The 249,931-nt window shown below is 48.4% G+C and overlaps 1 protein-coding gene across 4 annotated transcripts; it reads right to left on the reverse strand.

Moving 5' to 3' along the window:
- Positions 1–5,292: 5,292 nt before the first annotated feature.
- On the reverse strand, positions 5,293–183,800 carry PLXNA2 (plexin A2). 4 transcript variants are annotated; one of them, XM_085210206.1, is made up of 32 exons: positions 183,779–183,800; positions 95,197–96,429; positions 94,196–94,378; positions 67,939–68,073; positions 54,571–54,671; positions 51,192–51,315; positions 50,329–50,482; positions 49,695–49,791; positions 47,852–47,966; positions 42,844–43,044; positions 41,495–41,591; positions 40,974–41,158; positions 37,721–37,872; positions 35,008–35,125; positions 32,657–32,793; positions 29,704–29,871; positions 28,574–28,667; positions 27,138–27,377; positions 26,409–26,552; positions 25,205–25,439; positions 23,977–24,119; positions 22,661–22,929; positions 20,410–20,476; positions 19,651–19,797; positions 19,021–19,180; positions 18,782–18,885; positions 15,614–15,713; positions 13,306–13,496; positions 12,485–12,654; positions 11,196–11,408; positions 10,934–11,084; positions 5,293–9,946 (listed from the first exon to the last, which is right to left on the reverse strand). In XM_085210206.1, the coding sequence occupies exons 2-32, from the start codon at positions 96,385–96,387 to the stop codon at positions 9,851–9,853; spliced, it is 5,682 nt and encodes a 1,893-aa protein (XP_085066332.1). In that variant the 5' UTR covers positions 96,388–96,429; positions 183,779–183,800; the 3' UTR covers positions 5,293–9,850. The 4 variants fall into 4 exon arrangements, with proteins under 4 accessions (XP_085066332.1, XP_085066334.1, XP_085066331.1 ...); XM_085210208.1 differs by lacking the exon at positions 183,779–183,800 and adding an exon at positions 109,576–109,687; XM_085210205.1 differs by lacking the exon at positions 183,779–183,800 and adding an exon at positions 109,509–109,632.
- Between the last annotated feature and the right edge of the window lie 66,131 nt (positions 183,801–249,931).

Below are 249,931 nucleotides of genomic sequence, written 5' to 3' on the forward strand. Positions count from 1 at the left end.
CGGAGCACCGGCAGAGGGCGGACGGAGCAGCGAGCGGAGCGCTGAGCCGAAGCACTGAGCCACGGAGGTTGGAATCGACCCCTCCGGGATGGGAACCCCGAGGGTCCTTCCCGGATGGGGAGAGCTGTGTGTCCCCTTTGTATGCGGGAAGGCATTTGGTGCAGGTTTGGGGTCACTGTTGTGGTTACGGGTGCTGGAGGAGAGGGAAGTTTCAGTGGTGGACCTCTTGCTCTGCTCCTTATAGCCCCGGGGAGCTGCTGCTTGCACCCAGAGCTGCTTCATGAGCCCACTCAGCAGCGAGGATCAGCTGGCTCTCACACACCTTAGCTCAGCCTTGGTGAGCCTAAACCATTAAAGCAAAGCAGGTGGAAAGCAAACCTGGTGCAACTCTCCACTGCAGCAGCCCCAGCAAGCCTGGCCCAAAGCCGTGTCACCCAAATTGCGGCTCTCACCCTCCCTGCATGCCCCACACCCCTCTCCCATCCCAGCCACCTACAGCATTTCACCTGGCTTCTTGGTGAGACAAAGCGAGAAGGAAATGTAAAGAAATGCTGTGTGGAAATGGGAACCTGTGCCAACGTGGCTCGGGGAGCTCTGGGTAAGGAGCAGCTGTGATTTGCCAAGCCAACCAGAAAATTAAAAAGGATTGTTGTACAAACACGCAGAGGGCGTGTGGGTGTGTGCACACATGAGTGGGGTGGCCCCACTTCAGGAGGGACCCCTCTGCACTGCGAGGTGCCTTGTGCCTACCTGCACTGAACAGCAGGGGAGGGGCTGCAGCCCCTTTGGTTCTCCATTCTCCTTTCCCAGGTGAGATGGGAAAAACTCAGTGCTTTACAGAGCATCTCTGCACCCCATGCCTGCTGCTCTCTGGGGGATCTGCTTGCATTCCTCTCCCACCGGGCCTGAATGCATTTCTTGCTGAGGGTTAGAAGAATTCACTTACACTCTAATTTAATGAAGTGTCTTAGACGTGGATTTAATCACAGCATTAAGGTAACGGTCACTGCATCCAAGCTGATGATTGCAAACTTCTTTCCTGAGCAGGCAGCTCTGCTGCATCCTTATTAATCCAAAAAAAAAAAAATCACATCCATATTAATCACTCCGCAGATTATTGCTCCGCTCATATTCATTACCAACCAGCTAATCCCCCAGCACTGGGGTATTACCTTCCACCAGCTGCCTCCACACTGCTCAGCTGCAGATGGAGAAGATTTCTGTGCTGTTCCAGAGCTGTGGGGCTGGGGTTGAGCTCTGTGCAGAGCCCCCACTCAACTGATGGATGGTTTGCATGAATGAGGGTTTCGGGAGATGCCTGCAATCAGCACAGAGCTGGGAGACTGTGCAGGCAAGAAAAGCACCGAGCACAAAGCAATGCTTTGATTTATCTCCTGGAGTGGATTTGAGCATTTCCAGGGCTTGATCTTCTGCTTGCTTTACTTCTGCTGGGTGCGTGGTCCTCAGCCACCTCCCTCCTGGGCAGGGTGATGGCCCTCCGAGCCGCCTTTGTTGAAGGCCACAATGCAGTGTGTGTGAGCACAAGCAAAGCACGAGGTCTGTGACCCAGCCCGTACAGCCCTGTACAGCCCCAGGCCATGCCTTTGTGCTGAGCTCACAGAGATGGTGGGTTCCTGCTGCAAGAGTCAAGCAGACGTTGAGAGAATGGTTAAAAACTCATGCAAAAGCAGCTCAGCTCCTGAGATCCTCTCCTTTGTGAAAGCTGAACATGGCCAAAACAAACAAACAAACACCCAAACCAACCAACCAACCAACCAAAAACAAACACAAAAACCCCCACCTTACTTGTAAGCATTTCTGTTACCTCCTCAAAGCTCAGTCCCACTGAGTGCCCTCAGAATTTAACGAGACCTCCCAGCAATGGGTAAGGAGCATCTTAGAGATTTTGGAGCGGAGAAAGGCAGATGGGTTGCACTCACAGTGCCTGCAAGGAAGCTGGGAGTGGAGCATGGGGGAGAATTCTCTCCACTGAAGGAATCAGTGGAGGATATTGATTGCTTGGATACACCATGGGGTTGCAATGCCTCCAGCACTGGGAGCACAGCAGATCCTGCAGCTCCTCCTGAAGCTGAGCAGAGCAAAGGAGCAAAACCATCACAGTGCGAGTGCGTTTTTCAGGTGGTATCAGTGAACCTGGCTTTGTTTTAACCAGGCTGTGGGGCAGAGAACTCATATTCCATAGCCCATAGTCGTGGGGGAACCTCCTGCTCCCTTCCCAGCCCTGCTCCGAGGGGAAGGAGGTGTGGGGTGAGCAGGGAGCACTGGGGAGGACACCCATATGGCCCCACTGGATGAAAAGAACAGCAGTTTTACTGGGGAGAGAATAGGACCTGTTTATAAATCCTCGACCATTATTCCTGGTGCTCGCTCCCCAGACAGGAAAGCCCATTTCCAGGAGCATTAAGGGTGAAATGACAGTCATAAAGCGCCAGCAATCAAACGTGAAAAGAGCAGCCCAATTCATTAATAGTGAGAGAAGCTGATAGAGACATTCTTAATTATCAGATATTACCGTGGAGTTAATTCTTACCTGAGTTGCTTAAGCTTGGCCATCCTTCCCTTTTCTTTGACGTTTTGCCATAGGGCAGCATGGAACATTTGTAATTAGATTCCCTCACTGGAGCTAATTATGAAGCAACAATAAAAATGGAGTGCTTTCCATTTTCATCAGTATTATTTTGAACTAAAACCAAACCCTCTGCCTCGGCTCTGGTATCTGTAATTTAACACAAAACCTGGGATATAAATAGGAACATTCACTCTGCATTATGCCACGCATCTATTTTATTTTGTACTGCAATGCATTCACATTATTTTATATGCACATACCTGGACAACCATATCTACATATCTATGTGTATCCCAAGCAGGACCAGCAAAGATTCTTTGTCTGCAGAGACTTCATGACTTTCTGCTCCACGGATATCTGCCTAGTAGGGAAAGGTTTAGCCCCAAAATTCTGGATAGGGAGTGCAGAACAGCAATCAGCATGTCTTGCAGCCTGATGGCAAGCACTTGGTGCTTAAGAAGCAAAACCTATGATTAAGCAAAAGAAGTGTCATTTTGGCTAGTTTTCACCTTCAAAACCAGGGACTGTTCCAGAGTTGGTATTTGTTGGACACGTCTCACTGTCTGCCACCCATAACTCAAAATAAATTTCCATTAGCAATGAGTTAGCCACTTCCATCTAACAACCCCACGCATGCTTACTGGAATAAAAAGCAATAGATTCCTGTGTTTCTTATTGCCCATTTAGGATAACTGTCTGGTTGCATACAATTACATGTCACCCTCTAGCTAAGCATCCACAGAAGAGAAAAGACGCTGGAATTTAAACAGGTCAAAATTAATGCCATGATTGCAGTTGATAATTCCAAGTGTCACTTCCATTAACTCATCTTGATAACCAGGCTGGAAAAGCCAGCTCCAGGATGTCCAAACTCCTTCCCACTACTTACGGAGTGATGGTAATCTGCAATCAATAGGCCAATCCGTTTGGAGGGGGAAATAAAGCTGGAACTGGGGCAGCTCCTGAGGCTGGGGGTGATGCCAGGCTCTTGGGTTGTGGGAGGAAGACCTGAGGACCACAGCCTCAGCACAAGCCCAGGGATCTGTTCCAGCAGTGCCTCCAAAGTGCTGTTCGTGGTTCATACCTTCTCCACATTGGACATGGGAATTGACTGAGGGCTCTGAGCCATCTGCATTTTATATAACCTTTATTAAGCATCGCTTGACCTTGTCAGTGCCGATAAAGCCCTGGGAAGTGCATGCCAGATAAAATGTAGTTTTAATTGAGTATACTTATTATATTAAATATATGAACGGGGCGCAGATGAATACAAATGACCTCTGTTTAATGCTTTCGATTCACGTCGAGATTCCTTTTGACTTTAAGGAGCTGAAGGAGTCAATCACATTCCCAGGGGGTGGAAAACAGTCCTGCTGCTGCCACCAGCATCTCTGCTACAGCACAGGGTGAGTCAGAGCAAGTCCAAGCATCCCTGGGGCTCCTGCACGTCACTTCCCCTCCTGCAGCCTTTTGGAAAGCTCTGGGTATCTCACATCATGTTTTCCCATTTGGATGAACCCAAAGCACAAATGAAAAGCAATTGTCTCCTCTACTGTTTTTCAGCTCTGCAAGACATCCACAAAGACACTCCATCCCAGCACCTCCCAGTTTAGCACAAACAGCTGCAGGTGGGGCCCATGGAGTGGATCTGCAAAGGCTGAGCTCTGCTGGTTCGGGTGGCAGCAAGCAGGATGCTGCCCTGCTGCTCCGTCGCATTCGTGTCAAGCTTTGCTCTCAACGTGAGAAAAATAACATGAAATGACCTGCCTGAGGAGCAGGCTGTCTCCCTGACATATTTGCATTAGCTTCAAATAGGAAGAGCTTCCCATCAGCCTATTAGCACTGCACTAAAACAAGCGGACTCGGTGTCAAATGGCTGAATAAAACCACATCTCGGGGCAGCACTGAGCTCCCTGCTGCGAGCCGCCTCCTGCCTTGGATTTATCCTTTCAATTACCTCATTTAAAAAGAAGAAACGAAGACCCTTCAGAAGAAGCGGTGAGACCTCTTGTTTGAGATCCCCGTGTTTCTTTTGCAGTCTTTCCTTAAGGGTCTCTGTTTTTCTGTCACTTATCATCATCCGGAGTAATTTGGGGCTGTTAGAGAAAGTTCATTGCTGTAATTGCAACCATATTGGTCATTAAAGTTGACAGACAGCTGCTGGAGAAGTCACTTGCTGATTCCTACCACTCAGCAAGATGCCTCTCAGCATTTGCTCAAACGTTAGCTTGAATTTATGAAATGGAAGCAAACACGTTTTACCGTGAGGACCGATCATCTCAATGGGGAAAGAATTGAAGAACCCACCTGATTTATTGGCAAACACCGTTTGCATGCTCCTTCCCACCACTTAGCACTGCCGATCCGCATCCTGCATTCTCTGTCCCATGCAAGCAAAACTGCCCAGAGGAGGGACCCCTCAGCCCTTCTGCTGCCTTCTGGATGACCATCCAGCACTTCTCACCACACCTTCCTGAAGACACTGAGCAAAGGTACTGCAACCCTGCAGTGAAGGATCTGAAAAAGCAGAAAGAGGGGCCAAAGAAAGCTGCAGCCCCCTCCCGTGGTACCACGGACCCCCCTGTGCTCACCTGCACCCAAAGAGCATTCGCACCTCCTCACAGCAAAGTGTTTCCTGCTGCAAAGGCAGAACAACTGCTACACAGCACGTGGCAGAAGAGAAGGACCCACTCGTGACGTGCTTTTTGTTGCTGTTTTTTTAACCAGTAAACTTTATTTATATATAACAACAGTACAAAGTGAGTCCTTGGCTTGCAAAATAGGAGTGTTTCATATTTACAATAGGTACACAATAATATATTAGAATAATAACAAAACCCCCTTTTTCCTTGGAACATTTTTAAATACTTAAACTTTCTTACATTTTTCTTTTTCCACAGCACTTGTAAAAACAACAACAAAAAAAAAAAAACAGACAATCATCTTAAAAAAAAATATAATACAGAACTCCAGTGTGTCAAGTATAACGGGAGGGGAGGAACCAGAGAACAATAAGGTGGAATGGGTACGGATACAAATCCATTCGTTATTCCTGCCAACACACGACCCCTAGAAATGGCATTATTTACTATAAGGAGCAGGGCAGAAAAAATAAAAATCTGTTCCACGATCCATACCTCTACATTCTATGACATCATGGGGCCTCGCTTCTGGGGATCCCAGAAATTTTAGTACCTGTCTGTTCCCTCCCCTTTGGAGGCCCAGAGTTTGGGGCACTGTCCATGTGACGGATGGAGCCTGCAGATCTGAGTACATCCTTACTCACTGCAGGAACACACATTTTGTCATTATTATATTCCACTTTTAGAAAGGAAGAAGGAGAAGGGGGTGACACAGGGACAAGAACAAGCACACAAACACTGCCGTGCCCCACAGCATGGCCACAACACCTGCCACCCTGTGCCACCCTATGGTGCCATGTGCTTCGAGCAGCGCCTTCCATGAGGAGAAAATCCCTTTGAAGACTTCCATCCTCTTCCCCTGTAAACCCAAACCACACTGAAATCGTGCATTCAGGTTTGCTCAGCCCAGTGGATCCAGAATGCATCTTCTTCACGGTGTACACCAACATCACTTAATCTCATTATTTTCCCATCCAATGTCCAGTTAAAATAAAGTCCTGCCTATGTGAGAGCAGGACAGCACAGGGCGATGAAGGGCTCTCACCAAGGACATGTCCATGGCTCTCCCAGCTCACCCAGCACGCATCCACAGGCAGGGCAGCAGCTCCCTGCCTCGATGGTTCACAAACTGTGGCACAAATGCCATTCCCAAACTGGATGGCAGAAGCTTTGTGGCATTTTAACGCATCTTTGATATCAATTACTTAACCATCCCCAAACACTTTTTTCTTTTCTCCAGGGTACAGCCACTCATGTGTTCTCATGATGCCCTCGCTTGCTCCACTCGGTCCATTTTGAGCTGAGCACTGGGAATGGAGTGGAGAGAGACCAGCAGGCAGGAGTGGGGCTGGGTGAGAGCTGGAGGCACTGGAGCATCCCAGGATCGCATTGAGGCAGTGGGCAGCTCAGTGCTCTGAGCCTTGGACTGACAGCAAGGACTTGCACTGAGGTCAGCATCACACAGAACACAAACAGAGAGCATTACATCCTCTTGCTATTGGCTTCCATGTGCCCACCCAAACCGCTGGGTATGGTAGGACGTTTTTGGTGAGGTCCATTTCAAGGCAGGGTGGATAATTTCTGCAGGACCGGGCCATTTTTAAGACAGAGTGTTGAAGGCACTGCTGTGATGGAGGTCTCTGGTGGCCGGGCAGCTGCGCCTGCCAACCCCACGTGTCCCAGCACCGTGTGTCCCATCCCCGCTGAAGGCCCCAGGGAGTCCACAGCAACCCAGCTGTTCTGATGTGTCCTGCCCTCCTTTAAGCATAAATCCATCCCTTATGGCACAGAGGGGACTGCACCTCTGCACGGTGCTGGGTATTCCACAGCAGGGCTCCTGCAGAGACGAGCTTGCCTGTAAGTTAGACTCTGGTATATGGGCTTTTAATAAAGGCTTTCAAGGTGGAGAAGCATTTGATTAGCACCTTGCTCCCCCTTGGAGTGGGTGCTTTGATAGTACATGAGCAGAAGATTAAATGGAATTATTTAAGCATTGACACCAGGCAGAGAGATTCCAGAAAGTGACGTCTCCCACTTTGATGTCAAAATACCTGAAACGAAGTGAACTGGAGAACCACAACACCAACAGCCCTGCAGGAGAAGGGGCCACGAGAAAGAGGTGAAATCATTTAAGGCAAAGTCACTGCCCCTCCTGACCAAACCTTGAGTCCATTTGCTGCAATGCAGAGGAAATGCCCTTTGGAGCTTTTCAGTTTCCTCTCCAAAGAGTAACTGAAGAGTTGGATGCAAACAGGGCAATAGATTACGAGTTCTTTGCCCCAAGGGGATATGTTGCTTCATCCCATGTAACTGACCACGAAGATCCATAATTCATGGCTACCATCACAAGTAGATGCTCGGTGGTTTATCTAGACCACTCCTTCCAGTCAGCACCGTGCTGCTTCTATGCCATCCTCCTGATGCCTTCATGGTGATGGATGAAGAGCTATTCCTGCTGTCTTCCTTGGGAGCACTCAGACTTCAGTACCCCACTGTTCTGCAAAGAGCTCCTCTTGGTTTCCCTGTCCTCCTCAGCTCCACGCAGCCTGGCCAGGAGACAGGGACCAGGCTGTGCAAAAGCCTCATGGAGAGATGGGCAGTAAGCAAAATGCAGGCTGTATGGCAGCACAGCCAGCAGCACCCAGGTCTTTGCTTTGGTATAGTCATATTTTATCAGCCCCACAGAAATAACTGTTTAGATTAATATTTAGAAGTGTTTGAAAACCATTTTGAGTGTTGCAGAGTACCGTAAGGATTTGGTGAACAGTCTGAATATCAATACTCAAAGCAATGACCACAACAACATACGTCCTTCCCACACCTCTCTCTGCACAGCTCTCCCATCTCAGAGCCTCCCATCACACAACTCAGACTGTGCTGCACGAGGCTGACCACCAGGACTTCCTCCACACTACTAACTGGACCCAGAAAAAATGCACAGAAGCAAGTGGGCTCAGCATGGCTTTCAGCAAAGGGTCGTTACAACACCGAGTTTCCTGAGATGTTTGGATGCATGTCAGCTCCTCCTGCTGGCCCTGGGACCTCATCCCACAACAAGAGACACCTCTCTCCTGGTGCTTACTCTTCTCTGCTGCACACAGCAGACTGAGGTCCAGACCACCCACCTGGTGACTTATGGTGCAGCTCCACAGCGTCGTGCTCAAATACCCCAAACATCCAGCGTGCTGCTCCTTGGCAACTGGGAAGAAGCAGCCTCAGGAGGGACTCTGCTGCTGTCAGTTCCCATGGTTGATGCCTCTCTCCCCAGCAGGTCCAATGGCCCTGTCCTCCCTGTTGCAGCCTGCGCAGATATCAGCATTTATTACAGAGAGAAATATTTACAGCGCTCCTTCCCGTCCTGTCACTCTACAAAGGGACACATAAGCTTTGGTGTCTTTTAAAGAAATAACACTCACAGACATTTGCCCGTCACTGGCCACAAGAAGACGTGCCATCGGGCCAGCGAAGAACGGAAGGTAACGACAAGACGCTTGGACAGACACACGGACAGCAGCTGGCACAGACAGCGCTGCCTATGGGTTTCCCTTGTCTAGAGCAGAGATTTCTTTCCCTTCCTTCATGGAAATGAAAGCCATGGGCCTGCCCCGTGGGTGACATCACCTACGATCCCGCGCTTCTCTGGTCCGCAGCCATACAGAGAATAATAAACAGCATCTTGCCACAGCTCGGCATTTCAAGTATTGCTCACTGTAAACATTGGGTTTGGGGTTGGTTTTACTGCAAGAGCCACGGACAGCTCCGCTCTCCTCCTGCCATGGCTGCAAGAGCACCGCACTTCAACAGGATCCTTCTGCATTCAACAGTAAATGAGATTTAAAATATAATATATATATATAGACACTATATAAATACATAGATAAAGCTGGATTTCAAGACAAGTTGGACGATTGGATGGTTTTGCAATTCACAACAATTTCCTTCTAGTGCCTACGGGTTACTCAGCCACTGAACTATTTCTGGCTAAGCTGCTATTTTGCTTGTGTGGATAGGTGTGGTGCAAACTTGTGCTCATATTTTTTATAAGATCCCAACAAGACTGCTGTCTTCCAGACTTTCCAGTTGGTGTAAGAGTCCATTTGCAGATGCCTGAGCACATCCTCGGGGCATGGTGAGGATGGGATCAGGACCGAACCTGGCTGCCAAGGTAATCTCTGTGGCTTTTGTGAGTTTTGTTCTGTTTCTTTTTTTTTTTTTTTTCCTTTTATTTATTTTTTCTTCTTTTTTTTTCCCTTTTTTTTTTTTTTTTTTTCAAAAACACCTTTAAATAAAGTTTTATTTCCTAATATACATCAGACGATTTTCATGCAAAGCAGCAGTCATGGACACATCCAGACGTTGCAGGTTCTACCTTTCCATGAAGAAGTGATCCACCTTGAGTTAACGCTGATTGCGGTGCTTTGTCTTCTTGATCTTTCTGCCTTTTCAAACCAGATCCCATGTGATTTTGAGCGCAGCCAGCCCCTGGGCCATCCCTGCTCCCCTTGACGAGCATGGTTGTTGGGGTGTGCAGTGCCTTTCTACTTGTTCTCCCTCTGAATCCCCAGGCGTCCGTGCCATGCTCTTGCCCCTCGCTGTCCGTGTGCACTGCAGCCTTCCTTCAGCTCTCAATGGACATGGCACCAATGAGTTGCTCTACTTTGTATGCCAGACGCTGCCTCCGTGCCTGTTCGTCCTGCTCCAAAGCCCCAATGAGCTGACACAGAAAGAAAAAAGAGAAAGAAATCAGTGAGAGAGCAAAGGGTGGGCAGGACTGCAGGGTAGGAAGGCGCGGGTAACGTGGAGCATTGATGTGGTTCAAGGGACAGAAAGAGCCTGTGAAAAACACCAGATAGATCAGGTCCCTAGGATGGCATGGGAACATTTCCCAGAGTACCAAAATGCCCCGTGTTTCCTCAGGAGTAGTTGACAGCGAGAGAAACTGGGATGGAGCAGTATGGCCAACACTTCCTTAGGATGTGTAGCTTCTGAGGTTCTCCACTGATAACAAATCCCTCAGTCTCACTCTAATAGTTCTGTAGTGGAATATAATTCTTCAGTAACAAATGGTGAAGCAGTGCAGTGAGCACCCAGCCGTGCTCCTCTGCTTGCTGGGCTGCTCAGTGCAGAGCCCTGTACCTCGGGCTCCACATTCCTCGTCTCATTTAGCATGAAAGTTATGGGATTTTAAAATCTAATTGGAAAAAAGCTACAGTATTGTATCACAAATGCATACATGCAATTAAAACGACAAAACCCTTCCTTTTAATGGACACAATTGCAAAATAGGTTCTTCTTGCACTGAAATGAAGGGGTGGAACAGATGGTGAGAACTTGGTTTCAAGTGAAGCATTCATTAAAGGAGCTCAGGCTGCCAAGAATTCTGTGCAAACAGGAGTGAGCACCAATGCACCAGGGATTTGTACTATGCTGCTCCCACAGGACAGGGACATTCAGGGGGAGTTTCACTGGGTCACGATGATTTTTTTTACTGCATTTAGGAGCGAGATGCACTGTGCCAAGGCTGAGGAATTAAGTAGCTCACCCAATATTTCAGCTATCAGTTCTCCTGGGACAAATGCTGCAGAGCAGGACCTCAGCCTCACTGCGCACAAACAGAACAGATGTGGGCAGCAGCCATACAAGCTACAGCCATGCTGCAATGAGGGGAATGTCCCCATGCCCCCTTCCCACGGGCACCCACCTCCTCGCTGTATTTGCTGACGTAGGAATAGATCTCGTTGAGTGCACTCAGCATGTTGAACTCAGTTGAATGCAGACGTGACTGCTCAGCCAGGTATGCGTTCATGTCCTGGTCGCTGATGGCTGGCAGCTTGGCAATGTCTGCATAATACCTGCAGGGACCAAAGGCTCGGTGAGGAGCAGGGAGGATAAAATACCCCCTCTTCTCCTTGGGATCTTATCACTGGGATGCTATGACTCCAACCTCTTCGCCCAGCTCCTACCTCTCCACCCAGCTCTTGTAACTGGGGATGTCCTTGGCGTACAGCAGCTTGTTGGATGGGGAATCCTTGCCCAGGCGGTGCTCGGAGGTGGAGCATGAGTCCATGAAGGTCTGAGCCACAACCGAGAGGCAGGCATCCGTGATGCTGCCTTTGTGGATGTCAAAGACGAACTGCGGGTTTTTGATCACGTTCACCCAGAAGCGGAGAGGGAGGCTGCAGGGAAACCAAGAAACAAAACTGGATGTTAAGAAAAACCTGAACAGATCCTTCCTGTGCTGTGTGTTCCCTCTGTGGTGGCCGAGGAGTGGGGCTGAGCCTGGGGATGTGTGGTCACCTCTGTGCCCATCATCTGCTTTGTCCCCAAATCCCAAGGCCTTCACAATCAAAGGGGAATTATTATTCCTTTTTTCTTTGGCTGTACAGCAGGATCAAAAAAGCAGCTGCTGCTTTCTATTACCTTTCAAGTCTTGGCTCTCTCCATCCAGCTATGCACAGAGGGCTGCAGCCTTAACTCTTGCTGCGCTGCGGGCCAGCAGCTCAGCTGCACTCTGCAGTGCCCACGCCCTCCCCTCCATCGCATCAGCTCTGTCCTGCAGCTCCTTCTGCTCTGACCTCCTCCGGCAGCCTACGCCTCTCCCCACTCTCCAGAAAAATTCTGGCATTGCTGCTCTGCTCCATTCCCCAGCAATCCTGCAGCTATCAGGACACTGCCCTGCAGGGTCAGAGCTCACAAGTGGGTCAGAGCCCCCAGTGGTGCCAGCACAGAAACCCCCACCCCATGATACTTTCTTTGTCACTGCTTCAAGAAGACTCATCTCTATTTGCAATTCAAACGTTTTTATCCTAATAACTCCTTCTGATGCTTTCAATAAATTGTTTTTTGCTCCCCACTGCCTTAGCAGGGAAGGCAGCTTTTGCAGACGCAGTGATTAGAGGCTTTTAAAGCCATGCGGGACTTGGGGGAATGCACAAAGTCTTCAGGGAACAGCCATTTGTTGTGGGTTTTTTTTTCCCCCCTCTCTTGCAGAGGTAAATTTCCAACCCACAGAGCTTTTAATCCTAAAATAACAGAAGAGCAGAGCTGTAATAGCTCCATTGTTTGGGGAAGGCTAAGCTCGTGGCTCAGGATTGGCACCCAGAGCCCCATCCGTGTGGGACAGCAGTGCTAGTGAAGAGGTCTGCACGGCTCCGTGCTGCATTTACGCACTGGGGCTACAGCACCATGCTGCTCCAGCCCTTCTGACACCTCTCCCATCTCTTTTTCCCCCACCACAACAGCCACATCTTACCAATTGCTCTTCCACGTGTGCCGTACATCTGTGTCGTGGATGCTGTGCTTATCTGCCTGCTCGTCCAAGAAGTCAAACATGTACTTGATGGCCAAGGGGAGCGCGCTGCCGCGGTGCACCGTGCTGAACAGCGTCTCAAAGAGGTCATCCACAAACTTCTGCAGCGTGCCCTGATGGGAGCAGCATGGCAGCTTTTGTTTTTTGGGTATGGGATTTTTTGGGGGATATTTTGGGATACGCCTGCTTGGTGGTTGCTAATTTGGGTTTGATGTTAGAAACTGCTGTTGCATAAGTACTCCAATTTGGGGGCTTGTCTGTATCCTACAGTAAAGCATATGGGTTTTTTATACCATTGAAAGGAAAGTGAGCTTGGTTAAGTTGCTTTATTGTTATTTCACCAAATCACAGTATGGCCAGGGCTGGAAGGGACATCAAGGATCATGAAGTTCCAACCCCCCTGCCACAGGCAGGGCCACCAACCTCTACATTTAATACTAGACCAGGTTGCCCAGGGCCCCATCCAACCTGGCCTTGAACATCTCCAAGGACGGGGCATCCACAGCCTCTCTGGGCAAACAGCTATTTAAACAGCTGAGTTTAGAAACTGGGTTTGCACTGCTGATAAGGGGGAAACATTCATAAGCTCAGGGGTAAATTTGAGGGTTGGAACTGGTTGATGTTTGAGGTCCCTTCCAACCCAAGCAGCTCAATGGTTCTATGGAAATGAACCCCCAGAGCATGACAGGGGGCTGAGGATCCCCAGTGACCACATGGACATCCCTTCCTGGGCATCTCCCAGGCAAGCTTAGCACACCATTTACCTTTGTAGCCAGCAGCCTTGTCAGGTAGATCTCGGACACCATCTTGCTGCCCCGGTCCCCCTCCTTCTGGTCACCGTGGTCATGGTTTTTCACCAGGTGCCAGACTTTGACACCACTCTCCAGGTCTGGGGTGATCATGGGGGCTCGGGAGCGCAGGCTGTCAGGGCTGCCGGTGTAACGGAAGGTGGAATCTGAGTGTGAGAGGAGAGAGCACGCTCAGTGGAATGCCTCCTTCCATCTGCCTGCCTTTGCTCGGCGATGGCACTGCTCTTGTTAACGCCAGAATCATCTGCTCTGATTTTTTTGCAGGGCAGTGGAATGCAATACCGTACAAAATAGAAGCATTTGCCAAAATAGGCCATGTACTTATAAACAAAGCACACGTTGGTCTTCACCAACCACAGAGTCCCCCAGCCTGAAGCTTTCTCCTTCTGCACTCAGATGTGAGGCTCCTCCCCCTGCATTTTCATCCCTTAGCTGCAACACAACAGCTCCATGCAGGATGCCCCATGACTCCCAGCTCATGCATGCAACACCATCTACTCCCAGTACCAATATTCTGCACAGTAGGTGCAGAAGAAATGGTTCTTCCTGAGGCTTTCTTAGAGCAACCAGAGATGGACTCTGATCACAGAGCCTCGTAGAAGCAAGGAGCAGAGGCAATGGGATCTACCCTACTGGCATGGAGACCAAGAAGGGATGAGGGACATGGAACTTCCCAAGCAATGTGCTCCCTTGGACATCATCTTCTGTGAGCCAAGACAAGGTGCTAACAACTCGCTGAGGCCATCATGAGTCATGCACTGCTCATTTTTGTACTCTCACTGAATTCCTTTGTTCTGTGGGAACCTCATGTGTTTTCCTAAGTTGAGCCTTTTGCTGCTTGCCCTTCCCAGGAAGAGGAAGGAGATCAATCATAAATCAGCCAGGGGAAGTGTGCAGCTCATTACAAAACTAGCTAGATTTTCATCCCTGATTAGGGCTTAGATAAATGAGTACTCCAACTGATATAATTAAGGAGACAGACAGGGGGACGGCTAAGGAAACATCTAGTAATTCTATTTTTAAGCGTAGCTCTGTACTGATATATAATGGGGAAAGTAAATAAGTATCTCATTTAAATTCTGTCGGCGCAATTAGAAGTATTAATCTTAACGTGAGGAATGATAATTCATATTGGTGGCTCACAAAGGCTTTTTCACGTGGCAGAGATCGATGAGCCCTGAGGACTCCGTGGTGTGACCTGGCTTTGGTTTTTCCATCCCCTGCAGAGCCAAAGCAGTGGGCTCCAGTTGTGTGGTGCTGCCCAGCAGAAACGTTCTGGACCAGGAAGCCTGACTAAGGGCTTTCCTGCAACAAGGATGCCCAGTTTGAGAGAATAAATTGTTTGGGGAGCTATAACCAGGACAGGGAGACGGGTTTGCCAGGAGCCCCCTCTTCTGCAGAACGCTCTGCACAATGCAAGATAATAAGAGATCAGCGCGCCAGAGATTTTGCCACCGCTGCCTTTTATGAAAGTATATTATTACCATTATTGTGGATTTAGAGCTATAAATGCACACCTGGCACCTAGCAGGCTCATTTATTCAGACCGTGGAGTCTTTAGGGACCATCTGCAAAGTGCCTTAACCATGCTATTATGCAAATAACCAATTCCCAGGAGCGCGAATGCTAGCGCATCGAGTTCACACTGCTGTTACCATTTCTGACCCATTAGCTGAGATGGTGGGATCCTCCACTTACAGGAAGAATAGATGAAGGAATTGTTATTTTTTCCCTCCCCTGCAGCCCTGCTTACAAGGAGAACACACTCTGCTCTCTTTGCAGAAAGGTGCTGTGGTTGATGGCTGGACTTGATGATCTCAGAGTTCTTTACCACCTTAATGATTCTATGGTTCCAGGTGCAGCACCCTCTGAGCCAAAAGCCATTCCCAGGACCTTCCCCAGACCCACGTTCCCAAGGGCTGCTCATGATGTGCTCCTTGGTGCTTCCTTTTCCCCCCTCAGATTCGTAGACTCATAGAATGGCTGAGGTTGGAAGGTACCTTAAAAGATCGTCTAGTTCCAAACTCTCTGCTCCTTTCTGCTGTTCTGCTCACAGATGGAAAAGCCTTTGCAAAAAGCCAGCAGCCAAGCACATTTTTCTGTTTGGCACACAAATGCGGTTTCCTTTTTGACAGCGTGCTGCAGTCCTTTGGGGCAAGCTGCTGCTTTTTTTGCACCTGATTCTTTCAGGTGCTGCCCTCACCCAAGGCAGCCCCTACACCCACCAGGACACATCCTTGCTTAAAGCAGCTCTGCTCCTCACCGTATCTGCTGATGGACGTGCGGGAGATGCTGGCGGAGGCAGGGATGTTGTAGGAGGAGGTCTGCTTGGGGACAAGAGCCACGACAGAGCGGTCTGACACCTGGGGAGGGGAGAGAGAAGAGGTGAGCCAGACAATGCAGACAACAGAAATGCTTGGGGCTCAGGTTGGCACAAAGCTGATGGCACCACGCTTGGTGCCTTGGGTCAAGGAGAAAGGTCTTGCTGGCAGCCCTGGGCTTCCGGTGTTGAGCCCCATGCTGGGTCAGACCCTTAGGAGCAGAGATCAAAGGAAAGCAGTGATAAATCAAGGGACAGACTGAAGATTGCTTTGGTCATTCTGATTTAAGATTGCGTTTTATGCAATAAAAATGAGAATCTCAAGAATTGTTGTGATCCAATTTAAGTAACAATGCAGAGGGAATAAAACAGCCGTGATAATGTTATGGGCCATAAAACATTCCTATTAAACCATTTTTTATTTTAACAATTTTTATGAACTTTAGAAGTTTGATTTACAGCCCAGCATGTCATACAGCCATCTTTCAGGGGTATTAAATCGTCCATCCCTCTGCTGCACCAGAGAGGGAATTAAATGCTGGGAAGTCCAACCATAAACGAACATTAGTGCTAACAAGGTTTGGTTATGGCAGACTTTAGTAGCCATGTTTAATTTTATCCTCCCTATAAATCCAACAGCCACTGGGTGTTTCTTAACACATTTCTGTTAATTAAGGACCTGTGGGTCTCATGGGAATCTCTGCACCCAGCACTGCCTGCAGCACAGCTCCTGCACCACGGCCCTGCTGTGCATTACAATGAAGTTTCAGGCAAATGGGCGTTGTTATTATTGCTAACGAGAGTGGAAATAACAGCCACTTGTGTTCCACAGCAAAGAGGTGAGATATTTCTGAGCAAAGCACTCCCAACACCTTTCTTATTTCCTCCGCTGCTCCTGCCTCATTCCATTCAATTTATTAAGTCAATGGAAGGAACAATCAGTGGCCATATTATTATCCAGGGGTGTCATTAGTTGCCACTTCAGCTCAGCTCCACCTCGGAAGCTGAGCACTGGGATGCAGCCCGGGGTGAGGACAGCATAGGTTCCCATGCCCTGAGCACTCCCACTGATTGAACCCAGGGTGCAATGGCTCAGCCAAAAATGCTGACGTACAGAGCAGTGTCATACGGAACACAAGCTCCTTTTCCACCTTATTCTGCTGCTGCCACACTGCCATTAAACCTAACTTCAGAAATATTCTGATTCTTCCTTCCCCCAGCTGGAAACCTGCTGCACAATATGCCTTCAGGAGAGGAAAGATGGAGCTGGGCTGCCACCTCCGTGCCACCTCCCAGCAAGATGCAGCCCCAGCAGCTCCACGGCCATATCCTCATTTCTGCACGCTCCTTCCCTCTCTGCTTCTAATTTGTCATTTAAAACAGTTTTCTAATCTCTCAGCCCTTCCAGGCTCCCGGTACCTGACAGCTACTCATGCTCTGCTGCCTCCTAGTTAACCCTGCACGAGCCACTGTAAATCATTCAATATTAAATTCAGGGTTTCATTTTTCTTCAGTAGAGCCACACAGGGCCGGATTCTCCCGTGAGGTTTAATATGCACAAACCAAAAGGACACTGCATAAATGTAATACAACGTGGTTCAAAAGCTCCAGAGAGAACTTTAGCAAAGCACTACACCTATTTAACCCATACGCCTATTATAAAGATGAAGAAATAAGCAGCAGGCCTACAGCTCTCTATATAATTCTATAAAGTGGTTCGAAAATATTACAGAGGGTGAAAATACCCTTTTAAATCCAACCTGGCTTTTGCATCCCACAAAGAGTACATTTTGCCAATTGTGGCAGATATATAGTGGGTTGTTTTTTTTACCAGCCTAAACATGTAGAAAATGAAATATGTACGTATATAAATCTAGAAATCATCTCTCCAGTCCTCCAGAAACCAATGACAACCTCCATCCCCCTCCTGCAGCTCAAAGCACAGATGTGCTGCATGCTACTCACCCTTCCCTGCTGCCCTGCAGCTCTCCATGCTCTGTGCCATGCATTTTCTGCACCCCAACAATCCTGGCTTAAGCAACCAGAGAGCAGAGCCGGAGGCAGCACTGATTTTATACCCCCTTCTAAGCAGTGCCTTTGCCCAACATGTTTGTTTTACTGTGCAGCCCTGGAGCATCTGTATTTCTGATACCTAATAAAAACATTTATTACTGGAACAGAAAAAAAAAAAAAACAAAAAGAATAAAATGGTAGAAATACCAAAAGGAAAAAAAATAAAAATCGCTGCTGTTTGTTTTTGGCAAAAGCTCTGCCTCGGCGAGATTCCTGTTGCAGTGCAGAGAACTTGGCTTTGTTTCATGGCTGAAACAGCTCCATTCGGGCTGCACGGAGCTGTGGCCAGAGCCATGTGTGACTGCTGCCTATTTAGGTACTTGGCAGCAAACTTCCACTTTGTTCCAGAGCAAAGCTGACACTCAAGTGGCAGGAATAGCTGCGGTGCTGTGAGTGCTGTCAGGATTTTGTTTATTTTAAGGCCAAACTTATGGCTTGGATTTGGATGCACCAAAATGAAGATGGTCCCTCCCTTAGCACCCAGCTCACATCAGAACATGAATTTCACTGGTGACTTCCTCAGCTGACTTCTAAAGATCACGAAGCCTCACTGCTCCCCTGCATGCTGGATAATCCCTTGCAACTGCCAGGTGGAGCCGACGTTAAAAACAACAGAATTCATCTCCCATGGTAAGCTGGATGCACAAACCTTCAGGCTGGAGGATTGGTTTATATGGTGTTGGTAGCAGGACTGCTGTGAGCTGACTTGGAAAGCTCTGGGATTTGGAAAGCAGAATCCCCTCTCTTGTCCCTGCTGCCTTCCGTTCTGTGCCCTCCTGCAGCCCTACAGGCTCAGCCCTCCCCTTGCTCTGTCTTACAAGCATGGCTAGCAGCTTTAATTTAACCAATTTTCAACCCTGCTAGGTTCTTTAAGATCCATGTCAAGGTTGCTTTCCTGTCTAATGCAGAAGCACATTGAACCACTCAGGTTTCTCATGCAAATGTGACCTCTCCGTCTGCCTGGAAATTAAATTTCTGCCTTTCTGTTCCTTCATCATGGCAGCCTTCTGGGAGCTGCCTACCCAGGCCTGCTCTCACCTGGTAGTGCAGCAAGGTGTTCAGTCGCTTCCAGTCGCCTTCAATCTTGGTGGTGATGTCTTCATCCTGCAGCACCACGCGTGCGATGCGGCCCTGCCGCCACTCTGCAAGGCAAAAGCGATGGATGCATTGGTCAGAGTGGGGACATCCATGGGCTCATCCACTTGGCTAACCCAAAGAGCCTACAGAAATGCTCAACAGGTAAAGAGGGACACCCAGAGAAGGCATTGAGCCCCTACCCAAGTCCATGTCGACAGCTCTCGGTCGCTGGGAATAGGGGACGTTCTTGTACACCGCATCAAGGATTTTCTCTTTGACCTGGGTGATGGTATCACAGTTCAGCACCTTCACAGGGATCTCTGGACTGTTCTCGTTGTCCGGATTCACACAGTTCAGGATCTGGGAAGAAAGGAGAAGCACACCATTCCCTTAAGGGCTCCACACAGAAGCAGAACAATAGGAACACAGTTGAGTGGTGATGGATTGATTGATGGTTGGACTGGACGGCCTTAGAGGTGTTTTCCAACCTTAACGACCTTATTAGAATAAGTGTCTGCACAACAAGCAACCCTCACGGTAAAACCCTGCATCTCTATTTGCCTCATTGCTGCTGCATATATATATATATATAATTAAGATAGCAGTCCTCATATGTTGATTTTCCTTTGCTGGAGGAAGGACAGTAGACCAAATAGGATATTGGTACCTACGAGTTGGGCACAACCCCAAGCTACCAGCTAGGGACACTCTTCAATGGACTTTACTGCACTGCTCATGGCAGCGCTCCCATGGCAGGCCTGGAGGTCAGCATGGCTCATGCCCAACGGGGAGGACAGCAGCAACCCAGCTCTCCCCCAGCATTCACTCACCAGGGTCTTGTACTCAATCTGCTGCCGGATCAGCTTGTCCTCGCTGAGCGAATAGCGGGCTTCCCCCGTGATGGCATCAATTGGACCCTTCTCCATCTGCTGCTTGATGGCACAGTACAGCATGAAGAGTGGCTCTCCGGCACATTCCTGCACAAAGAGACCGGCGGCGAAATCAACCCAGGGATGAAGTGCAGCTCCACCAGGGCTGCTGGCCCACGGACAGATCTTGCACATGATTAATTGCAGCAGAGGCACAGCCCCGTTGCCTTAATCATTAGCACATGTGCAATCGGGCTCAGCCCCCCAGCAGCTCTGGCAGAGCACAGCCAAAACTGTTGCTTGATGGTTGTTGTGCTTGGCTTGGTAAAGCTCTACTGAATCTATAGGGCTGTAAAATGGGAATCTGAGATCTTGATCTCATTGTTCGCTCCCATGAAGTAAACTCTGGGGGAGCTTCCAAAACCAAAATTAAATTGCAAAACTATGGAAGTGCAGCATTGGAGGTGCTTAAAGAGGTGTGAGCCCTCCAGAGGGGCACAGCCTGGAGTACTCCAGAGGACACAGCTGGGTGATACTTGGTGCAGCCAAAGCCAGGGAACGTTAAACAGAAGAGCAGAAAACCTTCTCCCAAAGAGAGCCTTTCAGCAATGCTCAAGGAAAGCAACAAAAACTTGATTCCATGAGATTGTTTTCAATCTCAGATTTGCCCCATGCAGGCGGGAGAGCAAAGCAGCTGTGCTCCGCTCCATCCCTCCTTACCTTGAGAAATTTGTGGAGGAGGAAAGCAAACCAATTCGTCAGCATCTTCTCAGCCACCGACTCTGTCCTAGGAAAGCCAGGAGGAGGAGAGGCACATTACCAACAAAACCAAACCCTCGCACAAACCAACCTCAGGAAACAGGAATGGCCAGAGACAGGAGGAGAGGAGCATCCTGCTCCCCACAGCAGCAACACCATCACTCAGCACAGCTCCCAGCGCACGCAGGCAGCACGATGCAGGCAGCTCATCCCCAGCTGACAGCCCATCAGAGCCCTGACAGGGAACAGGGAGCCTGGGGACACTCAGCTCTGTGCACGTGGTGCAAATTACAGCCTGGCGCGGTAAATCACTGGGATTTGCACTGGGCTGGCAATCAGGGACAGCAGAGTGACAATGGCAGGAAAATTGCAGCTTTATCCTCGGTCCCACCCAGCGTCCTCTCCCCACATTGTGCCCAAGATTATCTTTAATTTCAATACAATAGCTCCTAATGATAGCTTTTAATGCTGGCTCTGCAGGACCCTGTTTCTTTTCCTGGGACAGGGACGCTGTGCCTCCAGTGCTGCCCAGCAGCACGGCCCTGGTGCAGTATTGCAGCAGGTACAGCAAAGCTCTGTGGGTCCCATCCTGCTCCTGACCAGTTTTCCCTGCTCTTCCCTGACTGCTCTGCTGACTTGAATTAGGGACTGCATCTTGGTATGTATTTATACAGCACCCAGCGTGTTTGGGGATGCTGGCATTTAATGAAAAAAAAAAAAAAAAAAAAAAGCCAACAGGGTTTGATCACAAAGTCAGACAGATCAAGTGCAAAAAAGGAGCCACAGATTTCAACAAACAAAAACTGACACCAGTCTGCAAAAAAGACCTGGGGTTACGTTATCTATCATCTCTTAGGATCACAACATCTGCCAGGAATTTGCGAAAATGTCTGCAGATCCCCAAAGAATTCCAGCCTGAATTGATTAACTGCCTAAAAACTCATCCTGCAAATTGACACGCGCACTGCTCGCCTGTTTAAATCACTTCCACTGCCCAATTAAGGAGGAGCACCAGCAGCACACTGCCGTGCCAGCCTGCCACGAGCCACAGAAAATGCAGAGGCAGTGACGTAGCCAAGAAAAGGATTAAAACACAGAGTGAAAATCATGCGTTTGGGACGAATACTGATTTAATAAACTACTTTGTTAATAGAATATTAGACTAATAATTGGCCAGGGTGCGGATTAGCACTACTAGCAAGCTACAGATCCAGCTGGGTGCTTTGTGGGATGGCTCTGGTGCCCAGTTCTGGCACTGGGAAGCAAGCAAAGCTAAACAAAAAGAGCCCAGAGAACCCCAAAATCAATATGTATTCTACTCATTTTCCCTGCTGTATCTGGGTCTCTCAGCTGCTGCCTGCTGTCTGTGCCAGGAACCAGAGCCGCCATTTGATTTAATGTCAACTTTTTTGCTGTCTCCCATGAGGGGTCACAGTGGAGGAAAGCGAGAGGGGAAAAACGAGAAGAAAGAGAGGGAGAACTGAGCGCTGATTGGCAACGACTGCCACGAGAGAGCTCAATAAATAAAAGCACGCAGTGCCTTGCTTTGTGGCTGTTTGCTGACGATTAAGGAGCGGGGCAAGAAGACACAAATTAAAAGCAAATTTTTGCTTTCTGCATTCATTTGGTTTCCCTGTGCCAGGCGCGGGTTTAGGAGGAGAGTTTTAAGAGCTAACCCACAGTAAGTGAGCAGAGCCATCCTGCTGCCAGCACATTCTCTCTCCCATCTGGGGATGGGCGGGAGGAGATGGGAAGGAACGACCCCCAGTGCCATCCCTGTCTTTCAGGAGCACCACAAAGAGCCACGAGGGATGGCTGAGGCAGAAGGTGCCTTCCCAGCGACGCACCAAACCACGGGGGAAATTAAGACGGCTTCCTTTCCCGAGATGAGTTATTGCCTCTGCAAACACAGCCAGTCTTAAAGCAATTTCCTGTCAAGTATATTCATGATGGTTGGAGCAATCCCTGCATTTTTCCTGGGGCTGTGAAATCGTCCCATTTCCCTTGGCTGCAAGGTGCCAGCGGGGCACTACGGGCAGCACTCAATGGGATGTGGGACGACACGAGCAGGGTGTGGATGAGTGGATGAGCATCCTGCCCTTCCCTGCTGGCTCCCCACGCATTGCCACCCCAACGGCTTCGTTTTCCCATCTGGTTTTTAACCATCACCACGAGAGCACCCAGCACACGGCAGCGCCAGCCCTCCCGCTACCTGCGCAGCAGCAGCTTGGGGTGGTTCTTGTTCTCCAGGTTCTTCTCGATGAGGTCGGACAGCAGCTGCTTCAGCACATCAGTGGCGTATTCCAGCCGGCCCTGCAGCCCCGTCATGATGAGCGAGGCCACGTTGCCGCGGTCGCGCATGGAGAAGCTGCGCTGCAGCTCCAGCGTGCGGATGAAGGTCAGCAGGAAGACTTTGTTGTTGATCAGCTGAGCGAAGAGCTTCAGGGCTTTCTCCACGCTCTGCTGCCCGTTCCCTTGGACCTGTGGCAGAGAGCAGCCATCAGGAGGGAAGAAGACTGGAAGGCACCACGTGCACTGGAACCTTTGGTTTCAGACCTAGCTGATGGGACCCACAGCACTGCCCAGAAGTGATGAAGAGTGGGGTGATGACAAAGGGGTGATGCTGCTGTCCCACCCCATGGGACACCCACTGGGGCACTTCCCCACTGCCCTGGGTTACACTCTACAGCCAACAGCCCTACAAACAATGAGTAATTTTGCTTGTTCTCCACAAAAAGTGGCACTCTTAGAAGTGAATTAAATACCAGTTTTGATTATTGCTTTACTATGGGGCAAGTGTAAAAAATTGAGGCTTTCAGCCAATTCCAGACTCAAGTAATTCATTACAAATGGATGAGCAGCGTTAAGCCGCTCTTTACCAAACATCTTGGAGAATTATGTATTGGTTTTACTGATGTTACATAATCAAGCAACTGTGTAATTGGCAACACATTTATCACTTCTGCAGTTCTATTTTTCGTGCGGAAAAAAACAAATACGAAGCATTCATATTTATTTGCTAGAGCTTATATAGTGATGGCAGCAGCAACAGTGGGTGGGACTGGGAAACTCAGGGCATGGAGATGTGGGTCCAAAGGCAGCAAATGGTGGCCCCTTGGGAAGGAGCCAGATTTAGTGGTTGAGTACTGAAGAGCCCTTGCATGAGTGCACAGAGCAGTGGGACCTCAGTAAAGCCCTGAGAGGAACGAGGGCACTCACTGACAGCACAGCCAGAGGCAGCCCACACCTAGGCACTGTGCTTGCCCTCCTGTGGGCATGCCATGGAACAGCAGCAGGAGGATTCCTGGGCTGAGAAGCATCTAAAAGGACACCAGGAATTCATCCAGCATCATTTGCTGCTGGGCTAGAGCAATTCCCAAACCAGTATCCAAACTGGAGGAGAGGAACCAAGCAGTGCGTGATGAAGATATAATGCCAAGCTCTTGGCTACAATGAGCTCGGGGTTCATCCTGCTGGCCCCATGGTTCCTAACAGGGCTGGGGGAGGAGATCACTGCCCACCCGTTACCTCCAGCTCCCGCAGCACAGGGTGGTCCTCAATGCCAGGGAAGAGGACCCTCATGGCATACGTCCGGTAGTCGAGGTATGGGATGCCAGAACGGTCCAGGTCACTGGTTAACTCGTTGATGTCTGTCTGCAGCTCTGCAAAAGCTGTTTGGGGAGAACAGAAAAAGGAGAAATGCAATGCAACACTGGCTCAGAGAGCATGCAGCAGTGGGTGCAGAGCAGAGCCTGCACGGAGCTCATGCAGACCCTCACCCTTGCTGGGAGCGAGCACACTGCAGAGAACAGATGCCAGGAACAAAAGATGCTAATGAATTTGTATGCAGTTCACACCTGTGTCTGTGCACCTGAAACACTTTTAAAAAGGCTGCAGACAGAGATGAGGATCTCTTTTCAATAACCTGGTGCCTCCCTTATTCTCCTTTCTTCTCCTACCAACAGTTGCCAAAATAATCAAATCCGATGCAGATCAAATCCAAGCAGAAAGTGCCTGTGCAAGCTCAGGGAGGAATTTTTCTTCCTCTCAGAACAGAACTTCAATGTAGATGTCAAGGTGGTATTTGTGGCCCTGTGCTCATTCTACAAAGCGGAAACCTTTGGCTCAGGAAGGTCTCTGCCCCCCAGCCACGGTGTGCCCCTACCAAAGCAAATGGCATCTCCAGAACGTATCTCATCCTTTGTCTTTCAAGGTTTTAAAATCAGCTGAACTAATCCTAATCAGCTGTTGATTGGGACAGAGCTCACACTATAACATTTGCAGCTACTTTTCTTTATTTTGCTTTAACTTAAGCTCCTTTCCAGAACACACAGTTTCTCTGCAGCCTGACCCTTCCCCATTCTCCATCTCATTCTGTGCCTTTTCTGGAGCCCTAAAAAGCCATTAGAGAAGGGGACACATTGTGCAGTGCACCCTGGGGCTGCTGCAGCCCTCACCACACGACCGAGGCACGCTGCTTAAGCAGGATCAAGCTCTAATCCTATTCTCTACACATTAGGCAGGCAGAGCCCGTGTCTGCCACTTGCTCTCATTACTGTTTCCCTGTGGGAGCACGTGCCCTATTGCCAACGTTGGGCAATGGGGATGGCTCTGGTGGGGACCACTGGAATGGCTCCAGGGGGGACTAAAGCAAGGTCCCAGCGCCCAAAGAGGAATCAGACCCCAGAGAGAAGCTGGAATGGCTGGATGGAGGAGGGAGGACCAGCGTTCAGGTATGGGGTGATGTGATACTGACCCTCTTTGCACTCCAGTGCCACCCGGGACTCCAGGTTGTCCATCTGCATCTGCAACCTCTTGAGGGTCAGGTCGTTCTCCCGGGACTTGCGCTTGTAGGCGATGAGCACGATGATGACGATGATGAGGAGCAGGCTGCCGCCGGCCGCGATGCTGACGATGGCTGGCAGGGTCAGCAGGCTGTCAGAGGTGATGCTCACCGAACCGGGGGAGAAGATGATGCCGCCGACACGCACCTGCAAAGCACCAGGGAGGTAAGCAGCAGCTTCTTTGGGCCTGCCCAAATCCAGGGCAGGCACCACAGATGTTTTATACATTTCTGTGGTGGATACACAGCATGGCTGCGGCTGCAGCAGCACCAATTGCCTCCAGAAACAAAGAGTTGCAGCACAGCGAGGCTTCAAGCCATGATAAATGTGCCAGCCCTTCACTATCTGGGCTTTGTTCGTATTATCTGATGGCTCCATTTGACTTTCAGTTTATAGCTTTCAACTCCCTTTTGTAACCCGTGAACGTTTGTGACCCAGTGACAATTTCCCTGACAAGAAACCAGAGCAAATGGAGAGAGGGGGGAAGAGGAGCAAGGGGGGGGGCCGCACACAGAGGCCAGGTTCTCTTGGATGTGTCCAGGCCACAGATGTGATAACTGAATAGTTTTTGGATGCTGAACTTAAAGAGAAATAAATCACAATTGCAATCTCATCCGGGCTTTGCTCGAGCGCTTTTGCAGCTGAGTGCTCAGTCTGGGGAGAGCAGCAGTGCCCAAAACCAAAGTGAAGCATCCTGATGAGCAGGATGCTCCTGGCTCCTTCTGCCTCAGGGAAAGCCAAATCCTCCTGCTACCCACTTGGCAAAGCAGATCTGGCTACAAGGACTGCTAAAATCCCTTCCAGCTCTACAGGAGGGGAACGCAGCACACTACAGCTCATCTTACCAGGGAAAGGCTGGAACCTGGTGCTGAATGCCCTAAATATTTATTCTTTTTGGAAGGCTTTGACAGCCTTTGACTACCCAGTGGGCAGTGAGTCTCAAGGAGGCAATAAGAAGTTTCACCACGCTAATCCTCATCAATATTTTAAGCTTTCAATTAGACAGCCATAAAGATCTAAAATCCTGCAGTCTTTGGACGAGAAATTGCACTCAGCACTGAGCAGGTCAGGAAGGAGGAGGAGGAAGGGGCTCTGATGGCAGCGGTCGGTGCCTACCGTCACTTTGTGCTGCCCGCTGAGGGTCGGTGGCTCACACAGCAGCTGTGTTTCAGACACGGTGACGGTGCAGGGCGTCTCTCCAACCAGCACTGTGTAGTTGAGTTTGGCTCCTCCAGAAGCGGGTGGGCACAGGTTTTTGCCCTGGCAATAGAGGTGGAGAAGACTGTACAAGGATGCGGTGCGTTTCCCTGCTTTTCATTCCCACTCCCTGCTGGCACAAACGATGGGGCTCCTCTTAGTGTATCCTGGTATCCAAACAGGGACAGAACTCCTCCCCCACTCATTGCTTTCTGGGCTCCCTGAGTGGAAGCCTTGCATGCTTCTAGAGATTTCTGCATGGCCACTGCATAAAAAACCTTTAATGGCTTTACTGAGACTGACCGAGCACTGGAGAAGGATGCCCAGAGAGGTGGCAGAGTCTCCATCTCTGGAGATACTCAAAACCCACCTGGATGTGATCCTGGGCAATGTGCTCTAAGGAACCTGCTTGAAGCAGAGGGGTTGGACTAAATGATCCCAAACGGTCCCTTCCAATCTCAACCATTCTGTGACACCACCACATGGTATGCATGTGGGTTTTCTCTCACTGAGCTCTGCTGGTGAGAGCCATAGAGTACACACAGGTATGAAGCACCAAAGCGCATTTGGCTCTGCTGGCTTTTGAGGAGCTTCCAACCCCATCCCAGCACCGATCCCATCCCATGGGATGAGCAGAGGTTCCCTTACCTTCAGGATGATGGGTGACCCAGGCTTCTGCTCCAGCATCCCAGTGGAGCTCAGGGGCTCAAAGGTGGGGTTGGGGTAGTAGATGAACTTTGTGTCGTTGTAGACCCGCAGGGACTGCACGTTGTTGAAGATGAAGCCAAACTCATCAGGTCTCTCGACGGCATCCATGGTGGGCCGGGGCTCGGGGGCCAGGGCAGGTGCAAGGCAGCTCAGTGCTGTGGCATTCAGCACCACACACACCTGTGGATGGGACTCTGAGTGGTGCTGGGGAACTGCCCCATGCTGGGGGGTTCCGACCTGCACAGCGATGCTCCTGGGCCCTAAGTACTGCCTGAAAGCTCTGGTAGATTCCAGCTCTGCTGGAGGTATTTAATCGGGGCTCAACACCTTACACCCATCGTTTGGGAAGATTTGCTTCCCGTGCAGCCAGCACAAAAGTGCTGGAGCAGAGACAGAGAGAGCTTCACAATGAGAATGTTTGAAGAAAGGTGGAGGACTGTACACCGAACCACTCGGTCTTTTTCTTTCTTTCCTTCCCAGCTGCACCCTTGCTGGCAGCACCAGCCTTTGAAACAGACCTATAATGAACACCTGGCCTCTGCTGCAAATTGGTGATTAGAGGCATCTCTCTGATGTTAGAGAGGGAGACGGGCCATCCCCTGACAGCATGGGGCTGGGCAGCATGGAGGTCACCTCCTGGGGGCTGCAGACACCCCCCGGCTCCCCCCAGCCCCACAGCAGGAGCTGCTGGCTTACAGAGCAGCAAGGGGCCAGCCGTAAGTGGAAGATTTCACTCAATTTTGTGCCTTCAGAATTATTTTCGTAACACTGTAAGTGCTAACAGCAAAATGAGATGTTTTTAAAAAGAGCTCAGAATGAAAAGGTCTTTGGGGGGAAGGGAGAGAGGGGATGGGAAACTGCTGCTAACAGCCTTGCCCTTTCCAAGATAATGCGGGTTCAGAAAGATCACTGCATAGAAACAGTATTTTTCAGTTTTACTTGATCAAAATAATTTCCAAGTGTACTGGAGATGCAATTTGTTTTTGAAACGTACAAGAACATTGCTTTCCACAGCAGTTTATGAACGGTGGAACAAATGGTTTAAATAGAGGCCTTGGCTGGTGCTAGCTGGGATGGAGGCGTGAAAAATAACACCCAGCTTCCCCCAAACACCAGGAGCATCACGCGCAAGGAGGGGAAGCAGTTGGGATGGTGGAGTCAGATCCCTTGGACTTTCCATCACCAAGCAGAGCTGAGCTAGGTGCAGGGAAAGGAAGGATGCTGAGGAGGAAGAGACACCATTTCTGTGTGTCGTGACTCCTGTCTCCACGTCTTGTTGCTAAGAGTGGGGCTAAGACCCCCAGGTAGCCTTTGCCAAGCAGAAAGCACTGGTTCCGGTGACAGTGTCAGATGGGACATTGCCCACAGCTACTCACATTGATGGACTCCCTGCCGTTGTGCTTGACACGGATGCGCGGTTCTTGGATGATGTCCAGGTTGGAGCCAGTGATGGTCAGAGGCGTGTGGCCGCTGCAGGGAACCAGAGAGCCCTCGTTAGTTGCCTGGTGAATGGGAAGCCAGTGTTTGGCTACACGGATGCTCGTTGCTCTCTCAAAGACGTTGGCACCCCAGGGACTGCCAGCCCATCTCGAGTCGCAGGGCAGCGGTGCCCACGTGAGCCAGCTTTTCTCCTCACAGCTGTGCCCTCTCCCATGCAGCAGCCCTTCAAGGCAGCAGGACGAGAAACGGGACTAAAGAAACCAACTGAGCCGAGACTAAATGTGAAGAACAATAAATTAGTCACGGCGTTTAATGATTTACACAGCGGCGCTTCCAAGGCGCATGGCGGCGGGCGATGAATGGCGCGTGAGGAGGGAACTGCTGAGCAGCACGCACACAAAGTGCCTTCCACTGGCACTTCCAAAGGCTGCTCCTTTCATGTGTCAATTGCAGCTGCACAGCCCAAATTCACCAAAACCTCCAGCACCTCCACAGCAGAGCTGTGCTGTTTGGTTGATGATATCGGTTTGCCATTCTGACACCTATCCAACCCAAAACGAGAAGTGAGCTTGAATGTGGGCTCAGAGCTGCTGAGAGGCACTTATTTCCTCATGGCCAACTTTAAGAAATGACTGGAATTTGAAATGAACCTGAGCACAGCCATTGCAGCTATACCAGGGGATGAGGACAGCCCAGGAATTTTAGCATCGCATTCCCATGCAGCTCCCACCAGTTGATGTGGACAACTACTACGTTCTGATCAGCATCAGCTTTCCCATTTCTTCATGGTTGCTGGTTTTATTTTATTCCACTGCCACGAAAAGCTTTAATGAGCGACTGTGCACTCCTTCAGCAGTTGGAAACCATCTCGGGGGTTTATTCGTGCTCCCAGAATCCAGGCATAAGCTGTAATTGTCATGGTAAATGACAACTACTTCAATAACTTCAGATCTGACTTTTGGTCAGTGCAAATGTTGCAGATGTTTGGCACTGAGAGATGCAGGACATGGGTGGTACATGTATTTCCAATGGCACAGGGCAGGTGAGTTCCCCTGAGCTGCATTACCTGGCGATGCTCCACTCAGGCTCAATGTTCTGCACTTTGGGGTCATCAATGTATTCAAACATCAGTGTCTGCTCAAGTTGAGCACGGTCAATGCTCACAGAGACGTGGACAGGCCCCAGGCCGTGTGCTGAGGATGCTGACAGGCACACAATCTCATTCATGGATCGCCTGCGTGGAAAAGAGCAGAGGGAGTGTCAGTGGGCAGAGAGCATCCCTGCCCCCATGGGGCCACCCCACAGCTCACACGAAGGCAGAACCATCACTGAGTCCTGTGCACCGAGATGCACAAAGTAGCCGAGCCCAGCAGGCTCAGGAGGGGGTCAGAGCTCCATGCAAGAAGAGGTCTTATCTGCCCACCAGGAGAGAGGCACACGTGTTTTGTGCCAAACTGCAGCCTCCCGCATCCCTCCCTGCACCCGCTGCCTTCTGTTGGGCGTGTGAAAACAGATGGCCGCTTTTTAAATGGGATGCAGCAGCTTGCTCCAAAGCCAAATTCTTTCCCTCCCCACCCCACTGCAAGCATAGAGCCTCATGAGCTGCAGAACAGGCCCACGGAAGCCCCAGTTTGGGGAGCACCATGCTGCCAGCACTGCTTTGTTCCTGTTTGCCCACCAGCGCAGCATGACCCCTGCTTGGTGCTGCTGGGCACGGCAGGGCATCTGCTTCCCCCACAGTACAGGCTGGCTGCTGGAACACACAGCAGTTGGGCAGTGCAGTTGGCAGAGCTCCCCCATCCTGCTGCAGGGCTGGGGATTTGCACTGGGGACAGAGCTGCTGAGTTCCACAGCACCACAGGGTCACTGTGCGAAGCGGCAGAGCCATGTCCCCATGAGTCCAGTGCCCAAACTCAAGTCCCTGAGGGCAGGAAGGGCCATGCTGCTGCCACGGCTCATTTAGCTTTGGCTTCTCTTCTGCCAGCACAGGGGAGACGACAGGCAGCTCCTCAGTGTTACACTGCTGTTATGGCACTTCTATCAAAGCCTGGCACACCACCGTTCCATCATCACCAACTTCACCATGCCGCACACACCATTGAGGTGCCTGAGCAGCTGTGACACAGCTCAGCGTGTGCACTGACGTGCATCCAGCACAGCCCCGTGTCTCTGTAGTTACGCTGTGCTCCCTCTCCAGGGCCCTCCCAAATCCTCACCTTCCTTCAGGAGAACATCCACCCTCGGGTACCACAGTGCTGCACCATCTGCACACCCACCCAGTGTCACCAAGACAACAGAAAACTCCTAAAATATCCAAAACCGACCACGCTTGGCTGTTCCTATGGATGCTTTCCTGTGCCATCCCTGCTCCCTGCGTCCCTTTGTCCCACTTTGCACCGTCACACCACGTCTCTGCCCCAGCTCTGCCTGCCCCACCGCTGCCAGCTCCCCGCCACTCGTTAATTAGCTCTGTGCTATTATTGTGTCGTCATGGTGAATCTACCCACTCCTCCGATCCGAGCTGGGAGAATGGGGAAAGCTGTAATTAGAGTGAATCTCATTAGAAACTGCTTCATCTAATCAGGCTCCCCCACACCCTCCAGTACAATTGAAGTTCATTGCCACAAAACAGTCCAAGCAAAACAAAGTGCACAGTGTGACCCCACGAGAAAGATGGTGTCATTTATACACTGCTGCTTGCTTTGTTTGAGTTTCTGCTTGCCTGGTGTAATTAGAACATACCAAGAATTCAGACCTGCTCCAGGTTTTGCAGGTCGGTATCTGCAGGTTGCCTGAACGCAATCATATATTTATGGAATTTTGTTACAAAGCCAATTCTGCTCGTGGCTGCTTCTGCTGGAGGTAAAGTGGTCACCTGTGTGCACTGAGGATGCAATCTGGCAGCTCTGCTCTGGACACAGGAAGAAATGCCAGTGGACTGGTTGCCAAATGTAGCACTTAGAGAGCCTGTCTGCAGCTGCAGAGCTCGGCAGATCTAACCCTTTCTGATCTCCATCTCCTTCATCTGGTGCCACAGCATAAGTGGGGAAGGCCAGGTCCTGGGTCCCATCCTGCTCCTCGCTACTTGGCAGGACTGAGCCAATACAATCCCATGGCTGCACCTTCACAGGTCCCTTATTCATGAATCTTGGGGTCTTCCAGATGAGAATTTCACCTCCAGGGGTCATTCCATTCCCAGATACCTCCTTGGCTCCTGCTGGCAAGCCGGAGCTGGGATTTAGAAGGCAGAATCCTTTCTCACATCACAGCGTTTCATGTAAGCTCCTGGTTTGCAAGGCGCAGAGAAAAAGCAAAGGGTCCTCTTGGCATTCTCAGTCCTGCAGCTCCATGCAGATCTCATCTGCTCAATGCAAGGAATGTCTTCATGGAGAGCAGTCTCCTCTGTCCTGCATATGAGTGCCTGCAGTGTGACACTACGCTGGTGGCACTGGGGCACCTGGGGACACCCCACGTGGGGATGTGTGCGTGATGCACACAGACGTATACTGCTTGTATCTTTTTTTAACTAAGCCCAAGAAAACCCATTAAACCCTGCAAATGTCAACTCTGCATTTACACTGCTGGGTAAAAAGCAAATTTGCCATGGGAATCCCAGAGGAGGCTCATGGCTGTGCACGTTCCACAGCAGGAGGCGGGTGAGGATCCTTCCTCTGCTGCGTAATTTCAGAGCCCTGCCTCACTGCAATGGTTTTGGAGAGGAGAGATATCCCCTTTGTGCTGGATATTAGGAAAAAAATCTCTTCTCTGAAGGAGCTCTGATGCACTGGCACAGGCTGCCCAGGGATGTGGTGGGGTCGTGGTCCCTGGAGGTGCTCATGAAACAAGTAGATGTGGCACTTGGGGACATGGTTAGAGGGCATGGCGGGGACAGCCTGACTTAATGGTAGTGGTATTTGGACTTGATGATCTTAGAAATCTTTTCCAGCCTTCACGCCTACGATTTCTGAGGTGCCTGTGTGCTCAGCCCCACAACCCACAGCCCCCAGCCCAGCCCTTACCCCTGGAAGGCGCAGCTCTGGTTGCCCAGGAGCACGGAGACGTGGCTGCCAGCACCCAGGTGATGCCCTGTGATGGTCACCAGTGTCCCGCCTGACTCAGGGCCACGGCTGGGGCTCAGGAAGCTCACAGTTGGTGTCTGCAGAAAAAAGGACAGCTCAGCATCCCCGCACCGGCAGCATCCCACCCTCTGCTTTTAAAATGGAAAAGCAAAATGGAGCTGCATCATGGCCACCTGATACAGCTGCTGCTGAAATGCTGGATCCTGCTGTGAGTGAATCACATCCCTACGATGTAATTGCAAGTTTAGCCTGGGCAAAATTATGTACTTACCTTCACCTCTGTTCTTAGAGAAATAAAGCTGTTTGCTCTGTGGTTTCAAAAATGAAATACAGCACAAATACAGCACGATGGATGTCTGAACACAAATGGTTAAGGTTTGCCACATTACAGAAGCAGGGTATGGTCATGGGAAACAGCACATTACAGCAGCACAAAGCAGTGCCAGCAGCTCCAGCTCCACGGAACCATCAGTGGTGGTGATGTGGGGACAAAGCTCACACCTGGTGATGAAGGGAGAACATCTCAGCCTGTGTCTGCATCCCACTCAACACTTATCCATGGTACTACTGCAGCAGTGCCACCTTGCCATCCTGCCCTGCACTCGTGACCCCAGCTCCTCATTGCTGTGCTCACCTGAACTGCACAGAGCCCACCCTGCTGTGGACAACTTCTCCAGGTGGTTCTTCTTCTAAACAAGGGAAAGGCAGAAGAGCTGAGTACGCACACTGAGAACCTGCAGCAACTTCAAGGCTGGGGCAAGGCCAGCACTGCAGGAAGGGCTGAAAGCTAAGTCAGAATCTTCCATCTTCAGCTCATGGTTTGGTGATAATTATGACAGATTTATGGAGCTGAAGTAACTCCAAGGTCCCACTTCCCTGGGTACAATGGGTGTAATTACGGTGACAGCTGAGCTCCCGCCTGGTTGCAGCATCAGATGAGCTCACCAAGGCATGAACCCTCTCAGGGTCAGAACACAGCTCTGCTTTAAGGTACCAATCAATTTTACTACAGACTTTAATGGCATAAACCAGCTGTAATGGAATTTGTGGCGGTGCCAGCAAGAAAAAATAGAGGCCAAGTAACAGAAGGAAATGATGTCCGCAAAGTTTTAGATACCTGAGGAAAAAAAAATTATAATCAGGGTGCTGAAAGTCAGAACCACCATGCAAGGGATGGTAATTTCAATGCATCCCTATCGTGTTTGGGCTGTAGCAGCTCCTGGCACCCCGGTGTTTTGCACCCCTGGGGAAATGCAAACCCATAGGATGGTGGGGCTGCCCTGATTTCCCTCTCCACTGGGTTACAGATTGTGGTCAATCAGTTTGTGCTGGAATTGCACTGCATGCATAGATTCCACTCAGCACAAAATCAATGTGGTGGGATGAAGTGCCCTATTTAGACAAAACTAGAGATAGGAGGAACCCCAGCTGTAGCTTTAGGTTTATGAATCAAAAGGATGCTAATTAAATAACCCACTGACCAGCAGAGAACCCCAACCAAAGAACAGCTCTTCATGAGGCAGACAGAGGAAGCCTACATTGAGCTGGCATCCTTGAGGGGAGAAAAAATAAAATAAAATCGTTGAATATCTGGATGCTGAGTAACTCCTCCATCCCAAAAAAAAAAGAATAAACCAATAGAACAAACTATTCCAGATCTGTTCAGGTTTCACAGGCAGGTGATTAAAAGGAGTTTCTAGCAGGACCTCAATACCTGAACCACAGAAAGATGGGCTCAGGCACTGGCTGTCCTCCCCTGTGTGTTTCTGTGCTTGTGCCAAAGTCCCATCAGCTCCTGCACCATATATACTTGTGTATCTGTACCACAAATGCAAACAAACAGCTTCAAAACCAGCAAGAAGCAACAGCAGAGATTTCTTCCCTATAACAACGCTCCTTCTTTACTCTTCCTTCCCCAGAACACAGGAAGATTTTGAGTCCTGACTGCAACCCCATGACAAGACCACACGTACAGGAGTCCTCGAGCACAGCTCAACACCACGCTCCGCAAAGCAGTCCAGCTCTGAGCACACAACCCACTTTGCTAGGAGGCAGCAATTCAAGGCATTATTCAGAGGCGCAAAGCTGGAAGCAAACGCCGTGCAAAGCCTGCTTTGAGGCTCCTACCTAAGCACTGCTTCTTCTGGAGGCCTGTGTGAGCTTTACACCTTGGGAGCACGGCTCGGTGATGGGCCGCTCATGCGATGCCACGGGGAAAGCACTGGAAAAGCGTGGGTTTGCCTCTGGTGCAACAGACACGTGCTCAGCCCCCCCCAGTGTAAGGAACTCACCACGAATGTGTAGTGCTGCACCGACTTGGCCGTGAACTCAGGCTTGCACTCTCCGATGCACAGAAGCACTGGGCCGGAGCTGATCCCAGGGAGCGCCTGCCCCATTTCACAGACGATCCTGGAAGCAGAAACGTTGCAGTGAGGGTTTGCCAGGGGCTGCTTGCACAGGGCTGGCTGCTTGCTGTGTTATTTTTTTTCCTTTCCCCTCTTTAACTCTGATATCTGCCTCTTTTGGAAGGAGTTAATTACTGAGTCTATTTTTACCCCACATAGTAATTTAAAGGGAAAAAAAAAAAAAAATCAAAATTAGACATAATTATTACAAGCTGTAAACTCCAGAGCAAAGCAGAGCACTAATGGCAATATATTAGCCAGTAGCAAAGTGAGTGCTAAGTCCTTAGAGTAACAGATGAGTTCATTAAGGGAACAGCTCACACTGCAGTCTCCCAGTTAATCAAAAACGCAGAAACCTGCTTGGGGATGAGAAAGACAGCGTGGTGCAGGCAGGGAGGGCTGCTGCACGATGCACCCACATGGATAACAGGGTCAGGGTAAAGCACTGACATGAGTCCTGTGTCCCTCTGTGTCCTGGGGGCATCCTGAGGGGTCACTGAGAGCCTGAGCAGGAGCTGCTGGGGTGCACTGTGATGGTTTAAAGCTGCAACCCACGGCTCCTGGCAACGGCAGCAGGCCTGCTGGAGATGCAGGGAGAGGTTTGCAAAGGGCTGGCAGGGCTCTTCTGCTACACTTGGAGGGATTGCTGCTTGCTCCCATGGAAAAAGGTCATGAGCATCCTGGAGAGGAGCCTGAGGGCTCCTGCTACATCGCGCAGGAGCAGCAGCACAGGCAAGGAAATGCTTGATGATGTTCAGCCTCAGGAGCCAGAGAAAAAAGCCAAATTCCCCTCCCTCACTGCAGCTGAAGGTGCTTTTGCAAAACAGGAGGGGAAATGCTTGCTTTTCCCCCGACCACATGAGAATGCATGAAAGGCTCCGATCTGCGAAGGCAGAATTTCAGCAGCACTAAATTCACTACAGGTAAAAGAAAATAAAGAGACGAAAGAACCTGCAGACTGCATGCACAGGTGCTGCCAGGAGGCCCAACAAAATACACACATGCTAATAATGAGCTCTTACGTGCACCTCATTGCTGCACATCAAAATGGGTTGCCTAGAGAGATGCTGTCTTTAGAGAACACAAAGAGAAGCGCCTCTGCTGCGTGCCTCAGTGTGCCATGTGCTCCTCACTCTGCCTTTATCCAGCCACGGCCTTGGCACATCTCTCCCTTCTACTGCTGCTTTGTTGCTTGGCCTGCTGTAGGGTCAGGGCTGCAGGCTGGGATGATCCCAGCAATCCGTGCTCCTGCAGCAGGCATGCAAAAAGCCACGCCGAGGATGCACCCACCAAGTGCCACCCATGGGAGGAAACACCCAATTCTTGATGCTTCCCAGTGAAGCAGCACCCACAGGCACAGCACGCATTCCCCACACAGCACCAGACAGGAAGGAAGCAGTAGGGGGTGGAGTGACCCTGGTGCACCTGATCCTGATTCCCAATCAAAGCCAAATCCCCAGCAGGTACCTTGTTACAAAATGATGCATTCGGCACCGCTGTAGGGTGCTGATTGCTGGGCTAAGTGGCCCTTTCACCAACATTAACCTAATTGCTGGCTGATAGATTGCGTGGCTGGAGCATATGGTGAGTCATTACAGTCTTGGAATTCAGTCTGCCCACAGAAGCCTTAAGAGGGTCCTTTTATCTGTATTCATCTTTAAAAGGCAGCTCTCATGCTAACGCTTGCTGTTATCTGCCCAGGGTAAATGTTTTAATGATGTTAACAAACTTTGAAAGCTCAAGAGCCATAATTAGAGTCATGATTATAAAATCAGGCCTTCGTACCATCAAAGGAGGACAGTTTTATCATATTCTGTCCTTTATCTGAAAAATAAAACGCAACAAAATTCCGCTCGGCGGAACCGCGCCAGCCACGGGCACTGACTGCTCTGCACACGCCTGGAGCTGAGCAGGCACTGATGGTGCTGAGCAGCTCTGCAGTGCCCTTCATGCAGCGATGGCAATGCTGATGGATCAGGGAGTACAGGTAGGGAGCAATGAGCAAAACTCCACTGCAAACACATCCTGGTGATGGGGTGGTTCCGCGAGCCAGGGATCAGACTGGGACTCACCAAATGGATAGCAATGCCACAGGATGGTGGTTTCCGGCTGCTCCCAGGGCACATCCATGCTGCTGTGAGCACCCCTGGCACACCCTGCACCATCCTGCTCCCAGCAGTGACATCAGCGCTTCCCCAGCAGCATTGGTGTCACTGTGGGAGGTTTATTTGCCCGTCCTCTGTTACAAGCCTATTTTCTAATTTTTGGTTGACATTTTTCTTAGTGAAATAAATGAATGGGCTCCAACAAAGGGCTGCTCAGATGAGGTGGCTGTCAGCGCCTCACGCCTAACAAATGGCAGCACACAGCCTGCAGTGCCAGCTGCATCTCAAACACAAGGGGAGCGGAGGGGGCAGAGCCTCAGAAGGAAAGTTGCTTAGCAAAGCAGCGCAGAAGGAAACAAAACACTCTGTGAAAGCTTACAGGGCTGCTTAACCCATCCCAGAAAGCACCCAGCACCTCAGCCAACCCTGTTCCTGCACTGCTGTGGGGCTGGGAGGTGGTGGAGGTGTTGTGTCCATAAGTTGAGGTCACTCACTGTTCGGCGATGATGTACTGCTCCGGGAGAGGAGCACACGGCACTCCTGCCACCTGCACACCACGAGCAATCTCTGAGAAGTCCAGACCCAGGTTGATGCCACGGATGGTCACTCTTGTGCCTCCTTCTGGGGGTCCCGACACCGTCAGGATCTAAAGGGAAGCACAACAGGGGTCAGGCTGCTTTCTGCAGAGCCCCCCAGGTTGGAGGCGGATCCCACCCTGCAGGCTGCCCAATGGCACTGTGCTCCCTGCCTACTGCATGCACTGCTGAGAAGTCAACGAAGCTGGAGCCCACACGTGTTGTCCTCAGAGAGACACGGAGGGACAATGCCACCTCTGGGGAGAAGAAGGATCACAGAACTGTGTGAACCTTTCACAGTCATCCAGTCTAACTCCATGTTTTATGGAGCTGTAGAAGCCTTTCTTCTTCTCTGCACCCCTTGCCAAGTCCAGTTCCATTTGGGCCTCGACTTTCCTGATCCTGTTCCTACACAGCCCACCAACATCCCTATTCTCCTCCCAGGGCACCTGTCCTTGCTTCCACTGCCCGTACATTTTCTTCTTGCTCTCCAGGCTGGCCATCAGGTCCCAGTTCTGTGTGAAGCAGAAGCTGGCTGCTTTTCACATACTACATAAGGCAGCAAATAACCTTCCAGCAGTTGCCTGCTGCTCTGGAGAACTTTGTTACCTTCTGCCTTGGCTGCTCTCTGAATGCTGATAGCACATTTATCAGTAAGCTGGCACCTCAAGTGGCTCAAAATGCTGAAGGGTGAGGGGTGTGTTCTAAAGCTGCCTGTTTATAGCCTGCCTGAGCCTCAGCCAGCTCTGCTCCTACAGCCTTTCATCAAGGACAATGCTCTCTTCCATGAGCAGTATAAATTACAACAACACATAGGCTCAAGTTTGGGACCCAAGACTCTTAAACAACTCTTAAACTGAATCTGCCACCGCTCTCGGGTGAGCTACTAATCTTCCCAATGCTACAGCTGGTATTAATAAACAACATAATCTATAATAATGCACTTCAATTCACTTAATGGATAAATCTTAATTCTGCGCGTTGGTTCCATCCTCGCTTTTGGCACAAGATTTCAGCTCCCCAGGACCTTTCCCTGGTGCTTCTGCCCGGCTGCTTTACCTGCACCTTCCCCAGAGCTTCCATTTCTGCTTCCCTCTTCCCCAACCAAGGCTTCCAGCCCACCCCCATGTGCTGCTGTGTGCTGTAACCCACACCACGCGGGGAGCCTTGTAGCACTTAGCTCTGCGTGCCCACAAGGCATGCTACAAACCAAGCTGCAGCGCATTACGCTGAGTCCTGAAGGCTGCACCACTAATGCTCCCATCACCAGGGATCACCTGAGCCTGGTGGTTCACATTCTTGACAGTTACAACTGTCCTTTGCAGCTCCAGATTACGTTAAGATGTGTTTTGTTGTAGCACTGCTCATTGGCTCCTCGGTCCCTTCCCATCTCCAACAAACAGCCACATCTCGCCGTTCCCCAGCCGGAGCACAGCCAACGGCCTCACCAAACAATGAGGGGTTGATGCTGTATTTTGAAAACGTCCTGACCTGGAAAATCCCCAATATGGAGCTCCGCTCGACCTAGATTTTAGTGGTCGCTAATTGAACAGTTTTGAAGTAACTGTGCCATAAAGCAGCCCCAGGGTTAGAACAGATGCATTCAATTAATTGCAGCTGGAGAGATTCAGTCAAAATCTCAGAAAGAGGAGAAGCCTTCAAGGTCCATCGTGGGGCACCCGGGGGTGCTGTGCAGGATGGGGGGCACTGGGAGGAAGAGCACCCAGCCAACAACACTGAGCTGCTCGCTTCCACCTGCCCTCATGACGTAGTAGCTCAGCATCATTGTGGCCCGTTGGTATGTTGCAGTGCAGCAGCTCTCACCACCTTGCAGAGCGGGCTGCTATAACACAGGGTGCAGACTCTCAGCCCCACCTCCTGCACAAGCTGACATACGCTGGCGATGGGTTGATGGTTGGACTAAATGATCTCAGTGGTTTTTTCCAACCTTAATGATTCTATAACACAAGATTTAGGCACAACGAGCATGAGAAAGCGAGACTCAGACCAGTGCTGTCCTTCCACAGCCTGCACCACTCTTGCTCTACAGTGAGCATCTGTTTGGGTGCACAGAGAAAGCCCCCTACCCCCTCCCCAGCCACAGTCACCTTCATTCTTTGTCCTTTCCCCACTGCTCCAAGCAGCCCCATCCCAGCTGATGAGCCCAGCAGGAGCCAGCACACGAGCACTGTCATCACTGCATGATCCCTCCTCCTCTCTGCCTTGGCTGATGGCACATTCAGAACCTAATTGTTATCTCTGCAGAGCAACTCCATTATTCAGGCTGACACTGCCCCCCCTTCAGCTGTTTGTTGCACTGATGTTATATTAATGAGGCCTTCAAATAAGTGAATAGGAGATCAGAGTGCCGCTTGTTCGCAAGAAAACTGACTTTTATTTATTTATTGCCAGGACCAGAGACCGGGTGGAAGTTTTGTACTGTTAGAGGGCCTCATTCAGTGCAAAACAAGGACTGAGTACATCCCATACACTTTTGTGCTGGGCTTTTGGTCCAGAGCCGAAGAGCAGTGAATGCTTCAAGTGGCACCTGGGGAACACCAAAACCTCAGGTGACATCTACAGAACCTAAGGCTGCAACAGTCCCACGATTTCCAAGAGCATCACAAACACTTTTCTGGGCAAAGGGGAAAGAGAGAGGAGCTGACCTCTGTGTCCAGAGGGTTTGGGATTAGGAATATCGACCTTGCAGTGTTTCTCTTGGGCCTCTGTCATTCTCCTTAGACCTGGCTGCTCAAGGGTTTGGGGGAGTTAATTAAGCAGGAAGGCAAAATATTTCATTCCCTCCTGACAGCAGTGTCACTCCTAGCAGCAGCGCTAACAGCCCACGAGCAGCTTTGCTGTAGAAATGCTCCTGGGAGATGCTTTGCATCCCTCAGTGGTCTGAAAGTGAACATCAGACATGTCAGCTGCAGCCTAATTAGCTCTCTGGTTTAATCAGCATTCCTGTGCCAGCCCGTGGTGGTCACCCCAATGCCAGCAGCACGGCAGGGAGCGACAGCCACGCAATGGAGCTGTGCACCACACCCTGCTCGGCTGCAATGCATTCACAGTGCTCAGCACTGGGACATTGAACCCTTCACCCTTCAGATAGGAGATGGAGACAGCCCTGAGCCCACCCACCCCAGCGGGATGCACAGCTGAGTGCTCTTACCTCAGTGATGCGTGGGTTGGAGCATTTGACGTTCCTGCTGGACCAGTCGAGCCAGGGTTGGGGGCTGCAGTGGGGCCGTAGGGTGCACCTGCCCTCCCCGCTGCACCACCCACACTCAAATTTGGGGTCAGCCTTCAGGCAGAGCCCGCAGCTCTCACGCTGTGCTGCGCACTTGTAAAGGTGCACTGTGGGGAGAGAGCAGAGAGCACAGTACTGAGTGGTGCTCCCAACCCTCCGCAAACACTGAGGTCACCCCAAGGAACTGAATTAAGGAGCAGCTCCCTGAAAGCACCCACATCCCCAGGTAGCCTGGTTGGGTCCCATGAGTGCTCCCAGAGCACGAGGTCCTGGACAGAGTTTCCCAACAGCTGTAGTTAGAAGCACTGAACGTTTTCTAGAAGTCATTCTTTCCATAGATTGCTTTTACAGCTTTCATTACAGGGCTTTCAGTGGTTTTCCCATTGCCACGGTATGGAGCTGCTCCCACCCTCACTGCCCGCAGCCCCCACAGCCCACATTACCTTTCACATCCTCCGGGTTGTCAATGACAAAGTTCCCATTCCACACCACAGCAAAGTCCACTGCTAAGTTGCTGATGTCCATCCCATCGTAGAGATACTGGAGAAGAAGAGAGAGAAAGAAACGCTTGGGAGCGTGCATCAGAGACACTGCCAGGAAAGGAGGGTTTTTTAAGAAGCAGCAATCACTCTCTGCATCACGTGCTGGTGGCTGATCCACCACCATTTCCACATTCCTGCTCCAGGGTCTTGCTTTGCCTCCCTCCTCCTCACTGTCTGCAGATAATTAAATCAGACCTAGTCCCTGGGAGACGTAATGGATTAATTACTCCCCTTGCAGCAGCTGCTCCTGTTGCTCAGCCCCAGCTCATCAATACGGCCCCTCCAGTTCATCAAGAGCCACTAAAAAGACTTAAAAAGCCACTGCCATTGAGGCAGACTACTCCATGTAGTGCTGTCCCTCTTTAACTCACGCTTGGTTCCAGGGATTTACCTTGCTGGGTTTCACTGAGTTGCTATAAAACCACATCCTCTGCTCAGCTGATGGAGCTGTTCGTGCAGAATTGCCCTTAAACTCTCTACCTACCACTTCCCATCAGCCTAACAGGAGGAAAAAGCGCTCCCTTAATGTTTATAAATCGCTCTGGATAGGAAAAGTGCTACACGGTATTAATACATTTATTAGCCACCAAGCTGCAAGGCCCAAAGACAGCCAGTGATGTATAAATACCCAGCACAACTTTAAAAAATTCAAAACTTGATTAACAATTTAAGACCGTCTGCACTGAATATTAAAGCACGCCCAAAAGTTCCCTGTGCTGATGGCCAAACTCAACCGTGGGCACCCTGCAACCCCTCTGAAGAGCCCCTGCCATCTGCTGAGCCCCATCCCACGCAGGGCAGAGCTGCCTTTCCCACCTGCTTCTTAGCAGCACCCCCAGGTGATTCACAGAATCATAAAATATAGAATGGTTTGAGTTGGAAGGGATCTTTAAAGGCCATCTGGTCCCATTGCCCTGCACTGAACAGGAGCAGCCACAGCTCCACCAGATGCTCAGGTGCTCAAAGGTCTGCAGGGACGGAACCCCACCACCCCTCTGGCCAACACCTCACTGCCATTATTTACTTACATCCAATCTAAATCTCCCCTCTTTAAGTCTGAATCCATTCCCCATTGGTCCTATCACCCCGCTACCGAGTCTGTCCTGTTCCTCACACCCCCCTTCAGGCACTGAATCCTCCCCCCCACAACCAAACCCACCTCCTCCTCAGCAGCAGCCCACTCTGGGCACTGCAGTGTGCCACACACAGGAGGTCAGTGCAGCTAAAACAGGAGGCAGCTTTGTGCTCACCGAGCTGTTCTGGCACTGCACGCTGGAGCTGTTGAAGCGCAGCGCGGGCACGCGGTGGATGACGCCCTGGATGCTCAGCACACATTCATAGCCACGTTGGCCAGATTGAGGCTGTGGAAGATTCCGGGCCTTCAGAGTGATGGGTTTCACTTCTCCAACCGGGATCAGGATCTCCTCCGTGGGGAAGAGCTGGGGGCAATCCTGGAAGTGGCAGAAGAGACGTCGGTTTGTGGTGTGCAGGGATACAGAGGAGCTCCAGGACGGTGCTGAGCCTTGGGATGAACACAGTGCCACGAAACTGGAAGCGGTCCTTTATATTCTCCATTGAAAACCACGTGGGAATGTTTCAAACATCAGTGAGATTGCAATGAGGGAGAGAAGAACTGGAATTGTGTGTACTGAAAGCGTGGCAGTGGGTGGTCGTGGGCTCTTATAACTAAGCACAGTAATTAAAGCATTAAGTAGAGAAGCGTGATTTGTTTCCACTTCTGCCACTATCTGGCCAAAATAATGCAACTGTAAATCAGCAGCCACTTTTAACGTTAGTGCTGCTGTTAATATTGCTATTTCTGTTACATTTGCTATTGCAGGAGCTTGAGACTTCACAGAATCACAGAATGGCCTTGGTTGGAAGGGACCTCAAGGATCATGAAGCTCCAACCCCCTGCCACAGGCAGGGCCACCAACCTCCCCATTTCATAGCAGCTCAGGCTGCCCAGGGCCCCATCCAACCTGGCCTTGAACACCTCCAGGGGTGAACGGGGCATCCACAGCCTCTCTGGGCAGCTGTTCCAGCACCTCACTGCTCTCATAGTAAAGAATTTCCCCCTGATGTCCAACCTAAATCTTCCCTCCCTCAACTTAAACCCATTTCCCCTCATCCTGCAGTTATCAACCCTTTCAAAGAGTTGATTACCCTCTCCTCTGTAGGCTCCCTTTAGGTACTGAAAGGCTGCAAGGAGGTCACCCCGCAGCCTTAGACTTCATTGCTGAAGATGCTCCAAGCAAAGAAAGGGAATCCCCCTGCAAACACTGCTGCATGTAGAGCAGCACCCAAGCATGAGATGGATGGGGCTGTACACAGCAATCTGTGATGAGCCACAATGAAGGCTGCTGGTGCCTGGTAAATGCATGACATTTCTCCTATAATATCTCAACATCCTAAAGATGATCTCCTCCTCGTGCCACACCGTGAGATGCATGCAGGGTTTGCTCGATTTCTGTCCCAGGGATTGCAACATGCAGAGACAAAGGCTCTGACCATCAGAAGCATTTACATCCCATTTAGCTCTAATTTGCTTTGATCTGATGGAAATAGGTACCTAAATACCTGTGAGTAACTGACACTCTGCGATTAATCCCGTGCTAATGTTGAAGTTTGAGGGAGAAAAATTGACGGATGCTTTCCTCTGCTCTGCCAAATCCCACGCTGGCACTGCAGCTCTCCTGCCCAGCCCTAGAGCAGGTTTTGCTGGGATGCATCCAGGCAGGGATTCTGCTCTGCACTGATGGCATCAGGACTGCGCTCCCAGCCCAGCTCCCAGCTCAGGCAAGTTGTCAATGAGAACCAGCTGCTGCCCGAGCACGGAGGAGTTGGTAGCTTAAACTGCTGCATCGTAAACCTTTTTAGAGGCACTTTTCCTTATATATTTTTTATTTTATTTCTAACAGAGACTTTCACGGATTAACAGCCAGGAGCGGTTTGAGCTCCAGCAGCAGAAAGCTGGCGGTGCTGGGAGGGGGAGCACAACTCAGAACTGCAGCTGGGGGGAATCCCAGCACCAAGGTGCTGCAGTCTGGGATAATGCATAATGCTCCCCACCCAGCTGCCAGCACAGACTTTGCTCCTCCTTGTACCCAACCCATGGCAAGCCACCATCAGGGGAGCAGCAGTGGGGCCCTTCATTGCATGGCGATGCAAACCACGAGGTGCCCAGCCATGCTGCCCAGCAATTTGCTCCATCATCACTTTACTTTGTGTCCTTGTTTTTTAATTCACGAGGAGTAAAGCCTGCCCCGAGCGAAGAAGGCTGTTATTACCTCCAATCACTAAACAAACACGTGCTGAATTCCCTCATTATCCTCCTTGACTTCTGTAAAGCAGAACAAACACAGGATCCGCTGGAGAAAAAGCAGAGTGATGCACGGGTGGCACAGACTCGGGGAAAACTCAGAGCTGTGCAGAGCTCACAAAGACATTTTATGCTTCTGCAACACTTTTTAGCCTCAAAGATTCCGAGGTCTATAAATACCTTGAACGCCAGAGATAAGCATCTGCCTGTGGAGCAGAGCAGAGCACCCATGGTTATTATTTGTGTTTAACAGAGTGCTTTTAGTGGGTCAAACCTCGCTCTTGTTTGGAAAAAGAGTGCCTGGAAATGGCAGGCATTGCTTTTGACTGAAGGATTTCACCCAAATGGAAGGAAAAACAACATTTCTTCCATTTTTTTAATCTAAAAATATGAAAGGCCTCTCCAAATGTTAACTAGCTGCACACATTTCAGAGCTCTGAACATAAACGATCCTGGCACATGAATGTAAACTCTTGGCTCACAGATGCGCTCCCAGTGATATAAATTACGGTCCCCATCACTCATGGAGACACATTACTCTCCATTTATGCCATCAGAGAGGAGAGCAGACCTCGCTCCTTAGAAACCAGACGTGCAAAGCAAGGCAGCAGCAGAGGGACAGTTGGCACTGCTCTGTGCTGGGCTTCACTCTCAGAAGAGAGATGGGACCCAGCAAAGCCACGTGATGACTTCAGGGGACGGAAATGCAGCCCCTGCTTGCATCTCATGCACCAGAGTTCCCATTTAGGCATTCAAATTGAGGACGGTAGGAACAGGTACGAGGAAGTTTTGGCTTGTTTTATATCCTTCAAGGTGCGTCGAGCAGTGCTTAGCATCAAAGGGCGCAGCCAGGTGCAAAGACGTTGCTCTAACAGCAGCAATAATTTAAATCCCAAATCCACAGAGTCAGAACAGAGCTTAAATCTGGTTCTGCACTTAACTTCCAGAATCTGAAACGCTCCGCTCCCCTGATTCAGCATCTCACATGTGGAAATGGCATTATCCACACATCAAAGCAGGAAGGGATCCCACATTCTGGAAAACTAATAGGATTTATTTGGTTCAGCCCTCCATTGAGATAGGTGTACAGACATGTCTGCGTCCACATTCCTCTTCATCTCTGTGTTTCGTACATTTACAGCGACACATCCTATAGCCATGAGCCACACAGGCACAAACCCAACCCCCAGGACATGCTAACATGATGCCACAGGCACAGAGCTCCACGTGTGACCCCTGGGGGCTGAAGCTCTGCAGAGGATTCTGTGCACAACAGACCTTGGGATTCAAAGGGAGCGATGCTGATAAGCCAATGCACTGAAGAGACTGATTGGAATTGCTTTAGGAGAGGAAGTTCTTCAGGAGACACTTATTTGATGCAGGATGGAATGCCCACAGTAAGGGCATTAGGAGAGCCTGGTGTACACTAGTGGCCATTCATTCACCTCAAATAAACAAACACGTGGGTTTGGGTGGTTGGTTGGCTTTACCTTTGTGTTCAGAGGTACTGAGAATTCGTGATTAGTAGTGGAGTATTTATATCACTATTGTTTGACTTTATCAAAAATCATCGCTGGGTGTTATATTACTGTATAACATCCTGGCTGAGAACTTGAAAGGATGGGGAAGACAAAGCCTTGGAGCTGTGATTGCCCATCAGCCCAGCAGGGATGGGCAGAGGTACGACTGCTGGGAAGTCCCACGCACTCCTGGAGCAAAGCAAGGGACGTGTCCTACTTTAGCAGAGACTTGTCAAACACTCCTGATATCCTGGGGCAGAAGACCTATGAAAGTGAGAACTGCAATTGTACAGCCTGGGAAGAGGGCAACGCTTTGAGTTTGAAGGAGAAAAAAAAGAAATAACACGCACCCCTTGAGAGAAGCAAAAGCAAAGGTTTTGCTTTCTCCTGTTATCTTAAAAGGAAGACTCTCGGCTTTGAACTGGACTGGGAAAGCTTTTGGTTTGTCCCCAGAGCAGACACTTCTCCTTGGATGTCTGTACCCTGCATGAGACTCTTCAATACACTTTGTGAGTGCATCCCATGGTCCCCACTCGGGGTGGCACGAGGCTGGCACCGTGCATTGCCCAGCCCGTCCCTATGAGTCCTCCATCTGCCCCATCTGCAGGGGAACCAGGACCAGTCCCTGCCCAGCTGCATCTGCTCTGTGCTAGGTGAAACCACAGCAGAGCACCGTGCAGCTCTGTCTCAGCCCCACTGCTGCTGAGATACAGCTGCAAGAAAGCAGACAAGATGCAAAGGTCCCAAACTGCAGGGTTGGTGGTAACTTTGATCAGTAATCAGTGCTAACAAACTCTTTTCCTCCATGAATCCCTTTACCTCAGGAAACACAAAAGATCTGGCAAAGCTGATAATGGGCTTTGCCTCCTTCTAAGTGTTAAAAACGTTCTTGGAATTGAGCCCCACACTTTTTATTAACAGCTAAGAGAGATCGCTTCTGATCCTCAGCGCTTGAAACCTGAAGCACTTCTCTTTTCCAAAGTCTGGGGCTCTTTGCATCTGTAATTCCTTTCTTAATCAGTTTGCAGTTGGGTTCCAGCCCCGGCTGCAGAGCTGCCAGCAGCTCCGGAATGAAGCACCATGAGTCCCACCAGCAGCTCTGCACTGCACTCACTGCTGGGGAGATCCCTGCACGCTTCGTAAAGCCCCTGAGATCCCAAAGGAAAGCACTACAGCAATTAAAAGATTAATTACCCTTATTACTGAACCTGAGCAGACCCACGTATTGAAGGCAGGATCAGCTTCAGCATTCAGGCTGAGGCACATCACTTGTCCTGCACCAACACTTGGCTGCTGCAGCTGCACTTCCAGATGCAAAACCAGAGAGAAGCCAAACAGCCCCACGCACAGCGCTGGTTCTGCTCATGGTGCCACAGGAAAAGCAACCAAGAAAGAGCTGAAAGCAGAGCGTGGTACCTCTGAGATGTTGATCCGTCCCTCCTGGAAGGAGCAGGTGGTGGGATCGTGGGTGCACAGGTTGCGGTACTTGCACCAGTGGCAGCGGAAAGCACTGTTCACACAGGAGAGGCACCTGGGGGAGAAAAGAGGGGGGGTTACCAGGTTGGGAGCCCCGTGCTGCAAGGGGTGAGCCAGTCCTGAGCCAGAACACGGTCTCTCGATCCGATCTGGCTTTAAGGACTGCTGCCTCTCCTTTGCTTCAAGAATGAGTCCATGTCTCCAGTGCATCTCTTCCTTATCTTGTGAAAATGGACTTAAAGCAGATGTCACCAGCAAGGTCCCTGACCACGACAATTCACACACTCAAGAGCTGAGCCTGGTGAGCTCACCATACCTGCATCCAACACAGTGTCTAGCAAAAGCTGTCTGTAAAACCTACCCCTTCCTGACCAGGCACAAAGCTCTACCACTCCAGCCAGCTCCAGATGCCTGCAGGGTGCACACTCCATGCACCACAGTTCCTGTGCATGCTGCTGTGCAACCACAGCTGCTCCCCTGCTTGCTCTGCCATGCTGCAGGGAAGGGTCTCTGATCAACAGGTCCCCTCCTGTGCTGGCTCAGGCTTGTATTCCTTTCTGCTTTACACATGCTGTGATTCATTCCTGCAAGGCTGGCTCGTGCCCTTGTTGAACTCGTTGATAATGAGTTCAGGATGATGTAAGTGCTACAGAATTTACAACCATGTTCACACTTTATCTCCAAACATGAGCTTTGAGAAAGGCATGGTCAGATGGAGCCAAGGGACAGAAAAGATGCATTGCCCCCTCCTGATCCAAACCTCCACATGGAGGAGAAAACAGGGGTCCTATAAAGTCGCCTCTCAGGCAAATCTGAGGACCCAGCAAAGATGCAGACAGGACCATAAGCGCTGGCAGGAGCAGGGAATGCTGTCACTGAGGGACAGGGGGCAAGAACAGAGCTGTGCAAAACTGCAGCACAACAAGAGGCACTGGAGCAGGGGATGCAGACCACCAGGAGAGGCAGCAGTGGGGGCTGGAGGACCCTCAAGGCTTCTTTCATCCCGGTGCCTCTGCAGTAAAAAAAACATATATTGAATGCATGCCTAGAAAAACCCACTGCTAGCCAAGCTCATCAGAGCACGCAGCCCTCTTCCAAATGCAGCAGGGAACTTCCCATAGCTCAAGGCTTCAAATCCAGGGCAGAAAGGCTCTCACTGACCCCATGCTGGCACTTCTCAACTCCTACTGGGCAGCAAACTATGCTCCAAAAGCAGAGCTGAGAGCTGAGCCCTGCCGTGGGAGACACAGCCCACCCTGCAGGCACTGCTACTCGCTGCCCGACCCATGCCAGGTCCTGTGTGCCTTTCATTTGGGTGCTTTGGTGCTTGCTGTGCTTTCAAAGAGAAATCTATAAACACTTCAGATGCTCACACACAGCCATGTGTGTGCCTGCCAGGGTGAGCAGAGCAGGGGGCTGAACAGCACAAACTGTGCTCAAAGCAGCATGGAGCCTTCCAGCCTAGCACTACTGCTGTGCTGGGTTCTGCCCTGCTGCTCCCAGCCCACATCCTGGACTTGGTTCTGCTTCATCCTCTGAGAGCATCCACATTCACAGTTGCAGGATGGAGCAGCTTGGGGGCACCAGCAGGTTAAGGTTTTTTCAGGCTCCTGCAGCCTCTGTCTCAGCAGGCAGGAGAGCTGCAGGCTGCTTAGAGGGCATGGAGCTGGAGCTTCCATCCACAGCAGGTACAAAACACCTGGCTGTTGCCTGCACCCAGCTGAAGGGTGCACCCCCATCCCACCAGGATCCCCCCCTGCACCCCAGGAAGGTGGGCACTCACAGCTGGTGGGCACTGCAGTTGTAGAACTTGAACTCCGTGCTGACAAACGTTCTTCCTGTCTCCTGTGACTTCAGCTGCAGCACCACACCGAACCAGTCTGCAGAGCAGGACAGAACCAGTCAGTGCCCAGAGGTAACAGGGGAACACAGGGGATTCGGCCACAAATCCTCTGACACAGATAAGAGCAGATAGCAAAATGCATGGGAGGGGTGGGGAATCTGCCTCAGGACACAGCTGAAACAAGTTTGGGATGACGTCCTGTTCCATACTGGAATTCTGCCTCCTGTACAAAAGCACACTAACTCAGCCTAGCCCAAGACTAGCAGATAGCAGTAGAAGCAAGGCCATTAGCACTGCTTTTTGGGAGCCTCAGCCCTGGGTTAATTAAGAGCAGATTGCTGGGCTGTGGTCCACCTGCAGTAGCCCTGCCACCACTGCAAGCCTTGGCTCCCTGAGTTTAACACTTCTCAGTCTCCATATCGTGTCGCAGAGACACAAAGACATCAGCACAGCTGACACCTGGAAGGATGCCAAGGAGAAAATGAGTTTTAAGCAAGTCTCTTTCTTTATGGAAACAGAAAGGACGACAGCGGCGATTTGTTAACGGAGGAACAATCCAAAGCTGTTTGCTCACCTTGATCCACGGGTATGGCTGGGACATCCCTCGCAGCCGGTGAGACGCACACAACTCGGCTGCCCACCACCTGACCCTCTACTTCTGTCAGGTTCCCAAAGAGGCAAGTGACACCAGCTGCCAGGTCTGGGGCATCGCTCACCAGCAGGCTGAGCTGCATGGGGGCACGGAACATCAGCAGTGTGTTAGTGGGACAGCCCTCACCTGCTCCATGCAGTCAGGATTGCTGCTTTGCTGTGACTGAGCCCTTCAAACCTCACTCTGTACAAAGACAGAGGGTTTACCCCAAGCCAACACCTTGCACTTGGGTTTGTTGAATCACAATCTGTTCTTGCGGGCTCAATTTTTGAACCTGTTTAGGTTCCTCTGGATGTCATTCAACGATGCACAATTTAATGATGCACAAATATCTCACTGAGCCTTTGCAATTCAGGGAGCTGCTTGCTCTACAAAACCCCTGCTACCCTCAATTGCATCAGGGACCTGCACAGCCACGAGCAGCTCCCAGCACTTGTAGCAGCAGTGAGAGTGAGCTCCCCATGCAGCCCAGTCCCAGGAGAAGCTGCAGCTGCCACAGCCCATCCACAGGCACTGGGAGCTCAGGAGAAGCAGCTGGGAGGTTCAGAGAGCCAGCACTGGGCACAGCTTCTGGGGAAACAAAGCCTTTCCTTTCAACAGTTCATGAAACCAGACCGAGAGAAATGTGAGCTGGGGCCCATGGGGAAGGGGGAATTTGTTGCTGTGATCCCTGCACCCCATTCTCCCCGCTTGGCTCTCCTAACCCATCCCTCTGCAAGCCTGACTTCATGGGAAAACAGTTGTGCAGTGGGAAGGGAATAAAGGCTGGAGAGTGGAGCGCTTACCGGCAGGCTGTGCTGCGACACGGAGATGCTGCTGGGCTGCACCATGATGCTCATGCACTGCCCGATGCTGTCGGCAAAGCGGTGTGGCTCGTCAGCTCGTTCACAGCTGTCCCGTGGGGAGCACCTGGGGAGCACATGGCAGTGCACATCATCAGCACATGGCAATGCACATCAGCACAGGGAGCTGCAAGGTGAGCAGAGTCTTGGGTAGGGGAAGGACTGGGGGTGATGCTCTGCCCAGGACCAGGCATGGATTGCTAGGTTAGGACTAAAGGGCCCTGCACACCTCGTTCCTGCAAGCCATAAACTCGTTAGATGCACAGAAAATAAAACGTAAAGCAGTAACAAGGTGATGCCTTCATTCCAATTAAAACAAAAGCACACAGCTTGTTAATTGTCTTTTCCTGGTGCTGAGGAGTGCATCGTGCCAGCAGCAGGGATTTCCTCTCTGGTGGCTGCAGGCTGCTCCTCACCAGCTGTCCTGCCCCGCTTCCAGATCCCTCCTGTTCCTACCCTCAGGAATGCATCCCATGACCCCTATTTTCCTATGGCAGGTGTCCTCAGAGCACAATGAAACCTTGATGCAGATTTGGGCTAAAACACGAAAAACAAATCCAGTGTGAGAGCAGGGAAAGGACAGAAACAGCTCCGAAATGGAAAGCATGGCAGTGCCATGGCTGCAGCTACAGCTGCTGCAGGGAAACGTGTGCCTGAGTTAATGCCAGTGGTATGGAGTGCCCACTGGGGAGACAGGGAAGGACTGTTCATGTATCTGACAGATATCACACAGCACTGGGGTCCCTTGGGGGTTTTTCTATTCCACGGCACTTGGGCAAAATCTCTCTCTTCAAAACCCACTCCCCGGCAGCAGATGAGGCAGTGCCCTTCTGATGCATTAACCAACTACCAGCAAACTTCTTCATTTCTCATGCAGCATCTCCGACCCCACTCACAATCGTGGTGCAGAACTCGGGGGAAGCAGGCACTGCCAACAGCCCCAGGTGCCATCAGTGTTCCAATAAGAAAAGCAAAGTTCACCCTGTCCCCTCCCAGCACCCAGTGTGACACCCAGCACAAACTGCTGCTCTCCTCAGCCCCTTTTTTTGGAGTATAATGGAGCTAAATATGAACCCTGCCAAAAGAAGAGTTATTGAGGTTTAAGTGAATCTCTGAGATAGCTTTAAAGTGAGCTCTTGACTGGAGCCTTTATCTCATTGACTCGCTGGAATGGCTCTTTTTTATCATACTATTTATGGCAGGAGCCCTAACAGAGATAAATAGGCCTGTAGACAATAACAGACTTGCAGAGAGCAGCATATGGAAGAGCCTTGTGGGTTTTGGATCCCACGGGGCTGAAGAGTCTTTAATGATCTCCTCGAGGCCTCCGCTTGCTCCGAAGGAACCACTTGAATGAGAGGAGAGGAGCGAGCCTTCCTCCTGCCATGGAGAGAATGCTGGGGAGCTTTGCAGGAGGACGAGCACCTGCCACATACAGGTGGCTGAGCACCTTCCAAAGCAGTGTCCTCAGTGCCCCAGCTCATGTGTGTGCTCTCAGGGTGCTCCAGCCCTGCAGCTCCATGCCATGGAGTCACCCACACGTGTGCACTGCTGTAATCCCCACAGATGGTTTCACTCCTGAGCACCACCGCTCTTCAAATCTCAGTGTGCACACGTGTGTGCAAGCACCCCGCCATTCAACAGAGCCTTAATCCCTAACTCAGGGCTCTGACAGCAGCACACTGGAGCAGGCACTGCTCCCTGCATCCATCTCACACATCCAATGCGTCGCTGTTTACAATCCGGACCCCATAACAAACACTTTGGCAGCCTTCAGAGCACAGCAGGAGCATCCCAGCCTGCCCTCACTGAGCCACGAGCAGCTGGAGCAGCTGGCAGGAGGGGAGCACACGCACAAGTTAGAGGAGAAAGATGACAAATGAAATACAAACACTCCAGCGCTTGGGGCCTCCCAACAAATATGACAGAGGCTTCAGGAAGAGCAAGATAAACTCAATTATTTACACCTTAAGACAAAGGCTAAAAACATGACCGTTGCTTCGAGCAGAGCAGGAAGTGCAGGGCTGAGAATTGACATCAGGGAAGAAAGTGTTGGCGGGAGGATGCTAATGCCCAAATGTCACAGCCAAGTGGGCAGAGGAAACAGCACTGCTCTCCTCTTGACATTGAGAGTTTTCTCTCTGCAAAATGAAGATAACAACCTTCACCTGCTTCCCAGGTGGCTCATGAAGATGCAGTTCATTAGTATTGGGAAACCACTCGCTGATCCTTGCAGGGGAGCTGCTACAGGGGTGCAAGGAGTAGCAGCAAAGGCACATCCACCCAACCTGCCTGCAGCCTGTGCAGAATGCCACCTGGGGGCACGGTGCAGGCATGGCTGGGTGCACCAGGGATGCTCCTGCAATGGTTTTACCCTATTTCCCTGAATGCAGCACCAACTCCTTGCAAGCCAAACGAGCCCTGGTGGGCACTGGAAGCTGTTTTGCACCCCAAAGCACGCAAGTCCCTAATCCAGGCCGGATTTTGCATTTGAGCTTGCTTTCCTCCCCTCTCTCTCTCCAACACCTGCTGCTCAGGCATGTGGCCAAGCATCATTGTGCGGGGCCCTGAACTCTGCTCTGCCTCCGCCCCGATTTCCATGCATGTAAGGGGGCTGCTTTGCAAGCTGGCACGGGGCCGGAGGGATTTCTATTCCTCTCCTCCTGTATCCTCCGGGTTTGCCCTTCCTCCCCCCATCAGTGTTTGCCCGGTGGTCCCCCTTCCGCCATAGGAAGTGATCATTCTGGTGGTGGGGGAAAGAAAGAGCCCAAACACCTCCTGAATGCAGAGCGTATTTCCCGCAGTGCCCCTGGGAACGGCCCTCACTGCAGTGCCTGGGATGTGCAGCTCTGCCCCCAGGACAGCTGCAGCTGCTGCTCCTTGCCCTCACCACGCTGCGTTACAGCAGCTCTTCCAGCTCTGTTCAACAGGGCTCGGTGCTGCTCCTCGTTCCAAAGTCCTGCTCATATCATTAAACCCGCTCTCACCTCTAAAAATTCCCCATTAATCAGGAGGGATTGCAGCTCGAGCAATGGGGAACATGCAAAATGCAACAGCTCTGCTCCCCCAGGTTTCAATTCTGCTTTTTTTTTTGCACTGTCCCATGGCACCTCCCTGCGTGCTGCATGCAATCCATTCTCCTACAGAAGGAATCTGCCTTTCTTCAAGAGCTCAGGGATCTTCAATGCTACTCAAGCCGCAATGCAGGAAACACCCAGGGGAAGAGAAGGATGGATTTGAGGGACTTCAGCCTCATTTTGCTTTTCGCACGGGGAGCACTGGGTGCTGCTGAGAGGTGCTTCATTGCCATGGTCTGACTTACGTGTGGTGCAGCGTGCACCAGCCGCAGTGCGGGTCCCCCGAGCTCAGGCACTCTGCACAGGTCGTGTACTGCTCACAGGACTCCACGGGCACACGGGACACCTGCAGGGACAAGGGACAAGCACAGCCTCAGATGGGTCTGGTGGCAAAGAGCAGCTGAGGGGGGAGGTGGGTTAAGCAACACAAAAGCAATTCATAGACTTGGAGCTCAGGCTGACACCTGTGTATAAGTTGGCCAACAGTATGTGTGAACTGTAGGGAACTGTGGGGTGCAGCTCACCCAGCCCAGTGGGACACATCAGTAAGACACAGCACAGTCCTGATCCATTTATCAGCATGAAGAACCCCAAAGGCTCAGATTTAGGGATTTGGCCAAGGATCATTGCTTGATCCCACACGTGCAATTCCATCTCAATCCATTTCTAACCACCCGCACCAAGTGTGGTGCTCCTGCAGCCCCTCCCTGCAGCCCAAGGTGGGACTGTAGTGAATTGGAATGGAGCTGAACAAAGCACACTGCCCCACAGCCCCCAGGTCCTGTGCCCATGGAGCAGCAAGTGAGGGTTGGCAGCTCACAGCTCACTGCCACCTCCAGCAGGGCCATTTTCACCGAATCACAGAATGGCCAGGTTTGGAAGGGACCTCAAGGATCATGAAGCTCCAACCCCCTGCCACACACAGGGCCACCAACCTCCCCATTTAATATCAGACCAGGCTGCCCAGGGCCCCATCCAACCTGGCCTTGACCACCTCCAGGGATGGACGGGGCATCCACAGCCTCTCTGGGCAGCCTCTTCCAGTACCTCACCACTCTCTCTGTAAAGGATTTCCCCCTGACGTCCCATTTTCACCAATGGGACCCAGTGGACAGCCCTGGAGCAGCAGCACAGCGATGGCTGTGTATCCATTTAATGGTGATGTGAGGTTCTAGCAAGCCTTGGCTGAGTTCCCCACTGCTGGGGGAATTCAAGGACCCTATATACTTCATAAACACACACTAATCCCAATAGCAAAAGTTGTCCTCCTGCTCCTGCTTTGGGATCCCTCAAACTGGTGCACGCATAACGTTTCTTCCACAAAAGAAGAAGGGAACCAGATATGCAAGTAGGCAGGGAAAAAGCAGTTCCTGCGCGGGGCTGGACTGCGGCTGGCAGCAGCTGGGCAGCCCTGAAAGGAGCAGTGTGCATCCCACAAAGGCTGCTGTCATGCCAAGTGCTGTTGACACAGTGAGAACCCAGTTCCTCTCTAAACATGACACCAATAGGGCCGCTATTCTTCTTGTTTCCTGAGCCCTACTCGACAGCTTCGCCTACAACAAAAATCGTGCAGGGGTTGGGGGTGTGTAGTTGTTTTTTTTTTTTTGAGCAGAGTGGGAGGCGTGCTGGGGAGCTGGGAGCAATGCATGCACACAGCCTGGCTGCACGGAGAGCTGCAGTGCTGGGGAAATGTGCAGGGAGGAGTGCAGAGGAGCAGGGTCTCTTTCGGCCCATGTGCCCCATTCGCACTGCGCTGCAAAGCTCACGGAAAATCGGTGTTGAATGGGGAGGTGTTGGCCAGCTCTGTGTCATTAAAGTGATCTATCACTCAGCCAGCAGAAGCCCAGGCTTGATGAACTTTCCACTGTGATTCTGTCTTCATTCATGCAACAATACCATTGCTTTATGCTGCTGCAAGAGAGCTGTGGGCAGGAGCACCGGTTCTCCAATCCCAGCTGTTAACACATCAAGGTAACAGGGCAAGGGAAAGCCAAACTTTGTCAGGAGTTTGTACAAAGTTTGGCACTTTTCTTCCCGCTGCTCCTCCTCCTTGCTGTCCTTGTCAGTGCTGCAGGGACCTCAGGTCCCCAAGATTCCACTTCACCCTGCACGGAGCAGAGCCGGAGCTGAGCTCACACCACTGCAGCCCAGGACAGACACACAGTGCTTCATGCAAGGCAGCAGTGGGATGGGAGGAAAGCAAAAGGGAAGCAAGTTTGAATGAAGGAGCACCAAGGAGTCCCCCAGCAGCAGCACTGTAGAGCACCCCAGAGCAAGAAGACCCCATCCTTTGGTCCTGGCATGGAGCAGGGCCTTGCTCTGCCTTCCATGGGGTAATTGGGTGTCCATGAACACCTGCAGCATTGGGCAGACAGTGGGAGAGGGCACAGGAACAGCGTTTCCATGGCTACAGGGGGATTCTTTAATTACAGCACTGCAGAAGCATGCGGAGAAAGTCCCTTCAACTTTGATCCAAGCAACATGGCTTCACTGCTAGAAGAACCTCACCATCACCTTCACAGGATGAGAAGTGGCGAAGCGCAGGGATCCATTGCTTCCTGAGCAGGGTAAGCACAATTCCCAGCAGCACACATTGGGGTATTTTCCCTACACATGTGCAGCAGTTGGCTCCAACCACAGACATCACCACTGCCACCAGGAGTGGCCATCTCCAAACACTGGCACCGACTTCTGACAAATGGCACCACGAGATCGCCCTGCCGCTGGGACCCCTCCTTTGTGCTGATTAGCCCAAGCCTCTGGGGAACTAATTAATAAGGATGAAAGGCCAAAATGTCTGGGCTCAGGTGGAGATCAGTGCGGGGATCAGAGCGATGCAGTGAACTTTCATCTCACGTCAGTTCATGGCCCACGTCCAGCCCTTGCCTGGTGCCCTGAGACTCACAGCACGCTCCCTGCAGCCACCAACATGTTTTAAGAGCAGGAAATGAGTTAAGATGAATAATTATTAAGTGCACACTTCTTCTTTCCCTCTCCATTTTGCAGGCGAGCAGTGAAAACAGAATTCTGCACCATTCTGGAGTTATGCCTGGTGTTATAGTTTGGAGTTCAGTAGACAAATGGTGCTGGGCTGCGCTTATTGAAATTGCTGCTTTGCCCTCAGCTCTCTGCTCCCCTCTCCTCACAAAACCCATTGCAAAGCCCCTCCCGAGCTGCCAGCCCACAACTCATGAATTCAGTGAAGTTGTTAAAAGGATCGTGGCAGGCTAAGATAAAACAGAGGAGTTTAACATGACAAACAGACTCCTAAATGGGATTAGAGTCTTAATGAAAACAGTAATGAATGAATGAGGCAACCAAATATTACCCATTAATATTAGACAGATAGATTAGATCCCTAGGCACTGCATTTAAAAACGACATGAAATTACTTCAATTACTCTGCATTGATAAATAACAAGGCCATATTTACTGTTAAAAGACATTTCCTCCTCCCTTCCCAGCTCTCGCACGGCTTATCCCTCCCCAGGGGGACAGCAGACCTTGCAGAGCTGAGAGAGGGGCTGGGAGCTCCCCCTCCTCCTTTCCCGAGCACCAGGCAGCATTTCCAGCACATCTCCAACACTGCCAGGATCGAGGGCAACTGGTGCTGGTCCCAATCTCTGCACTGAGTCCTTGCATTTATGTGCAGGAGTCAAGCATTGCACATTTGGCAGCTGCCGCTCGCAGCAATGCACTCTGCACTCCGCAGCTCAGCGTCCTCCTTCCCACCCGGGGACTGTGAAATGAACTGATCAGAAGCTTTGCTAATGAAGAGATCGGGGATAGGTGGCTCCTGAGTGCTTGGTGGCATTTATCTGCTGGGGATGAAAGGCAGCCTCTGTGTTTTCAGCCCTGAAACTATGGGTGAAGCAGGGACATGGGAAGGAGCAATGTGCTCAGCTCTGCCCCAGCCCAAGGGTTGGGCCATCCTTCCAGTGCTAAACCTGTATAAATCTTATTTAATGAAACGATACAAAGAAAAGAACAAATAAAGGTTAAATCATTCCCTACAGCAGATTTACACTGGAAACAAAGCCTGCTCAGACAGCAGCTGGTTTGCACAGCAGCCCTCAACATTCCTTTCCCAGATGCTGGGCAGTGCAGCAGAGTGCAGTGCAAGTGTTGGGCACTGGGGCCAGGGCTGCTTTGACCCCAATGAGGATGAGGCAGCAGAACCACCGTGGTGATGCCCTCCTGCCCTATGAAGGAGCTCCCAGTGCTTCCAAGCAGAATTTTCTCTCTGGCTGTGTCTTCCCGCAGAGCTGGAGAAGCAAAAGTCCCACAGGATGCAAACCCCAACCCATGCAAAGGCAGAGGATGGGAGAGCTCCTATGGGGAGCTGCACTTGAGGGCACAGCAGTGCTAGGGACACCCCTGGGAAAAAAAGGGGGGGAAAAGGAGAGCCCTCCCTGCAAAGTGGGGAGCTGTGAATAAACCATGCTGCAAACGGAAAGCTGCCTGCACAGCCCAGTGCTAAGGAGGGACAGACTGATGGCTCTATTTCTGAGACACCGGCAGCTGACATTGGCAAATGAACCTCTGCAGTTATCTGCTTCCCCTCTTTGTTCTTCTCTCATGAAACTGGCAGGCACAGGGGTAGGAAGGAGACACGTTCAGGGTGAGCAGTGGGCAGCACTGGTTGTGCTCCTCGCTCCCCATCTCCTCTGGATCCCCGCTTCTGTCTGCTGCTGGGACTGGGGAAGCACCAAAGGGCAGCAACGCCCTGCAGGAGCCATTCAGACTTCAGGAGCATTGTCCCTCTGCTCCCATCTGCTGGGCATGAGCCTGCAGAGGTGGCACAAGGCAGCGAGAAAAGGACAGGCAATGGCACAGAGCAGTGGCACGGGGTGATGGCACGTTTGCTGCTGGTGCAATGCTGCCATTCCATTCAATGGATTGATGCTGAGGCTCAGTGCAGCCCTGCTGCTCCCCCCGAGCCCAGCAATCAGCAGCACAGACAATTTGCTGTTTCCTTGCTCTGATGTTACCATCATTTGTGAGTATCAAAATGAGAAAGGCGTCAGGCCCTCAAAGCCCCATTGAAGAATAATTGGAAATCCGAAGTGGCACTAAATGTTATTTTCTAAATAAAATGCATTCAATTACAGAACACGAGCCTGTCAAGCATTTAAAAAGATTAGTTAGAGCAGAAAAAAGTATTCAAACCTTCAGAGACTGCATTACACACACAGGATCCCCTCTGTTCCTAGGGACAGGCGGGAGGCAGAATGCAGAACAACGCAGCCATTGCCCGCGTGCTTTTCTCACCAGCACAATTCCACCTCAGCTGTTGCACAGCTGCACAGAGGGCTGTGCTCTCCAACCTCGATGACAAACAGGCACAGATGACCTCGTGTCCAGCAGCACCTCGTGCTGCACAGCACATTCCCCAAGTTGCAGAGCACAGCACTCATTGCAAGGCAGCGATGCCCAGATGGATCAGGACCCTGCTGGTACCCAACAGCAGCATGCCCAGTCTCCAAACCTCCCTGATCAGCACAACATCGAGGCTGCAGATCCGCAGCCAGCATTGCAAGAGCTCTGCTTGCTCCTTGCTCAAACACCACTAACACAGCAGACACACTCCAGACTCCAACAGCCACCACAGTGGCCATCAAGCACAAAGCACAAAGCGCACCGCACTTCACGCAGTGGCTGCTGCTAAACCCTCACTTGGAGCAAGGAAGTCGCAGCCAAACAAACCCGACCCCGAGTGAGATCTGTGGCTCTGGCACATTCGCAGGCTGCACAAACAGGGGTAGATGAGACGTGTTTAGCTCAGATCCTTCACTCCAGCCGCTCACCCCAGCAGCGCCGGTGCCTTGAATTAATGCACACTGCCAAGCAGGCTGTGAGCAGGCGCACGGCGGGGAAGGCGCAATTATTTACACGTCTGCTCGCTGCTTCCCCGTACGGAGTGAAGACAGGTGAGCTTGCTTCGCGCGGTGATTTTTATTTTATAGTTTTCTTCCGAGGAGATAATTGTCACTGGGAACGGCTCAGGTGCAGACGCAACAAATCGCTGACCCGCGGCTGCAGCAGCACACAGCGTGGGAGAGGGGAGCACAGCGCTGCGATGGATTGATTCCAGCCCTGCTACCGGGCTGGAGGCTGGGAAGGCAAATCCCTCTCTCCCAGGGTTTCATTAGCTGGGAATGGCTTTCTAACGAGATTTACACAATCTAGCCTGGAGCCTACACATTTTGCTCTGCACCCAGAGACAGTAACAACGGGGAGTGGAGGAGATGCCTTCTTTTTCTCTGGTCACCCATAATTCAGGACCGTTACAGCGCTGCCATCAATGTGATTACACAGAGTGCAAAAATAAAACAAAAATGTGTCCGTCTCTAGCATTAAGTCTCCAATTTCGACTGACCCAAGCCAGGAAAATTTATAGTTACGGGGACTACGTTCAGTCCATTAAGAAAGGATAGGAAATTGCCAGCTGGGATCACGATGACATCCTCACCTTTCCTCTAGCACCACTCCCACTACAATGCAGAACCACAGCAGTGTGGGGCTGCTGGAAAGGGCTCTGTCTGCATTGGAGGTGGTGGCAGCACCTCTGGAAGCACTCAGAGCCCCCATCAAACTCACCCTGCTGAAGCTGACTCACACCCACACCATGATCAGAGCCCAGCCCTGGTGCCCTGCAGGGATGCTCCCCAAGCTGTGTGCCAAACACACTGACAGCAAAGACCCAACATGAAAATACCCAGCCCGCCTGCAGCTAGCAACTGGACTCTGCACACTGCAGTCACAGCAATGCTCTTTCTGGCATAGTTCCTCCAATATCGCAGTTCCAGTGTGGTCAGCTCTTTTTAAATGGAAGGGATTTCAGTGAGTTCTCTCTGTGGGCAGTACTGTCTGCTGGCTCACACCACGGCCCAGACACACGAGGAGGAGTTATTTTCACACCCACCGTTCCCCTTTGATTCCTCTCCCAAAAAACAAATTAAAAACAAACAAAAAAAACCCCCACTTATCATCGTGTTCTTGTGAAGATATTAATAGCACCCAAAGCACTGACAGTTGCCTGTGAATCACTGCTGAAGGGGATGGGAAAAACCTGCGGCTGTGGCTTGCTAGGAGACGATGCAGCATCCTTCGTGAGCTGCAGCACCAAGCACTGGTTCTGGGACATAGGAACATGGGTGCCCCACATAGCTGGAGCCTTCAGTGTCCCTTGGCTGTGGCCATCCTGTGCCACCACGCTTCCTTTTCATTTCCAGGTTCCATTGCTGTGGTGGGAGCACAGCTCCGTCCTGCCCACGCGCTGCTCCTGCACTCAGCTCCGCTTCTGCTTGAAAGGAAGCACGAGTGCCAATTAAACAGCCAACCAGGGCACCGAGCAGATAAATATGTGTTGTGAGAGAATGTGGATAGACACACTCTGAAGTGGAGCCAACGAGGGGAGGAGGGAATGTGTCGTTGTTGGTGGCAGAACTTCAGAGTGGTGCTCATCATGTGCTATCCGTGCAGAAGCCAACTTGCAGCCGTGCAAGATGCTGGGCATCTGATTGCCCCTAAACCTTCCTTCTCTGCACTGCTCTGACTTCAGCTCCGAGCACACAGCACAACGCTCTGTCCCATCTGAGGGCTGGGCATAGCAGTGCCCCCATGCCAGCTCCCAGCACGTGCCCAAATGCCTGTGCCAAGTCCCCAGCAGCTGTGCCTCGCCGAGTGCAGTGCTGAGAGCACAGGGATGACCACAGTCTGAAGCTCAGCCATTCCCTGCCACCTCCTGGGTTAAAAGCCCACAAACGCTCCCAGTTCTGCCCAGCAGAGGTGGGCAGTGTGGCACAAAGCCTGGTCACAGAGAGGCCCACAAAGCTGCTTCTGGAGCCCGCCACAGGGCCAGTGCCCAACACAAAATCCACCCTCATGCTCTGTCTGCACAGACAATGAGCAGTGAAACCATGATGGATGTACTTGGGACTGACAGTGCCACGGAGGTGCTCTATGCAGCAGAGACACCTCGAGGCAGAAACAGCAAAATCCCACCTGAGCTCCATCTTTTGCTGCTGTAACCAGTAGTTTGACACTGCCAAAGGTCAAGAAGTTTTGGAGCAACAAACCCCAGAGTATGTTAATATCCACAGAAGCAGCTTGGCGCCCATAAAGTCCTCGGTAGCAACCCAAACTGTGCTACGGATGGACCCAACCATTGCTCAGACCAACCTGAAACCACACTGGCAGCTGCAGCCACTTCCAGATGTGGCTGAACGTGCTCCCATTGCTCACGTGGACGAAGGCTCTGTGAGCAGTTTGTCCCTTCAGCCACAGCTGGTGCTTCCCATTCCTACATCCAGCTTCACGCAGCTACGGAACGCTGAACAGTGATGAAGAATGGTGCTGTGCTGTAAGTGCAAGGACTTGGGGCCTTCAGCCCCCACCATGGGCGCTGCTGGTGCCTGCCCTGCTCTCGGCCCTGTTGTGTTTAGTCTGCTGGGCACATTCCTGCACGCCGCTATGACAAACAGCAGATTATTCATGGGGCTCCTTTGCCTCACGCATCGCCCAGAGAAGTGGAGCTATTGCAGCTCCCACGGGCACAGGGCAGGGCTGCAGCTCCGGGGGCTGCATGCACAGTGCTCTAGAAAACCTCAGCATCTTCACTGCAGTTTTACAGAGCAAACATTTTGCCGTGGAAGAGGAAGGAGCAGGGAAAGCGAGAACAAAACCCACAAGCTGTGTTTTTCTGCTTTGCAACCAGCCTTAACTTTTATATGTAGTCCCAGCTTGAAACACCATTACAGCCACCTCCCCGGGCACAGGCATCACTTCCAAGCTGTCTGGAATCCGCAGGAACTCTTTTTTCCCTGATCATTTGAAAGCTTTCCTAATGCTTTGGTGGGAATTTGGTTTCCAGATGCAGAGCTGTCGTTCAAGTGGTGCCAATGGGACGGCCCTGAGATCCCACAGGCTGGGCTGGTGTGTCCTGAGGTTTGGGCTAGAACTGACTGCGTGTTTTGGCCCTGCTCATTTCAGTGTTATTGCAAGAAACCACGCTTAGAGCTGTACTTCCCCATGTGATTTGAATTGAAACAAAAATAATAAAGCCCAACCAATCTGATTTTGCAGAACTTTTCAGAGCATTGAAGGGAAAAGAGCTCTCTGCCCCCAGACCAGGGATGGAGCAGCCCTGGGCTCCGTGTTGCAGCACAGTCCTCACCACCTCCCTGCAAAGCACTCGGAGCCCATGCAGCAGCTCATCGCCTGCTCTCTCTTCCTGCAAACTTCATAATAATAAAGTGATACTCTACACCGTATCCCTTTTTCCATTTCACCCTTCACTGGATCATTTTATGCATCTATTCCCATTGCTAATTCAAACTAATTAAAGTATAAAGTAGAATAATTCGTGCCATTTCAGAGCTCCTCTCACCATATTGTGAGTTATGTTTCTTTTCTATTCGTGCCCGGTGTGAACCATTCCCCTCCTCACCAGACTCACTGCTGGGGGGGATGGCCACAGCAGCACAGGGAGGTGTTTCTTTTAAACAGGGAGGTGTTTCTTTTAAACAGCTCTGATAGAAAGGAACACAGAGCTCTGGCTGTGTCCCTGAGCACCCTCAGTGCTGCTGGAGCCCTGCTGGGGTCATCTGAGACCAACGGGGGCAAAACCCATCACAGCTCAGCATGGCATTGCTTCAGCTTGTCCATCATGCATCAGAAGTCCCAGCTTGCTTTGGTGGGGGGCTCTGACCTCGCACCCATAGGTCACCCCTCTGTGCTTCAGCACAAAGCCAGGAGGATGCACGGGGTGGGAGCACAGCAATGCAATGCCCCATGGAACCCCACCAGCAAGCAGACCTGGAGCACATGGTGTCAGAGCAGCTGCTCTGCACTGCAGCTGTCCCATGCACACCAGTGCTCTGAGCAGGGGATCAGTGTGTGTGTCTACGTGCATGCAGGGAAATTCTGGAAGGATTTCAGGACTGCGGTTGCCTGTCTGAAAATTAAACAATAGGTCTGTGGATGGGGAGGAATAGCAAAGGGAAGCACATACATGGGAACCCTGTGGCTGTGACTGGCAGGGAAAAAAATAGACTTAATACAAAGTAAAACCAACCCAAAACAAACAAACCCTGAGAGCAAACCTCGCAAGCACTTGAAAGAAATAGCCGTGTGAGCGGCGTCTAAAATACATCCCATTACCAAAACAAAACCAGCGACCCCTGACGCTGAGTTTTCACACAGGGGTGGTTTCTTACTGCTTCTTGCATGGAAGTTTACTTTTCAAGTATGTGTTACTTCAAAGCTGTCTGCCCTTTGCTCTGCGCCCTCGGATTCCTGGTGGCTGCCCGTGCATCCCAGCAGCTCTGCAGGATGCCCCTGAGCCTCCGAGCCCCAAAACACCGCGGTCTTTTGGTCAATTGGCATTCATTAACACATCCTTCTTATCACATAGATATGGTTAATGATCCCAGACAAGCTTGTACCTACATTTCTTAATTATTGCTAATTGATCACAGGGAGGAAAGTGGAATAAGACCTGCATGGCTGCATGTGCTGCAGGAGCATGGGACAAGCAGGTGCTGCAGCACAGCCTTGCCCTCTGCAATGCTGCTCAGCTCAGTGGTTGTCTGACCAGCAGACAGTGCAGTTAAAAATTTAATCCATCCTTTTTTTTTTTTTTTTTTTTGTCCTTGATGAATCCATCCCCTTTTATCCACACCTCTTGCATTTTTTATCGTGTTTTCTCACTCTTTTTCCTGGGCACCATCAGTATTTACAGCATCTCTACCCCAGAATTGATGGAGCTCTTTGTTTTCCTCACTTTGATTCCAAACTCTTAAATCACCCTGGCAGCGCCCTCCCCTCCATCAGCACCCAGAAAGCTCAGCCCAACACAACACCCTTTGCTCAGGAGTTACGCAGCACGGGGTCACAGGACAAGGAATGGTGAAACAAATCATCCCCAGCGGCTCCTGCAGCTCTGCAGCTCCCGACACGGGGGCATTTGCTAAGCAAATATTTCACTGCTAGCAGAGCAGACGGAGAGAGAGCTTTTCCCTACAGCCACAGGGATGTACAGGAAGGAGGGAGTGCTGCTGTAAGGCTCAGACACCCAGGGGCCAGCTGCAGGCACACAGGTCTGTAAGGCCCTCCTGCTTCACACTGGGGCAGCCCCATGCAGTCTCACTGATGCTCCAGCAGCATCTCGTGATGCTCGAGCCCTGGCAGCTTGTGGGCTGGAACAACACTGAGAAATGCCTGTCTCCTTTAAATAGTCAGGGTCAGAATCACTTCTCTTCTGCCATGAAAGGAATTTGAAGCCAGGTGCTTCAAGAGAGCCTGTGAAAGCTCCTAATGAGCACTCCTAAATCATGTGGCTAAAGAACTGGTGCTGAGGATAGAAGCAAAGTTTCTTTATCCTCCTCCCCCCCGGGACCAGACTGTGCAACTGTTGCTTCTGTGCTTTGTGGGAGTGAAATCAAATGTCAAATATTCTGATTTGGAAGGAGTTGGCAATGGAACATGAAAGGCTCACAGAGAGCTCCAAAGGACTGCAGATAAATTGGAGAGAAGCAGACAGGGCTGGGACGGGAGCCAGGGGGAGTGGGGAAGGATTGAGCTCCAGATTTTGGGATGAAGCAAATGCTTTCCCTCCGCATTCAGCACGGAGTTGTTCCGAGCATGGAGGGAGGTGGGATCAACACAGAAGTGACACGGATGTGCTGGAAGCACCTGTGTGCACATCACAGCTCACCGTGCGCTCTGAGCACAACCACAGTGCCAGGCAGAACGCTGCACCCATGCAGTGGTTGGCTCCCCACCCCACAGCAGCACGGAGCTCAGGACTGCTCCCAGTCTGTGCCATGGGAGCACATCTCCTTGCTGAATCCCACAGAAGTGCAGTGTTTATCGGATCAGTTTTGCCATAGGCACGTATCCTATTTCTTTCTTAGAAACCACAGACTGTGGGCAGCCCTCCCCAGCTCACGCTCAGCACAGCTGCTCCGGTGCCACTTCACTGTGGCAGAATTCCATCTTATTCCAGATCTTCAGACTGCAGAACACATTTGAGCTGTGCATTCTCAGTACTTCCAAGGGCACTTCTCACTGCTCACAGCCTCAGCTTGGGCCTCTCTCCTCCTCGTGGTACCAACTCCCTGCAGCCATCAGGCTCCAGTCAGGGCACTCTGGAATAAAAGAAAAGCATCTCCCCCTCTATTTTGCTGAGCATTGCCAGAATTGGGGCAGTGGGGTTCAGTGGGGCTGACAACATCCACGTTGTGTCAGTGCAGGGTTCCTGGGGCCATGGCACACACCCCCAGGGGGCAGAGGGCAGCTCCAGGGGGTGAGGGCTGTGCATGGAATTCCAGGAGCACTCCATTCTTTGCTAATTCTCCTCACATCTTTTTGTTACACAATTAAGCACATCAGCTCCCTGTGTCCCTCCTGCAGCAGGTGGAGGTCTCCGCGCACCAGGCGTGCAAAGCTGGCTGTTAACTCACAGGGTTAACTCAAGGCAACGCCACTTAATGGCATCCAGACGTCCTCAGATGTAACCCTCCTCCTGTCTCCACCACCCACGAGGCACCAGCTCTATAAATCTGAATTACACAGTGGTGAGTAACAGCCAATAAAACGCTCAGCAGTCAGTGAACCCAAAAGTCTGGCTCAGCGCACGGGACTTCTGGTGTTGTTTTTGTCTCAGAGAATGGTGCAGATGAGATGTGCTCCAGCTGAGGTCCTGCCTTATTCTGGCTCCCCAAAGCTGCAGGCTCCCGTGCACTGCTGGCCATAAATTCCCACTGCAATCTTTTTGGTTTGGCTTTCTGCAGCCTTTGGGTTTGGCAACCTCCAACTCCCACCAGCCCTATTTTAAGAGCTATGCAAACACTAAAGATATGCTCCTCGTAATATCCCGGTATAATATTGGAAGATAAAACTTGTTTATGGCCACACAGAGCCAAGAAAGGATGTTGGCTGCCACAGGTGGGGGCTGACCCAGCCAAAGTGGCATGGCAATGGTGGCATGGCGATGGTGGCATATTAATGGTGACATGGTAATGGTGGCACAGTGATGGTGGCATGGTGATGGTGGCATGGTGATGGTGGCATATTGATGGTGACATGGTAATGGTGGCACAGTGATGGTGGCATGGCAGTGGTGGCATGGTGATGTGGCACGGTGATGGGGTTATGGTGGCACGACGATGGTGTCACAGCGATGATGGCACAGCAATGATGGCACAGCACAGGCTCAGCGCTACCTGCATGGCAGCTGCTTGCTCAGTCCCACCTCTGTGCTCACCTTACTTACTCCCCAACGCTTAAAATATATGGGTAGATCAAAAAATAAAGCCATCATAAAGGATGCTCGGATAAAGCTACGCAAAACTGCAGCCTGCCAAGCTCACTGCAGGGAGCAGGCAGCCACACCAGCAGCTCAGGAGCAAATTATCTGATCATCGATGGTTCCCATCCCCAAACCAATTTCCCCTGCAGCAGCCCAGCTCAGTTTCCAATCCTTGCAGACAGCAATAAACCAGCAGAGTGCCATCCTCCATGTGCGCAGAGGACAACCTCTGGGCAGAGGCAGCTGAAGCTGAGCTCTGCAGTGGGGATCACACAGCTCAGCCCCTGGGTGTCCTTACCTGCCGCTCCGACATCACGTACAGGTACTTGTGGTCAATGGAGAAAGCCATGTCCCGGAGCACTGGGCTCCCATCCTTGAAAACTGTCACCACCTCATACTGAATTCCACCATGGGGAGGGCCATCTGCTCGGATCTGGAAGAAGCACAACCACATTGCAGGTGATTTCACAGCAGCCAAAGGCAGATTTTACTTCGAGGGGTGGAGGGTAAGGGGAAGAGGACAAAATGAGGAAAAGGATCTCATTCCAACCCTCAGCTTAGGACCTGGAGGCAGAGCGAGGAGCTGGCAAGCAGAGTGCATGCAGGAGTCAGAGCAGAGGCTCTTTCTCCACGGGATCTGAAATCATTTCTCCACCGCAAGAGAATGAAGGAGCAAGCTCTGTGCTGCGAGGTGAGTGCACAGATCACCCACGTGCCACGATTGTAGTCACCAAATGCAACTGCAAGTCAGCTCCTGATCTGGAGGGGAAACTACAGCATTCCACAGCCTGACCAGATTACTGCAGAGATGGTTCCTCTCCAGATGCGTAAGGAACAAGACTTAGACAACCACCACAGAAGCCTCCTAAGACACCATCTCTGCCCAGCCCCAGGCAGATGTCACTGCCATGCTGTTCCTCCCGAGCACCACTGAGCAAACAGAGTGCTAACACAGCCATACAGCTGCTCAGCCCCACAGCTGCAGGTCCCACACCCCCAGCAGCCAGCTCCATGCCTGCAGAGCTCTGCCCATGCTGTGACAATCCCCAGCGCCGCCAGGAACGTGCCGTCTCCTCCAAAAGTTAATAATTGATGGCCTTGGGGGCTGCACGAAGGGAAAGGGAGGAGGAGAAACAAACAGTTGACATTGTCTTTCCTACCACGATTTGCATATTTGAAAAGCCCTTGGATTGCAACACGGTGCTGGCAGTGCTGCAGATGCTGGCTGCGTACCACTGCCAGGCTGGTGCCATGCGGTGACCCCGGGGCTGCAGAGCTGGAAGGGGGCTGCCAGGACTGCTAAAGGCAGAGCCTGATGTCACAGAGGTGCCACTCCAGCAGGAAACGCAGTAATATCCTCTCTCACACACACAGAGGTGCTCCACTGAACCCCTGCTCCAAATAAACCTTCTTCTAGGAAGCATTGCTGATGCCTGTCACCATACAGAGACACGGGGCACACAGCTGGGTTTGGTTTCTGCATTTCTTTCCTCCTTCCTTACCTGATTTTTCCACGACATAAAAGAAGGGCAGGGAAATGTGCACAAAGGGAGAGCTGGCTTGGCACCCATGACACATCCAACTCAAAAGCCCAGACAACTCTGACAGCAAAATCCAAATAAAGAGGGTCACATCCTCCTTTAGTTGCACCTGTGCCAATGGGGACACTTCAGTCCCTTCGGAGCTGCTGGGAACCAGAGGTGGTTTGGACCTGCAAACCCCACTGAGGCACCACCACAATCCTGCACCAACCCAGGGACACAGGGACAATGCCATGAAGTCACCTGAAGGAACAAACAGCACTGCCAGAGACAGTCGCTTCCATGCAAACTCCTGATTAGCAGCCAGATGGGAATGGAAGCTGCGGACACAAAGGATCAGCAACCTTTGTACAAAACAACTGCTTTCCAGCGCTCCCTCAGGGGCACCAGCAGCTCGTTACGTTGAGCTTCTTTCTAATAATGAGGTCAGACAGGGCTAATGAAGAGAGATACCACTGGATGAGCCTCATGCAGTCCAAGTCCAACCAGGAGCTGCTGAAGCCAGGAGCACTGCCCTGAATGGCCGGGCTCTATAGGGCATCCTGCCTGGCTCTGCCCCATCCCATGGCCAGGCACTGGCAGTGCACCCTGCATCATTGTGCATCCAGCTGTGAGCCCAGCAGCTCCAGCTGTGAGCACCCCACACAATGCCCGGGCAATAGGAGGATGTGCTGATGCTGGGGTGTTTCAATGCCTCTCTTCCTGAGAGTTTCGTTTCCATGGCAACAGATGATGATGTCAGACGAGAAGAAGGATGATTCCTGTGCATGCGGAAGAAGAAAGGGATCATCTCTGCAGCAGGAAACTTCTCGTTGACGTCTGGAGGGAGAAATAATCCCTCTGCCTACCTTACAGGTGTCTTCCTGGTGCTAAATATATGTTAATAAACATGGTGCCACAGATACCAAGAAGATAAAGGGTAAGGGTGATGAAACAGACCCTAGAGGTGCTCTTGTTAAAGGTCTGAGGTTTTGGAGGACAGAGGGGAGTGCTCACTTCTGAGTGCCTGGGGAGCAAAGCTGACCCAGCATCATGATCCCAACCCGATGGGAGATGCAGGATGGGGCTGGGCTGAGGGCAGCCATCCTTCTCTGTGGCCCCAAAGACCTTCCTTGCAGTACAACCAGGATGAAGAGGCATGAGAGAAAATCACAGGGGAAGCAGCACTGGGCTGTGCAGAAATGGGTGTGAGTGCAGCACAACAGTGAGCAGTGGGTGCAGGGAGATGCCTGCAGTGCTGGCAACGCAAAGCAAAGGTGTTCAGGACAAGAGTCATGCTCACTGTCACGAGACAGGAGGGCAGAACACGGGCTCACACATTCAGGTGTGAATTGGAACAGTCACCTGGGACAGACAGAGCACTTTCCTCAGCTGCTCCCGGTGCATGTTTACAAATATGGCCTGAAAAGAGCCTAACGACATAATCTGCAAATCCCAATATCAGCACTGGCTCAGAGCACCAGGCCCAGCAGAACACCCCACGTGATGAAGCAGAACGCTTTTCCATTCAGGAAACCACAGTCCTTCAAAGGCACAGTGCAGATTTATGTCTCTAATACCCCCACAATGCAGCCTGCAGGCATAAGCTCTGCATTATCTTAGGAGATTAGCAAAATACTATATTGTGTCACGTATATGGTGCAGAGTAGCACCCACAGGTGATAAGTGCATGAGCCATTCAGGGATCTAATACAACGTGGAGCTCCCACATACGCACTGTGCTGAAGTTTCAGGTATTCTCCTTGCCCAGCTGGTACCCACATTTGGATTCCATTCCACTTCCTCCCAGCAGGCTTCCATTAGAAGACACTGAATCTCTTTGTAGGAACTTTCCGTGATTAAATTACCTGTCTGCTTTCATTATGAGCATTTCAATGAGGGTGGCTCTCGTGATGAAATGCTTGTGCTCAGTACTCCATGGCTGCAGGGGCTGATTCCCCATTCTGGATGCAAGGTCACCCGCTGGGTTGGTTGGGTGGCAGATCCCAAATCCTCTCCGTATGCCACAGCCTGGAGGAGCCCTGAGCACACCAGGGGGGTGCTGAGATCACAGAATCACTGGGGTTGGTTGGAAAAGACCTTTCAGATCCCCACATCCAACCCCAATGGGGTATTGGCTCTTTGTGTTGTCCAGTGACAAAGCGCAAAGCCCAGCCAACCCTGCAGCCTGCTGACTGCTCCCTTCATGCTGGGATTTCCAGCCCTTCGGGGCAAATGCCATCAAACAACATTGCATTTGCATAAAATGGATGCTTCTCCTGGAGCTGCATCGGCTCTGGGAACGCGCACTGGAGCGTTAGTGCATCTATTGCCTGAAATAGAAACAGAAAACAAGAACAGCCCTCACGGCCAAGGTGCATCTCTGCAGAATTGCCTTTTTTTTTTTTTTGTCACTTAAGGCTGCATGTTTTGGCCCTTGGGCATTTCCCATTACAGCTTCCCGTAAAGCTCCAGGATGGATTTTTTGCTGGAAATTCAGCAGGACTGAGGCTGGCAGCAGAGCTCAGAGACAGGATGGAGAAGTGAGGTTTGGGCTGTCCTTCCCTTCCTCCTCCATCCACAGTTCTGCAGGGTTTCTCCTACCCCAACCTGGCACTGAGGGCAGTTTCTACAAGCCAGACACTCAGCAGAGCAGAAGATCCCAAAGACAGGATGAGATAAATAAATACCAGCCCAGATCTTCTGTGTGCTTCTCCACCAAATCGTCTTTGTGGAAGGAATTTATGTTTCCTAATCCAGTTTAATTAAGCTGGGCTGTACACAACCACATCCAACTGATGAGGTGAGATGCTCAGACGGAGCACACTTCCTCATAGCATCAAGGCACCCAACAGCCCACGCTGGTGTCTCTGCCACCACTGGGAACAGGCACAGCAGGCTGCAGGAGGGGAGAACCCAGAACAGAAACTGCACATCATCTCTAGATGAGAAGTTTTCAAGAGCCCTTCAGGCTCTTTATGAAATTGTTCTGCACGTGAAGTGCCTCTTCAGCTGCCAGCGAGCACTGCTGGCATTGGGATGCTTTGGGATGCCCTGGGACTGGGTCAGAGCCATTTGCACACCATTGATAAAGCAGAGGGAAGTGGAGATTTGCTGGGGATTGCACAGTGAACTCATAGCAGATCCGGGATACAAACTTGGGGCATGGGGCCGTGCTCACACCACCAGGCAGCACCCCAATGCAGCACTGCCCGTTCCCCTCCATGTAGCACCCCAGTTCCCATCTGAGCACCCCCCATTCCCATCTTCAGGAGGACATGAGGAGCTCAGAGACAGCACAGGTTGATGGGGCACACTGCTCTCCATGTGGGAAGTCCTCCCTTTGAAATTAAAGTGAAACAGTAATCCCATTACATATCTTTCCCTTAAATCACAGACATGTCCGTGAGGAAGTTAATGACAACCCTTACATGCACGTTCAATTTAAATCAGCATATCCAATTAACTTCATTACCTGGAGGCCCCCTCGCATTCTAGTCTCTTTCTTTCCTGTCATCTTTTCTTTATGCATTTTCCCCCAAACTGGGACAGAATCCATCTGTCTTGGTGAGCATCACCCTTATTTCTGTCCCTCTGGGGAAGACCTACAGAGAGATTCATGGCAGGAAACACAGTGATTCCAGACTGGGTGGCTATGGCAAAAGGATCCGCTCTCCTTGGGAGGAGGAAATCCCTCCTTCCCAGAGCTGCAGTACAGAAACATTAAATACACCCGCTGATCCCCACCGGGCTGTCCTCACAGAGCTCCCTATGATCACTGGGGAAAATCAGCACTTCATAAAGAGCTCCAGCAATGTGCAGGCATTGCAGGGGAACTGCAAGCAGGAGTTTTTCTTGGGTACTGTGGTACCACGGCTGCTCCTTCCATTGACACAGATGCAGGTTTCTCTCTTGCAGAGTGAGACTGCAGTGAGCAGGATGGCAGGCAGCGAGGTACAGCACAGCCCTGCGCAGTGGGGGGGACAGCGGTGAGCTCATGCTGATCAGCCATCATGACCCACATTATTTATAGATCTGAGGTTCCTGCAAATCCAATACTCATGTCAAAAATGTCTCTGCGTTTGTCTTTCACACCCACATGTGTTTCCCAGCTCCTCTGCTCTGGCAGTGCTGCTAAGTGCTCCGTCACCACCTGGAAGCAGGAGCACTCCCTGGGGTGCAGCAGATGGGAACAAGGGGCAAACCCAGCAACCTGGCAGCAAGCAGCACCAGTGAGCTCAGCTCCACATCCCCAGCACCGAGGCTGCAGAGCTGCTCCCAAGAGCAGGGCTTTCTTCCCACCTGCTCCCTGCATGAGGGCTGCAAGCCTTCTGCACGTGCAGCTGAGGTGAGGAGAGACCTCACTCATCATCTTCAAGGGTCTGAGCCCATCTGCAGGGAAGGCAAGATACGTTAAAAACAAAAAGAAAACGCTGCCCTTCCTTCTGTCCTAAAGCTTCAGCTGCACTCCACGGGCTCTCATAACAATGATGCTGAAGATCTCAGCCATTTCTGCATCCCCTGCATACCCCAAATGTTGGGCACTAAAGCTCAAAGCACTGTGAGCACACCCAGACCTGCCCATGCCCCGGCCAGCACTGCCTCTCCTGCCCTTATTTCCTTCTTCCTTCCTTCTGCAGAGCTGATCCTGCAAGGTAAAACAGGGAGGGTGGCACCGAGGCACCACGCAGAGACTAATCAGCAGCCCCATGTCTTTAATTTATTACTGTGTGAGAGGCTCACCAGAACAAAGCTGCCAGTTCGGGAGATCACTCCCCTAAAAGACTTTTTATTTGAAAAGCTGTCAGCTCACACGTTGTCACAGCCCTACTTGCAGCAGCACAACTTGAATGACATGCCACCTCATGCAAATGAGCTGCTAATTAATTAATTAATGTTCTTCTGGGGATGGATTCATAAGGAGCGGGTCTGGGGAGGGAGCCAGGCTGGGTCACCTTCCTCTGCAGTGCATCTGCAGCACTGGGTCCAGCACCCCATGTCCACATCTCGGCTGAAGCTGCGGCAGGAGGCAGATCTACTGGCACGGAGGGCTCAGGGATCGACTTCCAGGGATGGAGCAGAGACAACTGCATCAACTCAGGGCTGTTGGTCCCGCACCTTCCAGCAGCATCAAAGCACAGCCCATCAGAAGCAGAGAGCCTGAGAGCAACCCGCAGGTTTGCCCCCCTGGAAGAGGAGAGCGCGGGGCACGTCTGCAGCTGTTACAGAACCTCTTCACTTCTAAGTCATCCTGGAATAAAGAGCCGCAATGTGCAATGACTTCCCTTTTCTTTTGTCAGCAATAAGCACCCTTCTCCCTTTATATCCTTGTATTATTTTTAAAGAGGCGGCTCCGTGCTGCTCTGGGTAGTGGGAAGCACTGAGTGCTGCTTGCAGGCTTTATGTTTTGGCACAGAGTGAAGAAATCATCAAAGAGACTGAGTGTTGGCCTCGGAGAGCCAGCAATGAGCTGGGCGTCTCTGCATCACAAGAGCTGCACTCTCCTCGCTGCAATGTGCTCCTCCACCCTCTGCCATTCCTCCCCAGCTTACCCTGCTGCTTTTCTGCTTTATCAGTTCCCTCCCTTACAGTGGGAAAGGGAATGAAAGGCAGTGGTTAAGGCAGCCCCAGTGAGGTTGGAGGGAGGGAGGGAGAGGGAGGGAGGAGGGACAGGGATTCTGCATTGAAAGTGTCCAAGCTGCTGTAACTGAGGAGGAAACATCCACCAGTTCCATCAGATCATTTGTTCCCGTTTCTGTGCTATAGGAACAGCACTTCTTCACTTTCGTGGGGAAAAAAGGGAAGGGGTGCTGAGTTCCTCCAAACCTTCTGTGTCTGATAAGAAACACGGGAGGAAGCACAGAGTTGGTGTTATTTAGGGGGATGGGGGCACTGGGGATGCACTCAGCATTGCCCAAGTCCCTGAACAGCCCTGCACTCCTATCCCACCTGTGCCCTTCCAGATGAACAGTGTGCAATGTCACCACCCACGTGCCACCCCCCACAGCAGCACATTTCACACCGTAGAGATTGCCCTGGCTTAGTTTGGTTTGCTGACCTCAAGCAGCTGCTTAAAAATGAAATAAAAGCCTCTCAGACAGATGGGTTAACACAGGGCTCGTTCCAATGGAGCAGCCATTCTCCCTATGGAGAGACAACCCCTCACAGTGCCACATGGAAGCTCTGCTTTGCCCTCGGCACGGCTCCGGCCGGCAGGTGGGGGCAGGAAGTTCCTCAGGAAATATCATTCCCTTTCCTCATCACAAACACCATGGAAGAAATATGTTTCAAATGAGCTGGGCTTCCTGCACAACACCGCCGTGAGCCAAAGTGCACACAGCCAGAGGCCAAAGCCTACAAGGAAATAAAAGAACCCGATTTTTGTTATCTTGTAGCTCCAAAAGCTTCAGTGTTACTGATCAAATCTCACCTTGTTCTGTCAGAGATGGGAGAGAATTCAGAGCCCCGAGCCCCACTTCCACTGGCAGCAATGGGGCTGCCCCACAACCACTGCACATCCCACGCACCGACTGCTCGCACCAATTGAGCCAATCCCACATCGCAGCCATGGCCCAACACCAGCAGCAGGAGATGGGCTCAGGATGGGGTTTGTGGGTGGCAGAGATGCAGCCACACCATGCTGCTGTAATTGACCTGTAGATAAACACATGGCTTCCACCCTAATCCCCTGCAGCCTCATGAACATCAGCTGCGCTAAATTTTTCATGTAATTAAGAGAAAAACCCTAATCCAGTGTAATTAGCTCCCTGATTGCCAACGGCGGGCAGAGAAGTACTGTTTGAACAGCAATTCAGGTCTAGCTGGTTAGGCAAATACCGTGTGCTGTTCAATCATTGAGCAGAGACAACACCTCTCCGCTGTCCTCCAGGTCCGTGATCCTCAGCAGCACTGAGCAGTTCCACAGCAGCAGTGGGGCTGATGTCCCCAGGACTGCAGTTCCTCAGTGACATCCATGAAGTCACTCACAGACTGAGCAAACCAGGTCCCCAGGAGCCACAGCAGCTGCTGGCTTGGGTCTGCTCCCCTGGCCCCAGAGCATCCCTCAGTGCTGCTACTCAGGCTCTGATGCAGACGTGGTCCAGCTGTGAGCAACGCAGCTCTCACATTTGTGGCATCGGCCAGAATCCATCCCAGGTGCTGTATGACCTCCGGGGGCATTTTTCTTCTCCATTCATCCAAACAGAGGCAAAATCTTATGGCTGAGGTGTTAGAAATTGGGAAAGTCGAAGCAGATGGGAGAGGAATGGAGAATGTGGACCTGTGTGCCAGGGAGAGCAGAGAACACAGCCAGGATGTGCCTTCACCAAGCCATCCAGCCCATCTCCAGCAGGCTGGAATGACTGGGGCCGCTTAATGATGGGGAGCTCAGATGACTGGGCTCTGGGCTGCCCATCTCTATTTCTCTGCCCCATCACACTGCTGCTCTGTAAACAACCCGGCACCAAGCACAACGAGCAGCTCCTATGCATCAAAGCCAGAGAGATTTCTTTATACAAAAACGAGCAAAAATTTATCAACTCAAAGCTCCTTTTAAAGAGAAGCCCCGAGGAGAGCAAGCCCAGCTGCTCGCCTGCATTGCACTGAGCCAAACCCCCCTCCTGCCTCCCTTCAAACCAGCACTGCTCACACAGCCGAGCTGTGCCCGATGGGCTGCGGTTGGAGCGGTCACAGCAATGTGGTCTATTTCATTTCTCAGCCTCTCAGTAATTCCTCCAGCTTTGAGTCAGCTTTGGGGAAATTCTTCCTGCCAAAATCCCACTAACACCCTTGTGTCACTGGCGTGGGAGCGTGTTGACTGGTTTGTGGTCTCTTTGCCTTCTATCCAACACAAATTCTTCCCTCAATCCCCAATAAAGCAAGGCAATCAGAGGCCCATGGGAGCTGCTATATGAGCTGCATGTGGTTCACCCGGGTGCTGGCTGCCTTATTTCTCCCTTTCCCCCTTCTACATCCAGCAGGGCACAGCCAGACCAGCCCAGCTCTGCTTGGAACCAGCTGGGGATGCGCAACAGAGCTCCAGCACCTTCTGCCTCTGGCTCATGTTGACAGAGCCACAGCACAGCCGTGGCACCACCATTTCCATCACATTTATTTCCACAGAGCCTCCTCCCTACAGCCAGCTTTTTTCCCTTAGAATTCCATCTGTATCTAATCCCAGACAAACACAAACAAAACAACCCAAGCAACGATCTCATCTCCCTAAGGCCGTCACTTTCTACATCGGTTACAGCCAACTCCAATTAGCAGAAAAGCAACACGAGGAGCTCGGCACGCCGCTGCAGCGCTGGGAACGCAGCAGCCCACACTGCCTTTCCCCAGCCTGCCCCTTCCCTCCTGCAGAACGTGCCCTGTCATCTGCTGCAGACTGAGTGTGTGTTGAGCTCGGGGCCGGGCAGGGCGCTGGTGGCCTCATTAGCACAGCTCTGTGCGCCCACACCTGCAGGCGACCTGCATGCTTTGATTTACAAGAGGATCCCAAAGCCTCTACAAGTGCTCAGGGGAAGTTTTCTCGGTCACTCCAGCCTATTAACCTGCACTTGAGGCAGCTTTTCTGCAGCCCGTGCTGTTAACCACTTCCCTGCCAGGCTGACAGCGGGTGCTCAGGTTGGATACTGGGAGAAATTGCTTCTCTGAAAGAGCGGTGATGCACTGGCACAGCTGCCCAAGGAGCAGTGAGGTCACCATCCCTGGAAGGGTTCCAGAATCATGGAGATGTGGCACTGCAGGATGTGGTCAGTGGGCACGGAGAGGAAGGCTGGGTTTGGATTTGGGGAACTCAGAGGTCTTTTCCAACAGGAATGACTCTGTGGTTCTATGATTGGCTCTATGATCTCAGCCCAATGCTCCCATCCCTGCCCAGGACGTGGCAGCTCAGCACACTGCTGCAAACTCAGCTCCTTCGTGTGAGCAGACAGCTCTTCCTCCATCAGCGAGCTATTTCAGGCAACGGTTTCAAATGGAAATCTGTGTTTTATTAATTACACGTCTGCGTTGCTGCAGAACCCTTTCATGTGCTTCCCAGCTGTATCAATCTGCAGCCATGAAGGCAAGCATTAAACCCAGCATCCGCAGTGTGGGATCGGCCCAGGCTGTGCCCTCACCTGCAGCCTGACAGCCCCATTGTCACCCTGGGCTCCAGTGGCTGTCGGAGGGATGGGCTGGAGACAGGGGAGGACCATTCACACTGCTGAAAACCCTTCCTACAGCAACTTGCCAGCATCAGGGCTGGCTCTGCTGGTTCCCTTGTATTCCTTTGCTCATCTCCTGTTGCGCACACGCAGCTCTTCAGCAGCTGAAAAGGATTTCCTCAATCCATGCCTTTTGCTGCCATGTGGGAATATCAGAAAGCAGTGTCTGCAGGCAGAAGGATTTATCCACCTGTCCTAACTGCAGAACAGATTGGCTCTGTGGACGAGCAGGGTTGTGTGGGTGCATTAGCGAGCAGCTTAGCACAGGTGCTGGCAAAGCAGCGAGCCTCACTGCTTTACTAGGAGAAGTAGAAGCAGATTTTAAGGCAGCTCTCATCATGTGATTTTTCCAAAGCCAAATTCCTTGCTGCTGATATCGTTTAGGTGAAAGCACTGGGGAAGCTGCAGTGGTCCCCAGCCCAGCAAACAGCAAACCTCTCCCAGCAGGAAGCTCCAGGCACGTTATTGAGGTGTCCTTGGGACTGAGCAGCAGAAATGGGCTCTGCTGTCCCAAACTGCTCTCAGTGCACAGCTGAACACGAGGGGCAGGAGGCTGAAAGCGTTCCTTCCCGAGCAAACAGACTTGCACTCGGAGTGCACAGAAATCAAAGCAACAAAAGGTCTCTGCAGCCAACTGCAATGTAGCTGACAAACAGGCTCGTCACTTTGTGCCTCCATCTGGCGGGGACATACTTTCCATTTCAGCAAGTGCTAGAATGGGTGGACAGCAAAGGGAAATGTGAAAACAGCAAAGAAACGAGAAGAATGAAAACCTGCGGGACAACACTGCTGCCCTGTTATGAATACTGTGCAGCTATTCATATGAAAATCCATACGGCTGCTACTGTTGCATGCACTCTTCTTACACAGCATGAAATTAAAATTCCTCTTCAGTATCACGTTGCCAGCACTACGGAGCAACTTCAGACCGAGCGAGCAGACAATTCCTCCTTTGGCTTCCCCAGCCGGGATTGAGAGCTGCTGGGGTGAGGGAGATGAGTCTATTGCCCACGGTAAAAAATGCTGCTTCCAAAATAAATCCCACCAAAGTGCTGCTGGCCCGGAGTGTGGCTGCTGGTGTTAATTTCACAGCGCAGTTTCACATGCGTAATTCCCCCCAGGCCCTCCCTGCCACTTCCCTTCTTATCTCCCCAGAACAAACTCTGTGCGCGGGCTCATTTCAAGGAGAGCTTCACCCACAGTCCAGCCAAGTGTCAGCGGATCTGCTGGAAATGCAAATGGAGACGATCATGCAAAAGAGTCGGGCTTAGAGATGGGCGGACGGGGGCAAGAGAAGGCAAAGAAAAGCCGACAGAAACAGGCAGCGAGGAACAAATCTGCCTTCTCAAGTTGTTGATCGCTGGCACACGGGCTGGCTGAGCATGGATAGGTTCTCAAAACCACGCCGGGCCCATTGATTTTTCCCTGCTGAGCTGTCAGGTGCCTCTGAAATGCAGCTCCCAGAGCTCCCCCAGCAGCACGTGGCATTTGGGTGCATCACCTCACTCTGCTCAGTGACAGCAGAAGGAGCGAAGCATGGGGCTGAGCTGCTGGGGAGCTCTGGGGATGGGTTTCAGGAGTGCAGCCCTCGTGTCTGCATAATGGAAATGCATCTCCAGCGTGGCCCTGGCAACACCTCCCTGCCCTCTGCTGTGGGTCTCCTGCAGCTCCAGCACAACACCCCCACGTTGGGGTTTGGGAGCAGGGAATGGGACTTTCCATGCACTGCGTTGGAGGAGGTGATCATTGCTGCTCTGCAACCACCAGGGATGAAGCACGGAGATCTACAGGCAGGGAGAGGGGTGGCTGAAGCTCCGCCACAAAATGTTTCATTATCATGGAAAAAAATCACTAGGTTTGCTCATTATGCACGCGGAGAAACAGCAAGCATGAGGAGAGAACCTATCCGATGTGTCGTAACGTGATGCAGAATTAATCCCCCCTAGGTTACAGAATTCCTCATAAATCGCAAATGGGACGATATCCACTGCATTACATTTTATCACACTTTCTGTCAAAACATCCCCTGCCGGGAGCCTTTCAGTGATGCTATCACAAGCACAGCCTTATTTGGGGAAGAAGAGTTGAACTCAACAGCAGCAAACCATCACTGTGAGGCTGGCACAGACCCTTCCAGCAGTGAGTGGGGTCTCGTTCAGTGCAGCTCTATCTTAATAACGACATCTTCCATTTCTGCTCACACCTACACAAAGCATGTTTGCTATTTAGTGTTATTAATAGGAATGCTAATGCAAGCTGGCTGCTGTGCCCCAGCGCATCCCGAGGGAGTGCACAACACTTCACAAATGCATCCAATGGGGAAAAGTTCTCCAGCAAAGTGGCTGCTGCTGTGGGCTTTGCTCCGCGGCACGCTTGCAAGGCTCTGTTTTTTTGCTGGGCACTGAACCGAAAAGAAAAGGGTCTGATTATCTCCTCCAGCACCTTGGTGGCGACCTGGAGCAGTGACCCTTTCCTGTCACTCTCCATTTGCTCTGCGTGTTTTGCACGAGGACGGGGCAAAGCCGTGCAATGGGTACAGGCTGCAGCTGCACACAGTGCAGAGGGCGTATGCTGGGGTTGGGGTGCAGCGATGGAGGCAATGGGATCCAGGTGGGACCTCCAAAACCAGTTGCAGTCATTCCCATGGGCACAGCCACTCCGTCCTCCTTTTCCAGACGTTAAGTTTGTCTTCATTTTCCATCCCTCTACGTTCTCTGTGGGGCCGTGCAAAGGGAACAGAAAGCACAGAAGTGGTGGAGGGATTTGCTGTGTATTGCTGCAGCATAAATAAATGATGCACAGGTCCCCACTGCTATCTGAGCAAAAACGTTGAGTAGAAGAAGGCAAGAGGAGGCGTGAAAGGCTCTGGCACAGGTTCCCCTTGTGCTCTGTACAACTGCAGCTCCTGATCTCCTCAGAGCACCACGTCCTCCCATCGCCCCACACCTCACAGCCTTGCTGGGCACGAGTTTGCTCCCTGCAGGAACCCACCCTGCTCCCTGCAAGCAGCACGGAGGAGCACACACGTGCACATCCCCGTGCACATGCGTGCTATGATAGGTGCAATTTCAAGCAATTTCCCTGCCAGTCTCTCTGCAATCTCATGTAATCTCCTCCCAAAGGGAATCAAAGACCCCATGGTGCCTTTGCTTGGCCATAAAGAATACAAATCACACCTCGACAGCTCTGAATAATGCAGAGTGGAGCAGCAGAAGTGGGATGGTGGGGGGCTGCCTGCTCCCAGCTCCCATTGCTTTTGCTCCATGTAAATGCTACAGGCACTGACCTGCACGTGCCCACAGCTCCATGCACAGCTCCTGGGAGCAGAGGCACAGCACGGGCTGCTTCCTCCAGCATGCTACCAAACAGCAGCAAGACCAGGCATTACCAATATCTCCTCTTCATAACACAAACCTCAGCTATTTTACATTCCAGCTGGCAATCTCACAAGAGCTTCAGAGCTCAAATGCTTTGCAGTCCTTGATTTAAGGTGCAGCGTGCTCCCATTGCAGCTGCACCTGAATGCCCTCAGCGTGCTGAGTCTCACCCCATGGGTGTGCTTAACTCCAGCCCAGGCTCATTGCAAACCACGTCCCTCCTGAGCAGCACGGAGTGCCCTACAATGAGCACCACCACCAGGAAAAGCAACGGGAAAGGGAAGAGCAGGGAGGCAAGAGAAAGGAGAGGGAACAACCACAGGTGGGTTTTACATCACCGTTACAAACTGGGAGACAGCTCCCCCAGGGCACAAAAACTCCTGTAAAATCTTTTTTTTTTCCTTTTATTTTTTTTCCCCTTCGTTTTAGTCTGACAGAGCGCTGCGGATTGAACACAGATGTGCTCATTCTGGGATCTTGCTGTAACCTAAACCACAATTCCCTGCTAAGCTGTTCCCACATTTGTGGATTGATGCGTCCAGATGCACAGGCTGCCAGCACAACCTGCAGAGCTGCTCCTCCTGGGACCGGCAGCCAATTCCCAGCACTGTCAATCTCCTCTTCATGGACAAAACCAGCAGGAACAGCATGGCCAGGTAGGAACATGACAGCCTGGGGTAACTGTCACGTACCAGAGCAGGGATGCAATATTTATCTGCCTGGGCACATGGGAGATGCATGTGCCTGCAGAGCTACGAGCATATGGAGCCACAGCAGCAGGTGAAAGTGGTGGGGAGAATCTGGGAGAGCAGGAACCAAATGAGGAACTGCAGACCTCGGGAATCTGAGCTGTTTCTCCTCACTAAACCCACAAGCTTTGGAAAATGATTCCCTGAAAGCACGTGCATTCAATCTCACTTAAATTCCTCCTTCACCGTAACAGTGCTCGGATAAAAATCCCCCCATCTAGCCCAAACCCCATGCCCATGGGGCACAGAGAGGGGCTGTGAAGAGGCTGTGAGCACAAACTCCCAGTGTTGGACACAGTGCTGCTCAGAGCTCAGACGCCATGCACCATGCACAGGGACACGGGGAGGATGCTGGCAGCGACGTGCAAAGAGCTGAGCATCCTTCTGGGCCACGACATGCAGATCCACCTAGAGGAGATAAACTGAAGGCAGCCAAGGGGTAGGCTGATATTTAGTCAAAGTGCATCAAAATCAGCGGAAGGGCTTATTTCAGGACTGATGGGAAATAGACCTTTGTGCTTGTAAAGGATTAATGCATATAAACAGCCAGAGAGCTGCCCAGCCCCTTCGTGACTGGAAGAAGGGACTGAGATCCTGAGAGGGGAAACCCAGGGGACACCCACGGGGAGCTGCCACCATCGATGCACATCAGGAGAGAAAACCACAGCCTGTGGGCTCTCGGCCACGCCAGCCCATGCTGCATTCATCCCCAGCCAGGTCACGAGCTCAGCACTGGCCATGGCCCAAACGATGCCAATAAAAACACCGACAGATGAACAGGCACAGAGCAGCTGCTTGGGAAGCTTGGGGTAAAGGCGGGTGGGGAGGGAGGAATTAAATTAATCCCTTCATTATCAACCCGACCCCTGGAAAAATCTGAAGGAATGGCTGTGAAGGTTCACGGCGGAGCACTGAAGGCAGGAGATCAGCTAACACAGCATCTGCCAGCCCAGACGGGCTCGGCTCTAATCCCCCTCTCCAGCTGGGACGTGGCCACTGGGAGCCAGCACGGCACTGGGAGCTGTGCTGAGCTGAGCTGTGTTGTGTTGTGCAGTGCTGAGCTGAGCTGAGTTGGTGCACAGCACTGCCAATCCCACCCGAGAATCACACAACAGTCTGAGTTGGAAGGAACCTTGAAAGGCCATCTGGTCCCACTCTCTGCAGTAAGCAGGGACACCTACAGCTCAATCAGGTGCTCAGAGCCCCGTCCAGCCTGGAGCATCTGCAGGGATGGGGCACCACCACCTCTCTGTGCCAATGCCCCACTATCCTTATTGTAACAAACTGTTTTCTTATATCAAGTCCAAATCTCCCCTGTCCAATCTAAATCCCCCCCAGTCTCCTTTTCTAAACCAGAAGTGGCACAATACTGGGCGAAGGAATGTGGTTAATGGGCATAGTGAAGACGGGTTGATTGGTGGACTCAATGCTCTTTTTTAATCTTACTGATTCCTGATCCCATCCCTGCCACCAATGGGCACTTGGGTGGGCTGGAGACAAGAAAGGGGAAGGGGGAAAGAAAAAAATCCCACTCTGGTTTATATCTCAAAGGGATTTAATTCTGAAGGAGAACGGCCAAGGGAGATCCCTGCACACCTGGGGGGAGGATTAGCGGCGGCTGCTGTGCCATGCCATGCCCAGTGCTGAGAGCAGATTTATCTGTGAGAGAACGAAGGCAAAAGGCTCCCAGAAGGGACAAGTTCCAAACCCAGTTCCTAGGCTCCTCCAGGTCTCTTCTAATCCCTCTCAAAACCATCAGCATCGTAGGGCGTAAGGGGGAGCAGAGCCAAGTGGCCCTGGGCACAAGGAGAGGCTATGGGTTGGGAGGTGTCAGAGGGTTGCAGAGGGATGGGAAGGGCACATTGGGAACACTGTGAATGCCTGAGGATCACTGGTGGCATCACCCAGCTGAAGGCTATCAGATAAGGTAACAGCAGGACTGGGGCATGGATGCCTGACCACACTGGGAATGAGACCAAAACCCAGGGACTCATTTTTCACATGGCACTGAGCAGCTATCAGACATTAATGACTTCTGGCACCCGGTGCCCTGGGTCAGATTCCAATCAATGACCCCAATGGAGGGTTCTGCCTTCCCCATCAGCAGCCCTGGAGAATCCTGCACTGTACTGAGGGTCCTTGGCTGGGCACAGGGTGACCCCACCAACATGCATCACAGAGAGGAGGCTGCTTCCCCGGGAGGAATCAAAGCCTCATTGACACGTGAATTATGAATGAAACCTTAAGCTTTTAAACTTTTAACCTGTGCATTTCTAAGAAAGTCTTAATTTAGCCAGAGACGCGGGAGGGAAGAACAATGGTGCAGTGGAAGATAGCAGGCTTTTAAAACACGCCCTGGGTTAAGATGAATATTTCATGCAGTGAGCCATTCCCAAAGGAAAAATGAAATCCTGACCCCACTGCCCAAAGCTGTGGGGCTGTTACAAGACCTGGGCTCTGCCTGGGCTGCTGTGCTACTCAAACCTCGTACCAGAGCCCAACGATTTAAATCCTCTCCAGCTTTCGCTCTGCTGGAAATCACCCAAAAACTGCCTCGCTGACCAGGGCTGAATGGGATTTTGTTTATTTTCAGGACAACTGCGGGCACGCAGCAGAGCTGGCACAGGGCTGGGAGCTGAGCACAGCCGGGAGCAGAGCACACAGAGAGCTGAGCTCTGCTGCCTTGCAGCCAACCACCCCCAGCACCAGGGGAGAAGGACCGGCCAGAAGGACTGCAAAACCCACCCTGAGAACAGAAAGGGGAGGGTCTTATAAGGCAACACATAGCAGGAAAATCACCTTTAGAAAATTATCCCTATGTGGCACGATGTCTCTGCATCAGCAAACCCAAGCTGGCACTGTTATACGGGCACAGGTACATTTGTATTTGAAGCCTTTCACACATCAGAGCATCACTGCCAGACTCATCAGTGCTCAAAACTTCCCTTACATTTTAAGTGTTTGGAGCTTAAAACAACCACACTCAGTCCAGCTGCCCAACAGAATGCAGCCTGGGCTGGGGGGAGCCATGGGGGGCAATGGGGACTCTGCCTGGCTGAGCCAGCAGTGCTCCCCTCCTGCTGAGGAGGGAACAAAATCCATCAGTCAGCCCCAAATGATAAATAAAAGAGATGAAAGTTGGTGTGAAACTAAACAAAGCCCCAGGTGGCCCCCTGCCTGGGGCACTTCTGCTAAATTTAGCATCCCTGCTCCTCCCCGGGCTGTTTGGTTCAATGACTGCTGGGTTTGGAGCATTTACTTTGCTGCCAGTGCTCAAAATGCTGAGCACAGGGATGAAGTGAGGCCCGAAAAGCTGGGCCAGGTGCCCTGCAGGGTCTCAGGACTGACCATGAACCCCAACTCCCAGGCAGCAGCAGAGACCAGGGGGGAGCGCTTTGTATTTATTCCATGGGAGAAAAAAAGCAGCAGCCTCACAGAAGCATCCTATACAGCAGAATGTATTTAAATACCTAATGAAGGAATAAATCTGCAAGAGGCAGACATTTACTGCATCCTCCCTTCACACAGAGCCTTTGTGAGGGTGCAGGGCCACAGCTGCACCTGTGCTGCTGGGTGATGGATGTGACCACATCCCATTGTGGGGGCTCTACCTGTCAGGGGGATATTGAGCACTCCCAAGCTGCACATCCATCCCGGCAGCATCCTGCATACCAACACAGTGCAGCTCCCTGGGCTCTGCAGGGGTAAAGTGCGATGTGTGGAGATGTGGGACTGCAGGCGGTGTGTGTGCTGGGATGAGCTGGGATGATGCTGAGGCTGAGCTGTGCAAAGCAAGGATGGGTGTGCAGAGTGCTGGGCACTGTGGAGAGCTGCAGTTTTGTGGCACAGTGGCAAAGGCTGCTCATAACATGAACTCAGGGGTTTTTACCAGAGGGAATAGCAAAAAGAAATTAAAAGCTGCAACGCTTTCCCTACAGGGCAGGCAGGGAGCAGCCAACATTTTCCCTGACTCCCCCTCCGTCTCTGCCTTGTTAAACCTTTCAGCACCAGATAACAGCATTCGGTCCTGCTGCCACAGGGGATGGCCAGAGATGCTCTGCAGGGCTCAGCCAGCCTGGGTGGTACAGAACACTACAGCCCATCAGAGCTTGCTGCCGGAGCAGATGTGGAGCAGGAGCTGCCATCAAGCTGCACTATGAACACCCACAAGCATCACACTGTGTACCTGGCTCTATCAGAGCTATTGCTCCACACCAGCACAGTCTGCAGTGGTTTTGCCCCATCCCTGCAGTCAATAAGAGTCAGTGTAAGGTGCTGGGGATGAGATACAGGAGCTCAGCTGCCAGCTTCACATTTTGCATTTCAGGAAACTAAGCATTCCAGCAAGCATTCAAAGCAAGATCTGTGATGGAGCAGCAGCAAAGCAGCTCAGCGCGTGCACTCAGCCCATCTCCAGCACCAGCCCATCCCCATCCATCATTTGGTTTCAGTTTTACCTCCTCACCCCCAAAAGCATCCAACCCCCCCGTCTTCTGGCTGCCCTCCTCCCCCCAATACCAAAGGTCAGCAGTTCTGATATTCAGGGGTCAGCAGAAAGAAACGCCGCGAGGTCAGAGGGGAGGGAAGCAGCAGGCTGGAATTTCACTTCTCCCCAATCATTTGCTTCCGTGAAGCAGCAGCCAGAGCCCCTAGAAGTGCAGGGCAGTGGGCTGGACCCTTCTCACAAGCTGGGGGGTCTCTGGGACGATCAGACACCAGGCACAAGGTTCTAACTGGGGGGCTGCAGTGCTGCATCCTATGATGGCTAAGCATCAAAGAAAAATACACTAAATCCACAGGAAAGCCATCTTTCGGACTGAAATTTGGACTGATGAGGAATTTCGGTGCTGTGTTCCAGCCCTATTTGGGTGCCCCAGTTCAGCCCCATTCTGAGGGAAGGCACAGACTGCAGGGGCTGAGCAGCACAGCTGTGATGGGGGAATATGCTGCGAGAGCAAAACACGCTGTTTTCATGTAAATGTCCCTAGTAATAAAAGTGAACGAAGAAAGCCATGCATCCAAACAAGAAATAGCACATTTGTGCTGGAGAAGCAGAAATGCTTCTAAAAAGAGCGCTTTATCGATGCGTTCCAGCAGGCATTGGCTGTGCTTTAATGCTCCTCAAGGAACAGCACGTGGCTCAGCAGGGCTCAGGCTGTGCCTCTGATCAGAGGTTCCCATCCACAACACCTCCAGCAAAGCAGCCCACCATCCCCTTCACACTCCACAGCCCTACCTGTCCCTCAGCCTGCATCTTCCACATTCTTCTCATTACTTATTTCACAGTGCCATGACCAAATTCCCAGTGCTGAAGGCCAGGCTGGAATGAGCCAGGAGCACCTTCACCCACCGCTCATGCTTTGCAGGACGCTCAGGCTGCAAAGCATAAGGCCTGCAGGCAGATTTATGAGATTAAAGCCCAGCACACGATAAATAATTTAGCAGCATACCACAAAAAATAAGAAATAAAAAAAAAAAACCACCAAAAAACCCCACACTGTATAATAAGCAGGCTGTACCATGCGCACATTCATTTCAAGTGCACATCCCTTTCATCTGCATGCATCTGTGAGATGTAAAGATGTGGAACCAACAGAGAAGGAGCAACCAGGAGGAGGTGTGGGTCCTGGAGAAGCCCTTTCCAATCACTGCTGCTGGTTGCACTTTGAAGACCTGAGGCACACAGGCACCTGCCTTTCTGCTGAGGAGAAGGAAGGGAGGTGGGCAGAGCATGCATCACTGCAGGCATAATGGGCTCCTGCTAACATAGGGACCGGCTGCATCCCAGCCACACCTGCCTGGCACTCCCATAAATATCAGCAGATGAACCAGTGATGGATTTGCCTTTGCAAACTACGCTGTATTTTACACCCTCACTAACACTGCCATTGCCCCGGGCAGCAGCAAGAAGCAGTGGGAGCAGCAACGGGTGGTGAAGCTGATGGTGCAGATGAAGAACAGAGTGAGGGAGGGCAGTGTGGGGGACAGCCCCAAAGCACAGCGCTCTGCGTGCACCTTCCCCTTCCCTCTGAACGTTTGTGTTTTCCATTTTTGCTCTTTTTGCCTCGAGGAGGCATTTATAGAAGCAACGCAGCGTGGTCATCTCGCAGCATTTCCTGCCACACGGGGATTTAAGATGCTACAAATGGACCCAAACTGTGCACTGTTTGACCTCAGTGAGGATCTTAAAAGCCTGCAGTGCAACACGTATCCCAAAGAGAGCACAACGTTCTCACTCACAGATGGAGAGGCAGGAGCCAAGAACGTGTCCAGAGCACAGCAACCTCTTCAAGTTTCACACCCAGAGGGAAGCAGGGAGTAGGCAGCAAAACCACTGTGAATTCACAGAGCAGTTTGGCCTTTCCTGATGTTTTTCACAAACAACAACAACAACAAAAAGCATTACTGAACCACACGAAAATGCTGCTCTGCCTCCAGCACGAACCAGAGGAGGAATAACTTCTGCCTCACTTCATCCTCATAAAGGAGATAATGCCTCCTTCTATGCAAGGTGTGGGGATTAATTATCTTCTAAATACATTCAAGATAAAAAAAACCATGAGTGCACAAGTGGGAGAGCTTCGTGGTATATGTATCCCAAAGTGCAAGGATGGATGCTCAGGGCCATTGGTGAGGACTGGGACCAAACCCCTGAGGTGCAGAACCCACACACAGAATCCCCCCACGCTCACTGCTCCTGTGGCCCCACTCCGTTTGGAAACGAATCAAATGCCATTGTTGCACTCTGCATTTTAAGCTGATTTTTCAAGGTGCCCAAGCCCTGGTAAGAAGCCTCTCATCACCACCTCGTGAGCCAAGGAATGGATTAAAGCTGCCTCCGAGCCCACCTGGTTCCATTTCACATAGCAGCTCCTGTACACCTGCCCCTCAGCTCTCCAGCAGCTCTAAAACACATCCAAAATTCTCCTTTCCTTCATTTTCCTCTGCTAGGCAACAGATAACAGAACTGGGGGAGAGATGCTGGGAGAAGAGGAGCCAATTTTGTGCCTCCAAGGGGCAGTGGGGATGTTCTTGAACTGCTCCATCCCCTGCAGGGACACGGGGTGATACTGAGCATCTGCTGCCACTGCTGCTGTGGGGTTTGTGGGCTGGAACAGCCCCACAGCCTTTGGGCTCCTCTGCACACTGCTGCAACTGTTTGTCCTGAAGTGCTCCAAAATACACGTAGGAGCGATAATTAAGGGTATATTGAAGGATGAGATAAGCATCTGTAGAATGAAGTCAGATAAGGACAGGTTCAGACATGTGCTTCGTTGGGAAAGATCTGTTTTATTGCCACAAATGGAAGAAATTAAATCAGCCAAGCTGAATAAAACCCTCACATGCCAAAACACCACAATGCACTCAGAAGTTCGCTCCCCCTTGCTCCAACAGCTATCACTGCCCTGCAGGGCTCTGCCTTGCTGAGCACCGGGCAGCCAGCAATGTGCACATTTGTGCATGCAGCAAGGAAACGACGAGTCACAGCATCACAGCACAGCATCTTCCTGCAGCACCTTTCCTCCAGACAGATCCCACCCAGCTCCTCGCAGTCACCTTGCACGCTGCAAGCCGTGCACGAGAGCAATGCAGTGGGGATAGGGTGCCCTGGGACTGCAGAACAGCAATTGACAGTTGTTTGTCACTGTCCCCTTCACCTCCAAACTCCCCAGATGCTCCATTCCTGAGTTCTCACGTGTAACACTGAGGCTGCAAAGTACAGAGCTTTGCTTTGTGGAAGCGACCTCTGCATGCAGAGAGCAGCTCTCAGGCAGCTCCAGCTCAATGTATCCCAAACCTTCCAGCAGTTCTTCGGAGCAGGTCAGTGCTGGGATAAAACCACCAGCATCACCGTGCTGCCTTTCCCCACGTTCACTCTCAGCCCGGGAGGCTCAGCAATGCTGCAGGGCTCTGCCTGGCGCAGGCACAGACGGCGCGATGGCAAAACAGCACTTGGACTGTGCACGGTCAGACATAGAAGAGACATTTATTTATTCTTGATCACAAACAATGCCCTCCATTGACAAGCTGAATGAAGGGCACTTCACTGATTTATTAGATCTAATAAGAAGCACACCTCTCGGGATGAAAGACAAGATTGATTTGAGCGGAGAGCGGCGCTGGCAGCCCGGCCACTGTGCTGTGCCTGCTGCCACGGAGCCAAACAGTGCTGGGGGAGAGAAATAAAGGGACAGATTTGCACAAGGGCAGCTAGAACAGAAACCAGGCTTGCAATAGCCTTTCAGCCCTGGAAATGGAGGATGACTCTATTCCTGCAAGCCCTGCTTGCTCCTGCTCCAAAAGAAAAACAGCAAACTCAAAAGTTCTGGAGCAACTCCAAAACGCTTCTCAGGAAACCCCTAAGTCTGCCCTTCTCATGTCTCTGCACCCCTAAATGCAACAAGTACAATTTCCACATCAGTCCCATCCTCCACCGGGCAAACCACATTAGCTGAGTTCCGTGGACGCCGTTTTCCATCAGGAAGAAGACAACTAGCACAGCAGTACTTAGCTTGAGGCCCCATTAATAGCAGTCCTAATTATATGGCTGCAAATTTAATTCATAGCAATGATTAGTGTCAAAATCAAAGGCATCACACATCAATATTGATGGAATTGTATGAAGCCCGTAAACAGAACAAGCAAGCCGACACATCTCCCCCCAGCACCCAGTTGCTGTTAACTGTTGTATTAATGTCTCCTCTAATTTTCCTCGATGAAAACTGCATTACTGAAGGAATTCACTAATCTGAGCAGTTATGTCTCGATATGATACCATTTACCCCAGTCAGGATGCTGAGACCTTGCAGGAGAACCAGACCTTCAAACTGCAGAGAACAGGACCCCACATACCCACCTTATCCGAAGGTCACAGCATTATCAATAAATTTGGCTTTTCACCACTTACAGATAAACACTGCAGTCATTTGCAGCAATTCTCAATGCCACAGGGCTGCCACGGAGCAGGGCTGCTCTGTCACATCCTGTGTACTGTGGGGATACGTGCAGGTGCAGCCCCTGACAGCACCAAGCATCCCCTACCCAAGGTAATCGGGATGGCTGAGCCGGTGCTGCGTGAACACATCCCTCCTCCAGCACAGGGTTTCCATGCAGAATGGATCCATCGACTCATCCTTTTCCCTTAGGCAGCAGCAAAAGGCAGAGGGGTGCATGCACCATTCCACGTGGTGTGAGCTGCTGACAGTCCACAGCTCGGATACAGCCCTGCTGGGGCTGGTTGGGCAGAGAGGGACTGCAGAGGGACAGCGAGACAAGGGGAAGGGACGGAGCTGGGAGTGAAGGGGCCCTGGGTTGGCAGGGACCTTCAGCATCCAGCTCCTTGGGAGGACAGGCTGCAGCAGCCCATTAGAACGGCTGATGGGAAGGACATCAGTGAGATAAGAGGATATTTTCGGTAATGAACTCTCACAGGCAAAGCACAGGCAAATCTGAAAGATTTCAGAGCTGGCTCCCTGACTTCTTCCCTGCAGCTACATAAAAGCCTCTTCTTTGAAATCCCAGGCTGAGCCACCAGCTTGCTTCCCAAGTAAATCAACAACTGCGGGAGAGGGAATAGATGCGAGCAGCGTTCAGCGCTCGGTGCGTAGGTAGACAGGCAGGAGAGGAGAGGAGGCGTTTATCTGGGAATCTCTGGCACTTCCAGAGGTGCACATCTTTACTGTCCTCATTTCACATGTGGGGAAGGAGAGACACAGAAACTTTCATAGCCCTCAGCACGCTGTGTGCTCGCTGAGTGATGTGTCAGCTCTGGGACTACGCTCAGCCCCGCAGACAACCAAGCAACTTCTCTGGATCTAAAACACCTCCACTGTGGCACTGTTCAAGGCGAAGCCACTTCCCACACTACATACGTAAAGATAACCCCATATGCCAAAAAGGAATAGATTTACTAGAAGTGCAGACAGGACCACAAGATACAGAACATCCTCAGCCCCACACAGCATAAGACCGGGCTCCAGCTCTGGGTATAGCAGGGTCCCAACAGCTGACACGTGTGGAGAAGGGCTCTTAACATATGCCACCAAAGGCTGACTGCAATGAATGCCTGGAAGGGACTTGCTGGAGACCTGAGCTCATTTTTTCAATACCTGCTTACCACTGGCTCAAACCACAGGTAAAGCTTGGATCATTCCTGCATCACTCCTCAGCTCCCCTCCTGCCCAGAGGAGTAAAGTGGATGGGCATGAATAGACTAACATGCATCAAAAGGTGGCTGTTTGAGTGGGGCTTCAATGCAGACAACTACAAGGAATTAACTGTGCCAGAGAAAATGCTTCTTCTGTAATCCTACATAATTAATGTCACGCTAAAGTAAATGCTTGGTGTGCAGGCACAAGCTGTTCGCTTTAACTCCCTCTACATGAGGCAACTCCTCTGCTGCCCAGAACACTGAATGGACAGCAATGGACAACAATCACCCAGCAATGGCCAACAACCACCCCAATAATGGCCAACGACCACCCAGCAATGGCCAACAACCACCCCAACAAGTGGCCAACGACCACCCAACAATGGCCAATGACCACCCAACAATGGTTGGCAAACACCCAGCCGTGGCAAGCAACCACTCAACAACGCTCATCAAACACCCAACAACCAGAAACCACACAATGGCCAACATGGCTTGCTGGAATCACAGCAGCAGATGCATTATTTGCAATATGCTGAAAATTCTTTCTCCACCCACACCAGGATGAGCCCCGTGTTCCATGCAGCACCAGGTTGGGCAGGGAAAGAGGGGCTCTGCTCATGCCCCCACGCTCCAGATTTCCTCACTGCACTGAGAGGCACCAGGGAGACTCCTAATTTACTGCTGCTCAGCACTTGTAAAGTGCTGAATGAATATTAATGAACTGATGTAATTAAAATGATGCAGACATTCAAGTGTAGTATCTGCCTGTCCTTGTATCTTCCTGGATAGATGAGGAAGAAATTCCCTGCTGTTTAAGGACACAAAAAATTAACAACCTGCTGTTGATTACATTTGTTAACTCTTTCCCTGGCTCAGAGAAGCAGGGTCTGCATTTAGCAGGATCACCAAATGATGTCATTGACATCTTAGGTTCATTTGAAGGGTCTCACATTCAGCAGACTGGTGGTTGGACTCCAGAATCCTAGAGCCCACCCAGCAGCCCCCAGCTCCTGCTGCTGGGAGAGGAAAACAACGTGGAGATTTTCTTAGCCCTAGGCAAGAGCCCCAGCTTTTGTGATGCAAAGGGTGAGGAATGTTATCTTCCAGGGATCCATCATCCAGCTGTCTTGGGGAGAGAAGTGGGAAGGCTCTGCCCTGAGGCTTGGTTTCCAAAAGCAGCCAAGTTAACCCACTCCCTGACTCAACGTTCTGCCACCCAAACCCAGAAGCCTCTTAAGCTCAGTCTACCACACCAACCACAGAAGAATTATTTTGAAACAACTCAAACCTCTGCAAGATTCCCATTAAACTTTCACAAATAAAAGGATATCTCTGAGACTTCTCACCATGGTTTGCTGATGGTCACTTCAACTCTTTTGCCTCTAGCCACATGAGCCCATTAGTGCTCCAACTATTTCTGCAACAGCCCCACAGACACACCATGGTTCATTGAATGATGAAATGCAAAACCAGTCAAAACCACAACGTGCTGTAACAACTGATGAGAAATGGATCCCGCCTCTCCAAAGCCACAGAAATTATCTTACCTTCTTCACTTTGCCATTTTTAGTCCCCACGAACACCACGCTGTAGCCATTGTAGATGTATGAAGCAACAGAAGTCATCCGGTCCCGGCTAGAGGTGAAGAGTGTCACACCATCCACTGGCACTGAACCACCCAGGGGCTGGTTGATGTCGAGCCCACAGAAATTGTCATCAATTGGAACAGGCTGGAAAGAGAAAATTTAAGGAGATTCTTGTGAGTGAAGCACAAAGCAGAGGGCAGCCCTGGTTCCTGCACAGGAGAGCCAAGGAGGGTGGGGATGTGGGGCTGGTGGGGACACGGAGTCTGCGTGGATGTGAGGTCAGCAGGGGCTGACCCAGCTGCGGACCCTGCATTTTATGGTGGTCTCTCCCATGCAGCAGAATGGTGCCATAGGGCTGCACCGTCATGCTGACTGCAGTCCTCTTGCTAATTTTCCATAAGGGACATTCAGGAATTGCCAAACACTTAGACACAACTGTGAAGGGACGGATCTCCCATGTGCAAGCAAGTGTTCTCGCTTTCCTTTTTTCATTTCATTTAACCCACGTTCATCTCCTCTCAGCAGCCAAACTTAATATGCTTGGCAAAAGAAGGCCCCAGGGATTCTCAAGTCAGCCCTAGAACAATCTGCATGTGAATCAAGATTAGAGAAATCATCTGAATAAAACCACGAAAGATGCAACTGTCATTTGTATTTATCTCGTTAGTTTGCTGATATCAGCCTCTTGCTGCGGGAAAGGTGAGAGCCTGAGGTTGGGAACAGCAAACACTGCCAACAAGCAGCACACCTTCATCCTTATCCACCAGCCTCAGTGCAGTCCCTCCTTTCACTGCCATCATTGATTGTCTGATAACAATACGGAGGAAAAGGTCAATAGGAGGGAAAGGATTGCTACATCCATATTTAGGGGAACTGAGGCACGGAAAGATCGATCCTATTCTGCACCATAGGGCCACGCATTAAAACCAAAGGCTATGACAGCCAACTGCCTGCATCCTCACCGCTTTGGTGCACTGGACATCCTTTCCCAGCAGCCAGTTGAGCTCCAGGTTGCCCTCCCCCTGGTAGCAAGACTGCAGCCGGTCCTTGATCTGGGCATTGACAGCACGAATTGGGAAAACACAGAGCGCGGAGTCATCCGGCGGTTGATGGTACTGCTTCTGTCCCTTGGAGAAAATGGCAAAGAGGACATCCTCCTGGGCTGTGATATTGAGGGATTTGGCCAGCACGTCCCCTGGCTTCGACAGGTAGGCTGCCTGCAGCAGGCGGTACTCCGTGTCCCCCCTGACGCAGCCAAAGGGCAGAGAGACGTAGGAGTGGAATTTGGGGTCATCTTTGCAGAGCCGGACGATGCGGGATGTGTAGAAGAGGTCACTGGCAGAGTTGGAGACGCCCTCCGGGGTCTCTGGTTGGACAGTCAAAAAATACACGAAATTGCCACTGGCAAAGCCGTAGATGTAGAAGATATCAAAGTGCGAAATGAGTGCCAAGGTGTCTGAGGGGATTTTGATGAGGGACGAGACAAAGTCACTGTGGAGCTCATAATCCAACATCGCCGACGACTCTGGGTCGCGGGGAAGCTTCCGGCTGGAGAGCGTGGGGAAATAATCCTGCTTCCCATCCACTGCCGTTCCAATGAAGAGCTTCCCATCCTCGCCCTCGGAGCGCACGATGACGCCATACATGGTGCCTGTCTTGTTGACACTGGACAGGTAATGCTCCTTCTTGTGCGAGGGCTCCACCAGGATGAACAGGTCGTCCAGGCGCAGCAGTTTGCACACTCCTTGGTACAGGCTGCCACAGGCCAGCAGCCGGTTCTCGGAGTAGTCAATGATCAGCAGCTTGTTGACGTTGTTGGTGAGGGTCAGCACCTCGCTGCAGGGCTGCACGATGAGGGGAGGGTAGCAGGATTTGTTGTCCTCCTCAGGACCGGTTTTATGAGCCACTAAAATGGTCAAGTTACCCGAAAGCTTGTAAACCCTATTGATGGCTCCGACGTAAACGGCCCCGGTGCTTTGGTGGACGGTCAGGTGGTTGAAAGTCCAGTCCCGGTGCTCGGAATGGAAAGTGCTGAATGAGGTGCTGCTGGATGCACTCCAGGAGAGCGATGCCAGGAGGAGGCAGAGCAGAGATGCTGACCTGCCATCGCCATCGGAGCGCAGTGCCCAAGGGCAGGTCCTCCTCCGATCCATCCTGGGAATGACCTGTGTCCCAGCAACGTCCCTCACATGGTTCTGGGGGAGAGAAAAAAACGCACAGAGCAAAGGATTAGACCCGGTGTGCCTGCAGATACCATTCAAATTACACTTTCTAATTACACAGTCCTTGAGATAAAGCGAGGACATCCTTAAGCCCAGCCAAGAATTAAGCAGGTCTCCTGACTTATTGGCAAACTGTTCAGGTTTGAGGTTGTGCCACTTGGTTCAGCCCCTGCGTGTTAATGTGTTCTGTGTTTGGTTGCTATAATGTGCACCACTCTGCCACGGGAGGGGATAATCAGCTCCCAGCCAAGACAAAGCCTGCAGTTCCCATACAACCATCAATCTGCAGGCTTGGCTAAAAGGATGCCTCCTGCAGGGAATGTTGTTGGAAGCAACAGAGGAAATAAGAGGTGTTTTCTACCTCTAGGCCCTCTATGATTTAATGTGTGAGCCTGAGGAAGAAGTCTCATGCAAGTAAAAGTGCACCAAGCACCCACCCCAAAGCTCCAACAGCCCCCATTACAGCTGCCCTGAACCAGCAGTGCCCATGTAGGTGGCACCAATGCCAGCATTGCTGCACAGGCTGCAGGACCTCAGTGCCACCACGGGTGTCCCTGGTGTGTCCAGACCTGCTGCTGACCCCATCTTGCACTTCACTTCAGCCCTGCTCATCACCACAGATGCGTTCAACAAATTGCACTTAGAAAACTATCACAAAGTTCTCTTTTATCCCAAAAGCTGCGCTTCCTCCACGCTCCAGGTTGGACAACCATGGGAACCATCCCATTCTGTCCCATTGGCAGATGTTCTCCCCCATCCCATACCAGTATGGGGTCATATCACCCTGGGATGAGGAAGATGATGAGCCACCTTCCTCCATCACATGCAGACCAGGCAGACAGCACTGCATCCGTGCTGGCACCTCCTGGCACCTATCCTGACCCCGTGCAGCTGTCAGAGCCCCCGATTTGATTGATGCTGATCTCGGTTTTGGTATTTAAAATAATTCATGCTGCTGGAAACCCACACCGCGCTCATAAGCGGGTGTCAGCACGCAGCCACTCTTTAGGCTTGTTAACGCCTGGAGCTGGAGACGGGTGTTGTGAGAGGTGACAAAGGAGCTCTGTCCCTGGGCTGCACGTCTCCGTGTCACTGACAAGACAGCGCAGGAGCACGATAATGGGTTTCTCATTCTGCTCAGGGATACGTTTCACCGGCTGCTGCTTCTGTTTTCCAGCTTCATTTCCACCTCTGGCAGGCAGCAGTTCTTCTCTGCCAGCTCAAAGAAGGCAGTGCTCTGATGGTGGGGTGCTCGGGGCAGTGGGTTCTAGGTTATGGGGTTCTGGGATGCATGGGGAGCTCAGCAAAGGGAACGCTGCCCAGAACCAGGAGATCCCACTGCAGGGCTCACTGTACAACACAACTGCTTTTCTGCTGAGGTTGTTTTTTTTTCTTTCTTGGAAGTGAGTTTAAAACACGGCTTTAAAAGCAATCTGAAGCTATTAGTAACACCAGGTAAAAAAAAAAAGAGAGAGAGAGAGTAAATTCAGGGCTACAACATAAACCCAAGCAGCTGAAAGGCCTCAATTAGGCTGAAAGGAGTTATCTGGTATTTAAATAATTATTAGATTGAAGGAATAATCACAGGTCTGAGCTGATTTTTTTCCCCCACTGTCATCCTAATGGAGGCCATAATATTATTATTCAAATGGCCACGGTTCCCATTGAGGGGGGAAGGAACCCGGCTCATTCCATCTCAGTGCAGCAGCGCTCCGCTTATTGCAGCTGTCACTCAACTGCAGCACCACGCTTTGTCATTTGTGGCATTTTATGCACATGAAAAAGAAAAAAAAAACAAAAAAAGGGGGAAATTAAGGCACATACAAAAAAAAAAAAAAAGAGATTCTCTTATGGAAAATGAGGGCTCAAAGGAACAATTTTGGTGCTACGTGTGCAGCAGCTGCCCTCCTGCACGATGCTGCTAGCTGTTGGGGCACCAGCTGCCCTTATCTCTTCACATAGACTCCATCTATCTCCGCCTTCTAGAGAAAAAAAGAGAGAAAGAAGTGGAGTTTGCCCACTTTGTGCCAAGTGAGAGCGCACACGTCTGCTCTCAGCCCTCCTGGAGCCGACCAGGAATGTTCCTGGGAAACGTTTCCAACCGTTGAAGCTGTTGCAGTGATTTATGTCCTGTGAAGACCCAATATTCAGGACATTTGGTGCAGCAGCCCCGTGCACTTTGAGCCCAGGCAGCACTCAATCATTTGTTTGCTTGACACCATCTGCAATGACTGAACAGTTTGATGTGAAGTAATTACATTTTCCTAACACAAAGCAGGGACGAGGGCTCCTAGTGCCTTTTGTTTGCTTATAAAAGGTTCTGACCCCACCAACACTAAAAGCAGGCTGTGCATCAGCAGACAGCTCCGGAATGGCTGGGATAGGAGGGACAGCCCTGCTATCCACGGTGTTCCCTAATATGAAATTGCAAAACAGCAGGGCTGAAAGACACTGAGCTGCTCCTCCAGCACAACATGCAACGCTGGGCAGCAGCCTCAGTGCTCACAGCCCCCCTATAGGTGCAGGGAAAGAGTTAAGAGGTCAAAGCACAGCATTGTGCTTATTGCTTCCTCCAGCCCCTGGACAAGGAAGAGGAGGGGAAGAGCGAAGCCCAGCCATGAAAAGGCATTTCCCTGATAACAAACACGATTGCATGAATTATGCACCCAATTCGGTCATATTGTGCAGACGTGGGATCTTGTTTACACAATGCATACCGGATGAGCCACCTCTTCCCCCATCCCTCCTCCCCCCCCACCTCAATTCTGAGTGAGCATCCTAGCAGTGCTGGGGTGAGGAGAAGCAGAGTAGCACAGAGCTGGGCTGGCAGCATCCCTGGCTTCCCCCAGCCCCGCTGCCTGGCCCTGAACTCGGTACTCTGAGCATTCTGCTTCCCTCTCAGGTTGGGAATGGTGCTCCTGCACAAGAGGCACTCATGTTCAATCAAAGGAAATGCTCTGCTATCAAAAGGGAGTCACCAAGCACAAACCACTGTAGTATAAAGTGTGTGTAAGGGGCTGTGTTAGTGCTTCGATCCCCCTATCCGTGTCTGTGTTCATGAACTGAGCAGAGATTGTTCAGCAGAGCAGAGCCGCTCTCCCCTGACAACAGCGACAAGCAAACACGGGCACAGCTATCTCCAACCACAGGGTAAGCCCTTGCTTGCCTCCAGGATGAGAAGGAATGGCTTTAAGTTGTGCCGGGGGAGGGTCAGGTTGGATATTAGGAAAAAATGATTCCCTGAAAGAGCAGTGATGCATTGACACAGACTGCCCTGGGAGTTGTGGGGTCACCCTGCAGGTGTGGCACATGAGGACACGGCCAGTGGGCACCGTGGGATGGGTTGGGGTTGGAGTTGGAGATCTCAGAGTTCTTTCCAGTTCAAACTCCGTTCGATTATTCAGGGACTTTATTCCCAACCAAAACGGAATTTAATGGAGGGTGACCTCAAGTGCAAGCAGATCAAATGCTTAAACGTTTTGCCCGAAGCGATACAGAAGGTGTCAGTGCCCACTGGTCCCCCAGGTGACCTCTGGCTGTGGTTTGTTCCATGGGAACACGAGGGGAGATCGCAGCGCGGTCACTGAGCTGCAGGAGGAAAGCAGGCAGCAGCATCTGCTGGCCTCCCTCCAAGTGCCCCACAGGCAAATGGAGAGCCCCAGCTTCACATTTAATGGGTCCCCAGCCACTCCATTAAACAGAAATCCTGCACCGGAGCTCCTCTGGCTGTGCCAACACAGCGTTCGTTATCCCCACGCTCCCCCCAGGCAGCCAGATGTATTTACACAGTAGCCACGGTGCTGTTACCTAAGTAAACCAGGAAATGGGACATTTGTTAAAAGGAAGCTCTTCGGTGCCGAATCCCCAACTGCACAGCTATGGATTTCATTCAGACTGCAGCACTGCCATCGCTGTGAGCATGGCACTGCCTGCACGCATCGGGCACGTCCCCACCAGAGGGTGGGTGATGCTCAGTGCCACTTCAGAATGGGATTACATTTTCAGGTTATGAGCAATAAGCACCAAATCAGACCTACACAGCCCTGCCCACGGCACTGCCCGTGGCTGCGCCTTCCCCTGTTGCCCTATTGCACCAGCAGGGCTGCATAAGATGGCCCCAAACTGGGCAAAGCCATTTGGGCACAGCGCAATTGAAGGCAGGAGGGGGCTCGGTGCTGCACCTCCCTGCAGCCAGCAGTCAGAGCCAGCATCCCAGAGCTGGAATTCACCACTGAACTGGAGGGAATTGTCATCCAGACACCGTTGTGATGTTTTGAGGATTTGGAAGTACAGACAGCCCTGATGTTTGCAACCTGCAGCAGGCAGGTGGAGCTGGAAGGAGCCACCAGCACTGGAGAACCCTTCAGGGACCATCAAATCTCTCTCAGAGTGCCTCAGTGTGAGCACCTGACATGAGCAGCAATCGGTGCCAGCTCCATCAGCACCATTAGGGAACAGAGCTCACCTCGTGCAGCCCCTCCTTGTCCCTCCTGCATGCATCTCTGGGTGCTCCATGCTGTTTTGACAGTGCTTTAAGATGCCTGAAAACCCAGCAGCAGCTCAACCCTGTCCCACCATCACTGGACATCATCTCCCCCTCTGCACTCGGGTGTCACCCAGGACTGCAGTTCCTCCTGCTCTACTCTGTGCTCCTCTGCCCTGCTTTTCAATTTCAGCACTCTGGCAGATCGCTGATTAATTCAAGCCTGTTTAATAACCCTTCTGTTTAGATGAAACAAGCTGTCTTGTTTTCTTTATTTGCAACGCTAACTCTTGTTTCTTCACTAAGGATCTTTCTGTCATTTATAAACTTCTGCCTCTCCAAGCAGCCTGACAGTGGGGATGGAGAAAGCATCTGCTGTGGTCCATGCGTGACACTGGCCAGCAGTCACAGCACGGGGGCTGCACACCACGTTCTGAAGGCAAAGCTGTCCTGCACACACACTGCTACTCCCCTGCACTTGCCAGCAGGGCTGGGTCAGACCCATAGCACCCAGCTCCCCACCATTTGGAGGTTCTCAGCTGTCTCCCACCTCTTCGCATTTCAAAGCTGCACTTGTCTGCAGAGCAACTGAGTCATTTCCTTCCCAAATCCAACCTATCGGACCACATCCAGCCAGGCCCGGAAAACAATAAATCCTTCAGGGACTTTTCAGGCCGTATTTCACAGGAATGCAGTGAGAGCTCCTGGCACAGCCCTGAGTTCAGCTGTCACCCACAGCCCCATCCCAAAGCACTGCCTGGGAGCTGCCTCCATCCCACACACAGGAGGGGGAGAAGCTGCAGTGGATGTGGGAATGCAGGAAGGCTGCAGGAGCAAAGCAGCACCAGCACGAGCTGCAGGAACATTTTCAGTTGGTTCTGTTCATATGCATCCGCTTCACAACCACAGATTGACCTTCCAGATCCTGTCAGACATTTCATCAGGGTCACAGAGGGCAAAACCATGGCATAAATCAGTGATTTCTCAGAGGGTGGTGGAACAGGTTGCCCAAGGAGGCTGTGGATGCCCCATCCCTGGAGGCATTCAAGGCCAGGCTGGATGTGGCTCTGGTCTGCTGGTTGGTGACGCTGCACATAGCAGGGGTTGAAATGAGATGATCATTGTGGTCCTTTTCAACCCAGGCCAATTTAGGATTCTATGATTTCAGCTCTATAGGGCCTACAAGCTGCAAAACTGACGCAACAGGGATGAGATGCTTTGTCAAAAGAACTCTATACCTGAAGCAGTTTCCATGCAGCTCTGAGGAACACTGGTGCACTCTGCAGCAGCAATCTGTTCTGCTTCCATCCCCATTTCCAAGGGCAGAAGCAAAACCCAGTTGACTCATGTATAGTGCTGTTAATCAAATGCACCCAAACACAGGAGAAGAACAAAGTGACACAGAAACTAATATTATATCCTCTTCAGAAACAAGATGGCTCGCACAGATAATCTGGCAAAGAGTGGTGTTTGTAATGAAAATTTGGAGAGGATGTAACAAGAATTGTAGGGAGAAGAAATGGGTCAATATTTTGCTTTTCCTCATGTTAAAATTTGCACCTGGGATGAAGGTGCGACGCCTCAGCAGTGCCTCAGGTACCAAACATCACTGCTGAGCAACCCCACAGGGTCACACATTTGGGTTTCTAGATGCAGACTGCCAAAACAGAGCCTGTATCAGGGCTGGGACTGACACACGCTCACTTCCTCCGTGTCTGCAGGGATGGGAACAGTTAAAGCCACACTGCTGGATCTGGGCTCAGCACTGAAGGACTCCAGCTGCACAGCAGCCCCATCCACCACCTCTCCCCCCATCCCAGCACCCGGGCAGGGTTTGTTTTTCCAGACAAGTTATACAACTCCCTTGGAAGTCCTTGAAAGAGCCTCAGCTTTTGTTTTTCTCTCTCTCAGTTTGTTCTAGCACTTCCAGCTCGGCCCTACAAGCCGCGGCCGCCTCCAAGTCAGAGCATTTATTTGGTGGAGCTGATGGAACAGCTTTGCCCCTGTCACACAATTTATGCCTTGAAAAGCCAAGTTACGCCAGCACTTGCTCAGCACTGCATTATGCACCAGCAACAAGCACGGGGCTCAGCCCCTCTCCTCCAGCATACCCAAGTGCTTCCCCGTGCCCCGTGGTTGCTATGAGATCCTAGGGACTGTCTGAACCTGCTGTGACCAAACATAGCTCTGCTCTGCGGGGTCCCCGCGTGCAGGGCCAGCATAGCACTGCGAGGGCTCAGCATGGCTGCAATTAACTCCTCGCTAACTGCAGAGAGAACTTCAGCCCGGAGAGGGGCAGCCTGCAAACCGCTGCCCCAGCTCAGCCAAACAGATAGGATAGAACAGCTCAACCTGCGAGGAAACCTACAGCCACGCTCCTTTCCTTCCCTGCCCCACCTCCATTAAAAATCAAAAGGAAATCACAGGTTTTGTTGTTTTCTTTAACTAACGTTACAGGCTGTGACATAAAGCAGTGAAGGCAGGAAACACGGCCACGGGGGCAGAGCTCCATCCTCTCCTCCCGTTGCTGCGATTTTTTGGGTGGCTGGCGAATGAATGAGCAAAGCAGACAGCCGGCATGTTTTATGGAGTTGAACTGTAACATCCCTGTTCGGCAGCCAACGGACCATTTTCCTGCTCTGACACCAATAAATCTGTGCAGCCACAGGGAACAAAGCCCTTAACATGAGCTGCCTGCACGTGAGCTCTTCGGCCACCTAGGCGAACACCAGCATGCCACGGTCTATAACATCCCAAAATGGGAAATCACCCTTTTCAATAGCACAAAGGAGAAGTTTTAATGCTGCCACCAATGCACACAGCCCCACAGTGTCACCTGCTCAGTGACAGCCAGTTCTAGAGCTGCAGAGCCCCAGCACCGCATCCCCAGATTATGAGGATACAGGCAAGGCAAAGCCTGAGAGCAAGCAAGAAGCAAACAGAAAGAACCCCAAGCCTGCCATAAGTATTACAACGACTCTCAAAATGCTGGGGCTGACACGCAAGGCTGAAACCTCAAAACGCACTTTGTGGAAGCTTATTTCAAGACGAATAGAGCAAAGCACTGAACAACCCGTGCGCTGCCAAGTTTCTGTTCTCCCCCTGTTGAGTGCTGGTTCCACAGGACTCAGTGATGCTGACCCACAACCCCTCTCCCAACCTATCCTAGGGATTTCTGAGTGCTCTCTTATTAAGGATGCACTACAGAGGAAGCTCCTGGTAAATGTCCCCGGGCAGTGGATCTGTTCCCAGCTCCTGGCTGGAAGCACGAGGTGCTGCCGTGCTGACTCAGGGCTGCCACATCCCGCTGCCTTCCTGCCCAGCCCGCATGGAGCCGGGGGGGTTCCTGTTTTCCCCAGCAGCACTCAGTGCCCTGAGATGCAGCACAGGGTGCTCACAGCCCACCCTCGTGTGAGTTAAAGCTTCTGTTTTTCTAACGCTGTCTGCAGCCAGCCGGGAGCTGAAAGCAAAATATGCTGTTTCCTTTCACCTTCCTGATAGGTGCAGGACTGCACCCCATAGCCTGCATGGACTGCAACCCATTGCTTCACTGGGAGATAACGAGGAGCTAACAAATTCCCTCTCCCAGTGGAGAGAGAACCCTAAGGGCTTCTCCACGGTTGGTGCAGTCCATGGGAGCACCCACCCTTGGTCACTGCTAGGTGCCATCCCAGCTCCCGTGCCATGCTGGCTCTGCGCAGTGCTTTCCAAATAGGGGTTTTGCAGCTGTACCTGTGCCCAGCACAACAACCCCACAGAGTCACCCTCCCACAGCCACAGCCCCACTCACCTCACTCCAGGGGCTGGGAGGGGGGCTGAATGGGGGGCTGCCCTCCCTGCCAGCTCTGCCCCAATGCTGAGCCCTCACACAGCCATGGCTCCGTCGCTGAGCACAGGGAAAGCAGCAGTGGGAGGTGGTGAGGTGAGAGGTCAGGGCAATATTTATTCAGACGTCACCTTTCACTTTTATGGAGTGGGGAAGTTGCGCCAGAGCAGGAAAAGGGCTGCAAGGAACAGTCCCACCTGGGAAGCTGCTGTAGCAGTGAGCGTTGTGGTTCTGGAGAAGAGCCTGCAGCAGAGCACTGGGCCCCCAAAATGTGCTTGGGGTTGTTCAACCCTCCCTATCATGGAAGGCTGAGACCCTCTCCATGTGCCCCATGCTTTATAATAGCCCTGGCCATCCAGAAGCCCATCACACCAACAGGGATTTTAAGGACAGGAGATCAGGCACACAGTACAGGGAACTACAATAGAAATGCATGGGCTGAGTGACAAAATGCCTCCAGCAGAGCCCTGCTCCTTGGAAGCACCACTCCTCTGCCACGCAATGGGATGGCACTGAGCACAGTCACACCTGGAGCTGCCAGTGCAACTGCATACAGGGCCTGGTGGGCTGGGAGCAGCAGCACCTTCTGTGGGCAGAGCACAGGGCCCACTTTGTGGGGTTGCCCATGCTGTCACACCACCCTCTCAGATAATCTGAGCTTTTCTTTTATAATGCGACTGATGCCTTTTATCTCCTGCTCTGAATGCAATTTTAGCCCAGGCAAAGCAGGATTAAACTTTCAGAATACGATACATTTATCAGCACCTCCCAGTTCAACTTCACCCAACCAGAAATCTCGGCTAGAAACAGGAGATGGGATCTGTCAGACAGCAGGAGGGTCACCTCACCAAACCACATCCCTCAGTGCCACATCACCACAGCTCCAAAACACCTCCAGAGACAGCGACTCCACCACCTCCCTGGGCGACCTATTGCAACGCATCCCCATTTTTTTTCTAAGAAGAAATCTACCCGAATTCCTCATTCTAGGCAGAGCTTCCTCCTGGAGAACCGGACCCGCAACCCCCGGGGTGCTGCGGCCACCGCGGAGCGCAGCTGCGTCCCGACCGCGCGTCCCCGCTCTGGTCCTCGCATGGAGCATCCTCCGGAGGGTCCCCTCTAGCGGGTCGAGGCGGTACTTCGGGTCGAGGCGGTACTTCGGGTCGAGGCGGTACTTCGGTCCGCAGCCCCTCCGCTGTCGAGGACGAAACGGTGCGCACCCGGCAGCCGCTCCCCGCTTCCCTCCCCGCGGCTCCACACTGTGAGATCGCACACCGGGTGCTCCCCCCGGTGATGAATGCTGACATGCAGAGGGTGGTGGGCACACAGCTCCACAGGAGCTCGGCAGCACTCTGCTCTCTGCCCGGCCCTCTCCTTTTGGAGTGGTGGCAGCTCCCTACCCTCCCCCCCCCCCCCAGCCAAGCTGGTTAAGAGATTAACACTCTAAAAACCCACATTTACTCTAATTAGCCATGAAATCTTTGTAACTAAGAGAAAAAAATGTTTCCCTTGAGGGATTTCTGTCCATTCATCACTGTCTGAACTGCAGGGGAGAGGGAAAAAAAAAAATAAAAGAGAAGGGGGAGAGAGGGGGGGAAAAATCCTCAGATCTAATGAATTAATGGCTGAGTGCCCCGAGAGAGAAGCGGGCTCCTGCACAATGTGGGCCCCAAAGGGATGTTCATGGGACGGTGATGGGCTGCCCATGGGTTACCCCGAGTTATTAGGGAGTGGGCACACAGCACAACCAGCCCCTCTTGGCTGCTGCACAGGGAGAAAAGAGTTGTGGGGTTGAGAATCCTGCCACAACTTTGGCCCATCGATATTTCATCCCCCTGGAATAAGAACGATTATTTTCCTGCCAGCGCTTTTCTTGTGTATTTTAAATGTGTCACCGCCTTCCACTTTCTCCCCCGTATGTGTTTCTTGTAACAGGCGCATGAAATAAAGATTAGCTGAATAATCAGCAGTGCCTGGAGATGGGCAAGGGCTCAGGAGCACATTGCCACAGGTTTGGGCAGCTCACACCCCCAGATCCCAGCAGAGACACTTCTGTCAGCTGTGACAGCCCCAGCTGCTGGCAGGGAGAGCCTCACATATTTTTTGTTCGAGCTGCAGAAGGGCCCATTGGGATGGCTTGCTCCCTGCCAGCATCAAGCAGCGTGGAGGTGTGGGGCAGCAGTGGGGTGCTGTTATACAGAACAGCTCAGCCCGCTCCTCCAGAGCTGCTCACAGCCTCCCCCAAACTCAGGTGCTCCGGAGGCACAGACAGCCCTGCAGGAAAGCATCACCGAATGGGAGCAGCTCTCCTCCTGCAGCCCTCTCCCCCGTAGCCCTGCAGTTTCTGGGTGTCAGGCTTTTGCTTTTCCCAGCTCAGCTCCTCACACAAGCTGCCTACTGCATGAGACAGCCCGCACCCACGTTTGCCACATCGCTTTTGGGCAATTATCCCAAGAGACGCTCCAACCTCCCACATTTGGCTGCAACAGGAGTTCCTGAAGTAAAGCCTCGGAGCCGTGGTTAACTGGAGAAGATATCACACATCCCATGCTTCCCCGAGACACCACAGGGTCTGCACTGCAAACTACTCCAAATGTCATTGCCATTTAGCTGCTTCGCAAGCCAATTTGTCACATACTAATGTAATTTGCTGCAGAGAGTTAAAGAGCACAGGGCAGCAGCAGTCACCTCTCTCTCAAGCTCCCCCATCCAGCCTGGATCTGTTTTCCCTCCTGCATCTCACCGAAGTTAAGAGAGGCAGAGGAAACCTCAGGGTTAATGCGAAGAGCGAGACAGAGTGATAAGAGCACCAGGAAAAGCTGTTTTTATCATAGTGGTGGGTTGTGTGCAGATATGATGCAGCATCTGTTACCTGCTCCTACTGCAGAAACTTGTTACAAGCCAATCCCACAATTAATTACATCAAATAACGCTATCAAGACAATGAAAAGTAAATGGTGTTACTTTATCTTCTTGCAGTGGAGATGGTTAGATGAGCCGAGGATGGCAGGTTCTCTCTATGAGCCATTTCCCAACAGGTATATGTGAGCATTACTCATCGCCTGCACCAACTTTCCCAATTTAAAGCCGTTTTATCTGTTTCCCTGAACTGCCCCAATATCACATTTATGCTTTGAGAATCCTCAAAGCGACAACAAATGGCCAAAAGGACAGCAATAAAGCAAAAAAATCACTTTTTAAAGGATCTAACACCTCGGTGTTAAAGGGGAAAAAAAAGAAAGAAAGAAAAAAAAAAAGCCAAACATCTGTTCCGAGGATGGCACAGATTTCTTCTGAGGGATCCATCTCTGCTCTAAGTAGGTCATCTGATTTAACTTCCAGAGGCATCGTTATCAGTGAAGCCACCCAGCCAAGGGCAGCCCAGCGCAGCTCCCCGCAGCCAACTGGGATCTGTTGGATGGCTCCAAACCACCACAGCAGCACTGAGTGCTCAGCACACGGTGAGGAAACCCTGCCAGCATCACTCAGTGCATCGAGGCACTCTGTGAACTTCATTCTCTCACCTCCCAGCCCGTCCCTTGAACTGCAGGTCACAGACGGACAGGGCTGAGGTTTATTTCTCCCCTCCGCCACTTACTATTCACCTCACTTTATATTAACCTATTGACTTTCTGATACCCCTCAGAACATGGATTAATTGAGTATCATTCACTTCACCTCCAGGAACGAGAAGCATTGGCTTGAATGGAAATAAAGCCACAAGGCCCGGGCATGGGATGACGGGGGGGTCAGGGGCACAGTGATATGGGGGGCTGTGGGGCTTTGGGTATCACTTAGGGCTGAGATTTCCCAAAAGAAGCAGGAATGCATCCCCTGCCATCCCCCAGTGCCTCTCAATGAAGGTCTCGCAGGGATTTAGGGAAGTTTTAGAAGGGTCTGGTTATTATCTTTTTTTCCCCTGAGATTCGGGGGATGCTTTGAGGAACCCATCCATGCCGACGGGAACTTTCATGGACAGCAGTTGGTTCCGATGCACCGAGAGCTCCAACCCACGACCGAGCGGTAACAAACGACAACAAAATTCCGGAGGAACCATCCGTCTGTACGGCGCTTACACACAAACCCAACAGAACGGGAAGGAAGGATGGGAAGGTGACCAGGAATCAGGCAGCTCGAGGGATTTCTCCATCCCTTCCTCAGCCGCCGATGGGAGCACCCCGCGACGCCGCTCGCAGCGCATCGCCAGCCGCCGGCAGCTCCCGGAGGGCCGCCGCCTCGGTGCCACCCGCGCTGCGCGGCCGCGGGGCCGGGGAAAGGGCTGCGGTCACCCGGGGCCGAATCCCAGCCCCAAGCCGGTGATGCTCCGTGGAGCCCCGCACCCCGGGGACAGCCGCGGCTCCGCCAGCCCGACCCCTCACTCACCGCACCGCTCCGTCGCCGCCGCCCGCCTCCTCCTCGGGTCTCCCCGGCTCACGGCGGGGTAATCCACGCAGCCCCCGCCAGCCTGAAAACCCGCAGCCGATCGCCCGCCGCTCCTCCGTCTCCCGCAGCTCAGCTTCGCGGCTCAGCTCTGCCCGACAGCGGCGGCGGGGGGGGCGGGGGGGGCCGGCTGCCCTCCGCCCTCCTCCCCGGCATCCGCCCGCTGCCGAGCCCCGCGCTCCCTCCGCCGCCGCCGAGCACCGCGCTGCGTTCCGTTCCGATCCGATCCGTTCCGCTCCGCTCCCCCCCTCCGCCCGCCGCCGCCGCCGCCCCCCCGCGCCGCCCCCGTTCCCCGCTCTTAACCCTTCGTCCGCCTCTGCGCTGCGCGGCGCGGCCCCGGGAATGGAAACGAGCAGCCCCGTGGGTGCACCTGAGCCTGGGAGGTGCTCGGGGAGCGGTGCTGCGCCGACGAGAAGCCCTAAGGGTTGCCCGCCCCTCGGGAGGATGCGGCTCCCCGAGCATCAGCACGCCCGGGTGGGGGAGGTGGAATTAAGGGCTGCCTCCCCTGCCCCACGTCTCCTGGGTCTCAGCCTCCCATCGGCTCCGGGAGGAGGAGAGCGGAGGCTCCTGGTCTCTGTTCCCAAGCCCGAACTCGGGACACGCTCTGCACCCAGATCGGCAGGGTGAAGGACGCCGAGCTCCGTTCCTCACTTTCCCCATCTGCAGAACGGGCTCACGTTGGCAACTCAGTTTTCCCTCGAGGCCGCATCAGCTCCAGCAGTCTCTGCTATATGTGCTGTGCTGATTCCCTGAAGCCACTGCCATCACCTCTCTGTGCTGCCGGAGGTGGGCAGAGCCCAAGCACAGCTGCGTCCAGCTGACAGCAGGAATCCTATGGGCACCACAGCTCAGGTGGGATCCCTCCCTGTGCCCCAATGCTGGGGCCGCCTGGCACCTGGGAGCTGTATGGAACCCAGAGGCAGCAGCTCGCCCTGGGGCCAGGCAGGTCCCCCATGTTCACCCCCCGGTGCTCGGGACAATGCTGCAATGCAGTGCACGTTAGGAAGCCGGTCTGGCTCCAAGCAAGTTGCAACATTTACCATCCTACAAAAAAGATTTTCCTTTCTAATAGTGCCCGTGGAACTCTCATTGGAACATGGGAACACTACCCTGTGTGGCACAGTCAGGAGCTCGGCCTCATCTCTTGGAAGAGGGTCCCCATGACATCGTTGAGGCTCTGGAGCAGAGCATTCTGACACCTTGGAGAGATGCTAAGTTGAAGCTGTTTAGCTCAGGAGAGGGAGCAGGAGACACTCAGTGGATGGCAGCACTGGTTCCTTAGCAAGCTTTTCTCTTTCACTGTTCTCTCCCTAATACATTCACTATGCCGTGCATTCACAACAAATGGGCACTAAATCCTATTCCAAATACCACCCCTGGTTAAGTGCACATCCCACCAATGCAGTCCCTCCTGTTGCAGAGAGCTGCACAAGGAGGTCAGAGCCTCTCAACAACCTTTTCTCTCCTCCTTGCAGGACTGTCTGTGTCCTGTCTTCTGTTTCTTATTCATTGATAGTCAATTATTTTCATATATTGGAGAGTCAGCCCTAATTACAGGCTGGGGAGCAGCCCTGGACTTGCAGAGCAGCTCACATGTGGGGTGTGAGCAAAGGGGAGCATGTGAGGAGCCAACAAAGCAGCAAAGCAGGTGGAGATCCACCTCATTCTGCTCAGGTGACAGAAGTGCTGCTTGCTTAACGACTGCTCTGTGCTAGCAAGCATTTTTGCCTGAAACAACGACTGCAAAACTTTTCTGTTGACGGCTGGATTCACATTTTTCTGAAAAGTGCAACGGGGGCCAAGTACTGGAATCCAAGTCTGGATCCATAGCAGAGAGAAGGACCTGCCTCTGTCACACGGAGGCGAGCACTGCAGGATGGGATCTGTGCCCCAATGACAAAGCAGCCTGAGAGCTTCAGTGAAGGATCAGCCTCTGCCTCTCGCCTGCGTATTTACCATCGCTCTCTGTCCTCCCCTTTGATAAACTCCTTTGCTTCAGAGCTCAGGGGTCATGAATCTGTCTGAGCTGTGAGCAGCCATCCTCCCAACCCTCAGCTTCCTGTGTTCTCTAACGTGACTCTGTGCTTTCCCTCTGGTGCTCCTCTGTGTGCCTGCAGATGCAGCAGGACCCGACGTCGGTATTCACTCTGTATTAGCCATTCCAAGGGCAATACAACAAGTTCTGCCTTTCCCTCATTTCCAAAGCAGGAAAATCTCTTTTTTATGTTCCCTCTGTGTCCCTTTAGGACATTGAGTACAACCCGAGCTGCTCAAGAGCAGCCGCTGCTGCTGTGTGCGGCGAAGAGCTCCATCTGTAGGCTCCAGCTACAGGTACAGGGATCAGCATCATCTTTAGGGCCCAGCTATAGGAGCAGGGATGAGCACCATCTGTAGGCTCCAGCTATAGGTGCAGGGATGAGCAGCATCTATAGGTCCCAGTTACAAGCGCAGGGATGAGCAGCATCTACAGGTTCCAGCTACAAGCACAGAGATGAACACCATTGATAAGCTCCAGCTACAGGCACAAGGATCAGCATCATCTTTAGGGTCCAGCTATAGGTGCAGGGATGAGCACCATCTGTAGGTCCCAGTTACAAGCGCAGGGATGAGCAGCATCTACAGGTCCCAGCTACAAGCACAGAGATGAACACCATTGATAAGCTCCAGCTACAGGCACAAGGATCAGCATCATCTTCAGGGTCCAGCTATAGGTGCAGGGATGAGCATCATCTGTAGGTCCCAGGTATAGGGGGAGGCATAAGCACCATCTACAGGTCCCAGCTACAAGCACAGAGATGAACACCATCGATAGGCTCCAGCTATAAGTGCAGGGATGAGCATCATTTATAGGTCCCAGCTACAGGTGCATGGTTGAGCATCAGCTAAAAGCTCCAGCTACAGGCAGAGGGATGAGCACAATCTATAGATCCCAGCTACAAACACAGGGATAAGCACCATCAATAGACTCCAGCTACAGGCGCAGGGATGAGCATCATCTATAGTCTCAGCTACAAGCACAGGGATAAGCACCATCTATAGATCCCAGCTATAGGTGCACGAATGAGCATCATCTACGGGCTCCAGCCACAGGCACAGGGATGAGCACCATCTATATGTCCCATCTATAGGCACAAAGATGAGCCCAACCTACGGGTCCCAGCCATAGGTGCAGGGCTCTGCTCACCACCAGTTGATGCACAGCTGCCAGCTGACAGCTCCTCATTACTCGTGCCATAGCTATCAATGCAATTTTCAGCAGAGCTAATAATTATTCAGCACTAATCACTACAATAGAAGAATCATAGGCAGTTATTTAGAAATGATTGTTTCCACTCAGTTATTACCTATGACAGCGAAGGGAAATCTCAAATAGTCAAACCCACATGCATATGGGAAGCTGAGTGAAAGATCAATGGGAATTTAACCAGCACTTTATGCTATTCTTCCTTTTAGAAAAAACTTGTTAAGTAATTTTTTCCTCTACTGTTCATAATCTCTTGGTGTGAAATGGAAAGGATTTTTCTCTTCCTGTCCTTAGAAAAAGGAAATCCTCTCCTCACCCTTCCTCAGATTTCCTCATAAATGTGAGCTGCACTTATTGCAGTTCTTGTCTCCGAATCCCCTGGTTTGAACTGAGATGAAATTAACTCCGAAAGGTTTTCTCTTTCTCAAACAAACCCTGTTTTCATTAAGTCCAGAGGCAGCAGAACAGAAAGTCCCAGCACCTGAGTTACAGAGTGTCTTGTTACTGTCAAAAACACAATCGCTGACAACATCTGTGCTGAGGTTGTGTCAGAAACTCAAGGTGCGGACAATGTGCCATTTTTAGTTGGCTTCCCACCGCCAAGAATTGCCTCAGCTGGAAAAAAATAAATAAATAAATAAAGCTGATCATAGAGCGGAGAGCATAAAATAACCCTGCAAAAACACCGCTTTGCTTTGCTCCTTGAAAAACAGACAAGCACAGAAAGTGGTCGTTCTGCCCATCACCAGGAGGTAGCTCTGTGGGATGACCACTCAAGGTCTACACCCCACGTAGAGCTGCTCCCTCCCATCGTGCTGCCAGTAGTCCCTGCACCCCAAAATGCACCAAACTGCTCCCAAGAAGGGGCAGCTAAAAGGCTGCCAGCTCTCTGTGACACTCCTTGGGAAGCAGAAAAATTCTGATCTGTGTTCAGCTCGCTCACATTCATTGGCTACAGCAGGCACAGCAAGACAGAGTTGATTTTGCTGTCATTGGTTTGTCTACATTATTAATTATTTACTAATAACAGTTGCAAACAAGCCCGCTGTGCTCGGGGCAGCCATTGAAGATTTCCAGCCTATGTTTGTTCTGCTAACAGCAGAGGCTGCAGGGAAAAGACTGCACAGTGCTGAGCCCCCTACACACACAGCGTTGCTCCCTGTGGCTGCTCAGCATCCCCAGTGCAGAGGGCTTTCCTCATCCTGAGCACCAATGGCTGTGAGATTAACAGAAACCCTCCAAAATAGCACTGTGACACAAGTGGTCGATTTCAGTGGTGGGTGTCCTAAGTTTGTATGGGAATGGGTTGGGTTGGGCTGTAGGGCTGGGTTGTTGGGTTAAGTTGTAGGGCTGGGTTGTTGGGTTGGGTTGGAGAGTTGGGTTGTAGGGCTGGGTTGTTGGGTTGGGCTGTAGGGATGGGTTCTTGGGTTGAGTTGTAGGGCTGGGTTGTTGGGTTGGGTTGGAGAGTTGGGTTGTAGGGCTGGGTTGTTGGGTTGGGCTGTAGGGATGGGTTCTTGGGTTGAGTTGTAGGGCTGGGTTGTTGGATTGGGTTGTAGGGCTGGGTTGTTGGGTTGGGTTGTTGGGTTGGGCTGTAGGGATGGGTTATTGGGTTGGGTTGTTGGGTTGGGTTGTAGGTCTGCATTGTAGGGGTGGGCTATTGGGTTGGGCTGTGTTCTTGGGTTGTTGGGTTGGGTTGTTGGGTTGGGTTGTAGATCTGCATTGTAGGGCTAAGTTGTTGGGTTAGGTTGTAGGGCTGGGTTGTTGGGCTGAGTTGTTGGGTTGGGCTGTAGGGCTGGGTTCTTGGGTTGAGTTGTAGGGTTGGGTTGTTGGGTTGGGTTGTAGGTCTGCATTATAGGGCTAGGTTGTTGGGTTGGGTTGTAGGGCTGGGTTGTTGACTTGGGCCAGTGGGCTGAGTTGTCGGACTGGGCTGTTGGGTTGGGTGCTCTGCAAAATCTCCAGTCTAAAGAGCCCCATCCCAGTATCCTGCTTAAGTTTGCAGGGTTCCCCATTCCCCAGTGCTGGGTTATGCATGTTGAAGGTGGGCACAGTGATTAACGAGCTGCTTCAGCAATAAATCTGTTCTGTGCACTCGCTGTAGCTTGTTCATTGGAAATCTTTAGTTACTTCATCATAAAGAAATGAGTATTTCAGGCTTCCTGTCCTAATGAACATAAAATATGAAGCATATTGTCAAACATGCTGTAGCTCTGCCTTTTACTCTACAACGTTCTTTTTAATTTTTCCTGTAGGCAGTGTTTATTACTAACAACAGAAAACTAAATTATTTAAAACCCTAATTTCATCTGATTTTTTCCCTCCTGTCTGAGCAGATTGAGATTTCTTCACTGGGTAATGGGTGGGAGGGGGATGGAGCTGGAAGCCCTTTGATTTGTGGCTCTGTGATTGTTAATCTTCAGCTGTGAGTTCTGCAAAGCATTTTGTAAGTGATGGAGGAACGCAGAGCCCGACGTCTGCTTATCGTTTCACGCTCTTTTCAGTATTTTTTAGGAGGTCTTTTTTTCAGGAAAAGGAGGGAGGGAGTTGCTCATAGTCAACAGCAGACAGAATTTGAAAGAAACTCCTCTTTCCTCACAGCATTCAGGCAAAGTCAGAGAAAAGCAGAGCAGGTACAGGCTCATTTGAAATGTTTTTGTTACCAGTCTTGATGCGTTCACTAAGAACACAGACTCTCAAAGGTGGAAAAAATACAGGGAAATAGAGAAAAAAAGGACTTCAATTGCACCAGCCTTTAATTCCCCTTGTTGTTTAGCAGGATACCCCCCACCTCATCAGCTTCTCCAAAACCTCCTTTCTTCCCCACAGAGCCCACAGCTCTGTGCACCCAGAGTGATGCTTGGCCCCCTACTACAGCTCTGGTCCCCATCCCCAATGCACCAGAGCCTCCCCCAGGGCATCACAGAGAGGGACTTATTTTGTGTATGCACAGTTATTGCAGAGGGCTGGGGTTTAATTAATGCATTGGGTCACGTCTGTAAGTGTATCCAGGGATGCATGGATAGAGAAGGACCTGCTCTGGCTCCCTTCTGTGCCTCAGTGCCCAGCAATGGGCCCAGGAATACCAGGGGATTGATGCTGCTGCTCAGTCCATTTAAACATTTCATTCCAGCACTGCAGCAATTAGATATTCCCCATCTGAAGAGACCACGGATTAAAGCAACAGCAATGCTGAAAAAAAAACCATCTCTGCAGATCTGTCCACGGACCAATCTTTTTCTCTCAAAAGATCAAGGAAAAAAGATGAAATTGAGAAAAGAAAAAAAGAAAAGGCCTCTTAGAAGTCAACTTTAGGCCCATGTGAATAATTTCTCCCTCCTGGTCCGTGCTCCCTTCCATGCATTTTTCACAGCCAAGCCCTGGGAAGACACCCTGCCATCAGCCCACCCTGTGACCATCACCTGGAACATCCCCATGTCCTCTGCAACCCCCGACCCTGCACTCTGCATCCGTGCAAGCACGGCTGCTCACTGTTTCTCTGAGATGGGAAGGGTCTGGATGAGGAAAAAGAGGCTGAGTGCTTCACTTCTCCCAGCTCCAGTCTCTCACGGCTGTGCCAAGACCCCCTTCCAGCTCCTCTCTCTTTATTTGGATAAGTGGAAGGTTTAAATGAGAAAGTTTTCCTTGGCAAATGCGCACTGGCAGCGGAATGGGAGCAGTTAAACATACCCAGCCCAGACAAAGGGAAAGGCTGCTTCTCATTACGAAGGCAGTTTTATTTATTCTGTTCTGTGATTTCTGATGTTGCTCGGTCAGATTTAACCCAGGGAAAGAGCAGAAGGGGAAATCCACACAAGCACGAGGGGGAGATGCCATTTCTCTGTGCTGTGGGGGTCAAACCTGGCACCCACTGAGCACCCAAACCAGCACTGAGCCCAAAAGCAGCCCAGCTCAACTCTGTAACCAAACATCTCACTTTCAGAAGATTTTATCCTTTCTCTTTCGTGGCCTTGGACCCAGGTGTGCGAGATGCTGGGCGCTCATTGAGTATTTATGGCATTTGCCATGAACAAGAGAAAATTTACTTCCTGCTAAAGAGACTGCAGGAAAATTACCCCGACATCGTGCACTGAGTGCTTCATAGGAGGATCCCAGTTGGGTCTGTGTGTTGTATTGATAAGCTCCAGGCTGTATTTCATCACAGGGTATTTCTACGGTATTTCTTAGTGGAAAACAGAAGGCAAACTATTTCTTAGTGGAAAAGAGAAGAGGCTGCACCTCTGCCCCTTGCAAACAACACAGAGATGTAATTCGTTAACAAATCTGAACAAAAATACAGAGCTGGAAAAACTGAGTGTGCTCAACCCTGGAGAGCAAAACAAATAGGAACCGTTTGTTACCTAATAAAGGGACTGGGAAAGAAAGTCTTTGACGATAAGGGAGGACGATTTGCTCTCATGGGCCACTGAGCATCCAAATACATACAAGCTGTTCGCAGCAGACTGATTGCAGTTAGGCCATAATGCCATTGTACATGCTAAAAAAAAAAAAAAAGAAAAAAAAAAAGGGAAAACACACACAGAAGTACTTCAGAAACAGATCGTGGTCTATTCATTACCAGATGATTTTAGTGAAATCTATTTTCCCCCGCTCTTCACTGCCATGTTTTCTTTCATCTTAATTTTCCCTCTGTTTAAAGTTGAATTCCTTGATCTGCAACATCTTTAGCTTTTTTTTTTTTTTTTTCTCTCCTCTTCCCTTCTTACCAGTGAAATGAATTCAAATCATTTGCATTTACTGCAGAGAACACACAGCCTCATCTGTAGCCCTCAGTCTGACTGAATTGCTTTTCTGCTTCACGAGGCACATGGTGAGGCTGGAGCACATCCCCACCACTCCGTACAGCCAGAGATAATCTGGTTGGCACTTCTGTGCTGCTGTCATATTTATCACATTGATCACATACAAAACAGATAAGCAAAATCACATTATTGGAAGCAGAGATCCGATGAATCTATGAACCAAATCCATCACTTGGCACAGAAGTAGAAAGAGCCACTTGCTCTCAACCATTTCTCAAGTCAATTTTCCTTACAAATAGCTCTCATCAGCCTAAGAACCCAGGAGAGACTGTGTCCTTCTGTCAGACATTCTTTGAAACCAGATGTGCTTTGTGTGTTTTATATATATATATATATATATATAAATGCAGCTAGTGGTTGACAACCCTGCCCAGAGTAGGGGAGCTGGAGCTTGATCACCTTTAAGATCCTTTCCCACCTAAGCTGCTCTGTGATTCTACATAAGGATGCTATGACAAACCCAACCTCTTTAGAAGCATACACTTTCATTTCTTTAATTAATATTCAAAACATTTTTTTTTTTTTTTTAATTTAAGCTTATCTTAAAGAGAGCCAAAAATCAGAGGGAATCGTGACAATGAAAACAGAGCTGGCTTAAACAAATGGGTAAAAGCTCAGGATAGAAGTACACAGAAAGCACACGTTGTCTCATGCTGTCATTCACCGCTAACCAGGAACCATTCTCTCCCCAAAAAGCAAATGGGTAACTGCCAAAGCCAGAGGGGGGAAGCTGGAGACCAGAAATCAGACAATGTGACAACAGACCTCAGCATGGAGTCATTAAAGCACAGGACCTGCTCGACGTGGCTCTCAGCACTTTCCAGCTCCACCACCTCTTCCTTGGAAGCAGACAGGAGGAGAAATGCCAGGAGAGGCTTCGACCTTCATACCCCGGGAGCAGCGTGCCACCAACACAGCCACGGGTCCCCAGCACGAGGCGTGCACTGGTGCATAAGCACAGATGCTGCCATTGGGCAGATGCTGCCCAGCCCTGGTCACAGAGGTGTGCTGGAGCACCCAATGCCTGATGCCACCCGCAGGCAGCGCCCGCTTCACTCCCAGCTCTCGTCACAATTGTGTCGGCAGCAGATGCTGCTGCAGTCAGATGGAAACAACGCAAGGAACTTTCCACATGGCGTCTGGTCAAAGAGAGAGGAAAAAGAAAAATAGAAGAATTCCCGCTAGAGGCTGGCGGGGACGCGGGGTGAGATGTAAGTGCAGAGTGCACAGCATTGGGTCAGCTGTAGGGTCTCATACAGGTGCTGTAGGGTCACACAGACACGGTCCCACCGAGCTCTGGGTGCAGTCCCAGGGGCTCCAAGGGCATTGCAGCAACCGAGATGGGAAGTGACAGCGGGAGAGAGATCTGAGCACCTTGGCAATAATCTCATCACATATTCTGCACTTGTGATCGAATGCCACAGCATTCAGATATCCTATAAATCCCAAGCTGACAATTCAGAAGTGGCATTCACAAAGCCTCAAGTGGCACTATCTTGGCCTTAATCCTTCCTTATCTGTCCCTGCATAGCACCAGGCAGCAAAGCACACCACAGCCACAGCATCAGCAGCATCAAACCCTCTCCCCAGTGTCTTGAACCAACGACTTGGACTCACTGATCCTTATGGGTCCCTTCCAACTGGAATATTCTCTGACCTCAGATCTCCTTTCACACCCACGTGAACAGTTGTGGAACAAGCTGGCATAATTGGTGAAGGGCTCGTTTATTGATTTCAGTATCAGAGGCACACAATGGATGTAATTAAACAACACACAGCCCGTGCACTCGTTGTCTGCCCTTGGGTTAATCCCAGCCATGAATGAGTTGCAGACAGACCGACTGCTCTGGCAGTTGTGGCTGCAGCCTCATGTAGTATGAATAAATTAATCACACTCACCTCCCCTGCTAAAAACCAATCAGGCGCTTTTCAGAGTGCAACTGCAATAAACCCGTATTAAAAAAAGGGAAAAAATACAGCTGGGACCAGCACATAGGCTTTTTAACAGCTGTTTGTAAATATGTCTAATAATTCATCCTGTCAACATGCTCACTTTTCCATTACAAGGAAATATTCATAGATGGTATTCCCAGAGCTGAAGGATCCATTTCCTTAATGAAATACAGATAGTTTACTTTACAAAGTCTAATTGCCTGAAGAATGGGTGTCAGGTTTCTTTATTCGACTTGTGGAACTGAAACCTTTCCAGCTCACGTGTACGACAAGCAAAGAACTTAATGGAGCTTTCACAGCAGTGGCTTAACAGCTAAGCCACCTTTAAGCAATAATCCCAGCAAATATAGGAGAAGATGCGGGCATTTAGATGTTAAGTAATATGAAATTCACTCCTACTAATTGACTAACAGGGGAATCCTATCGGGAATGCCTACAGCATTGAAATCAGCTCATTGATTACACTTCTTAGATATGAATGCCTGCAGCAGGATTGGGCAAACCCCTCACCCCACGCACAGCCTGCATGCTGCAGAGCCCACTGCTGCTCCAGCACGGTGCTGTGTGCTTTCCCTAGGATGGGAATGGTGTAAGCCACGTGCACACACAGCTAACGATCCGCTCTGAACCCCCAAACACATGAAGGCATTTAAATCAGAGCCTGAAGTACAGCACCGAGCCACGGCGGTGCGATTTTCAGACACATTCATAAACGTTATTAAAGCTAAACAAACTCATTTAAGCACGATCTCTCTCCTTCTGTATGCTAATATAGGAAATGGAAAGTAGCCTAGGAAGCACGGTAAGCTCGTGGAAGCAGGCAGAGTAGTTGGGTGCAATGCTCCAACCCCATCCACCATCACCCAGAGCTGCCGGAGTGTGCAGGCACGCCACAGCAGCTTCACATCGCCTCGCTTGCTCTTGGTTGAGAAAATTAAGCTCAAGACTTCCTACTGCCTCAGTGAGAGGCGTGCAATGGGAGCGTGGGTGCAGCAGAGCCCCATTGAAATGAACCGTGACACACTGCCTCCATGGGAGATGTAGTCAGAGCAGTGCCTGGGCACCAGCAGCACAGTGCTGTGAGAGCAGAGTTCGGCCAGCTCTCCTCCTGCCGACGCCAGAAGCTGATTGCATGTCAGACAGGCAGGGTTTGAACAAGATCTCAGACAATAAAAGGGCAGAGCGAGGGCCCTGCAGGAGGAAGGCCAATGTGGTTCCATTCCCAGATGTTAAACAGAGGCATTTTCCGTTGCTTCAGATGTTAAGGTCAGAGGAGGAAAGATAACCGAATCCCCTTGTAAACCTCACCAGGTGGGTGACCCTCGTGCATCCCTCTCTGAAGGGCACAGATCATTTTTCTGAGCCCCTGGCTGAAGCTCACAGCAGCAGTAAGGCTCCATCCCTGTGAGTTCCATTTGTCTCACAGGGTGAGGTGCTGGGACCACAATGTGCCTGGGGTGATGTCTGCATGGTTTGGGGGTTTTAGTAAGAAAAGCAACCTATTTTCCCATCCACCTGCTCTTCTGTCCCATTTCTCTACACTACAGTGAAACAAATCTGCAGAAATGAAGCCCGTCTCACAATTTACAGCACAGTACGGAAAACAAAACAAAACCAAAGCATTCTGCAGCCAGGGCTCCCAGACCACCAAACAACACAGCCACTGAAATAAGCACATGCTAATGCTTGAATGCACGAGAGCATTTGACACAACAGATTCCTGAGCCATCTGCTCACGTAACCTTGCAGGCACTGTAGGACCCTCCGTGTCCTACATGGGGGCACCCACAGCACCAACACCCCCAGGTTGGGCTCCAGGGACCCAGGAGTTCCCATCTGCTGCTGGAGCATACAGCCACCACTGGGTTAAACGGGGAAATGGGCACTGCTCTGGTGCTCAGGCTCATCCTGAAGCAAAAGACAAAGGGCTGCAATAGTAAAGACTAATCAGTTTTGCCTTCATTAAGGGGCAACAAAAGCTTTGTTAGGTTTACACAGCAAATTAGTAAATCCCTTTAAGTATTTGAACACTGTTGTCGATCTGTTCCCAAATTTCATTCTCTGCTGTTGGCAAACGCTGCAATTTCCAGAGGAACCTTTTCATCCATTTTTCATACAGCTCACTTTCTTCAAAGGCAGCGGTGCTGGCTGTGAGAAGAGAAGCTAATATTTCACTTTCATTCTGTTGCATTTCAATACCGGGGTTTGGCACCTGGCAGAACGCTGCCCCAGTTTGCCACAGAGGGTTTCAGGAGTTGATGTGTAACTGTGGGGATTGCCACACGTCCTGAGCAGAGAGACAAGAACCCGTGTGCGTAATTTCATCGCTGCCTCCTTCATTGTGTCTGGCTTTGGATGGACCGAAAGCAACTTCTCCATTCTCACCCTCAGCTTGCTCTCCTATAAAACGAACTCTAATTAATAAACGTCAGTATGTCAGCTTGAAATCCTCAGATGGAAGGAAGTAAAGATCTGTAAGTTGCCATTAATTTATAACTAGTTTGAGATATCACTTCTTCTACTTTGTAACCATCTATTCGTTCACCGACCCATCTCTATGCAATTCTACATTGTGATCAGTCACCAAAATATCCCAGAGGCTGTTACGTTTCAGGCCTTTCCTATTTTTCTTTATGGATGCTCTGAGTTCAGGTGATGGCCAGGCAGGGAGCAATGCCCACATCCTGTAGCTCAGATCCACAGCAGTGATGGACATGAGCAGGAACCGCAGCACCTGGGCTTTGCCAGGAGCTGATGTCATAGAAAAGCTCAGCAAAAAAAAAAAAGCAGTCTTAGGATTATTTTTTTTTCCTTGCCAATTTTGGAGATTAAGCTTCCCAGCCAATTCCTAGGGAGAGAGGAAATCGGAAGCGCACCCAACAGGGATGTGACAGCACTAATCGGAACACAAGTCACTCACCCGTCTGCTGCCAGTGGCCCTTCCTGCCTGACCCTATCTCATCTTCAGAATTTGAAGCAACTTAAGACCACGTAGCATAGATGTATGCCTAATCTCATTACACCGATAATTCTCAGCTCCTGATCTGCAGGAGTTCTGCAGATAAGCACCCAAAGCTTTGATAGAAGTGCCCATCATCTTGAAGGAGCTACATTTGGAAAACCATCCTCCCAGTAGCAGCTCTTAACTTGTGCAATGGGGCTCTATCTTTTCACATGTCACATTTTAAAGACCTTTGAACTGAAACAACCGTAGATATTAATAACATGAAAGCTTCTAGATTATGTAAATAGATCCACCTCTCACACAAGCCATACAAATCCCAAGTTGTGTAGACACGCAAAGACAAACAAAAGCAGCCAATCAACCCAAATAAACAATTAAAAACTAATGTTATTATACCACATTAAAATCTAAGGCTCAGAAGTGAAGGAGAAACTGCTTTGCATGAGTTTCTCTGCATCCCATCCTGTTCCTAGCAGGGTTTTAATAATACACAGTTATTTGAGTAGCTTGCTGACCACACTCATCAATCCTAAAACACAGACTCATGCCAGAGGAATTTATAAGCCTTTTAACATAGTCTGACACAGGAATGCACTCAGGTTGAAGGCAGTGCTGCCCTGGACAGAGGTGGGGCACAGACTTTGGTGGGCACTCCAGGTTCCCCCTGGTGGGGGCTCAGCCTGGTGATGCCCATACAGCCCCCATCAGGGCCATGGGTTTATTAGCTCACTCTTAAATTCTGCCAAAAATACCAGAGAATGGCTGTGGGCTTAAAAGGAGAAGTGGTTGTGTACAGACCTGGAGGCAGACCCTGGCTCCACCAACAGCAGCAGCACTTGATCACCTCATCGCTCAGAGTCGGAATTACTGTTCCTTGGCTTTTTTCCCCTTTTAATCCTTTTCTGCAGTTTTACTGTGATTTTCTTACTTTCTATATGTTATTTCTGGGAGCTTAAGCCGAGTTCTCAGTCAGGTTTTAAAAGCCTTACGCTTTGCTCCTGTAATTCCTGGAATCCAATACATGACAATACAGTTATTCCAATTTCAGAGCAGAAGCTTGCGTAGTAATCAGACAGTCAGGGGTGCACCAGACCTCAGCCACACCTCCACCAGTCACAAGGGACAACACCAACCAGTGCTTCTGCATGGGCTTACCTCTAAACCCAAGAAACTAGTGGCTCGTGCCCACCTTGAAGTCCCTTCCCCAGCAGAGGTTAAACAGTGGTAACACCAACAAGGAGCGACGCAGAGCAAGGCACTCTGTTACCAAACACACTTGGTTAGTCCTCAGGTGTTGCCTAGTTTTAATTACTAATGAGGATGCTCCAAGCACACGGCGCTGCCAGCAGCATGGCACACAGCCTGGGCACCACGGACAGCGCCGCCTCCTCCCACAGCCCTGACCTGAAGGAGGAAGAGATGGTTTTCCCTGGATAACTGACGAGCTAAGTGAAATTTCTTTCTCATGTGCAATAAAGTTGCTGGTGGTGCACTTCAGCAAGCTTTGTGTGCGCTGACGGCAACTCTGAAGTGCTCCCGGCGACTTTGAAGCGCTCGCAGAGCCAAAATAGCACCAGTTATTTGACGCTTCAACCCATCCTAAAGGAGGAATCCATGAGAAAATTGTCAATATACCACCAACAGATCACCCGGCGCTCCATTCCCTCGAGAGGGCTTAGAGACATTCAAACACTGTTAACGACAGCCCCATTTCTGGGTTGGGAGAAGTGAGAGATTCCTGCCCTTGCGCTGCAGGGTGCTGTGGGTCAGGGCTGCACCACACCTGGAAGCACTGCCGGTGCTGCTGCCCAAGGCCTCTGCCCATCCCCTGCCTCCCCAAACCCATCTCCATTTCATTTGCAAACTGATTTCATGATGGAGCAGAAATGCCAATCAGTGGCACAGCCATCAGCACGCGAGCATCCCCAATCTGCATTAGGCGGCCGGGCAGCCTTCCAGAGCACCAGCTACAACACATGAATTATTGCCCAAACATTACTGCTGTCAGCACATTCCTCTCTATACAACTTCCTATTATTATTTTTTTGGCAGACAACCCTGAAATTTTAAACAGCTCAATCTTGCTAAAGTGATGCAACCGCTCGCTGCCTCCAGGAGCAACTTCTGAAAACCAACAACAATCCTTCCACCGAGAATAGCAACAAAAAAACCCCAAACACTCCTCGTGCTTCCTCTTTGTTTTGGTGTCTCCGGCATCTCCGACTTCCACTCTAATTTGCAGTAACAGCCTTTTATTTGTCTTGCGAAGGGAATAAAGAGACTTAAGGGATCCTTAAGCTTCAGTGACAGCACAGAAGCGGCGGTAACGCGGCAGGCAGGGTCGGAGCGCTGCTGCCCGCATTCAGCTCATTAAGAGAAATGTGCACTGAGTGCCATTTGCTTTGAAGTTGTTTGTGCTGCTGTGATTCATTCAGAGAACGCAGGAGTCCGAGAAGTGCTACAAATGGCCTTAAAAACCCCTGCAAGTGAGGTTGGTAAATTAGTTACTTTGTGATGAATGCTGCAGAAAACCAATGGTTGGAATGGAAACAGCTCGTGGGATGGATCGCTCCTTCCTTCCCACGTCTTATTTATGTGAAAGGAAGAACTGCAGAAGAAACCTGAAAGTTATATTTACATAGAGATGAAGGTAGAGATCTTGCTGTAATTACATGAATCAAAGCCTTCATTTAGTTTCAATAAGCAAATTACCTTGATAACTTCTCATTATGGAAAACATATATCTGTATCTCTTCCAGGTCCTGAGTGGCATATGTGCTCCTACATAATTAATAGATTGCACTTTTTTTTTTTTTTTTAAATCAATCGTGGTTGAATTTACAATGCGAACTCTTAGCATAACAAAAACGTGGCTGATTACCCAAAAATATTTATTCAAGATTAAAAACACGTAACATATGAATATTTTAATAAATATTAAACATCTATGCCTTCTCCCCAAAGCTTCCATAGCCCAGCTCTTAATCATTTTTTCTTTAAAATTATTGAGCCAGGTAGGGTTTGAAAGGTATTATTTAATAATTATGTTTGGGCTCCAGGTATTCTGGTGTCAGGGTTGGAGCAACTGCAGCACCACCAGGGAGGCAGCAATGAGGTGAGCAGGTCTGATGGGCACCAGAGCAACTTGAGAGCCTGTGGCACAGAGCCCAGCACAGTGAGGAGAGAAGGGCAAGAACACAAAGCCAGCAAACAGAGGCTATGGGGGAAGCTTGGAGGCATGGTTTGAATGCATCCTCTATGCATGGCTCCATTCCAGCATCAGCCTGCTTCGCCCAGCACAAGAGCTCCCAGGTAGGAGGTGCTGGGAGAGCAGAACTCAGCAAATGGGCGTGCAAAGCTTTTCCACCCACAGCCCAAACTAAAGCAATTTGCAGCAGGCATCACGCTGGTTCTGCTTACGTACAAAAGTGCTCGATGCTGTGCAAGTGTCCAAAGCTCAGTTTCAGACCCCATTAAACATTAGGGCTGTCAGCCAGAAGGCAGCCACAACAAAAGATCCAAACGTTATTTCTGAAGCATGAGCAGAAAGGCTTCCTTGTAAAAGCATTTGGTTTCTCTGAAAACAAGCTCTTTAAAAGCAATGAAATTTTACTCTGGAGTCACCAGTCTCTCCATTTCACAATGGGGACCTCAACCAGCAACACAAACAGAGTCGCAAACATTTATTTTCCTCATTTATTTTGTTGTCCCATCTGAGTTTGTCCCCATGGGAGAGCTGCTCCACCACGGCTTGCATCACAGCACCCTTAGCAATAACCCTGAGCCGTACACGCTGACATACCTGAACCTCAGCACACAGCTCCTGCCTGTGGGTACAGATGTATTTCCCACAGGCTGAACCACGCCGCTTCAGAATCTTTACACAGAGGACGGCAGAGTAAGATTTGTAGGGACAAAGTACTCAGAGAGAATATTAAACCAAATAATGGCAATTAATTAGGCTTGTGTAAAGCTATTAACCTTCCAATCCCTATGGAAATAACAAGCAATGCTCGAATCCTCTGGGATGCAGACGATATTACCTCATTCCATGGAAGAGGAAGCCAAGATGCAGAGCAGTGATTTTGCCCAGGCTATGCTGCAGTCGGGCTGGGGGGACACAGCCCCCTCCCATTGCACAGCCAATCTGCTGCCTTTCCATCCAGCCACTCAGGTTTAAGTGATACCCACACACACGTCTCCAACCCCACGTATAACTGATTATTACAGCCTGCCACACCACGGTTACGGCTTACTTCTGCACCATACAGAAGTGGGATTTGCTGGTACGGGTGCTCCCTTTTGGATTTTCCCTCTCCAACCCCCCAGCCCTGTGCAGTGGTCAGCCTGCAGGCTCCCTCCCCACCTCCTCCTCAATATTAGCACTGCACACACACATATTAAAAAGAATCTTAATATTCTCCTAAGCGCTCTTCCCAAATGCCTTTCCCAGCTTCTCTGGGCAACATATAACACCAAAAATCTGGGCATCAGCTAAACCCAGAACCCTCTCCGGGCTGTTACAGCCCAGCCCCAATAAATCTTGCAGAATTTTTGCATACTATCTCTAACATTCAGCCTTCCCCGGGGCACACAGCTAACCTCCTCCAGGTTTCCATCTTTTTGTGGCCTAATTATTGCAACCACCACATGACTCTCAGCTTTTCTTGCAAAGCTAGTAGCTTTTGCTTGCCTCACCCTTTTCCGTGCATCCCTCTGCTGGCTCATCCCTCCCAGTCACACCCAGGCCAGCGTTCAGAGCCCTCCACGGTCACCTCTCCTGTCCCAGCTCTTGCTCAGACCTTTCCCTGCTCAGGATGCCACATTCTTATCACACGCTGATCTACTAAAAGCAGCCCATAAACACCCATAAAGCCTTCACTGAATTCCTCCAAATCCCATCTCAAATTTCACTTACTGCAACGTGCAAAAAAGGCTTGAAAACAATTAGCCTGCCTACGTCCCAAAACCATTAATTTTAGCTCATATTGCCATTATTTTCTAGACTATTTCTGCACTTATCTTCTCATAGATTATAAGCATACTTGTAATTAAATTATGCCACTGGCCATCCTCTAATTTGGATTTTGTGCAGCACTTGTTAACACAACAGCACTCCAGGCTGCTACTGGGTTCCCCATCCACTACTACATTAATGACAATCCCACAAGCCTCCAGCTTCCTGGGGTAGGATTGTCCCTCCAATAACACAACGAATTTGGTGGTAGCCTTCATGCTGCCACTCATATGGAAGTTACATTCCCCAGTGTTTTTCCGGGGTACTTTATTTGATTTCAGGATCTTTATTTGCTTTTATGGAGTCTCAATTCCCACCAGAAACAACGGTTCTTTCATCAGGAAGTCTGTGCAACCCCACCACAAAGGCCCTATAATTGGTTGGCGTGATGGTTCCAGAAGAAAGGAGGGATATAAAACGCAGCTCAGGACATCTTAGCAGAAGGAGAACTCTGCTCTGAAAATCCGTGCTCTTCAGGGTGCAAGATATCCTGCTTTGCTGTAATGGAAGTCCTCTTGTCCAACGTCCTCCAACAATCTGCCTTTAATGGGGTTACTATTGCAGAGGTAAAGCATTTTATATGGAACCAGGTTTACATTATCCTGCTATTCGAAGATCTAGCTTGCAATACTGTTCAAATCCTTTAATCCATAAATAGGATTCCAGCCAGAGCTGGGCTGCCTTCCAAAACCGTAATCTCCAGTATATGAATTATTACAAAAAGATTAGGGTGTTTCAAGTAATAACATTTCAAATAAATCAGCTTTCATGGAGGAACAACAAACTAATATCAGAAATAACAATATAAAGACATTTATATAGCCACTTGCTGGAATAACTTCGCTAACCAGAGGGACTCTTTGCTTGTTTGCATCATTTCCTTTGAGAAATGCACCTTTGTGCCCATCCCTTCCCAATGGGCTCTGCTGTGGAGCACAGTGGACCTTTATGCTATGGCATATATCTCCTCTTGGAACCACCCGTTGTGTTATGCGTAGGCAGAGTGGAACACTGGAGTCTTTAGCAATGCAGATGCGATGCGTACATGATCCTGAAACCAGAAGCATTCCCCAATTCTGTTTTAATAACGATGAGATGCAGTTAATTGCTATTCCTGATGCATGTGCAAAGCCTTCCTTCCCATATACACAACACGTAGGTGCACGCAGGCAGAGTTCAACACTCCTCCTCTGTTACTTGCTGCTGCTTTTGGAATGGCTATCACACACATGCATTACATTTTTCTTCCCTGAGAACTCTATCAGCATAGCCAGGAAGCCCATCCACAGAGCTCCCAACAGTGAGACAAAGAAATGAATGGGCAGAAGCTTGGGGAAGGTGGGATGCAAAGGGGAGAGGAGGTGGAAACGTCTGCCCACACGGACAGGGGCTCTGAAAGCACCAAGGGTCTCTCTGTGTGCAGGCAGAGGTTGGGCTGGCACAGCAATGGGATTCATCTCAGCTCCTCCAGCAGCACCAAGCTGTGGGTTGCTTAGTGACAGGGCTGAAGTTCGAGGTGCCCCCGGATTTATGGCATTCCTCCCCGCCTTCCGAGCTCTGGGAATAAACGACACATCTCCATTCCTTATTTATCCATTTGCACAGCTTAATGGGCAGCTGTAGAGAAGCGTAAGGGGCTTTTTGACGGGGTGGGGCAGGCTGGCTTCCTGATTTACACTTCCATCAGGAGAGCGGAATATGGATTCTGCAATGCTTTTAAGCAAAGAAAGGCACACCGGGAACACGGGAAAGCAGCACATCCCAGAGAAACAAAAGCTGTCTGCAACCTGTGGCTGCAGGAAGCACTGCAGCACCCTGCCCTGCCTTCACTGCTTGCTCCCGTTCCCACAAACCCACACCTCAAAACCTTCGCTATCCAACCACAGCTCCCAAAATTAGCTCTGCAATAAAAGATGGTCATCAGACACAGCTCTCTGAAACAGACACCAGCTCTTAAAACGTGTCTGACCATCTCCATGACATCTGGGTGGCTTTTTCAGATATTCGGCTGCAATTAACGCATCATCGTGTAATGAATTGCACCGGGGCACGAAGGAGAGGGAATATCAACTGAATCAACATATGTGATTTTCAAAGGTCCTACTGTATGGGAAATTAGAGCCAGACTTTAATTAATTAACAGAAATTAATGTAATAAATTTGAAAAAAAACACTCATGCAGGTGATTTTCTAAGCAACACTGTTAGAGCCCTAAATTCATCCAGCTCAACCCATCCCTTCCTCCCTGGTTACACCATTATCAAAACCCTTCTACTGGAATTTGTCAATTCCAGTTTGAAACCCTAAAACAAAACAAAAAACCACAAAAAACAAAAATCCCACACCAAAATAGCCCACAGCACCAGAATATCTTTTCTCCTTTTGGCTTCTTAATGGACAGCAATGCAAACGATCCCTAACCCTGCGAAATGCAGATCCTCACCCTGCCCCCCGATTGTGGTGCTGTGCATTCAGATGCAGAGCAGCACCCCAGCAGAAGCCATCAGTGTGACCCAATGCAGCTGGGATTATTCTTGCCTTGGAATTCATCTTTCAGCCATTTCAGATTGAGCTGAAGCTTTGACATGCAGGCTGTCAGCTCAAAGAGAAATTATTATCATTCCCAGAAAATTAAATAAATCAGGTCGAACTTTGCAACCAGCTTTCCACCCACAGCACATAAAAACCCCAGTTACCTCCCACCTCCCCTTCTCAGCCACTTTGCAACACCTTCAGCTTCAAATAAAGCACAAGTGCTGGTTGGCACCAGTGGAGGACCTTCAGCACAGGGGCAGAGCATCCTCCTGCATGGAAATCTCCACCACAGAGGCACCCTGGAATGGGCACTCCACAGAGAAATCCAGGCTGAGGAATGTGATGGGAGGGAAAAAAAAACAACCCAGCAACAAGGAAACATAAGTATTTGGTGAAATAGCCATGGGAGAGCATCACACACACCATTCACCTGCTCTTCTGCGGGGGCAGTCCTGCCCCAACCCAGCCCTCCAGTAACACCCAAACCAAGTGGATGTTGGCCCTGCCACTTCCCAGAGGGAAGCAAATCACCAAGCGACCACCAAATTCATTTAAGCAACTCCAGGTTACACACAGCTGTGATTTCTCACCACCTGCACCTAATGCAACGAGCTCTTGTACCCACACAGGGGCTTACAACGTGGATATTCTCCTACTGCAGCATTTTTCTCATACCTTTGTGGGTTGAAGGAGATACACCACTGCAACCTGCTCTTGAATAACCACGTAAAGTTCTCCCTTTCTTCTTTCCAAACCCTTCTCCACGAAGCATCACCTCACCAAAACAAACCCCACGGGTACTGCCTGCCTGTTAGAGCACGGCACACACAGTCCAGGACTGGGGTTGAGTTGGGCTCATCCTGCTGAGCACACACAGCTGGCAGCTCCTGCTGACTGCCTTCTGCTACCTCCTTCCTTGCCCACCTTATGGGGTTGCTCCAGCTGCTTGATGCCATTGCAATGCAGATGTCATTTCGTGGACGATGCCCTCTGCAGCACTCAGAGCCCCGGAGCACCCAGCCCCTCCTTCCCCCTCTGCAGAGAAAATGCCCACAGTTGCCCCTGGTGGATGAGAATAATGCTGTTTTACTCATTTGCTGGCAGTCTGAACGCCTATCATTATGCACTGATTGAAGTAGATTAAATAACAGCCACCTAGCTCGGTTTCTCCTTGCTATTGCAGCCTGTTTCCGTCTGACTCCGGCTGCTCAGGGAGTCAATGAGGCTTTTATGCATACATTACACTCAGATATGGCATTCGGCAAAACTAATAACAACATCTGACAAACTTTATTGTATTAAATAGGAGGTTGAGAATTCTTTTAACCTGCAGTACATGCAGGAGCTGGCTGCACAGAAACAACAGAAAATAGCACAGATCGCTGTGAAATAATTTGCTATTCATTTAGCTGTCAGGTGTACTTTTGAACACAAGTCCTAGTGCAGTTCAGCTTTAATAAACAGAGGCTTAAAATACACTTTGTACGATGTAACCGTCTCATGGCATTAAACTTAAAAACTCAATCTATAATCCAGGAAAACTCAACCCAACAGGCTGTTTTCCTCTTATTGAACCTCTTTGTCCAACAGCCCAGACAACCAGATGAACTGTACCGTGTGTACAATGCAATAATTCTCTGCTATTAATACAGTGCTGCTGGGATCCATTAGAGTTTCAGACAGGTTGTAATTAGGCACGATGGAACCATGTGGATTTTGGAGTTTAGGCTCATTTCCAAAAATCCCAAGGTGAAATTTCTCCAGTGTTGGTGCTGAATGACAAAGGGAGCTGAGCAGAGCTGCCTTGTGTGCCACTGAATGCATCCCAAAAGCATCAGCAGATGGGGAACCCTGGGGGACAGCTGGAGGTGAAAGATGCATCCGTGGGTGAAACTGCAGCAAAATAATTAAGGGATAGGCTACAGCCTAACGATTGGTATCACTGCCAGGTAATCATTACAGCCCTGCCAAGGACCAACGCCCAGTGTGGTTCACAGCCCAAGATGGGAGAGCTTGATTAAACATTCAGACACATCGTCTAACAGAGTCAGTTCTATGGAAACCTTACTCCCTGCTGAGCTCCATGGTGTGAGCCATGTGCCCCCAGCTGGACCCCATCCCTCTGCTGCAACAGCACCACGTGCCCCCTGCCCATCCCACCTGGGTTAAGACCTCGATTGCTTCTCAACTCTCCATCCTCCCTCCCTCTCCATCTCTGCTCCAGTCTCTCCATGAGCTGTGGCCGAGCACTGACCACGGATTTATGCACCCACAGATAACATCAAGGTGAGATCTGCTGCTCGGGGGATGTTCCATGGCACAGCCCAGCTCTGTGCAGTCTGGCAGCGCCGCTCTCTTCTAACAGCTGAGGATGGAGCACAGAGCCCAGAGGTAGATAAATACTTCATGATGCATCGCTTTTCCTCTTTTTTGACAGCATTCCAAGGGCACAGCTTTCAAAATGCTGTCCGGCTCTCTGCGTGGCTTCTGGCTGATGGGCCATTTGTTATCCAGTGCTGCGGGACCCGGGTGAAGCAGATGAGCTAAGTTATGGTTATAGGATTTCTTGTGACCCCAAGTTGGTCTTGAAAATGCCTACCTTCATCTTATCTAAACTCTTTCTTTATATTCTCTCCCTTTTTGTGGTGCAGATCCATCACTAACTTCTGATGTCAGCAGATGGGTCTGAGCCTTTCCTGTGGGCGTGCAACACTAAAAATGATAGCAGCAACCTACTGTCCCCCTATGGCACGCTAGCCAGTCATGGGCAGATGCTATCTCACCAACATCTAAAGATGCTTTTCCACTTTCATACATTCTTTTTCAGTAACTTTCTTCACTACTCAGCCTTTCTTTAATAGAGTTCATCTTCTCTGATCCTCACATTTTTTTCTCTCCATTGCTCTGAGAATTTCTTGAAGAAATCAAGGTGACCGAAACACCTCTCCCCACAGTGGTGCCACGCAGCACTGCTAAATGAGGCTCCCTCCAAACCTTTAGGAATGGTAAATGTGACCCCACTATGAAAATGCAAAAAGTGTCATCAGTTCTAAAAAGTAAGCCAGTAAAAGTCTGTAATTTATAAGGTTGAGTACAAAGGACTGTTTTTCCTTTGAGCTAATTAGCTGGAAGAAGAGTATAATTAATAAACTGGGGAGACACACTGGGAAGCTCGGGGCTGAGGAAGCCCTGAGATGGGCTCACACTGCTCCCAGGAGTGCTCAGCTGGCTCTCCAGTGCTCTTCTTCTATCCATTGGACAACCATTAAAAGCCACGTGTGGAGCAATGGCCTTTAAAATAATCAACCAGTGTGCACACCCCTGATAAGAACTACAAAATTAATCATAATGAAGGACTGTTGAATGGAAAAAATGGTACCTGTGATGGCTACTAACTAGAAAAAAAGCTATCCAGTACAAAGCTGTCCAGGAATTCTCCAGGCTGGTGTAGTTTCTTGCTGGATTCCAGCAGAAAAATCCCTGTTGTAAAAAACTTAAGCTAAAGAAAGAATTCTGTTCTGCACTGCTGACAGCATGCAGTGCCTGGGATCCTCGCAGGGCGTTGCAGGACAGCCTGACCTCAGCACCCACCAGCTTTGCAGTGCTGTTTTTCTTTGGACGGTTCTGCCTCTGCACCTTCATCCACCCCGCTCCCACGATCTGCCAGGTGTCTGTCGGCCCATTTTCCTTACAGTGACAAATTCCAAGTCCCTTGGAATCCTCCTCTGAAGCTTCTGTCTTCCTCTCCTCCCCGGTGAGGCACAGCTTGATCACACCCCACGCTCCACACTGAGCTCAGCATCCATCGGCATTTCTCCCTTACACTCCGTAATGAATGACTCTTTCAATAATGTTTTGCTGTCCAGTGCAGGCACTGGGTGTCAGCTGCCATAAAAGTTAGAGAAAACAATACACGGCACAAACATATCTCATTATTTCATGCTAGCTGCAGCAATTATTTTTTCTGTAGCATTGCAAAGAATCCCATAAATTACAGTTATCACCCATCTGATCTGCTTCCGAGTGTCTTCTAGCCCTGCTTCCAGTTGCAAACTGTCAGCAGCAGAGTGCTGGAAGTTAATGTTTGCAGACAGATCCTGAGATGCCCGGGAGGAACGCTGAGGCAGAAGCGCTGCTTGGCTGGGGATTGCTCTCCATCCCTGCAAGCATGCAGCAGCATTAACACCTACACCACGATGAGGGCTGTGCTCCTGGGGTCAGCTCCTGGTCAGCCCCATCTGGCACACAACATTGGGCTGTGCTGAAAAGCACTGAGAACACCGGCTGGGCTGCTTCTGGATTGAACTTCAATAAAGGAGCTCCAGGACTGCAGTGAATGCCCTCCAGCCACTAACATTTGGGCCCTGGGACCACCACACACCTGAGGAGCCCACCAGGTGTTCTGCTTTCTCCTTTTTATTCCCACAGCAGTGAGCAAAGTGAATGATAAACATCACAGAAACGAGAGAGGGGAAAAGACCTTTTAGACCATTCCACTCTTCCCCCGGGGATAAATGCGGGCAGGATTCCCACAGAACGTTTGCAATGCTTTAATCAGTTCAATTTTCATACTGTGGGTCACAGAGGATTAGACAAGAGGATAAGGCTGGGGAATCAGCTCATCCTTTGTTATTATCAGCAAAAATTCTGTTCTTGGTTAAACCAGTGGGAAACGTAAGTATTTTGCTGAATGCTGGATAATTCAGAGTTCATATGTGGAGAGAGAGCAAAGAGGTTCCTGAGCCTGACACGCTTGTTTTAGTGTGATATTGGTGCTCCCAGTAAGAGGGTCTGATCATTATGTGCTTTCTGCAAAGTGACTGTCACCACACTGTCCCCTGCCATGCAAGCAGCTGTCCTTGTCCCAGAAAGGTCATTAAAATCACTACGGGATGGACCACGGGTAGCATGGCGAAAGATAACGAAAGGATTTCGAACCTAATTCTGTCTGCGGAAGCCACGCAGCATCTGTCACTCATGAGCATGGGCTGCAGCCTCTGGCTGTGCTGCCCACCAAGGGGGTTAATTCCCACTGACTGCAGTGGGGGCAGATTGGGGCTGATTCCCAGCCGCCCCCAGCAGCTCTGGAGTCCAACCGGCTGGATCAGAGCAGGTGATCCGAATGCCTTTCCCAAAGCCCAACCCAAAGGAAATGTGTTACTGGAAATGCCTGAAAAAAGGAAAAAGAAATCAATATGGACAGCAGTGAGAAAAGCAGATCAGAGTGCCTGGTGCAAAGCTCCCCAAGGCCATGCAGCTTCACATCCTGCCCTCCATGGGCATTTGTTGGGCTCCTGAAGCTCAACACTGTGTCTATAGTGGCAGTGGGAGCCGTGTAGCTGTGCAGCATGGAAGAAGGCGAACTCCCTCCCCAACATGGGGAGACAACACATCAACATGTATGAGTCCAGCTGAGAAACAGTAATGAGAGCAGCTGCGTCCCAGGTGAACCCTTCTGAGAGAAAACACAGAGATTTCAGCTTATCCAAGAGCCATCAGTGTAGGGCAGGGTGAGATGGCTCTGAGCCTTGACCTGAGTGCGTAATTATCGCTCCTTCATAGAAAGATGTGTTGTTTAAATATCCTCTAATTTGCTTTCAGAGATCATAAACTTCTCTTTATTATCTGCTGTGATGTACTACAGACTGATAATGACTGACTTTTCCTTCTTTACTTGGAGAAGTACATTTAATTTTACCAAATAATGGAGGCATTTGTTCATCTTTAATTCTATTTTCTGTGCTTCATTCCCTTTTACCTAATAATGCATCTCCTTCGGAGGTCCAGTCCGCATGATTACTCCCGTTGCAGAGCACTTTCTGCAGCTGAGGGCACTGATGTGTTGTATATTCATCAACAATATTGTGCAAAACTGCTGCCACAGTATCGCATGGAAACGCCTTGCCTCAGGTTTAATCTGTTCCATTCAATGCACGCATGGCTATCAAGGCTTCTTCCAAATTACTTGTAATTAACATGTTGTCATTACAGAATGAGAGTCTCTTAGGTCAACGCTGAGTCCATATTTAGTGGAATGGTTTTAAACTGAGACAGGGGAGGTTTAGGTTGGATATCAGGAGGAAGTTTTTCACCCAGAGGGTGGTGATGTGGTGATGCACTGGAACAGGTTGCCAAGGAGGTTGTGGATGCCCCATCCCTGCAGGCATTCAAGGCCAGGATGTGGCTCTGGGCAGCCTGGTCTGCTGGTTGGTAACCTGTACATAGCAGGGGGTTGAAACGAGATGAGCACTGTGGTCCTTTGCAACCCAGGCCATTCTGTGATTCTATGGAATTGGTGGTGGTGCAAACAGTGAGGGTTCTCCCTCCCTGCAAAGAGTGCTCAGACACCAAAACCCCCTTCTACAACTACATCTCCTGCTTTATTACAGGCAGGCACAGTTCTTCCCATAAAAGAGGCCTTCATTGCATCACTCTGAACAGATTTTAGCTGCAGTATTTTGCACGCACAGCACTTTTTTTTTCCTGGATATTTGCAAAGCTTTTAAAAATATGAAGTAGCTTTTGCTTGTGCTTTCTCAAACGTATCAATTATTTTTAATTTCTCAAAGCCATTACAGTAGCATACAAATGGAGCAGGAATGAGAAGGATTTTTTCGAACCTCAAGAAGAGAGTTGAAGCATCCCCGGATATATTCAGATGGAAGAGAGAAGAGCGGTAACAATAGCTGCATATTTTTGTTTGATTTTAAAGCAGTTTATATATTCTATTATATGGCTAATTATTCATTCTCTCTCTGGCACTTTGAGCAGCACTGTACGTTTTATTATTCTTTGGATAGCGGTGAGGTTGTTTAACCATTCTGCAGACACACAGCCAGATCTGCAGCCTTAGCCAACACGGAGCAGCCATGGACTTGGAGCTGCTCCAAAGCAAACGTTCCATGTATGGGATTTACCTCTAAGGGTGAGTAAAGGGAAGGAGCAATTCCCCCCTGGTGAATGGGAGGATTCCAAGGGAGATGCCCACATCCCATAGCTGTTCCATAGTGGGAAGGTTGGCTCCCAGCCGTCTCACACTGCATTGCCACCTGCATCGTGCACCCACACCATCTGCCTCCATTTCCAGTTCGTATTTCCTTTATTTCGTTTGCACCACACTGCAACAAGGCAGGAAACGGTGTCAGCCGAAGGGCTGCCGTGCTCTTGCCAATTATCTTCGTGTCATTTGCTGGCTGTCCTTTCCAGCAATGCCTTCCCCAGCAATGACATCCAGTCCAGTTGTCTAAGCAGCAAATGAGACAGAATCGCTGCGTACGAGCCCTAATTTCTCAGCACAGGGGAGAGAGGTTTCTACCTATCTGCAATCTCCATTATCGGTAAGAAAGAACTGCAATCACAAGTGCTGAGCGGCGCACGGAGGCAAGGGGAAGCTCTCTGGGGTGCTTTTAAGAAAGATAACTCCTTACATGCATATAAAAGGAACAATTCCCAGCACTTCTGGGTAAGTGACCTAGCACTACAGATAAGAACGGAGATAATACGCCGTGTTCAAACACAAGGATGGCATTTCCCATAACTGCACAGAAATATGGGGCACTTTCCCTCATTTTACTGTATGTAATTGATATGAGGCCAGGAGCTGCTGGCAGATTAAATTTTACAACCCATGACACACCGAGGCCTTGACTCAAAAATTACTCGCACTCAGCTCTAATTATTCACGTTCTACCTGCTCAGATGGTAGGGATTTATGCCATTATTTGGAAGGAGCACGAACTGCAAGCCTGTGGCAGGAAGGAACTGCAAAGTGAGGATGAACCACCGCAGAGCCAACGGTGCGGGAGGGTGTGAAGCAGCAAGAAAATAATGGGGGTAATAAAGTCCGGGGTTAATAATAATGGGGGTATGAAATAATGGGGTAATAAAGTCTGCTGGAAGGCAGAACTGCGAGCCCCATCAGCCCTCAAAAGGCCCATGTTGGAAATAGCTCATGGTGCAGCTCTTTGGGCTGAGCTCCTTGTCATGTGAAAACACAGGGTGGGTAAGGCTGGCTTTCTTTCTAATGAAATTCAAAAAAAGAAACTATAATTATGCTAGGAGAACATTCATTTGCTTGTTAAGTGAAATTTGAAGGGGAAACTTTAATGACGTTGGGAAGGAAATCAGATTCTCTTGTTATACTAAATTCCAAGAGAACTCGCGCATATGCTGGACAGCACATTAAGCATCAAAGACTCATCAGTGATTCATAGAAGGCTTTTTTTTCCTCAGTGACATGAATTATTTCCACGGGAAAAGATATGAAGATATCTTTAACGAAGACGAGGAGTGAATTCCTCTTTTTTTTAATTTCTGTCCTTGGGAAGCACAGCGTAGCAATGAGCCTGAAGTTCAAAGGCCATTTGGAAAAACAGAAACAAAAACCCCACAACTTTCTATTTATTTTTCAGCACGTTAACCCAGCAAAATAGGCTCTGATCCCTGAAATCCAACTTGGAATTGTCAATAGGTTGATCTGTTTTCAACTAAGCTATGGGGAAACGAACACATGGTGTAAGTCATTGATGGTTCCCTTATTCAATCCCTCACCCCTCTTCATTGCACTGCTCGGCCCGACCGCCCGCACCAACCATCCGTGTGCTGCTAAAATCAACACCAGCAGAATAATAATGTTGTTGTTATTAATAATCCTCTTACTTAGGAAGGATCTTGAAATGTTAATTAGGCGTGACATTAATAAATTAAGCCTGACTTTCCACCAGCATTATTTGCTTAATGTTATATCACAGCTAGGGACACTGAGGCAAGGAGAGCTCATCTGCTTTCACCTCCACACTCCTCATTCCAGAATAACTCCTTTGCAGTTACTGATTTGCTATGGAAAAGCACGCAGCAAGCACACCTCGGGTTTGGAAATCCTTGAACTAATCTGGAAGGTAAATGAATGTGAGCAAAATGTGTCTTCACAATCTGGCACATGAGGAAGGCACAGAGCAGTGTACGGATGCCAGGGTCCAGCAGTGCCATCTCCATCATTGGGTGCTCCCCCAGCCCACCTGCCTTCCAGACCCTCTGCTCTCCCTGCTGCCCTTTGCCTCCTGGGCTGTGATGCTCCTGAGATGCTTTGCTCCACACCTGCCCGCTCCCCAGCAAAATTGAGCTGAGATGGGCATTCACCACTGCTGTAACATCAACAGTCATTCCAGGATGCCAGTGAAGGATGCATTTAGAGGCAGCCGAGCTCATACTCCTGGACTGGGCCTATAAGTTCCCTCAGCCCAGTGCAGGGATACAAGGGATGCTCGAGGGGCACAGCAGGCTGCTATCCTCCATCCACCCCAGGCACCTAGCATGACCCAATCCCCACATCTAATTCACTAACTGGCATTTAAAGGACGCTACGGCAGAAACATAACAAGCGAGCATCAAATACAAAGGTATTTAACATTCTAATACATCAGAGGTGTCTTATAGCATTAACTGTGAACGTGGCAGTTGCAATGCCATCAATCCATCCTCAAACATCCCCCTCCTCCTCTATCCATCACCAGCTCAGCGTGGAGCAGCACAGCTCAGTATGGCCCACTGCATTCTCAGGGCTGAGCTGTATGGGAGGAGAAACACGGATGGGAGATCCCGGAGCAGCCCCCTCCTCCACCCTGCAAATGGAAATCATTTGGGGGGGGGTCTGAGTCTTATTCACCCCTCTCCAGTACCCTTCCCGCTCCCACTCATGAGTCAGTAGATGACATAACATTTGCTTTGCTGAAATATATTATTCAAACCGAGTGGCTTAAAATTGAAATGCTTACATGGTCACGAACCCAGGCTGCAGTTAAAAATAAATCCCTTTATCTGTGCTGCTTTCTCAGGCCCACATGGTCCACGGAAAGTCCTTTAAAATACTCTGGACTCAGCCTGAATGAGATCAAATGTGACTTTTTAAAAATAGGCTGCCTGGTCCTCTCTGCTACCTCCTTGGATCGACAACGGGAGATAAATTTGCTCCGTAGGAACCTTTTGTGGGCCGTGCTGCTGAGGCAATTTGCAGTTTGCTGCAGAAAAGGCATCTTACGGTACATTTATCACCCCCCGCCGCTGGCTACAATTCAACCCACTTGGAGCCACGGAGCAGAGGTGCCTAGCGGAGCTCCCGCGTTATTATTCTACATAATAATGGGTGTGCAAGGAAGCAGGAGACAAATACAGCACGTATTGCAGAGAGGCTCAGCTGGGGAGCGGGGTAATGGGGCCAGGGGGAAGGTAGCAGGGCACTGGGTGAGCTCAGCCATGCAGTGGCAGTGCTGGGAGAATGCTCCTGTGCTGCCGTGGGCAACGGGGCTGGATGAGCATCCCTTCCATCAGAGTATTTATGCCTCTGCTCTGACTTAATCTGCAATAATCCCTGGGTTTCCTGTGTGTTATTCCCAGCAGAGCCAGGATGTGCCCTTGGACAGTTTGCATGGCACGCAGGTGATGGAGCTCAGTGTGGTGCTGCGGTGATGTGTTTTCAACACAGCAAAGTGCAAGGTTTGGCACTTGGGCTGGAGGAAACCCAAGCATCTATACAGACTGGAAGGAGAAGTCCTTGAGAGCAGCCCTGTAGAGAAGGACCTGGGGGTCCTGATGGATGAAAAGCTTAACATGAGCCAGCAGTGTGTGATTACAGCTCGGAAAGCAAATGGGATCCTGGGCTTCAGCAGCAGAGGGGTGGCCAGCAGGGACAGGGAGGTGATCGTCCCCCTCTGCTCTGCTCTTGTGAGGCCCCACCTGCAGTGCTGTGTCCAGGTCTGGAGCCCCCAGTACAAGAAAGACAGGGAGCTGTTGGAGAGGGTCCAGAGGAGCCACAAAGATGATCTGGGGGCTGCAGCACCTCCCTACAAAGACAGGCTGAGGGAGCTGGGCTTGTTCAGCCTGGAGAAAAGAAGGCTGCGAGGTGACCTCAGTGCAGCCTTCAGTACCTAAAGGGAGCCTACAGACAGGAGGGGAATCAACGCTTTGAAAGGGTAGGTAATAGCAGGACAAGGGGAAATGGTTTGAAGCTGAGGGAGGGAAGATTGAGGTTGGATGTCAGGGGGAAGTTCTTTACTGTGAGTGGTGAAGTGCTGGAACAGCTGCCCAGAGAGGCTGTGGATGCCCCGTCCATCCCTGGAGGTGTTCAAGGCCAGGTTGGATGGGGCCCTGGGCAGCCTGGTGTAGTATTAAATGGGGAGGTTGGTGGCCCTGCGTGTGGCAGGGGGTTGGAGCTTCGTGATCCTTGAGATCCCTTCCAACCCGGCCATTCTGTGATTCTGTGATTCTGTGATGGGCACAAAGGAAAGACTCCACCAGAACAGCCCAGCACATGGCAGATCAAGGCCCTGAGAAGTTAATTAAGCAGCCAACAGGCACACTAAGTCAGCAAGGAATCCAAAGTTCGAATCTTTGAAATTCAGTCTTCCTCTGCCATATACATACAGATCTATTTCCTCCACCACAAAACTAAAGCCAACTAATGTATCCCGTAAAGGCATCAGAACAAGCTGCATAACTATCTTGTAAGCAGATGTGGATGATCAGAGGACAATACCGTATTTTTATATGGTTATTTTGTAAGTTTCAGAATCAAAAGAGGGATAACGTCTTACTAAATAAAGCTCTCAGGCAAATATGCCTTTATCTTGCCATCCTCTGCACTTGCAACCCTGAGCTTTGCTGAAAATCTTTGGTGTTTTGGGGTAGCAAACGTGAGGAGACAGTCAGAGCATGTTAATTGTGGTGATTTTTCTCATGTGCCTGAAAAGAATGACATTCCTCTCAAGCTTCGGTATTTCACATCTGTGAGGATTTCATTTTTTGAACATAGGAATGAAACACAACCTCCTGTCTGAAGACGCAGGGTTTGATCCTCCGTTCGCTTTGTCTTTGGTGCCTGCCCGTGTCCCCGCCTGACTCCTGTCATTTCCATCCCTTTGCACAGCTACCCCCTGCCCCTCTGCAGCTTGCACAGCTACGTCAGTACCCGCTTCCCTTCTCCAGAGTGAGACGATTAATCAGATCTTTGAAAGCAAACTTTCTGCTGGGTATTTGTACGCAGCCCCCAGAGAGAAGCGCAGATTTAAGGAGAGAGCCATATGCAAGCATGAAGGGAGCAGATGTTGTACAATCAAGGGTAATTTAAAAGAGAGGGGGAAGGTGATAGAAGGACAAAATGAATCCAAAGTCAAGAAATTTTGTGCTGTTGCCACGAGCAGAAAAATGATGTTCTACTTCGCACCTCCGAGTCCCATGCTGAAAGCAGCGGGTGCCTTCCAGGTCACTGCCACCAAATGCCACCTCTCTCTTTCCAGGTGCTGTCACTTCGGAGCTGTGCTTTTGGTTCTTGCACTGAACAGAGGATTCACCTTAACACGTCTTTCCTTTCATCCTCAGCCTCTCAGGGAGATGGAGCATTCCCTGCTTTTGAGTCGTGACTTTGCACCAGACTGCTGCAGAGCAAAGCGCCCACATCCCCACGGCCGGCGGAGCAAACAGGAGCCCACCATGCTGCAAGCTGGCACCCAGGGGAGAGAATCCCCATAGTGGTGATGTCCTACCAGTGAAAAGCGTGGGCACAGCCCACAGCACACAAGGACACCCAGAAAGGACACTTTCCCAGCTCTGGACACGGCAGAGCTGTGTTGGCTCTAGGGGCAGAGCCTAGGGGTTGGCCAGGACCTCTCCTCCCCACTCCACTTATCATGCTGCCATCTTTCTCCATCCACAGAGATTAAGTTTTGCCTTCCACTCATGAAAAGGGATTGAAAAAGAAAAATAAAAGTAATTTTTCTTTTTTTTCCGTAATTCAGTGCAATACTAATCGATTGTGACAGGACACAGAGAATATTTTCACGGTGCCAATTACTTAAAGGGCAAAGATGCCATGGTACCATTAAAATAATAGCACAGACAGCTCTCTAGGACATTGTGGAACACTGTACTAAATGTTGTTCCACTTGTTCAATGAAATAAAGTATTGGATCATTAACCTTACCAATGTCAATGTGTTGTCACTATCAAACTCAACTAAATGAGTGTCCAAGGTAATAGTGAGGAGCACACTCCCCACCAAGGAACGCATTAATGCATTCTTGGCTGCTAATAAAGAGAAACTGTAACGCAGTGTGAGGAGCTGTAAAGGTGCACGAAGGAGAGGGTCAGCCCAGGTGGGGCAGAAGTGCACAGGGATGAGTGCAGATTTAACCACTCCACGTGCACGTTTGCAAGCCACGAAGCAACCAAAGAGTTTATGAAAGCCAGCTCCAAAGCTGCAAATGTGTATTGCAGGAGCAAATGTTTGCAAGCTTCTTTTGGAACAGGGCTTGTATCTGTCCATAAATGTCTCGGGCATTTTGCTGGTGAAATGATGCTGTGCTGGCAGCGCTGCTGGAGGAGTTTTGTTGGGTTTTGTGCTGTTTTGCTTTGCTTTGTTTCTCAAAACAAAGAGGAGGGGAAAGGCTGAGCCGCTGCTGGCGTGCAGGATATTGCACATAGACACCATCACTGCAGCTTGGAACCTCCTGCAGGGCCATATGTAGCAAGGGAGAAAACATTACTGAAATGAGTACAGCTCCTATGGAAAACCAAGGACAAAATGATCAAACATTGGATGCTGTACCATTTCTGCTGGCACTGAATTTTCAGGAAAATTGAGCAGAAAAGGCAAGCTTTTCCTTCCTGGTCATTCTCTGCAGCACAACATCCCGTGCAGATGGCGTCCTTCAATGTCTGCATCTATTTCCATCTGATAATGAAATGGGAGACTGTAAATACAGATCTAAGATATGAAGTGCTGAAAAACCGACCAGGACACCGAGCACCACTGGCACTATTTCTGGACCCATTTGTATTTCATAATTAATAACTTAAATGGGGTAATTTAAAATTGCTAATTCTTTTCACAGAGCCTGCATGAGCTCAGGTGATGTCAGACACGCTGCCACCAGGAAGGTTAAATACTCCTGGTAGTTGCTAATTACCTAATCACCATTACTATCTCATATTAATTCTGTCCTAAGAACGGATTTCATTATGACTAACCCAGGTTATTACAGAATGAGCTGGAAAGAAAACCCCTGTTGTTTGTATCCATTCAAAGGGGAGGAAAAAAAGCCCCTAATAATAATAATGTCTCTACGTAGCAGCAGGCAGCTCTGCAAAGCAGCACACGTTCCCCCCTCCCTGTGGTTCGCAAGCACAGCACCAAGCTGCTGCACCCCAGCACCACAATGGGGGGCTTCAACTATGGGCATCTGCCACTTCTGTCCTCCAAATTTGGGGTATTTTTTGAAGATGACCCTTAGTTTGGAAGCAAGTCTGAGTACAGCTTGCTTGCCACGTTGCTTCTTGTTCCCTGCAGCTGGGCAGCTCTGCTTGGTGGAAGTGCAGCTTGGGATCTTCCTCTGCCAGAGTGAGCAGGAGCACTTCCCAAGGCATGGAGCTTTTAGGGCTGTTTTGAGGCTGTGCTGTTAATCCTCACATTTGTCTCAAACTGTGCATTAGGCGATGGCAGATCCGTACACGCAACCTTTTGAAATGCTAATTGCCAAACCAAAGTTTAGAAAGACTATTTCAAAGCAAAGTTGCCATTATTCGTAGGCTGTGCTCTAAATGCAACAGCTCAATTATCTGGAGTGTCAAACTTCTGACACCTGTGCTGATCCATAAAAACAAGGGAGATTAAAGAGTTTTCTGGAGTAGGAGCTCATCTTTATGCTCAGGGATATTTACCCAAGGATACCTTGTGGACAAAACCAAAGCCTGCTTGGTTTGACTGGCCAAGATCTGTATGGTAAGACCATAATGGGGAATACCATTCCCTTTGTAGAAACACTTCGATCGTTTTCATGGATTTTTTCTGCATCTCTGTGTTCTTAAGACCTAGAGAAGAGTGCAGGTGACTCTTCCAGGTTTTTTGCTGTCTTTTTAGAGACAACAAAGGATTTCCTTTATTGTTCCCTTGACTTTCGCTGCTATTAGTGGATTCTGGGGAGCATTAGTTTCTTAGAGGGGAAGACAACATGATTTATGCAAAAGATGAAAAGATACAGCATGAAAATGTAGTTCTGGAAAGAATTTACATTTGCAATTCAACATCCTTCTGGAAAACCACCTCTGTCATCCCCACCATGAGCAGAGCACGGTCCTGATGCAGAAGAACATGGCAAGCTGTGATCTGGGTCATTTGAGAGATGAAACACTGTGCTTGTGTCACATTGAGGGTATCACCTTACCCTCAATTACGTTACAATTGAAGGTCATGAGCCACATCAGCGTCTCACACTGCTCACACTTCAGTCTGTCCTGAATTTGGGTATGGTGGTTTTGCTGAATGGTGCACAGGAGCTTTTTCGGAACGGGTTGATTCATTTTTTGGTGCCCCTCTAAGTGACAAGAGTCAGGGAGAAGCAGAAGCCCCAAGGGTAGCAGCAGAGCAGTGGGGTGTCAGGAGGTCAGCATGCCTGGCTAAACTTTTATCCCCAGGCTCCACAGGGTTGCAGACACCAGGATTTGATTACCTGCATCCAGCATCTCCCATTATAAATTCTTTCATGCATTGCTTGGTACACAAACCCCATCCCTTTCCCACCCCGATCTGCAGCAGAACCCAATGCAAATCCCTTCCAGATGAAACAGAAAAGTTCAAACACGAAGCCACAGCTTCTCGTGGCTCAGTACCTCTTCAGCTGAATAACGATTCAGCCACAGCTCTGCTGGCCTTTATCATCAATAGCTCTTTCCTTAATGGTGCCCTTAAGATGGTTTTATCCTCCTTGAAAAAAGGCTGCAGCCTCTCTCAGTCTCTTTCAGAATCCCTCTTCTGAAGTACCCAAACGAGGCCAAGATGTCAACAGCAGCTCTCAGCTCCCACTAACTAACACCAACACATCCGTGCACCCTTTGGCTGTCCCTGCTGCTGCCACCCCAACCCATCAGCCCTCCCAGGGATCTCACCCTGCACCCCTGAACTTCCCCAATGGGGAGAAGAGGCACCAGACATGCTCAGAATGCAGAGGTGTCAGAAGTGATTCCAAATTCAGGGGCAGCCCCAGCTTTAAGTGCAGCTGCTATTCCCAGGAAAGCCCCAAGTTTTCACCGAGATGCACGCAGCAGCATTAGCAAATTGTCTCCATTTCTGTTCTAACACGCATAAAGCAGAGCTGATGGGTAACACTGAGCTGCTTCCAGATTGCCAAGGAATGCTATAAAATCCGCTTCACGTCAGCTAAGGATTGAGCCTTCAGCATCTATAACTTTATAAATGTGCTGTTGCTCTTCTGGAGCAGCGGCTGCAGAAGGACATCAAATGGGGATGCACAGTGGGGTCTGGGCTGCCAAGTGTAGTGCATCTAAACCGACTATCCTGCTCGGAGGCTCCAACCAGAGCTCGGAATGCCCACTGAAATCCCATAGAGATGCACTTTTCGCAGCACGAGGTGCTCCATGCCAATCACAGGGCAGGAAGGCTGCAATCCACATCAGGGACCTCTGGCACCGAGCGTGAGTCTGAGATTAACACACAGCCCCACACTTGGGTTCACAACCCTCTCCCTCTGGGCTCAACACAGAGCCAGGAGCCGGAGCCTCCAGTTCTACACCTAGTGCTGTAATGAATTCCTCCCAGCATCCAGCTGCACTCTGTAGTTATTGCTGTGTTCCACTACATTTAACATCTCCTAAACGTGGATAAATGGAAAACCACATATACCACTGCATTTTGCAAGTGAAATGTTTTTACGATTTTATTTTTTAAGCTGCGGTATATAAACTGCACAGCCCCAAAGAAAACTGATCTGTGCAGAAAGCTCTCCACACTCATGTGTTCATTCGCCCCATTTATTACATTTCCTGGCATCTAACCTGCCTAGGAGCCGGGACAAGCTGCAGCTGTGCCTATTGGATGAGGTTATTATTTGGGATGCCACAATAATGTGATCTCTGTCTGGTGAAAGAATATCTAAATCAAAATTTCGGGGGGAAAAGAACATCAGATCACAATCTGAGATTTTTGTTCCAAGCCGTTGCCTCTCTGCTGGTGATGCTGAGTGCCTGCTTCTCTATGCAGCTTCCCCATGTGGGGTTTAGGAAACACCCTCAGTGCTATTCTACGTCACCCATTATAAGGAAATATTTAATTCCATTTATAACTCAGTGAAACCTATTGGCTGGGGGTGTGCAGTAATGTCCCAGAGCAATGCAATGCAGCTGTTTTCCAGCTGTGCTTACACAGCGCTCAGCAGATGAGTTCCTGGGTGCCCTGCAAGGCACCCTGCACAGCCCAGCACAGCCCCACTGTGTCACCCCACGGCACCGAGGTGATGCGATTCCCCCAATGCCTCCTCCACAAAGTGCACTTCAAGGGCCTCACGCTTCACACACCATCAGACGAAGGCTGTGACAAAAGCCTTCATAAAACACAGCGTGGAAAATCAGGGGACAAAGGAACGAAACATTTTGAAATAGAAATGAAGCGAGTGGCAGAAAGGAGTCTGAGGAGCTGCTCAGGTGCTTTAGGATCTCATCCATCAGCTCTCTTCTTGCTGGTGTTTTAATTATTATTTTTTTTACAGGGCCATTTCATAAAAATAGATTTGGTGCTTTGACGTTACAGTAAGTGCCCTGAGGAAAAGCAGATAAAGGGCAATAACATAACTAATGGAAATAAACTTCTCGGCATTAACTGTTCAGGAGTACAGGAGGAACCATCAGTTGGTGGGTGGAAGAGATACGATCTTTTTATTATTACTTAATTTTTTTTCCTGGCATACAGCATCAGAGCATAAAGCTCAGCTGTAAGCACACGGGTTCCCAGGGTACAGATAGGGAAGTCACGAGGACTCACTTCGGAGCACGGGGAGGTTGGCAAAGATGTGCTGCAAGCCCTCACCTACTCCTTGTGCCAAATGGGGCCGGGTGCTGCTGCTGCCACTGGGGATTTGCTGCTGTTCCTAGCTGATGCCCACTGCCACGTGGATGTGCAAAGATGCTCCGACCCAAAGAACAAAAGCAATAAGGAAAAATACCCCTTTGGATGCACTGAGTTACATTACAGACTTACATGGGGCATCTTCAGTGACTTCAGTGCGTTTTCACCTCCTGACTCAACAGCAAACTGCCTCTGCATCCCACAGCCCTGCTCAGCAGAAGCCCCAAAGGGAAAGCCTGCCTGCGCTCAGGCATCTGGGGGCATTGCAGCAGGCAGGGCTCTGTGTCCCCATCCCTTTCCTACAGCACAGCTCTCCTTTTCATGCCCGTGTTGTCAAACTCGTGCTGGGAAATAAAGCACGCATTAATTTTCAATGGTGCAAACACTGTTACCGTTAATTAGGAGGTGTGCAGTGCTTTGGCTATCCGAAGTGCTGCGCTAATATCAGGTGATTAATCTTTGCAGTGCTTTCCCGTGATGAATTAGCAGGTCAGTGTCTTGCTGTGGGTCAGAGGCAGATGAAATGGGACACGATTTCCGAGCCTGCCACGCTTCTGCCTTTCATTAGGAATAAGAAGATCATACAGAGCGTTGTGACAGTCAGGTCTGCGCTGACCCCATCAGTCTGTCAGGTCCCTCCTGTCTGTCCACCTGTCCATCCGCCTGTCCTTCCCCCTGCCCTCCCCCCCCCCGTGATGGTTTGGCTACGCAGCCACAGAAAGAATTTGGAGGGTGGGAGGAAGGGAAAAACATCCACTTTATCAAAATGATAGATTCGATATAAAACTCGACTTAAGCATTCAACTTGCTGTGTTTTAATAGGGCTGTCATCAGCGGCCGGTGAGCTGAACTTATGAAAATCACAAAAACGCCCTCTTGTTGCTTCATACATCACAATGAACAATAACCTGACAGCAGAAACAAGCCCTGATTAGGAAGGGATTGCTTTTGGGGCACGCCAGTAATGAAGCATGAAGGAAATCGAAGACTTGCTGCTCGCAGACATTAGCACAAGCCCAGCTGTCCTGGAATTATTTCTTTAACCACAATAGATAATTTTTGAATGATGCGCCTTGCAGTGATGAATCCTGCAGCCAAAGGAAGCCATCTATTACATTAACAAGTATATTTTCGATTCCTTCAAAACAGGACGTAATTGAATCAGACCTTCAAAGCCAGAGCAGAAAAGCTGAACGTCCTTTGGGTGTGAGTTCTGCAGAGGTGATGCTGGCGGAGGTGACCTGACAGAAGCAATTGCTGCAACAAACCGAAGGGTGAACTCTGACCAGTGGGTGAAACCAGCCTGGCTTCTCCCTGGTGTGATAATGGGACACATGTGTGCAACACACACACGGAAAGGAGCTACCTGGGATGTCCCACGGCCGTGCCGTGCCCTTGTGCAGCATCCTCCTAACCTGAGCAGTGCAAGTCACAGCCACTCATCAGAAGTAATTATTCGAGGACGCCCGAGGCAATAACAATGGATTTAAATACAGAACAGCGAGCCAGGTTAGAGTCTGTGTAACTTAGTTTGTCATTTCCTTCAACCCTTCTCTTTAAAAATGGATTTGTGGGCTCTGGAGAGTTCCCAGGCTGCCTGCTCAGGAACCTGACGCTTGGCTACACGCAGATTGAGGTCAGCAGAGCCTCCTTTCCCTTCCCACGTCCTTTGGAAATGCACACTGGGCACTATCACCCTATGCTGGGATGGATGGGAAATCCTTCCCATGGTAGATGGCCACCCCTACACAGCTGAGGGTAGGCAGGAGAGATCTGAGCAGAAAGATGGCACGAAGCTGGTTGGAACTGAACAGAAATTAATAAGAAATGAATTCCTGATTAGCAGGATGGTCATGTCACCCTGCAGTCGATGCCCTCCTTTGCAAGAGGCTGACCTGGGCTTAAAAAAAAAAAAAAAAACCACAAAAAACAATCCTACAATTTCAGTTAATTTAATTAGAGCTGGGATTTAATGATTAAAAGACATCAGTTGAGTAAGTATTGTATCATCTCAGCATCTCTGAGAACCTCTGAACATTGCCTGTGCTGGAGGGGATGATGAGATGGGGCAGAACCCAGCTCAGCTCAGAGCTGGAAGGATCCCCAGTGCAGAAACAGCTCTGCTGAGAATAACAAATTATCACCTTATCTCCACTGATGCTGAATTTTATTGCTTCCTAATATTTTTTCTGGGCTGTCCACGGCCTTTTATCATCTCTCCTGCACTTGATCACAGCTTTATGGCCTGCTGTTCCCTCCCCACCCCCCCCTTCCACCTTCCCACTGGTCTCTATTCCTCCATCCCAAACAATGGCTTTTTGCAGCCGCCTCATCTCGCCGAGCTGCTGATATTCCTCAAGGTTCAGTTGCTTTCTCCATTGTTATTTGCAATTTATCTGATTCCCAAACCTGACATTATTCTCTGCTCTGATATACAGTTGCCTGGCTATTGCTAACCATGTGCGAGCGCATTATTCTGCATTGACAAATTTTATTTATTTATTTAGCCGCCTTCCCAAGTTTAGAGCAGCATGCACTAAATTACAGATTTTGATGCCTGCAAATCATACCCCCATCACACAGATAAGACAGAATTCATTACTGCAAGCTCTGCCATTGCAGGGAGGAATTTAGGTCAAACAGCTTTGTCCTTGGACAGCATCCCCGGGTATTGAATTCTGTGCATTTTGCCTTTACACAAAGTTCTCTCCCAACCCAGAAGAGCCAGGGACATCATTGGAAACCTTCAGAGCCATCCCTGTGATGTGAACAAACTAAGGTTTGCACTGGGCATAAAGGTAAAGGGCTGCTCTGCAGCTGGGCTCATTTCCATCCATATTTTTCTTTACAGCATCTGTGAAGTTAAGCAAGAAGCATGCATGCTGGAGACAGCATCACAGCCTGATTTGCAGATGGGCAGACTGCAGTGCAGAGAAAATTGGTGCACACAGGGCACAGCCACAGCTGCTAAGGACACAGCAGCAGCGGTACCAGAGAACAGAAATGCTGTGCCATTATGGCCAGATTGAAATCCTGGACTCATGAAGGGCTTAAAAGGAGTAAAAACCCAAACGTAAGGGTTTGGAGACTTCCTGCCATACTTGAGCACCAAAGCCCTGAGCCAACAGTGCCCCACTGGGCTGCAGGAGGAGACTGGGGATCTCACTTAATGCAGAGCTCCTGGATATCAATCAGCAACAATGGGTTTAATATAGACAAAGGAGACAGAAAGGAATATCTCTGAGAGTAATGCTTCCTGATAAGTGGCAAAGCAACGTCCTCCACCTTGGCATTCTTCAGACACACAGCTAAGGCAGGTTTGGACAAAGCCAGCCTCCATTGATCGACTCTCTGATAGGTTTGCTGGATTATTGACAAAGTGCTCCGTAATCATTCTGCTGTAACAAGGAGGGAAACAAGACAGGGCTGAGGAATGGGGAACTGATCAGACGTTTGTCACGTATTAAAGACCCAATCACCAGAGCTGCACGCCCGATTAGAGGCAGCACCAGGAGAGGACAGGCTCTGTGCTGGCACTCGCAGGCCCATGGCAGCTCTCATTACCACAACGTGATGGGGATTCTGCTCTGCTTTTGGCCCCCAGGAGCCAGAGCTGGGCTGAGGAGCAGACCTGCACTGATGGAGCACCAGCAACTGTGGCAGGGAGTTCTGCTCCCCACCATGGGGCAGATCGATGTTGCCTGCACATCACTGAGCCCTGATCTCAGCAGAATTGATAGCACGGGTTGGTGGAGCCCCCAGGGCAGAAGGCTGGAAGAGAAGACTCTCACGCACCGTGTCAATACATCCACAGTAAGAATGCAAAAGCCACGTGTGTTACAATGATAGAAGAACACAGGTCGGGTCTGTGCCTCTGGAAATAACAAATAATTGACATCAGTTCTGCAGCATCGTCAGAGCAAAGTGTTTGGTCGCTGATAAAGATCCACAGCTCTGCCCAGCTGTTGGTTCCTCCAGGTATGTGGCACTGAGACGTCCTGGGGAAAGTCCATTACCCTGCAAGATGTGCAATCTTAATTTTATACGGAGTAACAAAAACCCATCAAATGGTAATAACTTCCACTTCCAGCGTGTTATATCTGAACTGGTGACCTTGAGGAGAAAGACATTATCGATCCCTTGGGCTACGTAGTCATATATTAATAAAAGATTTGTCACTCCATGTCCAGAGCTGTTGTGCATAGGTACTGTTAAGCAGCCACAAGTTCTGTCCCAGAGAACACTGCATTGCAGCAATGAAGCAACTCCCTTAATGTAAGTCTTTAGTTAGAATTCAAAGAATGACACAAATTAAGATAACCATCAAGTACTATTCAGCATGAGGAAAGGGAAATAAAGCATAATATGGTTGCTTAGTAAAGAAGGCTGCAAAAGAATTTGGTGAAGACCTGCAGCTTCCTTGGGCTGTTGCACAGCTTTTCCTCTTTGTGACCTTCCAAGGGGAAATCTGAAGACCAAGGGCTCTATTTGCAAGAGCAGCTTCAAGGGAGGAGCTTGTGCTCTTTCTGTGCACTTTTCTTGTGCAATCTGCAGTGAGAACCCCATTCTAGATTCACTGAGATGAGCCCACGTTATGCTGGAAGAGCTGTGAGTAGGTGGCATTAAGAGGTAGGAAATGCAAGAAAAGGGCAAGAGCATCGCTAATTATACCAGCTGAAGACCTGGCTTAAAAATTAAGTGGTGTGATTAATAATTAGAAATCGTCTCTCTTTCTAAGGTCTTAACAGTCAGAGATGCTTTTCAGTTATAACAGGGACAAGTTGCGCCAGCTCCAAACCTGTTGGTGAGAGCATCCTGCAGCCCACATACAGCCCACAGAGGGATTTTTTTGGTGAGAGATGAAAAACAACATCAACGCGAGCCAAGACACCAACTGGAGCAATTCCTTATGTAACCACCTCTATGACACACTACATTTTTCATGATGTGCTGGCAAAGAGCTACAACGCCTTCCCCAGAGGGCAGAACGTGTTTTCACCCAGCACCTGCACACAAGCAACCACCACGAGACCTTAAGCACCAGCAACACGTGAGCTCTGGGGTAGGACCATGCACAGAGCTGCAGCAGGACATGGGATGGAGCTGCAAAGAGCAAGGAGTGGCATGGAGGCAGCAGGCAGGGTGCAAGCATCGCTCATTTCCAAGAACTGCACAACCATTTTACGCACTCCGGTTTGCAGAAGCGAGTGCTTGTATCTAATTTGCATCTCTTATGACAGCTGTCTTGCAGAAAATGTACTTAAAGCAAAGCCAAGCCAACTCTGCTGCTGCTTCTTTCCACTACCAACAATTTTGCTTTACTACTTTATGTGTATAAATACAGAGCGAGCGAGACCAGCACGGGAACGGGGAGAAGAGTTGCAGGAGGCTCAGAAGCAAGCTAATTGTGTCTAACCTAAATCATAAAAAGACCTGTAATTATACTGCTCAGAATTAACACTGAGGGCTTCGAAAAGAAGTCCATTTTTTGCCTGAATTGATACTATTACAAGACCTGTCGCTTCTGAGCAATAAAAGCAGAGATGTTCCGTTAAGCTCTGCGTTATCCTGTTTGTTCAGATGGCGCTTATGCCAGCTGCATCCAGCAGAAAAGCAGTTTTCAATTTATTTTTATTGCCCCTCTCTAAAAGCATTCCATTACAGGAATATTACACTGTACGAAGTTTCAAACCAGCGTCGGCAGTTTATTTGCTTGTTTTGCTGGAATGGAATAAACAGTTATTGGCAGTAACCATTATAAGAAACCCATGCATGTAGGGTTGTGTTTAGGGGTCAGCGCTCAGCACACCCCACATTTCCTCCTCTGGGGGAGAAATGAGCCTCCAGGAGTGAGGTGTGTCAGAGCATTTCTTCTGGGTTTGCACACTGGGCACTCTGCAATGAGAGTCTGCAGAGAGCAAGGAAAATTGGGAGAAGGCCTACTGAGCTTGGCTACCAAAGTATGCTGGCCAAAATGGTTTTGAGTGGTGCTTTTTTAAAGACCATTTAAATCAAGGTATTCCAAAAAAGTTCCAGCTGAACAGAAGCTCTGCTTTGGTCAAAGCTGGGCCAGAAGCAGCATGGGCTCCTCAGGCAGGAGGAATTGTGCTGTAGTTCAGCAAAACTGTGCCTTTCCAACCTCACTGGGTCTCATGGCCTCACTTCCAAGGCAAGCAAGGAACCAGTGTGAACTGCGAATAGAAGCACTGGTATTTTAACTGATTGTTTTATAACAAGTGAACCTTAAATAAACTTGTAAGTGTGGACAGAAGGTATTACAAAACTGTATTTTTAACCCAGTTTATAAGATGTCATTGGAATACCTAACCTGGTCACGTATTACACGCCCAACTATTAAACTTGGAGCCAAAGAAAATATCTTAAAAAAAATACATAAAGAATAATACTCATAGAGAGATTATTTTTCCAAGTTATTACACAAAGCACAGAATCAGACCTAGCATGCTGTCTTGACCAAATTGGAAGCCTATATTAAAAGCTATTGGTACCCAATAAAAAATCAGGAAAATGCACCGCCGGGTCCTTCTTTCCAAGTCTTTAAATTCCTCTGTGAACGAATCCCTTCCCTCTGGTGCTGGACTCAACAATTTTTATTGCTTCTAGGGTCAGAAATTCACTCGCTATATTATCAACTCAAGGGGGAAAAAAAGAGGAAGAAAAGATTTGTGCCTTCTTTGGACAGTAAAGCCAACAAATCTCTCTCCACTGCTTGCTTAGAAAATACAATTAAACGGACTGTAGTGGACTCTCCTGGAAGAAAATTGTCTGGATTGAGATGTGAATTTCCTAAAAGCCAAACGTGTAAAATCAATCCTTCCCAGTCCTTCGGGATATGTCTGTTTGGGAAAAAGTTTGCTCTGATATTCCCTTACGGCACTCACGCTTCTGTGTGTGTGTGTAATTCTTAAGCCAATCAATATAAGTCCCCGAAATGAAAAATTGAAGCTATCAGAGCCTGGAACATCTCGTAGATGAGAAGTGTTTGCACAGGTTTCCTGGGCTGGCTGTCAGATCTAATCCTCAGACCCCTCAGCCTAACAAACAGCGGCCACGACGTGAATTAACCAAGGTGGGCTCAGCCTGCGTGCTGGGTACGGACCTGGGAGGCAGCACCAGGGAAACCAGCCCAACACTGCAGAATCAGAGCCTTTTCTACAGATGATTTTATACATAGAGGATATAAAGATAGAAAAAATGAGCTAACTGACCATGGACTGCACATGGCATCAGGTGGCATGAGGTGGCTTGGCCCCAGCAGGCATTTGGATGCTGAGAGTGCACTCCTGCACTTCACTTCTCCATCCTACTCGTGAGCGCCCAGCGCAATCAGCACTGGGACTGAGCCCCTAGACTTGGCCGTAACAAATAAATAATAAGGATAATGATGATGAATGTCAAGAATCCCGTCCTCAGGCTCTCACCTTCAGAAGATGCAGGCCCTGTAATCTCTCTATTATGAGCTTGGACCTTTCAGATTCACGCTGCACTTAAGGCTGTGCTGCTTCAGCCATATCACATTTTATGAATCATCAGTTAAATATATGTAAAAATCAATTACATTATATCAGTGTGCCCTGCATCTTAACTGATGCCATCTTTCATCTTCCTAATGATCCAGAAGATCTGAAAATAATTAAAAATCACTCTGGAGGGTCCAACCTTGTCTGCCTTTTTTTCTTTAAAAAAAAGAGAATCTCATCCGCCACTAAAATATGACATTCTGGTCCAGGGGAGCTGTAGTTTAATGAAAGGATTATTGCCAGGGGAAACAGAGTCAGCACCTCGGTGAGACAGTCTGCCTTGATTCATCGACTCACTCCACTGAATTCTGAGGACTGGGGGCTTTAATGGGGACAGGCAGGGCGCGTCAGAAAACGTGAACCCATGTGCTTTAATGGGAGCTGTTGGAGAGGTTCGAAGGAAATCATATCATGGAGGAGGTGCTACGCAGAAAGAACACGGGGGGACAGATTCATTTCTGGGGACTGCTTGTTCCCAGGTTGTTCTTTGCCCTCACAACAAGATGACAAAACCCTAAAGGCCAGGTTGGATGGGCCCTGGGCAGCCTGGTCTAGTATTAAATGGGGAGGTTGGTGGCCCTGCCTGTGGCAGGGGGTTGGAGATTCATGATCCTGGAGGTCCCTTCCAACCCGGGCCATTCTGTGATTCTGTGACCAAAGAACCCAGCAGAATGGCTTCCCCAGCCTAATTTTCCTATTGCTTGGGATAATAAATACAGTCATGAAGAAGAAAGGACACATACAAATGGCTGGTATCAAAGAGCTGCTCTTTAATGCCAGCCAATAATGTCATGGTCCTCAGTCTTCTTAAAGTTAAATGATTAGCAATGACCAAGCTCTGCTCTATCTTGATGCATCACTTAACCTCGTAATCAGAAAATCTATCCCGTTCTTGGTCTTAGATTGATGATGTCACATTAAACTTGTTTTTTTCCACCAGACAGAGCAATCATATTGGAGTGAGCCAGTCCTAAGCATAGCAGCTGCACGCCCAACGCGAGCGTGATTAATTTCGTTGATGCTGCTGGTGAGCTGGAGATGCACCTCGCAACCTATTTAGGACACATTAAGATGTCACAAATGGATTTTTTTTTTTTTTCCCAAGGAATAATTTCATTCGTCTCAAACGATGCAACTCATTGCAGGTTCAGTTGTTGCTCTTGTTGTTTTAAATTTAAATAAAAGCAATAAAGACGCTCATTGATTTCTTTTCTCAGGGAAGAAGATTCTTAACGACAGCTCCAGTTCAGGTATGGCTGCATAGAAGTCCTCCTTCCCAACAGTCAGACATCCCTCAGCCTGTGGACGTGGCCGTGCTCTCCCAGTACACCCTGGGCTGTACTCTGTGCAGTGCTCAGTCCTTTAGGTTTTCTACATCCACTATTGGCTGCTGCTGCTCTCTCCCACCACTGTTTGGATTTTTCATATTTCAGCTGGTGGGTGCAGCTGCTGCTGTGACCGTTTCCCTTCCTTACTACACACACAGTGCCTTTTACTACCCGCCTCTCTTTCCTTCTAGTGACTCACACTTCCCTGCCAAAATATGTAAATTGGCTCTGTTCTTTTCTTTTGTCTTTCCAAAGCGATGTTTGAATTGGGAGCTGCTGGAGTCCTCATTACGTTTGCTTTCCATTTTGTAGCAGGTTATTAAGGGGCTGTTTGTGGAGCCTATGAAATATCCGTCCCTGGGGGTCTGTAAGTGTTTGCCTGACAAAGATTTGTCAGAAACGTGTGCTGGGATTTGGTGTTGCCTGGAGCAGAGCTCAGCACTCCCTCCAGCCTGGCTCTGAGCCCCTCCATCATAGAAGCGAGTCCAGATCTTCTGCTCCATCCCCACCAAAGGAGACTGGGCTTTTTGCCTTCTTTTTTTGTGAAAGCTGTCTTCAGGGTTACAAAGTCCAACTTCAAACCAGTAGTAACCTTTTGTTTAACAGCTAGCAATGTAAAAACACACACAAAAAAATCTATTTGGGTATTGGTGGGGAAAAGGAAGACCAATGATTTTCTTGGCTTGCTGAGCTCCTGGGGCTTTAAGAGGTATTTGTTTCTGCAGGAGGAGATGTGGCACTGAGGGTGTGGAAGGCATCCTTTCCTTCCAGGAAAAAACATTTCAAATTGGTGTCTGACACAGCACATGGGGTTCTCAGAATGTCACTCCCTCAGCCATCTTTAGAATACAGAAGATTTATTAAATAAAGTATTCCTTGGCCCATCTACCCAGAAAAAAAAAGTCATCTTTTTGGTGACGGCTTGTGTTTAACCCTTTGCTGGAGAGAAACTCTCCCAGGAACAGATTTGTTGATAATTCACATGAATATTGCTGTCAGGAAGAGCCATTCTCCAGCATTTGCCAAGAGACTGTTGAAGAGAGGATAAGAAAATTCACATTCCGTTCCAAACAACTTTTGGTTGACATCACTGCTTGCCTGACCTGCCCAGCTCTTGCTTTTACCATCCTAAGGGGTAATTCGATGTCGTGCCACAGTCACTCTTAGTTATTCTGCTGTCCCAGGTCCTCTATGCTTAGGAGAAGGAAAGAGTTCAAAGGTAAAATGCCTCGGAGTCAGGATCACAAGATGGACAGAATCAGAATGGGTGATGTTTTCCTTCTCTTTCAGATAGGAAGCTGGAGCAATGCATAGCTTTGTCCCCACAGTTCCCAACTGTGTCCATCCATTTCCAACCTGGCCAAGCCTATAAGCCATCCTGCAGGTAAGCACCAGCTTTAGGGGCTCTGCACCATCAGCATACAGAAAGCCTAATAGAAGTTAACAATTAACAGCCATATTTAGACAGACATAAATCACCCAGGGATTTGACAGTTTATGGAGAGGCATAAATTTCTCGTCGCCTGTTTATTTCCCCAAGTGTTCTCAGTTCAGCTGGTTCACCAACGCCGTGATAATTTATCGAGAGCTCAGCAAATAAATCTAGATTTGAATCTGTCAGAGGTAAGCTGTGAGACAGAGCAGCTCTGCAGAGTGAGGCTCAGGATGGAACACACCAGCACTGGTGCTGCTAGGCTGGAGCTGCAGGGAGATGCTGCAGGAAGCACCCATGCTGTATTTTGGGTATGATGAGAACGAAGATAAACACAAATACACATCAAATGAAAGCCTCACATGCATTGGATAAGGGGCCCTCGGGGATGAACTGCGTTCAGATCTTGCAACAATGGGAAAAATCAGACAGATGGGAAGAGGCATTTCAGCAGGCAACCTGACAGAGACGGGTGCAGGGCTGCAAGCTTTCACTGCTGCATGGCCAGCAGCCACCGCTGCAGAATTTCACTTCTTAAATGCATTCACTAACAGCTCAGGTAGGAACAGCCTCAGTTTATCATGGATTCAGGATCTGAATCAAATCCAAGCTTTGCATTTGATCCCCATCATTCTAATGTGCTTCAGTCTCAGGCGAGGCAGTGCACTTTAGGACGGAGGTATTTAACGGATGGCGGCCCAAAAAGGAGCATTACTGCAGTGAACATCTGCCAGTTCTGCACGTGTGGCACTCACAGGGACAAGGTGTGGGAGTCTTATAGGAATGACCCTGCACATAGCAGGGGGTTTGAAACTAGATGATCATTATGGTCCTTTTCAACCCAGGCCATTCTATGATTCTATGATTCTATGAAAATGCAGAGTGCAGGAGAAGAACTAAGCCCAAGAAAATGTTAGTATTTGTTCTGCTTCTGCACGGTGTGCTGAGCTGGGAGGTGGTGCATCATCTCCGTGGCATCACAAACAAATGCCCTGCAGGGGAGCAGAGAGCTGCAGGGAGGTTCGGGGACAAAGGGATGCTTTCCTGGCTGAACGGACCTGGCTCCTGCGTGGCTTTGAGTCAGGAAGAACATCTATATTCAGCAGAAGACCTCCCGTGTTTCCAAATTGCATAACCCCGGCTCACCTCTGGTTTGAACTCCTCTATCTTCCCATCCAAACTGATGCACTGAATTGGTATTAATGCCAGACATGGGGGGAAAGTCCCAGCGGAGTGACCTGAAGTGCATTACAAAGGTGGGAGGATAAGATCCTCTTTGAGGAAGGAGATTAATTAAATATGATAGCTACACCATCGCCTAGCCAAGGAAATTTTACATTCCAGGGGAACACACTGAAAAATACTCTCAAAGGTTTTATCTTTCTATTCAGAAATCCAATTTATTAAAAGCATTCTTCTTCATGAAAATATCTCTGGGCAGGATCCCAATGTGGGATTGAGCTCAGAAGGACAGCCAGCGCTCTGGATAGAGCCTTCTCTAGTGTGAATCTACACGCCTTTGCATTTCAGTAGGCAGCAGGGATGTCTGTGAACTTGAGAGCAGTTTTGTCTTTTGTCTAATTGGGCCAGAGCTCGGGTCTGTGGCTGTGCAGAAAGCAGCACCCGCTGCTTTTTGTATGTTCTCATATAGCACACATCATTTGGGTACCATAACCAAATTTGCCCTTTTGTGGAAGAGTAAAGCAGCAGATTTCTTTTCAGGTGAGCAACGAGTGCTGGCAATTTCAGCTATGTACATCCTAACCCACGAGGTAAGAGATGTGGATCTGGGAGAGTGGTAACCAGACATAATCCTGTGCTCTAATTTGGATTTAAAATATCCCTGCTTTTTTGGAGCTTATGGAAGGAATACGGCACCGAAATTACAGCGAAACTTTCACTCATGCTTTCTAACAAGCAAAAGAATAAATGAGCTCTGACCCAGACCTGCAGCATCTCCTAGGCAAGCTCAGGGGTTTGGGTTACAATAAATAAATGAATAGAATCAATACAGACCAGACTGGCGTACCTCAGTTCTGACTCAGTGCCTCAGACCTGGCCAGTTTTAGGCAGATTAAGTGCACAAGATCGGATCCCTCTTGAGTTTAAAGGTCATCCAGTTGATCCACTGAAGGAAAAGGGATTATGAAATCAGAGTGGCCGAAGTGCAGCACCGCTTCAAGGAGTGCTGCAATTGCAATCTGACCACTTTCTGCTTCCAAAAGCCTCAACTTATTTTCCCCAATGCAGAAGGAGCTCCTTTATGCAGTGAGTACTCATCCAAACACCTTCAGCTGATAGAGACAGCTGAAAGGAGCTATCTGCAGAGATTTCAGGAACACGAGGAGTTTGAAGTGTTCCAAGCAAAGCAAAATGAATTTTCACGTTAGTAGGTAAAGCTTACAGGCCTCAAGTGAGCTGAGCACTGCACTGCAGTTATGCCGAGGTACCTGGTTACTGTCACCAGGCAAAGCCAGTGGGAACTTCACCACTTGTAGAGGCTGGGATCTGCCCTGCTGGCACCCAAGGAATGAGAGGGGCTCTTTCTGATGGGGCTTCACTCAGTGCTGCATGCAGACAGAGCACTGCCATCCCCAAAGCAGCCGCTGTCTTTTTCACCTTCGGAAAAGTGGAGCAAACACACGGCTTTACCGAAAGTGGCAGGTTCTTAATTATTGTTATAATTTATTTAGTATTTACTGACAAGAGCTCAAATCTCTTTTGCTGAAGGTGCTGAACACACAAACCTTTGTAAGAGACAGCCACTGTCTCTAAGTGCTTTTCTGAAGAACACGGACACTGGTGAGCTCAGCAAAATATCTGCTAGCAGTATTGCACCACGTTGCCTTCCTTCCTGGTTTTTCTTCTCCCGTGAACAAGCCCTGGTTGTTGTCAGCAAGGCTTCATTTTGGCAATGGTTTTCAAACCAGAGGTTCAGTCATTCAGGGCTTTCCACAAGCATCAACCATTATGTCACTAATTACATCCTCCTCGAGCTGAGATTGCCTGCAACTAACTCTGGCTTGGACAGTTTCTCCAATAATCTTTCAAATTAATTTTCTTTGAAAACATTCAAACGCAACTCTGAAGGGGAAACATCAGCCACCAAGATCACCTGGTGGGCTGACCCACGATGGACCTCCAAATTAGGTTTAGAGGCTAAAGTTGTCTGAAATCATTGCACTTACCCTGTGCAACTCTGGCTGCGCTCTGTCCCATGTGCTTTTCTTCGAAGACACAGCCAGAAAGCCAGGTGAGTCATAGAATGGCTTGGGTTGGAAAGGACCCCAAGGATCATCAAGTTCCAAACCCCCTGCTACAGGCAGGGCCACCAACTGGTACTAGCCCTGTTTGCCCAGGGCTCCATCCAATGTGAGAAGCGCAACTCCAGCAGCCACCTTGGGATAACTCACTTCTGTGTCCTTCACCAGGTCACTTCCATTCCCCATCTCTCGGTTTTCCAGCCTGGAAAACAGCCCTCCTCCTCTCCTATAAGACACACTGAAATCTCTAGATGCCAAAAAAAAAAAAAAAAAAAGCAAATACTGCTCCTGCAAAACACGCTGCTCCAAACACAGCCTGTCCTTCATGCTGCTCCTGGCTACTAAGCAAGCCTCACCCCAGGGCGCCCGGACCAAAATTAGGCCAAGGTTCTGTTCTCCCATGGACAAAGTGTAATTAATAAATGGCTCAGGGGTAGGGAAGCGGGGCAGGACAGCAGCAGCACTGCGGTGCCTTCCGCCAGGCTGGCACAGGGAGGAGCTCTGGCCGGGCTCACCGGCTGTCACTGCCAGCAGGGCAGTTCTGCACAGCCCCTCCTGCAGCACAGCTTGGAAGGAGGACAAAACAGCAACAAAAGGCCCTGCTCAAGCATTTTCCATTGCTTCCCTTAAAAAAAAAAAAAAAAAAAAAAAAAAGATATTAAAAAAAGAGGCAGAGGGAGGGAGAGAAAGAAGAAAACATAAAAATATTCTAATTGCATTTCAGAGCACACACCGTTATGCAAAACGGTATTTAAGCTGGATGCAACAGGGGTCACTCCCTTCTGTGAGTATTTGCATGGAAAGGAGCTGCTTCACCTGAAGTCAGAGGCTAACACGGCTTCACCATGCAAATGTATTTAAACGAAATTTATCCAAAGCTGCTAAATTGTATTCACAGGAAATAAAGTCCATCCACTGCAAGTGGCTGCTTTGTTCTCCTGATTGGAAATTGTTTTTGTGTGACAGAGAAATTGCTTAAGAGAGTTAAAAAAAAGATCATCCGGTGAGTTAGAAAATTACTCCAACCTCCAGACCATGTCAAACTAAATATAAAACAAACAAACTATGGCAAACGAATGAATAATTTAAAACTGCAGCTTGTACAGCACGTCAGGAGGCACAGCTGCAGCACACAGCTGCCTGGAGCTCAATGAACCCTCCTTGCCCCACATGTGGGCTCCAGGGCTGGGGCTGTTCTGCTCCCACACTGTGGTATGTCATATTTTGGGTATGTCAGCACTCAGCTGCTCCTGTGCCTGGTGGTTGTGCTGCTGGTCCAGGAGGAGCTGCCCTGGCCATGCACATGGATCTGTTCCCTCCTGCAGACTTTACACCTCGTTTTGTCCCTTCCTGACAACTTTGGGGCTCTTGCTGCAAAGAGCACAGTTCATCTCCAGTGAGTCCCAAAAGGGAATTACTGGGTTTGCCTCCCTGCCAGGAGCAGTGATGTCCTCGTGTCACATCCACAGCTCTGGGCAAACCTCTGCACAGTGCCATTCTGCTTCCAGTGGGGCAAGCAAGTGGTAATGACACCGGGCTGCACCTCCTGAGCAAAAGCATGCATGAATGTGAGCACTGCCTTCTCCTCAACCTTTCACATCTCCCATGGTGGCTGAAGGCCTGCTATCCATTACACATTTGGTCATCCTGAGTGCCCCCAGGCTCTGCTGAGTGCCACTGTGCTCCTGCTGAGGGTGCCAAGAGTCCAGAGCTCTGCTCCTGCACATCACAAGGGGAATGTTTTGCACCACAGAGGCCTGCTGTGGGCTGCAAAGCCCAGCTCCCAGCTGCATGGCTCTCACCACTGCATCGCCAGGTTCCCTGAGCCACGAAGTGCTCTATGGCCTGTCAACTGCCAGCCCTCAGCAGCCATCCCATAATACGAGACGTGCTGAGGATAAGGCTAAATACAGCTAGAGGAAGCAGCTAGAAATAAATCATCAGTGAAAACTACACACAGAAGAGACGGAGTAAAATTGCAGAGTAAACCTTAACTTCTGTTCCCTTACCATAAGGAACCAGCGAAATGGGCAGAAAGAGGACTCCTTTAAGGGAAGAAAAATGCAATTCTATTTGCTCAGCATCCTTACAGCCGACGCGGAGATGAAGGAGCAGCACTGGGAGCTGGGATGGGACACAGCCACAGCAGCTGTGTTTGGGACAGAGGGCTGTGGGGGGCAGCTGTCAGGAATGGGGCTGAGCCCGAGGCAGACTGCATGGTGACGGGATGACGTGTGTGCAGCCTGCTTATCAGGACAGCCCTGAATGAAGAAACACAATCTCTGCTGCATGCCTGTGTGTAGCATTAAATAAACTGTCACCGAAGATGACAATGTTCCTGATTAGAGAAATGGAATGAAGCGAGGTCCTGGCTAGAGGCATTCAGCTCTGTTAACCCAGTCCTCCCACGGCTTGCTGAGCATTTACCAAACATTACACCCACGTCCCCAGGACATCAGTGCTGGGGTTGATGTGGGTGCAGGGGAACTGAGGTCCACATTGGGTGGGTGCTGGGAATTGAATTCAAACACACAGAACCACCGAGCAGAGCAGTGTGGAAATGGATGCCTGTGCTCCTCATTGAGAGCAATGGGACAGGAGGAGCCAAGCGACCCAATGGAAACAGGGGTAAAGCATTGCAACAAACTGAATTCTGTCCCTATATTTATGTTCTGGAGGGGAAGAGAGCTGTCTGAAAGGCTGTTAATTCCTCACATAATACAGCTACTCGTTTCTGACCGGCCGATATAAATAATTCCAGGTCTAAATTTCCCCACAGAAAAACTCCCCAATTTTGTTTTAAGCATCTTATTTTGCAAATAGATTGTTTACTTCAATAAAAGCTGCCGAGGAAGTACAGAGCAAAGATTAGAATGGACATCTAAATTAAGCTATAACCATTCGGCTTCCGATCCGTCCATAATAATCAGACGAGGATCCGCAGCTCCAGGAGCTGCAGCACACACAGTGCTGAGATTATGAGCCCTCCTGCTTCAGGTTATGAAATGATGGAGGTCAGGAAGCAATTTTCATGCATACATTGCTGACAGGTCGGAGACACCGCAGGAATTTTTGCATATGTTTCGAACCGTCAGTTATAAGTCACTGTCAGGAAGATCCCAGGCGAGGTGGATATTACATTTTATATCAACGAATTTCAAAAGAAGAGCCTGCTTTCCCCAGCTCCCACTGTGACAAAAGTCCTATGGTGGCAGTGGAGGAAGGATAGGAAAGCAGGTTGCCCAGCATGGTGGGTAGGAGCCCAAGAGCAAAGAGCCCACGGGGTCTGCATCACCCAGCAGTGCTTCTGCAGGGCAGAGCAAAACAGCCCGTAGAGATGAACCTCTAACATTTGTGACTCACCAGCAGTACTTCTATACTTGTTTCAGCTTCTTCTCGGGGAGACTCAAGGAGTCACTCCCAGCAGCATCTTCCACATGACACACAGCTCACAGAGGAGAACAACGAGCAGATCATTGCCCAGACCGAGCGCTCTCCGAGCACTAAGAGGCACTTATGATTTATTCCTGTAAAAATCAATTGCATCCTATTGATTACTGAGATTAAGGAGAGGAAAGGAAGTTCGGTTAAACTTGGGAACAGCTGTGTCTTTGGGTGTGAAGTTAAACCACCAAGAGCTCCCAGTTAATGGCAGAGCCCTGAGTTTCCGTGCAAGCAACACCAACAAAGCTCACTTTATTTCTGCACCCTCTAAACGCGTGTCAAATCAGTCACAAAATCAAACCCGAGGTCATACAAGATATCAACATGGCAGAAATTCACCCAGCTGCACAAGGAGAGAGAGAAAAAAAAAAAAAAAAAAAGAAGAGAGATTTTGGCAGTTTTGGTTTGCATTTGTACTATTGAAGTGCTGAGAAGCCCGAATCGTAATTGGAGCCAGATGTTCGTGATGCACACAGGGAAAGAACGTCTTTGTTGCCATCAATTCACATCCTAACAACAGCCAGACCGCCACAAGCTGGGATGGCATCAGCACTGGGCATGAGGTTGGGGGTTTGCTGGGAATGGGGACGGACCCACAGCCACAATGTGGGGGCACGGGGCAGCCATGGGGCAGCTGTGGGGCAGCTGTGGGGCTGCCTCCTGCTGTGCTGTGCGTTCAGTTGGCTCCCAGGCTGCTGTTTGCTTGTTAGTTGTTAATGTGGAAAGTTTCGTTCCGTACAAAAGACGTCTCAATGATCGCTCCCCGCTATCTAAATTAAATCTTGCTGCTGTAAAATTCCGGGTTTCTCACACAATTTCTGCTCCTGAAAACCGCTTCTAATGGAGCAGAGTCCTGCAGACGGTGTGAGCTGCAAGGTCACAGCATTCAGCGAGCAAAAACGGCAGGAAAATGGGAGATTAAGTATTAATTTCAGGGCAAAGTTCCATTTATTTGAGATTACTCCATGCCGTACGTATGCAATCCCATGTTGCAGTAATTAAAGGCAGAGTGATTTACACAGCTGTGAGACATGGAGATGCTGCTGGGTCGGGTACAGCTGGCTGCAGGACACCAAAGCAAATGGGAACCGCCTGTCCCTGCAGCTGCAGCTGAGGTCAGGCAGTGCCTTGGGACATGCAAACTCTGTAACAAACACATTATAATAGAACACCTCTCTCTTCTCACGTTTTTCATGGAATTATAGGTTGGAAAATCATTAAGGTTGGAAAAGACCCCTACGATCATCTAGTCCAACCACCCATCTACCACAACACTACCCACTAAACCATGTCCTTAATACCACACCAGCCCTTTCCTTAAGCAGCTCCAGGGATGGCGACCCCACCACCTCCCTGTGCCCACGCCTGGTCATCCTTTCTGAGAAGAAACTCTTCCTCCATCCACAAACACAACCTCAGGATGAAGTGCTTTGGGCAGCAACCAGAGCTGCCATGCACACCCCCATTGCACAGCCCTCCCTTCGTGCCTCCATCACACAGCATTCAGCAGGGGTCACTCAGCACTCAGTGTACACAAGGTTGGTTAAAATCAGAATAAATAGCAAATCACGTTTTCTGTTTGCGTAACACTTGGATGCTTTTCACGTGGCCTTTTGCACGTGAAGGGCTTCTCAGTGCACAATGCCATAGCAATGCAGACATTGGCCATCCAAGCAGGTGGAGGTGGTGCTGATATCACTGCCCAGTGAACCAAACATGGGCTGCTCAGCAGTGGGTAAATGATCCAATGGGAAAAAGAAAAAAAAAATGAACCATTCATTTAGAACCAAAGTGAGAATACATCACTTATTTAATCCAATGTGCCATCTACTGAACCAGCTACATCAACTAATGAACCCAGCAGATCCCCTAATGGGAGAGATGAATCACCTGGCTGAGCTGAGGAACCTGTTGGCTTTTCAGTTTATGCAGGAATGCATTTCATCTCAAACAACACTTCTTTTCAATGTTTTGCATAACCTGCTAGCACCACTCTACTTCCTGAACATCTCTTTGAAGGGACACTGATATAACCAGGCATCAAATCTCAGGTACAGGTTTGGGACACTGATGTATCCAGGCATCAAATGTCTCAGGTATAGGTTTGGGTTCAAAAAAAAAACATTTTCTAAATGTGCCTGACCTGACAGCAACAGGCGTACACAAGGGTGGATGATGTAGTGAGGTATTTTTCAACCTCTCTTTCACTCAGCCGCTTCACACCTCAGCTTTCGAGTTGATTAACATCACCTGCTGCAGTTAATTAAAGTATATAGGATGTAATAAGACTAATATGTTTGAGTTCTATCCGTCACAGAATCCAGCGAGTCAATATTTGAAATGAATATATCACAGAGGTTGAAAATCCCAGAGATCTGAGATTACAGGAGGAGAGAGGGACTGCATCATGCAGGGTGCAGGAAAAGGGATGCTCCATTGACAACGTGTGTGCATGGCTGCACCCATCCTGTTCCAACACACCAACACACGTGGGTCATTCTGGACCCCTCTGAAGCCTCACAGTGTGGATCAGAACCAAACTCAGCACCAGGTGCCCCAAAGGATGCCCAGCTGGTGCCAGGCCCTATGCAACAAAGGAGCTCTGGGGAGCTTGGAGCTGCAAAGAAAGCCCTGTCCATATGAATGCAGAACGTCCACTGAAATAATATGTTTGTTGTTTCCATAGTGATTTTATAAGGGGTTAAGGGGGAATTAGAGACACTTTCATTCCTCTCTCAACATTTATCTTTTTATTGTGGTACAAATGAGGGAGAGCTATTAAGAAATAGAAAGGTTTCAAGATGTGTATGTGCACAGGGGAACTATGGTTTAAAAAGAAAAAAAAAGTGTTAATAATAAAGCAATTTTAAAATTTAATCTGAGAGTTTATTTTCTCCTTTGCTGCCTTTTCTCCCCCAGGGACAGAATTTTTTATTTTTTGTTCTTGCCATGCAGAGGATTTCATACAGAACCTTCTATTTTTTTCTGGAGTCGGAGCAAGGAGAGGTGTTCAGCAACACAGAGGTCGAAGCAATGATGGCTGCTGACCTCTTTTCTGTTCTGTGCCAATGGCTTAGGAGAGAATAGAAACCAAGGAGGGACCTCCGGCACTGCTGTAAGGTTCAGATTGACTCGGATCAAAATAATGTGCACATTCTGTTCAGCTTCTAACACTTCTCGAGCTCATGGAAAGAAATGGAAATGAAACCCCCAAGTAATGTGAGCAAGGGTCTGTCTGCACTCGTGGGGCTGCAGAGCCCATGTCCACTGCCATACCACCATTGCTGAGCACTGGTTCTCCTCTTCTTGAGTTAAGATGCACAAAGCTGATCATCCCTCAGGTCACAGTAGAAAACATCCCGGGAGATGAATTCCATTAACGAAGCTAACGCAATTTGTCACTCTAGGGGACAGAAAACTCAACAGAGCCCTTTTCAACTCCTCTCCTTCAACATTAAGACTACACGTTGCCTCTGCCCTGCTGCCTGAGCCCCGCTTGTGGGTGGCTGCAGCTCCCTTTTAGCACTGAGTTCTGTGCTCTCAGGAAACGTGGACTGCTGTCAGCCTGAGGCACAGAGCTGCTGGTGAGTGACCTTATTTTATGGCTGTAGGGCAGCTGCTCCAGAGCCTTGTCCACAAATCATATCCTGAGAAAAATTGCTAGCGGCTCTATGCCGTAACTCAGAATGACTAGATCCTGTGCTATAGGTGCACTCCTTTCAAGTGCTGGATTAATTAATTAATTTAAATAAAGTCCCCACTGACTTCTGGGATAGCTGGGAGCGCCCTACGACTTTGGAAGTAAGATTTGATGTGAAAGAAAATGAAAAATTTGTATTACTTTGTGTTCTTTCCTTTTCTCCTTGACACGTTGACACATTTTTGGGTGATGCTGGCATTGAGAATGGGACGATACCACAGGAGCAGGCACTGCAGCAGCTCTCATCCAGCTGCATGGAGCCTGGGGCAACATCTGGTAGGGGTGAGATATGAAATGTGAAACAAGCTTCATCTGGAACCAACATCATTGTTATGGGGTGTCAGAGGTTACAAGAAAACAGAACAGAGCTTGGCTTGAGGTGACCGGGTCAATTAGCAAACCTCCATGGGGCTGAGGGCAGCCTGCATCGACCCTCCCAAGGACCAGGGAACTCTGAGCCATTTTGTATGGCAAAGTATAATGCAGAAGTGCCAGGATGTGGCACGCAGTCGTTCAGCAAAATAAGATGGTATAGCACTGCCTAAAACTGAGTTATAAAGCCAAGCTGTTTGAGAGACCCTGAAAGTGTGTCTCTCAATAGCAGGTAAAACATGAGTGTGTTTCAAGAGTGTAAAATGACTCTCATTAACTCCCGAAATGGGGAAGAGTGTCTGGAGTTTCAATAATGTGCCCAGAGGAGCAGTAACAAGTAAGATTTAAGAAAACTTGAATCAATTCTGACTTTCATTTCAACTTGCATATGATCAGGGAGGAAGGAATGCTTTGTGGTTAAGGTATGAAAAGGTAGTAAAAAAAAAACCAACATAAAATGCCCCTAAAAATCCCATTTTAAAAGTGATGCTGTCTCAGGGAGGATGAAATCCATTTGGCTCCCATTGAGATGTGGGCTTTGGAAGGACCTGCTATTTTTTTGAATCATGGGATAAAGGGAAAGGCTGGGGCTGCCCATGGGATGCAGGGTGGTACCCACGAGGCCGGCGGAGGCAGTGCAAAGCAGGTATGCTGAAAGGATTTACTTAAAGCCTTTAACACAAGCCAGGGCAGGATTGTTTTTCTTAAATATCTGCTTTAGCTCGAGTCATGAGATGCAAGCTTGATTCAAAAACAACCAGCTGAAACCCTATAGCTCGCACTAGACTGGAGAGGACTAATTGATTGTAATGATCCCTTAAGAGGTGGGAACCCAAGAGTGGCTAACTATCAATCTGTTTCCTAATGGAAAGGTGTGAGTGCCATTAAAACGCCCTTCGTGCTCGCTGGTTTTCTCTGAGTGGTTACACTGCACTAATCACTGCAGTAAATAAAAACCCTGGGTGATCATTTCCAGAACCGTGTAAAGGTGGGGAGGGAAAACCCACACCAGACTTCCCATGCTTGGTCTCGTTGCAGACTGGAGGTTTTTACAGAACGAGCTGCTCTTTCTAAAAGTTAAAGAACGACCATATCCCTCCAGCTGTTGGGTTAAGCAGAATGTTATTCAAATTATGTAGGGGAAAAAATGTCGTCACATAATGAGAATCAAATGTTGGCTTCGGGCGCCTTCATATTTGAGGGCTTTAAAAGCAACAGTGGCAACAAAACAGTTCAATCTTCTCTCTGCCTGCATAAAACGGACATTTAAATAAACATTAACTAAGCGGGGAGCACTGATGCTGTGGTAGCGGTTTGTGTCTGATAGACAAAATTGTTAAAGTCCTATTCTTCTTAATAGATGGTGTTGTAAAGAATGATCAGGTATGTGGAACCTGCAAGCAGTGCTCAATTTGGGCTGAGTGCATTGTCTGCCCTGCGCACAGAATGGCAAAGGAAAGGCACTGGAGAGGCGACGCCAATGGGACTGGAAGGAATTGAATTCCTCAAGACAAAAGAGCAATCAAGGCCTGTAAGCAGTCACATGGGGAAGGAAAGAAATTATTAAGGCCATTCATTTGATTTGCAGCAGCTACTTGAAGCCTGACCACAGGCAGAGAAGCCGCTGAACCAGCTCTGTATGGAGCAGAATAAGAGAACCTGCTTGCAAGCATCTCAGTGTGAAATACCATGGAAGGGCTCTCCGTGGGGCTCTGAATGCCCCAGGAAGTGCTGGGAGGGCAGCAAGGCTGGAGCACAGCTAACGAACCCCACCATCATTTCCAGATCCTCCACCATCACACACACGCCGCTATCTCCAAAATCAAGTTCTGAATTTGCAACAGGGAAGGAACAAAAGGATCCTTTGATGTGCTCAAGCACACGATGCTTAGCGGAAAATGCAAATGCTCTCTCATGCTGGAGAACACTTATCAATATTAAGGCATACATGGAGGAGAAGAAAGAAGGAAGAACAAAATGCAACACTTAACAAGAGGGTAATTTAGCCTGTTGGCAAGCACTTTAAGTCTGGTTCATGAAAAATTACTTGCACGATTGTTTTTGTGGGGTTGATGGGCTTTTATGCATAAATCACGGTATTGATTCAACGTGGGTATCAGACTTACTCAGGTGTACAACTGCATGTGGGCACGGTTAAAGCAAGAAAGGAATTAAGTGTGGAAATTGGAAGAAAAAAACCATCCCCCCTGTTGCTCCTACAAGCCCAGCTACAATTGTCAAACAGCCAGAACGCGTGCAAATTGTTAATTAAAAGCACGGTGGTGACCACCTTCTGCAGCAGTCTCAGGAGAACATCCAGGCAGGAGAGAGCTGCCAAGCTGATTTTTTTATTTTTTTTTTCCCCTCCAACCATTTCAATTGCTCTTTCTTTTCCAACAGGGAAAAGGAATAAAAATGTGGAGTGGTGGAACCCTAAAGGGAGCCAGCTGGAGGGGAAATACAATCAGCTGTGTGCTACGTGGGTTCCTCCTCATCCTCCTCCAACCCAGATGTGCTGCTCGTGGCTGGAGGAGCTGCAGGTCACTGCCCAGAGGCTGCTGCAGAGCAGCACGGTGGGACAGGTCAGGTTTTATGCATGGAGGTTTAAATCCACCATTGATCTTTTGTTCCAAGTCTGTCTCTTGCACCAAAACCTTAATAAATATTAATCAAATGTTCAGGCTTATCCTTATGTAATTTGATCAGTTTGCTTCTTTCCAGTCTTAAAAAAAAAATAAATAAATAAAAAAATAAGGGGGTAGAGTAAGGGAATTATTTGTGTTATTATCGTTATAAAAAATAACCATCTGTGCCAACATCTTAAATCAAATTAATTCTCTTCTTCTTCATCCAAGGTTACAAAGAGATTAAATCTTGTTGAACAGCCAGCCACATTCACCCCACTTCTCCAGAGGCTGAGAATTCAGACTGCAGCCACACTGCCAAGGACAGGAAGGGACACGAGGCCAAAGTGCCACGTGATGCTGTGCCAACACCAAACTGCCATCCTCCCCGCAATAAAACTCAGCTTTATGTAGGACCTTTGATGAAGGCTTCCTGAGCCATCCAGAGCTATTAATTAATTGCCATCCCCGTGGAGCAGGTGAGCGTTACCGTCCTTATTTGACACAGGGGTCAGCCCAGGTTGGATGCACCAAGCTCTCAGTTTTGGGGTGTACAACGGGTGGTGCAGCCCCATCCTGTGCTCCACAGCAGCATCTGACCAAAGCCTCAACCTGTGCAGAACTTAAGGCTAAATCACAGCCCCATCCTGTCTCTGAGTATTTGGATCTGCTGTCCCCAAACCACAAGCCTTGTGTTTCACAGTAGGCATATGGTAACACCTCCATGCAATTAAAACACGCACATACTTTAAGATATTTGGTGGTATTTGCTTTGTCTTGCTGACTCAAGGCTGCCCCATAGAAACATATGCTCCTCTTTGCAAATTGCAAATTAAAAAGTTGGGAAGTATCACAGGTCCTCAGTTCCTTCCCCAGTAACACAGCACTGTGCACACGGTTCAGTGACCCCTGCTTTGGTCAGTCCACCATTAAGTTACCCAAGATCGACAGAACTTTCCTTATTTCCCCTGGGAGACCCCTTTCACAAGCTTTCGGACTTTCGTATGAGAATTTTCCCCTTCACATTCAACATCTTTCTCTCATTCCTAGTGCATTATCTAATCACACGTGCTCGTATCTCCTGGCAGAGGTCCCATCCCTCCTGGTTCCTGCACTGGGAGCACGGACCAGGACGTCCCCTGATGGCACCTGGGGATCAGCCCTAATGGGAGCTAATCAAATGGTGACAGCCCCTCTGAAGAGAGAAGTAATTACATAGTATAGATCGTATGTATCTCTTAGGAGATGAGGGCTTGGATTTGATTATCTAAATTCTCCTTAATGCTTCATGATGAAGTTAAGGATGAATATTGCCTTGAAAGCAATTCAGACAGAACTTCCCCTTGGAAAGAAAGGTCTTGAAGCATGAAACGCACGACCGCAGTCTGCCAGAAGAAATCGTCAGGCTGCAGTTTCTGTTGAGTTGTCCAAGCTGTAACCAGAGAAACTGAAAAATTCTAGTAAAAATCTGGCCAAGCACAGACATACTTCCAAAATTAGGAAGTTCTGAATCCACTAGGGAAGCTAAAATGTACGCTGAGCTTTTTCTGGCCCCCAGGAAGACAGAAGCCCCTTCTGCAGACCCTTCCCACTGGCCTTTCCTGCACCATCCTTTGAAGCAGATTGCTGCCAGAAGCACTACAGCCTCACACACAGCCCGGCACCCCTTGCTCTTGTTATAAAGGGATTTTCCAGACATTTATTTGATCCTGGTTTCAGCCCCCTGCAGAACGGGATCAGGGAGCCAGGGTTGTGCTGCTGAGCATGGAAGGGCTCTCTCAGCCCTGAGGTCACTGCTAATGACACACAGAGCTCCGCTGCCCTCCTCCTCATCTCCCCGCACACCCTTGGCAGGCAGCTGGAAAGAAAGAGGCTGATTTGGATCCTGTTTAAATATTGATCACAGTTTTTTTGTTGTTTTTTTTGTTTTTTTTTTTTGCTAAAACCAAAGCCTATCGATTCGCCTGCGAGTCGGCAGCCTCAATGCTTTGCTGCACGAGATGGGAGAAGGCTCCTTGAGTTACGACGTTAATAAGAGCAGCATAGGAGGAATCCCTGATGTTCAAACCACAGCCTCAGATGAGAAGATATTTCACTGGCGGAGGCCCCTGGGCACTCCATGCTTTCCAGTGTTTCACCATCAGCTGTGCTGATGAGCCTTTAATACAAAGGCTATGGGAACTAGTTACCTGCAGCTCCTACAGCTCTCCCAGGAGCCGTGATTTGGGGCTCAGGGCAGACAGCCATCTGAGCATGACCCACGGGCCATGTGTCTTGCATGAGGTCCCCACTTTCACATGCAGCTTAGGCACATAATGAGCTCAGCGTGTGGATTTTCTCTTGGGCACCATCAGGAGATGCTCAGTGCTCCAAAGCCAGGCTGAAGGGTTCTGCCGGTTCAGGGCAGGCATAGGGCTGTGCTGGGGGGCCCAAATCACAGCAGGGAGGATATGGGTGCCAGCAAGCATCTAGACCACTGCAGAAATAAGAGGAGGAAGAAGATCAAAGCACACCCCAGCACTCTGCATCAGCAGCTGGCAGAAAAGCAGGAAAAAAAATCACTTATCCCAACTCTGCCCAGCCTAACCTGAGAACACCGCAAGGTTTTTCTGATAACCAAAGCAAACCAGACAGCAGTACGACAGCAGTGGGCACCTCCCCTTCAGATGGAACGCGTTATCTCGCTGTCAGTGCCAGACACATCATGCTTGAGGAAGCAGCAGCCACCCCTCCAGACGCCCCACTCTTGGACTTGGCAACTCGAGCAGCTCTCTGCCAGGGGGAGAATAAATCCTTCCCGTCCCATGCAGCGCTCAGGCGACCATGAAGCATGAGACTTGTTTAATCTGATTATTTAAGGGACAAATCTCTCCCGCACATCTGTGGCTGCAGAAGGTTCTCAAGGGAAAAGCCAAATTAAATTATGCCCTCAGCAGTGCTGGATGTGGGAGTGCAATCCTGCAGCCACAGCACAGGAGTGGAAGTCTGAGGTTTCAGCTGCTCTTATAGCAAAGCACTGCAATTCTCCACTTCTTGGTTCACAGGGATGCAGTTCACCCACCTGTCTGGGTACCCTGCAAAGGAGGGTAACCTTTAACAAATTGTTTCCAGGCCACGGAGTATTTCTCTATGCAGAACCTCATGCTTTACCAGCTGCTGCTTCGTAAGGGTAAAAACAGGTTTCTCTGTGCTGTTTCATTTCTAAGAGTTCAAAAAAGTTGACAAGCCCAAAAGGTCCACTACTGAAGGAAGGAAGGAAATGAAGTGTGCTAGGTTGCATGCCCGTATGAAATACATGCAGCCACACTTGTGATTATCCTCCAATATGTTTCTAACATATCGTGAAACTGCAGCTAGTGTCAGAATAGGCTCATTTTTAACATATCTGAAACAAATTTCTCCCTTCATTAAAGTAGAATAATTGTCACAGCATAATGTAACTTAATGGCAAATTGGAACACACAAGGCTGTCTCCGTGCCATGGTAATTACATTTTAGATCTATGCTCTGTGTTCAGTCTGTTTTTCAACATATGCAAAGTGATTTCAGAGGATATTTAGAATGTGTTTGGGTTTTCTTTTCTTTTTTTCCATGAGAGCAGTGGGGAATGCACACAGTGGGGACAAGGAGCAGCCTGGGATAGGAGCATCTCACTGCACCGGGGGCTGCAAGGCTCAGGCATGAGCAGCCTGAATGCATTGGATTCAGTGACACCCATGGGAGTACCTGCAGAATGGTGGATTTACCTTCCTGCATGTGATGCTGTGCAAAAAGCCTCATTTAAGAGCAGAGAATGGAGGAAGCAGCCTGGAAAGTAGGCTGGGAAATAAAATATTCCATAACTAGGCCACAAAGTGCTGTGCACCTGAAAAGAGAGCATAAAACCTTCCTCAAGGGTCCACCAAACCTGGATAAGCAAATCACTAAGGCTAAAGAAAATGAGATTAAGCCAAACCTGCAAGATGCAGCGTGCCTACTCCCTCACACCATGTGCTTTCTTCGTGTTCCTGCTCTTGAAACAGGTGGAAAAAGATTCCTGGAGAGCACACACAGTTCAGCAGACAGCAAAAGGTTATGCTGGGTGTGAATTCTGATTCTGAAGTTTTCCTCAGTTGACATGCCTTCCTGTGTCTGCAATCCCAACCTGACCTTTTCACTTAAAATAATGCTTCCCATATAGGAAATCATAGCTGCTAACAAGAAACCCTGGGCTCAGGAAAGTACATTCTCATGGTCTTGCTACAGCATCCAATGCACTGGAAAGGGAAAAGGAAGGGACCTCTGCAGCAACAAGCCTGCATTAGCAGCCCAGCCCAGCCTGCAATAATACCAACCAAACACCCAGCATCTCCACAAATAAGGAGGAAAACAATAAGGAATAGTCCAACCAATAAGGAATTCCTCCAAACAAGGAGGAAACCAACTGCAACACATCCTCAATTGTTGCCCTCCAGTTTTCCTCCTCCTCATCCTTCTGGAGCACAAAGAGGACACACAAAGACCAGGACGTGGTGCCTGCAGAGATCAGCATTCATGCCGTGTCAAATCTGCAAATTGTTTGCTCACTTAGAGGAAATTTACAATATGGTCTGGGCTGTAGAGGCAATTGTTGTATCACACATTTTCCTTGTGGACCGTGCCTTAGCGTAGCGTACTCATTACACCAAAAATGCAGCAAGGCACCAGCTGGGTTTGCCAAAGCCAGAGGTGATGCGAAACAAAGAGAAGCATCCATACACCCAGAGAATGAATTGGAAAGTGCACTCAGTGGTCTTGCTTGGTATTGCTTTTGGTCCTGCCTTCAGTGCCAGCTGATCCCAATGCAAGCACTCAGCCACATCCCCATCCCCAGAGGCTGCATAATGAAGGAGAGTCCCAGCATGGTCCAAGCAGCAGAGCCAGAGACTGAGATTTGTCTGGGTCAGCACCCACTGGATTAAACCCAATGGAGATGTCCCTTTGGGTGTACCCAGTGTGTGCAATCACAGCCCCTCCCCAGCCATTGCAGAGAAGAGCTGCGAGACAGCTCCACATCCTCTGCATTAAAAAATGCATCACGTTGCTCCTCCGCACCCTGCAAAGCCACCGCAATATTTTAAAACATGGATTATCTCCAGCTTCTGCTTCTCCTGATGGTTCCACCCCATTTGTCTTGCAGCTCTAATTTCCTTCAATGTGTGTTTTCTTTACAGGCTACTAAGTACAGAAAACTTCAAGCAATCAACTGAAGTTTATGCATCGACATCTCACTTTGTCAGCTTGGAATTCATTTCCAAGGAGGCAGTGAACTTTAATGAAGGTGGAAGCTGAGCCCTGCCGTTGTGCTCAGCCACTCACAACCCCAAACGGGCCGTTCTTTGGAAGGGCAATTCAGAACCAGAAGCCCAGCTCCACCAAGCATTTTTATTTTATTTTTTTTTCTTAGGGCTCCCCTCCTCCTCTTTTCCTTATTTTCTGTGGGTCTGAATCTGAGTTTTCTGACTTCCAGCTGTTTGTTGGCTCCTTGCAGTGCCCACTGTGGTGCCAGGAGGCAGTGGAGCAGGATCTGGAGGGAGGAGCAGAGCTCTGCAGCCCTTCTCCCAGCACATCCTCTCTCCCACGTTGCATTTCACTGCGCTCTCGGCCAACTTCTCCCTTTCAAAAGCAGCATCAGACCAACCCTGCTGTGCCACCTAATTAGAAATCTCCACCAAACACTTTGTGTGTGTGCCCATGCACGCATGCACAATTTTTTTCTTCTTTTTTTTTTTTTTTTTTTTTTTTGAGATGTGAGTGACATTGCAAATGCAACTTTCATCTTGGAGGCTCGGAGTGTTGCCATAGAAATTGCAGCAGGGAGCCACCAGGTCGTTAGCTCATGCCCTAAGGACTGCAGTGCTCAGCAGGGGATGCTCCCCGCTCCCTGCTCCCATCCCTGCTGTGCCCCAGGACTGCTTCCAAACCCAGACAAGGAGGAAAGCACTGTGGTCCCTGGGATGATTCATAAGCAGATGCGCGTGTCCACATTCACAGACAAATGACAATAGCTGTTGGAAGAAGCAGCCATGCGCTGGCTCACAAAAAGCAAAGCTAAATATCCAAACGAGCCTTTAGAATAACAACGATATTAACAACCACTCACATCTGTTAGCCACTGGCAGGGCAGGTGAGTGGGGTCCCAAATTCCTGCATCCCTGTCCTCACAGCCATCCCCATTAGCCACATCTCCAGGACCCCAGGTCCTTCATACCAACTGAGAGCAGTTTCTTTCAATTAATCACTGCTAAATACACACACAAAAACCCTAAACCCACTATTCAGAGATCCACAGTAAGACTCAGCACTGTCCTTACACCAGATCCCTCTGGATCCAGTTCAGATGCAACAGCAAAACGGTGTTTGCTCAAGTGGTTTGGCATCCTCCTCTCCTCTGACAGATTCTCCTTCCAAACAACTCTGCTTCTCAGTGCATCTGTTTATTGGGAAAGGTTGCACCCCACATTCCCTCATCCCCATCCCCACAGCAATCGCACCTCCAGCATCCTCCTGCCAGGCTTTGACACTCCCAAATCCAACAGAGACCTCACAGGACTTTAATTAATGAGATAACAAAAGGGAAAACACCCAAAGAGTGAACCCCTGAGTTGAAGACTTTATCTGCTCTTCGCAGCTGTATCTTTTTTTTTTTTTTCCCTTTTCTTTTTTTTTGAGCTGCATTCCAGGCCCGTCAATACAGTTTCCCATTAAATTAAATAGCTTATTGACTGGTGTGAGACGGAGCCACAAGGCCGATAGGATCCGAGCGCGGCACTTTCTCAGCGCAAACAATCACAGGTCACTGCACAGTAAATCAGTTGGTAATGGAGTTTGAACTCCGAGAATCAGTTCTGTGTACCCTTTTTATTTGTTTTTAATTTGTATCAATGGTAATTCTGTCGGTCTCAATTTGTGTGACGGCAGCAGGTTGTGGAGCAGCAGAAACCCCATTTTTCTTCTTGTTAACCATTGCGCTCGCAGCACCGCAGCATTTCCGAGCCCACACGTGTTAAGATCTCCAGGTACAGGCAGAACCCTGTGCTGCTTTCCTTCCCATCCCACCCATTCCTCTTCCACCTGCAACGAGAGCTCAGCACTCACTGATGACACTGTGAATTTACCTTATACATTTCCAAACCATTTATGCTGTGAGCATCTGGGATACCTGGTGGCAGAGAGCACCGCGGTGTCATTGCGAGTTACATTAAAATACAACTTCCTTCTCTTGCTTAACACTTGCTGACAGATAATTTGGGCAGGTGTCTGCTAATATTTGCTTTTTAAGAATTAATGGATATCGTTTCCAATGCATTTTTCTTTAATCCTTACCAACCCCTCTGCCCCAAGGTATGGTCTGGTGTAGCACTGCTCTCCAAAGCAGCTCCTCAGCACATCTGACACCTGTGGCTGCCCTTTGGACCTCTTCCAGTGCTGAGCGTTTCTTTTGCTGCTGGAAGACACGACTGGCACCAGTGCTGTCGCTGTGAGCACAGCCAGGATTTACGAAGGTGCAGAAGGTTTCCTTTTGTTTGTTTCGTCTCTTATTTCCTCCTCAATAATTCATGTACAGCTCTGCTCACCTCTTGGCCTTTGTTGAGGCTCCAGCTTATGACTGCAGAGCGTTGCTCAAATACTTAACCAGCAATTTTTGGACCGATCACATGCAGAGCAGCCTCCATCCTGCTCACTGCTATGCACAACGAGGGCTGTGCTTCCCATGGGCATTACTTTGCATTTCAGACCGGAGGCATCGCTTTGTTTGGGCGCCCAGCTGCTGCCTTCACCAATGGGATGTGCAGAACGTGGCTGTTTGCAAAGCCACAGTCACAAGTGTTCCTCCTCTACAACATTTCGGGAATCTACCCAGACGTGTTAGGAAACTGTCACTTGCATCCACTTCTTCTTGCAACCGGAGGGTGATTTCTTCAGAGCTACTCATCGAAGGCTCCAATGGAACCAGGCAAGCAGTGCTGCTGTCCCCACTGACCCCCAAAGCTCAGTGCCTGGGCAGCCACGTCCCACAAGGATGGGCTGAGGGCTGCATCCAGAGGCACTTTCCACTCTCAGCTTCTCCTTTGCCACCCACCACCAGCAGTGTCCATGGGTGGTGGGTCCAAGCAGCCACCCACCTCCCCTGCCTTGCTAGGCACTGCTGGACACCAGTTAAGAAATACTAATTACACATTGAGGATTTACTCAACTTAATCTAAGTTAGACATATTCAGGGGTCCTGCAAGCCTCTCCAAACAGACCATGGAAGATGATAGATGCTGTGATCTCTTCCATCACACACCAAACAAACCTGCATCACAAAACTATAAACCAGCAGCTAATGGTTTTTCAGCAGCACGCTTTGGCCCTTTGCACATCTTTTAATTTGCTTTTAATATGTATCGATCTCCCCCCTTTTTTCCTCCCATCCTTTCTGTGTCAGCAGGTCAGAAAGGCACCAAGAGGGGAATATCCTCATATATGCATAGGAACAATGCTTTAATGGATATAGACTGCTGCTACCCACAGCTGGTCTTCTTCTCACCTCCAGTCCTGAAGACTCAATCCTAGCTAGGAAAGCATAGAATGGTTTGGGTTGGAAGGAACCTTCAAGATCATCCAGCTCCAGTCCTCTGCTATAGGCAGGGATGCCTCCCACTACACCAGGCTGCTCACAGCTCCATCCAACCTGGCCTTGAGTGCTTCCAGTGACCGACTGCACAACGTATGAACCATTCCCAGCTCAGCCCTGGCCACGCAAATGCTGCCAGACAGACCTGAATAAGGAGAGCCTTAATAAAAATCAGGATCCGCACGCAAACAGAAAAGGACTGAACTCCTCAAATAAATGGCTCCCAACAAACAACGTGACCAGCTCTCATGATCAGCTTACGCCCTGAAGCATGAAGATTATCAGCTCCATGTAATTTTCTCCTAGCTGATGTAGCTGCAAAGACTATTCATATTCATATAAATGTCTAATGTCTAATCCTCTAATCTAATCCTTTTTTTTTTTTTTCTTCCTCTGCTTGTGCTAAAGCTCCACAGCCAATACTCCAAAGCCCTCTGAGCAATGGAATTATTGATAAATTACTGCAGAAAGGAGGAGCACAGTGCATACACCAAACCCACCAAGCTCTGCCTCTCCTTGAAGAGTTTTTATTCTCCTCTTAAAAAGTCAATGTGTGAATTTGCAGGACAATTTGAAATGCACGTTCAGGAAATTAACTCCTGACCCCCATTGGATGCACCACCCATAAATCCTCCTCAGCAAAGCACGGTGCTCCTTTTGGAAGAGGGGAATGGGGAAAATTCTTATGGAGACGTTCGTGCACAAAACGTGCGTCTGTGATGAGATCCTGGAGAGGGTTGGAAATGAGGGCAGCTGCACAGCTCCAGCCAAAAGGGATGAATGGAAGGGATAAATATGGCAGAGAGACAGACTGGGAGGGGACGCAGAGCCCATGTCCAGGTTTGGTTATAACACAGCATCTCTGTATATCTGATTTGTCTATGCTCTGGGGTACAGGCTTGTACAGTGCCCAGGAATTACACATCCAGACACCCTCCGTGGCCTCCGAGCATCTCCATATTCAACACAATAATTCCAGATCCAGGCTTCACTCGGAATGAGGCTGCAACTCATCTACCCATTATCTCACTCAGACCAACAAATAACCACCACACAGAGCTCCTTCCAACCCACTGCGGACGCAGACCAATTTTGAAACACTGCCCTAAAGCAGAAGGGCTTCGTATCCTATTATGAGTCCCCCAAGGCCAGTCAGCTTCTCTATTAACTTTTAGCTCAAACTAATAGCACATTCATAAGCAATTTTGTGGGTCACTGTATCTGAGACTTTAAGCTGCTGTGTATTTTTTTTTTCCTTAGAAATCAGCATTCCGCTTGGCAATACGGAATTATTTAGACAACAACTCCCACTAAAAGACCCTGCTTTATAAGCAACGACTTTTTTTAGTCCAGAAAAAAAAAAAAATCTATAAAACTGCCCAAAATCTCCTGACTTCGAGGAAGAATTTTGACACAACAAAAAAGGACGACTTCCCCATTTGAATACGGCCCTTTTCAGCAGCATACACAGGCACTCCCACCTCAGTAGGTTTTTAGCTGTGCTGTCAGACAGATCTGCTCTGTATTAGATTTCTTCCACATGCTTTTTGCAGATACTGAATGCTTTGCAAATACAATTCGTTTTTAAAAAGCATCTCTTTCATTCCTTGTACATGCATTCCCCATTTAAGCTCAACTAGGGACAGATGACAGCTCTGCCTGCTTCTAGAGCTCCCCTCCCTCAGTTTCCTTTGCTGCATTCAGTAAAGAAAAAGAACTTTTGCATTTGTTTATGAGTGAGCAATAACACGTCTGTGTGTTCTTCACAAAGACATAATGCTTGAGTCAGCCATGGCTAGGAAATCTGCCTGGAGAAGTTCATTGTGGAAAGGTTTGCCATTAATCCAGGCAAGAAATGCAGCAAAGGACACAGACACACCGCAGCATTCTCCATTTAGAACAGCAAACTGATTTTCCTATCTGCTCCACACTGCTAACACTGCCATTTGTACTCCACTTGCTCATCTTCTGACAAGTTTTCTTGCATTTCTGATTTCGGGTCTGAGCAAATGCCTCTGCAATTCCCTCTAAGCAGACCCAATTGCAGCACCAAGTCCAAAGGCCGAGTCCTAACCCAGGAATGCAGTTGGACATGCTATCGTACATGCACTTACAAGCTAAGCTCACCGTAAGCTAATCATATTTTCTGCCCATTTCCTGACCTGGGGAACTTCCAGTGAATTACATCCCAAGGAAGGAATGGGGATCTCCATGCTGCCCATAGTGATGCACCATGCTCAGGGCAAGGCAGGCACCAGGCCCCCATAGAAAGCACCAATTGCTGAGAGCACAGCAGCTTCGTGCCTGCAGGCAGAGGCAGCCCTCTGCCCCCCAACAGAATGCCTCACCATTCCCCAGAACCAGGGGATATAAATCCCTGACTATGAGCAAAGAAGCTTTTCCGAGCTGAACTAAGAGCATTTCAGTGTCTTAGCTGCGATTTAATACCACTTCTGCAGCTTAGGCAGTCGAGACGCAGGAGAGATTGGGTTGGGATGTTCTTTCCCTTTTGAGTTTAACTTCCATTCCCCTCAGGTCACACATGGCACTAAGTTCAGTCTGAAAATGTGCCTTTTCCCTGCATGCCCAGCAGGTTGGCTCTGTGCACACCAACACAGGGACCCCCAGCCCTCGTGCCATGCTTGCCACCCAGCCAAGACAAGGATAGCAACCTGCACTGTGATTGATTACTTCCATGCAACCGTAATTTTACAGAACAAACAACTGCAACACCACAGAGGTGGTTCTGGTGGTGCTAAAACAGGAGCAGCTATATGGGAACGAGTAGAAAGTGACTTGCAATGGGCTACAGTGCAGTCTGCAGCTCCTGCACAGGCACCAAAGGACACCAGCAGAGAAACTGTGCCGTGTTCCAGGCATCAGCACTGTGCTTCAGCTCCTTCTGCACTGATACCACGTAGGTTCAGCCCCATAACCCCACAGCCAGCCCTGCAGGCAGGAGAGGAGCACCTATGGGCTGCAGATCTGAAGAGTGCTTTGAGGTTTCTTGGGTGCTTTTAAACATCCTTCTGCCCGTTTCACAAAGATTGACCTTTGTGCACCAAAACAAACAGACACGTCTAGAAGTACAGACTGTATGAAAAATAAAGACGTTGACATTAATAAATCATTAAAGGATTTCTATGCCCGACAGCAAGCACGGACCTTTTATCCCTTATTTCTAGCTTTGCATCTGGCAACTAATCCAGTGAAGACAAGAAGAAATTATTTATATTCTTTTAGCATCCCATAAATCAAATATTGCTTTGAGGACTGAGCTAATATTTTGAGAATTGAATATGGGGTTTAGCCTGCTTTGCTGCATGCAGTGAATCTCAGACTGCTGCGATATGAGAAGGCCCAGAGATACAAAATCCAGAAAAATAAGGAATCTGAAATGTAGCAGCAGGAGGAAATAATTTACGGTAGCATTGCCCAGTGTGGCTTTGTACAGTGAGAGAGTTATGAAATGTTGTTGTGCTTTCTGTAGTGGTACTTTTAAATGCAGATAGTGTGAATCTATCAAAGCGATATTTGTTTTCTTGTTTCATTTTCCCCACCTGTGAGGAGACATCGATAGAGTTTAACTGCGAAAACACATCCATCTCCCCTCTGCGCCTCCTTTATTAAGCCACACTTGGGCAGAAAAAAACACCCAAAGCCATTCACAGCCACTTGTCTTCTAAAGAAGCAACAAAACCAGAAATGCACTGACAACTAGGACCGACCATTTGTTGCCTGTAACTGGGAGGAAACACTGACAGCATCTTTGCAATTAGCCGCTCTCGGGGGTACCTTAATTCTTGTTGTCCTCAGCAGGGCTGGGAGCAGACAACGAGGGGAGATGAGATGCACAACCACCCGCTGGAGAGTCCCCATCAATGATTTTAACCTCCTGACCTGGAACGAAAGAGGTAATTCAGTCACCATGGAAACTGGGTGATGGCCTCTCCCCAGCTGGAACCATCACTGCCGTCACTTGGGCCAAATCGCCCGCCTGGCTCCATGCGCAGGCAGGACATGGGAAGCAGCAATGGAGGGATAAGTGATTCTAGGACATGATGACAACACTGACAGCTTAAACTTCAGGTCACTCGTGGTGCACAAGTTGTCAAGTAGTGCGACAGCACGAGGAGCTCCCCGCACCCTCACACACCAGCAGAGAAGCGACGGCGTTTTTCTGTGGGTTTGGATTATTTCTTTTCAGCAAAAGATCTCAGGAATGCAAATGGTTGTGCAGCTCTCGTGGCACAGAACGTTTCCCAGATGCTTGCAGGAAACAGCCCCAGCCGTTCCTGATGTTGCTATGAAGTGTTAAACAGCCCAGCGTGCAGAACATAAAGCAGGGTTGGGATGTCCTGAGCACAGTCCTGTCCCCTCTTTAGAGTGGAATGAGACAATTGCTCAAGCAAATACAAAGAGCATCTCTGAATGAGCAGCATGGCTTAGTATGAGAAATGTCAGTGCCTATAGTGCTTGAGTGCCTGGAGATCCCAAGTGAGAACAAGGCTTCAACATCCAGGCCCAAATATGCTCGTAACATTGAGAGGAAAGGACAAGTTGCAGCTACAGAGTCAGGTTCAGACAGACTAAATCGCTGTCCTGCAGCCAACGAGGGAAACCGGGCAGCATCAGAAGAGCTCTGTCCCACATGGAGGACCACGCAACCCACACTCTTACCATCCTATGAGAAGAGCTATGGTGATCTGCATGGAACCATCGCATCGCAGCCCCCAGCAGAGGCAGACCTGCAATCCACTCAGCAGCACGTGGCGTGGTGAGAACGAAGGCTTGTTTAATGATTTTTAATTAATTTTAATTACTTACGATTTTTTTTTTCTTTGAGCAGTAGCTTAACCTCAGTGAATCCCAGCCCCTCTGATCGCTCCAGGACTTCTGCCAGCTTCCTCATTGCAGCTCAGTTCCCCTAACGCCATTTGATAATGAAATGGGTTTTAAAAGAAAGGGACAGAGGGAAAAAAATAAAAAAATAAAAAATGAAATACCTCCAGCAGAACCCCAGGGAGCTGGAAGAGGATTATGATTTGGCAGAGAGATGAAATGATAGTTTGGGAGCTCACTTTATGAACGCGGATCCGTGTTGAAAGCGCCCTACTTTTAAAAGACAAAAAGTTATGGCCCCATAAGGACTTTCCGCCTTCCCAGCTTCCTGCAAATGCCTTTCTGTGTGGGAGAGCAGCTGAGACAGCAGATGTGGGTAGCAAAGGGGAAGGCTTGGACCTGGTGCAGCCACAGAGGAGCTGCACCGGCACTGAATCTCAGCCGAGGGAGCAGTGACAGCACGTCCTGATCTTCTCAGCTCTGCACAACTCAGAGCAATTTGGTGTCACCCTTAAATTGGTCCCTTCACACCTACAGGAGGTTCTCCATTAAGCACCGTGTCCATCACCCTCACGTGATGGGTTCCTCTCCAGTACCTTCCAGCCAACCCTCTACACATCTCCCCAAAGCTCAGGATTGTGAGTTTTGCTTGAGCAAAGTCTATTCTTTCTGCTTCCTCTCATCTCTTCTTTACACGTGGGTCTTCTTCCTTCCAGCTTTACTCTTTAATCATTCACTCTCATCGAGATCCTTTTCCACCTGCACCTCGATCAGCTTCTCCTACAACACAAGGCATTGCAAACCACTCCTGTCAAACTCTACACAAGCTTTGTCACAAGCGTTGGCCAGCAGCACTGGATCTGCCTTTTTTCCCCCTGTGTCTATAAACATGCACTGCTCTGTTCATCATTCAGAACTTCTCCCTGCGGCTCTGATCTCAGCCCAGCTGATCTCCTGCCCAGCAGCCCTGGGCACACTTCAAAGGACCCAGAGTCTGGGCAAAGGACAGAAAGGAATCTGTAATTTCTGGATGCTCTCCTGAGGCTTATCTGAACCTCAGCACAGCTTCTAAATCTGAGCTTTAAGTCACTCCAGAGTGCATTTCTGTTAGAGATGTTTGGGCATCCACAGTCACAGCTGGAAATTCTCTCCAAAATATATGGCCCTTTTATGGCCACACTCTGCAGGCGACAAAGAAGTGGAAAGGAGATGATGGAGATATTTTTGAAGTGTGTACACAAAACGCTTTGAAATGGATGTTTTTATGACACTTACTGCCTGCATTGGGTCCCAGCAGAGGTGCTGCTCTCTCCAGGTCCTGCTGGCATCAGGGTGGGCACATCCCCACCATGGGGAGGAGCTGGGAAGGAAGAAGTGGGCTGGGGATCACAGCCCCCACCCTGCCTCCAGAAGGATGTGCATAATTCATAGGCCATAGATTGTATATACCTTCATCATGAAAGTTTAAACAGACTGGTTATTACTATTGACCATTAAAAGGCAATTTTTCCCCTACGTGTGACAAGGACTATTGACATTCCTGTATCCTTGGAAAAAGCTGGGTGATGTCCTGACGCCTTCAGAGCTTCACTCCACTTCTGCACCAAAACCCGAGACACCCAACCAAGACAACAAGCTGCCTTTAAAACACTCTGCCTACTTTCATGGCTATTGACAAAACACATCCTTAACACTATAAAAAAACCTGAAAGTCTGGTTTTGCTCCTGACTTAAAGCTGTAAAAGTACTCAGGCAGGGTTTTGCCTGCCATTCCCTGCACAGCACTGCTCGGCATGGGCTGTTTTGCTCTGCTAACACCACTGTAGTAACTTTGCAAGCACTGATGTGATGCATCCAGGTGTTCCTGCTGCTGGGGGAGCAAGGAGCACTGCTCACCAAAACAGCACAGGGAGCAGCTTGGGGCATCGACTCCAATGTCAGCACCACTCTGAGCCTGGAGCTTTGGGATGAGAAGGAGCTAATGCTAAGATCAGGAGGCTGATTTTCCTCCTCTTTGCAGCCTGGAGAAAATTAAATTCATGCCCAATGGGCCTAAACACTCTTGGTAGCACTGAAGTGAGAAATTGAGCTAATACCTTTCTGATGTTTAAACAAGTACCCGTGGTATTTTCCTGCCCATCTAGAAGAAGCTCTGAAGCTTTTGGAACTGTCATCACAAACTGTGAGCGATGTTTGAAATAAAAGTAGGGGAAAATATATTTACGGGTGGCATGGAACACTTGATAACGTGGCAAAGACAAAGTGCTGTGTCAGAGCAAACCTTCCACTTCCAGACTGAACATCTGAAATGAGCCACGCAGCCCTACTCAGGAATCCACCTTAGAAAACAGAGGGAATGAGAGCTCCTGTGAGTTGTTCCTTTGAACTTTTGGAACTGTAGGGTTAGAAACCAGAGATAACCTTTGGTGTGGAACCAGGAGTTGGACTCAATCCTAACGGGCCTCTTCCAACCCGGGATATTCTATGGTTCTATGTGGCTGTGCTGGAAGAAAAAGGAGTGCAGGACGCATCTATGTCACTTGCTGTGTAACTGTCCAAAAAAAAAAAAAAAAAGAGAAAATAAGGGAAAACTGGAGATGTTCAGAGGCTGAACAGAAGCTGCAAAGTGCACAGCCCGTGCCCAAGTGCTGCACTTTGCATGGGTTGCAGATGCTGACCCTCATTCCCTATTGAAGGAAACAATCTGCAAACACAACAGTCTCCTGCAGCTCTGACCCACTCTTGCTTTAGCTCCACTGGAAGCCACACAAAGGATTACCAGCACAGAAGGAAGAAAAAGAAAGAAAAAGGAGAACTAATAAGCACGTAACACCCAACAGAAAGGTAGACACAATCTAGAGAGAAGCAAAGAACTTTGAAAGGCTATTAGTTGCATTCTACCTATTGCCTGTTCAAGTACGTATAGGAAAAATGATTGTTTCCCTCTCTGATGTGTACATTGAGTGAATCAGGAGCAGATGCAAGCCAGGCACTGACGACTCCAGCAGATAAAAGACAATTATAGGCAGAAAATGGAGCTGCTGAGAGCACGCAGCCTTGCTCAGGATGTTCAGTTTAGCTGGGGAAAAAAAAAGAAGGCTGGAAACTCAACTCCTGACAGCAGCCGCCTCGTGCTGCAGACCTGCTGATTTCAGCATTGCTCAGCTCCACGAAGATGTGTGTAGAAACGTTTAGAGGCTCAATTTGAGCCACTGGTTTCTCATTTTTGAGCTCTCATTAAAATAATCTGCTCTGATTGTCTGCAGGAGCTATTTTTTACTCCTCTAAATGGTCACAAAAGGCGGCGTGGAGCAGAAGAGGAGAACCAGCCCCAGGCAGCCCATGACTCATCAAATCCCAATCCTGCTCTTTGCTGGCAAATAGATGCCACCTGAAAGCAGCACAGAGAGGGACAACAGCCCTGTCCTGCCGCTGTGAACAGAGGTTTATTCCCTGTAAAGCTTCACCTGCATCAATCCATGCACATCACTGCGTACTCAGCTCGGCTGCCCTGGGTTCTCATCCCCTCTGGCATTCAGAGATATGAAGTCCAACACCTCCTTCAGAGCCTGAATTCACACTCAGGATGTCTTGGTGCTGGCAGGCTACAGAATGCTGAATTTTTAAAAGTGCCCCAATTCTGAGCAAGCTTAAAAAAGAGGCTCAGGACTTCCAGTGCACGTGGAGCAAAAGCCTGAGCCCACAGTGCTGAGCTCAGAGCCCTTCCCTGTGACCACCCAACAGTTCGGTTGATCTGCACCACGAGATGCAAGATGGCCAACAACAATTAATTCCATTAATTAACACAGAGCCGAGCAACTTTGGGTTCTTCAGCGCTGCAGCACAGAGGTTCATGAATCTCACTCCTCTTGCTCTCATCCTTCACCCACCAACCTGCAGAGAAAACACCTTTTGTTTTGAGCTCACGTTCACTCTTTGGCCATTTCACCATTCCCATCACTGACACTTTTAAAGCTACGAGAAAGCATTTTAATTGGCTGAAATGCTGATTGCCATAACAACTGGCTAATGAACCATCTGTTAGCATATGTAATATTTATTTATACGTTTGAAGAACACGGCTCAGGACCAGGAGGGGCTGCTTGCTGACATGGGGAGGACGGGGGTTGGTCCCATTGCCACCCACTGCCCCCACCCCAGCAGTGCCACCTGCCAACAGAAAGCAGATGCTAAAGGGAGATCCCAACCACCACAGCTCCACTGGTGGAGCAACGGGGCTCTGTTATTTTTAGGTGCTTGATAAAGAGGAGGAGGAGGGAGCAGCGAAAGCCTCGCTCCATCCAGAAGTCACATGCATATGCAAAAGGAGCCTAATTGCCCCTCTTTAGAAACTAATCATTCTGGATTTTACAAGCCGCATTATGGAACCTGACATGCTTATTTTTCCTTTTATTATGTTTGTAAGCAGTGATCCTATTGAAAAGGAAAATCAAACCCTATTTTCGCCAGTCACCACCGTCTCCCTTTCTCTTTCCGCCTGTTTTATTTTATTTTCCTTTCTTTCCATCAGCTGAATAGAGCAGCATTTTCGTGTGTATTAATTGCCCTGTAAAATGCCCTCAAAGTCATTAGAATTCCCCATTCAAAACTATTATCTCTGCCATTATGTCTATGCATTATTTTTATTTAAATGTGCCTCTTCTGAATTAGCTTATTTTTAACAGCTAGCCATGCCTGAAATACTGTTCCAGGCCAAGCTGTTCTCAAATCTTTATATTTTTTTTTTAAATGATAACTTCATAGAAGCTTTTGATGCTTTATCCCGAGCAGAATCACAGTTTCAGGCTTTTAACCCTATTTCTTTTTTCTTTTTCTATTTCAGAAAGACAGGGAAAAGCCTCGGAGAAGTTTTTTCTTAACCTGCATGACTTTTTTTTTTCAACATCAGAACCACAAGATTTACAGCTGCAGCTCGTGGCTGTCACCAGATTTCAATCTGCAATGATGGGAAAGATTAATTAAAAAAAACAAAACATATTGTCCTGACTATAACTCAAAGTCACACTCTCTTTCCCCAAAATACCCAGACATGATTTTCACCCATTCTGACAGGTAATTCCGTCAATATTCATTCTTTGATTAAGCCCTGGACAGCAAGCTGTTTTCTGGCCAACCCTCCTCAGCCTTTGGCAGTGCCACACCACCACTGTGCTGTCCCACATCCCACACAGCATCACCGTGACACAAAGTCCTGGGGCTGGGTACCACCGTGCTGCAGAGACCATCATCCCTTTGCACAAAGGGCAGGTGGTGCACTGGGAAGATGGAGCAGCGTGGGCTGACGTGGTGCAGTAGGACAGCTCCAGGAAAGCACCTTCTCCTGCTTTGCACCATTTTCATCTTTTAATTGACCAGCTGCTCTGAGTCTGCCTTCATTAACCAACACCCATAATTACTGCATGTGGCCATAGGTGTGCACAGCCCATCCCCAACCCACCAGACCTTTCTGTGCTTTGGCTCAGCCACTCAGGCCCATAAATTCTGCACCACACAGCCCAGCCTCTGTTATTTCACCCCCTGGACAACACTCCTCCTTCCTTCTTTTGTCACGCAGTGCCTCACCAGCAGCTCCTGACGAATTACTGAAGCAGGCAGCATTAACCCATGGTCTTGCTGTGGTAACTTCCCTACCTGCCTTTTTCTCAATGACACTTTGAGCGCTGAGGTCAATGCTTTTAAAGCAGATAACTTCCCACTCAGCATCCTCCTTTCTCAGCCAGGCAGCGGGGATGTCTGAAATGATTCCCTCCCTCTGGGCTGCAAAAAAGCCTCTGCTCCTGTGGCAATGTGCAGGAAGGCACCCCTCTGTTTCCACACCCTCCTGCCAGCAGCGAGGCTCAGCCTGAGCTGCATCACTCCAGGACCTGCTGAAAGCTTTGCAGCCCAGCTCTTTGCCAAGGTCCAGTGCAAAAAAAAAAAAAAAATTAAATTAAAAAAAAATCAAAGGAAAGCATTGCTTTGTATTGACTTCTCAGGACCCTTCGCCAACGTGCCTGCTGGAAGGGACAGAGCTCAGCCTGCAAACCTGCAGCACTGAGCAGAAACTCACAGCAACTCAGCAAACAAACCATTCACAACAACTTCTTCAGAAGGAACCCAGAAGTTTGCTGTATGGCCACTCCAATCACAGCAACCTGCTTCAGTGGGCATTACTGGAAACACACAAAGGAGCTCTGCAGGGGCTTTCCAGCAGGCTGGGCATTCCCAAGGCCACACCATAAACCCAGACCTTGGGCAATAACCTCAACACAGCAGAATGGAGCACTTTATTTTTTACACACAGCTTTTCCCACAGCACATCAGCAACATCTCAACTTCAATCTCATCCCTCATAAAAATTCTTCTGAATATTTAAGAGAGAAACCCGTGCTCAGATGTTATCTGGCTGTTATATCCTCCTTCATTTCCTATAACAGCACTGGGATCACACAGTGACCACAGAGACCAATACAACCCCAGAGAGATGAGCAGATACTCCCGGTGTGGATGGGCAGCTCAGCTCTGCCATGGGTTGAGCACCACCCAAGGCCAGTGGAACACACATATTGCACATCCACCTTCACGATAGCAGCAACTGCTTCAGCCCTTGGCGAAATGCTGCTCTCTGCCCTGCCAACACGATGCTCTCAGGAGCAATTTGGGACTCAGAAGGTCAAGCTTCCAGTTGCAGCTGGAACAGCTGCCCAGAGAGGCTGTGGATGCCCCGTCCATCCCTGGAGGTGTTCAAGGCCAGGTTGGATGGGGCCCTGGGCAGCCTGGTCTGGTATTAAATGGGAGGTTGGTGGCCCTGCATGTGGCAGGGGGTTGGAGCTTCGTGATCCTTGAGGTCCCTTCCAACCCAGGCCATTCTGTGATTCTATGACATAAGGCAGACTGACAAGTGTGGGGGGAGATCAGCTCTGACCCAGACCCACCAGGTTCCCCATCACCACCAGACTACAAGTGTTTTACCACTAGGTAGAGTTCAGAGGCACAGATCCCAGCTTCAGCTGGACCCACAGTGGGACCCTATAGGGTCTAGGGGTGCAAAGCTGTACAACATGGGGAGCAGCAGCAGCCACCCTAGCTCATAGTGGGGTTCAACTTGCACATGCACGAGAGACATCAGAATTAAGTGGAAAATAGCCAAGCACACAACTCTGCTCCTGCTGCCCTCTGAAAGCCCTGTGCTGCTCGGGGGGCTGCAGCACTGCGGGCAGGAGGTGCCAGGTTCACAGTGAATCACAAATATCATCTGCATGGAGAGGGATATTGATCTGCAGATTTCACTGACATTTACAAATAAATGATGTATTGCAGTTTTTGTTTTGCCAGCCAGGCTGACCCTAATGGCCTTTACATAATTTACTTTTGATTAAAGAAGTGCTTTGACGCAGAGAACTAAAAAAAAAAAAAACCCAAAATCAATACAATTATGAGATCAGCTTTAAAACAATGAGTTATGAAAGGAAAAAAAAAACACCAACAGTCAAATCTTTGAAGATGCTCAGATGAAAGTGATGCTTCAAGTCATTTCAGAGGTCAACTGCTGGAGTTGGAAATTAGCAAAGCACGCATTACAGACACATGGAACGCGAGGGCAAACTGGCAGTGGGTTCAACAATGGTAGCCCTTCAGCCAAGCCCATAGCAGCATTCTGTATTCACAGACAGACACAAGGAACTTGCATAAGAATGCAAAGGAGGAGCAGACTCCACCATTCCCTTCCATCCATTTAAATATTTATCGGTGTGGAGCTCAACGTGAATAACAGCTACAGCACCTAATGGGAAAACTGCTCCTCTCATTGAAGAGAATGGGGTTTGGCATTAGCAAACGTAGTGCCATATGTTCATTAAAACACTAGCACTCGCAAAATAATGGTGACAGTAAGTTGAAGTAGTATTCTGGCTAACAATATCCAAAATTATTATTTTTTTGGCAACCAAACAGGGCACAACATGCATAATTAATGAGCGTTCTCACAATTAGCATGCCCTCACCTCCAAAGAAATAACCACAACTTGTTTGCATTTGTGAAGCACGACAAAGGAAAAAAAAACACAACTCAGTTTTTAATGGCCCTTCTGATCAGCTCTGCCTCATGGCTCCCATGTGCTGCAGAACTGGGGAAGAAGCTGCTGTGCAGGCACTGCTCACCACGATGGGAGCAGCCGGTGGCATCCTGGAGTAAAGGTGCGTGCAGTGCCTGCCCTCATTTCTTCCTCAGGTACCCCGAAAGCTACTGGCATTGAAAGAAGGGGGAACGAGGAGAGCAAAGAGATGCACGTGGTGGTGATGCTGTGGTTGGAGCAGTTACTCAGAGCAGCTCACTGCAGGTAGTTGGCTTTGCGCCTTTTGTATTGCTGAGCAAATGTGGGGCCTGACAGAGGCAGGAATGCCCACCTTGGGATCTCCACCAATGAATCCTGCAGCACTGAAGTTAACAGAAGCTTGCTTTTGCTGTCAGTGGGCACAAGATGGAGTCTTGAAGTACTGAACCATATGGAGAAAGCGACTGCTCCCATCCCCAGCCAGACGTGGCAGTCCCACACTGCATGCGCCCACACCAGCCCTGGATGTGGCAGTTTAATGCAACGTCAGGAGCTGAAAAGATTGGGCTCAGTGGGATTTCTAATTAACAGCACTGCTCATCAGAGCTGCTCTTTGGTTAACCCAAGAGTTGGAGCTCTGTAAGATCTGCTTGGACAGTAAGGAGTTGCAGAGCTGTTCATTACCTTATCTCCCTCACCACAAGTCGGGAATGCAAAACATCCCCGACAAAACCAGAGCCCTAGAAACACGTACATAAAAATCAAATAAATAGAAATGCAGCAGCTCTGACTGATCTGAAGGAAAACAATCAGCTGCGAGCCAGTTTATTCAATCTGCCTAATGTAAGAAGGTTGCAAACATCCCACTGTTTACCCTGTGACTTTTCCCCCCCCCTTTTGGCAGCAGCAAAAACAAATAACGCTGAACAGTTCGCTTTTCAATTTGCAGCCTGAACAACACAGAAGACACGAAAGGCAGCAGCACAGGGCAGAAAAAAGGCACTCGGCCCCAACCCCTTTAGCCAAGACTACAGCAAAACTGTTCCACGGCTGCTGTGCCCAGGAGGAGCTGCTCTAACTGCAATGCCCGATGATGCACACAGATGATGCATTTTCCTTCATTAAGCATTTGAACCATTTCTTTTCTCAGCCTGGCTTCCCTGCTCGGTGTGGCTCCTGCCTGCAGACCCCAGCTCCTGTCATACCTTTCTCCACGAGATTAAAAATTACTTTGTACCTCGCACTCTCTCTGTGAACATATTTAAACAGCACGATCAGGTTGCTTTCTAATCTTCCCTTTGATAAGCTAATCAGATTGATCTCCAGAAGTCTGTCACCGCCAGGCACGTTTTTCAAGCCCTGCAATATGACTTGTATCTTCAGACAAAGCAAGCAGCATCCCCAGGGACAAGTCATCCTCCAGGTTTCAAAGACACGATGGAGACCCCCGGGGCCCCTCACGAATACATTTGCTTCGCTCACACTAATGGGTGTCTTGGCCCAATCACCTGAGACCATCACGCTTTGAGGCCAGACAGATGAGTCTGTGAACCTCAGCAGTTTTCTGTTGAAATTGCAGGATCTGTTCGATTGCTGCCAAAAAAAAAAAAAAGAAAAAAAAATGAAGAGGAAGAGCGAGCAAAGGTAAAACCCCGCTGCAAAACTGGGCTCAGATGGGACTCGAGTCTTTCACAAGAGAATTCCCCATAGGGTCCATACCTGAAGAACAGCACAAAGCCAGGATGGCCTGAGAAACATTCTGCTAAAGACTTGATACAAAGAGACTTAATACAGAAGTTGGAGAACAGCGCACTCTCTCAAGGTCCTTCTGTAAAGTGAGATTTTAAACAAAATTGGTCAATTCCTGAGAAAAATCCTTACTTTCGCATCCAGTCTAGCCCACAATGGTTCACACAACAGCATAGCATGCAGATTTTCCAGGATACATTTGTGGTTCTAAACACCTCCCTTGCATTGTTAAGCCACAAATTTGCTCAGAAATCCTTGCATTGTGTCCCAAAGGAGATTAAATACAGACACTTGCAAGGGAGAGAACAACAATAAAAGGAGAATGAATGCTCCCTAAGTGATTCCTAAAACAAAAAAAAGATTTGATATGCAGCCTGTGCGCCCATGCAATTATGAAGCTTCTAGCTCAGAGCTGTAACAGATGGAATTTTTTTTTTCCCTCCCCCCCCCCCATCTCTCTTTAGTGATAAGGTGAATGGTTTCCTCAAGGGAAGTGTAGACAGAGCTGCTGAGCTGGCACGGCTTGTGCCAAGCAGCTGGTTGCTGCTGAAATTATGGAGCAGAGCAGCACGGTCTGGGATGGAGGCAGAGGGCCCTTCTACCATCAGCCTTCCAAGGAAGGACTGTAACTGGCCATGGATATCTGCATTACAGCACGTGAAATGGGAAAACAACAGAGCACTCATTGAATTACTGGAAAACAAGGCAGAGTTTCAGTGTACTTATTAAAGGGGCTAATTTCCTCTGCACCTTGTGGTACTGCAGCTTATAAATTCAGCTCAATTCCTGGGACACCGTGCAGCCCCATCAGAGAGGCCGGTGCCAGGAAACAGGGAAAGGAAAAAATGATGACGGAACAGTTTTGCTCTTAAACGGTTTTGTTCTTGCAGGTCTCAAAGTGCTGATTGAATATTAAATCAGTGCTTGCACAGCCTTCACTTCTCACCGGAGGGCTCCCAGGTGGTTATTTGGGCTGTGACTGGGGAAGGTTTGGGGACACGACTCCTCCATGCAAAGCTCTGGCTGCAGCACAGCGTGTGGAGCACAGCACAGAGCAGAACGTTGTGCTTCCAGACCTGATTGACACGTCCACCAATTTTAACTCCAGAAAGCTGATAGAAACCAATGAAAGCACGTGCTCTATGCACTTCTGGGAGGAAAAAAAAAAAAAGTACCACGTACACTTCAAAGTATTGATCAGATTAATTGCTGAATGAGCCGGCACTGATGTTTCCAAAAGAAATTGAATGATTGACTTTGAGAAATGTTAGCAGTGTCTTTTCAATGGGCTGAACAAGATTAAATCCCTGTTAGCCCCGTGATGGATGACACACAATGGCCGCCTCTTGCAGCATTTCCTTCTGCTCATCTCTCCCCTCTCCCACTGCTCTGAGTTGGGGACACTCTCTGTACCGTGGCTGAGCTCTTTATGCCCTGTGACAGCAGCAGCTCTGCCCTCCGTTCCTCTTCCCAGTCGTAACACAACAAAGCTACCCGGATTTCAGGAATGTCACCATCTCTACCCAGAGACCAGCCTCAGACAAGGTAATTATCCTTCCCCATCACTCATTCTTACACTGGCTAAAAAGAACCACTTTTACAAAGTGCAGCAGTGGAACGCTACAGCTCCTGCAGCCAGGGGCTCCCTGTGCTCCTGCCACACTCAGTCCTTTCCATAGAGCTTATCACCCCAAGAATGCAGAATTACACTTTAGACAAGACTGACACAAAGAAACCACTACGGAACAAATGCAGTTAACAGCTGTGAAAGCACTGGAAGGACTCTGGTGCTAGACACAAGTTTTGGTAGCTACCAACATATAAGATCAGGCTAATTACAAAAACAACATTACCTCTCGCTTTTCTGCACTGCAGACACAGTAAGAAATTAAATTACTGGGGAAAAGATGAGTTAAATTCTCACCAGACGCCGGCGGTGGCCTCTGCTGACCACTCACACTGAGCGCTGAGATTTGACATTAACCACGAACACAGGGCTGCTGTTCTGCTGAAAACAGCACCTTTTAAAGTGGAGAGATCTTATCTTTCATTTTCTATAGATCAGTCCCGCAGCATCTTGATGTATTTATAGTTTTAATACATAACGTAAATGCCCCCTAAACAAGGGATATTGCACCTTTAGATTACTGTTATTGCTTTATTGCTCATTGTAGACATAAATTAACAGCTTCCCCCAGCAATGCTGAAAGAGTACAGAATTAGATTACAATGTACATACACAAGAGCCTATTAAGGCATTGCTATTCCATAAAAAGTCTTTATAGTTTTTAAGTGTACACCTATAAGTGTTTCAATTAAAGAACTACATGCTTGCCTAGTAATTGCCCTCCCATTTGAGATAGGGTTTTGCAGCAAAAAAAAAAAAAAAAGCAAGACTAAAAGGTGGAAAATTGGAATATAAAACACCGAATATGAAAGTGCTATAAAAAGAAAACCACGGGTTTAAATTATGCTTATTAGAGCCATTTGCATGGCTTAACTCCTGCACTCCGCTTGCTGCGAGGAATCCATTGTTTCTCTGGGCAGAAAATCCTCTCGTTTTGTGTCCCAGCTCCTCAAGCCCTGCAGGAAAGCAGTTGTTGGGATAAAATGGCTCTTTTTGGAGGGCGGCTGCTGCCTTAAGTTGCTCTAGAATGATAGAGGCCACTGAAAGCTGGCCGACATAACAGAAAAATGAAATCCAGGCTTGGGATTCCCAGAGCAGCGACCAGAGCCACGTCCCTACCTGTTGGAAGGATGACATCTGGTGGTAGGAAGGGTCAGAGGCCCACCAACTAATTAAATGCACTAAATTAAGCTGCATTCAACATCTACAGGTGGAAAGCAGAGCTTCTTACTGACATCACAAGTGGAAAGGAGAACTTTGATTGGTGTGATGTTAAACAGCAAGGAGGAAGCTCAGTATTTGTGCTGTGGTCCAAACCCTGCTCCACTGGGCAGGGAGAGCTTCCTGCTCATTTCAGAGCCCCACATGAGCTCCTCTAGTCCCTGCACAACACCTGTGTGTGGGCAAACTCACCTGAAAGCTGAGTTGGGAACAGGTTCTGTATCAGCCAATGTCTGTCACAGCTCCTTGGCTGCACAGTGATCAGAGGCTCAGAGCAATGCAGCTGAACCTGGCAGGTCACAGTGAGGGAATTAATAAGGAAACACTCTATCAGCATCCCTTTGTTGCTTACTTTGGAAGAAACAGCTGTCTCTCTCATAGGAGACCAGGAGAGCCATGGGCATCAGAAATAAAATTTGATTTCTCCTATCCTACGAAGGCCGCCCGATGTTGGTACGTTGTTTGCAGCATTCCTATCTGCAGTTCTTCAAGAATTAAAAAGTGGGATGGAAGGTAGAAACGGCTAAGACTCGATAAGCAACAGACATTAATTAATGCTACACTGCAATGGAATTCAGCTGAAATAATGTATGGAGGCCACATGAATAGTAAAAGGAAATTCATCATGGTTAATGTTATTACACTGAATGTCAAAGGAAGCAGCGATGATTTGCCACTTACTGTGTAATGTAATGTAATCTAAATGCAATTTTGGTTGGACAGCCTCGAACATCCATATTAAGGAGAACTGGTAGAAAAACCAGGATCCAGTCCTACTCTGTGTAAACCATAACATCACTCACTTAGGACCAGTCCAGCTTATGAGTGATGCATCTGTTTGCCATCACATAACCAACACAGATTTTAAACGTGCTGCATTTTCCCTCCCTTTTTAAGACTAGGAACAATATTTGGACATGCACATTTAGCAGGCCAGGGCCAGATTCTACTACGATTTTGGAGTGACCGTGAAAAGGCGCATCAGCTGTCAGCATCTGATATCTGCTCTCTATCATGCATTTATCATTGTCCTTATTGACAACCTCTCAATTTGCAGGTTTTCAAGCTATGTCCAATGGAAGTTGAGCTGCCTGCCCAAGGTTTAAACCCACTTGTAGTCATCCGGTTGTTTCTAGCTCTAACTTCCATGGGACCCTAAGAAGTAACCAATGGGTTGAAAGCCATTGGTTCCTGTTATAAAACTTATTTGAGGCTGAGAATCAAAGTAGGATCATTACTCCAGAGGAATCTATTAATCCCATTTATCATCTAAACCAAAAGTGCTTTCCCTATGAAGGGACATCAATGCCAGGTTTTTCATGATATTTCCTCAACATGAAAATATTGCTGTTTTCTGAGTTTAATACTACTTCTGACTGCTTAAAACACCCCCGAGCAAAAAACACCAACCTTACATCTACAAGACAAAGCAATCAGCAAGTCTCCTTACACATGAAAACCCTTCTGCAAGGAACTGAACATGATTCATATTGTTCTTCCCCCATCCAATTACATGTTAGATTTCAGTAAACAGTGCTCAGTAACAGAACACCACTCAACATGGTTTGCTAAAACCTTATTAATTTTCTCTGCTACTTGATACAACAACTTTCAGCATAAGAAATGCAATTCTATAGAGATCAACGGATACATTATCAATCTAAAGCACTGGAAGCCACAATCAGACATGATCACTTCCTTCTGAAATAGAAAAAGTACATAGAGATATTAAAAAAAAAAATCTGTGAATCAGCATTCATTGCAGCGCAACAGATTCTGATCCTTAGAAAGAAGTAGAATAACACTTCGCAATTTATTCCACTGGAATCCCACATAGCCATTCCACTGCTGTTTTGTCACTGAAATAAAAGCATTGAGCTTTTCATTAACTTAAGCTTATGTTTATGAAAAGAAGTAAACTTACATATCTTTTAAAAGACATTGAATAGTTGCTTATTTACACAGCCCTGGAAGTGTGCTAGGCATTTCATCTGCATACAAAGAGAGCATGCAGTCTAAACAAACAACAAAACAAACCCAGCAGAGAAGGAAAGGAGAAAACCTCAGCATCATTTGTGCCTTGGCACACTGCCTTATGCTCTTCCACCCCACCCATGTGTCCACCTACTCGCAAGGGCTCTGCATCCATTCCAACACCATTTGCCATAGGAAGCAGCACTGCTTTACACCAAAAGCAGAGTGTGACAAAGGACACCTCAGGGAGCACAATGGGCTGGAGAGGACTTTGCTCAACTGCCTCCAGGCTTACCCAGACCAAGGGAATATTGGAAGTAAAGAGAGGAAATCAAGGCTTCCTTTCACCAAACAAGATCTTTGTGTGCTGTAACTCCAAGGAAAGCACAGCAGAGTAACATCAAGCGAGGGCTTGCTCAAACACAGCAACCACAGGCAAAAAAAAATAATGGAAAGAAGCTGCTTACCTCCAAAAGGCCTCAAGGTACACAAAGAACTCCAACAAGAAACTCTTGCCACCACTGCCAACCCTTAAATGAGGTGTGGGAAGGGGTGGATCCTGACTCCCTTCTGGTCACCCAGATGCATTGAATTGCTTGCACCTGAGCTCCCCAGGGTCGGCCCTGCCTTCCACCAGGTGGTCCATCACTGCTTTGGGCTGTGACTGAGTATTTCCACTACATATGCACACATAGCAAGATTAACCTTTAGAGTTTCCAGATATACAGCGTTTTGGTCATTAACCTTTAGAAGGAGCTTTCCCTTAATTAGTCTGATTCTGTGCACGCAGGTTCCCAACTCACAGACAATGCCCAGCAGCACTTTGTGCAAACACAACCCTCACAGCAGCCCTGAAGTTGGCTTCCATTCCCAAAAGCTTTTCTTCTTCCCACCCACCCTATTGTATTTGATCAGCTGAAGACCAACTCAGCTGAGTCCTCACACACTGGATAAATAATGAGCTCTTTACTGAGCCCTTTACCCACTTTTATTCACTAAGAGTTTGATTTTCCCAGTCAGAAATGAGAGCGCAGGCAGTGCAAAGCTGCAGACACGAACTAGCTCCAGTTTTTGCATCTGCAGCACGAGTTTATGTGCTTTCTTGGCTGCTTTGCTGATGTCAGTGACAGCTACAGGCACGACAGATTCTCTAGATAAATGATGGGGATGCAAAAATCATCTGCATGCTAATTGTTTCAAATCTCAGCAATTACCTTTAGGATCTTCATAAAATAGACAGGGCTTTCCGTGACCCTCATGCTCCTACCTGTGGAAGGAACTATCTCACGTCAATGCTCATTACAGTAAGGATTGATTCTGGTCTATTAACACACATAGAAGAGAAATGAGGCACATCCTGCACGCACACAGGTGGTGCTGGGCATGAAACACCAAGTCAAGGGCACCTGCTGGGGTTCTGTGATGGAGAAGTGCTGATGAACAGTGCAGCCCAAGTTCTTCCCAAATGAACCCAGACCCCCCCATCTGCACACAGAGACAGAGCCAGCATCCCCACCCTGTGCTCGGAGCTTTGTGGCTCACCCATCACCAGCTGTGCTCTGCCAGATAACCCAGGCTGACACTTTTTGGTGCTTAAAATATTTACTAGCACTCGTGTGCCCAGGCAATCTGCCCCTGCCATGTGCCTGCAATGCAAATGAAGAACATTTTTGCTCCCCTCCTCGTTTAATTGTTCTCGGTCTCATCCCAGAAATGGAAAAAGGAACTCGGTGACCACAGAAAATGAGGTCTTTTTCTTCCTTTCCTTTGAAGGAGCTAACAAGAGCCAGGGTGACATTTACAGAATAATTAAAGGCAACACTGATGAGTGCAGTAGTTGCAATTTTTCTTTTCAATCCCAGAACCCTTTTAAATCTGTGTCATCTCTGGTCACCGGCTTTACAGCTGTGACAAGTGATTTTTACAGAACCACCATCAGAGGTTGTAAACCGTAATGACCTTTTTCTTTCTCGATCCTTGTTGTTTCATACCTGTAATTAAACAGCGCTATATACATATTTAAAAGACACACACACACAAAAAAAATCAGATTACTGTAAAAATCATCCCTGCGCTCGCCACTACAAACTTTAACAACCCTGCAACCCCAGATTTGGCTATGGCCAACCATACAAGAGGAGTCATTACTGTAACTAAATTAGACCGTTTGTTTTCTTTCCCTCAAATCGAATTGCGTAGGAGCCACTTTATTGCAAAACAGACATTAAAATTCCAGCTAGACCTCAGAGAGAAAGTAATTTCTATTTTATCAGCACTGTAAAGCTGTCTTTATGTTCTGAAGCAGGAAATATTGCAGGGATATTTATAGCTTCAGCACCAAAGCCAGTTTGAATAGAAATGTTACTGCGGTCGGCAGAGCTGTCACATTGCTCAGCGGAGCAGGGAATTTTAGTGAATTTGTGAATTACCGTTTCAGTCTTGACAAGTCTTTCAAGGAGGCTGGTGTGTGTGCGGAGCGGCTTTGTGGTTTTGGGATAATGATTAGAAACTGGGATCACCTGAAGAGGAGATGTAAATGGTTCCTGGGAGATAACCAGGTCCCCCCTTACTGAGGGCTGTGGTTCCCAATCTCTGCTCCCCTCTGCTCCTCTTTGGGCTGCACGAGCGCCGAGCTGCTTCTCTTGCAGTGCTGGCAGTGCACACCGTTTGTTTTTGCCAAATCTTTCCATGAAGGATTGGATATGTACTTTTCCATCACCTTTGGGGTGCAGGCCAGATTTCTGCCCTATTCATTTCTGCCATCGTCCACTATAGGTTCAAAACTGCCAGGATACAGAATTATAGAATCACAGAATGGCCAGGGTTGGAAGGGACCTCAAGGATCACGAAGCTCCAACCCCCTGCCACATGCAGGGCCACCAACCTCCCCATTTAATAGCAGCCCAGGCTGCCCATCCAACCTGGCCTTGAACACCTCCAGGGATGGACGGGGCATCCACAGCCTCTCTGGGCATTGAGTGACCAAAGGAACCATAACTGATTTCATGAGCCATTTGCAGTTTTACTGCCCGGGTGTACTTAGACATGCATGGCTTAATCTTTGAGACAAGCATATGATATGGCAGGATCAACCAGGTAATACAGGTATACAGATAAATAAACTGATGCACGATGACAGCATTCATCTTTGCAAACTTTCTGAGCTGGTGGCAGAGGCAGGAGAGCACCCTGGACGTTCTGCAGCTCTGTGACCACCTCAGCCTTTGTAATTAGAGGATTACTACCAGGCAACACTGGGAGAAAGCACAAAACTAATACTCTCAGTCTCTGATTAAACCCATCCATTATCACATCCATGGTAATGGATTCCTTCAGTGATCCACAGCGAAAGTATTGCAAACGCGCTGCAGAATTTAGCCTAACAAATGTTCCCATCAGGCTGTAAACAAAATAATTTGTATTGCTGAGGTATCTGTGCTGGTCTGGCCCAAGAACTGCTTGGAAAGTCAGAACTGAGCTTTCTGCTGCTGTGTCACTGCAGAAGGACGGTGGTTCTCAGGGGCAGCTGCCCTGCAGACATATGGAGACCTATGGAGGGTCTCCCTCCCTGCCAATGGAGAGGGCACAGCAGTCCTGCCTGTCTCAGATCACAAAGCAGAAGCACTTGGTGTCTTCCCAGTGTGATCCTTAAAGCCTTAACCCCAGTCAGCTCACCCTCAGGCAGGCCTTGCCTCATGGAAATTGACTTCATGGAAGTAGAGCTAATAGGGGAAATCATTAACAACAGAACAACCAGCAGTCTGCTTGGAACACTTAAGGTGCACGGAGATGTGCACACCACTCAGAAGCTCACAGGCACCCACGTGCCTCTCACTGGTGGTTTCCCCCTCCAATATAAACCAGTAGGTTTACAGTGTATGTCCTTCTCCTAAAGAAAACAGAAATGGAAATCAAATAACCGGACCCATCAATAGCAGAAAGCACCTCAACAGTGGAAAAGGAGCAGAGTTGCTGAGTTCTTCCTTTGCAGTGGAAAGGAAGGAACCCCTGATGGAGCACAGATGCTGCCCCCAGCTCAGGGACAGAGCCATTGAAAGAGAGCCAGGAGAAATGCTCCACAACATTAAGGAAGTAAAGATCAAGAGCTGAAGTTATTTCTTTCATTATTCCTATTGTGCTGTGGTCAGCTATACCATAAAAAAAAATCGGACAGCGAGGAGCCGGAAGAAATGTTTCAGTTAGAATTGAATACTTAAATATGTATTTTGGCACTTTCTGCAAATGAAGAAATCTCAGTTTCCAGCAAAGGCTCCAGAGCTCAGCTTTAGTCTCATTTGTCCCTCAGACTCTTTATAAGAAATCTGCAACTCCTCGGCCAGCGATCTCTTAGTGTCCCATTGCTTTCCTTATTCACATCACAGCTTAAAGCAGCAGTGGGAGCTTTTATAGAGCCCAAGGGTCCCCTCCAGGGGTACACAGGTGCTCCCAACCTCCTGTCCTTGGCACACCGTGGGCTTCTCGTTGGGCTTTATACAGAACCCAGACTGTTGGCTGCTGAGATATGATACACCAAACACACACCCAACAAACCAGCTGGACTTTGTTCACATTGCATCTACCTGCACGGAGAGGATTTTGCTTTGCTGACAGCAGAGAAGTGCAAGGGCACCACGAAGATGGGATATGCATACAATAGCAGTGCCTTATTTTCTAATAATCTAAGGCGAGTCGCCAAGACCACAAACATTATGGAGTTTCTGCCACTGCAAATGAGAGACAGTAGCTCTCTCTGTAAGCTGGATAGTTTATCCTTAATTGGAATTTGTATGTAGTGCATTGCTCTCTCCCCCACATCTATAAATAAAGCTGGTGTTTTGGCAATTACTGATGTCTGCTGTCATCTCGCAAGGCTGGGTTTTTGATGAAGCATGTGGTGTTATAGGCTAATATTTCTCATTTCTATCGTTCTCTAATTCTATTTCTTTATGGAAATTGAGCTACAGTTTTATGCACAATGATTCTTTTAAATCCCTCCCCACCACCCCTTCCTTCTTCCATGCTGGAGGAATGGAGGGGGGGGGGCATGAGTGATGGGGAAAGGTTCAGGTGAGCGTGCACCATGGGGAAGAGAGAGGAAAACAAAGCTGTGGGCCCTGGGGTGGCCACCTAAGGGCCACAGATGAGGACAAACACTACAGGAAGGCAGAGGAGTGTGCTTTGAATCTCAGCAAGCAGCACCTATCCCTGACCTCAGACAGCCACAGCTGCATTGGTAAACATTCCTTCTGATCGGTTTCTGCTCCTCTCTGAGTTTTGTTTGCTTTTTGTTTCAGCTTAACCTTTCCCTCCCCTTCACCTTTCACTCCTCTGCTTCTTTTCCATCACTCCTTTTTCTCCCATAAACCTGACTGCTTGTATATTCACCTCCCTATGTTCCATATGAACTTTCCATCTGCCTTAAAATTCTCCTGTACTTTCCAAACCCTCTTCCCACTGAATCCCACTAAATCCCTCTCCCATCAAAGTTACCTGCAAAGCAACCCTCATCATCCTCTTCTCCTAAACGATTTCACTCTTTCCTGTGTACTTGTCTATTTAGGCTGCATTTCGTTGCTTATTTAACATCACAAACCCGCTCCAATTCCCACCAAAGTTAGCACAGCCTCCCTGTGCTGCTAATAGGTGCTGAACAAGAAGCAAAAGCTTTGCACCCAGAGCTGATAACTGCCATTTAGAGCTGAGAGCACTCCAGTAACAACAGGATCAGGCCTGATGTGTCTGCATAGTTAATGCAATCAGCTCCAGCAAAAAAGAAATGCGGAATCAGTGCCTTCTGCTGTACCAGGCTTCCAATGGACACATGTCTCAAGGATGCTGATAATCAGTAGTTTGAAAGGAATTAGCTGGCTTTTCATTCTCTCCCTCTTTCTATGTCTGCTTCATGAATTTTCTCTTGAGTTTAGTAGACCCATTTATAAAATATAGATTCCTATTGATTCCCAAGGAGAATGAACATTAATATACTCCAGTGTCCATCTGTTTTCTCCCTCACACGGCAGAAGAAAGATTTATACGACTTTTCTGGGTATGCTGCTGACCTGCAATTGAGTCAACAATCAAGTCACACTAAATTAAACAAAGATATATTTCTTCTCCTGCCCTACAGAGGAACACAGCACACGTCTGTCCCTGGGGAACTCACACATCTCCTCCTTTAGGGTAAGGGAAGTCAAATTCATTTGGGTCAGACTGAAATCTGGACGTGAACAAAGGTCAGCCTTGAAATTGGTCTGAGTCAGCTCACCTGCACATCTGGATGCCATTTAGCAAAGGTGGGTTGGTGGCTTCAGGGCATCACTGATGGGACCTTGTGCTCAGCTGCATGCAGGCATGCACAAATACACAATATACATAGCAGCCATGCAGATGTAGATCTATATATGTGAAGATGGAATATTTATTCCATCCATTTCTACAGATGCCCCTCATAATTAGCTGAACGATTCATCTTTAATAATGACCTGTAAGCTGGTTTGCTTTCCCCAGGTTCAATGAGATACTGTGTCACAGAAAGAGCTTTGAAGAATGAAAAATGAAAGGCACCACAAAACTTCTCGAGATCAATTGCTGTAATTATTCTTTGAATAATTTTCCAGCCATTATTCAGGCCCGGTATTTACATGAAAGGCTACTTTCAGGCCAACCAGAAGATCTCCAGCTTCAGGATTTACAGCTTATTGTGTAAGAAAGATTTAGCATTGCACCCTTAGGAAATCCATCTGTAGATTGTTGCGAAGATAAAGAAAAATATAAGTTCCTTTAATCTGAATGTCCTTTATCTGCTACTCATTACTGCTCAATACATTTTCCAGTAAGCTGGTGACAATGACAGACTCGATAGCTTACAACCACACCACTTCTTTTCCCTGTTTCCAGCACTGACATTTACAAACTGCCAAGTACCCTGGACGTACGGACTAGAAAGTAGATCTTCATCCTTTTTGCATTAATTCAGGGTTCAGAGTCTCAGTGCACTGCCAAGGGAAGGGATAACAAAAGGGACAGCGAAAGGTTCATACGCTCATAAATATGTGACAGGCAGTCTTGTCTTATTGCTCCTTTTAGCACGCTGTGCTGCTGAAATTGATAGTGTAATATAGACTTTCTCCAACACACAGTGAAAGCCATCACCGGGGTGTTCATTTTATCAGAGCTAATTTTTATGCTGACAAAAAAAAAATAAAAATTTTATATATATATATATATATATATAAGTGAAAGGCAAAATGTGAACTGTTTGCTGCAGCATTAATTTTAAACATCTGGAATGGGAAATAAAGATGCAGATGTTTTGTAATGAAGACAGGTTACAAGGAAAATAAAATATATTGTGTGTTGCCATTGCTCGTTAATATAAATTGACATCTGCTGAGTCTGGAGGTAAACTGTGTTCTCCTGCCGTCCAGGCTGGAATAATGCTCCATCTGCTGTGTTAATGTGGCTCAGCATCATTCGTCCCTTAAGTCACCCTTGATAAGTACAGACCTGGAAAGACCATTTCAGATGATAGGGAGGTTATAGATGGGACATACCTAAATATCTCCTTACACTGCAAGAAAAGCTACTGAAAAAATACCAGCTTTGGCTGTTTAAGCCATATTGGGAAATCTCTCATCCACACGCAGCTTTCACATTCAGATGCTCCAAACATAATTCTGAATTTATTTCCAAAGGAGCTGTTTAGTAGCAAACAGTTGGAAGCTACAGAAGTCCAAGGAAAAAAAAAAATCTGCTCCAACCTATTACTCTCTCCGGCATATAATGGGCACAATGAACCCGAATGCGGATTTTTCATACATGGATGCAATCTCTGCTCATTCCAGCATTATTTTTCCTTTGCAACCCCGAGCAAATTCATGGGCTGAAACTTGTCAGCTATAAAAAGAGGGAATGAAACCAAAAAATCGCCGGCTAGTTTGCCTATATCCACCATACGTGAGCATCCAGACGTTTAAAATGGGAGAACCAAAGGAGCTACGTGCTTCGTGTTTGAGATATTCCAAGCTCAGGGTGCTCCTGGCTGCAAGGACCTCAACTGAAGGGTCAGCCCAGCCTTCCTTACTCCTTTCTGATACTCGAGGTTCCCTTGTTGTTGGGAAATATCTCCACACAGACCTGGTCCACAGTCTAAAATACCACGGTGGCTTTTTCCTTTCCTCGGTCGCTTTTAAAAATTGCTCTCTGATTGAATCCGTGGGGATGATGAAGTCAAGAAAATGTGCTCTGCATGCTGAAATACTTAAATAAGGCTGCAGTGAGGACAGGACCGGCGCCGTGTGAGGAATTTGGTGGCATGTCAGACATTTCAAAACACGAGGAAAGCAAAAATGCTCAAGGCAACTCCTGGAATAAACCCACAGGGACCCAATGAGAAACCGCCACCAAATGAAAGCATTACAGGAAAACAGATGGGGAATAAGAGAGGAACATCAGAAAATCAAATGACATGTTTAAAAGGGCAAAACATCAATATCACCCAGAGAATTGATAAAATGTTTCATTTTAAAGGATGCTGTAAAGCAAAGAAGTCATGAAATGCATTATGACTACAAAAAGGAAAGAATGCATCTACTGTTATAGACAGTTCCAGCATCCAAGAAATTGGATTGCCTTTTCAACAGTGTGTCCATGTACTTCTGTCTATATATACACACACACCAAACATAAAGATTAATGACTTTTTCCCCTTTTCTGAATCTTCAACTCTTAAAAATATTGTTTTCACACTTGTACTGGAGTTATCTTTGCGGTCTAAAACTTAATCACTAATTACATAAATAATTGATTATCAAAAGCACTCACAGCACACTTTGATCGATATATCTAAGATTTTCACAAAAGAATCATTTGGCAAAAGTCTCCTTTTAATCCTTGACTTTTTACCACGATCTTCCTGCCTTGCTCAGAACAGAACAATGGTGTAATCAGGAATAAGTTGCATTAAGGACTGATGCTTTTTCCTCGCCTCTCACCCATTCAATGGCTCCATCTTTTCTTTTTTTTTCTGATGAGTTCCATTTGTTTTCAAAGAGTAGATGGAAACGTAGATATAATTTTGGAATAATTGCGTGAAATCCATTGGTCACGAAGGAATAAAAAAGGAAAGAAAATCGCACCAATTTCTCTTTGAAACTCTTTTTCCAAGCTCTTGGGCTTTGATCCAAAGTGATTTTTGAGCACTGCGGTTTTGAAGAGACAACCTCTATCACCTTGGAGAGAACTTCACCAAAATGGCATGGAAAGAGCTTCCAAAGCCATCACCAGTCGTTTGCCATACGTGCTACCAGAAATCTTTGCAGGAAAGAGTGCAAAAGCCTCAGGAGGATGGTCCTCCTATGGCACTAAGGGTGTCTGCCCTTTAGTTACGTGGTACACAAATGGGTAAATGAGCAGAAGAACCTTTACAGCACACATAAATTCATGCTCCTACTGCAACACACTCTCTTAACTCCTCCTGTTTGGATTGTGGTTCCACTTTCATCCAAACATGATGATTGAGTGCTGTTTATAGCACAGCAAGAAGGACTGCCCTAATAAGGCCCCACCACTGCGGCATTCATGGCCATCAGACTCCATGGGCAGCTCTGGTCAGGCTCTGCTGTGCACCCATGGGTGCTCTGACAGTAATCCTGTACAGAGGGGACCTGGAAGCCAAGCATAGGAAACCCACAGCCTGATGGCAGAGTGCAAAAAGCATAAGGCCTTTGCTGCTGCCCAGTCTGCCCGGGTCTCAGAGTAGCCAGAGGATTGCATTCTAGATGCATAATAGATGAGATGTAAAACTAATTCTAAAACAAACTATTACCATGAAAGCGTTTCACTTTACCTCAGGATAAAGGCTGCTTTTCACATCCCTCCTGAGCTGCTGCAGAGCAGAGCTGAGAATCCCAGCCAATAATTCATAAAGAATGCATTAAAAGAGAGATGTACCTGCAGCTCTCATAAACACCTGTGTCAGATGCCCGGCGTTACCTTGCAGCCATCCATCATGTATTGAATCACAGATGAGCAATCATTGACCAACTGGTGCTCCTACATCTGAGAGCGGCACTGAAATCCTGTTTGCCTCTGAATTATTAAAATATGGAAAGGTCCTAAATTGATTTACAAATGGGACGAGCTGTAAATCTCCACATACATGTGTGCATCTCCTGTTTGGGTTAAGATCACATGGCAAAGAAATAGGAGCACTTGAAAGAAGATAACGAGGGACAGATAAGCAAGTCTGGCACCCAAAGATGGGTCAATACAAATCCACACTAACAGAAGGAAACAATTGCTTGTTTGCTGACAGGAAAACCATGATGAACTCCACGTACCCTTTCCAAATTTCCCTTCCGTTGCACGCACATTTCTACATGTGTTCACATCCCCATTTACCCTGTAGTCTTGGGAGTCTGGAAACGAAAAGGGCACAGATTGAGCTGCACAGGCACAGCATCTTGGCTCAAGGCAGCAGCACCTCATGCTGAAAGGATCCATTTCCAGCTCCCAGCCACTGCAGTCCCTCTATCTGCACACGCCTGACTGATATCCTGCATTATAGAGCTAAGAATTAATTTCAAAAGTACAATTCCGACACATAAGCCGTGCTGCTTGTTTTCAGATGCCATCATTTAGAGAATGTTCAAGGGAATTGTAAAACAGGATTCACTTTATGATGTGGATGAAGTTGGCACTGAATTCTAAACGAGCTGGATACTGCATGCTAAATTGTGTCAGCAACACCTCAGTGAACAGAAATATGAGCTTTTCTCTGTCTCCGAGACACCTCTCCTTGCGTGATACAGAGAGTGGCATCCTTATCAACTTAGACAGAACAGACTAGATTTTATGACAAATCTGTCAGTTGTGCGGGGTTTGAGATACATTTCCATCTGGGTGTACTTAACGGGTCTAACAGGGATGGAGTCTTTCAGATCTGTATTTTTTGGAGTTGTAGTTTATGTAACGTATTAAAACTATCTGAAACATTATTTTTTCCCCGTTCCCTGTAGAAATCAACATTCACCGGAGCTCTCAACAGCTGAAAGCAGCAGTTTCACAGTCCAATTTCCTTCCCCATTCATTGCAGAGTAAAGGTATCATGCTCCTCTCACCTCACACACCTGCTCTGTCAACGTTTCCTTCTATCAGCTGTGGCAATCACATACGAGTATGAACCAGAAGGAAAGGCTGCAGTTCCGACCTTCAGAATTTCTGAAACCAGTGGTCACAAGTGAAGGAACAGAGCTGCAATAAACAACTTCTAATGGCCCACCCATGCCTCCCACAGAGCTGTACATCTTATAACTACACACATACTCACGTAGCCCTGGCAATCAGATGCAAAACACACAAATCACTGTATTATCTGTATTTGCAATATTCCATATACTTAGGATAAGAAAGAGTACCAATGCTAAAAATATCCTTAGTGCTTGTGAACTAATCCTATGTTTACTCAAACCACTATCCTTTCAGTGTCTCAGCATTGGTGCCCTGCTCAGCTGTGCAGAAGTAATCAAAATGGTACTTTGCATCCGTCAAAAGATCTGAGAGTACAGTCAATTGTGACTTTTGAAGTTTTGTGCATCCAGCCATGGAAAGAAATAGGTGATTGCATCTGGCATGAAAGTGATAGATTTTCTTAGGGAGACTTCAACCTGAAGTAGCAGGATTCAAGCAAATGATAAAAGCAGCATGCTTTCACTTTGTTTCATCTCTTCCTCTTCTCACTGCAGCTTGATAGACCAGAGTAAGATGTGACATGCTTACATTTCACTACCATAGGCACACTCTCCATGCAGTGTCACTTGGGCTTTATCCACTGCAGAGTAAAGTCTTAAGAAGAACACACTTCATTATATCTCAATAAAAGGCAGCACGGTCAAAATAGCAACTGCCAATTTGCAGGACAGTGTGGGCTCCAATCCGTCTGTTATTTATGTTATAATGGAAATGGGATGGAAGAAATGACAAATAAGCTTAGCAAATACGATGAGCATCCAGACGGGAAGGCATTATTAGCAAACATTCATTTAGCAGAGGCAACTACTGCTGCTACTGCCTGGGTACTGTGTTGGACAGAACACGAGCTTGGAACAGGAATACCTCAAATGAACACACAGAGAAGAAAAATGATGAAGGAAAATATCCCTGGCGCGGCTGCATATGGCAGTGAGCGCTGTGCCAGGATTGGGATTCCTTCAGCCACCAAGAGAAGACAAGCACTGCATCCAAACATCATGATTAACTCTTTGCACGTCCCTCTGGGATCCGATAAGAATTAGAAAAATGGGACTTCAGCTCTTATATGAATCACAGAATCACAGAATGGCCTGGTTTGGAAGGGACCTCAAGGATCACGAAGCTCCAACCCCCTGCCACATGCAGGCCACCAACCTCCCCATTTAATAGCAGCCCAGGCTGCCCAGGGCCCCATCCAACCTGGCCTTGAACACCTCCAGGGATGGACGGGGCATCCACAGCCTCTCTGGGCAGCTGTTCCACCACCTCACCACTCTCTTAGTAAAGAACTTCCCCTGACATCCAACCTAAATCCTCCCTCCCTCAACTTAAAACCATTTCCATGAAGGAACGTATCATTTAAAACCAAGTGCTGTGTGCTGCTGCTGTCCAGTCCGGACCAGAAGAGAACAGGAAAGAACACTGCCCCTGAGGATCCTCTATGGCATGACCAGCAGCTGGGAAAACAGGATTACAACCCCCAGCTGTTCCATCTGCCTTTCAAGACTCATGCTTTTGAAGTTTATCTTTTGCAAATGTACATGGGCAGACACTTCCTCTACCAGAAGCATTAGGGGAGTGACACAGACTAGCTTACACCTGAATGAGACTCGAAAGTGGGGTTCCTCTTTCACCATGCAAAAAACCTTCCTTGGAGCAGTGATGACCCAGCACGAATGAGCATCAGCTTGCAGCAGGTGTGCTGGCAGAGCAAAGCAGGAGCAGGGCTGACAGTCAGATGTGATGCTGTGATGAGAAACACTGGGAGGGACCACATTCAGCATTCCCATGCACAGCTCTGCTGACCTTCCCCAGCCAAGGGCAGCTTCTGCCTCCTCCTTCCTTGTCCCCAGATTGATGGGCACGGCCGTGCACACAAAGCCTTCATCCCAAGTCCAATTCGGAATTCTGGTAACACCGTCTGCCCTTCATTTATATTCCTTCTCCTGTCAAAGTGACATTAACAAGCATAATCAGAGGGGGGCTTTGTGCCAATTAACAATTTCTCGTTAGCTTAATTAGGGGACACATGTTTTTAATCACAGCTAAGAATGTGGAGTGATTGAAGAATTGATTCGGAGCTTTTGAAAGCATCACTGTCAGTGTACGGAATTTAATTCGGCAGATGTGGTTAAAGAAAGGGAGCAAGGGCCGTAACTGACTTGGGCTCAGTGAGCCTAATAGCGGGCTGGAGCACAACGAGCTGCAGTTACACCTATAATATTTCCCTATTATCACCCATGACAGTCTACTCTTAGTCTCTGAGATGTTGAGAAACGTGTATAAAAACACCACCAACACCTCTCAGATCGACATCCATCGTTTTGCAGTGCAAATACACAATGTGCTACACCTTTCCTGAGCAGGACAGACAGCTTCTTAGGCTTTTCCTCCACATTTATCCCAACGAGATGGATCTCCTGTTCTCTGTAATTGAGAAATGACCTGCGTAAGCGCAATAAATGACCTGGATGACAAATATGTTTTTGGTGGGCATCACAGACCATTAGTCAGGAAAGTAGCCTTCCCTTACATGGATCCTTGCAAAGCCAATTCGCATTTTCCAGTTGCGAGCATTGGAGCTGAACAAAGTCAGCACCAGCAGTCCCAGGTCCCATCCCTCACTGGAGCAGATCCCACAGCCCTGCAGTGCTTTGCTGCATTTATTGCTTCCTTCTTGCAGCCCTTTGTGGCCGCAGGTTTTCACTGCTTTACAAGCCACTGCACCACCCAAAGCCCTTGGCACAGGGCAGGGATCCTCAAAGAAGCACCATGAATCCTATACATTTACTGTGCTAATATTAGGCCACTTGATCTGAGCAGGTACTTTGGGATATCTTCCGTGCCTGGACTCTTTTTTTTTTTCCCCTTACGAAATGCCATCAAACTGAACTATTTCATCTTAAGTCAGTACTAAAATTGGATGTTAAATGTTATGAAATATGATGTTTTCTGTGCAGGCACAACTTGTCTGTTGGCCGCTGGGCTGAGTGGTTCTCAGGGTAAAGGAAGACCAGCTGTGTTTTCCTCCTCCTCCCCCTGTTCCAAAATAGGAGTTTGAGAATTAACGTCCTCAATTCAGATGATTTTTACCAGCACACATTCGGAAAGCAACAAGCACAAACTTGGCAGAGCTTTCATTTAGTAGCATTTTGTCATATTTTTCTTACCCTGCCTTTGGAAAAAAACATGGGAATATCACACACTTCAGCATCCGCACAGTGTGAGAAATGATGACATTTACTGGCAATAGTATATATAGGAATAAAGGCCTCAAGGTCTTTGATAGCCGCTACAGTATTTATGCAAGTGCTAAAATGAGTCGTTTCAAGCAACAGAAACATATGAAACAAGAACCCGACAGCGTGGCCTTAACAAAAAGAGGTTACTCCTAATGCAGCTGGGTCAGCAGATCCGAACCTGTCCACAGAGCACACATCTGGAATCAGAAGCCAACTTCTTTAACCTGGTCTTCTGCTTCATTGGCCATGTCACTGCCTCCTCTACAGGGAAGAGGAGATTAAATGGCTGCCTAGCATTAAATACACCTGAAAACGAATTATGCTACAAAATTCCCTTGCCTCGACCTTGTGTTGGCACTCAGTCTTACCACTATCATTGGTGCCATTCTGCGTGGATGCTTTAAATGACTGCACGCAGGTTTGGATGCTCGAGGACCCACAGCTTTGCTAAGTGCCTTCCTCACCCCACGCTGCAGCTCCTAGGAGCCAGGTCTGATATCTCAGTGCCCCTTCATTCTGCACCCAGAACACCATTCCTCCACCAGGAACCAGAGCCAAGCAGCTCTGCTTTGGAACACACAATGAGCACAACAGACCTCATTTCTTCCCTTGATATTATTAGGTTTTTGAATATTCTCCTTCTCCCCACCCAAAATAATAAGCATTGTGGAAAGGTTAAGGTCAGAAATGGATGGATTCCCTACGTTAGCAGACTGGAAATATTCAAAGGATGAAATCAGCACAACCAAAGCCAGCTCTAATAGCTTTCATCTGTTATGTTTGCCTTCTTTTGCTAATCTAATGCCCGTGTTTTTGTAGAAGAGGAGCTAAACAACAACTTTTTTTCTTTTTTTTTTCCTCCAGACTTATGAGTAATATGCAGCAAATCTGGAAGATCACTCATGCAAACAGTAGCTTTCCAATTCTCAGAAGCATTCATCTTCAATAAAAATTGTATGTGGGATTTTTCAGAAATGTTCGGAGCCCTCATGTAAACGCAGCTATTGATTTCATCTTTAGAGCAGCAATGTAAGATATATATGCAGTGTCAAAGTTGCTGCTAATGAAACTTATCTTTCCCTACTCAGTATTCTGCTTATTTGCTGGTACATAGAAACTGAGGGAAGTTGAAAATTATGCTGCAGTGCAAGTAGGTGATGTATTACAAAAGATAATCATATTTTACAAAGCATCATTCATCCTGAGAGATCCCAAACTGCTTGTGAAATATTTGCATAGTCACACATTTTCTAATGCAGTGGCAAAATGAATGGGAAAAAAAAAAAAAAAAAAGAAGAGAATATGAGAATTTCTCAGTGCCTGCACAGAAGTGTTCTCCAACTCTGCTCCAGTGAGCTTTGGGCAGAAGCCCTCATCCAGGGAGGGGACCTTCACTGCATGACATTGCAATGGTTTGAATGTATCGAGAGAGAGACCCAGTTTTTGTGGCCATGTGTAACGTTGCAAGGATGCTGTGTGCTTCCTTATCCCTAAAGGTGAGGTGAGCCCTTCCTTACAGCAGAACGTAATTCTCCAGCAGAACGACATCTACCAGATCTGCTTTTGTATTCCAGGCTCTTTTCTCCTTCCCACCTATCTGTGCAGAGCCAGCTTTTCAAAGTCAGCCCGATGATGTATTACAGCAGACAGTTGCATTTAATACAGCATCATGATCTCTGAATGTCTTTGTCACCCACGCAATGCCAGCACGACGGCAATATTGATGGATGCTCCCCTGAGGCAGCGCTGAAATAGCCCAGGAATCCCTCTGATGGGGGCAGTGCCGTTTATGGGGTGATCAATCAGGGCAGTGGGCTGAGATCCCCAAGCCTAGGGGAAGAGCACACAGCGGGCAGCTAGGAGGGGACAAGCTGGCACCCCATCTTTCCTGTTTGCCACGGGTCTACAGCATCAGCAGGAGAAGAGAGAGCCCTCTGGATTCACACACACAGCATTTAGCCACCTTTTGCTACCCGGAGAGGTAACATCCCTCTGATTTGTTTCAGGTTCTACATTACTGTGTTTCATGCAGACGTTTGAGTGCAGCCTACAGTAAAAGCTACAGCACTTCTCAGCTCCTTTCCGCAAGGCAGACAACACTCCTGGGAAGGTCAGGGAAGCAGAACTGCAGACCTCCTGCAGGCATCTATCTGAAGTAAATCAAAGACCATCATCCACAAACACGGAGCACACAAAGGCTCCAGCCCAGCAAGGTCACTGCAGGGCTTTCCTTCAGCCTGCTCACACCTGCCTCTTCCCACTGCTTTCCAGAGCCAGCGGTCACCTAAGGATCTGCTCCACCAGCAGAGTTTTTCCCACTCTGGGTTACTCAGCTCACCCACCCCACGAGCAATATCCCACCAGCTTCACCTTCAGTGACCCCATTCCATTACAGCTCAACTGCAGCAATTTGGACCCACCTGCAGGCATGGCTCCGCACCAATTACCATGCAGATTCCATAAATCCTATAAGTTGTCATGATTAATCGGTAACAGTAACTTTAAGCACCTGCAGTTTGGAAAAACAAACAAGCAGTAAATTAGGGAAGCTTACATCTCATGCCTGAGTCACTGCTCCCGTGCCATTTTTCTTCATTATTACTATTGGTGGGTTTGTTGTTTGGTTTTTTTTTGGAAAACCTGTGATGCTAACCAGAGCTGTATTCAAGCACTATGTCGAATGACATCATCATTATCAGTTCCATTCAGAGGACATGGCTAAGAAGGTAATGACCAGTTGATCTACCACAGAATCACAGAATGGCCTGGGTTGGAAGGGACCTCAAGGATCACAAAGCTCCAACCCCCTGCCACATGCAGGGCCACCAACCTCCCCATTTAATACCAGCCCAGGCTGCCCAGGGCCCCATCCAACCTGGCCTTGAACACCTCCAGGGATGGACGGGGCATCCACAGCCTCTCTGGGCAATGCAGGTCAAGGACAAGCAATGCACTGGGGGTAATTAGAAAAAAATTATCTGCTATCTTGGAGCTGGGATGTCAGCTGAATCTGCAACAACAGCATTGGTGGGCCACCAGCCTTCCACTGGGCTGAAACTCACTGGGAGTAGCACAGCTTTTAAAAACATTAAACATAATAATATTTATAAGGAATGAAATTCGTTCAAATATTTGTAGAATGCGAAGTAATTACCAGCAAGATTAAGAAAAAGAGGGAAATTATTAAACAAATAAAATGACGATAAACAAACACGGCTCCCAAAGAAATAAAAGGATTACGGCAAAGCGTGCCTGTGAAAATTGATAAAAAGCCTTATTCATAATTTCCCCTCCATCCATTAGGAGCTAGTCATGCGGAGAAATTATGAGGAGCTGTAATATTTCAACCTGTATTTTTAAATAGTCACTCAAGTTAATGCAAAGCAGATGGAACGGACCATATTTTCCTAAATTATGCCCATTAAAATTTGTAATTGGAAGTTTTTAAGCTCGAAGACTGCAGTGTAGCACAGGTCCCAGCCCCACGCGATCCCCGCGGCCGTGGGCTGAGCACAGAGCATGGCAGAGGTGTGAAGGAACTGCTGCCAGGATGCAAGGAAAGGATGTAAGGAGACAGCTGGGCTGTGAGCACTGAGCTCCTTCGCACCAACAAACCGCCCGTCTGCTCCCTTGCCATCCTTCCCATCACAGCACTCAGCAGCCGTGCTGAGAGACGGATGGGGGCTTATGCAAACTGCTGCTGGTGTCTGGAGAGCAACTGAGTGCATGAGCATGCATCTATGCACCATGTGAGCGGTGGGCTGTGTGGTTTCCTCCGGGAAGCTCAGCCCAGTTTGGATGGTTTCAGAGTGCAGACACCTCTGCTGTTCCATTGGGGTCACGCCGATGTCACTGCACTGTGCTGTGCCCCTGCCCTCTGCACCAAGAGGTTCCAAAAGCACGCCTGGTGCATAGCATTGGTGTGCAAAGCAGACAACAGCCATCAGTATTACTGCATCTGGGAGAGGCGTGCAACATGCCACCAATCTCTGCAGCACACACCAGTTATTTGGCAGCTTTGGTTCGGACGAGGTGAGAGGGGAGTTGTTCTTTCCTGCGTTTCTAAACACTTTACGATCAGAAACTCAAAATTTCAGTTCTGCTTCCAATGTTGCTGGGCTTGTTTTGTGATGTGTAGAACCACCGTGCTTACGCAGCAAGGCGGTGAGCACTGCATGGTGATAGATGGAGACGTGCACCATGGAAAACACAAACAGAGGTGGGGGACAGGGCTGAAAGCAAACAAGCCTGGAGGGACACACAAGGTCTCCAATGAAAAGCAGACTTAAACACGCTACAGCATTTCCTACTGTTTCTATCAGAAACCCCAGACAGACCCCCTCTGAATGTTCAAAATTCACTGGAGATGGCCGTGAGAGCAGAGCCTTATCAGCAGGGACAGGTGTGTTTGTCAGCACAGCACTGCTCCGTGAATTGTATCTCAATAGTTCACCATTCTGAACTGATGTAAATATCTCCCTGTTAACCTAATGGCACTTATTTCAGCATTCTTTTCAAGGGGTTAACTGCTTTTCTCTAGATTCAAATCCATAGAATCATAATCATAGAATCACAGAATGGCCTGGGTTGAAAAGGATCAAAATGCTCATCTCATTTCAACCCCCTGCTGTGTGCAGGGTGACCAACCAGCAGACCAGGCTGCCCAGAGCCACATCCAGCCTGGCCTTGAATGCCTCCAGAGATGGGGCATCCACAACCTACGTATCCAACATAGCTCTTCCTGCCTGTTGGGCCAGTTTTGATTTTACTGCCTCTGCATTTGCGCACGTTAACTTCTGCAATTGAGCAGAAAGCTCTGCTCCCATGGAGGGTCGGGCACAGACAGACTCTTCCAAGGCACTGCTTTTCTCACCACACCAAACCTCAGGCTCCATCTCAATACCGTCCTCCAAGCAACACAATGTTATTCTGCACGAGTCTGGGCTGTGGGCAGGCAGTGGCAGCGTGGCTTTCTGACCTGCTAGAGGAGCTCTGATGTGAGCAGGTTGGGCAGTTTGGCTGCGCTCGGAACAGAGCCCGAGTTCAACCCCGAGTTAATCCCGCAGCCAGCAGCCAGTGAGTCCCCTCTGCTGGGATAAATCCTCAGGCACGGAGCCAGCAGAGCTGCGACAGCACACACTGACTGTGAATCTGCTCAGCTGTTTCCAAATAAATAACAAAACCCACAGACAGAAGGCCGGCTACGTGAGCACCGAGAGGGAGGGAGGGAGGGAGGGAGGCTGCATGTGGATAAATCTGGAGGAAAACGCGAGGTCTGCAGGGGTTTTTGATGGATTACGTTGCATGTTTGAACATAATACACATTAAGGCTGGAGACACTGATGCCTCGGATGGTGTGAAATTCCATCTAACGTGGGTTGTTTGCCTGACACAAACATGTTTAGCACGAGATGGAACAAAGGCGAGAAAATCGCAGCAGTTTTTGAGTGATGCTTGAAAAATTGTTTGCTTCCCCCACCGCCCCCTCCTGCCCCTCTCAAACTGATTTTTTTTTTCTCCTCCTCTAACCCCACACCTCTCTCCCCTTTTCTGGTAATGGCTTAGTAAATAATTCAGAGAAAAAAACAAGAACCAGAACTCAGCGTAATAAAAATGATGTCTCTATCTGCTGTTGAGGCGCATCGTGCCACTTAAGTAAGACAGATGGGAGGATATGCTGTACTTTGCTTAGTAAACTGCATTGAGAGAAACTGAATAAGCCTGAAATTAGAGCAGAGGGTGAGATGGGGGGAGGCAGCAGTACAGTGTTGCCTGACAAAGATGCAGAGAGAAGTAATTTACTCTGAAATGACAGTTTGAAGGGGGAAGAAAAATAAACACACAGGAGGGAGCTTAGACTCATTAGCAGCCCAGCCCCAGTATTTCATCATTAATAATAATAAAGAACCCGGCTGAACCGGTGGCTCACAGTAACACCCAAGTGGCTGGGTCTCCCTGTTTGTTTAACACAGAATAACTGGTGGTGCTGAGGGAAGGAGGATGAGGTTGTGGGGTAGGAGGTGTGGGGTGGGAGCAGAGCTGATGTACGTGGGACCAAGGCATGAGAATTGCACCATTACTCTGCCTGCATCGAGCGCACAAAACCAACCTGGGTACAGCAGCAGGGCTGTTCCACTGCTCAAACTCTGTGTTGTGAATATTGCCCTTAATGTGAAATATTTTCTTTCTGCACTGGGAAAGGCAGGAGTGGAAACAAAGGGAAACCGCAGCGATGGTTTGTGTGCCATGAAGGGGACTGCAAAATGGCTTGAAGAGAGAAAGAACGGAGGGATCTGTTTGATTCAATCTGAATTTAAGGAGTAGGGTTGGTCAAAATACCACTTCTTCCATTCAGTGTTCAAAGTATTTATCTCACTTAGAAATCTTCCTGCTGAAATATGTTTTCCATTTCGTCTTCTCCCCCCCGGCTGCAGTCTCCACAGCCCTGTGCACTGCACACGTGCTGCCCTGGATCAGTATTTCAGTGGGAGAGCAGCCAGGAAAAAGGAGGATGTGAATGGTGTTTATGCCTCAGTAAATGGCCTTTTTTCCACAGCAAGTAATGAGCCAGTATCTCAGGAGGACAGCGTGCTATTTTTATCATGAAGGTCCTGTGCCCCTATCCTCTAAATTACTGCCCTCATTTTGCAGTGGTAAAGTATATCTCCGTGGTTCAGTTGCAGGAAGAGCAGGCAGTTCCAATGGCCAACCACCACCTATAGCTGGAAGCAGGTTTTTGGTCAAGCACCAGACACAATGTGCCAAGAGACTCTTACTATATAAACACTTTGGTTCCAAGATGGAAGCAGAGCTGCTCAGAAGAGCTAATTGTTGATTTGAAGCATGGAAAATTTGGCTTTCAGTCCAACTCTTTATTTTGCTTCCGCTGGAAACCAAAGAGAGCCTTGCTCCCCCCAGAAAGTTCCACACAGCTTTAAGGTTGAAGTGTAATTTATAAATATTGATTGTGTGCTTGAAGCTCAGTCTTGGAAGGTGCTGAGCACACACACACCGTACTGATGCCCTTTGGACAGCCTCAGGGGAATGACACTTGATAAATGCACAGTGCTGTTATTTTAGTAACAAGAAGTGCTCCGAACTGTTATTATAACGTCCTTTCAAACACAAGTGCAGATTTGTTTTGGAAACATACATATAATAGAAGCTGCAAGGTAGAGGCTCAATACATTAATTATGCCTCAGCATGAGAGCTTTGACAGATTACGGGCAGACTAATTAAACATCTTTAATTAAAATACACGGTCCTTGCAAAACTCAGACGGGAGATGGAAGAGGAGGCTCTGCTAAGGTTGGAAATGACCTTAATGAAGTCATCCGGAACCAAATGAAGCCCAATGTCTTCATTGCGTTCTGCATCAGCAGATCATCAAGAACTTATGTGCCCAGCGGGGTTTGGACAGCTGACTGGCAGATCTGGTGTGGCAGGAATGAAAGAGATGGGGCCAGAAAGGAGCTGCCTCATCTCCTGGCTCATCTCCATCCCACTGAACTCAGGGAAGGCTGAAGCCCTGCTCCTGCCATGCCATGCAATGGTTCTGAAGCGTGGCATGGGGAGCCAGGCAGCCTGGAGCTTGATGAGCTGCAAGGTTTCTTCTATGCAGGTGCAACTTGATAAGGTCTGTTTATAATTCCAGAAAACTGCATCACTGAAGATCCTGAACACAAAAATGGGAAATGCTTTTGGTTTTTAGAGAAGCTTCTGGTTTTCCCTTCTTTGTTCTGTGCAAGGATGCACGACGTTGCGTTGTAAAGACCAATTTATGTTTTATCATGAAAACCTTGACTTTCAGACTCTTTCTATAGATTCAACTGAATCTTTTCAACCGAGTTATGGTTTATATTTACATAAATTACCATAGGAAACTTGTTAATATTTCCTGAATATTCTTTTGCATAGTGCTATTAGACAAGGTTCTGTGCTTTTGTTTGGGACTCAATGTCAGCAAATCAGAATTCACGACTGTGATCAGTTAGGAGCACAGCAAAATTATTTATTCCCTAACATACAGCCTGGGTGTCAAATAACCTGTCCTGAGCAATGCTACCTAAAATCAGCAGAATTTTATCATGCAAATTACAGGAAGTGTTGTCATTGAGAACAGCAGGAAGTTCCTGATTTATTGTCACTTACTCATTAAATGAGCTCAGATTTGCTTCATGGAAGGCACTGTGCTAGGAATGTGCCCTGGTGTCAGGTTTTTATAGGATCACCAGTAGTGGTGATACTTTTCCATTGCAGGAAGAGGTCTTAGAGTCTGCCTGGATCGTGGATGAAGAGATACTCAGCAGGCTCTGTATGCCAGCTCTGGAACTGGGGTTTCAGGGAAGGATGGCAAAGCATCCCACTTGCTCCCAGTGCTAGGTTGGGATGGGCTCGAGTCACTGAATCCCATCAGGTCTTGGCCTGTCCCAGAACAACAGGACCCAACTGTTACTTCTGTGGACTAGACTCTGGGATCTTGTCTTTGCTGCGAAGCAATTTACTTTGGAATGTAAACTTCCCGAGGTAAATAAAAAAAAGCAGAGTGAGGACAGTCATATTTGTTCTGCAGTGAGAGCAGCACTATATTCTTCGCATCGTTGATCTTGGCAAGTTGGCCAGGAAATGAAAGATTCACTTCAGATGATATCTGTGCTCCCGATAGCTGTTATCAGCTCCCAACTGATACAGCATCTGAAGCTGAATGTTGGTCTTGGAGGATGCTGCTGCTGGGCATCTTTGCACATGAGACAGATGCAAGAGCACAACTGCCTGGCCCAGAAGGAGCCCCGGGCTCAAGGCTGTGTCCAAGCACATCCTAATGGGAATGTTCTCCCTGCACTCAAGAGCAGCCCTGTTTTCACGCTTTTCATGGAAAACAGAGGGAACTCCCTGAATGACGATCAACTGCTCTTTAGCAGCACATTCCTTCCTGTAACACCCGGGTAGGACAGCAAATCCACACTGCAGATGTTTAATGACAAGGGATGAAATTAGATTCCACCCACAACTGAGCTTAATTTCTCTGAGGACCATGAATCTGCCGCTGGAAAGGACGCTCACAGGAGTGGATGACAGCGCTTACTCAGGGCAGTGATGTATTTGTGCAGTCCTGTTAATTCAGGTCTTTCTTTTCTTCTGCAGATGAAAAACACACAGGGTTCTCCAAGGCTAGCCCATGTTTTAAAGTTAATGGACCTCATATTCAAGTTCTAGCAATAAGGACTCCTTTCAGTCCTTGTTGATGTGACATTTGTTTTTCATGCATTAGATGTTCCCTGGGCAGGATGGGGAATCCCTGGTGAACACAGGAAAGAGCTGAAGCTAAAGCAGTGTCAGTTTGTCTCCATAGTCTACTCCTTAGATCTTTAATGAGCACCCGGCTCAGGATACACCATGCTTGTAGTCACTCTGACACCATATCACTGCCTGTCCTAGACAGAGGAACTGTGCCAAAGGGTTGAAAACGTTGCAAGAACAAAACAAGCGCATGGAACTGTACAGGGCTTCAGCTGGGCAAGGATCCAGCACCTTAAGATAGCTCTGGAACCACAGCTGATGGGATCTCAGGCACCAAACGTGCTCTGTCCTTGGAGCAGCATCAGTTTTTAATCCTGTATCTTTGAAGCATTCACGCTATGGGCAGAGCTGGTGGAGCAGAGGGATGCCATGGTGGTCCTGCATAAGAAGGATTACACGCTCACCCTGCATGCAGCGACTGGAGGGGGATGCTCGAGGCAGATGAAAGCATTTTCAGTGCTTCAGAAAGTAGCAGACAGAAGTGATAAACACGAGTATATTATTTTTCCATTTTTTTTCTACTTCATTTCCGCTATCAAAGATACTGATCTAAAGCTTCTAACGCTTGACCTTCCCCTCTTTCTGGACTCGTAGTGCTGCAGAGTTGTTCTCACCCCTTCATTCACAACATCGAGTTAGGAAATTTGAAAAGTCCAGCTTTCAGGACTTAAATTTCAAAGGGAGCACAATGAAAAGTACTAACTGACCTCTCAGTGATAAACCAGCCTACAACACTGAGTGCACTACACCTCTTACACTGATGAGACTCCAGCTTCAAACTCACGTTAATCCAGAACTTCAGTGAGCTCATAGGTAGAAATTTGATAACACCCAACCATTTCAGTTGCTTGTTTGCTCACTTTATTTTGTAAAACTGTTCTCTTCCCAATCTAGGCCCTCTGGGAGAGCTGAGAGTCTGCTGCCCTTTCTATTGCTGGATGTTTTCACTTCTCGTAAACCCCTTCTTCTCACTTTTGCCATTTCATCCTGCTTGCATTGCAACAAGGGAGAGCTGAAGATAAGCAAGATAGGCCCAAACCCCATAAAGGAGTGGTGATGACATCACCTGCCATCTGGAGCCTGTGATCTTCCAAAGACAAAACTCAAAACTAATTAAAAATATGCTGTGTCGTAAAGGCTAAACTGCCAGCAGGATCGAGAATAAATCGGACATCATTAGACTTTCATTTCTCTGCAGCATCTTCCAGTAATTTTGGTCTTATGAAACAAACAGTTTGTGACAGCGAGAAAAGCCAATATAATGGCAAAAGGTTGCAGCAAGTCATGTAGCTCTGCGAGCTCAGAGTAGGAGCCCCCATCTCTCAAGATTATTTTATTGACTTCCATCTGCCACCTTTGGACAGGTGCAAACCTGGCAGTCACATTCTATTCTCTTGACAACAGGGAAATCTGTTGCGCTATCAGAAATCCCTCATTATTTCAGGCACTCTACAATGCCCCCTCCTGCCCTAATCACACACACTCCAGACCCTTTTCTCAGCTCCCTTTTAGACTCCAAACCCATCCACCCTACGAACAGCCAGCAGCAGAAAGCAGCAGCCTCTCAACCGTTCTTAATACAGACCAGAACAGAATCATATTTTAAGTTTCATTTCAGCGACAACATCCCTATAAAACATCCCACCCAGGCAGCAAAAACTAGTGACCTTCAAGGCTACTAAATGGACTTTTTGTTTTAATTCCAGCTCAGACCAAGATGTATCATGGTGGTAATTACTCTCCAAGCTCCCCTCCACGCGCTGCGCCGCCTCGCTGCCTGGTAAGGTCAGAAGGCTCATTGTCAACAAACCTGCTAATGGCAATCACACTGAAGGCAATTTCTCTTCCAGGGTCCATCACTCTATTAATGAACCCATAAGCAAAAGAACAGCAGTTTCCAAGATTTATAGACATATCTTTGCCTGTTACAGGCCTATCAGCTCCGGAGAATAATTTCATCTTGCCAGACTGGATGGGATGAAGATGGGAATCTACCTTGCTGAAGCTGTTTTCTTTCCCCAAATGGACTTTTCATGATATTAGAATAACAAATGGAAACTAGACTGTGTTTTTACTGATAAATCCAGCAAGCAGGCACATCCACACACCAAGGGAGCCTCCATCTCCGTCTGCCATTCAAGTTACTGAGGCTCGTCTCAATGGAGCTGCACAGCTATTTTTGCACCAGAGGTCTCCAGGTTGCAATCAGTGACTCCATTTTTCCAGTCACTTATCATCTGCAGTGTTGATTTCCCATTGATTTTTATCTGTACATAGGCTTAAAAGCCATTAAAGTGAGGACCAAATAGTAGGCTTTCAAACTTATAAATAGGAGCTAAGGTCAAGAGCAACTTTTGGCCAAGTGCAAGAATTGTGGAGTAGAGTGTAAAGCTGCCCTCTCTTGCCTTAAAACATCTCCTAAGAAAGCAAATGAAAATGGAGTGCTGCTTCCTCAGGTCACCAACAAGTCTGAAGGATGCAGCTCAGGAAGGCTGTCTCCTGGCTTTCTTAACCTCCACGAATTCCTCAAAGATCTTTTTCTAATGTGGTATAAAACATTAGGGAGACTTGTTTCCTGTTTTATCACAGAAGTCCTGATTTTTGTGTGGTTTCTCTCATTTTCCTATCTCAAATAATATTTCTTAATGTTCCATGTAGAGGCAATCACTTTATCAGAGGGAGGAACACTGCATCAGAGCGTGTGACACAAACTCTCATGTCCTCATGTTGAAAATGGCTGTAACCTCATCAGAGCTTTCCAGCAAAGCTGATGGAAAGTGCTAATAGGAACGAGGAATTTAAATTGATGACTCAGTTGGGATTATTCAAAGTGACGCACTGAAATTTGTTTTTCTTAGATGTTTGAGCCCTTTTGAGGCCACAGAGGACGAGAACAAACAACAGAGATGAGAGAAGTGGAAATTCTGCATGGCATTGTGTTTTCACCTTTGGAAAGCTCAGTTTTACCCACACACGAGTGAATAGGGCTCTCACTCCAAGGACGTTGCTGGGTTTTAAGAGCTTTTCTTCTCCTGATGATAGCGTTGTTTGAAAATGGGTTCATGCAGCATTTTTTCCACTCTTTCCCTCAGCCCAGCCCACACTGCTGTGCAGCCCCTGCCCCAGGAGCAGTGCTGATGTGGGGGTCTGGAGCAAAGAGCAGTGGGAAGGGGCCAAGGCAGAGCCTGCCTGCAGCTAACAGCGCAAATCCAGGTGGGAAGCACTGCAATGAGAGATTCTGCTGCTTCAGTTTCTCCCAGTTCACGCAGACAGTTCCCACCTTGGGAGGTTCTCCTGAAAGCAAATCCCACCTCTGTATGAATTTGTGCCACTTGGGGGCCATATTAATCTGGTTACTCTTCCTCTGTAATTTATGGTTAGGAATAACCTTGAACATCTAAAAAGAAAAGTGTTTTATTTTCAAAGGAAAGCGAGCAATTCATAAAACATTATATGTTGACGTGTTCTGGAGAATATAAAGAGGCTCATTGCTCTGATTCAGACCCTATTTGCATAATTTTTCTTCTCTCACCACAGGTAAATCACAGTTAAATATTGAAGCATTCATCACCTGAGCATTTGCAAGCCAGACTTTACACAAGCATACAAGGGAGGGCCTCACTTTCTCAAACACATGCATCAAACCACAGAAATATTTTGGCACCTGCCTAGCTCTGTGCTCACAAAATTAAGCAACCTCTGGGCATAAACACCTCTCTTTGGAGGAAATTCACCCCAGAGTTATTTTTTCACATGGCTCCTAAGGAAGCTCTCAAAGCAAAGCTCGCATCCGCTTGACGTGATGCATGGACCTACATTTCCCACTGAGCAAGCTCACAGGAATAAATATGAAATAAAACAGAGTTTGGATGTTCAGTCATCCACAGCAGAACCCCTGCTCGGTACGCTGACCTGTTGCTATCCAATTTTATTGCTCTGTAATGTGGAGACATTTAATTTGTACTGGAATTACTGGCTCTGTCCTCAGCTACCTGAAAGTGAGGGGACTTCACACCCACGGAGATCAAATCTCATCCGACTGAATTCCTGTTCAGCACCTGTGCAATATTCAACAGAGAGTCAATTAAAACCATGTCTTCAGACTTAGGCAATGAAGATGTGGCAACAAAATGTGTACAGTGCCCACTCTTATTTCAACCCAAAACTATAACTGAGGGGCAAATAAATAAGTAAAAAGGAGAAACATTACTGTTTGTCACATAACATCAAACACTTCCCCTTGTCTCATCTTCCATTTTCCCTTCTGTTGTCCTAATAAATAAAATAATACTTTGGGGATTTGGATTTACAAACAAACCATCTCTGTATTTGGCCATATCTTCTATAGCGACGCGAGAGGAAGGTTCTGTTACTCAATAACAAACTGTACACAGAAAATGCATACAAATTATTGCAGCTGTCGCTATCACAACTTAGGAGTAAATGCAGATGGCATGAAATAATATTCACAAACAGCTAATAGAATTTTAATGGCTTTAGAAAGAAAATAAAATGAAAGACAGTGTATTTACTTGCGATACAAAGGGAATTTATAGTGTGCCAGTGCAAGTAACGAATCACTTTGGACCTTGCATTTTCACACATTCAGAAGTGGGCAAGTCCCTGTGGGATTTATTTATGGGAAGTTTAAATAGCAATCATAATTTGTGAAATATTCAAGGATGCATCTGCATAAAGTATGATGTTCGCATTATGCAAATGTCATGTATGATGAATGAAATGCATCAAATGTCTTGAGGACACCCAGATGTTAAGCCTACCAGGATGCCAGGAAACATGGAAGGAGGTGAAGAACATGATTTCTTCTTGACTTAATTGATTTCCATGTTCCAGCACCACCTTCTAAATACTTCCAATCAAGAAGCATGCTACAGTCACAGTTCACTTGTTGTGGTTGTCTTTTGTAATCATCATTCTCACTTCCCTTTTCCCAGCACAGTCCAAGAACTAACACAGCCTTCTAAATCCTTAATTGAGATCATTCCCATACACACACAGCAGCTGAGTGGGAATGCCCATGAGTTAAGTGCCACATCTGGTGCAATGCTTCCTTTATATTTTTCGCTCTGTGGCCAACCAGGAGGGCAGAAAGGCCGTGCCACGCCAGGAGGGCTGCGGATCATTGATGGGATCCATCAGAACAGGTATTGCAGAGGAGCCAGCCCCTCTCCTTTAATTTAAGTGCTGGAGCAGACTGTGACTCTCAGGAGCACCACAGAGACGCAGATGGTGAGATGTGCTACCCAAAGTATTTATTTTTCAAGTGAGGCTTTGGGTAAAATTGACTAAGTTCATAATTAAGTTAGTAAGTAAATCTGTTAACTTCAATGATGCTGATCTTATTGATATGGCAAATCAGTAACTGTCCTGAAATGATAGATTAAAACTGATAAAAATATTAATTTTACTATCGAGCACATCATTTTATGTTGTAAAATACAGAATTTTTGAAAGCAAGTCGAAATGATGACTAATGCATCTGCTCACACCCATAGATAGATTTTAAATGCCTGCCACTTGCCCACAACCTGAAATACATAATAATTTCAGGAAACGTCCCCAATAAACAAACATTCACCCATAAATACATATTTCTGTCTGACAGGAAATATATTCTACTTTAAATACCAATGTATATCCTCATACCTTCTACTCAGTCTGACTTTATGGGAGTGATGTGTGTGTGCCTGCACTCGGCAGCAGACGGGGGTACCGGCGCCTGGTTCCCAGCTGGCACTTGTTTAGCCTGAGATTCTCTCCAAGATTCCCTCAGAACTCCGCAATCCATATGGAACACTGAAGTCACGAATATCATTTTTCTTGCAGCAGACACTCTCAGACAAGGTGATTAAAACGACATCATTCATTTGATGCAATAGGAATGTTGCACGCAGAGCGGATCGCTGCTACAGGATCAATAGTTTCTGTTTTATAGCAAAAACCCAATGCCTCAGCTTTGCTTGCAGTTTTTCTAGCAGTGAGGGGCTGTTATGCAATGGCTGCACTCGATGCCATTGACATCCACTCTTAAATGTTATGGATTCCCAAAGTGTTCATGCAAATCCAAGTTACATCTGGCATTGAAATACCGAGCACGAGTGTCTTTGGGAGTCAGAGCAAGCGAGGCTTTGCGAGTGTGCAAAGTGAGCACAGCTTCACACTCAGTTTTGGCTTGTCACAGCCTTTGCTCTTCATGCACATGTGAAGTTGGACGTGGGGAACAGTGCATTTGATGGACATGACCGATGCTGTAGGTAGGGCTGGATGAGCTGGCTGCTGATGTCAGCTTTCCCAGGGAAACAAGGGGTCTTGACTCAGTTTCCCCAGCCATGCAGTCGGGTTAGCAACACTAAATAAGGTGTCCCTCGTGGAAATAAGCCACTTAATATGTGTGAGGTGCTCTGGGGAAGGAATACACTTAGCAAGTAGAACGCAGGGTTATTAGCTGACCCCTCACCAGTAGAGCAGGATTGCTCCCTGCCATCCCATCCCTTGCCCAGTGCTGTGTTCCAATTGCTGCCGAGTGCTCCGATGGAGCCCAACCCCTCCTCATGGGAGAGCATGGCACAGCCTCACTGTCATCGTGGTGAGATGTGAAACCTCAATGCTCCTGACTTAATTTCAGCCTGTATTTCCTTGCTACACCTTCATGTTTAGCACTTGCATTACATTTGCCATTAATAACACATACCAGAATATATAGAAGTAATAACATAATAGCAAATGATATTGTTCTTCCTTTGACTTGAGACTTCCTCGCTCTTTCCTGATTTGTACCACAGCTCTCCTTAATGTATTTCATGTGTTTGAGGTTGGATTTATATTGCAGTGTACCAAAGCACGGGCTTTAATGAATCTCCTTCCCTTGCCTCCTCGGAGTGCATGAATCTTCCACCTCCCCTACACAGCACAGATATTAAACACATTATTCTGGTTTGATAGAATACCAGTGAAATTCAATTTCTTCATGGACTTACTCCTTTCTGTTGAAGCTGAGCAGCAAATATGCACTCAGGAAAGTAGAAAGGGAAGAGAAAAAAAGAAGATGATCAAGCATTGAAGTAAAGAGCGATCATTTTCTCCTCTATTAGCAGCTTTATGCTAGACATGATAAATCCCAGCTTCAGTGGTGCAAATTCCAACATCTGCTCCATCTTTGCCTCACAGACTTGTTGACAGGTGTAGTCTCCTTTCCAGCATTGCTCAGGAGCTGACAGATGGACTGTCGGCAGTAAATAAAGGGTAAATCCCACAGGCGGTGGCAAGGGGCTCCTGAACTTTTCCTTTGTTTTCACTCATTTGATTTCACATCTCCAGACTCTGTACTCACACTCTTAACAGCATTTAGCGAGGAATTTCCTTCTCTTTAATCCTTTCTCTTATCTCCCTAGAGAAGATGAAAGCTAAATGATGTTAATCTGCCAAATATTTTTGATCACGATGAGTGCAGTAGGAATTACCACCCCTGCTGGAAATTAATTGCAAAATAAAATGAGGTTGCGGTGGAATGCCAACACCTGGACTTCATTTCTCCTCATACACCAAAGGACAGAACTCTGCAGGTCCCCAAATTCAGCCCACAGCCAGAACTGGGGAAATAATGATCACCCGGCCATAAGGACGTGCTTCAACCTCCCAGCACTGTCCCCTCCGTTCTCCTCTATTTTAGATGCCAGTATTTGCAGCACGGTCAGGTTATACCGTGACTACACTGACATCCAGTAAATTTACACTTTAAGAGCAGATCCAAAGACCTCGAGGTCAGCGGTGAGAATCTCATTTGCTCCTGTATACTTTCATTTGCACCTGAACACACAGAACAAAATAGCAAGAGATAAATTCTGACTTTTTTCCACTCTTATTCATGCAAAACTCCAGCTAATGCCAGCTGGAGCTCTAGGGAAACAAGGCCAGCATCGTGTGTGAATAAATTGATCTAATACACCTTTATTCAAAGCTTTCTACCTACCCACACATCCCCACAACGAACAGATCAGACCTCTCAGGAGCAGAAAGAACTGTGGGATTGGGTCATAACAACACAGGAAAGTTTGCTGCTTCCTAATAGAGCAAATTTTTCTTGGATTTCCTAATTTCTCTTCAACCACTGTTGATGTTTATAATATCTGAGCATTACAAGTAGAAAGAAAAGAGAATCCTGGACATTCTTTGACAAGAATGAGGTTACCCACTGGGAACTAAAAACATGCAAAAGCCGCTTTGCTGTTCTTATTTCTCTGATGAAAGAAGCTAAGCTAAAACACCAAGGATTTTACTGGCTTTCCTGTCAGACACATAACGGTGCTCCTGTACTATAAATCACATTTTGGTGTCTTTTTTTTTTTTTTTTAACATTACTTGTGGATCTCCCCTTCGCCTGAAATATTCTATGCTTATTAAATTTAGGAAAAAGGATTCTCTATTAGCAAGACAGTATGAAATGTTTTCTGACTAATCCAAACTGTTCTGCAGCAAGCAATAATAATCACTCAGATGCTTCTGCCAGCTCTCTTTTTCCTTCCTCCCCTTCTTTCATTTTTGCTGCGTTATTGCCAGTCAAACCCAGATACTGAATGCCTGACAGTATCTCATCTCTCTGATCTAAGTGAGCCACGTTGCAGCACACAGATAGCAAAGATTGGGGCACTGAAGAACTCCCTGTCACAACCAGAACTTTGGAGATCTGAACTCTTCCAAACGTAGCTGTCAAGGGGCCCTGCAGAACAGGGAAGAGCAAGGACCTGAGCAAGATGCTTGCCCCGCTGATGGGTGGGGGTGTGAACTCTGTGGGGCAGGATGAAAATCTGATAGATAGCAAAAATCAAGGCTGCTAGGACCTGCACCATCTCCTATCCCAAACAAGAATTGTCAGGTGGTACAATCAAGTGCAGAGGGGCTTCTTTGCTTGTGCAGAACTGTGCACGGGTGACAGCAACTGCCAACAGGTGTTTTCTGCTTTGCTTTCAGCTGTGAGCTACTTTTGGGTGAACAGAGCAAAGCTGCAATGGTGAAACAGCCTCCTCGAGTCTCTCTGCTATGAAAGGATTAGCACACAGCAACTGCATTAGCTCTCATGTTCACTCACATGTCAAAACCAAAATGATCAGGAATAAAATTCTTGGATGTATCTTAGACAAACATACAGACCTGCTTTTAATATACATGGAAAATGACAGAGCCAGTGAAAAACTGCACTGCATTTGAACTTCAAAGCCTTTTTTTTTTTCCCCTTAGTTAGAAGCTGCTTTCCAAGATCTGGTGAGTCTACAGTCATGGGCTTTCTCTGCAAGAGCTATCAGTGGTTACTGGCATTTCAACTATTACATGAGATGGACCCTCTGCAGCCACTAGTCTGCTTTACAGGCTTAGGAGCAGCCAGACTATCTGAATCCAAAACTTAGACCAGAAATTCTGTAATATTTGGCTTAAAAATATTAATTTGGGGAGTAGGGAGGGGAGTTAATGAGTTTCACACTCATGAAGTGTTATTAGATTTTGGTGCCATCTGCTTATGCTTAAGACAGTTTCCAAGGCAGCTTTCCTGTTCGGTTCCAATCCCCGTTGGGTGAGAGACCATGCACAAGGCAGTGGGTAACCTCTTCTCCGTGCTTGGTCCCCCAGGGGAGCCTGCACCAAACTCTACAGTCTGACACTGAATATATGTGCAGTACATTTATAAATAGCAGCAGCTTTTGACTACTTTTGTTGTGGGAAAGGGTGAGATGAAATAGAATCAGAAGAAATTGGTACATGATGTGGCGGAACAGATTCACGCACTTCTAAAGGCCATTTTGCTTTTGTTCTGTACTGTAGTCATTTACTCTCTATTAATCTTAAAGCATAACAAATTCATAAAGGAATTACTGCGCCCGCAAGAGAAAGGAATAGAAGAAGCAAAATCACAGCACTAGCATAAGCAGAAAGAAACAAGCACACAAGGCAAGTTATTGTACATACTGGAAGGAAGAACTAAATAATATTTCCTATTAGAGTTGACTTAGGATGGCAGCACCGGCTTCCAGAATGGCCATGAGCCACCGCTTGTGTAAAGTCCTGGGACACCCATCCCAGCTATCTGCCTGCATCAAAAGACAGAGTCACTCTTTGAACAGAACAAAGCCCCAGCTCAGAGGGGAGTCATTTTCTGAACACTAGGAATTATGGCAGTGTACCACGGAGCTCCTCAATGCAAATACCCTCAATGCAAATACCCTCAATGCAAATACCCACCTCCCCTGGCACCGCTCCGCTGGTGAGATCTAATGAGATCACACAGCTCAACACGGGCTGAAAGGGGGTTAAAGTCCTTTGAAGAAATGCAGCTGACGTAAACAGAAAAGCCAGTAATGGCATTTCTAAACTCACTTTTACTGTGCTGATGCTGGAATATAGAATCCTTCTATTTTGGGAGACTCTTGCATGTTTTCATACAGTTTGAAAACTTCCGTACGACTGACAAACATGACATTGTACTGCAGGGTTTGCTTGCAACTGCCTTTGCACGGGTGCATTTCTTTTGCTTTGGTCACATCACATACACATCTTGGCACTCTGCAGGAGTCCATTTCAGCACCGGGTGTTGCCCACGTTACTAACAGACAGTTTTGTTTATATGCAGAACAGTGACAAAAGGCACAAATGTTCCACATGAAACTATTTATTATATCAAATGTCCCTCAGAAGGTAAAGGATTCTGTCTAATCAGTATGCATCCCTCAGGTCTCAGGAGATCCACCCCTTGGGACTACTGGGGCTGTGGATACTCCATGTGAGTAGCAGTGTGGTTCAACATTGCCCAGTTCATGAAGTGAAATAGCAAACTTGCCCTAAGCAGCTTTGAGTTCAGGGGGTGTCGTTAGAAACCAGCCCCAACTCATCCAAAAAGACAAAGAATTTTGTGGTTGGGCACCAGTGTCACATGTTATGTTGTGTCCTCCATGTGGTTTGGGAAGATAGGAGTGGGAATGTCCAGTGCTAGAAGAGATGGAAACGAAGCAACAGCTCTGCAGAGATTCACTTGAAATTTTGTGCATGATTATTTCACGGAGAGCTTTCTGCTGTTGACCCCGGGTGGTACACACATAACTCCTCCAGCACAGAATACACACAAACCTTATCTAGAGACATTAAAGAAAGCCGCTTGACACTGAAAATCAAATTGATTTCTTGCCAAGATTTCACAAGGGCATGTGTGACAGCAAATGACATGCTTAAGCCTTGCAAGAAGAAAATAAACATGTCCAATGCAAAACCCATCACTTTTTGTGCCAGCTTGAATTATGCACATCTGTACTGATTTGACACCCAGCTTGCTTGGCAGCAGAGGCAAAGTGTGTGTTGCCACAAGCTGAAATAGATAAATAGGGTACAGCAGTGCTCACTATCTTATATAAGGCTCATCCTCCAATGCAGAGACAGAAGCTCTCAGTTTTAAGGAAATAGTGCCCAGTCTCTTTGTTTCTCTCTTCCCCATTCAGTAACAGATGCTTGGAAAGCCGTTGCTGCAGTTTGACTGGCTTTTTTTAACTTCCCTTTCATGCTGTGCTACATTCTGAACAATTAACCATTAGAAATCTATAGACCTTCTCTTTTCTAATAACTACGTTGAATTCCAACAATTCAATTTCCAGCAGAAACAACCAGCAACTTTGTGTTTGAGGGGCTTTGATGGATCCAAAGCTCATATCCTCACTCCAACATAAGGCTTCTGTACCCAGAATGCTTTCCTAACATAAGGCTTCTGTACCCAGAGTGCTTTCCTACCATCGCACTCTGAGCAATCCAGAGGTCCCTCTCAACAAATGCCTTTTTATTTCCTAGAAATTGGTGTTCCAGTGCAAAATGAGGTCAGCTGTCCAAACTCCAATCTTTAAACAAAAACAGTGGAAACAGCATTGTTTGCTATTGCTCTGCTGTGCGATCCAAGGTCTCTTATCCTTCTGATGTAATTCCTCTCATATTATTAGTCAAATTAGAGTGCAGCCTCTTTGAGCCAAGCACCATCCTTAAAGATGACTATATGCTGTGCCCAGCATATTGGGACCACTGGCTGCTGGGGCACTGTAAATGATTCAATGGCTTCAATTCCACTACCTGGAGAACAGAAACAAATGTCTCTGTAAGTCCCTGCATACTTCCATCCACCAGAGATTAATGTAGCTGCCACCTCCTGCCTTGCATTTTGCTATATTAACATAAAGCTTCTATTGCACAGCAGTTTGATCCATTTGTGTTTATTTAACTCCTGTGTTCTGACAGTAGAAGATGGAGAATCTGCATAATTAATAATGACCCAAGCAATCTCACTTAATGCCTGTTCTGAAACCCCTGACTATCCTTGTTAACTAACGACATCTATAATAGTGTCAGACAGGTAAAAGACTCCTTTAGTCTGCTGAGATATTATTCACCTGGGATTATCAATGGGTGTTTTTCAGCTCTAGCCATTAGCTGGGAGCGTTTGGGTCATTCATAAAACTTCTCTTACTTTTTCACCAAGAGAGCACAAAAGCTGCAGCAAAAATGAATCTCTTTTGCACTCATTGCCATCGTGGCTCTGTGCTCGGCACCTCCAGCACCCCAAAAGGCAACGCTGGGCGCTGGGTGCCAGCTGGAGATGGCTGCCAGGCTCTGCTCCCTTGGAATGGAAACCACACAGTCCTGATGTGATGAATCGCAGCAACTCAACCCCGAGCTGTTGTGTGTGTCAAGAGCCGGGCTGTGTGAGCTGCTCTCCAGCTTATTGCACAGAGAGCCTTGGCTGCCCTTAAGCATCGCTCTGTATCAACACTTTTTATTTTCATTCACTGGCAGTTTTAAAGAGACTTAAAGACCGTGCTCCTTGCGTGTCTCTATCACAGAACATCAAGCAACAGGGAACTGCGAATTTTAAGGTCAGGAAGTTGAATGAGGCTAGGCTTAGAATTCTGCTTGTTTGAAAAAGAGACAACAGGAGCAAAAGCTCAATATCCCAGGCCTGGGCCCAGCCCTGGGTGCAGGGGGTTTGCCTGGTGCCACCGTGATGGTGGGCACAGCAAGGCCTGCTGACACAGGCCGGGCTGCAGAGGGTCGATCCCCAAAGGAAGGCCCTGTGCTGTGGACCGACCTCCACCTCCACAGCAGTGGAGGGTGTCAGAGGAACACAGGGACATGGGGATCAGGAGCAGCACCAGCCCCTTTTTGCCACTCAAATTTCACACAGGCTGGAGCCCTTCGACCACCAGTTCCCCCCCAGGCAGTGGGAGTGCTGAGCTCCGGGCAAAGGCTTTATTTCCTCAGACCAAGTAAACTTGTAACGCCTGATATCAGGACAATGCCATTTGCCAGACCAGATGAAATGCTTGTAACAAGGGCTAATCAGATTCTACATTAACGAGAGAAAATATGAAGCTAATCAACACCCAGGCAGGTCTCTAGGCCGCAGGCCTATTAAACTTCATAAAAAATTAATGACTGAAAGAGCAAAATCATTTGTAAGGGGTCTCCAGTGGCAAGGGAAGCGTCTTGAGCACAGTTCACTTCTCATTACACTGAATTAGCCTCACTTTCCAGCCCAAACGGGGATGGCTTCGAAACATTTTCCTGTTTGGAAATGGATTTTCATTTGGAAACATGAGTGGGGGGAATTTAGTGATGCCTGCAAGATGGCTTTGCAGACTTTGGGCTCCCGTCTGCGCTGTAATTTAGTCTCAGTGCTGCCAGTTGCACTGCACCTCCTTCAGCAGACTATGAATTACTAATAAGATGCAAAAATGTAGATAAAATATAATGAACTGTACAAGAGTGGAAACAAGGCAGGCTCTTCTGGCTCACATTCACTGAACAAAATGGTTCCCCATTGCTTTCAGCTATTCTAGTCAAGTGCAAACAAGACAGGCTGAACTTGCCCGGTCCAGTCCTTTTCTCCACATGCACTGATCAAGCTCTCACGTAATTGCAAGGTTTTGCACAACAGACCACTTGAAAAGATCCTCTGAATTCAATGCTGTGAAGGTAAAACAGTCATTTCTTAGATTTTTTGGCTGGGAAAACAAAAGGCCCTTAGAGTAAATCTTAAATATTTAACACATTATGTAAATGAAATGTTTAAGTATATATCTTGTTCAGTAAAAGCAGAAGAGGTAGATTAAAAAGTAGGAAAAAGACATCTGGAGGATTCAGTAATCATTGTTTCAGTACATGTGTTTGAAACAACCCAGAGGTTTTGATCTGAAATGTCTTCACGCCTGAACGGCTGTCTGGGGCACAGTCCTGGGCCTATTTATAACCTGGTGCAGCTGAATTAAGCCTCCCTTGTTTCTTAATCAGGTTACCAGAGACTGTCATTTATGTCTTCAGTATTAAGATGTTTCATTTTCTCTCCTTATTTGGTGTTGTAGTACATTAGTGGGATCTTGCTGCCAGTAATGAACCTGCTTTGAGAATGGAAGTCCCATAGCTTATCAAGGCTTAATCTTTGCACGTGCACTAGAGACAAGGCCAGACTCTGCTGCCTTGGACTCCGTAAAATCATTTATTGCTGTGCAAATAAGCGTACATTTCTGCCATATTGGTTTAGCCACAGCTGATGTCCACTTTTCTCTCATCTCACAGTGATGCACATTAGCTGCCTGAGAGGCAGAGCAATGCAAGGTGCACTTTCAGTGACCTACTCATACTGAAGTAAAGGGAACTGGATTCAAGCAGCACCGCACAGCAGTGATTAACTACAGAGTATTAACAGAGTTCTGAGTCGTATGAAGCACACTGGGTTACTATATATTTATATAGGCAAGTGAGCTATGGTTGCACTTTCAGCAATCCTTGGATGAGATACGAACCAACCTGGAATTGTGGGTACATCCTTCCTCTTTCTTCCTATAAAAGGTCTGGGACAAATTTGCACACAAAGCCAACAGTCCTCAGCTACATAGGTCAGACTTTGGGAGCTTAAAGATATGAATTTCACAGCTTAGTGCACAGACAGAAAGGAAGAGAATTGGCTAAGTCTGTAGCAAAGACAGATCATCTACCATGAATACCAGCTTAAAGTCCCTCCATTTAAAAAGCCACACAAGCCCCTTTGGAGATGCAGGCTTAAATCTATAAGACCTCACTCCTACAGAAGATAAATGCAAGAACGAAAATTTATTTGAATGAAAATACGTGGGTAAAGTGCTGGCTATGTGCTTGCTGGCTACAATTCAAAAACAATAAAACCATTATTAAAGCCTGCATCATCTGTTCCAGTTTCCTCCAAAAAATGGTTCTCCGGGATATTCAGCAGCCGTCAGCCTAGCTTGCTTGAACTCTTCTGGCTCCAAGATCTGCAGACCAACTGTAACGTCTCACTTTTCTTTTTCCCCTTTTTCTCTTAATACAGGAGGAAGTGATAACCCTGTCCCTGATTTAAATATAAAGTGGTAATTCCCAAATATCCTCTCCATGCATAAAACTGCAATATGGCAAAAAACCACATGACAATCCCAGTTAAAATAAAATAAAATAAAATAAAATATAAACAAATACAAAACAACCACTCTGACTCTTAAGAGTTTTTCATGGCTCTTCAAGCAACTGCAGATGTCTTTGCCCTGAGAAACACTGCTATCCCCATTTGCACTAATGGCCACCAGCTCCGGAGCATCAGCTCAGAAGACAAGACTTAAATGAGGACAACAAAGACTCATTTCCTAATTATAATTCTTTTGTAAAAGCTTAGAGGTACACATGGAATAAATACTGAGAGGTATGAATTACTGGACATCTTCCCTAACAAAGACTGCATAAGTTTTCCAAACAGGATTGTCCTGACATTGTGGCACACTCAGCAGAAGCTCCATGACCTTCTCTGGTCTGTTCATTCAAAACCTCTCCACTCGTTCCATACCATGGTTGGAAGTTGTGACCCAACTGCAGAATTTCCCTGGCTCCTGCAATTCCTGTAACTGCACAGTTACATAAAGTTATTATGCCTCTGATGGGTTCCTCCAGCATTCATTTACTTTAAAATGTTCTGGGTGTTACTATCAGAAGTGAGATCCACCCATCCACTGAAACACTAAGAAACCTCTTCTTTTCAAATCCTTACTGTGATTTGTCATCCACTGTGGCTGGACTGACTCTGAGACTCAGGTGGTGGGAGCTTTTGATGACCACACTGAGAATACAACACCATTAAGAAGATAGATGCTGCTCTCGCCCTAATCTGTTGTCTTTCCCAGGATCACACTGAGGGCAGGGCAGAGGAAGGAGGCTGTGCCATCTAGCATGAAGTAAGGAGGCAGGACAGGTGCGAAGAGCTTTGACAAAAAGAGATAAATGGACTGCTTTGCTACCTCAGACTCTTAACTTTTCCAAGCAGAGTGCATTTATTGCTGAATCTCCTCTTGTTATTCAGTTACAATTTAATAAGTGAAATCACTTGTTAGAATTCCAGGCAGCGTGTTCATGTTCGTATTCGTGAATGTATTCAGATTTTTTTTTCTCTTTTAGGAGTCCTCTCCTGTGTAAATAAGATACATAATCACCCTTCTCTACACTTCACACGTGTGAACTGCTTTTCAGACATAAATGTCACAGTGCTAGCATCATTATCCCCATTTTTCAGAAGAAAAGAGAAGGGTCTGATCTACAAATATTAGAGGTGACAGCTAAATTTGGGTGCCTACGTAGAGTGCAATTTTCAGTCCTCCCACCATCTCCTCTGAAATAAGGAGGAATTGCTCAGGCAATAGCATCAAAACACTCCATGCCCACAGCTAGGCTTAGATTTCAAAACTACCTCAAATGGTTGCTTATGGTTGCATGCTTCTGCCTCTGAGAAAACCTAAATCCTATTCTGGTGTCTGTAGAGGGACCTGAGCTCTTTAGAAGATCTGATCTTCAGCTCTGGTGAGATCCCAGCACAGGTATTCTCACACACTCTCAGAAATAAAGAAAATGAAAAAAGAATCAGTTTTTGGGAAGCTGTGCTGCTGGGTGAATCTTGCAGTCTGGGTACAACACATTTGGGACAAGGGCTCTCAAACTGCAGAAGCTTTAAGAAGATGTTCGAAATTGTAACTCTTTCAGGGAATTGTTTAGCGTGGACATGAAGCAGAGTTTTTATGCATTTTATCAGTAATTAGGCACTGACTTGTTAAGTCCACCTTCTCCTACTTGGCACACGCAAGCACTAACACTGCGCAAAAAGACAGTTTAAATGCAAAGCGCATTGCCAGGGTACACCAGCCACTGCAGCAAATTAGAGCCACTTAAATGCTGCTCTAATCTGAGCTCGTCCCTTACGTGCTGCTGAATGGCACCAAAGCAAGGCAGGGCTGAGTGAGCACCCACTGCTGGCATCCCTGCATTACCACCTCTGCAGCCTGGAGAGGCTGTGCCAGAAGCTGTGCAAAAGGCTCCGAGCACATTTGAAAACCAGGTTCTATAGAAGAAACACAGTGACCCTCACCCTCATCCTGCAAACAGAAATCTGACAACAGTTTTCTAAAGTCCACCCAGAGCACAGTTGCCAAGGACCTTAAAGATACCAAAGCACAGCAGAGTCCACGCAGTGCCCAGCCAGCAGTCCCCTGTGCTCCATCTTCCCTTCAAGGAACTACCGATTTTCAGCTGACAGTGCCATAGATTTAGCTCCATTTAATTTTTGCATTTTCACAAAGACACTGTAAGTGATTGTGATTTTCCAGTAGAAAAATAGGGTCTTGCTGTATCTAACCCTCTGAGTATTTTAATCTTTAAATCAATAAAATCCATTAAGCAAATTGCTCTCTCCCCCCTCTCCGTGCATCCTATCCAAACTGAATGGTTTTGCCATTATTTATTTATTTTGAAGTGTGTTTCATGGCTCTAATGATGGATTGAGCACTTCTGTTGGTGCAGTTCAGCTGTTGAAGGGTTGCAGCAAAATCACAGTTTCAAACTTTGAATGGAAACAAATGGCTTGTAAACGCAGTGCTCGAGAGGGAAAGATACTCCACAAAAAGCCTGAAATGTTTATGGATTTTAGGCTTCATGCTCTGTATGTGCAAATCAGAAGTAATGATTAAAAACAGCTCTTCTCTTTGGAAAGGTTAAGTGTCTCATCTCATACAAAGGAACTCTGTGTACCAGCCCTCTTAAATCCTGGAGTGATATCAAGTGCGTGCGGTCTTGATAGCAGAATATTTAGTGATAAAGAATGAGTATCAGGGAGGATTGAAAACATGGAGAGCTGGCAGATGTGCTGCAACACTTGGAACTGCATTGATCGGAGTGAGTTAGAAATTCAGCCATCAAGAATAAAAAAAAAAAATTTTTTTTTGGAGAGCCATGTGTTTTGGTGAGGGTGTATCTGTGTATCTTCATCATGCTGAGGAAGGGATGAGATTTCCCATCCATTTTTGCTAGGAGTTCCTGTTTAATCTGGGTACAGAACAAGCAAATCTCTTGGGAAACAACAGCATAACTCTGCTCAAAGGCTTCATTTTCCTCAGGGTTTGGAAGCACTAAGAATGCTTCTTCTGCCAACGGCAGGGTCAAGATCAGGGATGTCCTTCTCAAAGTGAGGCTTATTGGTGAATTTTGCCTGATGTGAGAGGGTTAGAGAATTATGGGCTGAATATTTCATACTGTGCCTTAAGAGGATGGGTCTAGGAAACACAGCCTCATCTCACTGAAACTGCAGAAAGACACCATGCACAAGTTTAGGTCTGGAAACAGTAAGAGCTTCTCTCTATCAGCCTATTTTGCATCGGTAGACAATGAACTGGGCAGAGCCCTGTATGCCTGGTGAGAAATGTTTTTCTTACTGGTCTGTTGGAGCTAATGAGACAGTTTGCTAAATTAAGTCTCTAAACATGACATTAAGCAGAATGGGGAAGAGAGTAAAGGGGTTGGCACGAGTCCATAATTAATTTTCTGACATTTCTGAGAACTGTGACATTGGGTCTTATCTGTCTGTGATGAAATATTCCACAGCCCTAAGGCAACGGATAGTATTTAACCAGTCTTCTGATATCCAGACAAATAACAACTTACTATGTCTCAGACTCAACGGAAGGACAAGAAAAAAAGTCAAGGGCTTAAAATTAAACTATTAAAGAAATATTATTATGGCTGAACATCTCATGCAATGAGAATCCATCTCTGCTGTCTTGGCATTGAGGGTCATCTGAAAATGAACGCAGAGCAGGACATTGGCCAAGCAGATTTTGGCTGGTCAGGCATTCAGGGCAGCAATCTCACATGCACGTTGTGACCTGCATGGGGAACTGGCTGTGCCACTTCATCTCTCTGCTTTCTGCTAAGAAGAGGGCAGTAAGAGGATAATGCTTTCTTTGTCCGTCTTGTCTATACAGATTATGAACTCTCTGAGAGAGGATCTTCCCTTAATGAGTTCAACACAAAGGCATCTTGCACCAACAGCAACGTAGGAACTGACTGGGCTCCTATTAAATGGGAAAGAAAAAGATGAAGAAAACAAAAAATGACAAGAGTTTGTAAAGCCTTTGTCTTATCAGAAAGAGAATCACTCTCCTCATGTCACCAGTGCCCGAAGCACAGCAGCTGGGAAGCAGAATGGTCCTCCTCTGGCCACAGGGCAGCTGCCAGCACTTGAGCATCAAGGAGGTTTTGGGGAGCATCCTTCATTTTGACTTCCTGAACGTGCAGAAAGCAGAAATCCTCAGATTACAGTGAGCCCATTTAAACAGCGTTTAGCAAGATAATTGCAGCAGCTAATTGCCAAATAATAACAATAATAAAACATCTTGAAGTTTTCTAATAGATGGTTTGAAATACTGTAATTCTTAACAGATAGCAATTAATACAGGCTTGAGTATCCAGTAAATTAAGAGAATTCATCTATTTTGTACTGGAAGTAAATGATGACATTTCATGTGATGACAGCTCTGGCTCAGAAGTCAGATATGTCTGGATTATTTATTTTATTTTTTCTTGCAGGGACAGACAGACATTCTCCAGTGGAAGCTAAATGGAGTTAGAGCTCTTTGGGAAACATTTTGCAGTCCCTGCATCTCCTAAAGCCCGAAGAAGTCGTGATGTTAATCAAGTCCTCATCGTGAAAGAATCAGAACTGGACCTTTGTAGCACTCTCTGTATCTTCCCACTTCTCCAAGAGTCACAGATAAGGCTTATATAAAGTCTAAATTTGGCTCTCTCTTTAACTCAGTTCTGTTCAGGTCTGGTCTCTTAGCCTCAGTATCACTTGCAAAGTGTAACCAGGCGATTTAAGAGTAATTTTTTTGCTGGTTTTCCTTCAGTCCACGATGAAAAGCACAGCGTTTTTCTTCTTACAAAATTCTCATTGCATAAAACTCCTTATTTGCTTGTACCATCTGAAGCTGGCAGCGTACCAGCACATTACACACTCTGAGTAAGTCTTATTCCAAAGCAAAAATCAAGAGTATCTGGGGGGAGGAGGGGAGGGACTGTTTGGTTTTCAAGGCCATCGTTTCAGGCAGTGTCACACAGCTTCTTCACTGCCAAGCAAAATGCAAAAGCAGGCTATTCTAGGTTGCACATTTCTGAAGCTTCTCAGTCTGAGAGTCCTCGACACCTCAATATGTTACAGCCAGTGGGATCTCACGCGGAACACAAAAGGAAAGCATTTCAATAAGGTTCTTTTTCCTCTTTAAAGAAAGAGGGTACAATTGTGTTTGTTCAAAGAGTGCAGTGCCTGGACCAAGCACTGAAGGAAAGCATCAGTCCCTGAGTTGTATGGAGCAATGCCACGCTGTCAGGGCTGGGTTCTGCTTTCCAGCAGCACGCACACACACACACACCTGCTCCCCACGATGCAGAATGAGCCGTCAGAATCATCTGAGACCAGAGGAAGTCTATGAATGAGTTTGGAACTGCCGTCACTGTCATCCTTCTCCTGTCGTAGCTCTAACAATGAATTTTATAATGGAGCCAAAGAATGGCTGTAATTTGTTAATAGCCGAGAGTGGAAATTTGGCCCTTGCTCTATGCTGGTGCTAAAAGGTGGACTCTGTTACTGTGGCTGCACGTTGCTGCCTGCCAACACTGGAAAATATGATGTGGATGCTGTCAAGGTCAATAAATGGTACATTACTGGCTCAGGAAGGTGCTGTTCCTTAGCTGCTCCTGTGTGGGCCTTTTGGCTCAGACAGCCCAGTTATTTTTTTAAGATGTTTCCATTTGAATACAAGGACACCAGCAAAGAACACCCATTGGAGGAATGCAGGCTGTAGATGCAACCAGGGTTTGTTCTACATGTTACCATCCACATTTTAAATACCTCATTTGAGTGGCGAAGTTACAATTTCAGATACACCTGTATGACAAAAGAATCTAAATCTAAACTACAGAATGCCTAAAATGCTAGCCAGCATTACTGAATTGTGTTGATTTAGAAACAAGCAAATAAACAGGGGAAAAAAAAAAAACAAACCACAGAATGGGAAGGGATTTTCCAAGAGACATTCTCTGACAGGTTACAGCAAGCAAACCCAGTGGGATCATTTGCTGCCATTCTCTGGAATTAAAGGTTAAATTTATCCAAAAAGGAAAGTGGTGTCTTCCATCAGCAAGCATTCGACTGAGGTGATACAACAATGCCACCAGAGCCATTTAATTCTTGGCATATTTAGAGGTGGCATTAGGGAGTCTACCAAGGTAGCAATTTTCTAGATAATCAACTTAATGTCTTCATTCTAAGTGCATTTATATGTGTAAGTTAATTAGAGGAGTTAATTTTCACAAATGGCAGAAAATCTGCATTTTCCAGTAAGCTTTGTTTCATGCCAATTCATGACTCAAGGTAACTGAGAAAGATAACCCGCCGTTCCTTATCTATTACAATAACCAGCCTGAATCACGAGCTGACTTCATTTAATAACCCAACCAACAAGCTGACTGTACTCACGTTGCTGTCCCTGGGTGTTTGCTGGGGTGAGAGGACAGCTGGTGCTGCTGCAGTGACCCAGCACCGAGACACTGCAGAGTCCTGCTGTTCATGGGAACCCTTGTTCTCACCTGTACATCACTGCCCCAGATTGGTTCTGAATCTCATTGCACAAAGAGTTGCAGCTCTGTGCTGAGCCAAAGCCTGATTAAAGGCACGTGAAGCTGCAGCAGAGAACATCCCAGCCCTTGGTGCCTTCCCTCTGGGGTCACACAGCTGCAAAGTGCAGAGGAAAATCAAAAGCTGAATCAGAGCAATGGGTTTCAAGCTGATTCTGCCCCCATATCATGTGTTCTGTTCTTTCCCAGACTCCCTACTCCAGTTATGATCTGATAGTCTTGAATTGGTGCTGGATATCACCTAGTGTCAACCTCAGCCCAGGCACAGAGACATTAACTTATCACTAAAGGTCAGGCTAAGGGAAGGAAATACTTGTACCTTGTTTGGGCAACAGCAACGTCGTTAGGTGACTTAGGAATGCATCAGTCTACAGCTGAATGTACACAAAGGAGAGGTTGTAAATAATTCCAAAGTTTTGCTGGTGAAAATAAGAAAACAGAAACAGAAGCAAAGCGTCTTTCCTTCTTCAGTGTGTCACTACATGTCTCGTTCATGCCATTCCTAAACCATGCCACCATGCTGCAAGACTAGCACAAGCCAACCAGGGAACAAGGACGAATATGGAACAAAAATTATTGGCAGTAAATATGGAATTGCAAAAATGGGACAGAATGCGTCTCCACTGCTTAAGCAGAAGTTCCCCACTACATCCCCATTACCGGTTCCTGCCTTGCATGGAAAATGCTAGAAAGTAACTCAGTAGATGACTTCACATTTCTTTCAGAGCTTTATGCTAAAATTCTGTAAGAGAGATAAAAGCAGACAGTGATATCTGGCCTCAGTGAAGCAAAAGGGAATTTTACCACATGCTTTAAAAAGCCCAGGGTTTCCAAAGGAGTCTGCAAAAATTAAGCTGCTCTGAATAGCCCTGCCGTATCTCCAAATTTAGCAGGGCTATCTGAGCCCACAGCCAGTGCACATGTATTAAAGTAATGGCTACTTTCACTTGTTAAAAGCGTTAATGTCTTGGGTTAAAATAAAATAGAAAGAAGAAGAAAGCATTTCTGTTGATTGCTCCCCTCTGAGGGGATTTCTCAGCACCACTTTTCCCTGCCCTCCTTTTTGCTGAGCTCCTGCATGTTCCCATCCCTGCCTCCCCTTCAGCCTCACACAGTTTCAGCCTCCTGAGTACGTGCAAAGTGGGAGCAAAGGGAACATGGCAGCAGGGCTCTGGCACCTGGAGAATTACTGTGAGAGCACAACTGTAACAGCAGCCATTTCAACAACCAAAATCCTGAAACCCGGAGTTCTTCGTTCTCCAGAAGAAAGATGCAAACTCACCCAAAAGCAGAAGGAAGCAAGGAGGAAAAATGTATTTCTCACTCATTGGAGTGAATGGAAACTGCTGGCTGCCAGACAGTGTTGTGTTGTGACATGCTGGTCTGCCATTATGCTTTGTGGAGGCAAGAGTGGGAGAAAGGAACACATGGAAGCTTTGGTTTCCACATTCACACTACTCCTGTTATCCGGCTTTACATCCAACTACTACCGTCAACATGAAATTGAATCATCCTGTAAGCATTTCTAACCCACCCATCGCTGCAGTGCCACGTGTTTAACACGGAGATGGTGGAAGAGGGCCTGCACACATCTCATCAGTAAAACAACGCACCTGGAATGCTGCTATTGCAAAGGGCCAGCAAAAAGTTCTTTGCTTGTTTGCAGACAGGAGCTCAGCTGCCCCACTGCCTCCATGCCGCAGAAACCAACACCTGTAACAGGAGAAAGGTGGTAACTTCAGATCCTGCTGAATCTCACAGGGGCAATTTCACGTGCTTTGGCAACTCAAACATGTATTTGCTCTGTAATTAGTTAGCTACTGTACGTGGGCAAGGACTGCCTGCTGGAAGAGTCTAGGCAGAAAGCAAGCAGCTGAGCAGCAGGCTTTGAGTAAGTTGTGACATCAGTGGCAGTCGTGTCACATCCTGGAGGAGAGGAATGGAGCTGGCACAGGTGCAGTCAGCACAGAACTCCAGACACTGCTGCCCTCATTGCTTCTAACACGGCCTCCAGGACCGAGGTGCTGGAAACAGGAGGGAAAACAGTCCCATGTTTTCCTATCAAACCAAATGGAATCCGTGGCAAGAAGCAAAAATAGCTGGACACAGTGAGCAGGAGATGGAGAGCTGCTGCTTTTTTATACTTTGATGTAAAGCAGTAAGGATTTTGGTATAGTGGCTAGGCTGTTTTATATAAGAAATATTTTTAAGCTATCTGTTGGCCTATGGTAGCGTTCAATTAGATCAGCAGTGCTTCTGGGAAGTGCTGTTCCTGATGCACGCTTATACTGAATAATAAAAGATTGGCCCCCAGGTAGTACAGCCTTGCCAATAATAAACATTATTACTAAATAATAGCAATGAAGACTTGGAGTTAATATTTAAAATGAGCATGAGACCAAGAGCATGCCCAAGCACATTTCATGCTTATTTTAATTGCCAGTGAACAAATAGAACAAGGATGGATGTTCAATCAAAAGGGTGTGATTCTGTTTTGCTGAAGCACTCAGATTTCAGTGTGCTATTGTCAAGCCTATTTGGAGTAAAATGTGGGTAGAATTGCAATGAGAGATGTAGTTGCCTAGCAAAGGTCTAAGATTTACATTTAAAATTAATGTGAACTGTTTCTCTGGATCTGACATATGGGCTCTGAGAACCCCTGCCAAGATGTCAAGAGCTAGAATGCTCCCCTTCTAGCTCCAAAAAAATTGCTGGAGGCAACTTTTCTCCTGGTATTTTGGCATTTGGTGCAAATGTGAAACAAAGAGACACACAAAGCCCCTCCTGCAGCGGAGCAGCACAGCTCACCCAGCTGCAGAGCCACCAACAGGGGATAGTTTGGGTGGGAGAGGGATGGAGCTCATCCCATGAGCATCCATACAGAGGAGGTGGTATCAGGATGTGCTCATCCTTGTCCTGCTGAGCCTGCTCAGTGCTCAGCAAGGCTCATTTCCCTTTAAATCCATTTCCCTCTTCTTTCACTTAAAATAATACACTTTTTGTTTCTTTGGTTTGTTTGTTGGTGTTTTTTTTTTCCCTTTCTTTCTTTCTTTCTTTTTATCTTTTCACATATCCCAAATTATACCCTTTCTAATAAGTGTGAAACTCTTCACAGGTGGCAATAAGGGTGAAATCTGCTAAGGGCTACACAGAATCAAAGAATAAACCATCTCACAAGGCAGAGTGTGGAAGGGGAGGTTCGGAGGAGGAGGTGGAGAGGAGAAAATAAGCATCGAGGTGTATGGGGGATAAAGAATCAATTCTAAAATGCGAGGAAAAAAAAGATAAAGATATTAAAAATGGTTTCAGAAAGATAGGAATGAAGGCTCAGCCTCCCGCACTAGCTTAAGGATGTGAAAAGAACCTCACATACAAACAAGGGCATGCAAAGGAACAGGACAGAGAGTTCTGTGCTCCTTCCCCTTCAGGCATCCTTTAGGTACCCCATGGGCCGTGTGGGACAAGAACTTCTTTTCACTGCACTCTCTCTAACCCCAGCTGAGGCTCAGGGTAACCTTCCCAATGCTCTTAGAGAGCAGCAGTGTGTGTTGGAAATACATGCCCAATTTCCACCTTTCCTTCTTTTGGAGCATACGCGTTTCCTTTTTACAGCCAAATCCACGACAAAACACAGCCAGCACAGCCTCTATGAACTGCACCACAAGGGCACAGGGGCAAAAGGAAACCCTGAGCAAGCTCACATTCCTACCAAGGCAGGCTCTGCTCTAACATGAGATTGCTTTTGCTTTGTGTGGGAAGGGATGGTGCTGAGCAATCAGCCCACACAGCAGCACCGGCCGTGGACTTCCCACACCCTCCACGTCTGTTCATTTATCTTATGCTTAAAGCTGCACTTTATGGCAGCAACTCTGCCACTGATAGGTGCGATATAAATGGGCTGCTATGCGAGGCTTGTAGCTTTAAGTGCCTCTTAATTACACGGTTCAGATCTGGGACCACACTGCCTGGCTTTCCAACAGATAAGTGCAGCTTTGTGACACCGCAGACAACATTCTCCAACAACCGCAGCCTATTCTGCCCATACTGGGGAAATATCTTCCGCTACTGGAAACAAGCTGGGAGAAGAAACAAAACATGGACACACACAAAGATGTTGGCTTCTTTTTGTTTCATCTGACTTGGAATATGCTGAATTGGTTCATTGTCTGCAGAGGAATCTGAGCAGAATTAATGACGCGCGCAGGCAGGCCGAGGCGCTGCTCGCAAACGCAGTGGCCAGACATTCTCCAAGATCTGTAATCTAATTTAGCTCAGAGAGTTAATGATTTTAATGATTTGTTGTGATCTCAAAACAACTGTTAGGAGATAAATCTACATCATTAAACCTATTATGGTGTTTTGCTTCATTTAGCAAATGGTGTTTTTTTGTTCAGAAGACGCCCACATTTTAAACACGCGAGGTCAGCGCTGATGGTAAGGAACAATTTATTCCCAGCTCCCTCAGAGGCTGAAATGAAAGGTGTCCTTGGGAAAAAATAATTCTTCACAAACGCTATTGACTGTTTTATAAACAGAAAGCCTTGCTTGTGCTGTGATGTGTGTCATTGTGCGGACGGCTGTTACAAAACAGGCACTGAGCTGATGGATCAGGACCGCTCGCTCTGAGATCCCGTC

Source organism: Meleagris gallopavo, chromosome 28 (assembly GCF_905368555.1).
Source record: "Meleagris gallopavo chromosome 28, MGAL_WU_HG_1.1, whole genome shotgun sequence".
Taxonomy (NCBI): Eukaryota; Metazoa; Chordata; class Aves; order Galliformes; family Phasianidae; genus Meleagris; species Meleagris gallopavo.

Bases quoted from the DNA above. Each gene is read 5' to 3' on its own strand.
- PLXNA2 (XM_085210206.1), bottom strand. From the start codon at position 96,387: ATGGATCGGAGGAGGACCTGCCCTTGGGCACTGCGCTCCGATGGCGAT. The intron at 50,483-51,191 runs GTAAGCGCTCCA...GCCCCCATGCAG, and splicing joins TGTCGCAGCACAGCCTGCCG to CTCAGCCTGCTGGTGAGCGA. The intron at 18,886-19,020 runs GTAGGGGCTCAA...TTTGCCTTGCAG, and splicing joins AGCTGTCGACATGGACTTGG to AGTGGCGGCAGGGCCGCATC.